The 280,782-nt window shown below is 39.3% G+C and overlaps 4 protein-coding genes and 1 pseudogene across 11 annotated transcripts; 4 read left to right on the forward strand and 1 right to left on the reverse strand.

The window, feature by feature from the left end:
• Positions 1-2,797: 2,797 nt before the first annotated feature.
• Positions 2,798-134,202, reverse strand: CSPP1 (centrosome and spindle pole associated protein 1; the record flags this gene model as incomplete). 7 transcript variants are annotated; one of them, XM_080693855.1, is made up of 30 exons in its annotated part: positions 2,798-3,009; positions 5,236-5,374; positions 8,337-8,446; positions 11,444-11,507; positions 15,895-15,941; positions 17,630-17,770; positions 24,141-24,280; positions 29,072-29,189; positions 29,762-29,828; positions 31,176-31,280; positions 39,526-39,672; positions 40,610-40,759; positions 46,323-46,435; positions 50,552-50,704; positions 63,781-63,928; positions 66,603-66,732; positions 68,387-68,465; positions 69,224-69,348; positions 71,784-71,992; positions 81,480-81,521; positions 81,969-82,026; positions 84,273-84,366; positions 92,728-92,798; positions 94,294-94,389; positions 105,006-105,445; positions 109,571-109,669; positions 110,824-110,904; positions 119,002-119,105; positions 133,583-133,682; positions 134,104-134,202. In XM_080693855.1, 30 exons carry the CDS (start codon positions 134,200-134,202, stop codon positions 2,798-2,800), a joined length of 3,681 nt encoding a protein of 1,226 aa, XP_080549981.1. The 7 variants fall into 7 exon arrangements, with proteins under 7 accessions (XP_080549981.1, XP_080549983.1, XP_080549982.1 ...); XM_080693857.1 differs by lacking the exon at positions 110,824-110,904; XM_080693856.1 differs by lacking the exon at positions 81,480-81,521.
• On the forward strand, positions 124,201-126,990 carry LOC308261925 (zinc finger MYND domain-containing protein 19-like; annotated as a pseudogene). Its single transcript has 2 exons — positions 124,201-124,374; positions 126,431-126,990. The product of its transcript is annotated as a zinc finger MYND domain-containing protein 19-like (transcript).
• A 13,689-nt stretch (positions 134,203-147,891) lies between the features above and the next one.
• Positions 147,892-171,008, forward strand: COPS5 (COP9 signalosome subunit 5; the record flags this gene model as incomplete). The annotated part of the gene is made up of 8 exons (XM_080695148.1): positions 147,892-148,049; positions 151,310-151,544; positions 153,726-153,854; positions 156,336-156,401; positions 158,286-158,371; positions 160,720-160,831; positions 167,137-167,285; positions 170,924-171,008. Exons 1-8 carry the CDS (start codon positions 147,907-147,909, stop codon positions 171,006-171,008), a joined length of 1,005 nt encoding a protein of 334 aa, XP_080551274.1. The 5' UTR covers positions 147,892-147,906.
• Positions 171,009-202,203: 31,195 nt separating this feature from the next.
• On the forward strand, positions 202,204-244,778 carry PPP1R42 (protein phosphatase 1 regulatory subunit 42; the record flags this gene model as incomplete). Its single annotated transcript, XM_080694768.1, has 9 exons — positions 202,204-202,332; positions 206,385-206,551; positions 208,508-208,646; positions 209,371-209,487; positions 226,963-227,080; positions 230,936-231,067; positions 235,552-235,711; positions 243,360-243,472; positions 244,135-244,778. 9 exons carry the CDS (start codon positions 202,204-202,206, stop codon positions 244,776-244,778), a joined length of 1,719 nt encoding a protein of 572 aa, XP_080550894.1.
• Positions 244,779-245,112: 334 nt separating this feature from the next.
• TCF24 (transcription factor 24) lies at positions 245,113-250,821 on the forward strand (the record flags this gene model as incomplete). The annotated part of the gene is made up of 2 exons (XM_080694769.1): positions 245,113-245,469; positions 250,708-250,821. 2 exons carry the CDS (start codon positions 245,113-245,115, stop codon positions 250,819-250,821), a joined length of 471 nt encoding a protein of 156 aa, XP_080550895.1.
• Positions 250,822-280,782: the final 29,961 nt, after the last annotated feature.

Raw genomic sequence — 280,782 nt, forward strand, 5'->3', positions numbered from 1 at the left:
TTGCCTTTATTTTGTGGGGGATTTTAGTTTTGCCCTTTTTTGGGGATAGAAATTTTGAGAGTTTGACATTGCCCAGAAGCTGTTGTCAACACTTGTCAAGATCAACAACAGGGGGAAAAAAACAAAGGTAGAAAATATCCCTACTGACAATTACTACCTGTAATGTACTCCTCTTAGGGCTTTTAACAATGAGCCATTAAAATAGAATGATCCTTCATGGACTGAAACTTGAATCACTGCAAATGAATCTAGGTTGCTGTCACTTTTTCTTTTGGGTGGTGGGGATTGATGTAGATTTTACTCTGTGTACAGAATTTAATGTTGAATATGTTAAAATAACAAATCTGGCATGGTTTGGGAGGTTAGATTTACTGGAAATGTATTCATACTGTGAATTGTGCTCTGCTGGTTTAAAAAGACAAGATTGTCAAGCATTCCGTATTAACAGTGGATGTAGAAAATTTTTTCAGATGGATAAAATGTATATGGTACAGATGTAAAGTTTTCTATGTAAAAAATTCTGTACAACTTTCTGTACAATATTGATTCTCATCTGGCATATTCTAATCAGGTTATAGGTCAATAAAGTTTTTGAATTATTTCAACAGTGCAGTCAAACCCTGTATAACCCACAGCCCTATGTTTCATTTTTTCTTTTCTTCTTTCATTAAAAGCCAAAGTATGGAAAAATATTTTCAGCTACAACTACAAATTCAGTATTCTTTTTTCTGATACTTTCCTTCAAGCCTCTGGTTTTGGATCCTCCCTCATACTGATTTAATTATTGTATATAATTTTTATGTTTTTTAGTAGTCCAGAATAAGGCTATATATTACTTGAAAGCTAAAAGAAGAAGCTGGGACAGTTAGCAATATGATATTGTCAGTGCAAGTGCAAGTTGTATGGTACATGGCATTAAAAAAGAAAGTGGAATCTGAATATAGTGGCTCACTTATAATCCTAGTACTTGTGAGGATAAGACAGGAGGATCCCAGATTTTCAGCCAGCCTCACTCAGCAACTGTAAATTAGTGAGAGCCTGTTTCAAAATAAAAAAGAAAATAGGGCAAGGGATCTAGCTCAGAGGTAGAATGCCCCTGGACTCATTAATCCCCTGTACCACAAGAACAAAATAGAGAGAGGAGGAGGGAGGAGAGTTGTATTTGGAGAATCAAAGCATTCAGTCTTTGCTTTCATGCCTCTCAGGTAATGAGCAGTTATTGAACATTTGTACGTGTACCATATTTATCTACCGTGAGACAGCTGTTCAGGTCCAGCCAGATGCTGACACCGAGAGTCGCCTTCCTTGGCGACTGGTAGATGTCGTGAGCTTCCGGTCTGCCTGAGGGGCCTGAGGGCACGTTGGCCTTGCAGTTGATGCCACGTATGGGGGATGTTCACGAAGACAACTTCTGACTTTGAGATATTGATATAAGAAAAATCATTAAAGCAAAGCAGTGGTTAATATCAGAACATTAAATATAAAATTTACATAGAACAAATTTGAAATGCCTGAGAAATCTCATAGTTGTGGCATACTCTTATGGTCTTGCTTGCCATTGATTCTGTCCACACAAACTGGACACATAGAGAAGCAGTGCTTGGGACTGAGTGTCCTCAGCTGTCATATTGTGTGCTGAAACCCTTGTCCAAGAATTTTCCAAAGGTTCAGTTATCTTCCCTTTTGGAGTGACTAGAAAAACTGATTTAATTATCTAAGGTGCCTTGGTGGTGGAGCAAAATTCCAGTCTCACTCCTGTGTGTTCCTATGCCTTTCTTCAACTCTGAAAACATCAATTCCAGTTAAAATAAGAAATTAACAACACTGATAATAAAAAATAATTTATTTAAGTAGTTAAGATCACATAAATTAGTAATTTGAGATAGTGCCTTTCATTGTCATAAAAATGAAATAGAAGCAGAAACATTTAGTGTAGATTCCCAAATTTACTGCCCCCCTTTAATTTTTTTTTAGAATAAATTTTACTTTTAGAATGTAGGTAAATTTGCTAACTGTTCTGACAAAGGAATAACAAAGTAAACAAATTTATACCTCATGGAGAGGGAAGCAGTAAGGGATGATATGGCATGCTGGAATTAATAATAGGCTAAACAATTTTTGACAATTTCAGAACACTAATGTTTTATCCTGGATTTTTACATAACAGAGAAGATCTCAAAATATAGTCCCTTCAAAATAGGGCAAAAGGACTGCCCCTTTTAAGAAGAAAAAAAAAATGCTCATTACACTCACCCCACTGGGGGAAATACTGTTGACTTTGGGAATCTATTTGGTGCACAGATCACAGAACTAAAGATTAGAGCTCCCTTAATTTCTACTGAATAAGCTACATGAGAGTAGCATGTTTGAGTGATTACATAGCAAGTGGAACAGACATCGCTGTCTTAGATGTATTTAGCAAATTATTTTAAGCAGAGAGAACAATGCAGATGTGCAAGTAACAGGATAGTCTAGTTTTACAGTACTCTTAAGACACATTTTATCTGTCTTAATGACAATTTAATGCACATATGGTAGTTGAATTCAGGTGTTCATTACCACCCTAATTTATGGCAAAATTATGCAAAAATAATTATACAATTCTATTATATAAATCAATCGTAGCCTTTTATTTATGTACATAATATACATCATCATGGAAAAAATACATTTTATATACAGATGGATCCTAAGTAACTTTCAGATAGGGGCCAAAAGTAGGACATACTATCAAAGGTACAGATTTAACATTCCCTTCCCCCTTAAAAGGCACTACTGAGTCCAAGACAGATTTATTTTAACCATGTGCAGTAGACAAACCCTGCCAAGTGAAAGCAGCCGTTTTTCCAGACACCTGCTGCTGCTCCTGGTTCAGCTGTTCCTCCATGAAGCGCTTCAGCGTTTCTGAGGTGCCGGGGCGGAGCCAGGGCTCAGTTGCTACAGAGTTTGATCCATCATCACCCATGTGTTTCATGATGTCATCAGGATCAACCAGTGAACTCTCATCATCTATAGGAGACGAGAGACTCGGGTCATGGGTGACACGGGCCTTTAGTCCAACCCCTTACAGCTCTGCCTTCCCCCACAGTGACTGTGTCCTGAATTGGATTGTTTTGTTCAGAACCTACGCACATGCTTCAGAAGTAGGAGAGCAGGTCCAGGAAGTGGCCAAATTTGTGAGGAGAAAAATAATCAACTTTGACTTCATAGTCAAAATAGTCTCTACCAAACATTATGCTGAGCATAGGAACATAAACGATCCTTACATTGAAACTGTATGGAAATGACACAAAAATTTTTAGTTTAGCAAATCCTGAGAAATATTCCCAACCTATAATACTGCTATAGGGAAGTTAAAAGTCATTTTGGGAAAGCACTAATTAGGATGAAATTACTTCCATTCTTAGACATAATCATGTCTAGTCTCTAGTACATAGGTCTGAATTTGTCTCCTTAATTGGACTTGATTGTACTTATATATCTGTGCTTGACTTATTAGATATAATAATAGAAAAATCTGTCTTTTTACCCCATGATGTCAATTTCTTAAAAAAAAAAAAAAATTACATCTCCTGGTCTTGTGAAGGCCTGGCCCAGCAAAGGGTTATGTGCAATCAATTTAATGATCAGTCAGTCCACATCGTACCAAAAAGCTCCTGTTTGAAAGGATAGTGTCAAAAAAAAAAATAGTTTAGACAATTAAAAACCTTCTCAAAGAGTAAAAATATTAAAAATGCTTTATCTTCTCTCAGTATATCTCTATTAAGTATTATTTCAGCGTATTGGTTCTAAAGGAATTAGGCATTTCTTAGAACACATTAAAAGAAAGTATCTTTTAACTAAAAAGACCTTTTCCAACAATATTGTATGTTTGTAGGTATAACATAAAATACTATTAAGAAAATTGCTCTTAGTAAAAATGAGTGTTGTCCAAGAGACTACTGTTTGCTAAAGCTAATAATAAAAAAATTGTCCCACTACCCCAGGGATTAATAATATAATGTTAAGAGTGGTATAGGGCTGGCTGAGGAGCTCATCAGGAACTGTCCTGTCTCATGTGCTTTGTGACAAGCTTCAAGCGTGAGTCCCTGAAGTCCACTCACAGCTATGACTAATAAAAGGAAAATATTAACCTAAGTCTGGTTCTTCTTTGTTCATAGTATAGAAAGCCAAGTAAAAATTAAACATTTTCCTTGTAATAGTATTTTGTGTGTGTGTGTGGGGGGGGGGGTTACTGGGGATGGAACCCAGGAGCCTTCTACCTCCAGGCTACACTTCCAGACCTATATTTTATTTGAAAAAAACAGCATCTCACTAAGTTACTGAGAGCCTCACTAAATAGCTGAGGCTGGCTTTGAACCTGTGTGATCCTGCTGTTTCAGCCTCCCAAGTACTGGGTTTACAAACGTGCACCACCATGCCCAGCTCTATAAATTTGAAACTTTTATTTAACAATATAATATTGCCAGGCATGGTGGCACACGCTTATTATCCCAGCATTTGGGAGGCTGAGACAGGAGGGCTGAAGTTCGCAGACGGCCTCAGCTACTATGTAGTAAGGCCCTTTGCAACTCAGTAAGACCCTGTTTCAAAATAAAGAATAAAAAATGGGGCTGGGGGTGTAGCTCAGGGGTACAATGCTCCTGGGCTCCATCCCCAGTACTGCAAAAATATCTATTTTGTAATTACTTTTTCATAATTATTATTTATCACAATGATGCATATTTTTCCTACTGAAAACAAAGCCTGGGTATATTTCACATGCAAAAAAACTTTTAAGTATTTTGAATCCACTTTAAAATGGGTACCCTCTCTGGTAGAATCTAATGCAAAATTAATCCTGAGGTCTTGTTTTGCCTAAGAGTTACAATGTCTTAGGCTACAGAATTTAAAGGGCTTTATCATGGTAAGCCGGGTGTGGTGGCGTATGCTTGTAATCCCAGCATTTGTGAGGCTGAGACAGGAGGATCGCAGTTTGTGGACAGCCTCAGCTGCTTAGTGAGGCCCTTTGCAACTCAGTTACACCCTGTTTCAAAATAATAAAAAAATAGGGCTGGACTATTGCTCAAAGGTAGAACCTCCCTGGGTTCCATCCCCAGTAGCGCAAAAAAAAAAAAAAGGTCTCCTGGTTTCCACCATCAGTGAAGCCATCACATGAGCAAGTGTGTGAGCATTCTGACAGGTGTGTGAGCATTCATGAGCAGGTGTGTGAGCATGCTAAATGTCACCACTTACCTGTATTGACACATTTATTCTGAAGTTCATTCAATCTTCGCATTCGCTCCTCATTTCTCATCCTAAGCTGATCAATATTTATACTGGAGACAGATTTTAAAGAGAAACCATCTGACGGTATATTGGGATGACTGTTATCCTGTAGTTAGAAAACAGAGCTTCATAAACATTAATCAATAAATCAAAACATGTTCTTACTCTTGATATGTGTACATTATGATGAGCAGAATAAAACACTCCATGGTAACATGTATTCTGACTCCTATGATCATCCATATAGACTCAGATGACTCAGGGACAAAGTATAGAATCTGTGATAACAGAAATGCTGCCAGACTCACTCAGGCTTAGACAATAAGAGTACAAAAGGGTAAAACCAAAACAGCAGGGCCAAGACAGTCCAGCTAATCAAGATAATGTGGTCCTGGCATAAAGACAGTCAAACAGAGAGAAGTAAGAATCCAGAAATAAAACCATACATTTCTGGACAAGAAGCCAATAAAATGAGATAAAGGGAAAAAGATGTATTTTAAAATTGGTGCTGGAACAACTGGATATTCATATGCAAAGTAATTGAAGAGTGAACTATAAAAGAAAAGTAAATCTTCATGATCTTGGGTTAGGCAATGCTTTCTTCCCAAATGATAAGAGAGTGGTATGTTGAACCTCATCAAATTTTTAAATATGCTTAAAAAGATGCCATCAAGAAAATTTAAAAAGAGACAGCTGGTCATGTGAAGTGGTGCATGCCTATAATACTACTATATGGGAGGCTTAGACAAGGTCATAGCAGGTTCTTGGTCAGCCCCAGCAACTTGGTGACACTGTTTCAAATCAAAACGTAAAATAGGGCTGAGGGTATAGCTCAGAGATAGAATGCCTCTGGGTTCAACCCCCTATACCACAAAAAAATAAAGACTAGCAAATGTGAGAAAAAATTTTGAAGATCATACATCTAATATGAAAACACAAAAACAAAAAAACAACTTAAAATAAGCAAAAGATGTGAAAAGATATCTCCAAAAAAGATGTACAAGTGGCTAGGAAGCACAGGAGAAAATGGTTAACATCATGTAAGGAAGTATAGTCCACATTCACTAAAATCAAAAAGTCAGAAAAAAACAGGCATGCATGCATTAGTCTGGTGGTTTGGTTTCTTATTTTGGGTAGACACTCAGAAGTGGTATTGCTGAATCATATGGTAAGTTCTACCATTCTCCTGAGGATCCTCCATACTGTTTTCCAAAGTGGTTGCACTAATTTGCAATCCCACCAACAATGTCTTAGAGTGCCCACTTCTCCACATCATCGCCAGTATTTGTTGTTGTGTTCTGAATGATTGCCATTCTAGTTGGAGTTAGGAGAAATCTCAGTGTAGTTTTGGTTTGCATCTCTGATTGCTAACGATGTTGAGCATTTTTTCATGCATTTATTGGCCATTTGAATTTCTTCCTTGGTGAAGTGTCTATTGGGTTCCCTTGCCTATTTTTTGACTGGGTTATTTGTTTTCTTAGCATTGAATTTCTTATCTATGTTCAAAGCTGCACAATTCACCATTGCCAAACTATGGAACTAGCCAAGATGTCCATCAACAGATGAGTGGATTACAAAACCATGGGATATGTACACAATGGAATTTTACTCAGCCATAAAAAAGAACAAATTCACATCATCTGCAGGGAAATGGAGAGAACTGGAGAACAATATGTTAAGTGAGATTAGTCAGAAAAAGTAAAAAATCAGATCCTCTCCCTAATATGCAGAAGCTAGGGAGAAAATGGATCATAGGAGGAACTCTATACAAATAAAGAGAAGCCTTAGATGAGCAAATAAGGTGACCTAGCCGAGGATGATGGGAGGGGGGAAGAGGGAAACTCCCTAATGCACATGATGTACATTAACATATCAATCATGAGAAGGAGGGTGGAAGGACTGATGGGGTAAGAAGTGGGGAAGTGCTAAATGAGTGATGTGTTCCTCTACCATCTTGTACCCCATTAAGATGTGTGATTACAATGTACCAATAAAGGAAAAGGTCAGAAAAAGGTTATGTGCTGGCCAGAAGGGAGAGAAATTTGAACCTTCACACAATGGTATAATGTAAAGTGTTCCTAAAAGATAAATAAAATATGATAGAGTGATAGAGCTGCTCAAGTAAACAGTCCAGCAGCTCTCCAAAATGCCAAATATTGAGTGACCATATAACCTAATGATTGTACTCCTAGGTGTGTACTCAAGAGAAATGAAAATTACGAAAACCTTTACATGAGTGTTAATAGCAGCCAAAAAGTGAAAAACACCCAAATGCCCATCAGCTGTTGAACAGATAAATAAGATGTGAACTATATAGATGATCTTTCAAAAAGGACATAAAACTAGTCACAAATAATCACATATGATCTCATTTATATGAAATATCTAAAGATGCAAATCCAGAGGGCAAAAATTATCATAAACAGTAGAATCAGCTATTTGTTGGGTGTTTCCTGAGTACTTGGGGTCAGCACTAAGTGTTTCACATACATTATCTATTCTCATGCACTAACGAAGGAAATATACAGCTTAAGAAACTGCTCACAGTTGCCTACTGCATCACTGGACACGTATGTACTGAGGGCTCCAGAGCCTGTTCTTTTTTATTGGCTACTCTGTAAAGCTGTGGAGCACAGTGAAGAAAGCATGGGTTTGAGTTTCATTCTTATTTATGTGACCTCGGTTAAGTCACTTGGTTATCATGAAAATATAATAGGCTTTGTGATAAATGGTAGTCACTTTTATTTTCTCAGAAATTCATTTATTCTGTACAGGGACGACTGGGGTGATGAATTAACATTTATAGGAATGATTTCTGTGCCAGTTACTTATACCCATCCCAAGAGACAAGAAAATATTACCTCACAGAAGCCAAGGCAGTACATTTCAGAGCTACAAGGTCTTAGAGCTCATCAATGGGAGAGCCTAGATTCAGACCGTCTACTTCATTTTCAAAGCAAGTGCTCTTCTCGGACCACATGAATTTAGCATAGGTCAGAGCCCAGACCCTATACCCTTCTAACCTGGAAAAGGGTGAGGAGGCAGGGGGTTCGGGGAATGATACATACAAGGTCCAATCCTTTCAATTTGTTCCTCCTGCGCTCCCTCGCAGAGAGCAGCTGTGTTGGTGGAGGAATAGCATCATCTTCAATAGCAGGATATGTCTCGCCATATGCACCTGAATAGCCACACGAGGGAGAAGTTTAAAATATTCCATTTATACTATGCAGAACTAAACCAAGAGCCTGTCTTTTAATCATGGCATGACTATGTTATTCCTGTGTCATAAAATACATCCACTGTAAGAATATATATACCTATAAGCATATTTACCTTAAGTCCAATGATTTTTAGTGATTTAGAGTTATACGATTATCTAGACCATTTCCATCCCCCTCAACCAGCCCCACTATCTACTTAGTCTCAATAGACTTACCTTAACCAAAACTTCATACAAACAGAATTCTACAACATAATCCTTTGCCTTCCACTTAGCATATGCTGAAGGTTCATCTTTGTACCATGTATCAGAAGTTCATTCTGTTTTACTGCTGAATTGTACTTATATAAATACATCACATTTTGTTTATGAACTTACCAGCTGAAGGACTTTAGCTAGTCATTGGCCCTTATGAACAATGCTGTATGAACATTTATGTACAAATCTGTGTGGGACTTGTTTCCATTTCTTTAAAGTATATACTTAAGAATGAAAATGCTGGATATTATGATAACTGTTTGGCATTTTGAGTAACTACCAAACGGTATTTAAAAATGGTTGTGTCATTTTACATTGAAATTTATGTTCCATCCAGTCGTACTGGCGCACACTTATCCCCGCGCTTGGGAGGCTGAGACAGGAGGATCACACAGGTTCAAAGCCAGCCTCAGCTACTTAGAGAGGCTCTCAGCAACTTAGTGAGACCCTGTTTCCAAATAAAATATAAAATCGGTCTGGGAGTGTAGCCTGGAGGTAGAAAGCCCCTGGGTTCTACCCCCAGTACCACCAATTAAAAAAAAAAAAATTATGTTCCAGTTTCCCCACATCCTCACAAACACTTGGTAGTGTTTGTTTTTTCTTTTTATTATAGTCATTCTAGTATGCCAATACATATTTGACTATAAAGATAAGTAGTTTAGTAGTCCATTAGGATTTAGAAATTTTCCCCCAAGCCAACCATGGTGGTGCATGCCTGTATTCCCAGTACTTGGGAGGCTGAGATAGGAGGATCATGGGTTCGAAGCCAGCCTCAGCAACTTCAGATTCTCAGCAACCTAGAAATACCCTATTCCAAAATAAAAAATAAAAAGGGTTGGGTGTATAGCTCAGAGGTAGAATGCCTCTGGGCTCAATTCCTAGTACAAAAAAAAGAGAGAGAAAATCAAAACAAAATGAAATTTCCCAACCCTTTTGTTTGAAAAAATTGAAGCCTAGAGAAAAGTTGTAATCATATAGTAAGTACCTAGAATCACCATTTATTATTTTGCCAAATTATGTGTATTTGAGGGATGTGCTTCTTGTTGTTGTTGTTGTTGTTGTTAAGGTGCTTTGCTAAACTAGTAACACAGAGACATCATACCACTAATTCTCTAAATACTTTAGCATGTATCTTCTGAGAACAATGCCAACTTAGCCTCAAGGTACCAGCCTCCCAAGTACTAGGAATACAAGTATGTGCCATCATGCCCAGCTTGTCTAGGATATATGTATATATATTTAGGTCTGTAATTCATTTTTGTATTGATTTTGGTGAAGAATATAGAAATATTTTTATATATAACTGTCTACTTGTTCCAGCACTGTTTATTGGGGGGAGAGACCTAATGGACCTATTCTCAGATTCACTTGTTCAATGCTGAAATATAAGAAAATGACTATGTATATTAAACCATGTATACAACAACCTTACTATAACTGCTTATTAGTTACAGGAGTATACCTTTTATCTCCTTTTCTTGCCTTACTGCACTACCCAGGACTTCCAGGAACAATGTACAGGAGTGTAAGAGAGGACATCCTTGCCTTGTTCCAATCTTAAGAGAAAAGCTTCTGGTTTCTCATAGTTGGCTAGGATTTTTGTCTTATTTTGGTTTTGTAGATGTTATTTTATCAAGTTCAGGAAGCTGCCCTCTCAGTTTGCAGAATTACCATGAATGCATGTTATATTTCATCTAGGTTATCAAATTTGCAGGTACAGAGTTTTTCATAGTATTCCTTGGCCTTTTAATGTCCATGGGGTCTGTGTGATGCCTTTTCAATTCTGCTATTAGTAACTTGTATCTTCTGTTTCTTAACTTAGCTCAAGCATTATCAATTTTATTAATCTCAAAGAGCTCACTGATTTTCTCTATTGATTTCCTCTTTAAATCTTTATTAACTTTTTGCTCTATTTTTTATTATTTCCCTCTTCTACTTACTATATTTACTCAGTGCTATAAATTTCCCTGTAAGCATTATATTTGCTACATCTCATAAATTTGTTGTTGTATTTTTAATTTGGTTCAAAATATTTTGCAATTTATCTTTGCTTTGACCCTTGTGTTATTTATAAGTATGGTGTTTAAACTGCATGTATTAGGGAATTTCCCAGCTATCTTTTTGATACTGATTTCTTTTTTTTTTTTTTTCTCTCTCCCCATTGTGGTCTGAGGGAGGATATTGGATTTCACTCCTTTTAAATTTGTTAAGGTGTGTTTTATGGCCCAGAATGTGGCTCCGCATATTTCCCCAGAGTCATCCAAATTACTGAGTGTTTGATTATGTGGTTTCTTTTTATCACTCAATAGTGTTCCATGGTATGAACGTAGCATTGAATTTATATACCTATTTACCTGTTGAAGCAACACCTGGAATGGTTTAAGGTTTTGTCTGTTTATAAAGCTGTTATGAACATTTGTGTAGAAGCTTTTGTGTGTACTTCCTATGACTTTTACATTAGTAATTCTGATTCTGAAACTTTAAGTCATATTTGGTGATTATTCATTATAGTAAAATAGAACATTAGCTTTTTTATTACCTGGAACAACAGAATATATTGGCTTTTAAGTATGGAGAAACATATATATATAGTCATTTAACATATATATTATATATATAATAATTAACATGTTGATATATATATATATATATATATTTAAAAATATAGTACTAGCAAACTAAAATAAATATACTTACCAATAAAAGCACTATCAGAATCCAATAATGAATTTTTCAAGAAATCATTAGTGTCATCTCTGGGCTAAAAGAAACATTATATGTTAATAACTATTTTTACTAGTCCTGTGTGGGAATACAATAAATCTGTACTAAGAGGCAACACAAGTTTCCACATTGTTCCCACAAAAAGCAAAAGAAGATGGGGAGAGTAATAGGACTCTTAACCCCTAATACCAAATTCCAGTGCTCAGAAAATACTAGAAAACCTTACTATACACAACCACCCAAGAAAATGAAGGCAACAGAAGGCTTTGGGAAACATCATGCTAAGCAAAATGCATAGAAACTCAGAAATGCCAACTCAGAAAGTCAAAAGCCACAGTTCTCTTGTATGTGGAAGCTAGAAAGAAAAAGAAGGAGGGGAATACAAGGGAGAGCAGTAGAGAATGGTAGAGAATGAGGTTTCGGTGAAAGGAAGAAAGGGAGGGAAAGGGGAAGGTGGGGAAATGAAAGAGATCAAATCATTCTATGTGCAAGTATGAATATATCACAGTGAAGCTTACAATTATATATAATTATAATTCACCAATAACAATATTTAACAAAGACTTGATCTCTCCAGGCTTGAAATTCTGGCAAGCAAAGACATTTACTCCCTAAATCCACTCCTTATTGCCCTCTTGTGGTTGAAGTCAAATAAAAGGATCACATTACTATTGATGAAAATATGAGACAACAAATCCAATTAAATATTAAACCACTGCTGAGATTCACTCATCCTAATAAATCTGGGTGGTGCACTTACTCTTTCCTATGTGTTAAGAACTGGGAATACAAAGGTGAATTAAGAGGTTCTGCTCTGGAACAGATTATAGCCCCATGGCAGGGAGAGGCACACCCTCAAATAATGACAGCCATATGCAACAATAGCAATTGTCACAATGACATAACACAGATAATATAGGGCTTATAGTAGGGGAAATAATAGCATGATGATGAGATCCAAAATGAGAGGTGACTTAAACTTACATACAGAGAATTTCATAATAAAGAATAATATTTTATGTCAGAAGGAACCTAAAGTCCAACAGTATCTCCCCACTAGATTTCTGAGCTCTGCCCTAGCAATGGTGTATCCATAAAATTTTAAGGTAGTGAATTCCGCCCCGTACAGCATTGTAAGAAAGTTCTCTTACAATGAATTCTTTCATATTCTGAATCTACCTAGCATTTTTAATTTACCACCCATTCATGCTACTTCTACTTTCCAGCAAGAAGATAATCATAGCAGCTGAATCAAATGGTTTGAAGCAGCTGTTTGGAGCACTTCACACACACTGGCCAAACTCGCTTCTGAATAAGCCCTTCATATAACTGACTTGATCAAAGTCCACCTATCTCCAAGACAATCATCCCCAATTTCATCCCACATAACTATTGAAATAATCCAGTTCCTAGGAAGATCAGAAATCTAAGCTTTAAGCGCCGGGCATGGTGGCGCACGCTTGTAATCCCCAAGCCTGGGAGGCAGAGATAGGAGGTTCGAAGCCAGCCGCGCTGGCTTAAGAGACCCTGTTTCCAAAAATAAAATAGGTCTGGGAGTGTAGCCCGGAGATAGGAGGGCTTCCAGGAACCCCAGTACCATCAAATAAATAAATAAATAAATAAATAAATAAATAAATAAATAAATAAATAGAAACCTCAGCTTTAGTTAGCTTTACCACTCATGATAAACTTCTGGCTTATGCTGAGCATCTATTCAGCAAAAATCTGCTCTTAATAATCCAGGATTTAACCAAAACCCCAGATGTAAAATTTCAGTATCTTTTCACTGAGAAATATGACTGCCACCTGTGCAGAAACCAACCATACTGTACAGTCTAAACAGGTGTCAGGATGTCTCAGGGGTGTGGTATGGTAATGAGTAGGAATGCTGGAGTCTAGATTGGGTTCAAATCTGGGCTTTCGTGCTCACTCACTGGCTGTGTGACTATGGGCAAGGTAAAGGTCTCTTCCTATCAGTTCCTAGTTTGTAATTTAGGGATAAGCATGCTTTGTGGAATTTAGAATATAAATGGCAGCTATCTGTTGCAACATCATTTTCACCGTCATCATCAGTTCAAAATCGAGCACCATCACTAACTGCTAACTGTGGGAAAGTAAGAACCTCGCCAAACCTGACTTTCATGAGCAGACAATGGGAAGTATACTAACTATATCACAATGGACTAAAAAGATGCAATTTGTGTACTTGAAGCTGTTTTTCTAGTGAACAGCTCACATTTACCATGTCAATATTAAATTGCTGATCTTCTCAACCTTTGATTTTCCTGTTTTCTTCACCTCTGATAGCAGCTTCAGCCAAAAACCAAAAAGTCCATCTCTGAATTCTCTCTTACTTACTCCCACTTCAGTATACTAAAAATTCTATAAGGTCTGCTATTTCTGGCCCAGAAATCTGGAAGCATCCCATCACCTGCACAGGTGTGAAGGGCAAACCCTGATATGGCCCCTTGCCAGTCCCTCTGTGTCCCAGTGCTCCCACTAGCCTTGCAGAAAGCTCTCCTTCTCCCTGCACCTTAAATACACCAGCAAGAACCCCCTCCCAGGCTTTGGTCTAGAATGTTCTTCCAGCTATAACCCCAATAGTTTCCATGGTTACTTCCCTGTAGACCTTAATCAAACATTACCTCCTGAGGCTCCCATGCCTACTACATTTCACACTGGAAGTTCTCCTACCCACGTCTCCTCAGCTACCTTGCTATAAGCTTTCCCCCAGTACCATGATTTAATATACGTGTGTGTGTGTGTGTGTGTGTGTGTGTGTGTAGTACTGGGGATGGAACCAAGGGAGGGGCATTCTACCTCCAAGCTACACCCCCAATCCTAATTTTTTATTCTTTATTTGGAAACAGAGTCTCACTGAGTTGCAAAGGGCCTCACTAAGTAGTAGCTAAGGCTGTCCATGAACCGCAATCCTGTCTCAGCCTCCCAAATGCTGGGATTACAAGTATGTGTCACCACATCTGGCCTTATTTAATATACTAGAGAATTTTTATTGTCTCTCCCTCCTTCCAAAATGTAAGTCCCCAGAGGAAGGGAATTTTTTATTTTACTCTATCTCTTGTATCGAGGACATGTCGAACAGTTTCTGGTCCATAGGAAATATTCCACAAATATTTGTGTTCTTGTGGAACTGAGTTTTGAACCCAGTGCATTCTACTAGTAAGTTGTACTTCCAGCCTTTTTTATTCTTTGAGACAGAGTCTCACTAAGTTTCCCAGGATGACCTAAAACTTGGGATCCTTCTGTCCCGTCTCCTGAGTAACTGGGATTACAGGCATGTGCCACCACACCTGGCTTCACAAATATTTGTTAAATATAAACAGCTCATCCCTTCCCTTTATCCTTGTACAAATGTCATACTCTATCCCCTTACCTTGTTTATTTTCTGTACACTACTAACATTAGAGAGACCTACTACTGCTAATAAAGTAGGGCCTGTTTTTTTTTTTTTTTTTTTTTTGGTGTTACTGGGGATTGAACTTAAGGGTATTCTACCTCTGAGCTACACCCACAGCACTATTTTTTATTCTTTTATTTTTAAAACAGGGTCTTACTAAGTTGCAGAGGGCCTAAGTAGCTGAGGCTGGCCGAGAACCTGAGATCCTGTCTTAGCCTCCCACATACTGGGATTACAAGCATGCACCACCATGCCCAACTACTGCTAATATTAATGACAGAAAATGCTTAAATTATAGGCCAGGCCCTACTTTATTTATTTTGTTTTGTTTTTTGGTGGTACTAGGAGTGGAATCCAGGGGTTTTCTACCTCCGGGCTATCCTCCCAGACCTATTTTATATTTTATTTGTAAACAGGGTCTCACTAAGTTGCTGAAAGCCTCACTAAGTAGCTGAGGCTGGCTTCGAACCTGCACAATCCTCCTGTCTCAGCCTCCCAAGCGCGGAGATTACAAGCTTGCACCACCATGCCCAGCTAGGCCCTACTTTAAAGATGTACACATGTGCACACATGCATACACACATACATACACACCACATATTTTTCTCTAATCTTCATAAGATTAATGTTTTTAATAAACATTTGTACAGAATTAGTGCCAAACCTATCTGTAAGTGCCTTGCAAATATTAATATTTGTAGCTACCCTCGGTGGTAAGAAGTATGATCTTCACTTTACAGACTAGGACACTGAAATCTAGATAAATAATTTGCCTCAAATCATACTATTAGCCATTATAAGTCTTAGACATTAAAGTATATTTTTTTCTACATAGTAATTATACTAACACTTCTCTAGCTACCCACTGCACTGAAGCGAAGCAAAATTGAAATTATTAACTCTAAATTCATAAAGAATTCAAACTTAGAAATACTCATTTATCATGTTCCTAAAAGTTTTTACCCCCAAACACAGAACTTCAAACACTAGATAGCTGGCTGCTTACCATTCTGTGCTGTGGCACTCGAGTACTTGGGATGGCGTCTAAGTCAACTGTAGTCAGTGGAACACAAAAACAAGATTAAAAGATTAGAAAACATTTGATAAATAAATTTCAGAATATATTTTATGACTATCTCCCTACTGAAAATTACTTTTAACCTACCACAGGTCAGACTGTTTTAAAGATACTATTTGCTTATAAATAAATATGACCCTATGTTGGATAAAACTGTCCCATTCACATGACTACAAGGAGTAAAATCATCATGAACTTAACACTGATGTCTAAGGAACAAAACTTATTAATGCAGGATTCTTACCCTCTTTTGTCATATTTCTATAGTCTTTGTAGAGAGCTATGGAGAGGAGTTGAACACGAAATTCAATTAAGTTAAATTCTAGGTACCTAAATCTGGGGCAAAGACTGGATTTCTACTATCTCATCAGCCTTCCTATGTGTTCCTCCACATTTTATCCTTTTAAATACTGCTTTTAGGAATACAGAGGCTGCCAATGATAGCCTATATCCCTTCTCAAAATATTTTAGAGTCATCTTTGTGCCTGTTTACAATTAAACCATATTCTTGTGGATTATATCATCATTGTGTTTGCTGGAAATTCTGGAGTAGTTGCTGTGGGGCAGATACCCTCAGTACCAAAGTGCATCTATATCCACCTGGGGACTACTTTTGGCCTAATTAGTCTACGTTGCCAAGTTACCACAGACCTTCATTTGAGACTTCTAAAGAAGATACCACCACATTAATGTGGAAGCTGAAGACTGAAGAGCCTCCTTTCTACAGGTAATTACTGACTATACAGCACAGTGATTGGGTCATTCTGTATCACAGTATGTAGGAGACTGTGTTTTTATGATTCATTTTCTTTGACCACCCTCAATAGCCTGAAGGCTGGCAAAGCAGATGGGACATAAGTGTGGGGCCCTTGCAGTATACTGGGTAACAGCAGGACCCCTGAGACACTTTCCTTCAGTGCCCACCCAGGCCCACACTATACCAGTTACACGCTCCCACAGGACCCTAGATTTCTCCTTTGCAATATCATCTTATTCATACTTATTTAACATCTAACTAATGAAATAGGCTACTGCTCCTTAAGAAGATCCTCTCCAGGAGAATAGCAACCTGTTTCATTCATCATCTTACCTCCAGGAAATAGGTCAATACCTGTGCTCCTTGTAGGCATGCTATGAATACCCATTGATTGGATAATTGCATGAAAGAAAACAGCCCAATCCAAGGGTTTATAGATTTTATCCCAAATCAAAACACAACTCCCACACATAGCAGAGTAATGCCCCATACGATATAAATGAGTTTGCTCAGCATGCCGGCCTTCCTCTGGTTCCTAGTTTCAATCTTCCGACTCAAGTGAATGGCTGGGTCCCTCTCATGCAGGAATATACAACCCCACTAAGCCAATCAGAGTGCTCTTGGACTATACACAAAAAAACCCACATAAGCATGGGGCTGAGGTAGGTGGGTTGCCTGTGCTTAAAAATCTGTTCGAAAGACAGAAAGAAAACTGACAAAACCAACCCAAAGTGAGAAAGGGTGAGGGCGCTGGTAAACAGGGAAATACACCAAGCAACATGTGCATGTATGTTTGTATCACTCTGAACCTCATTATGATGTATAATTACATTGCATTAATGTATTTTAAAAAGTATTTAAAAAAAAAAAACCAATCCATTGGTACTATCAATGGTTATTCCTTACCTTCAGCACCTTCCTGCATTTTTATTCTATTTAGCCGCCTCTGCTGCTCTCTCAGCAGGGCTTGCTGCTGAATCTCTAAGGTGTGATAATCTCTTGGAGGATCCGGGAACATAAATTTCAGATCAACTCGTGTTTCTGAATCTGGTGCAAGAAAATACATTATATAACTAAGTTAAGTCTTGTTTTCAAATGAGACTTTAGAAAAAAAAAAAACCTGCAAACAGCTTTCTTTATAATTAACATGTAAGCAACCAAGATATCCTTCAGGAGGTGAAAATTGGGAAATATTATTAAATAATGGAATACTAATCAGTACTAAAAAGAAATGAGTTATCAAGGCATAAAAAGATATGGAGGAAACTTGAATGCATACTATAATGAATGAAAAAAGCCAACCTAAAAGGTTAACCTTCGGCATGATTCCAACTATATGACATTCTAGAAAAGATAAAACTTTGGAGACAGTAAAGGATCAATGATAGCCATGGAGCAACAAGTTGAGAGGGTACGAATAGGTAGAGTACTGAGGATTTTGTAGGGCTCTGAAGCTATTCTGTATAATAGTACCATGGTGGATATATGTCATTATACTTTTGTCCATACTAACCCAACACATCAAGAATGAATCCTAGTATAAACTATGAACTCTGATAATGATGTGTCAATATAAGTAATAAATGTAATAAATAGTGAGACATCAACAAAGTCAAAGGACATAAAAATAGCCATAAAATTAAGAAACACAAAATTCATATTCTTTAGTAATGCCTTTTCACAAACTTACAAGCATTATAAAGAAGCCTGAAAACAAGCAGCGCTTGTGTTCATACACTACTCTCCATTACCCATTCCCCAAGAACCACTCAGATGCCAGCAGGGCAGCTGCTATCCAAGGGCTGAGGCACATGCCTAGGACTCAAGAAACCATGAGACAAACACTAGAATCACTACTTATCCCTAAAGTACACTGAAAAAGAAAATGTTGTTGGCCAATAAATATTTCAGCCTTTTCAAACATCATGAAAAAAATTAGCAGACTGGCTAGAACTTAGGAGGGATGTCATTACAGGAAGAAATAATAGGCTAAGTCACCTTTGCCAAAATTATGTGAACTATCAACTGATCAGAATCAAATGTTAAATATTAATTTTTACATCTTGAGAATAAATATTTAGTTCACACACATAAAGTACCTTGAAAATATTATTCTCTTTGGCCCACTAATTACACAGTTGGGATGTAATTTAAAGTAATAATCCCAGTCTGTAACTCAGAAGATCCAGAAAGTTCCACTAGAAGACTTATAGAGCTAATAAGTAAATTAAGCAAAGCACCAAGATACAAAATTGACACGCACAAATCAACAGCTTTTCTATACAACAATAATGAATCCACTAAGAAAAAAAATCAGGACAATTCCATTTACAATAGACTCAAAAAGATAAATAAAATATCTAGTAATCTAACCATAGAAGTGAAAGACTTCTGCAATGAAAATTATAGAACACTGAAAAAAGAAATTGGAGACTCCTCTAGAAGATGGAAGACCTCCATGGTTCATGTATAGGCAGAAGTAATATTGCTAAAATGGCCATATTACCAAAATTTATCTACAAATTCAATATAATCCCCATCAAAATAGCAATGACATTCTTAACAGAACTGGGAAAACAATTCTATATGAATTGAATTATTAATAGTTAAAGCAATTCTAAGAAAGGGCAGGAAAAAAAAAACAATCCTGGAGGCATCATAAGCTACAGTAACAAAAACAACATAATGCTGGTACATAAAAATGGACACATAGACCAATGGAATAGAAGGCACAGAGACAAACCCAAAGATGCCAGTCTTTTCAACAAATGGTGCTAGGAAAACTGGATAACTATTTGTAGATGACTAAAACTAGATTCCTATCCCTCATCCTGCACAAAAGTTAACTGAAAATGGATCTAAGGATCTAGGAATTAGACAAGAAATTTTGCAAGTGTTAGAAGAAAACATGAGATTAACACTCCAACATATAGGCAAGCAGTGACTTCCTTAACAGGACACCTAAACTCAAGATATAATACAAAGAATTAATAAATGGGATGATATCAAATTAAATAGCTGCACAGTAAAGGAAACAAGAACATGAAGAAACCCTACAGAATGGGAGAAATATTTGCCAGCTACTCCTCTAGCAGGGAATTAGTATCCAGAATACATAAAAATCTCAAAAGCTTACCACTAAAAATATGAATGAATAAATAACCCAACCAATAAATGAACAAACTAACTAGATACTTCTCAAAAGAAGAACTACAAATGGCTAACAAATACATAAAAAATGCTCAACATCTTTAGCAATGGGAAATACAAATCAACACTACACTGAAATTTCATCTTGCTCCAGTTAGAATGGCCATCATTAAGAAAACAAATAATAAAAAACACTGGTGAGGATATAAGAAAAAAGACCACGTACACATTGTTAGTAGGATTGTAAATTAGTACAACCACTGTATAAGTCAGTAGGATGGTTCCTCAAAAGACTAGAAATGAAATCACCAGTCAGGTATGATGGCATTTGCTTATAATCTCAGAACTTGGGAAGCTGAGACAGGAAGATCAAAGATCTGAGTACAGCCTCAGCAAGTAGTATGACTCTCATCAACCTAGTGAGACCCTGTTTCAAAATGAAAATAAAATAGGGCTGGGGTATATCTCAGAGGTAGAATGCCCCTGGGTTTCATCCTCAGTAACCTCTCCTTCCCCCCACAAAAGATAAAAAGGGAAGGGAAGAAAGAAATGGAACCACTATATGACCCAGATATACCAGTCCTGGGTATTTATCCAAAAGATTTAAAGTCAACATGCAATCGCAATTTACATATACCCATATTCATAGCAGCACAACCCATGATAGTCAAACTGTGGAACCAGCCTAAGTATCTGTCAAAAGATGAATATATATAGCCAGGAGTGGTGGCGCACGCTTGTAATCCCCACGCTTGGGAGGCAGAGACAGGAGGATCACACTGGTTTGAAGCCAGCCGCACTGGCTTAGGAGACCCTGTTTCCAAAAATAAAAAAATAGGTCTGGGAGTGTAGCCCGGAGGTAGAAGGGCTTCCAGGAACCCCAGTACCACCAAAAAAAAAAAAAAAAGAGGAATATATAAAAAGATGTGATAATATACAAACAGAGTTTTACTCAGCCATAAAGAACAAAATTATATCATTTGTAAGAAAATGGATAGATTTTGAAAGGAGTTAAGCAAAATAAGCCAGTCTTGTTATTTTTTTTTTCTCCTATGTGGAAGCTAAGAGACAAAAGGGGCAAAAGGTAGAAGGGATCTCATGAAAACAGAAGACAGACTAGTAGAGTAGAGGAAGGGGAACAGAGATGGGGAGGGAAGGGAAAGGTACTGGAGAATGAAACTGAACAAATTATGCTGGATGCATGTCACAATGAATTTACTATGTTGTAAAACTATACCAGTAAAAAGTTTTTAAGTAATGACCCTAAATATGTAAAAAGCTTTATGATCAGAAATATCAAAAGAATATAATAGTAAAAATGGAAAACACTTTCAATATCTAAGAATTAAAAAATGGTTAAGAAGAACAAAATATTAAATGAAGCTCTGGAAACAAACTTGGATGAGACCCTGGTTTCACTACTTCAAGACTGTTTCTTCTCCGTACAATTAATAATAATACCAACAACGAAGGCATAAGCCAAATGTACACTGGAAAATGGATGGCTTGATTCTATAGTTAAACCTTTTTGTTCTCAAGTCCTCTTTTCACTCTTAAAAATTAAAGTGTTTTTAGGTACCTTCTCTATAAATGTATGTGTATGTACATATATACATGTTTGCCATACTTGAAATTGAGTTTTATAACATGAGAATATACAAGCACATACTCTATTAACTTCAGGGAGATAGTCACAATTTATTTGTAAGCCTCTGGAAAAACTGTATATACATGAGAATAAGAATACAAAATATAATGTCTTGGTTTATAATAAAATCAGTTTTGACATATAACAGGTCCCCCAACTAAACTCTTAAGACTGGAGTTAATATGCCTAATCATAAGTAATCATTAATCTGGGCATGGTGGTGTACACCTGTAATCCCCATACTTAGGAGGCTGAGACAGGAGATCATAGATTCACAGCCAGCCTCAGCTACTTAGGCCCTCTGCAACTTAGCAAGCCCTCTGTTTGAAAATAAAAAATAGCCAGGCGTGGTAGCACACGCTTGTAATCCCCGTGCTTGGGAGGCAGAGACAGGAGGATCGCACAGGTTCGAAGCCAGCCGCGCGCGCTGGCTTAGGAGACCCTGTTTCCAAATTTAAAAAAATGTAAAAATAGGTCTGGGAGTGTAGCCCGGAGGGTAGAAGGGCTTCCAGGAACCCCAGTACCACCAAAAAAAAATAAATAAAATAAAATAAAAAAATAAAAGAGGGCTGAGAATATAGCTTGGAGGTAGGAAGTCCCTGGGCTCAATCCCCAGTCTCACACACACACACACACACACACACACACACACACACACACTCACTCACTAAATGACCGTGTAAAAATAGCTTTAGCATATGTGATTGATGATAAATGTAAATCTAAGTGAAAAATGAAAGAAATCAAATAAGGTATCTTTTTTATGTTTTTAACTATGCTCAGAAACACTAGAAAACATCCAAAATGTTAATGGTGTTTGAATATAGATTATTTGACCATGGTGATTTCTCACTCTTTATCTTTCTGTATTTAAAAAACGTGCTATAGTAAATACATAGTGCTTAAAAAAAAAAAAAAGCTTAAATGCTAGCTTAATCTGAAATTCCTGGATGACCACATATCCAAAAATTTGCCTTATGTGAAATGCTTAAGCATCAATTATATAGCTAAGCATGGTGGCACATACCCGGCTGAGAAAGGAGGATGGCAGGTTTATGGCCAGCCTCTGTAACTTAGCAAGGCCCTGTCTCCAAGTAAAAAATAAATAGGGCTGGAGGTACAGATCAGAAGCCAAATGCCCCTGTGTTTAATCACCAGTACAATAACAAATAAAAAGAAAAGAAAAAACACATGTCATGCATTTCAGTTCCTTATACATTTTTCATCTCCCAGAACTCCTATAGCTTGACAATCCTGCTTCCCTAAGATTTCTCTCTCATTCCCTCTAAGAGGCTACAACAAATCTATAAACTCTCCTCATTCAAACCTCATACACATTTCCTCCTGTCTACTCAGGGCTGAGAGCCTAAGCCTCTCCCTCCTGCAGTAGCTCTTCACACTACACCCCACTAAGTTCCTGAAGTGCTTCTGCTCCCCTTCCAGCCTTTGCTTCCCAGCACAGCCTCAGGCCTACTGTCTCCTACTCAGTCCTCACACCAAAGTGAACTGGCTTTTGATCCCATCATTCTCCTAAAAAGATTACAATCTCACTTAGCATAATGTCCTCAAGATCCATTCCCTGTAAATGTTGCAATTTTTTTTTAATGGCTGAGTAAAATTCACAAAAATTAAGGAATCGGATGCTTTCCCTAATATGTGAAAACTAAGGTGAAAGGGGTCATAGGAGGAACTCCAGGTGAAAAGGAGATCCTATAGAGGAGCAAATAAGGCAACCTAACTGTGGGGATGGGAGAGGGGAGAGGGAAACTTTTAAAGCGCACAATGTACTAATTCATATCATAGTCAACCACTAAGCCAAGCATGAGAGGGAGGGATGGGGAGGGAGTGGGGTGGGGACTGGGTGGAGGCTGGCTGGGTGATGTGTGCATTTAAGTCTACACAATTTTTTTTCATCATGATGTGTAAATAGAATGCACCAATAAAATTTTAAAAAAAGAAAAAGATTGCAATCGCTGAGCTGGGTGTGGTGGCACATGCTTGTAATCCCAGCATTTGGGAGGCTGAGACAGGAGGATTGTGGTTCTTGGACAGCCTCAGCTACTACTTAGTGAGGCCCTCTGCAACTCAGTGAGACCCTGTTTACAAATAAAGAATAAAACATAGGGCTGGGGATATAGCTCAGAGGTGGAATGCCCAGGGTTTCATCCCCAGTACTATCAAAAAAAGTTTGCAGTCACCACCAATTTCACATTTGACGCTGATCTCACAAGACCCTCCTCTGTGATGACCCATCCACTCACTCTCTTCTCTTGGGATCCCACATTGTCCTGTTTTCCTCCAATTGCTCAGTCTTTCTCATTAGCTCAACTTCCATTACCCATTCTCCATTAATCACCAAAGTTCCATTCATCACACTAGTCTACTTGATCCCATTCACAATGACACTTTAGCAGCTATGTACCCTCCAAAAGAAAAGTTTTAGCAAAACTAAAGCTTTATCTACCAGACTGGCAAACTGAAGGTCTAGAATACACATAAATTTTATTCATCAAACTTAAAACATATATTAAGAAATTTTACTTTAAAAAGAGTATACATATCTTTAAACAAATATGATAGGATATTTATTGCATCTTGAAAGTAAAAGAATGGACTTACCTCTATCTTTCAGCTCATTAAAATCATGAATATTCTGAAACGTGGTAGCATCTAAGCCCTTAGGTGATTGTCTCCTGACAGGAGCTTGCACTCGATGCCTGGCCATGTCAAATATATCCATGGGATTCCTTTCTCTTTTCCTATAGATAAATGAAAAATCATGATAAATATGTTTAATGGAAAGAAAATCCAAGTTCACGCTTAATTCACTGTAAAAAGATTTTTTTTTGTGGTACTGGAGATGGAACTCAGGCATTCAAACTCCAAACTACACCCCCAGCCCTATTCTTTATTCTTTTTTATTTTTGGAAACAGGGTCTCACTAAGTTGCAAAGCGCCTCACTAAGTAGCTGAGGCTGTCTGCAAACCATGATCCTGTCTCAGCCTCCCAAATGCTGGGATTACAAATGTGTGCCACCATGCTCAGCTATAAAAGAAATTTGACATCTTTCACTACAGTATATTATTTAAAAGTATTTTAACAGTTCTTATATTTAAATCTCTTACATTTTAAAAATACAGTATTTTTATATGTATGATCATAATCTTTCAAAATGCTCAGATACAAGGTAACTTATTAGAATGATTCAACTTTACCATAAAATGTTCATGTAGTTTAAAGATCACAGTATTTGAGGTCAGAAAAACAGATTCAAAGCAGCTCTGCTACTTACTAGCAGTTTGGTTCCATTGTCTGTAAAATGCAGGCAGTGTCTATCTGGTCATGTTATAACCAAGAGAATTAAGACAAATCATGAAAAGTACCTAGCATGGTACCTGATGTGAAATGGGTAATCAGGAAATATTACATTGTTGCTCAATATAAAGAGAAGTGTACAAAGTCCCCAACAGTGATTTAACAAAAAACATTTTTAGGAAACTTAATATCTAATTAGTTGACAATTTATTCCTGTGGTGCCTAGGAAATTAACATAAGAAGCAGGCTGTATAAGAAAGGAATTTTCTGCTCGAGTTTTGGGGGAGTAATAATAAGAAAGGACAGGGATGGAGGATGATAATTGTAGTCCTGAATATAAAAACCAAAGTATCTACTACTGCTTTACTAAGAACTAGGTAAGTCCAACCATTGAAAACGTAGCTCTAGCCGGGCGTGGTGGTGCACACTTGTAATCCCCGCACTTGGGAAGCTGAGACAAGGAGGATCGCACGGGTTCGAAGCCAGCCTCAGCTACTTAGTGAGGCTCTCAGCAACTTAGTGAGACCCTGTTTCCAAATAAAATATAAAAAAGGCCTGGTGCCTGGAGGTAGAAAGCCTCTGGGTTCCACCCCCAGTACCACAGTACCACCAAAAAAAAGGAAGAAAGAAAGAAAGAAAGAAAGAAAGAAAGAAAGAAAGAAAGAAAGAAAGAAAGAAAGAAAGAAAATAAATGTAGCTCAAAGTTATCATATAAAGTTTGCTCAGGTATCTTCTGCAACTGCTTTATCATTAAACCTTCTTTAAGCTCACAGATAGGAATAGCTGGAGTCTTCACAGGCGGTGCCCCTACTCTTATAGTTTCCTTTCTAGAAGAGAGCATTTACTAGGGCTATAAAATGACCATGTCAAAGCTGATACAGACCACTAACACTAACCTAGGGTGAAAGGAACTCTAAAGTAATCCATCAAAACAGGTTCAAAAAAGCTTCTAGGAGACTTTTAAATTGAACACTTGTCTAGTTTCCATAATGCTAATACTTAAAGAGGAGTTAGTCCACCATCTTGTTTCCCATTAAGATGTGTGAATACAATACGTCAATAAAGAAATTTTAAAAAATAAATACAGCCAGTGCTAAAATTAAAAATTAAAAAATAAATAGTAGGTTATTAGCTCTTATATGCATATGAGAGTCATTATATTTTTGTGTCTAACATATAAACAGGAGCCCATCGTTGTGGCTCACGCTTATAATCCCAGTGCTTGAGAGGCAAAGACAGGAGGATCACACAGGTTCAAAGTCAGCCTCAGCTACTTAGTGAGGCTCTCAGCAACTTAGTGAGACCCTGTTCCCAAATAAAATATAAAATTGGTCAGGGAGTATAGCCCAGAGGTAGAAAAGCCCCTGGGTTTCACCCCCAGTAACACAAAAAATAAAAAAAAAAAATAAAAATAACATAACAGGAGCCTGATGAACTAATTAATCAGATTCTTTTTGTAAAGATATTTATGTAACTAGAATAAAGAACCAACTTTGAGATATCCCTAATTATGATACAATTAAAAATTATGCCAAAGTCAATATATTTAACCAATTCTATTTAAATAATAATTCAAATAGCCGGGCATGGTGGTACATGCTTGTAATCTCAGTACATGGGAGGCTGAGACAGGAGAATCACAGGTTCACCACCAGCCTCAGCTACTTAGTGAAGCACTCCACAACTTAGTGAGACTCTGTTTCAAAATAAAAAATAAAAGATAGAGCTGGGGATGTAGCTTGGAAATAGAATGTCCCTGGGGTTCCATCCCTGGTTCCACACACAAAAAAAGAAAAATAATTTTAGTATGTTCAGTTAGAACTGAAAGTTCATAGTTCACAGTTCATAGTTCAAATAAATATTAATTTATTATTCACCATAATCTTACAGAGTAGAAATTATCATGTGCAATATCCACACAAGAAAATATAAGCTGCTTCATTTCTCTTTCTTGAATCATACTGACTTGCAAGAAGAAAATACAGAATTCAGTTTATTAATGAAAATGAGTAAAATGTCACCAGTCCAGTATACTGAATTAAGTATGTATTTTTTTACAAGAATCTCTTTGAGATTGGATGTTGCAAGCTTGTAATCCCAGTAGTTGGGAGGCTAAGAAAAAGAGGATTACAGGTTCAAGAGCAGTCTCAGTAATACAGAAAGATCCTGTTTCAAAAAAAATAAATAAATAAAATAGTGCAGCTCATAGGCAGAATGCCCCTGGGTTCAATCTCTAGTACTGATGGGCTGTGTCCATACAGCGCCTAAGGAGAAGCAGCCTCCCTCGGCCTGAGCGGCCTGCAGCCTAAGGCAAAACTTTAAGTAAAGTGATTCAGCAGAAAATGGGCTAAAGATGGTGCCTAGAGGAAGCTAGGAAGGCGTGGTTTCCCCATTCATTATGGGTGGGGAGACTGAGCGGTTTTTCCCTTTTTACCCTTAAAGGAGCTTTCCGCACACATGAATGGCTCATGTACTGGCCTGGGATTGGCCGTGAACTACGTGCTAGTGATCTTTATCCCGGATAGGCTAGGCTATTTCTCATGGGAATTCCCCTCGTGGTTTGGTGCCATATATATGATTGCTTGGAGAGAAATAAATGAGATCTTGCTTGACTTGACTCCCGGCTCGTGGTTTTTGTTTGAGTCGTTGGTACTCATCATCTCGCCAAGCCCCGCCAGCCGTCGGGCTGGATCCCGACATAGTACCACAAAAAAATTAATTAAATAACTAAAGGAGAGAGATTTTTCTTACAAGAAAATTCTAAGTAATATAGAGCTGGGCGTAGTGACATACACCTTTAATCTGAGTAGTTGAGAGGCTGAAACAGGAAGATTGCATGTTCAAGGATAGCCTCAGCAAGTAGTGAGACTCTCATTAATCTAATGAGATTCTGTTATAAAATAAAAATAAAAATAGGGCTGGGGTGTAGTTTGCAGGTAGAATGCTTCTGGGTTCAATTCCCAGTAATACATACATACATACATACATACACATACATGTGGTGGTAGCTCCCCTCCAGGAGATGCAGTTAATTAATTCCAGCCTCTCCTAACTTCCCAGTGGAGAAATATAGCAAACACCATTTCAACAGATGATGATGGTTAATACTGCCAGATATGGCATGTGATAATGTACACTCCTGATAAGACATTACAGGAAAAAAATCCTTTCCAAAAGGATTTCCAAATATCCTTTATCGATTCTAACCATCAGAAACACCATATAAATTCAGACTGGGGGCATTCTACAGGTTACCTAGACAATACGTCTATAGACTTTCACAATCACAAAACTTGAGACTGAGAAATTGTCCCAGGCCAGAGGAGACTAGATGACATGACAACTAAAGTCAATGTGAAGCCTTGTACTGGACCCTAGAAGAGAAGCAAGACATTAATGGGAAAACTAGCAAATTCCATCAAATTTGGAATTTGTTAACACTTAATGTTTCAGTGTCAGCTTCTTAGTTGTAACAAATATGCCCTGGTAATGTAAAATGTCAACAATAGAAAAAACTGGGTGATGTATACACAGAAAGTCTTTAACTATACTTGCAACTTTTCTATAATCTAAAATTATTGAGCCGAGCGTGGTGGCGCACGCTTATAATCCCCGCACTTGGGAGGCTGAGACGAGAGGGTCGCACAGGTTCGAAGCCAGCCTCAGCTACTTAGTGAGGCTCTCAGCAACTTAGTGAGATCCTGTTTCTAAATAAAATATAAAATAGGTCTGGGAGTATAGCCCCTGAGTCCCACCCCTTGTACCACCAAAATAAATAAATACATAAAATTATTCCAAAATACAAAGTTTATTTGGAAAGAAAGAATAAGAATTGTTTCACAACGTACAAAAAGATTCTAACCTCCCATTTGAAGAACACTGCTTAAGAAAATTTGTGAATCTTCCTAGTAAAAATGATCATAGACATTTGGTAGTATGTGATTTTGCTAGAAAATAAGTATTCCAGATATTATCGCATTATTGAAGGAAAATGTTAAAATTTTTCTAAAATGCAAATGTTTATGATAATTATAATCCTGAAATTTTCTGTTCTCATATCTTTATTCATTTTGAGGACTAAATTTCCACATCTAATTTTGTAGAAGGCTTTAAGAAAGGGAAAGTAAGGAGACTGTAAGTTGAATTAATCATGTTCCAAAGCTATAGAATTACTGAATAGGTGATATAAGATATAAAAGAACTCAGGAAAAAAACAATGTCATTTTAAACTTACCTTACATTGATTTCATCATCACTGTCCATGTGTAGCAATCGCCCTTGTAAACGCCTCTCTTCACTGCGAAGCTGTTTTCTCATTTCTGATAATTCCATAATTACATTTTTTTTCTCCTCTGCAAAGGAGAAAAATTCCCATTGAAAAGTAAAAAACAAGACAAGTGTAAGAACAAAAGATTAAACACTGAAACACAACTGACTTATAATGCTAAAATACTGACATTTTTGTGATACTGCAATGTTTTATATATACACAGATATTTATCAATGTCATTAGGATTTCTGAAAATATAGCACATTTCTGACAATACAGGAATTTCAAGATGAGAGACTGTTGCGTGGAAGGGAGAGTACACCTACAGAAGGGCAGCACCAGGGACTTCATTTGTGCTGACGGAGCAGTTTCCTAACTGTTTACACAAATTACACATAACAAAAATCCTAGTCACACACATGAGTAAAAACTATTAAAGTCTGACGAAGGTCTATCCTCAGAGCATATCAAGGTCAACTTCATGGCTGCAATTACATTGTATTACATAAGATGTTACCATTAGGGAACCTTAAGGGAAGGCTAAACATACCTTCTGTTATTTTTGCTACTTTCAGCAAGGCCGTAAATTATTTCAAAATAAAAGTAAGGAAAAGAAAGAAAGAATCTAGATTACATTTTAGCAGTTAACTCTACCTTCTGCACGGAGCTGATTTTTCCTGGCCGGTACTGGAGGAGACTGTGCCCTGGACATAGAACTTTCCTGTTTAACAATAATGACAAAATTATGCTCAATATGTCTTCTATACTCAGAAGCCTAAAAAAAGCAATTCTGTCTATATGTAAAGAAACACTAAAGTCACAAAATGATTCCCAAATGACACACTCGGCAACCATTTTAAGTCCTTTTACTTGGAAAACACCACCTGATTGTGTGTGTATGTGTGTGTTTCCATCTCTATTCCTTTCTCTAACTTTTATACACTGTTAATTCCCTACTGTTTTATCCTGAGACTTACCTTCTCCCTCTACATACTTATTCCAGACAATGATACTAATTTGATAAGCAACAATATGTTAATGGATTCCAAAACTACAAATCGAGTCCAAAATTCCTTCCTCAGCCACAACTTCTATTTTCAACCTCCTACTCTATATAACCCTCATCAGAAACTTAAGAGTTATCCTTGATTCCCACATAACCACATATTTGGTCAATAAATGCCACTACTTTTTATGTGTCTTAAATATGTCATAATATTACCACCCCTTCTCAGATCAGTGTGTCAAGGCCTTTGTTCAGGTGCTAAAAACTTCACATCTGATCTTCTGCAAAAGCATCTTAATTTGTCTCCATGTTTATAATCTGTATTGCCTGACAAATCAATATCCAAGATAAAAGTAGCCTTGCCATCTTCTACTTCATCTGCAATGAATTCCCATGCATATTCTATTGCAGGCCAACTTGAACAAAACTCTCACAGGCTGGGATTCAGTACAATGTATTCCTGAAACATATCTCTGCCTATTCTGGTATTAGTATGTTTGAAATCCATGGAACTACGGAATAAAATCAAGGGCTTTACCCTCCCTGCATATGTTCTCTATCCCTCTGGTGCCTTAGCACAAAACATCATCAGGCCACACCAAATCATAGAGGATTCTCCGTGGCTTAACCTGTCCTCTATGGAGGTGATTCTGTGCATGCTGGAAACCCTCCTCCCTCCTTCTATTTATGGCAAATTCCTACTGATTGTTCATGCATCAACTCTTTTAAATAACTTTCCTCATTCTTTTAATTGCAACTAGATCCAAAATATAAAGGATTTCATGAGCTTAACCATAGGCAGTTAGAAGATAGATTTTCTAAGAAAGAACCTTCTTGAGCCTGACAAAAACTCTTTGCTAAATTATTTTCTCAGGAAAATTAAACTTTAGATCACCAAATACTATCAGTTACAACTGCTGCAACAGACTAATATAGACATTACCTATATTGCAGATTTAAAATATTTAACCTAACCAAATATGATGATTTAAAAAATTTCATTCAGTCCCCCAATCCAAAATAATTGAAAAAACTTAACAAAAACAAAACAAAATCGTATACATGAATGAAGGAGCTTATGATGCTGTCCACTGAAGGAGGCCTTTGGAGTTTGCTTGCAATTTTGTTCTGAAGAGCAGGAACTACAGGAGAAGGCTGTCGCAAGCGCTGAAAAATTAAGATACATATATGTGCATATATATGTATATACATGCATATATTTATATATACATATAAGCTATATATACTATAATTACATAAGTCCATTTAAGACATGCAAATTTAATGCTTATAATAAAATAACTTTACTAGTTATAAAATTAATTTTAAGGTTAAATGTAATTATGATAAAAATAAATGAATGTAGTTATTCTAATTAAAATGTTTTAACTTTCAGATAAGGATTAAAAAAGACAACAAACTTAAATAAAGCAACAGTACTTTCCAAATATTAAAAATATATAACCAAAGTGAAAAATATATTAATAATAAAAGAAAAATAGGCTAATACAAAAAAAAATCTAAAATCTAGATCTCCCACCACTAAGACCATCATGGGTCAAGGCATTTTCCAGATCATGGTTCTATGTTTCCACAGGAAATAAAATGAGATTTCAGTATATAGTGTATTAAAGCTAACAACACCCTATTTCACATTGTCATACACATCCCAACAAAATACAAAAATAATTATCTAGGTTTAAAAAAAGAGAAAAACCAGAGTGCTTGTGTGGACATTAATGTCTTCATTTTACATAGCAGAAAAATCATAAACTGATTTCATTGCTGATTTTGATAAAACTAGAAATATTTATGATTTTTTAAAAATATAAACCTTTTAGCCGGGCGTGGTGGCGCACTCTTGTAATCCCCGCGCTTCGGAGGCGGAGACAGGAGGATCGCACTGGTTCGAAGCCAGCCGCGCTGGCTTAAGAGACCTTGTTTCCAAAAATAAAAAAGTATAAAATAGTTCTGGGAGTTCAGCCTAGAGGTAGAAGGGCTTCCAGGAACCCCAGTACAGGTTCGAAGCCAGCCTCAGCTACTTAGTGAGGCTCTCAGAAACTTAGTGTGACCCTGTCTCCAAAAAATATATAAAATAAGTCTGGGAGTATAGCCCGGAGGTAGAAAGCAACTGGGTTCTATCCCCAGTACCACACACAAAAAAAAGAAATTAAATTAACATCTAATTAAATGATGTTAAGAAAACACTAACACAATCATATATATTGGTTATAATAGATATGAATGGATTTCAATATCCCTGATTAAATGATAACTATCAGGATAAAAATTTTCAGAGAACTAAATATACATGCAAGCTAACTAAAAAACAAACTAGCATGACACAAAAACCAAAGCACAGACAAAAAAAAATTATGTATCAGGCATACATAAATGAAATTTGGCAGACAGTGATGTTAATTTAGATGTATGACTACAATGAAACAATAAAAATTTTTTAAGAAGGGACATATAACAAGAAAAAATAGGACAGATAAAGACAGGAAAGATATCCATCATCTTAAAGTTTTGGAAGAAAGACACTTCCAGTAATTCAATGGCATTCTTTTTTAATTTTTATTTTTTTCATTACTGGGGATAAAAGCAAGGAGCATTCTACCTCTAAGCTATACCCACAGTCCTATTTTTTATTCTTTATTTTGAAACAGAGTCTCACTGAATTGCAAAAGGCATGACTAAGTAGCTGAGGCTGTCTGAAACCTCCTTCTCAGCCTTCCAAATGCTGGAATTACAAGCATGGACCACCAAGCCCAGCTCAATGGCATTCTTAAGTAGAATTCTCTATCACTGTTTTTTATGTTGACACCAAAACTAATACTAAATTTTTTAAATAAAAAAATTGATATAATAGATAAAGTAAGTAATAAGCTATTATTAGTTATTATTAATGATTACAAATCCTTTAATATAATTTACTTATTATTATTGTTTTTATTATTATTATTTTGTGTGCCACTAGACATGGATCCCAGGGGCATTTTACCTCCAAGCTATACCTCATCCCTAGCTATGAATTTTTATTTTTAAAGAGGGAATTGCTAGGTTGATGAAACTCTCACTACTTACTAAGGTTTTTCTCAAACCTGCGATCCTCCTGCCTCAGCCTTCTGAGTACTGGAATTACAAGCATACAATATCACACCTGGCCACATACAGTAAATATTGCTCAAATTTTCCCATTCCTATGCATATGTGAATTTTTAATTTCTACATTATTAGGATAGTTAATAAATCTATTTATTTTTAAAACTCCATTAAACAATATAAAGAAGATTTAAAACTACAGTACTTCACAAACTACAACAGTTATGAAATTATATATTCCTTACAAATAGCACATTTTTAAGCAAAGGAAATAGGCAGAAATATAATTGTGGGAAATAACTCTTATTTTTAAATAATGAATTTTATAATGAAATATCTCTATTTTCTGCTCAAATTTGCTGTAAACTTAAAGCTTCTCTTAAAAAGTAAAGGTTAAGCCAGGCATGGCGGTGCACACTTGTAATCTGAGTACTTGGGAGGCTGAGACAGGATGATCACAGTTCGCAGCCAGCCTCAGCTACTTAGTGAGGCTAAGACAGGAGGATGGCACAGGTTTGAAGCCAGCCTCAGCTACTTAGACTCTCAGCAACTCAGTGAGACCCTGTTTCAATATAAAGAATAAAAAATAGGGAAGAGGCCGGGCGTGGTGGCGCATGCTTGTAATCCCCGCGCTTGGGAGGCAGAGACAGGAGGATCACGCTGGTTCGGAGTCAGCCTCACTGGCTTAAGAGACCCCGTTTCCAAATTAAAATATAAAATAGGTCTGGGAGTGTAGCCCGAAGGTAGAAGGACTTCCAGAAACCCCAGTACTACCAAAAAATAAAAATAAAAAAAAATAGGGAAGAGGGAGGTGAAGATGGCAACCAAGTAAAGCAGCTTCTATGAGTACTGCTGACACTCAATCTCCATAGGGTCAAAAATAACGCCTTACATACCCAGAAAATACTATCAGTAGAGAAATAAAAGCTACAAATACAAGGGACAGAGAAAAAGAAGACTAGAACAGCCAGACAGCATAAAAGAAACTGCTTTGCCACCGTGGCTGCTGCTGCTGCGTCAACACCATCTTGCCTCACAAAACCAGACTCCAGGGAGGAAAAGAAAAGGAGCTGAAGCGACCAGTTGCAGTCCAGTCGGATATAATTCAGCAGTTTTTTTCAGCATAAAGACCAGCTAAAATTTTGAGTGGCCAAGCCCATCAGCCTCTCCAGGGATTCAGAATGGAGCTCAATACCAGAGGGAAGATACGCCAGCCTAACGGCCAAGGGCATGGCATTAACACCAAATTGCCAGCAGCAGCGACGAGTTCATGATGCCCATGAGAGCTCCAACCCAGCGCACACTACAATCAGAAGTAAAAGTTTGGCCCCTACAGGAAAAATCCCAGCATAGCACCCTCAGGCACTCAACCAGCTTTGATAAACTCCCTGGGTCTGAGATCTAGCAGTTCAACGCAGTGCAGGAGTAGGAATGACAGAAATTACTACACCCTAGTCTTAGTTCCCTGAAGGAAAGTGACCCACATGGTACCCTCAGAGTCTGGCGCAGCTACGACTAACTCCCTGGATCTGAGACGTAGCAATACAACTCAAAGGAGGGGTGGAGGCAGCAGAGATTACCACACCCCCCAGAGATCCAGAGCACAATAAGTGAAGTCATGATGAACCAGAGAAGAAACCAGAGAACGTGGGAGTGGGATCTGCTATTGATCATATGAGAAGCTCAGACAGACACAGGCTTAGATCAGTGGAAAGTGTGGGGAGAGTCTTACATTTGACTCTAAAAACAATGTGTAAGATCGCTGGGAACCCCACAGACATCCCAATTGTAGTGAACAAGGAGAAGTCAGACTAGCCCAGCCCTAGCTGTGTAGAACTGAAACTCCTACATTGAGTTTGGTCTCAGAGGCATACACTACCAATAGAGGCAGGTAGACACCTATACTCCAAATCTGTGGAACATGTGGAAGATTACCTTCACTCAATATTGAATCTAATCCCATTTATATTGACCATCTGCATAGACTGAGAAGAATCAGAGAACCAGACTCACAGAGGGAAAGGTGCCGGTAGCACTCGGTATCTTCACATAGACTACTGAAAATATTTGTAGAGTAGCATAAATTTGTTGTTGAAATTGTTTGGATTTTTGCGTTCTTTTTTGTGTGTATGTATAGCTGATTGTGTTTTTTTTCTTTTTTTGGAGGTGCTTTCTGGGTTATTTGTGGTTTTTTGTTTGGTTAGTTTTGCTTTTATGATTTTTGTTTTGCTTTGTTTTTGTTGTTTTTAACCCTCATACAAAATCCTCTCCCAAGCTTCTTCCCTTATACGAATCTACTCTCTCCTCTATCCCTCTTCTATCTTTACTCTTCTTTTTATCGCTCCCTAGTCCTGTATTGAATCCAGTTCATATCACTATACCAGAAACTCTACATTGGTTGCTAGAATTAATAAACTTAACCAAGGAGGTAAAAGATCTCTACAAAGATAATTATAAAACATCAAAAAAAAAATTAAATTGAAGATCTTAGGAGATGGAAAGATCTTCCATGTTCATGGATAGGCAGAATAAATATAATTAAAATGGCCATCCTTCCAAAAGTGATCTACAGATTCAATGCAACGCCTATTAAACTACCAAGATCACTTCTCACAGACATAGAAAAATCAGTCCTTAAATTCATTTGAACAAGAAAAAGCCCAGAATAGCCAAAGTAGTTCTTAGCAACAAAAACCATGCAGGAGGAATCACAATACCTGACTTTAAACTATAGAGTACAAAGCCATTGTAATAAAAAAAAAAGCATGGTACTGGCACAAAAACAGATACATAGACCAATGGAGCAGAATAGAAGACCCAGAAACAAGTCCACACACTTTCAGCCAATTGATTTTTTACAAAGGAGCCAAAAACATACACTGGAAAAAAGACAGCCTATTCAACAAATGGTGTTGGCAAAACTGGTCAACTATATGCAGAAAACTGGAAATTAATCCCACTTTCTCACCCTACACAAGAGTCAATTCAAGATGGATCAAAGACTTGGAAATTAGACCAGAGACTTTCAGGCTCCTTGAAGAGGGCATAGGTCCAACACTGCAACACATAGGCACAGATAAACGCTTTCTCAAGAAGACTCCAAAGGCACAACAAACTAAAAGGCAAATCAATACATGGGATTCCATGAAACTGAAGAGGTTCTGTTCAGCAAAGATAACTGTCAAGAACCTCAATCGAGAACCAACAGAATGGGAAAAGATTTTTGCCACCTACCCCTCCGATAAAGGAATAATATCTAGAATATACAGAGAACTCAAGAAACTCAACACTAAGAAAACAAATCATCCAATCAAAAAATGGGTAAGCGAACTAAATAGACACTTCATGAAAGAAGAAATTCAAATGGCCAATAAATAAATGTATGAAAAAATGCTCAACATCACTGGCAATCAGAGAGATACAAATCAAAACTACCCTGAGATTTCACCTAACTCCAACTAGAATGGCAATGGCAATCATTCAAAACACAAACAACAAATGCCAGCAAGGATGTGAAGAAGTGGGAACTCTAAAACATTATTGGTGGAATTGCAAATTAGTGCAACCACTTTGGAAAACAATATAGAGGATCCTAAGAAGAATGGGAACAATCTACCATTCAATCCAGCAATACCACTTCTGAGTATCTAGATACCCAAAAGACAGGAAACCAAACTATCAAACTAATGCATGTGTATCTATGTTCATAGCTGCACAATTCACCATAGCCAAACTATGGAAGCAGCCAAGATGTCCATCAACAGATGAATGGATTACAAAACTGTGGGATATGTACACAATGGACTTTTACTCAGCAAAAAAAAAAACCACAATTGCAGCATTTGCAGGTAAATAGATGGATCTTGAAGATATTATGCTAAGCGAGATTAGTCAGTTGAAAAAAGGAATCAGATGCTTTCCCTAATATGTGAAAGCTAAGGTGAAAGGGGTCATAGGAGGAACTCCGGGTGAAAAAGGAGATCCTATAGAGGAGCAAATAAAGGCAACCTAACTGTGGGGATGGGGTGGGCAGGGAGAGAAACTCTTTGAAATGCATAATGTACTTATTCATATCATAGTCAACCACTAAGCCAAGCATGAGAGGGAGGAACGGGGAGGAGATGGGGTGGAGACTGGGTGGAGGCTGGCTGGGTGGTGTGTGCATTTATGTCTACACAAGTTTTTTGCTTCATTATGATGTATAAATACGATGCATCAATAAAAAATTTAAACAAAAAGAACAAAGAAATTCAGAAAAAAAAAATAGGGCTACAGGTATAGCTCCAGTAGACACCTGGAAAAAAAAAGAGCTAGGGGTATAACTTGGAGCTGGAATGCCCCTAGATTCAATCCCCTGTACTGAAAATAATTAATTAATTAATTCTAATTTAGAAGTTAATGATTACTTAATTTTAATTTAAAAATTAATGAGATATTTAAATAATACTTGAAAGGTTGAACATTAGATGATTTTAATTTAAAAATAATGAAATTATATATAATTACTTTAAAAGGTTGAACAATATTTATCCTAAGAATGACAACTATTGCCTAACACTCCAAACCATCTTTCAACAATATTCTAGCTATAAATAATTTTCATTTCTATCACCATGAAGCCCTGGGATGAGAAGCCACACAGCATAGTTGAACCCTTCCCAAATGGCTCATATTTATATAAAGTAAGGTACATTTGACAACATAGCCAAACCACATCCTAAATATATCACAAGTTTAAGTGAGCTGGGCGTGGTAGTGCACACTTATAATCCCCGCACTTGGAAGGTTAAGACAAGAGGATCCCGCAGGTTTAAAGCCAGCCTCACTGGCTTAAGAGACCCTGTTTCCATATAAAAAAAATTTTTAAAGTATAAAATTAGGTCTGGGAGTGTAGCCCAGAGGTAAAAGTGTTTCCAGGAACCCTAGTACCACCAAAAAAAAAAAAGTTTAAGTGAATCTTTTTTGTGAATCCTGTCTTAAATAATGTGTGCATAAATTTAAATTTCTGAAAAAAACTTTTTATATTAAATGGGGTGTGTGTGTGTGGTACTGAGGGTGGAACCCAGGGTCTTTTCTATCTCTGGGATATACTCCAGACCTATTTTATACTTTATTTGGAAACAGGGTCTCACTAAGTTGCTTAGAGCCTCACTAAGTAGCTGAGGCTGGCTTCAAACCTGTGCGATCCTCCTGTCCCAGCTTCCTAAGTGCTAGGATTACAAGGGTACGCCACCATGCCCGGCCTAAGACAGGGTTTTTTAAAGTATGGTTGGTCTCCAGGCCAACTGTATCAGAACCCCTATGAAAAAGAGCTGTAAAATGCATATCCTAGAACACTCCCTCAAGTACCTTGCAGGTGGGAACCCAGAAATGTACATTACTAGCAAGCTCCCAAAGATACCTATGCACACAAATTTTTTAGTATAACTAAGAAATATAAATAAGGATGTGAACTACAGCCTCATCATAGCCAATTACCTTTCTAAAGAAACAGACCAATGACTGATAACTGATTCAAATGCACCAAGCCCTGAACATCCAACCCTCTGTCTTGGAAACATGAATTTTTTTTTTTTTTTTTTTTTTTTTTTTTTTTTTTTTTTTTTTTTGGTGGTACTGGAGTTCCTGGAAGCCCTTCTATCTCCGGGCTACACTCCCAGACCTATTTTTACATTTTTATTTGGAAACGGGGTCTCCTAAGCTGGCTTCGAACCTGCGCGATCCTCCTGTCTCTGCCTCCCAAGCGCGGGGATTACAAGCGTGCGCCACCACACCCGGCTTGGAAACATGAATTTTAAAACCAGCCTATGGCAAATCACCAGTTTCCTTTTGAATTTCCAGTCTATTGTGAAAAATGGTGTAATACAGAGTAAGAATGAATTACTACATAAATAAAAAGTTGCAGGCATACTAAATTAAAGCCCAATGTTTTTATTAGTACAACTAGATAGTCATAAAGTTACCTTAATGAAATGCTATAAAGGTTTCCAAACTCTCTCAATTTCGGTATTTAGCCTTGTCATGAACTGAAACAGCGCACAGGGTGCTGGTCAATAAACTACACTATTGGGTTACATCACTGAAAACCATGAGAATGAGACTGAGAATGCAGAAAGAGCAAAGGAAAACTTAGTGTTAGCATCTTACATGAAAAGTTCAATGCGTAGTACCCAGTCTCAATAGGAAGACAAAGCCGGGCAACACAAGTACCTCCTTCCTCTTTCTTCCTTTCCTAACAATTCTACAACTCTCATGGTGAACATGGGTTAATATATGAGTCTGACTGACATTTTTGCCTAATACATACCTTTGTTTCTTCTCCAATTATATTTTCTCTTTCATAGTAATGCTGGAGCTGTAAATTGTGTTTTTCTTCCTCTTCTTTCTTCTTTCTTTCTGCTTCTTTTCGTCTTTCTTCAGCTAACCGGATGAGCTCTTCATTTTTTAGCCTTTGCTTTAAAATTAAGAGAAAAATATGTACATTATATATTAATTCTGGACTACATTTAAAAAGTTGCTACCTTTTTTATTTGCCTGAAATAAAGGTAAAATTGAAGATGTGGATAATATAGTACTCTTTGAAAAAAAGAAATTGTACATGTCTGTAATCCCAGTACTTGGGAGGCTGAGACAAAAGGATTGTGTGAGCTTCAGCAACTTAGCAAGGCTCTCAACAATCTAGGGAAATACCTGTTTCAAAATAAAAGTTTATAAAAACCGATGGGGTTATAGGTCAGAGGCATACCAACCTTGAGTTCAATCCCTAGTACTAGTAAATAAATAAGTTGTCTGAGCAAGGCATGGTAGCACACACATGTAATTCCTGTATTTGGTAGGTTGAAACAAGAGGATCACAGGTTTATAGCCAGCTTCAGTAATTTGTTAGGCTTTACAAAACTGAGTGAAAACCCATTTCAAAATAAAAAATAGAACAGGGCTAGGGTATAGCTGGGAGGTAGGATGCCCTGTGTTCCATTCCCAGTACCACAAGAAATAAATAGTCTGCTTAATGAAATATTCTACATCTTTTTTAACAACTTCAGTCAGGTTATAACTTCCCCCAAACTTTTTATTTTGAGACAAGGTCTTGCTAAGTTGCTGAGGTTGACTTTGAATTTGTGATCCTCCTGCCTCAACCTCCCAATAACTGGGATCTGTGATTACAAGTATGTGCCATTACATCTTGTAGACTATATTTTCTGGCTTAAAAAATTTTTTTCTTAAGTTAGCTTTTCACCTCAATAAAATGTCCAGAGAATGAAAACTAATCTGGCATTTCCTAAATGAACTTTAAGACTATTCTCCCTTATAAGTATCAAACATCTTTCCAAGTCAAAATAAAGATTTCACTTTTAGCTAAATAATACAGTAGAGTAGAAAAAATAATGCACCTCCTCCTCCTTCTCCCTTTTCTTTTCCTGTTCTTCTTCATACTCTTGCTGAATTCTTGCTCTCTGTTCTGCAAGCCGCTTTTCTTCTTTTTCTTCTGCAATTCTCAGTCTCTCTCGCTCTGCTTCTTCTCTTTGTTTCTTTTCCTCAATCTAAAGAATTAGTTATTATTTTGTAAAACTTGAAAAATTACAGATTCACTTTTTCCTGGTATTCTACATTTGTAGCCTTTTGTTTAAAAATTCCTAAAAAGTTCCTAAATTTTTCAGTTTCCTATAATTTATTAGCAAGGCTACATAATGTACTCTTAAAACTTTTAAGTTAAATTACAGTTCCACTATATATTTAGACTATGTGGCCTTAAGAAACTTTCTTCTCCTCAGTTTTCTCATCTGATAAGTTGTTGATCTCTACATATCAAAGGACTATTCAAAGAATTACATGAAACAATTTCTGTAAGAAACATACAAATCCCTTCCCTTGTATATAGAGGGTACTCAGTAAATATTCATAATTATATAATTCTACAAAGTTCTTGGACATAAATAGTATTGTCAAACAACAATGAAATAATATTTTAGTATTCAATCACTTTTTAAACAATAATCACTTCCCTTAAATGTTCTTTTCTCCTTTCAACTAGCAGGATAATGAAGAAAGAACTAAAACTATTATGAGTGGAAGTGCAGCTCAGTGGTAGAGTACATGCTTAGCATGCATGCAGTCCTGGGTTCAAGTTCTAGCACCAAAAAAGAAAGAGCTAAATCTATTAAGGTGTAAGAGGATTAGGATACAAGGATTCATAATTAAGTTTCATCTTGGGTGCTACCTGGAACCTGCAGTTTTGAGTACTCTGAGGGTAATATTCTAAGGTTGTTTAAGCTCTAAAGGGCAGAAAACCCTTAAAAGACAGTCCACAAGTTCCAAGAATGAGGCAGAGAAAATGGTAGCATGGGTACTAGGGATTCATGACTCTGGTTTAAGGTTACCATTAGATTGGTAACCTTTAGGTGGATTATGGTTATTCATATTTTTTTTACTATTCATATTTCTTCTAGCTTCAAAGCATGCTCTATGTAGTACTCTCAAAATTCACTGAGAAATGAACTTTGTCTCACATGTGCCATGATTTTACATATTAGGACTTTAGCATTTTTCATAACACTATTAAGTATGTATAAGCCTAGTATTTAGTGCTTAGCAGTGTGCAGGCAATCATTTATTTAAGTATAAACACTTATGATCCAACAAAACTTCACATTCAACACTCAGTTTCCCCTTCTTTCCTTTCATGGGGAAAAAAATCACACTCATATGATCACTTCCCCATCAAAATCAAATAATACCAGTTTTAAACCATTAAAGGATCATATACCTAATAAATCCAAAGCTAAACGCCAGCAGGAATACTAAACAATTCAACAGAAAGAGAAAAGCTAACTTCTAGGCCATGGTCTTCAAACTGTACACTAAAAGTGCTATATGTTCAAGAGGTGCTACAAATATTTTATTAAATTTTAATCGATTTAAGTATTTAAATTTCTTTTTAAAGCTAAAACTAAAAACAACAAACACAAGTGTTAAAAAATTTTAAAATCATGAAGTTTTCCGATGTGTAAATATGATCTAACTGTATTATTTCTGCAGATTATGAGCTAAACCTTTCCTTATCATCTTTATGTAAAATCTAAATATTTTAAAGCACTTATTTAACACTTAAATTTTGGAACTAGGCATGGTGGCACACAAGAAGGCTGAGACAGGAGGATCACAGTTTTGTAACGAGCCTCAACAACTTAGCAAGGCCCTCCACAACTTTATTTTATAAAAAATAAAATAGGGCTGGTGCTGTAGCTAAGAAATAGACAAACCCCAGTACCACCAAAAAAAAAAGAAAAAAATTAATACTTATGGATACTTTTTATTTGACAATATATTAACAGTAATAAAAACCATTTAGCTATTTTACATTTAACTCAAATTCTGTTAGACTTTGTTTGGGGGTGAAAAAAAAATTTTTTTTTTTGGGGGGGTGGTACTGGGATCCTGGAAACCCTTTTACCTCTGGGCTACACTCCCAGACCTATTTTATACTTTTTCTTATTTTTGGAAACTGGGTTTCTTAAGCCAGCGCGGCTGGCTTCGAACCTGCGCGATTCTCCTCTCTCTGCCTCCCAAGCGCAGCGATTACAAGCGTGCCCCACCACGCCCAGCTATAAATGAAATATTTTAAGAGGCCTCTAAATGAAAAATCTGGAAACCACCACTTGAGAGCAATCCATTAACAGGTACACTGGACATTCACAGGGAGGAAGAACTGAAAGCCAAAACTAATATGATCAAAGCTTTCCCGATTACTGGTAGTTTTTTCAGAATAAATGATTTCCTGCAAATCCCTATAAACATAAATGTGGTATATACACATGATACTTGAACTCAAGAGACTTTGCTTTAAACATTGGCCACACAGACTGATAACTCTGCCACCATAGATAAGCCTAGTCTCGGTTTTAGTTGTATGTCCTAAAACACAAATAATGATTCCTTCCCCCAGATAATTTTGAAGTTTAATGAGATATGATGTGTAAACATATTTTATAAATAAAAAGCTATACAACTGGCAGATATCTGGGAGGGAAGCCTAAGTTTTATCTTAGACCATAAATGACTTGCAAAGTAAAGTGGAGCAACTTAAGTTTTAATTTGCTGTCATCAGGACCTGTATATTATATTCTATGTATATAATATATAGAGAGAATATATACATATATAGAATATAGAGCATATATAAGTATATGCTATATATAATACATATATATACATATACATCCATACATCCATACATACACACACACACACACACACACACACACACACACACACACACATATATATATATATAAGCAATATATCACTGGGTTCTTTTACTTCAAGAGGTGATTCTATACCCTCAGCCTGCTACTACCTGATTTGAGTGGCCAGTACTCTTGGGACCTCTGATACTATTCTCTCACATTCAAAATCCTTTCTGTTGAGTGTGTGTGTGTGTGTGTGTGTGTGTGTGTGTGTATGGTACTGGGGGTAGAACCCAGAGGCTTTCTACCATGGAGCTATACTTACTCCCAGACCTATTTTATATTTTATTTGGAAATAGGGTCTCACTAAGTTGCCGAGAGCCTAGGTAGCTGAGGCTGGCTTCAAACCTGTGTAATCCTCCTATCTCAGCCTCCCAAGCACGGGAATTACAAGTATGCGCCACCATGCCCGGCTTTTCTGTTATTTTCTAGAAATGCCCTTCCATCAACGCCAGGCGTGGTGGCACAGGCTTGTAATCCTTGGGAGGCAGAGACAGGAGGATCACGCTGGTTTGGAGCCAGTCTTGGTGGCTTAAGAGACCCTGTTTCCAAATAAAAACTATTTAAAAATGGGTCTGGGAGTGTAGCCCGGAGGTAGAAGGGCTTCCAGGAACCCCAGTACCAAAAAAAAAAAAAAAAAGAAATGCCCTTCCATCCATTTACTGTCACTGCTCTAGTAAAATAATCCTACTTCTAGTCTTTCCAATCCTCCATCAATACATCCTAAATAGTAAGGCCAGATCAAGAATCCTTGAAGACAACATTTGATACGGCACTGCTATATTTAAGAGTCTAAAATAATTAGGATTGGAAAGAAGGTAACATGTTTGAGTGTAACCTATTTAAAAGGAATCTGTTTAAGAGATTGGGATTAGATTGAATAGCCTTAAACATTAGGCTAAAGGGTCTAGAAATTTTCTTTAGAGAAAGAAAAGCTACTAGCAGGTTTTGAGTTTAAAAAAAAAATAGCTGTGGCCAGGCATGGTAGTTTGTACATGCCTGTAATCCAAGCTACTGGGATGGCTAAGGCAGGAAGATCACAGGTTTAAGTCCAGACTGGGCAATACAGCAAGACTCTATCTCAAAACAAACTGAAAAGGGATAGGAATATTGTTCTGTGGTAGAGCTCTTGTCTAGCATGTACAAGGTCCTGGCTTTAATCCATAAATACCACAAAAATTAAAAACCTTAAAAATAAATAAAATAGCTCTGAAAAGTCATATAAATGGAAGACTAACCAGACCATAGGGTTAATCTGATATAAGAGTAGGTGTGGGGAGAGTGCTATAATGAAAGAAGAAACTTGTGAGTCTCTGTGGACAAGTATCTCCTTCATCTAGGGCTCTATTCTTTTTTCTTTTCCCTTTGGTGGTACTGGGGGTAGAACCCAGGGGCTTTCTACCTCCAGGCTATACTCCCAGACCTATTTTATATTTTATTTGGAAACAGGGTCTCACTAAGTTGCTGAGAGCCTCACTAAGTAGCTGAGGCTGGCTTCAAACCTGTGCAATCCTCCCGTCTTAGCCTCCCAAGCGCGGGGATTACAGGCATGCGACACCACACTGGCCTTATTTTATACTTTTATTTTATTTTTTATTTTTTTATACTTTTTATTTGGAAACAGGGTCTCTTAGGGCAACAACTGTTCTTAGCGACTTCCTGCTACAAGGGGGCATCCTGGGGCATCAGCTCTTCCAAGGTTCAGAGATAAGAAGGACCAAAGCTTCATAAAACCATCTGTTTACTAATCAACAAACCCAGGAGACATCACTGGAGCAAGTCTGACACTCCTACTGAAAGGAGGCTCTTCAAAGGACATGCAAATACCCTATGTAAATTCTGAGCTGCTTCCCAGAATCCCAAACTCCAACCAACAGAGGACATGCAGACATATATAAACCCCTAGTGCAGTCACCAGGACGGTTTTACCTACTCTGGGAACCCCTCCCCTTTGGGGAGCTTTTCTCTTGCGCAGGTCACATTAGCCTTGGGAGAAGGTGGAGTGCAACTGACGGCACGTGGCCCGGGCTACACTCGGGTAGTGACCTGAAGGCCTCCACTGGACATCAAGGCCAACCAGGGTCCCTAGGGGTGACCTACACTTCCTTTCTGGCAGATCGCGTGGACTCTGGGAGAAAGCAGCTTGCAACTGGAGGGATTCGGCTTGGGCTACCCTCAAGTATTGTTGTGAGGGCATCTGCTGGACTCCAGAGTTCCGATAGCCCCTTAAGGGGTGTTCGGCCACTTTTCTCTATTCCCTGCTGCTTCCAATAAACCTTTTACTCCCCTAAAATATATATATATATATATATATATATATATATATATATATATATTGAATGCTTAATGTAGTACAATGGGAAGTTTGAACATTTCTTCTATTTCAAATTCTATTTACCTATATAGAAAATAGGGTATATAATTGCAAAATGTGATTTTCTTACATCTGATTTATATTTATTTACAATCTGTACTAACTGTCAAGATATCAAATCACTAGGGGGAAAAACTTAATTTTCTACTAATCCATAAACATATAGAAAGATTTATTCTATTTCCAATGGGTGAATATTTCAGTGTATTTGAGAAATCTAAGCATTCTTCATTTTAACAATTAAAGATCTAATAAAGTTTAGAAAAGTTAATTCAACTACTATACCCAAGATATCGCTTTTCCTTTTTTCAGATATAACTGAAATTACAGCATAATTTTAGTACTACCTACATCTGATATAAATTAGGTAAGATTTTAGGTAACAGCATGGCATTTTAGAATTCAATCTGTGGATAAAAATCCTGCAAGTTTACTTTATTAGAATTCTTATAAAACTCTGAAACTATGATCAAATAAGGCTTTCACCTGAAAACGAAGAAAATTCTTGTATAATTCTTGCTGTTTAATCTGAAGATCAGTTGGAGGCTCACTGAATATATTTCCCCGAGCAAAAGGAGAGCTTTGTGCTTGCATGTGACCTTTAAAAAGACATTTTGCAAAAACACACCATTAGAAAATATAAAAGTTATAGAATGAAGAGCTTGCTAATAAACCCATATTTTGAAAAACTGTCCTAGAGAAGTCCAGATATTAAAATCCAAAGAAGCAAGCTGAGATTAGAAGCTAAACAGCAAATGAAAAGTAGCAAGAGAAAAAAAATGGTAAGACTAAAATTTTTTTAGTAGTTGAAAATCATATGAAATTTATAATAGTTACAAGGTACTAGAGGAATATAAAAACTAATAGTCTAAATAACTCTCATCATAGCAAAGGTAGAATTTATAAAGACAAAAAATTACATCTTTAAATTCCTGTGTATATGAATACTCTTCAGAAGTTATTAATTACATATAAAATGTATTCCACAGACATTATTTAAAACTTTCTAAAATTGTTTTTAAAAATAGCTAATTCAAAAATTATTCCATAATTTAAATATTGAAAAGTTGGCTATAAAAATATTTTTAAAAAATTAAAATGAATCTTAGTCATCTTAATGGTTTTTATTTTTTAAAGTATTAAATTAGCTGGGCGTGGTGGCGCACGTTTGTAATCCCCACACTTGGGAGGCTGAGACAGAAGGATCGCGCAGGTTCGAAGCCAGCCTCAGCTACTTAGTGAGGCTCTCAGCAACTTTACATATTATTTTTGGGTTACTGGCTCATTTTTACTACCATCGATTCGAAGCATGTATTTCTCTAACTTTTGCCATGCTCTGTGGGCAGATTCCTTTGCAGTTTAGCTGTCATTCAGACCGATTATCCTTTTGTATTTAAATGTATTAATACTTATTTGAAGAGATCAGCAGAAAGCAAAATCAAGACTTAAACAGCATAAATGCTTTTTCTCACTAGAAATATTCCTAATAAAACCAAACTAAACATAGACCTTGAAGGTTCAATTTTATGCAGTGATGGAAATGCTGATTAGCAAAACAAAATTGAGTGATCCCTTTCACCTTGATGATTACTCACATTCTAAGACCTTTGGGGCAATTAAGGAAAAAGTATTGAACAAACAAAATAAGTGCTTTTAGAAATAAACTTTAAAATTAAACTTTATATTCTTTATAGAAACATTTTCCTTATATAAAGGAAAAAGTTATCTAGGCATCACAGTTAGCCAAAAAATAAATTTAAGCCACATTATAATGGACTTCAGGAACAGAAGATCATCTAAGAACCATAAATTAAAAAATAATTGTATCGAGCTGGGCGTGGTGGCGCACACTTGTAATCCCAGCATGTGGGAAGCTGAGACCAGAGGATCGCGGTTCGCGGACAGCCTCAGCTACTTAATGAAGCTCTTTGCAACTCAGTGAGACCCAGTTTCAAAATAAAGAATAAAAAATAGGGCAGGAGGTGTAGCTCAGAGGTTGAATGCCCCTGGGTTCCATCCCCAGAACCAAAAAAAAAAAAAAAAAAAAAACGGCCTAGTGAAGATAAAACACTAGAGGATAAAGAATCTTAAGCATCCATTAGAACATTCAATATTCAGGTATGGATATACCTGAGTTCCTAAGGCCTTGAAAAAATCTTAAGTGGCACATATGTATATGTTATGTATGTGTGCCCACACAAATACACACACACAAAACCACATATACAAATATATATAGCACAGAACAAATTAGGTGGCTTTGGATAGATTTTTGCACTTAGAAAGTTTAGGCTAAGACGGGTGTGCTGGCGCATGCTTGTAATCCCAGCATTCAGGAGGCTAAGACCAGAGGCTCACGGTTCGCGGACAGCCTCAGCTCCTTAGTGAGGCTCTCTGCAACTCAGTGAGACCTGGTTTCAATATAAAGAATTAAAAATAGGGCAGGGGTTGTAGCTTGGAGGTCAAATGCCACTGGGTTCCATCCCCAGACCCGCAAAAAAAAAAAAAAAAAAAAAAAAAAGAAAGAAAGGTTAGGCTAATTCTCAGGGAAATTAAGTCTGCTTTAGGGGATGAATTTCTACTCAAAAAGGAAAATTTTACACATTTTATGATTTTTTAAAATAGAGCATCCCTGGCAAGACCACCAGCACAAAACCTGGTGGTAGAATAGAAAAGCTATAGACAACAAATCTTGCTGTGTATATTCAATCATCAGACTTATGCTCTTGGGAAGAAGTCATGGAAACTGTTGACTTTGCATTGTTTTTCCTTGATGAACAGAGCCAGATGCCTAAAAATGCTATTATCTAAAAAAGTAAGTTCTAGGCTGAGATAAAACTACAAACCCTGGGTATGAAAGAAAAGGTAGAGAAGAAATCCAGAGCACTGAGATCTCAAAACAGGTACTAAAAGCAGAAGCAAATGAAGAAGAGAAAAAAAATAATAATCAGAAATAAGCCAAAATTCGATCAGCATGAATATAAAAAAGTGTTTTGATGTTCCTACTGTTCTACACATTGAATTATTACAGAACAAGAGAACAAAATTAATAATTTCCTTAAAATTAAAAGTTATAATTGTTGTGTTCCAAATATCAAAATTGGATGCCAAGGGTAAAAATCTATTGTGTAAAGTAAAAAAATATTTTATCATAATTAGAGATCAAACAATGGAACAGGCTACCCACAAAAAGCAAACAGCCCTTCTCCAGAGGTGTAGAGATTAGCGGCACCATCATGGACTTGTAACTCTAATCCCTACTCCCCTTTAACCTAACTGTAATGCAATACAAAATCACAGAATATAAAAAAATTAAAAGAAAGTCATCATTAGTCATGAATATATTAAATGAATTTCCTAATAAAAAAAAACTCTTCGCTAGTCTACTGTCAAAACTTCTGTAAAGTCAGGGCATGGTAGCTCATGCTTGTAATCCCAGTATTCAGGAGGATCAGAGTGCATGGAAAGCATCAGCTACTTAGTGAGGCCCTCTGCAACTCAGTGAGACCCCGTTTCAAAATAAAGAATAAAAAATAGGGTTGGGGGTATAGCTTGGAGGTAGAATTCCCCTGGGTTGTTCCATCCCCAGTAAAACACACACACACACACACACACACACACACACACACACACACACACATACACACACACACACCTGTGAAAGTACAAAAGCATAATTTTACAATAAATAAATGATTCCTTTTATAGGCACCAAAATATAGTGCAAGATAGTATGTTGTTTAAATTTCCTTTGATTCTTATACATATAATACACTTTCATATGTACTTGATAAACTTTTCCTGGCAAATCAAAACAAAAGATACTGAATAATTTCAACTTTTAAAATGCTATATAATAGTAAATCAACTATATTTTGTTAAGAAAGATGTGTTCAGATATTAGACTTTTTTGTGTGGTGTGCATGTAGAGTACTAGGGATTGAGTCCAGGGGCATTCTACTCTAAGCTATACTCCCCAACCCTTTTTCCCCCCCCCCTGCAGAACTGGGGATGGAACCAAGGGGCATTCTACCTCTGAACACCCCAAGCCCTATACGTTTGTTTGTTTTTTGAAACAGGGTCTAAGTTGCTAAGAGCTTCACTAAGTAGCTGAGGCTGGCTGAGAACTTGCAGTCCTCCTGTCTTAGCTTCCCAAATACTGGGATTACAAGCTGTGCCACCAGGCCCAGATTATTTTTTATTTGAAACAAGATCTCACTAAATTGAGAAGGGCTTTGCTGAAATGCCAAGGATGGCCTCAAACCTGCTCAGATATTAAACTTTTATTTACTCCACTTTTTGTACACTGTGACTTTACAAGAGAGAGTAAGTGATCACTAAAATAAACAAAAAATTTAATTTTCTTATACAATTTATTATTCTACGCCCAAGTCCCTCTCACTAAATCAATCATGGTATAAGAAACAAATTGTATATATGCATAAAGTGTTTAAGAACCGTCCCCCAACTAGCAAAAAAAAAAAATGTTAGCAGCAACTAAAGTGTACACAGTAAGTTACAAAGCTGAGAAGACATAGTATTAAGAAGCAGTCTTTCCCTATTCAACTTTTTCCAAAATAACTAAACATAATATCCTGACTCAAACTAACCAAATTCTCAAAATAGCAACAAGAATTTTGTCAGAAAACAAAAGAGAAATGTTACTGAACAACATTAGAAATGTAAAAAGAAAAAAATAGAATGTGATTAAAAACCTGAGTTTTTATTTGCAGAATCTTCTAGGTTCTCAGCATTTGAAGTGGCTAAATTTTGGTCTAGAGATACAACAGCCCTTTTATCTTCATATGTTCTTGCATCTGGGTTATGGTAGGCATCTATATTTTGTCTGTGCATTCTATTCAAATCAGCTGAGAGGGAAAAATAAGCCATTTATTTCAATAAACATATTTCTATAATTACTGGTAAGCTTAATATATTTCTTAAAATAGGGAATCAGAGAAAAAAACATAAGACAAGGCTGGGAATATATCAATGATATGTTGGTGTCCTGAAAACAGAAATAAAATTATCAAAACTTTTAAGACTTTAAAAAAAAATCACCTATAAAATAAACACAAAATTAGTAGAGAAATTAAGGATACATAGATCTTTGACATTCCATAAAAGCCATGTTATTTCATAAATAAAAATTTATTTAATATAAAACCCCATAACAATTCAAAACAAGTTATAGTGAAATTTAACCAAAATCATAAGCTCTCTTAAAATATTCAAACATAGTGAAATTTTAAAATATAACCAAAAAATTATTTGACAATTCTCCCTCAAATGATAAAACTCAGTTCTTCTTCCCTTCAGTGTGATGCAGTTTGTAACTCATTTCTTAATGACTAGGAAATTACAGAAATTATGGTTTATCACATCTAAAGCTATTCCATAAAAAAGATGTTTCCACCCCTGCTTGATCTATGAATCACTTACTCTGAAGAAAGTAAATTGCCACATATCGACACTGCAGGAACCCTATGTAGAGGTTCATATGACAAGAACTGAGGCCACCTGAACCATGTAAGGGAACTATATAGGAAATAAGTCTCCAGTTCTCATCAGGCCTTCAGCTGCCTGCAGCCCCAGCCACCATCTTGGACTACATCCTCAGGTAAGACCCTGAGACAGAACCAACCAGCAAAACCACCCACAGTCTGATACACAGAACTGCAAGATAATTGTTTACTATTTTTAAACAATAAGTTTGGGGGTAGTTTACTATACAATAGATACCTAAAATACATATAACAAAAGTGTGACCACCCAGAAATGTGTCAAACAACCAATTTGCTTCACATGTTAGGTATAAATAACCCACCAAGCCAGGCATGGTGGCACACACTTGTAATCCCTGCACTTGGGAGGCAGAGACAGGAGGATCACGCTGGTTCGGAGCCAGCCTGTTTAAAAAAAAAAAAAAAAAAAAAAAAAAAAAAAAAAAAAAAAAAAAATATATATATATATATATATATATATATATATATATATATATATATATTAGGTCTGGGAGTGTAGCCCAGGCATATAAGGGTTTCTATGAACCCCAGTACCACCAAAAAAAAATTAAAAATAAATTTAAAAAAATAACCCACCAAACAATAGGTACAGAGATGCAAAGACAGACTGGAAAAAGTTTTAAAAGTGATCAGAGGCAGAAAAAAGAATTACCTGTAAAGAAGGCTCAAGGCAACAGGGGAGTAGAAAAAATGAGGTAAGGAAGAATGGATGGTGGGATGAATATATCTATTAAGGAACACATGAGGTTAGTCAGACAGGGAAGAGTCTAAGCTTGTTCATGATACACACCAATAATGGTAATTGAAGCAAAACAGGAATTGAAGGAAGAAAGTAACTGTTAGCCCAGCTCAAAGAGGATATGATCTAATTAAAAACTATTAAACTGAAATAAAAACAATTATTTTTAAAAATATAACATCAAGAAAGGGGTGGAAAAGCCAGGCATAGTGGCGCATGCCTGTAAATCCCAGCATTGAAAGGCTTGAGGCAGGAGGATCGCTGTTTGCGAAGAGCCTCAGCTACTACTTAGTGAGGTCCTTTGCAACTTAGTGAGACCCTGTTTCAAAATAAAGAATAGCTAATCCCCGCGCTTGGGAGGCGGAGACAGGAGGATCGCGCAGGTTTGAAGCCAGCCGTGCTGGCTTAAGAGACCCTGTTTCCAAATAAAAATATAAAATAGGTCTGGGAGTGTAACCCAGAAGTAGAAGGGCTTCCAGGAACCCCAGTACCACCAAAAAATAAATAAATAAATAATTTTTTTTAAAAAGGGCTGGAGATGTAGCTTGGAGGTAGAATGCCCTGGGTTCCATCCCCAGTACTGGAAAAAAAAAATGGTGGAAGCTGAGCATGGTAGTGCACGCCTGTAATCCCTATACTTGGGAGGCTGAGACAGGAGACTTGCAGATTCAAGGATACCCTCAGCAAGTAATAAGACCCAGCAACCTAGCAAAACACTGTTTCCAAATAAGAAATAAAATTAGGGTGGGGTGAAGCTCAGAAGATAAAATGCCTCTGGGTTCAATCCCCAGTGCCACACACAAATAAAAGGGGTGGAAAGTAGAAGTGATATTATATATGCTCAAGCAATAAGAAGGTGGTAAGAAGTGGCAACAGCAAACTTTTTGAACATGTTTTATATGGTAAGGAAAAAAATGAAGAGCAGAGTGTTTGTCTGTTTGTTTGTTTGTTTGTTTGTTTTAAAAAAAATATGAGACCTAGCTGGGCGTGGCACACACTTGTAATCCCCGCACTCGGGAGGCAGAGACAGGAGGATCACGCAGGTTCTCTGGAAACAGAGACCCTGTTTCCAAATAAAAAACCATAAAACAGGTCTGGGAGTGTAGCCTAGAGGTAGAAGGGTTTCCAGGAACCCCAGTACCGCCAAAAAAAAAAAAAGAGAGAGAGAGACCTAAGCATTTTCAAAGATAGAATGGAAGAAATGAATGGAAAAATCTAAATGCAAGAGAGAAGAGGCTAGATGAGAACAGAAAAAAAAGCTGACTGACAGAAAATCAAAGTGCCAAGGATTGGCAAAGCAGGTATGTGTTCCCAAAATCATCACCAAATTGTGAGATTTACTGGAATATGGGAGGAAAATAAAAACAGAAAGACAAGGGGAAGCTCAAGGTCATGAACCTGTCGTCCCTGAGAGGTCAAAAGATGAAACAAAGCCAGGCATGGTGGCATTTTTAATCCCATATTTGGGAGGCTGAGACAGGAGAATTGCAGTTCACCTTCAGCCTCAGTTACTACTTAGTGAGGTCCTTTGCAACTCAGTGAGACCCTGTTTCAAAATACAGAACAAAATACAGGGCTAGGGTGTAACTTGGAAGTAGAATGCCCCTGGGTTCCATCCCGAGTACCACAAAAATAAATAAATAAATAAATAAATAAATAAATAAATAAATAACTCAAATGAGAATAGCCATGTCACTATCCTCCAATTCATTAAAATAGCATAAAACTGGCCTATATAAACAAGGCTACACTAAATAATAGTATTCTATACTATTTTCTGTTATTAGACTGCAGTATGTCAAGTTCACTCCCTCCAGGACCTCTGCTACAAAATGAGTGAATCCTTAAAGAATGCAATCTCTTTTTTTTTTTTTTTTGGTAGTACTGGGGTTCCTGGAAGCCCTTCTACTTCTGGGCTACACTCCCAGACCTATTTTATACTTTTTTATTTTTGGAAACAGGATCTCTTAAGCCAGCGCGTCTGGCTTCAAACCTGCGCAATCCTCCTGTCTCCGCCTCCTAAACACAGGGATTACAAGCGTGCGCCACCATGCCCGGCTGCAATCTCATTTTGATAGTCACCTACACAAACAAGATATATATTAAGAGACACAGTTAAGTAAACACTGTAATGAACTTCAAAAACAACATAATTTTTGTTTTGATTACATGTGGACCTCTCAACTATAGATCGAACACACATTTAAGTAGAAAGCCAATTTAATCATAATACATAATTACTAAGATTTAAGACCATCAGATTTATCAATCAAGACAAATCCATACTGATTTTTATTGGAAAAAGAGGATTTGTCAGTCAATTGGTCACTCCCTGTCCCTATTTCTGTGATTGGTAAAATAAAAGGTTAATCAATCGGCTAAAAAAATTTTAAGTAAGGTATTTTGATCAAAAGCATAATTTGCCAAATGCAAACAAGGAACTTTATGTTAGATAAAAATCATTTAACATAAACTTGCTAACATTATTGAGGATTATAAAACAACAATAACAAAAACTTGAATTGAATGAAAACAAACACAACATACCACAATTTTTGAGCTACAGCTAAAGAAATGAGACAAAATTATAGCATAGTGAAATATATAGAAAATAAATAAGGAAGGAGAGGGGGGAAGGGAATTGGGTGGGAACAAGGAAAGAGCTAAGTAAGCGGTATGTGCATGTATGACTCTACCATCTTGTACCCCATTAAGATTATTACATTGCACCAATAAAAATAATATTAATAATAAAAAGGTCTCAACTCACAATCTAAGCTGACACATCACAAAATTGGCAAAAGTAAGCATAAGGCAAAATAAAGAAAGAAAGAAAATAAAGAACAGAAATCAATGAAACAGAAAAATAATAGCAGAGAAAGAACAATCAAAACCAAAGCAGGTTCTCTGCAAAGATCAATAAAATTGATAAACCCCCAGTCAGAGTGAAAAGAGAATATACAAATTACAAATATCAAAAATGAATAAGGTGCATTACTATAGGACCTACAGACATTTAAAAAATAAATGTAATGGATAATTGCATGTTCAAAAATTCAAAAAGTTATATGAAATGGATGTTTATTGAATGACTTGAACCACCAAAGCTCAAACAAGACTAAACAGAGTATCTATCTACTAAATAAACTGAATTTAAAATTTAGAATCTTCCCCCAAAGACCAATCCTCACCTAAGATACCTTCTGGTATGTTTTGCTCACAAAAGAAGAAATATTTCTCAACTCATATTATGAGGCCAGCATTACACTTACATCAAAAAAACAACATTAATATAAATAAAAACAAGTATTTTAAAAGCTTAGATGCGGGGACTTCCGGGAAGATGGCGACCGAGAAAAGCGGGGCTTAAGAGCCCCACTAACAACAAATTTCCATTACCACAAAATCAGCGCCTTTCATAGCCAGAAAACACCATCACCAGTGAAACAAAAAATCACCAGGCTCCAGAGAGAAAGCGGACTGAGAACAGAGCCACAGAGGAGATAACCGGCCTCGCGCCGGAGGACGCGGCAGACGCGGCAGCAGCGCCATACTGCCAGAGGCACCGGCGAATTCACGGGACGGCTACAGCAAGCCGAGGTGAGCCACTGCGGAACAGCCAGGCGGGATTTCTCCGCGCAGAGAGCATCTAAAGCTCCCAGTGGCCGAGCTCAGCACACGCTGCAGGGATTCAGAGTAGAAATCAAAATCAAGAAGAAAAACGCCAGCCCCATAGCCGAGGGCGTAGCAGCGGCGCCATATTGTCACCGGCGGCAGCAGCAGCGAATTCAGCGAGGCCAGTACAGCCACATCTGCGTACTCAAGAACAGTGAGTCAAATTGCGGGCCACAGAGGAGAAATCCCAGTACTGTACTCCCTGGGACTTGACCCAGTGGGGGAGGGGTGGTGGCAGAGATATCACACCATAGGAGAACGTGCAACCTGGCAACCCCCACAGTCTAAAGCAGCCTCTATCGACTCTCTGGGTCAGAGACTCTGTGATAAAACCCAGTAAAGGAGTAGTGGGGTCCGAGATACTACTGACTCGAGATCCAGAACACCTTAAGGGAAGTCATAGTGACCCAAGGGAAGAACCCAGAGAAGGCACAAACTTCCGAAATCATGGGAAAGAGGAATAATACTGGAGCAATTAATGCCCACAACCCCACAACATCAGAACCCGATAAAACAGAAAATCAGAGATTTCTAGAAGATCAAATCAGGAAAATAACTGTAGAAATAATAGAGGTGCTTCGAAAAGAACTCAGAGAGAGCCAAAAAGAGATAAAGGATGTAATTAATGAAGTAAAGGCCTCAATTCAAAGCACAAGCAACTGATTAGAACACATGGAGAACAGAATCTCGCTCTTAGAAGATGAGCAATCCAAAAATGAACTCATAGTTTCTAATCTAGAAAAAAATATCCGACAGCAGGAATCTGATATTGAAGAAATATTGGCCCATTTTAAGAGAGCTAACCTAAGAATAATTGGAATAGAGGAGGGAAAAGAAAGTGAAACCAAAGGGATCAACAATCTCTTCAAGGAAGTAATAGCAGAAAATTTTCCAAACATAGAGCAAGAGGTTGATACACAGGTCCAGGAAACTTATAGAACTCCCTTTAGACAGGATCGGAGAAGAGGATCCCCACACCACATAACTGTCAAAATGACCAATGTGGAAGCCAAGCAGAGAATCTTAAAGGCAACAAAAGCAAAGGGCCAAGTGACATTCAGAGGCAAACCAATTAGAATCACTCCAGACTTCCCAAACCAAGTTATGAGAGCCAGAAGGGCTTGGAGTAACATATTCCAAACTCTGAAAGAAAACAACTTCCAGCCAAAAATTTCCTACCCAGCAAAACTTTCTATCAAATTAGATGGAGAAATAAGAAGCTTCCATGACAAACAGAAACTGAAGGAATTTATGTCTTCAAAACCAGCACTAGAGAAAATACTCAAAGAGATTAACTACAAAGAAGAAATAGGTAACACACACCAGAACCAGAGAAACAAGAGTTTCCATCCAACAGACAATTAAGATTGGTTATCTGTGGAGATTCATTATTTATGTTAGTCTTTTACCTATCTCTAAATGGTATTGTTTGCCTTTATTGTTGTTAATTTTTAGGATTTCTAGTTGGAATATTAATATAACTTCAGATATAGCAATTGGAAATATTTTATCCCATTCTATTAGTAACTGTTAACTCTGTTTACATTGTCTTTGGATATACAAAAATTCCAATTTTTTTTTTATTTTTTAGGGAGTCTGTATACTCCTCTGTTGCCTGTGTCATTGAAATCATAACCAAGAAATCACTGCCAATTTCAATGTTGTGAGGTTTTATGACCCAGATTTTCTCCTAAAAGTTTATAGTCTTAAGATTTGTATTTAGGTCTATTATCTATTTTGAGTTAATATTTGTATATGGGATTAGGTAAGGGTCCAATTTTATTCTTTTCCATGTAATTATTATTTTTTAACAATATTTAGTTAAAAGATTATCATTTCCACCACCAAATGTTCATGGAAACCTTGTCAAAAATAACTTGACAATATAGGGAAGAATTTAGCTCTAGACTTTTATTTAACTCCAATGGTTTATATATCTGCCTTTAGAATAGTACTACACTGTTTCAATTATTGTAGCTTTATATGGTTTGAAATCAGAAAATATATATCTTCTAGCTTTGTTCTTTTTCAAGATCGTTTTGGGTACCTAGACTCCATATTCCATATTAGGATAGATTTTTTTCTGAAAAATAAATATATAAATATATGATAGTTTCACCTAAAAAATAGAAAAAAATATTCTCTGGTAAGAAAGAAAGCAAAAAGAAATATTGAAATGTTATCTTTAAGTCATCAAAAGCTTGGTATCAGACAAATGAAACTGTTATGTGAGATTATCATTTTTAATTTTAGATAAACTGCCATAATACTAGATGTCAACTACTAAGCCAAGCATGGGAGGGAGGGATAGGGAGAGAATGGGGTGGGGATTGGGTGGGGGCTGACTGGGAAAAGTGTGCATGTATGTCTACAAAAGTATGTATCCTACTATGATGTATGAATACAGTGCGCCAATAAAAAAAAAAAAAAAAAGCTTAGATGCAAAAATCCCTAAAGAATGTTAGCCAAAAATAGTTCCAAACAATGTAAAAAAGACAATATAGCATGATCAACTATTTACCCAAGAAATACAAGATTAGTTGAACATCAAAAAATCAATCAATGTAGCTAGGTAAGAGAATAGCAAGGACAACATAGCTTTACCATATATGAGAAGGTTCAAAAAAAAAAAAAAGACAATTTATCAACAGATGCAGAAAAGCAACCGAGTAAATTTAATATACATTTATAAAGAAATCTCTTACCATACTAAAAATAAAACTGAACAACATGACTTAAAAAAAATCTACAAGATGGGTGTGGTGGCACACGCTTGTAATCCCAATACTTGGGAGGCTGAGACAGGAGGATACAGGTTCACTGCCAGGCTTAGCTACTTAGTGAGGCCTCTGCTACTTAGTGAGGCCTCCACAACTTAGTGAGAACCTGTTTCAAAATGAAGAATAAAAATTTGGTCTGGGGGTGTAGCTCAGAGGTAGAATGTCCCTGGGTTCAATCCCCAGCATCACACACACACACAAAAATTATCTACAAAAAGTTGACAGCTACCTTAATGGTTTAAGACTGAATGCTTGCCACCTACAATCAGGATCAAGACAAGGATGTCTACTCATAGTTTCAAAACATTGTACTGGAGTTCCAAACTAGTACAAAAGACAAGTAAAATAAGTAAAAGGTGGGAAATAAGAATATGTTTCGTTTGCAGATAACACTATTCTCTATAGAATAGCAAAAAAATACAAAAAACACTGATAAAAGTGATTTTAGAAGGACACACAATACAAAAACAATATGTAAAAATAATCTATTTCTATATATCAACAACAAATGGATACTGACACTTTTAATATATCATCTAAGCTAGCATCATAACACATGAAATACTTAAGAATACAATTAAAATATGTATAAGATCTAATGCTGAAAACTACAAAATATTGCTTAAAAATCAACTAGAAGCAATGAATGGATAGATACTCCACACACATAAATCAAGAAATGTAGCATAAAGATGTTGGCTGTCAGCAAGGTGGGGTGGCACACGCTTGTAATCCCAGCATTCGGGAGGCTGAGACTGGAGGATCATGGTTCACGGACAACCTCAGCTACTTAGTGAGGCCCTTTGCAACTCAGTGAGACCCTGTTTCAAATAAAGAATTTAAAAAAAAAAATAGGACAGGGGGTGTAGCTCGGAGGTCAAATACCCCATGTTCCATCCCCAGACCTGCACAGAAAAAAAAAAAAAAAAAAAATATGTTGGCTGTCCCAAATTATCTTTAGAGTTGATGTAATCCAAAAAAAATATTGCATGATATTTGGTTAATGATGACCAATTAATAGTAAAGTATGGTTGTTTACAGTTAGATATAAAATGGCCCCTTGAAGAACTCATAAGTTGATATTTGGAGTTGATATAATTGAGTCTATAAGGTTATGATCCCAGCAGTGGATAAAGCCCAGGCCAGTGGTATGTGGCTGGAAAAGGTGGGTCCAGGGGGTGCTGCTTTGGGGATTATATATGGTTCCTCTTCCCCTCATCCATCTTTTGTTTCTGGCCTCCATGATGTAAAGAACACAGATCATGTGCTCTCCACTTCCCACCATCATGCCCTGAGATCCGAGGTTCCCAGCACCACTGGACTGAAACTAAAACTGTAAGAAAATGAATCTTCTTTCCTCTAGATTTTGTGGTCAATATTCTAGATTATAGCTGTAAGAATACTGACCAGAACAATAGTCAATTGATTTTTTGGGGGGGAGAGGGGTGGTAGGGTACTGGGAATTTAACGCAGGGGCATTCTAGCTCTAAAGCCACATTCCCAGCCCTATTTCATTTTTTAAATTTTGAAACAGGGTCTCACTAAATTGTTGAAGTAGTCACGAAGTTACTGAGGCTGGCCTCAAATCTGTGATCCACCTGTCTCAGCCTCCCAATTACTGGGATTACAGACATGCACTACCATGCCCAGCCTGGTCAACTCATTTTTGATACAGGTAACAGAGATCAATTCAATGTGGAAATTATTCTAAAATTGACTGTGTAGTTATATTATAATTCTGAATATACTGAAAACTACTGATTTACACTTTACCTTTGTAAATTTGATTGTAAATCAAATTTTTTTGTAAAATATAATTTACAAAGGTATAAGAACTGACTCTCAAGAATGCTGTTATATATACACATACAGGTAGATTAGAAAGACAAACAGAATAGAACTGTCAGACTGCAAGACTAAAGAAAGTATAACAACTGAAAACTACACAAAATGCTGGACTAAAGCACACAAAATAATGAGGATATTACGGGAAAAATTAGTAAAATCCAAATAAAATCTATAATTTCATTACTAATGTTAATTTCTAATTTTGATTACTGTGCCATAAATATATAATTAGCATTAGAGAAAAATGGGTGAAAAGTATTATTTATATTATCCTTATAACTCTTCCATAAATCTTAAAAATTATTTTTCAGCCGGGCGTAGTGGTGCACGCTTGTAATCCCCGCGCTTGGGAGGTGGAGACAGGAGGATCGTGCACAGGTTCGAAGCCAGCCTTGCTGGCTTAAGAGACTCTGTTTCCAAATAAAAATATAAAATAGGTCTGGGAGTATAGCATGGAGAAGGCCCCTGAGTTCCAACCCCAGTACCACCAAAAAAAAAAGTATTTTTCTATTAATAGGGCATGGTGGTACATGCCTATAATACCAATACTTGAGAAAAAGTAAAAAAGGGTTGGGGTATAGTTCAGTGGTAAAATGTCCCTGGGCTCAATCCCTAGTACGAGAAAAAGAGGGGGGATTAAAGAATTGAGATATCTCTACACTCTTAATAGAATGGCAATAATTTTAAAGATGCATAAATTTAAATACTGACAAGGATTCAGAGTAACTGAAAATTTCAACTTTTCTGGAAAGAATGAAAAAAGGCACCACCAATCTTAGAAAATGGTCTGGCAATTTCTAACAAAGTTAAACACATCTACTATACAACCTAGAAAGACCATTCCAAGCACTTGCCTAAAAGAAATGGAAACTCACATTTACATAGAGGTCTATTTTTTAAAGTTTATAACATTTTTATACATAAAGCCTTAAAGTGCAAACAACCCAAATGTCCATCAACTAGTAGAAGAATAAACAATTACGGTACCACCAAACAAGGCAACATTATCAAATAAGAAGAAATAACCAGTGCAACAACATGCATGACTAATACAAACACTGTGCTACATGAAAAATGCTAAAGAATGTGTCCGAATCAAAAGGCAACACTACTGTGCCAGAAAGAAGATCACAGACGGCAGTGGCACATGGTTGGATAAGAAGACTGACTGTAGCCGGGCGTGGTGGCGCACGCTTGTAATCCCCGCGCTTGGGAGGCAGAGACAGGAGGATCGCGCAGGTTCGAAGCCAGCCGCGCGCCCTGGCTTAGGAGACCCTGTTTCCAAATTAAAAAATGTAAAAATAGGTCTGGGAGTGTAGCCCGAAGGTAGAAGGGCTTCCGGGAACCCCAGTACCACCAAAAAAAAAAAAAAAAGACTGACTGTAAAGGGAATTTCTGCAGTGCTGGAAACATTCTGCATCTTGATTGTGGTGGCTGTAATTAGAACCAGTTGTCAAAATTCACTAAACTTTAAAGAGACAGGTATGTGTGGTGGCGCATGTTTGTAATCCCAGTACTTGGAAGGCTGAGATAGGAGATCACAGGTTTGCGGCCAGCCTCAACTACTTAGTGAGGCCATCTGCACCTAGTGAGACCATGTTTCAAAATAAAGAATAAAACTAGGGCTGAGGGTGTAGCTCAGAGGTAGTAGAATGTCTCTGAGTTCAATTTCCAGTACCACAAAAGCAAAAGAAAAAGAAAACTTTAAAAGGCTAAATAATTTTACTGAATATAAATTTTATCCCCAAAAAAAACATAAAAATGAACATAATTTGAACTAGGGTAAATACAATACGTACAAATAATTAAGGATATACAAAGAAATGTTTGATCACGCTATTAGTCAATTTGAACTGTAAGATGCTTTTGGGCTTCTTTCAAAATTGGTTAAGAGCCAGGTGTGGTGGCGCACACTTGTAATCTCAGCATTTGGGAGGCTGAGACAGGAGGATCGCAATTTGGGGACAGCCTCAGCTACTTAGTAAGGCCCTTTGCAACTCAGTGAGACTCTGTTTCAAAATAAAGAATAAAAAATTGGGCTGAGGGTATAACTCAGAGGTAGACTGCCCCTGGGTTCTATACTCAGTACTAAAAAAATGGTCACACTTTAAAGAATGAAATTTCTATTTCAATTTCATTCATTTCTTTTTTTTTATTTTTTTCCTGCAGGTCTGGGGATGGAACCCAGGGGAATTTGATGTCCGAGCTACACCCCCTGCCCTACTTTTTTATTCTTTTTATTTTGAAACAGGGTCTCACCGAGTTGCAGAGGGCCTCACTAAGTAGCTCGGGCTTTCTGCAAACCTCGATCCTCTGGTCTCAGACTCCTGAATGCTGTAATTATAAGCACTAAACTATTATAATAAGAAATGTTTACTCATCTAAAATCATCTAATCCATAAAGATTTTTAAAAAGTGACAGGAATTTCCAAACTGTGAGCAAAGTATTCATAAAGTGAAGATAGAAAAGGGGGAAATAAACTTATATTAAATGGGTCTCAAATATATCTGTAAAAATTTAACAAAGAATAAAAAATACAACACATAAGAATTCTAATAATTCAATAGCTATCAATCTTCTCAGTTTATCACTCACCTATCCCTATAGAAACATGTAATGCCTAAAAAACAACAAAATCTATATTTTTACATTTTAATACTTTTCTATTGTACTTTACTTTGCATTTCTAATTAAATAACTTCCAAAAATACATTCTCTCTACTTTTATTATGCTTAGCTACAAACTAGTCAGATACTATATATATATATAATCAAAGTTTTATAGTACATCTTTTTCAAACTGTGTGATTACTAGATTAAAATTTTTTCAGAGTATATAATTGAAAAAAAATTAACAGAATTCTGCAATCTGCCAAAAAATTTCTGAAATTGCCTTTTTCCCCCAAAGGAGATCTTGCATTGAGCTGGTATACTCCATATGTGAATTAAACACAAGCCCCTTTCCCACATCTATCCCAGATGATATATTGTTAAAATGTCTTACTAGTCTAAAAAAGAACTAAAAGTATAAAAAACTTGTAATATGAGTATTACTCTTACTATAAAATAAAGAAAATATTCTAAGTACTTGTTTGAGTAAACACTTACCAAATAGCATAAAATTTTCTCTGCAGTTTGCGTTATATTACATCAGGGGATGGATAATTTGTAATAAAAATAAGTGAATAATATTCTAAAAAAGAAAAACTTTCTAACTTCTATTATTATACTTATTATCAAAATGCCTCTTTTACATTAAGCAAAATAAAAAAGAGACCTTGGCTTTACAAGCTGTAATTCCCACTCTCTATTCCCTACTTGTTTAAAAGTTTAAAATAATTCTAGTTTGTTTTTTAAGTCCATAGAAATAGCATACTTATCAGGTTTCCTTTTGCATCCCTGAGAGGGGCACCACCTCCACCTTTCCCCCATGGGTTGTATATTCTCATTTCAGCTTCCAATTTAGCTTCATATTCTTCTTTTTCTTCACGTTCTTTCTTCCTTCTTTCTTCTCTTTCCCGAATCTAAACAACATAGATATAGTTAAGATAAGTGCTGACAAATAGTCTGATAAAAGGAGATAGTAATAACATAATTATTTTCCTGGTTTAAATAAAACTGAAAATATTTTTACCAGTATACTTAATTTATAAAGTGTAAAACTCAGAAATACATGTAAAACTAAATTTAAAAGCATGTCAAAGAAGCCGGGCATGGTGTCGCATGCTTGTCATCCCAGCATTTGGGAGGCTGAGACTGGAGTATCGTGGTTTGCGGACAGCCTCAGCTACTTGGTGAGGCTCTTTGCAACTCAGTGAGACCCGGTTTCAAAATAAAGAATAAAAAAATAGGGCAGGGGATGTAGCTCGAGGTGGAATGCCCCTGGGTTCCATCCCCAGACCTGCCAAAAAAAACACGTAAAAGACATATGTCCCCCAAGGTCATGCCACTATAGGCCTTTTCAGCTACTTAAGTTTCTTGAGACTCAACCAACTCTTCCATCCCTCCTCCAACTTCTACCTGAGCCAACAGTATCATCACCCTACTCTCTATCTTCCCTTTCACTGGAAGTACCCAGCTACAAAGTCCACTCACTGCCTCACCAAACCTACACTCCCTGGGAAATGTCTATTTTAAAAATTTAGAGAGATCGTACTAGGCTACTTGAAATACAGCTTTATAAAAGCACACAAAATATATTTTTGTCATCACCAAATACAAATAACAGGATCATCCTCTACAGACATGGATAGGCAATGAAAAATAATCTACATTTTGGAATGTTACTTTTTTTTTTTTTTTTTTTGGTGGTTCTAGGGATGAAACCCTTCTACCTCTGGGATACACTCCCAGACCTATTTTTTATACTTTATTTAAAAACAGGGTCTTTTAAGCCAGCAAGGTTGGCTTCGAACGTGCACGATCCTCCCATTTCCGCCTCTCAAGCACGGGGATTACAAGCGTGCGCCACCACGCCCAGCTGGAATGTTACTTTTAAACTCAAAACCATATGTATAGAGCCAGGTGCAGTGGTACATGCCTATAATCCCAATACTTGGAAGGCTGAGAAAGGATGATTGCAGGTGTGGTGGCACACGCTTGTAATCTCAGCATTCGGGAGGCTGAGACAGGAGGATCGTGGTTCGCGGACAGCCTCAGCTACTTAGTGTGACCCTCTTCCAAAATAAAGAATAAAAATAGGACAGAGGGTGTAGCTCAGAGGTCAAATGCCCCTGGGTTCCATCCCTAGACCCGCAAGAGAGAAAAGAAAACTATTTGACTTTGTTTTTTCTTTTTAGCACTGGGGACTGAACCAGGGGTATTCTACCACTGAGCTACATCCCCAGTCCATTTTATTCTTTATACTGAAAAAGGCTCTCACTATGTTGCCCAGGCTGGCCCGAAACTTGTGATCCTTATACCTCAGGATCCACAATCACTGGTATTATAGATGTGTACCACCACTCCCAGCTTGATACAGTTACTCTTAAGTAAATGCTCTTCTAGAACTACAAAACTACAACAGAACCCATTATTCTCCTTCCTAAACATGTTCTACTACATGTACTCCCTTTCTTGATTTACTGTCTCATTATTCTTCTAGATTAAAATATTCAGCTGGGTATCGTGGCGCATGCTTGTAATCCCAGCATTTGGGAGGCTGAGACTGGAGGATCGTGGTTTGTGGACAGCCTCAGCTACTTAGTGAGGCCCTCCACATCTTAGTGAGACTGTATTTCAAAATAAAGAATAAAAAACAGGGCAGGGGGTATAGCTTGGAGGTTGAATGCCCCTGGTTTCCATCCCCAGGCCCACAAAAAAATAAAAAATAAAATAAAGAATTAAAAAAATAGGGCAGTGTGTGTAGTTTGGAGGTCAAATACCCCTGGGTTCTACCACCAGACCCACAAAAAAAAAGAACATTCAGAATCATCTTCAAGCCCTCAGTTTTTTCTCATTCTCTATAAGTCCTGTCAATGAAACCTCAAGACTGTCCTTTGGCTGTTCTCCCTACCTCTCCATCTGGTTCATTCTCATCCCTGATTGAACTACCTCAGTAGTTTACTAAAATATTTCTCTGCCACATCTGCTTCCCAATACGCCACATCATAAGTTTTCTGCCTAAAAGCAAGACTCGCTCACATCAAGTTACACTTTTTTGGGGTGGGGGAGTTTAAAATTTCCTTCAACTGTCCATAACAGGAGGAAATTTAAAGCTCATTAAGTAATCATCCACAATCCAGAATAATCTAACTCTCCACACCCTCCTTCTCCCAAAACAATTCCTTGAATATACAAGGAAATTTCAACTACCATGCCCTCCCAATTCTGCAGGTAATTTTACCAGCCCTTTCCTGTTTCCAATTGTTTTCCATTATATCTAATTCAACACTTACTATTTTTTCACCATGTTATGCTATTCCCTGAGTTCTAAAGAACCATTATGCTAAAAAATACTCAACATTAACCAGGCATGGTGGTACAAGCCTGCAATCCCAGCATTTGGGAGGCTGAGACAGGGTGATCACAGGTTCCAGGCAGCCTCAGCAATTTAACAAGACCCTATTAAAAAAAAAAAAAATTTTTTTTTAAAGAGCTGGGTATGTAGCCCAGTAGTAGAGCACCCCTGGGTTCAAGCCCCAGTACCAAAAAAAAAAAAAAAAAAAAAAGTTCAACATAAAATGAATGAGTGTATACCTGTTGCTGCAAAGCTTCTTGATAAGACTGAAGTGATTGTTTGGAAGGCTTTGGTTTATCTTCAAAAAACAGTCCTGAATTTATTACTCGATCACCTGGAATTTTCATTTCACTCTGTCCAACTGTATTCCTATATCAAAAATTAGTTTGAATTCATCTATTACTCAAGAATAAGAAAATACAATAGTCCTTTGAAATAGCATAGCATATAATAACATCTTAAAATAGAAGGCATTTCCTTAAGGAATCCGTAAATCAATTAAGCCCTCTGTAAGAGTTCCTCCTGCCTTTGCTTTGACAATCCATGGAACTTTTAAATTTTTAAGACATATTTCTTGATGGACAGGACAGTTATATGGGATATCACTTTGTGATCACTTGTCAAGCAGTACACATTATGATTTAGGTTATTTCTGAACATATATAGATAAATAATAACATGCTAGAAATCCCTTAACACCATACTAATGATTTACTTAGTAAATTATTTACTTAGTAAAATTATTTTCTCGCCATTTAAAAAATAAAACAAAACTCTAATTAGAGTAAAAGGTTTCATTGTTCCAAATAAAATAAAAGCTTTCTCCTCTCCAACACTAGATTTATTACTTTATATGAGTATTCTTTGTGAATTTAACTTATCGAAAGTATTTATACTCTTTTTAGGCTTAACAAATATATTTATTATAGAATCTATACACTAGATTCTGAGTGAAGATTGGAAAAACAAGAGCAATAGTTCTCAACATCCTTTCATGATTAAAATTAAAACATTTAATGAACAAAGAACAGAAGAAAACTATCTCAACATAATTATAACCATGTATAGGAAAAAAGAAAAAAAACCCACAAACATCACACTCAATGATGAAAGCTCAAAAGCTTTTCCTCTAAAATGAGAAAAATGACAGTAATTTCATTTATAATAACATCAAAAAATACTTAGGAATTAACCAAAGAAATAAGAGATCTATACGGTGAAAATTACAAAACATTGCTAAAAAAAAAAAACTAAATAAGATTTAAGTAAATGGAAACAACTTGTGTTCATGAATTAGAAGACTTAATATTATTGAAATGTTAATACAATCCAAAGAATCTACAGATTCAATGAAAATTCCTTTTAAAAATTTTAATGACTTTTTTGCAAAATAGGAAAGTCCATCCTAAAATTCATATAGAGCATCAACGAATAGCCAAAACAATACTATAAAAAAAGAACAGCTGGGCGTGGTGGCGCACACTTGTAATCCCAGCATTCAGGAGGCTGAGCCCGGAGGATCGTGGTTCACAGACAGCCTCAGCTACTTAGTGAGGCCCTCCGCAACTCAGTGAGACCCTGTTTCAAAATAAAGAATAAAAAATTGGGCAGAGGTGTAGCTCGGAGGTCAAATGCCTCTGGGTTCCATACCCAGACCCGCAAAATAAAATAAATAAATAAATAAATAAATAACAACAACAACAAAGCTAGAGGACTCACATATTCTAATTTCAAGACTTACAAAGCTACAATGATCAAAAGAATGTTGTACTGGGATAAAGATAAAGACCGACAGTCAAAGGGGATATAACAGAGGGCCCAAAATAAACCCTCATATATTTGATCAAATGGTCTTTCACAAAGGTGCCATGACCGTTCAATGGGCAAAGTACAAATAATGCTTGCAAAACTGGAAATCAAGAACAATACACAGAAAATGGTTAGGAAGGAAAACTTCACACTATGTGTATTTTAATACAATGTTTAAAAGTAGAGGAAAATGTTCTTTTAATTAATGACTTACACAACAGACTGTGCTACTTGGTGGGGGGCAGGAGCACTCAGATGAGCTGCAGGCTGTACTCCCATCATTCCTGAACCATCTGAAATGAAAAAAAAATTATTTCAGAGTACCCATTTAATAACACTTCATCCCTTAAAAAAAGCACATAATAAAAAAATTCCAGTGAAAAGCATTAATAAATCCCTCTAGGTTAGGAGTCAGCAAAGAACAGATAAGACAACATGAAATGGCTTTCAAATCTAAATGAAAAGAAAATAACTATGAAACATATATTAGTGGGTTTTTTAAAGTGGGAATAACTATGGTTTGAATACGGTTTATCCCCCAGAGCTCATGCAGGAGCTTAATCCCCATGGTTTTATGTTAACGAAATTTAAGAGAGAAGAAATGTAAATCTACGTTGTTTAAAGCTGGGGCCTTTAAGAAGTCATTAGATTAGACTACCCCTGGTAGTCTAATAACATGGAACCCCTGGTAGCTTCACAAGTAGAGGGACAGAGATAATACAGAGAAACAAGCAATTCCCACCATGATATGATGCAGCTTTGGGGTAGGGATGGGCCTCATAACAGCCTGTGCATTTTTTTTTTTTTTTTTTTTTGGACTTTCAGCCTCTGAAACTATGAGCCAAAATAAACTTTTCTTAAACATTAGCCTGTTTCAGGTATTTCATTATAGTAACAAGAATAGACTGATAAAGGTCTTGACTTTCCTCACTCAATAAACTGAATTAAACAAAGCTAATGTTTTTTTTAATCATACATATTTGCTTATGCAAAATCAATATCCCTTATTAAACCACTCGGAAAAAAAATGTTTACCATACAGATCACTTACAGTAAGCAAGACCAGGATCCAAAGTATTTCTAGCACCATAAAAATAGTATGCATCATCATAAGGAGTTCGATAGTTAGCAGTAACCAGAGGTGGTAATACAGGGGGTGGAGGCAGAGGCCCAACTCTGTATCAAAAAAAAAAAAAAAAAAAATTATCCTCATATTTCACTGAAAATCTTTTAGTCAAAATATTATTCTTATTATTTTACAAAAATATTACTGAGACCCCCCCCAATTGCTGATTTAGAAAATAGCCACAATCTTGTTCAAACTATTTATCAAAAGTTATGAATTAAAATACAAATATATACAGCAAAAAATTTCACAATTTCAGGTATAACATTTAAGACAAAACAAGTTAACTTTTAATCAATTGATTAAACTACTAGTAAATGAAATAAAACAAGAAGACACAGTGTGCTACAGGAATACAAAGCAGGGATGTTTAAAGCTTGCAAGAGATCGATAGGAGAAAGATATTCCAGAAGAGGCAATGCAATCCTACCTTAGCCTCCCAAGTACTGGGATTATTGCTACCATACTCAGTTTTGTTTGTTGTTGAAAAGAAAATAACTATGAAACATATATTAGAGGGTTTTTTAAGTGGGAATAACTATGGTTTGAATACGGTTTATCCCCCAGAGCTCATGCAGGAGCTTACTCCCCATAGTTTATTTGCAGTACTGGGCATAGAACCCAGGGGCATTCTACCTCTGAGCTACACCCCAGACATTTTCTTTTTAATTCATTCATTTTTTAAATTCATTTTTTTAATTCATTCTTTTGAAATAGGGTCTCAATGAGTTGCAAAGGGCCTCACTAAGTAGCTGAGGCTCACTAAGTAGCTGAGGCTGTCCAAGAACCACAATCCTCCTGTCTCCATCTCCTAAATGCTAGGATAACAAGCTTGCACCACCACGCCTGGCTCAGCTTTTTATTTTTTATTTTGAAACAGGACTTTGCTAAAGTGTTGAGGATGGTCTCCAACCTGTAATCCTCCTGTCTTAGCCTCCAAAGTACTAAGAGTACACGCATGTACCACCATACCTGCTGATCTATGTTATTAGAGTGAACTAGTCACAGAAAAGAGAAAGGATCGTCCAAGAAGAGATGGGAACAAGCTACAAAACTGCATAATTTCCAATCATTCAATTTGAGAAAAAGAGTATTATTTTTTATCTGTTAAATGTTCTTGAACAGGAAATCAACAAAAATGTAAAGTAAAAATTGCTTAAATATCAACAGTAAAGTCTTGCATAATCTTTAGTATTTCATATATTTAAAACTTCTGAAAACCACTACCTCAGCACTTCATTACTAATTAGAAAATAACTATTGCCACCAATGCAGTTATTTCCCAATACTAAAAATAGCAAAGGCAAATATCTGTAGATGAACAGAAAGAAAGCATTCTAGAATATTTTCATCTTGAGTGAATCTTAACAGATTATCCCTTGTCCTGGACTCCAAAATGATCAGAATAGCTAAGAAGCCTTATATTTCTTTTCAGTAGTGAATATTTCCCACATTTACTAGTCACTTGGGTGTCTAACCTCACTATACTCACTTCAAAGATACATCAACAATGAAGCTGAATAACTGTTAGAAAAAGAAGCTGTTATCAAATTCTAAATTTTAGAAATTTACAAAATATTTAATTCTCACAACAACCCTGTAACTGTAGAAAAAACAAATATTACTATTCTCACTTTTACGAATAAACAATTAAGGTTCAACAAAGGCATGATTTACCCAAATTTCAGACAGTAATGCTAGCTATTAATTCCCTTAACTCAATTAGAAAACCATTATTCAATGCTCTGTAATTCAAATCCTTTCCAATATATTTAAACTATCACTTTTAATATATTACAGGACTGTATTTAATACATTAATATTAACATTTATTGTAAGCAAAAAAAATAAAAGTTCAAGTCCTATAAAAAGAAAGTAGAGACCAGAAAATAGCAACATTAATAGAATTTTATGTAATTGTCTAGTATAGCATGAGACCTTTTACCTACAGAAATCAAATCTTTACTCCAATACCTAAGTAACAGGTTTTATAATCAGCACTTTTTCTTCCAGGCACTTGAGTTGCACAGACCATGAGTAATCAAAGAGCAAGAATTAAAGGAAATAGAAGATCAAATAGGACTATATATATATATATATATATATATATATATATATATAGACGAGTCATATTAGAAGCCTTTTCCATATAAATTGAAGGAAGAATTCAATGTTTGAATTCAAAGTGGAAATAACAAACTGTTTTTATATGTTAGAAGATACTAAAATATGACTTAAAACTAAAATGTACTTACTATTCTCAGAAAATATAAATCACCTTTAAAAAATAAGAATTTCCCTTGTTTCAATAATATCAGAGGAAAGAACAACAATAAAAATACATTTTAAGAGGAATTCTTTGGCTAAGCTATTAATTACACAAAATCTCTAAAGGATAATGTCATCGGCTTCAGCATATCCTTCTAAACACAAAATATAACAATATATTACCTAAGTCTCAAACACAAAACATTTATACAAGCACCTGGAAGACACTACTTCACCAAGGGTACTGCTGAGTCCACTGTGCAAATCTTCATTCTGAGAAGGGAAGGGGTGAACTGGTGGGATGGGTGGGGCAGGTGGGGTGGATAAAGGAGGGAGAGGTGTCTGGAAAGCTACTCTCGGTCTTTCAGGTGGAATCATCTCTTCAAAGTGTCTTGGTGCCACACTTAACTGCTTCAGTCTATCAGGCTAAAATAAAGAAAAAAAAGTTTGTTAATACAATCATAAACTTAAAGGTGGAAGAGACTTCAAAAGATCCACTATCGCACAGACAATAAAGATAGTCAAAGAACAGAATTTTAGAGCTATAAAATATTTAACGATCTAATTCATATTTTAGTATAAATGGGTATTTAAAGCTCCCTGAGAAGTAAATAAATCATACAAGGCCTTGCATCTTAATAAATATGCAACCAACTAGAACCAATATTAATCTTAAATAATCTTACATGTAGTACTTCATTAGAGTAAAATACTATGCTACTTCTTTATCCAATTGTTATTTCTGATTACGAAAGTATTCTATAGAAGAAGGTCAGCAAATACTTCCTAAAAATGGCAAGATAGTAAATATATTTTATTCATTTATTATTATTATTACTATTCTGGAGATAGAACCCAAGGGCATTCCTCTGAACTATACTCTCAGTCCAATTTTATTTTTTATTCTGAAATAGGGCCTTCCTGAGTTGATAAGGATCTCATGAAGTTGCTAAAACTGACCTCGAACCTTCGATCCTCGATCCTCCTATCTCAGCCTCCCAAGTATTGAGATTACAGCAAGCACCACCATGCCAGCCAGTAAATATATTAGGCTTTGCGGGCCATACATTACATTACATTACATTAATTACATTACATTACATTACATTACATCTACCCAACTCAGCCATAGTGCTAAAGCAGACATAGAGAGTATGTAAAAGAGAGACAGCCTAGAGAATGGGACAGTCTTTGCCAGCTACTCTGCTCATACAGAATAACTAGAATATACAAAAATAAAACTTTAAAAACTTAAATCTCTAAAATAACAAATAATCCAATTAAAATGGACAATTCAACTGAACAGACACTTCTCAAAAGAATACAAAAACAGCAAGATGGCGGCGGCAGAAACAGCCAGTATTGGGCAGAGGCAGGTCGATTCATTCTAATCGACCCTGAACTTTTGAGGAAATCTCCCCGAAAGTAGACTGTACCTGCCCCACATGCTCAGGAACTCTGGACAACATACTACGTAAGAAAAATGTTCAGGGCACGTCAGATAAAGCCCCGCATAGTCGGGTCAGCCAGCGCCACCTGTCCCGGGAGCCAAGGGCACTCCTGGCCACAGCGCTCCTCTGCACAGCACCGGAGCTGGGTGTGCTCAGAGAAGCAGAACCCGCTCTCTGTGGTGAAGCTCGAGGCCTCCATTCTTGGAAGGGAGATAAAACACTTTACTACTAAGTACTTGGGCCCCCAACTCCTGCAAAAAAACATGTACTGTTTTCTTTTATTAAAAAATATTGAGGGATGGCGTGGTGGCACACGCTTGTAACCCCAGCGCTTGGGAGGTGGAGACAGGAGGATCGCGCAGGTTCGAAGCCAGCCGCGTGTGCTGGCTTAAGAGACCCTGTTTCCAAATAAAAAAGTATAAAAATAGGTCTGGGAGTGTAGCCCGGAGGTAGAAGGGTTTCCAGGAACACCAGTACCACCAAAAAAAAAAAAAAAAAAAAAAAAAAAATATATATATATATATATATAGGCCGGGCATGGTGATGCACGTTTGTAATCCCTACACTTGGGAGGCTGAGACAGGAGGATCACACAGGTTCGAAGCCAGCCTCAGCTACTTAGTGAGGCTCTCAGAATCTTAGTGAGACCCTGTTTCCAAATAAATTTTTTTAAAAAATAGGTGTGGGAATATAGGACAGAGGTAGGTAGAAGGCCTCTGGGTTCTACCACCAGTACCACCAAAAAAAATAATAATAATTGAGAGAGAAGCCAAGATGTCGGCAGCTACAGTCACCACTGCAACCACGACAATAGTTGGTGCTGGCCAAATAGAATATGTATTCCTCTGAGAAACCCCGGACATCAGATTTGGTTTAATACCTGATTGGGACAATATATACATTTATAGCCATCATTTCCTACCTAAAATATGAGAAGAGACAGGCAAAGATGGCAGAGACGGCGGCAGAGGCCAGTATTCAGGAGAGCTAGATAAATCCTATCCAACCTGCCTTGAACTGTTGGAGAAATCTCCCCCCCAAAAAAACTGCTTCTGCCCCACATGCTCAGAAATTCTGGACAACATACTTTGTAAGAAAAATGGTTGGGAGAAGGGCCAAGATAGTGGTGGTGGTGGTGGACAGTATCAGGGAGAGGCAGGTAGATTCAATCTAATCTACCCTTAACTTTTGAGGAAATCTCCCTGAAAGTAGACTGTACCTGCTCACATGCTCAGGAACTCTGGACAACATACTACATAAGAAAAATATTCGGGGCACATCAGATGGAGCCCCGGCGTCACTTGGAGCCGGCGCCAAGTGTCCTGGGAGCCAAAGGGGCTCCTGGTCACTGCACTCCTCTGCACAGCGCTGGGGCTGGGTGCACTCGGAGCAGCACAACCCACTCTCCATGGTGAAACTGGGAGACTCTGCTCTTGGAGAGGAGATAAAACACATAGCTACTAAGTACTTAGGCCCCCAACTCTTGCAAAAGACACATACTGTTTTCTTTTATTAAAAAAATATTGAAGAGGGAGGAATATGGCAGGGGCTGCAGTTGCAGCTGCAGTGGCAACCACAACCACAGCAGTGGTTAGCAGTGGCCAAATAGGATATACATCCCCCTGAGAAACCCTAAAAAACAGATTTTTATTTAATAGCTGATTGGGACAACACACAGAAACATTTCCAGTCATGACTTCCTATCTGAAATATAGGAGAGTAGAAAATGGCGGAATTAGAGGCAAGACTGCAGTGTGGCACCTGCCACTGCAAGAAAAGTGATTTTTGGGACTTCCGGGAAGATGGCAACCGAGAAAAGCGGGGCTTAAGAGCCCCACTAACAACCAATCTCCATTACTACAAAATCAGCGCCTTTCATAGCCAGAAAACACCATCACCAGAGAAACAAAAAAATCACCAGGCTCCAGAGAGAAAGCAGACTGAGAACAGAGCTCAGAGCCACAGAGGAGATACACCGGCCTCAAGCCCGAGGACGCGGCAGCAGCGCCATACTGCCGGTGGCAGCGGCAAATTCACCAGACAGCCACAGCAAGCCGAGGTGAGCCGCTGCAGAACAGCCAGGCGGGATCTTTCAGCGCAGGGAGCATCTAAAGCTCCCAGTGGCTGAGCTCAGCACACGCTGCAGGGGCTCAGAGTGGAACTCAAAACCAGAGAAGAAATACGCCAGCCTCACGGCCGAGGGCATAACAGCGGCGCCATATTGACACCGGCAGCAGCAGCAGCGAATTCACCGAGTCCAGTACAACTACATCTGAGAACTCAAGAACAGTGAGTCAAATTGTGGGCCACAGAGGAGAAATCCCAGTACTGTACTCCCTGGGACTTGACCCAGTGGGGGAGGGGCGGTGGCAGAGATATCACACCATAGGAGAACGCCCAACCTGGCACCCCCCCACAATCTAAAGCAGCCTCTATCGACTCTCTGGGTCGGAGACTCTGTGATAAAACCCAGTAAAGGAGTAGTGGGGTCTGAGATACCACAGACTCAAGATCCAGAGCACCTTAAGCGAAGTCATAGTGACCCAAGGGAAGAACCCAGAGAAGGCACAAACTTCCGAAATCATGGGAAAGAGGAATAACACTGGAGCAATGAATACCCACAACCCCACAACATCAGAACCCGATAAAACTGAAAATCAGAGATTTCTAGAAGATCAAATCAGGAAAATAACTGTAGAAATAATAGAGGTGCTTCGAAAAGAACTCAGAGAGAGCCAAAAAGAGATGAAGGATGCAATTAATGAAGTAAAGGCCTCAATTCAAAGCATGAACAACCGATTAGACCACATGGAGAACAGAATCTCGCTCTTAGAAGATGATCATTCAAAAAATGAACGCATAGTTTCTAATCTAGAAAAAAAATATCCGACAGCAGGAATCTGACATTGAAAAAATATGGGCCCATTTTAAGAGAACTAACCTAAGAATAATTGGAATAGAGGAGGGAAAAGAAGGTGAAACCAAAGGGATCAACAATCTCTTCAAGGAAGTAATAGCAGAAAATTTTCCAAACATAGAGCAAGAGGTTGATACACAGGTCCAGGAAACTTATAGAACTCCCTTTAGACAGGATCGGAGAAGAGAATTCCCACGCCACATAATTGTCAAAATGACCAATGTGGAAGCCAAACAGAGAATCTTAAAGGCAACAAAAACAAAGGGCCAAGTGACATTCAGAGGCAAACCAATTAGAATCACTCCAGACTTCCCAAACCAAGTCATGAGAGCCAGAAGGGGTTGGAGTAACATATTCGAAACTATGAAAGAAAACAACTTCCAGCCAAAAATCTCCTACCCAGCAAAACTTTCTATCAAATTAGATGGAAAAATAAGAAGCTTCCATGACAAACAGAAACTGAAGGAATTTATGTCTTCAAAACCAGCACTAGAGAAAATACTCAAAGAGATTAACTACAAAGAAGAAATAGGTAACACACACCAGAACCAGAGAAACAAGAGTTTCCATCCAACAGACAACTAAGATTGGTTATCTGTGGAGATTCATTATTTATGTTAGTCTTTTACCTAACTCTAAATTGTATTGTTCGTCTTTATTGTTGTTAATTTTTAGGATTTCTATTTGGAATATTAATATAACTTCAGATATAGCATTTGGAAATATTTTATCCAATTCTATTAGTAACTTTTAACTCTCTTTACATTTCTTTGGATATACAATATTTTTTTATTTTTTAGGGAGTTTGTATACTCTTCTGTTGCCTGTGCCATTGAAATCATATCCAAGAAATCACTGTCAATTTCAATGTTGTGAGGTTTTATGACCCAGATTTTCTTCTAAAAGTTTATAGTCTTAAGATTTATATTTAGGTCTTTTATCTATTTTGAGTTAATATTTGTATATGGGATTAGGTAAGGGTCCAATTTTATTCTTTTCCATGTAAATATTACTTTTCAACAATATTTAGTTAAAAGATTAATATTTCCTCCACCAAATGTTCGTGGAAACCTTGTCAAAAATAACTTGACAATATAGGGAAGAATTTAGCTCTAGGCTTTTATTTAACTCCAATGGTTTATATATCTGCCTTTAGAACAGTACTACACTGTTTCAATTATTGTAGCTTTATATGGTTTGAAATCAGAAAATATATATCTTCTTGCTTTGTTCTTTTTCAAGATTGTTTTGGGTATCTAGAGTCCATATTCCATATTAGGATAGATTTTTTCTGAAAAATAAATATATAAATATATGATAGTTTCACCTAAAAAAAAAATAGAAAAAAATATTCTCTGGTAAGAAAGAAAGCAAAAAGAAATATTGAAATGTTATCTTTAAGTCATCAAAAGCTTGGTATCAGACAAATGAAACTGTTATGTGAAATTATCATTTTTAATTTTGGATAAATTGTTATAATACTAGATGTCAACCACTAAGCCAAGCATGGGAGGGAGGGATGGGGAGGGAATGGGGTGGGGATCGGGTGGGGGCTGACTGGGCGATGTGTGCATGTATGTCTACAAAAGTTTGTATCCCACTGTGATGTATGAATACAGTGCACCAATAAAAAAAAAAAAAAAGAAAGAAAAGTGATTTTTGGAGGGTTATCCCAGAAGAGATCAGAAAGCAGACTGCTCCTGCCACACATGCACAGGAATACTTAACAACAACATAATATAGGAGAGACCAAGAAGGCGGAAGCGGCGGCCAGTATTCAGGAGAAGCAGAAAGAACCAACCAAATCCACCTTGAATTTTTGAAGAAATCTCTCCAAAAGTAGACTGTTCCTGCCCCACATGCTCAGGAACTCTGAACAACATACTATGTAAGAAAAAGTTTTATGAACATGGACCAAAATGGCAAGAGCAGCAGAGGCCAGTATTCAGGAGAGGTAGAAAGATCCAATCTAATCCACCTTGAATTTTTGAAAATATCTCCCCAAAAGTAGACTGCTCTTGCTGCACATGTGCAGGAATCCTGAACAACATACTATGTAAGAAAAATGTCCAGAGCAAGTTGGAGGGAACCCCAGCCATATTGCTGGGCCAATTCACTGTGCCAAGCGTCCCGGGAGACCTCAGCTCATGGCCACTGCACTCCTTTGCACTGTGCTGGGGGGTCTGAGTATGCTTGGAGCAGGGGATTTCACTCTCCATGGTGAGGCTGTGAGACTCCACTTTCAGTGAGGAGATAAAACCCATTGCTGCTAGGGAATTGGGCTCTCAGCCCCTGCAAATGACACGTGCTGTTTTTTTCTACTAAAATGTGTGTGTGTGCGTGCGTGCGTGTGTGTGTGCGTGTGTGTATGGAGGGGAAAATGGGAACCTCTGTAAATGTCATGTCCACAGTGACAGGAGCCAGAGCCTGTTCCGGGACAAGGCCGGGTCTGGAGCCAACAAGGCTGGGCCCAGATCCTGCCACCAGGTGAGGCCGGATCTGGAGCCAGTGAGCCAGGCCTGGAGCCTGCCGTGCGGTGAGGCCAGCTGTGGAGCCAGTGAGGCCGGGCCCAGAGCCTGCCCAGAGGCAAGGCCGAGTCTGAAGCCAGCGGGCCAGGCCCAGAGCCTGCCACACAGTGAGGCCAGGTCTGGGGCCAGTGAGGCTGGGCCCGGAGCCTGCCCAGGGGCAAGGCCAGGTCTGGAGCCAGCGGGCGGGGCCCGGAACCTGTTGCGCGGCAGACCTGGAACTGGGGCCTGCTTAACAGCAAAGGGCTAACGGGTTTCTTCAACTGTGTGGTCAGAAAGCAATAGAAGCTGCTGCTACCTCACCTAATCTTTCAGCAGATTTCCAGATCCAAGTGATCTCTATTTAAAAAAAAAAAAACTGGTTGTAAGAGGATCACCCTGTCAAAGTTACTCACCTTCTGGCTTTCAGGTTCTCAGTAAGTGGGAATAAGTGTGGACAAATAGAAGCTCTAATACATTGTTGGTGGAATTGCAAGTTGGTGCAACCACTTTGGAGAACAATATAGACAATCCTCAGAAGAAGGAAAACGAACTTACCATATGATCCAGCAATACCACCTTTGTGTATCTACCAAAAAGAATGAAAACCAAAATACCAAACTAATGCATGAACAGCCATGTTCATAGCTGCACAGTTCATCATTGCGAAACTGTGGAACCAGCCAAGATGTCCTTCAATGAATGAGTGAATTTCAAAACTATGGGATATGTACACAATGGATTTTTGCTCAGCCATAAGGGAGAACAAAATTATGACATTTACAAGTGAAACATCACAAAAAAATAAGAAATCAGATGCTTTTCTTAATGTGCAAAATATTAGGGAGAAATGGGTAACAGGAGAAACTAGATGAAGAAAGGATCTTATAGAGGAGCAATGAAGGTGACATATCTGAGGGGATAAAAGGGAGTATAAGGGAAACTCTTTAAAGCACATGATGTATTTAAACATATCAAAGTCAATCAGGAAGCCAAGCTTGGGTAGGAGGGAAGGGGAGGGAAGGGGTTAGAGATTGAGTAGGGGCTGACTGGGTGATGTGTGCAAGTATATCTCCACAAGTTTCTTATCCCATTGAGATGTATGACTACAATGTACCAATAAAAATTTATTAAAAAAATAATACAAAAACCAATAGATAAATGAAAAACTGTTCAGCATCATTAACAATCAGGAAAATGAGAATCAAAACTATACCGAGAGTCAATCTAACTCTTAATTAGAATGGCAATCAACAAGAATACAAACAACAGCAGATGCTTGTGACGATTTAGGAAAATAGGAACTCTTATACACTGCTGGTAGGACTCCAAATAAGTACAACCATTATGGAGATCAGTATAGAGATTCCTCACACTAGAAACTGAATGACTGTAAAATCAGCTATACCATTCCCTTTGTAATTTCCCAAAAGAATTAAAAGTCAAAATACTATAGTAATATATGCATATCCACGTTTATGGCAACACAATTCACAATAGTCAAATTATGGAAGCAATCCAGGTGTCTGTCAACAAATGAATGGATTAAAAGATGTGATATATATATTTTTTTAATTAAAAATGTGAAATATATTCCATATATATAAAATGGAATTTTACTCAGCCATAAAGAACAACAAAATTATGTTATTTTCAGGAAAATGGATGGAATTAGAGAATATTATGGTAAGCTGTTATAGAAAGTCAAGAGTTCAATGTTTTCTTTCATGTGTGAAAGCTACAGAGAAAACAAGAAACAAAAAGAACTTTAGATAACTGGCAAGGATGATCAGTAGAATAGCAGAAGGGGATTAGGGGAAGGAAGTCAGGAAGAGAAAGGGATGAAATGATGAGAGAAGCAGTTCAAATTATGCCATGCCCATGACTGAAGGTATCGCTACCAATCCCACTGTTATGTATAAGGGTAAGTGGGTAGTGGAGTAGAACCTGAATGGAATCACACCAGGACCTCTGTGTATGTTTATTGGTATGACTTGGAACCTCACCAAAATTTGTAATTACAATATACCAATAAAAGTAGAAAAAAAATGAGGGAGGCTATGCTGCAATAAAACTTTATTTGCAAAACAAGCAACAGGTAGACTGGGCCACAGGCCAGTTTGCCAATCCCTGATCTAGAATATAAATATGCTTTTCTAAGATTTGAGCATCAAAAATAAACCCAAGAGCAATGTTGAACTATCATCCTTAATATTTGATTCTCATAAATCAACTTGACAGTCATTATGGGTTTCAATTCAAAGACAAATAAAAATATCTGTCATGCACTCCAAAACTTGACATGCTCTATATCACATTAAAAAGCTCAAGTTTATAAAAGGAAATTTTTAAATGCAAAAGCTACACTAAGGTTACTTATTGATAGAGGAAAATATATTTCGTTTTGAAATTTATCTCCATTTTTCTGACATAATTATATTATTAAGAACAATTTCTCAGGTTAAAAATTCTACAAACAATCAGAAGCACGTAAAGGAAGATACTAGAGCAGTACTAAAACTTTTTCTTTTGTTTTTTGGATTTTTTTTTTGGGGGGGGGTGCTGGTGTTTGAAACCAAGGCCTACTAAGCACAACTTTTTCACTGAGCTGCACCCCCAGTGTTAGTATTCAACTTTTAAAAATAGATAATCCAAAGGATATGTGCATAATATAAGTAAAAGTCAATCAAAAGTTGCCTACAATTGAAATAATAATTAAAATATTTTTTGTTTTTGTTATTTTGGTACTGGAAATTGAACCCAGGAGAATTCTACCTTTTTATTTTTCATTTTGAAACAAAATCTCACAAAGTTGCTGGGGTTGGCCTTGAACCTGCAATCCTCCTGTCTCAGCCTCTCAAGTACAGGGATTACAGGCATGCACCAATTTTAAGAATTTGTTGTATCCTTTTAAAAGAATGAACTTTTTAATGAAATTAAAGATCTTAATTTTCACTCAACAATAAACACTTGCCTTAGCAAATAAACATTACATATCCAACTACAAAAAAGTACATGTGGTAAGAACAATAAATTGTTACCTCCTTCTTACTTAACTGCAATGATGTGAGTAATTCATTCCACTTAATGATGAGAATTGCAAAATTAAAGTAAAAGATTATTATCTCTCTAGACATACATTAAATAACATATACTAAAATGCTTAAAGACTAGAAATTAAGCTTTCACTTTCCTTCAAAATCACTTTTATATAAGGAAATTAAATAGACAAGACATATACAAAAAACATTAACATCAATCATGAATTCAACTAAGTAACTTTCCAATAGAATAATACATGTGAACAAAGGACTAATTTAAAACTCAAAATTTATGTACAAACAAAAAAGAAAAAATTATAAGCAAATACAATAGCTAAGAGTTAAATTTACCCTTCTTAAGAACTGAGTTTATTACTGTTCAAACTGATCTACTCTTATAGTTCCCCAATATCTATCACTACCTGCCACCATATTTGAGACTTACTTAAACGAAAGATTAAAATATTAAAAGATGCCAGTAACCCTTACCGATTTCTCAGGGTCTTGTACTCCAGAAGCTGCAACTCTTAGTTCTAAATCTTTTTCTCTAAACAAAATTAAAGTTTTATATATTAAAAAGATTGAAAACAAAGCCGGGTGTGGTGGCGCATGCTTGTAACCCCAGAATTCGGGAGGTGGAGACTGGAGGATCACAGTTTGCAGCCAACCTCAGCTACTTAGCGAGGCCCTTTGCAATTCAGTGAGACCCTGTTTCAAAAATAAAAATATTAAAAATAGGACTGGGGGTGTAACTTGGAGGTACAATGCCCCTGGGTGCCATCCCCAGTAATGCACACAGACACACACAAAAAAAGATTGAAAACACTACCAAGATTATAACCATCATTTAAACAAGTTTACAAAGTCCATGCAATAAATCTCAAAATACAACTAATTCCTTTATCTGATAATAAAGTATTAAATAATGTCAAAAACAAAATTTTCCAACCCTGAACAAAATAAAGATATTAGTATCTTTTTTTTTTCTTTATTCGTTTTGCAGTACTGAAAATGGAATCTAGGGGCAGTCTACCTCTGAGCTACACCCCCAGGCCTATTTTTTAATTCTTTATTTTGACACAAGGTATCAGTAAGTTGCAAAAGGCCTCACTAAAGAGCTCAGGCTGTCCTCCAACCCACAATCCTTCTGTCTCAGTCTCCTAAATACTGGGACTATAAGCATGTGCCCTGCTGAGCAGAATTAAGCATCTTAAAACCAGTGGGTGGGACACTACAAAGATAAAAGTATTATAGAATAAAATACAAAATCTTTAGAAAACAAAAGCACCTCTTCTTGGGTATATGTGTATTTTCAGTTCACAAAAAGAAAGGTAAAAATTTAAATATAACAACCATTACTTCCTAATAAGGATTTTTAAGAAAAATGATGTTAAAGATGGCTAACATCCAACAACAGTTACTAACTTCCTCTAGGTGTGGGGAGAGAGGAAAAGTAGGAGATGATAGGTCTCAAATTCTCTAGGATCAAGATTTCATAGCTGGCGCCAGGCATGGTGGCGCACGCTTGTAATCCCCACGCTTGGGAGGCAGAGACAGGAGGATCGCGCTGGTTCGAAGCCAGCTGCGCCTGCTGGCTTAGGAAACCCTGTTTACAAATAAAAATGTAAAAATAGGTCTGGGAGTGTAGCCCAGAGGTAGAAGGGCTTCCAGGAACCCCAGTACCACAAAAAAAGAAAGAAAGAAAGAAAGAAAGAAAGAAAGAAAGAAAGAAAGAAAGAAAGAAAGAAAGAAAGAAATTAATTTAACAGCTGGGTATAATCCCAGTACTTGGGAGACTATGAGAGAAGGATTGTGGGTTCGAAACCAGCTTAGCAGCTTAGCGAGATCCTAATTCCAAATAAAAATAAAATAAATTAAGGCTGGGGGTATAGTTCAGAGGTAGAATGCCCCTGGGTTCAATCCCCATGACTATTAAAAAAAAATCCTTAACATGAATTCATAAAAAATGTTTGTAGACTACAAACATTGGGACTTGAATATAATAAAATATATGTGATTTATTATATGATTATTTTTATATTGCATGTGTGTATGTGCCTACCATTTCAGATGGAAAAAATAACTTATTTTTAGACTTGATGCTATATAAAGAATAAATCAAAATGCATACATTTAACATGAAATGATACTCAAAATTTAGCAACTTAGACAGGCATAGTGGCACATGCCTTCCAGTACCTTGGGAGGCTGAGATAGGAGGATCGCAAATTTGAGGCCAGCCTCAGCAACTTAGTGAGACCTTATTTTGAAATAAAAATTAAAAGAACTAGGAGTATACATCAGAGGTATAATGCCCCTGAATTTAATTCCCAGTACAAAAAACAAAACTGAGCATCTTAATGAAGGACGTAACAAGCCTAGTACAGAATATTTACATAGTCTCAATCATATGCTACATTTCCATTTACCTGTTGACTGTCAATGTGGTGATTGAAATGTAAGGGATTTAAAAATAAAAAATCATAATAAGAGCCGGGCGTGGTGGCGCACGCTTGTCATCCCCGCGCTTGGGAGACGGAGACAGGAGGATCGCGCAGGTTCAAAGACAGCCGCGCACGCTGGCTTAGGAGACCCTGTTTCCAAATAAAAATGTAAAAATAGGTCTGGGAGTGTAGCCCGGAGGTAGAAAGGCTTCCGGGAACCCCAGTACAACCAAAAAAAAAAAAAAAAAAAAATCATAATAAGAAAAATAGGCTCTTATTTTATCATATCATTTTATATAGTGCATTTTAAAATCCAAAACACTTGTGTTAAATGCAAACCTTTCATTACCGTCTCTTGTTCTTCTGTTGTTCAGCCATTTGTTCCAATAGTTCTAGTCTATATTTCTCTTTCTTTTTTTGAATAAGTTCTCGATCTTCACCTCCTAGATATTGGTAAGAAAAAAATTAACTCTTAACTCTTTTTTTTTTTTTGAGGGGGTGCTGGTGATGAATGCAGGGGCATTCTACCTCTGAGCTAGACCTGTAAGTCTTTCATTATTTTGTTTTGTTTTGAAACAGGTTCTCACTAAATTGCTAAGATCTGCCTTGAACCGAGATCCTCCTGTCTCAGATTCCCAAGTACTGAGATTACAGGTGTGTGCAACCATACCCATTCACTCCACAAAGAGTACCACTCTTTGTGGCACTGAGGATGGAACAGGGCATTCTACCTCCGAGCTACACCCCCAGCCCTATTTTTTAGTCTTTTTAGGGTCTCACTGAGTTGTGAAACAGCTCACTAAATAGCTGAGGCTGCCTGCGAACCGTGATCCTCCGGCCTCTGCCTCCCAAATGCTGGGATTACGAGCATGCACCATCACGGCCGGCTCACTCTTAACTTTTAAGCATCAGATGTAACTAAAATTCAAGTAAAAAATGACACTTTAATTATGTCAAAAAGTAATTGCTGGATATACAAGATGTACAGAAGAAAAAAATTACATGTATCAGTACTACTTCAATTAATTTCATAATTTATGACTTTCTGTGCCAAATACTACATAGTAATTCTCAAGCCTCTACCTTTTGTCAAAAACCTTCCTAAACTGGACATATTGGTATACTTGGGAGTCTGACAGAGACGGATCACAGGTTTAAGAACAGCCTCAGCAATGCAGCATGACACTCAGCAACCTAGAGAGGCCCTGTTTCAAAACAAAAAATAAAAATCAGGCTAAGAGTCTAGCTCAGAGGTAGAATGCTCCTGGTTCAATTCCTAATACCCCCCCCACACACAAACACACACAGTAAAACCTTCCTAAATAAATACTCTAATCCTATCATTATTTTTCCAATAGTCTAGTTAATATCTTTCATAAACACCTTAAATTTATCAACTATCCATCCAAAATGGGCCACAAAACCAACCACCCGTTTTCTGCTAATGGCCCAATAATGGAGCCCCTATGCCTCACTATAACCTGAATTGTTCGTCTTCCCTTACTCAATTCACATGAGGCCCCTTTTTTTCTATCCTCAGGGTCCATTAACCTTCGATAGGTCCACTCAATATTTCACCTGGATTGAAGAAACAACCTCCTAACTATTCTCCCCAATTTCCTTCTCCTCACTCCAATAAATTAGTATGATTAGCTGTCTTAAAATACAATACTATCACACTGACAGCCTGCTCAAAAACTTCAGTGGCTATCTTAATTATGCAAAATAAAATACAAACCTCTCATGCTGTTATCATTTATATAAAAATACAGTTAATTAAAATTTTTGAATCCAGGAAAGATTACTATTATTATTGCATAAATTAGTGCCAAAAATAATCTCAGAATTAAGAGCTAAAGAGGCAAGAGGGACTGGGAGTGAGCAGTGGGTATCTCAGTAGTAGAGTTCAAGCTAAGCATGTCTGAGAGACCCTGGGTTCAACCCAAGAATCACAAAAAATGAAGTGAGTAAAGATCAAAATTCAGAAAGGCTAAGAAGGTTAGGTGCTTGGGGGCAAAAACACAAAAGGAAGCATACCTTCCATACTTAGTTGTGTACTAGCCTACTGCATTCACAGACTGAGATTTCACCTGGCTGGGCAAAACACTAAGGAAGACACATAAAGAATGAAGAATCTGCAGATCTGAAAGAAATGAGAGAATTTCAAGTTCCAGTCAGCTAGTATAGAGTTTTCAGAGACCCCACTGCTTTTTAAGGAAGATCTCAGAAATATCATTCTAAAGGAATAAGGCTGAAATATCACCTGGAAGGAAGACCATTCTACATGTCCCTAGCCAAGATTACAACAAGGCCTCAAGATCAAATTAGTCCTTAGCAACAGTGTACTGTGATGAGAGTAGGTAAAATTTGAAGATGGCTCATTTGTTCCCTGCCTCCTCTTGTTTACTTCCTGTATCATCCCCCTCCCTTGAGTGTGGGTGAGCCCTGTGACTTCCTTCTATACAACAGAATATGGCAAGGTGAAAGAATTTACAAGTATAATTAAGGTGCCAAATCAAATAACTTTGGAATCATCAAAGGAAGCTTATCTTGGGCGGGGGGGGGGGGTGTCTATATAATCATGTAAAAGCCCTTAGAAGAGGGGATGAGCCTTCCCTGAGTGGAAGTTCTCCTTGCTAGCATTATCAAGTGAGCAGTCACAGTGAGAAAACTCACATGGAGAGGATCAGCAGACAACCTCTAGGAACTATGGGGGGCCTCCAGTGGACATCCTTAAAAAGCAATGGTCCTCAAATAATTCGTCCAACAACCTGAATGAGCGTGGAAACAGATTCTCCCCCTCTCAAACCTTCAGATGAAAAACACGGCCCTCCTGACTCCTGGATTACAGCCTTTGAAGACCATGAATAAAGGATCTAACAAGCCAGGCCGACTCCAGATGCACAGAATCTGGGGTATAATAAATGTGAGGTGTTTTGAGTCACTGTTTATAAAAATTTATGATGAAGCAATAGAAAGCAAATACAGTGAAAAAGCCATAACCAGGAGAAAGTTAAATCAACAAAAAGTAAATAAATAAATGACAGAAGATGAAACAGACAAGGATGTTAAGACAGCTATTAAGTCTATACTCAAGCACTAAAAGCAAGAACAGCCAGATCTGGTAGTGCACACTTATAATCCTAGCATTTGGGAGGCTGAGAGAGGAGGATTGCAGTTCATGGACAGCCTCAGCTACTATGTAGTGAGGCCTTTTTGCAACTCAGTGAGACCCTGTTTCCAAATATAGAATAAAAATTGGGCTAGGGTGTAGCTAAGAGGTAGAATGCCCCAGGGTTCCCTCCCTAGAAGGGCAAAATTAAAAAAAAAAAAAAGCAAGAGCATAATGAGGAAGTAATGAGAGGCATTGTAAAGAACCAAATAAAGAGCTTTGCTTCTGCTTAAAAAGTAGAAAGCTGAGCCAGGCGTGGTGGCGCACACTTGTGATCCCAGCATTTTGGAGGCTGAGACCGGAGGATCGCGGTTCGCGGACAGCCTCAGCTACTTAGTGAGGCCCTCTGCAACTCAGTGAGACCCTATTTCAAAATAAAGAATAAAAAACTGGGCAGGGGGTGTAGCTCAGAGGTCAAATGCCTCTGGGTTCCATCTCCAGACCTGCAAAAAAATAAAAATAAAAAAGTAGAAAGCCATGGAAGAAAGAGAAAGACTCAATCATCCACAAAATCATAACTTTTTAAAAGCTCCAATAAGAGCTGAGGTTATAAGCAGAAACATGAATACCAAAGGTTTAAAAAAAAAAAAAGAATCCACAGGAAGACAGGACAATACAGAGGTTTTAACTGTAGCAGAGTAGGGAGAAAGAGGCAGCCATCATAAAAAGCAAGTTAAAAAAAATAGCTGAAACTTAAATTCTTAATGACCATGTGTAAAATAGCATAAGACACAAGAGTCCTTGGACGCCCTACACACAAGGAGAGTCTGCACTCACTTGCCAGCTTCCACCAGAGGCTCATGAGAATGTCTAGGATGGAGCAAGACAGGAGTCCTTAAAGAGACCCTTTTGTGGCATATAGCATAAAACATTTCTCATTTTCCAGAATTTTCCCTCGCACTAAGCAAAAGCCTTAATTGTTGAGGGGGATAAAACTAGCTTGAACCCAACATCTTACAGTCTTAAAAAGCAACAATATGTTATTATTAGGGAAAGATCAGAAAATTCTGATGCAAATCCCTCCACAGATATAAAAGAGAGTTTTGGCTATGACTCTGGAGGGGGCAGAAACACTGAAAAAAAAAAACTCATCCTTATAGCAAACACCCAAGAAAGGCCCTGTACCAAGTAACAACAGTTCACTGCTGAGGAAGGATGTGTGAATAGCTTAGGGGCATGCAAGTGTTGCTAAAAACTGGGGAAGATGCAAGAACACTGAGAAAATCTCCACAGTCTTCCAGGCCCCACAATAAGGGCAAACTGTCAGAGAATTTAACAATTCTCTCTATGCAACTGATAGAAGATAAAAACCATTAAGGATATACAAGACATAAGCACATTATGAAATGGTTTGTCTTAACTGACATTTCTAAACCAATATACTGAATAATCACACCCTGTACATTCTTTCAAGAACACACTAAACAAATACCAAGACAGACTATATTTGGAGCCATTAAAATATTTTTACTAGCCGGGGTTGGTGGTGCACGCTTGTAATCTCAACATTCGGGAGGCTGGGACAGGAAGATAGCAGTTCAAGGGCAGCTTCAACTACTTAGTGAGGTCCTTTGCAACTCACTGAGACCTTGTTTCAAAAAAAATAAAGAAGCCAGGCATGGTGGCACACGTTTGTAATCCCAGCATTTGGGAGGCTGAGACCAGAGGATCACGGTTCGCAGACAGCCTCAGATACTTAGTGAGGCCCTCTACAACTTAGTGAGACCCTGTTTCAAAATAAAGAATAAAAAAATAGGGCAGGAGATGTAGCTAGGAGGTCAAATGCCCCTGGGTTCCATCACCAGACCCACCAAAATATAAAATAAAATAAAATAAAATAAAATAAAGAACAAAAAATAGGGTTGGGATATAGCTCGGAGGTAGAATACCCCTCGGTTCAATCCATATATATATATATATATATATATATATATATATATATATATATATATATATATTTTATATATATAGTTTTTTACTAAAGAAATCCAACAAAATATAATTGAAATTGTACAAATTACTATTTCAGACCCTAATAAAGTATTATTTATACTTTTATAAGCAGTCAGTAAGAAAAAGACAAAAGAAAAATCCCCAAATATTTGAAAATTTAAGTACATACAAATAATCCATGGTTCTAATATAAACCTCACAATACTAATATTATTTCACTTTAAACACTCAACTATCTATTTTTAAATGAAGGAAAGACCCCAAGTGAGAAATAAATAAATAATAGAAAGACAAATTTCAGTTCAATTAAAATTAAAATATCTTAACAATCAGAGCTATCTAAAAATGAAGTGTTGAAGATGGCGACTGAGAAAAGCAGGGTTTACGAGTCCTGCTAACACTCAGACAACACTACCAGCAGAGAAATAAAAAATGTGAACACAAGGGACAGAGAAAAAGAAGACTAGAAGAACAACCAGAGACCAGAAAAGAAATCAGCCCACATTGCGGAGCCGCACTGGTGCCATCATGCCTCACAGCACCAGGCTCCAGAGAGAAAAGGTAAACAAGGAGCTGAAGTGAGCAGCTGCAGATCATTCGGGTGTAATTCAGGAGTTCTTTCAGCACAAAGAATGGCTAAAACTCCAGTGGCCAAGCTCATCACACCTTCCAGGGACTCAGAACAGAGCTCAAAACCAGAAAAGAAATACACCAGCCTTGTAGCTGAGGGCATGAAAGCAGCACCATATTGCCAGTAGCGGCAGCGAGTTCAACATGCCCGCAACAGCTCCAGATCAGTGCGCACAATAGCTGTAAGAGAAATTGCGCCCCCTACAGGAGAAATCCCAACACTGCACCCCCAGGGACTTGCTCGGCTTTGATAATCTCCCTAGTTCTGAGATTTTGCAGTCCAACCCAGTGAAGGAGTAGTGGTGGCAAAGATATCACACCCTAGTCGCAGCTCCCTGTGGGAAAACACACAGCTTGGCACCCCCACGGTCCTGCACAGCCTTGATTAACTCCTTGAGTCTGAGACTTTATGATACAACCCAGTAAAGAAGTAGTGGTGGCTGAGATTACCACAAACTCGAGATTCAGAGCACCTTAAGTGAAATCGTGGTGACCCGGGGAAGAACACAGAAAAGGCACAAACTTCTGAAATCATGGGAAAGAGGAACAACAATAGAGCAACGAACACCCACAAACTCATAATATCAGAACCTAATAACAAAGAAATTCAGAGATCTCCAGAAAATCAAATCAGGAATATAACTGTAGAAATAATACAGGACCTTCGAAAAGAATTTAGAGAGAGCCTAAAAGAAATAAAGAATGCAATCATTGAAGTAAAGGCATCAATTCAAACTATAAACAATTGATTAGACCACAAGGACAATAGAATCTCGCTCCTAGAAGATGATCACTCCAAAAATGAATGCATAATTTATAACTTAGGAAAAAAAATTAAGACAGCAGGAATATGACATCAAAGAAATATGGACCCATTTTAAGAGAGCTAACCTAAGAATAATCAGAATAAAGGAGGGAAAAGAAGGTGAAACCAAAGGGATCAACAATCTCTTCAAAGAAATAATAGCAGAAAATTTTCCAAAAACAGAGCAAGAGGTCAATACACAGGTCCAGAAAACTTATAGAACTCCCTTTAGACAGGATCAGAGGATTCCCACGCCACATACTTATCAAAATGACCAATGTAGAAGCCAAACAGAGAATCTTAAAGGCAACAAAAACAAACGGACAAGTGACATTCAGAGGCAAACCAATTAGAATCACTCCAGACTTCCCAAACCAAGTAAAGAAACCAGAAGGGCTTGGAGTAACATATTCCAAACTCTGAAAGAAAACAACTTCCAGCCAAAAATTTCCTACCCAGCAAAACTATCTATCAAATTAGATAGGGAAATAAGAAGCTTCCATGACAAACAGAAACTGAAGGAATTTATCTCTTCAAAACCAGCCCTAGAGAAAATACTCAAAGGGATTAACTACAAAGAAGAAAAAGGTAATACACACCAGAACCAGAGAAACAAGATTTTCTTTCTACCTCGGGGCTACACTCCCAGACCTATTTTATACTTTTTTATTTGGAAACAGGGTCTCTTAAACCAGCACGGCTGGCTTTGAACCTGCGCAATCCTCCTGCCTCCACCTCCCAAGCGCGGGGATTACAAGCGTGTGCCACCACGCCTGGCCGAGAAACAAGATTTTCCATCCAGCAGACAACGAAGCAAAGAAGAATAAACAGTATTTCCAAAAGAAATAAAATCTTAACATGTTAGTAATTAAGTTATCTCTCAATCATCACACTGAATGTAAATGGCCTCAATTCCCCAATAAAAAGACATAAAGTGGCAAAATGGATTAAAAACCAGAATCCATCCATCTGTTGCTTACAAGAAACACACTTTGCAAGTAAAGATAGTAACAAACTCAAGGTAAAGGGCTGGAGCAAGGTAACTCATGTCAAGTACATCCTAAAAAATGTGAAGTAGTATTACACTATAGTTTTTATTTGTATTTCCTTAATAATTAGTTATATTATGATAATGATGAGTAATATTCATGTGTTTATTGACCATATAAAAATCTTTCCTTATCTCTCCCTCTCCTCCTCCCCTCACTCTCTCCCCTTCTCTCTCCCTCTTCCTCTCCCCCCTTCTAGTTCCTTCTCCCTCTCTCCTCTTCTCTCCCCTCCCTCTCTCTTTCTGCCCTTCTCTCCCCCTCCCTCTCACACTTCCCTTCTCTCCCCCTCCCTCCCTCTCTCCCTCTCTCTCTCTGCTTCCTGGCCATCATGTGGTGAGGATCTCTGCTCTACCACTTGCTCCCTGCTATGTTTCTATCTCACCACAAGTTCATAGCACTATAGAATGAGGGCCAAACAACTATGAATTGAAAATAAGTCTATCCTTCTTGAAGTTCTTTAATTAAATTATTTTGTCACAGTAATTGGAAAGATGACTAATAAATGTAACCTATGAGGGGGAGGGAAAACTTGGGACATTTTGAAGGTTTGAATAAAAGGCCTTCTCAAAACAAAAGAATAAAGGAAAAAAGGGGTTAGTTCAAAGACATTGAACTAAAATACAAGGCAGCTTTGTGCTAGCTGAAGAACAAGAAAAAAAATGTAGGCAAAGAAAAAATACAACAGCCACATATAAAAAAGAATCAAACAGCCACAATGCAACGAAGTGCTATAAGATAATAAATTAAAATCTTTCTACTAGCTTTCTCCTAGCAATGAATGCCAATAATCCCAGCTGTTTGGGAGGCTGAGGCAGGAGGGTGAAAGTTTGATGCTAGCTTGGGCAACCTAACAACAACCATCTCAAAACAAAATTTAACAAAAAAGGCTGGAGATATATAGCTCAGCCCTGAGTTTAATGCTCAGCACCAAAAAATTTAATTAAAAAAGGCTACTGAATCTAATGTTTCATTTATCATCTACAAAAAGTATATCATTAAATAGGGCTTTTATCTTTATAGTTACAGACAGAACTATATATGTTAAAATGCTTGACATGGTACCTATCATATAGTAAGCACTCAATGAGTATCTTCTATTGTTAGTATAAGTACTTCTTATAATACTGAGGTCTCACTAAAGACCTTTGATATAACATTCTGCAAAAATATAATCAATTGGAAATTTTGTACATACCGAAGAGCATCCCCGCAAAAGGACTACAGATGTCACGATTAGCAGATCTGGATGGCTTATTTTCTTGAGTACTAAAACAGAAAAAGAGAAAGAATATTTTTTTTTTAGTTAAAATCATTTGCTGGGCATGGTGGCCCACACTTGTAATCCCAGTATTTGGGAGGATCAAACAAGAGAATGAAAGATTTGCAGCCAGCTACTTAGTGAGGCCCTCTGAAACTTAGTGAGACCCTGATTCAAAATAAAGAATAAAAAATAGGGCTGGAAGTATAGCTTGGAGGTAGAATGTCCCTGGGTTCAATCCCCATAACTACAAAAATAAAAAAAATTTAAAAAAATTGAAATCCACTTTCAAGCAACAAAAATTCAGAGTAAAATGTAGGTATGAGTTACTGGTCTTTCAAAGTGTTATAGACACTATAACATTTACATATTTTTAAAGTTAAGGTAAAATATGGCATTTTATTTCTTTATACCGTGGGACCCCAATGTATTCCTCTATAAAAATATAAATTTGCCGGGCATGGTGGCGCACACTTTTAATTCCAGTACTTAGAAGGTTGAAACAGGAAGATAGCAGATTCACAGCCTCAGCTACTTAGTGAAGCCCTCCACAACTTACTGAGTTACTGTTTCAAAAATAAAGACTAAAATAGGGCTGGAGGTATAATTAGGAGGTAGAATGTCCCTGGGTTCAATCCACAGTACTGCAAAAATAAAATAATAAATAATAAAATAACCTTTACTTCACCTGCTTCACTGGTTGTACAGGTTCAAAAATAAAATAATTTTCATAAAATATTATCCAGTAGGCATACAGAAATATGATCTATGCATACACTTGGAAAAGAAAATCATCCCTTAAAAAACTCTTTGGCGAAAAACAGGAACAAGGAAAAAAGATAACTCTAAAAGTAAACTTAATTAAAACCAAACAGCAAATTTTCTTTTTGCAAGTATTCTTTATATATCACATTTCCTCAAAGAAAGTAGATATTTATTTTGATATGTAACAATATTATCCTCAGTATATGAAACCACATATTCTTACACATGACACAGAAAAGCCATCAAAATGACAAAGTCTATAGCTACTTCTTTTCAAGAGATAGAAACATATAAGAAGAAATAATTCTATAAAGTAAGCATAACAATTATCTATTCAATATGCTGAAAATCAAAAATAAAGTTCTGAAAGAAAAATTCAAACTGAAGGAACATTTTCGATTTATTTCTAGTCAAATTGAATCACCAAGTTATTTAAACTAATTTTTAGTCCATTAAAGTGCATGTTTATTTCTCCTTTCAATATTTCAAGTAGATTTATATATAAGTATAGGGACCTGTACAAAACATCTTGCAGTATTATAACCAAAAATTTGTTCTTCAAAATAATGCTGCAAAGTACAATAAATTTTATTTACCACTACCTTTTATTCATTTTAATTTTTTTCTCACTAATAAGGAGAGCTTTTAATACATTACACCTTTCTCTTCTCCAGTTTTAGGCAGGTGCCGTTTCATAGTGTAAAGACTCAAGGACAGAACTTATACCATATACTATACCTTTTACTTCCAGCAGATGAAACACGTATATTTGATTGTTCTCTGACATCAACACCATTCTCCAAAGAAGGCGCGTTTCGTCTGTTCCCATGCATCCTTAAAAACACATTAGCTTACAGAGTATGTTCCACATACAGTGGAGCTTCTTATAGCTCTTTGGAAATTAACATTGGTTGTTGGAAACATTAAAGGAACAAAGTATTATATAATGTAATTTTACTTTACATACATTCTAAAATTAGTTCGAATGAGATCTGCTTCAAATATAATCTGCTGGTTAATAAGGCAATAATAGTTTATATTCATTATTTATTTATTATTTTTGCAGTGCTGAGGATTGAACACAGAGCCTCCCACATGCTAGGCAAGTGCTCTACCAAAAGCCACATGCCCAGCTACTAACTATAATTTAAAACAGCTTGTTATAAATTATTTCAATATAATTTCTAAATAACATTTATTTTAAAATTATAAAGTTAAAACATATTTTTAAAGTCAAGATAAGGTAACATACTAAGGCCTCCTTTATCACTTAATAAATGAAACACTGAGCATCTTCTGCATGCCAAGTACTGCCCTGGGTACAGAGTATACAGTCTCTGCACTCACATAGTTTATAGTAAAAATGAGATTGCTTTTAAAGCAATTAGGTATGTCAAAATTCATACATCCTAGGAATTAGTTCTACAAACCTTAAATACACCAACAGTCTGACCATTAAATTAAACCACATATAGTAAGCAACCTATGACATTTGCTAACACTGTAAATTACATTAAAAATGCTGTTGAAAGCAAATAAAAAATATTTGAACTAGAATATGTGGGTAAAAATGATTAGTTCATGTTACTTAAAAGGTCACATGCAACAAAGATTAGAATGTTTTGTAAATTTTCTTCCTTAAAAACCTTTTTAGAAAATAAATGTTTTTCAAGTAATGTTTTCTTTCCATTTGGCAAACAGTGATTTTTTTAGCTTAATTTCACAAACTAGAAAAACCAACATGACCCTTTTATAACAATATTTATTAACATTCATGAAAACTAGCATCTCATAAGTCTTCATTCTATATGTCATTGAGTTCACAAATTATATTGTCTTTCTCAAGAAGACTAATAAAATAAATGTGGTCCTTAAAGTATTATTCTATATTTTAGGTAAAGTTCATTATAAGATTATGAAATTGGCAATTTTTAGTTTTAAAAGAAAACTTTTCATTTTCCATACATTCAGCATATTGTTTCTATCATGCAAGCCACAGTAAGCATCATTTACAGAGAAAAACTATTTGAATTTTAATCTTTTGAATTTTTTTCTCTTTTGTACTAGGGATGAAACCCAGGGACATTCTACTTCCATGCTATATCCTGTTATATTTATTTTTATTTTGAAACATGATCTCATTAAGTTGATGCAAGTTTCACTGAGTTGCTGAGGTTAGCTTCAAACTGGCAACCTGTCTCAGCCTCCCAAGTACTAGGATTATAGGTGTGTGCCACCATCCCTGGCTTCCTTGCTTGTTTCTATCATGCAAGCCATAAAGAAAAATATACTTGAATTTTTATCTTAATAACTATGACTTGGCCTGACACATGAATGGCTTCTATATCTAAACCAGAACCCACATACTCTTTTAAAAAGAATTTCAATTTTTGGTTGTGTGTGTTTGTGTGGGGGGGGGGGGGTGCGGGGGAATGGAAGCCAGGGGATTCAACTTCTGAGCCACATACCCCGCCCTATTTTTTATTCTTTATTTTTTGAAACGGGGTCTGAGTTAAATAGGGCCTCAATAAGTAGCCAAGGCTGTCCCCAAACCACGATACTCTGGTTTCAGCCTCCCGAATGCTGGGACTACAAGCATGGGCTGCCAGGCCCAGCTTATTCTTTATTTTGAAACAGGGTCTCACTAAATTGCCAAGGGCCTAAGTAGCTGAGGCTGTCCAAAAACCTGCAATCCTCCCGTATTAGCTGTCTCAGCCTCCTAAGTACTAGGAATACAAGCTTGCACCACTATGTCTGGCTTCGCTTTTTATTTTACCATGTACCGCCACTGCCCATGTTCAATTTTTATTTTATTATAAAATAGCTGGGTGTGAGCCAAGATATTTGAGATATTTAAAATGATCCATCAGTCTAATGTTATTTCCTATTTCTACCACTGAAAGAACTGGTAAATATAAACTCAAATTCAAATTTATAATTAATAGCTAGGCATGGTAATACACTAATGCCTGTAATCCCAAGTACTTGAGAGGCTGAAACAGGAAAATTGCAGGTTCAAGGACAGCCTTAGCAAGTAATAAGATGCTCCTCAATCTAGAACAACCCGTTTCAAAAAAAAAAAGGAGGCTGGGGTATAGTTTGGAGGTAGAATGCCCCTGGGTTTAATCCCCAGTACCATAAATGTATAATTAATAATGCCAGGCAAAGAGTTAATTATATTGGATCTATAGAAATACAAATGTATAGAAGATTTAACAGCAAGCACCACACTGCCTTTTCTTAGAAAGGTGAACTTACACAAGTGGCCCTTGGATAGTACCAGGGAACATAGATTTTAGAGTCCCCCCCATTTTCAGAATTAGTAAGAGTGGTTCACTGTTCCTAATGTATTTGCACAAACAACTTATGTCATGTGAAACATCTGCCTCCCTTCAGGAAGTCTGGAATTTTAGTACATGCTAGAAAAGGGGTAACTACATGATCAGTCCCCCCCCAAAAAAAAAAATGAGGCAGCCCCCAATAAAACCCTTGGGACTGAGTTTCTAATGAGTTTCCCAGTAAACAATATTCCCCTAGTCTCCTAATTGACCTCACAGGGAGAAAATATCTCCTAATTGACCTCACAGGGAGAAAAGACTGTTGAAGTTGGTTTCCTTCTGATTGACTCAATGCCCCCTTTCCCTTTGTTAATTTTGCTTTATATGCTTTTGTTGAAGTAAATCATAGCTATAAGCATAACTACACACAATGTCCTGTGAATCTTTTTTTTTTTTTTTGTACAGGGTCTCACTAAGTTCCAGAGGGCCTCACTAAGTTGCAGAGGCTAACTGTGAATCTGCAATCCTCCAGTCTCAGCCTCCCACGTCTGGGATTATAGGCTTGAACCACCATGTGGGCACAGTTTATGAATCTTTAACCTGGAAGTGGTCTTGGGAACCCACAACATACCACACAAAGGTAAATGCATTGATATGGTAAAATAGCATCCATGAAATAGACATATACTTATGTATATTATGTATATATATATATACATACACACACATACATGTGTGTGTGTGTGTGTGTGTGTGTGTGTGTGTGTGTGTGTGTGTGTACTAGGGATTGACCCCAAGGGCATTCTACCTCTGAGCTACATCCCCAGCTCTTATTTATTTTCCTTTATTTTGAAACAAGGTCTTGCTAGGTTGCTAATAGTCTCACTAAATTGCTGAGACTGGTTTCGAACCTGCAATCCTTCTGTCTCAGCCTCCCAAGTACTGGGATTACAACTGTGTGTCACCATATCCAGCTCCAATGAAAAATTTTAAATAGAAAAAAATTATTAAATTTTTTTTTAATTTGTACTGGGAGTTGAACCCAGGGGCATTCTAATTCTGAGCTACATGCCCTCCCAGCCCTTTTTTTTTTAACAGCCTTATTAAAATTGCCGAGGCTTGCCTATAACCTGCAATCTTACTATCAGCCCCTCAAACACTGGGATTAACAGGCATGCACCACTATGTCTGGTTTAAAGTACAAAAAATTTTAAAGCATAACTTGGGATCAGGAATTAAAGGCCAACTAGATATACAAAAATTTGTTTTAAAATTTACTTAAGAGTTTGGGACTTCTGCATTTTCAGTTAAGTTTTCCAAAGACAACTTAAAAAATATATATATATATATAGCCTATTTTCTTTTCTTCTTTTTTGGTGTTGGGGACTGAACCCAGGGGTGTTTTCTCTCTGATCAAAACACCCTCAGCGTTATTTTATCTTGAAACAGGTTATTACTAAGTTGCAGAGGACATCACCAAGTCGTTGAAACTAGCTGCAAACCTGTCATCCTCCAGTTTCAGCCTCACAAGTACTGGAAATACAAGGGTGTGCCACTGCGCCCAGCTTCTAGCATATCTTTATACAGCTATATTAAAAATATCCAGGTAAAAATATATTTCACAGGATCTTCAGCATATATAAATAACCTAATAAAGCAAGCACTATATACCTAAGAGGTCATTCTCAAAGTTCTCTAAATCCAAGAAACTTAATGAATGATTTATTTATGTATAAGATCAAGGTCTCTGCTAAATTCTATAGTAAACCCACAAGATTTCCCTGTGAACTGTCCATATGAAAGATGTTCAAAGGTGTTCAATCCACTGGAAAAAATCATTAAGATGATAAAAGTCACCTCTATCACAGATGATTATAAGAAAATCAATACTGACATTATATTAAGTGATATTAGCCAGGCACAGAAAGAGAAGGTACATATGTTTTCTCTAATAGTCTCAAACTAGGGAGTATTAGGGATACCAGAGGGACTCCAGATAATGGAGGGGAAACCTCAGCGAAGCCAGAAAGGAAAGGGGGGGGGGGGGGGTAAGACTGAGTTTTACTAATGGAAAGCTACATTTGAATATATGTATACATGTGAATATAACATTGTTAACCTGGACACTGAATTGGGAAGAAGGAAAAAGGGGAAGCAATGGGGTGGGGACCAAGTACTGTGTGAATATATTCCATTGTCAACATGATCCACATTGTGATGTGAGACTATAATGCACAAATAAAAAAGAAATCAATACTGAAGAAATATTTAAGAAGTCCAGAAAAATAACAGAAATATGCCCTTCACTAAAAGGATCATAATAGTCTTTTTCTTCTTCAGATCATATAAATCTTTCACCTTTTACGGTGACACATGCCTACAATCCCAGTACTTGGTAGGCTGAGAAAGGAGGACCACAGGTTCGAAAGCAGACTCAGCAATTTAGCGAGGCTCTCCACAACTTAGTGAGACCCTGATTCAAAACAATAAAATAGGTAGCCGGGCGTGGTGGTGCATTTTTGTAATCCCAGCATTTGGGAGGCTGAGACAGGAGGATCACGGTTTGCAGACAGCCCTCTGCAACTCAGTGAGACCCTATTTCAAAATAAAGAATAAAAAAATAGGGCTGGGGATGTTGTTTGGAGGTAGAATGCCCCTGGGTTTGATTCCCAGTACTGGGGAAAAAAAAAAAAATATATATATATATATATATACACACACACACACACACACACACACACATACGTGTGTGTGTGTGTGGGTGTGTGTGGGTGTGTATTTATATATATAATAAAAGAGGCTGGGGGTATAGCTCAGGTAGAAGTCCAGGGTTCAATCACAACTACCACAAAAATAAATAATAAGGTACTTTTCAAATTGTACAATGGCAGAGATTTTCTTAAGAAGCTCAGTGTATATGAGTATGTATGGTAGGACAGGTTCCCTGGAGTAAGTTATATTGATAACACTTTTTGGTAAATGGCTTTACACATTCATATCCTTTAATCTATTAGTTTTATTTCTCATAAAATCTCCAGGCATCCTATTCAACTTTATGAAAAAACTGACATGATTATGCTTGCCTTTGCTAAATTAAAAATTGCTATTTACAAATAGAAAATCGGTTAATTTTTGTGTATGTGTGTGTGGTACTAAGGGTTCAGGCATTCTACCTCCAAGCTATACCCCAGCCCTATTTTTTATTCTTTATTTTGAAACAGGGTCTCACTGAGTTGCAAAGGGCCTAAGTAGCTGAGGCTGTCTGCGAACCGTGATGCTCTTGCCTCAGTTTCCCAAATGCTGGGATTAGAAGCATGCACCACCATGCCTGGCCTGAGACTCTATAAATTTTTTATAGTTGCTAATATAAGACTTTAAAAAAAAACTGTTAGGAGAACTTAAGCTGTGAAATAAAATCATAGTTTGTAAAGTTAGCCACCTTATTCTCTACATAAAAAGCCTGTAATTTAGCCGGGCATGGTGGTGCACACTTGTAATCCCAGGATTTGGGAGGCTAAAACAGGAGGATTGCGGTTCACATCCAGCCTCAGCTACTTAGTGAGACCCGGTTTCAAAATAAAGAATAAAAAATACAGCTGGGGGTGTAGCTCAAAGGTAGAATGCCCCTAGGTTCCATCCTTAGTATCAAAAAAAAAAAACTAATTTTATGGAATTTCTTACTAAACTTCCTTTCCAAAAAGAGGCTTTCCTCACACTTCCATCTAACAAATTTAGCATTTATTCACTCTATTCACAATACCTGATTTCAAAATATAGTACACATCTATAATAACAAAACCAGCATGATACTGGCATAAAAATAGACAAATAGACCAATGGAACAGAAAAGAAAATACAGAGACAAATCCTCCTAATTATAGCCAGCTGAATTTTTCCTTAATAAGTCACCCTACTTCAGAAATTAGTTTACAATATTTATCCTATCACAATAGTAACATTATAAAAATAAAATATTTAGCATCTCCTGGTTTTATATTAATATTGCACAGAGGGAGGAAGAATCCAGTTTCTCCAAACTTAAACCATCTAGCCAGACATGGTGGCACATGTCTGAAATCCAAGTATTTGGGAGGCTGAGACAGGAGGATCACAGATTTAAGGCCAACCACAGCAACTTAGCAAGACCTTATTTCAAAATAAAAAATAAAGGGCTAGGTGTATAGCTCAGAGATAGAATATCCCTGGGTTTAATCCCTAGTGTAACAATATATATTTCATAATAGTAGTTATTTCACTATCAAGAATTTCTTTATTTTTTAAGAATTTCTCTTTTAAGAATTTCTTTCACCAGTCGGGCATGGTGGCACATGTTTGTAAACCCAGTACTTGGGAAGTTGAGACAAGAGGATCGCAGGTTCACAGCCAGCCTCAGCTACTTAGACCCTCCACAACTTAGATCCTGTTTCAAGATATAGAACATAAAAAAAAAAAAAAATGGGGCTGGGAGTGTAGCTCGGAGTACACAGAAGTACAATGCCTCTGGGTTCAATCTCCACTACCAAAAAAAAAAAAAAAAAAATTCTCTCTTTTTTTTTTTTTTTTTGCAGGTCTGGGGATGGAACCCAGGGGCATTTGACCTCCAAGCTATATCCCTGACCTATTTTTTTTATTTTGAAAAAGGGCCTCACCAAGTTGTGGAGGGCCTCACTAAGTAGCTGAGGCCGTATGCAAACCGTGATACCGTGATCCTCCTGTCTCAGCCTCCCAAATGCTGGGATTACAAGAGTGTGCCACCATGCCCGACAAGACTTTCTCTTTTAAATGAATGTTGTCAGTTCTTTTCTGATTTCTTTATTTACTTTAATAAGTATTTTCTATTCTCAACTCTATCTTTAAAGTGGGGAAAATAACTGTCAAAATAATAATTCTAAAGATAAATCAAAATTAAGTATTAAAAAAAAGTATATGTATGCTGGGCGTGTAGCTCACCATGCCCATCACAATCCCAGCATTTGGGAGGCAGAAACCTGAGGATCCCAGTTCAGGGTTCCAGAACAGCCTCAGCTATTTACGTCATTTGCAACTCAGTGAGATCTTGTTTCAAAATTAGAAAGACTAAAAACATAGGGCTGGGTGTGTGGCTTGGAGGTACAATGCCCCTGGGTTCCATCTCCAGAGAGAATAGTATTTTAGAATTTTTAATATAACTATTATAAACTATAAATGATAAATACCAAAATGCTATCCACATTAATCACATAAAAAGTAAAATAACAATTTAATGGTAAATTCAGTAACACTGGTTAAAGTAAAACTTAGTGAGGACGCCGGGCGTGGTGGTGCACTCTTGTAATCCCCACGCTTGGGAGGTGGAGACAGGAAGAATGTGCTGGTTCGAAGCCAGCCTCACTGGCTTAAGAAACCCTGTTTCCAAACAAAAATATAAAATAGGTCTGGGAGTGTAGCCCGGAGGTAGAAGGGTTTCCAGGAACCCCAGTACCACCAAAAATAAAATAAAATAAAAATAAAACCTTAGTGCAATTTAGTGAGACCATGTTTCAAAATAAAGAATAAAAAATAGGGCTGGGGGTGAAGCTGGGAGGTAGAATGCCCCTGAGTTCCTTCCCCAGTACCACAAAAAAAAAAATTTTTTTTTCATGTGCAAAGAAAATATCACCAAGAGTCCAAGATTACCCCCAGCTGAGAGTTCTTCTAGTTACAGCATACTTTGAACCTTCAAATATGACACATTATAGCATTTGGAGTATTGTCTGAATTACAAACAATTCAATTCAGATTAGAAGAGATACAATAGGAATTCCAAAGTTCTAATCCTTCACCCAAAGTACCTAAATCAGGGTAAATATTAAAAATGTTAGGTGAACAAGATATAACAGCTGCAGAATAAAGAAGACAGAGAACTGGTGCCGGGCATAGTGGCACACACTTGTAATCCCCGCGCTTGGGAGCCGGAGACAGGAGGATCGCGCAGGTTCGAAGCCAGCCTCACTGGCTTAAAGGACCCTGTTTCCAAATAAAAAGTATAAAATAGGTCTGAGAGTGTAGCCCGGAGGTAGAAGGACTTCCAGGACCCCCAGTACCACCAAAAAAATATTAATAATAATTGGAGTATTGAATATGCAACACTACCAAAGAAAACATTCTAAAACACTAAAAATGTAATATGTTTCAATCAATATAAACAAAATAGGACTCATAAACTATTCTAAATTTAGATTTATCCCTTTCAAGTTAACGGTCAATGACAAATATGGACACTGTGATATCTCTATCTCTAAATCCATATTAGGCCGGATGTGGTGACGCACGCTTGTAATCCCAGCATTTGGGAGGCTGAGACAGGAGGATCTGGGTTCTCGGACAGCCTCAGCTACTTAGTGAGGTCCTTTGCAACTCAGTGAAACCTTGTTTCAAAATAAAGAATAAAAAAGTAGGGCTAGGATATAGCTGAGGTAAAATGCCCCTGGGTTCCATTCCCAGTAACACAAATTAAATAAGTAAATCGAAGTTAGGTAAACATATAGCAAGTTTTCAGTATTAAGATAAATATAGCAATTAAATAAGACCTCATACTAGTAGCTTAAAAATTATAAACAATATCACAAAAGCAATCGTTCAAAAGATGTGGAAAATAACTGAAAACCTGATGAAAAAAAGAACTGACATCTCACCAAGTTAATTTTCAGTAGATAACTGTAAAACAAATCTATGTGATAAAGATACTTCAAGAGAACATGAATGTTAAAGTCATAAGTCACATTCCATTCATGTTAGGTGTCCTTGGGGGCAGGGGATAGAGGGTACTAGCAATAAAACCCAGGCACATTCTACCCCCAGCCCTACTTTTAATTCTTCATTTTGAAACAAGTTCTAAGTTGTGGAGGGCCCCACTAAGTAGATGAGACTGGCCACAAACCCGAGATCCTCCTGTCTCAGCCTCCTAAGTACTGAGATAACAGTATACCACCACAGCCAGCTAAGATGTCCTTCTTTCAACTACTTCACATCTGAAGTTGGAAGGACTATAGATAGAGGCTGTAAATCAAGTCACCAAAGAGGAGTTACTTTACTCCTGCTGGTCATCTAGAGAGACTATCAAGACAACTCCAAATTCTTGCCTTTGGTTATTTGGAACTCTACTGGCACCAGGAATTCAGTCTGTGAGTATGAGTCAGTCAGGACTTGTTTCCCAGGAAAAAATATGATTTTTTTTACTCCTGCTCAGTGCCAAGTTTAATACATGGAAGTTTCCTTTTTGTCCCTTTCTGTGGGACTACTTATTTCCTGTGTAGTTTTGTCTTGTTTTTTGTTTTTGTTTTTGGTACGGGGATTGAACTCAGAGGCATTCTACCTTCAAGCTACACCTCAGCCCTATTTTATTTTTTATTTGGAAACAGGGTCTCGCTAAGTTGCTTAGAGTCTCACTACATTGCTGAGACTGTCCTCCAACCTGCAATCCTTTTGTCTCAACCTCCAAAGTAATAGGATTACCAAACTCAGATTCCATATACTTTTACATTAAGGATAGAGCCTTTAGGTTTCCAGCTTTATAATGGGGTCCTCATCTGGGTATTTTCTTTTTTCCCTCAATGGTGCTTATAAGACTGATATCATCTTAGAATTAATCAAATAGTCAGGTATGGTGGCACACACTTGAAATCCCAGTACTTGGGAGGCTGAGATAGGAGGATCACAGATTCAAGACCAGCCTCAGCAACTTAAATAAGGCCCTCTGCAACTTTGTGAGATCCTGTTTCAAATTAAAGAATTAAGAGCCGGGCCTGGTGGCGCATGCTGATAATCCCAGTACTTGGGAGGCTGAGACACGAGAATCACCGGTTCCTGGCTAGCCTCAGCTACTTAGTGAGGGCCTCTACAACTTAGTAAGAACCTGTTTCAAATTAAGAATAAAAAAAAAAAAAAATAGGGCTGGGGGTGTGGCTCTGAGGCAGAACGCCCCTGGGTTCTATACCCTGTACCTCAAAAATAAATTAATTAAAAATAAAGAATTAAAAATAGTAGGGGTATAGCTCAGAGGTAGAACATCACTGGGTTCAAACTCCAGTTTCACCAAAAAAAATTTAATCAGATATAATAAAGCAAATACAACTATATCTTCCTAATGTAAACATTATGATAAAAAGTAACAGTGATAGTAAATAAAGAAAATAAAAATGAAATTGCAAATACCTGTCATTTGTATATACTCTCAAAGGTCTTCTATCAAAATCACTTTCATATCTAAATCTTTCATCCATATCTTCACTTACTTCCAGATCTTGGTCTGGTCTACAACACTGTCTATCAAAAACACGATCCTCATTAAACCTTCGAAATCTTCTTTCCGGAATACCAGCCTTGCTGGCAAACTTCTGATGCTTTGTATTGGAAATGCCCACTTCTTCATCAGTTTTTTTAATAATTCTTCTATTTCTTAATTCAATTTCATCATCTAGTTGTCGATATCTGTCCTCCTCTAGTCGTCTTTGGTTTAGAAGCTCTTCATATGCCTCTGAAGAAGTTAGGATATCTCTCCTGGGACCCTCTGAATGTGTGCATGATGTTTGTATTTGTAGAGGTAAATCAGGCTTAAGTTGACTAGTAGGATTTTTATGTCTTTGACTGTTAGGCTGTTCAATTAAAAGAGAAAAAGAAAACAATTCTTAATGAGATACGAGTAAAGAAGGGGAACTACCTGAGGGAGATAGGAGGAGGAAGAAAGAAGCTCCCAATTGCACATGACATACATTCACAAACATACCAAAGTCAGCTGGAAGGGAATGGGGTGAGAATTGAGGAGGGGTCAAATGAGTGATGTGTACATGTATGCCTCTGCCATCTTATACCCCATTAAGATGTATGACTACAATGCACTAATAAAATAATGAAATGTCACTACTTAAAAGGTAACTAAAGCCTCAATTATGCTTAGTTCATTTATTTATCATCTCAACTCTGAAATTTTATTTAAATTTTTAAAATATCTATTCTTTCTTCTTTTTGGGGGATTGGTAATACTGGGGACTTACCCAGGGGCATTCTACCTCCAAGCTACATATTTGCTGAGGTAGTCCTTAAACCTTCAATCCTCCTGTCTCAGCCTTCCAAGTACTGGGATTAAAGGCATGTGCCACCACATATGACAAAAATATTTATTCTTTAGAGGGAAAAACACCTAAACAAAATTTATCTTGCAAAACAACTTATTAAGTATCAACAAAAAGGCAACAACAAAATGGATATAACAATAAAAAGATAAGATAAACTATATACCACAAGATTCTAGATATGTTTTGGTAGTTAAAGATTTCCTAGAAATATTTCAAATTAAATATTTCAAACAACCGAGGGTATTAGTGCATGCTTGCAATCCCAGTACTTGGGAGACTGAGACAGGAGAATCACAAGTTCATGGCCAGGCTCAGCTACTTAGTGAGGCCCTCAGCAACTTCATGGGATCCTGTTTCAAAATAAAGAATAAAAAATAGAGCTGGGGTGTAGCTCCGAGGTAGAATGTCCCTGGGTTCAATCACCAGTACCATAAAAAAAATGTAATTTAGTTTTAAAAATCCTTTTTCAACACAAAGAATAAAAATCACTCAAACATAAACAAAAATCACCCAGGCGTGGTGGCACACACTTGTAATACCAGTACTTGGGAGGCTGAGACAGGAAGGCTGCAGGTTGACAGCCAGTCTCAGCTACTCAGTGAGACATGAAACTTAGTGAAACCCTGTTTCAAAAAACTAAAGAATAAAGCTGGGCGTGGTGGCACACGCTTGTAATCCCAGCATTCAGGAGGCTAAGACCAGAGGATCACGGTTCGCGGACAGCCTCAGCTACTTAGTGGGTCCCTCCGTAACTTAGTGAGAACCTGTTTCAAAATAAAAAAATAGGGCAAGGGGTGTAGCTCAGAGGACAAGTGCCCCTGGGTTCCATCCCAAGGCATACAAAAAAAAAAAAAAAAAAAACTAAAGAATAAAAAATAGGGTTGGAGGTATAGCTCTCAGATAGAATGCCCTTAGGTTCTATCCCTAGTACTAACAAAAAGAAAAAACAAAATAAATAAACAAAAATCACTTAAAACTGATATCTAAAGTCTTCCCGTTTAGATTAAGTTTTTTAAAAGGTAGGGTAATTGCTTCAATATAAGATAACATAATTTCCCCAAACTTATATTTAAATATTTTAAAAATGTTTACTTAAAAATCAAATGACAGTCGGGCATGGTGGCGCACTCTTATAATCCCAGCACTTGAGAGGCTGAGACAGGAGGATCGCATAGGTTCAAAGCCAGCCTCAGCTACTTAGTGAGGCTCTCAGCAACTTAGTGAGACTCTGTTTTTGGAAACAGAGTATAAAATAAAGTATAAAATAGGTCTCGGAGGATAGCCTGGAGGTAGAATAAGTCCCTGGGTTCTACCCCCAGTACCACACACACATCAAATGACAAAGCCAGGTGTGGTGGTATACCCTATAATCCCAGTACCTAGGAGGCTGAGATGGGAAGACTACAGTTTTAAGGTCAGCCTTAACAACTCAGTGAGGCCCTCAGCAACTAAGCAAGACTCTGATTCAAAATAAAAAATAAAAATGGCTGAAGGTATAGCTCGGAGGTAAAATGTTCCTGGGTTTAACCACCAGTACCAAAATGGGGGGGGGGGCATATTTAAAATATAAAAAGCTTTTCAAGTACAAAATATGCAACCTATAAAAGCAAAACCCACAGCCAATTGATTCTTGACAAAAGGGTCAAAAACATGCACTGGAAAAAAGACAGCCTCTTCAACAAATGGTGTTGGCAAAACTGGTTAACCATATACAGAAAAATGGAAGTAAAACCCACTTTATCACCCTGCACAAGAGTCAATTCAAGATGCATCAAAGACTTGGAAATCAGACTTTGAAGCTGCTTAAAAAGAGCATACATTAAACACTTCAATACACAGGCACAGGTAAAAACTTTCTCAACATGACCCCAAAGGCACAAGAATTTAAAAGGATAATCAATATGTGGGATTGCAATAAACTGAAGAGCTTCTATAAACAGAGAAAACTATCAAGAACCTCAACAGAGAGCCAACAGAATGGAAGAAAATTTTTGCCAACTACTCTTCCCATAAAGGACTGATATCTAGAATATACAGAGAACTCAAACTCACCACAAAGAAAACAAATAACCCAATCAAAAAATGGGCAAGTGAACTAAATAGACACTTCACAAAAGAAGAAATTCAAATGGCCACTAAATGTATAAAAGATGTTCAACATCATTAGCAATCAAGAGAGATGCAAATCAAAACTATCCTAAGATTTCACCTAACTCCAACCTGAATGGCAATCATTCAAAACACAACAACAAATGCTGGCGAGGATGTAGAGAAGTGAGAATTCTAATACACTGTTGGTGGGATTGCAAATTAGCACAAAACAGTATGGAGGATCCTAAGAATGGGAATGAACCAACCTATGGGTATCTACCCAAAAGAATGAAAACCAAACTACCAAACTGATGCATGCATATCTATGTTCATAGTTAAATAATTCACCATTGCCAAACTATGGAACCAGCCACAATGTCCAATAGATGAATGAATTACAAAACTATAGGATATGTACACAATGGAATTTTACTCAGCCATAAAGAAGAACAAAATTACATCATTTGCAGGGAAATGGATAGAACTAAAGAACATTATATTAAGTGAGATTAGTTTGTCACAAAAAGTAAAAACTCAGATGCTCTCCCTAATATGTGGACACTAGGTAGAAAATGGATCACAGAAGGAACTCTATATGAAGGAGAAACCTTAGATGAGCAAATAAGGTGAGAGCTGAGGGTGATGGGAGGGGGAAAAAGGGAAACTCCCTAATACACATGATGTACATTTACAAACATATCAAAATCAATCATGAAAAAGAGGAAAGGGGGAGGGAATGGGGTGGGAAGTGGGAAAGGGCTAAATGAGTGATGTATGCAGGTGTGCCTCTATCATCTTTTTTTTTTTTTTTTTTTTTTTGTGGTACTGGGGTTCCTGGAAGCCCTTCTACCTCCAGGCTACACTCCCAGACCTATTTTTACATTTTTTATTTGGAAACAGGGTCTCCTAAGCCAGCACCCGCAGCTGGCTTCGAACCTGCGCGATCCTCCTGTCTCCGCCTCCCAAGCGCGGGGATTACAAGCGTGCGCCACCACGCCCGGCTGCCTCTATCATCTTAAGACTCCATTATGATGTATGAGTACAATGCACCAATAAAAAAACAACAAAAATGTAAATGCAAAACAATGCAACTAATCAAAGTATGATAATACAAAAATCTAAGTGTAAAATAAAAGTTAAGCTTTAAAAAGGCACTAATATATTTAATATAAAAAATGGAAAGTCACTGGTACTTTCATGCATTTTCCCCAAATTGATTTTTCTTTTTGGCAAAATAAAATACAATTACAAATAAAGAAGAAATGTTTAAAATGAAAAAAAAAAAAAAAAAAAAAAGAAAGAGCCAGATGTGGTGGTGCATGCTTGTAATCCCAGCATTTGGGAGGCTGAGACTGGAGGATTGCAGTTCACGGACAGCCTCAGCTACTTAGCGAGGCCCTTTGCAGCTCAGGGAGACCCTATTTCAAAAAATTGTAAAAAGACTAAAAAATAGGGCTGGGGATATAGCTCAGAGGTACGATGCCCCTGGGTTCCATCCCCAGTACATCAAAATAAATAAATAAATAAATAAAATGAAAAAGAAGCAAAACCCACCTCAGTACTCTTTTCTAGCTGTTTGAACTTTTCATTGGATTCTTCCTTACCCCTGAGAAATTGATTGTATTCTTTGTTGCGTTCAAGTTTCAATCTTTCCTTAAAATAGAAATCAAAAGACAATGTTACCTTCAACTTTAGGAAAAAGTATTTTAATGCTAAATCAGAATCATACAAATCAGAGCTCTTACTCGAAAACAAGCTTCACTAATAATTTCAAGAATGGAAGCCACTGCTAGGAACAGCAGAGGTCTAACCATTGTTGCAGTTCCTCAGGTCTCTCTTGCCACATGGAATACATATGGCTACATGCTTTGGGTCCATTAACACATGTAATCTCTAACAGAATGGAGCTGGTCCAATTATGAAACATCTCCAGTTTATATTTTAGTAGTTACACAAATTAGATCAAATTTTCCAAAGAGCCATGCTCCATAATCCCATAGATTCCAGGTTTGGTTACCAAAAGACAAACAAACCAGATGCAGTCTGTCAAAAGCATTCCTATCCCCAAACCAATCTGGAACAACTACTGCTAATGACTTCCTTTCCAATGTTCAATAAGAAATCTCATATTTTAAACACAAAAAGAGCAAATTATATAGACACTAAAATATTATAATGGAAATATCTTGATGAAACACAAATACCTTACATTAAAATTTTTTCTTAGACTCTAATACCTCCAGTATGTCAATGAAACGATATAATCTAAAAAAGCATTAAAGAAATGAGGTTTGTTTTTTGAAACATTAACCATCCATTTTATTTTACACAATATTTAAAAATCTACCCTGAGACTATACATGACACATACTTATTTATTGCTATTACCTCTATCACCTCTAAAAAATATCAATATGTATTAGTGAAGTAACTGAAACACACATCCAAATAGCTCGACCCTCATCCTACATAAGAGTTCAATATACTCTCATACCCACTCATTTCATTGTTAACTGTGTCACCAGAAGAAAAACCAATGCTGAAAAAAATACAGCCTGGATAGTTAAGTATAATCAAACACAGAAAATTAAAGAAATGTATCAATTTACATGGCTGTAAAAGTAATGTTCAAAATATCTTGCAAACAACACAACTTAGAGACTCCATAAATCTTTGAAAAAAAGGAAATATACTCAAGTATGGAGAAATTACATATTCTTCCACTTGCATTTAAATTAAGAATATGGTCTTTCATTATTTTGATGACTCAGAAAACTCTACTTGAGTAATTTTTCCTATCCACCTACCTTAGCAGATAACCTCTCACCAATAGGAAGAGAAACTCCCAGAGTAGATGGATCTGTTTCACCCGTAGATAGAAAATTTTTCTGTATATATACACATTAAAAATATATATTACCTAATTATCTTTATAAAATGTTTAACATGTCTTTATATCTTATATTCTTAACTATTACATTATGCAAAGCAAAAAATGAAACAGAGATGAAAATAAAAACTATAAATCTATAGAGTCCATACCAGAAGTTACTGGGACAAAAAAAGGTAATTTAAATCAATGTACAACTCCCTAAAAAGTAGCATCAGGCCTTTTCATTTGCATAAACTTTTACACACACACACACACACACACACACACACACACACACACACGAAGGGAGGGAGGGAGGGAGGGAGGGAGGGAGGGAGGGAGGGAGGGAGGGAAAAAGGGAGGGAGAGAAGGAGATCTGAAATTAAAAAGCATGGTAGAAAAGAAACGTTTGCAATTTATATTCCTCTTCTAATATATATTCTTCATTCTCAGTGCTCTGCTATTTTGTACTATATCTAAGACAAAATTTAAGCATCCTCACAAATATTTTCATGCTTGCCTGAAATGCTGTTTTGTTTTTGTTTTTGTTTTGTTTCTATTTCCCACAACTGCCAAAAGACATAAATTAAAGACTGTTTCTTTATGTGTGCCTCCATTTTTGTTCATCAAGCATTTAAGTGAGGCAGTGCGGTTCAGCATTAGACTGGGAGTCAAAAGACATAGGACCTATGACCAGCCTTAATACTTACTTGCTGCAGGACACTGAGTAGGTCAGCTAACATCTCTGGCATAACTTCTTCCATAAAATGAGAGTGGCGCCTGATCTACCTACCAGTCAAAGCTAGTACAAGGACCAGGGAGGATAAAAAATGTAAAGTCTCTTTAAACATAAAGCAAAGGTAAAGGATAGAAAAAAGTATCCATGATTCCCAACTTTTTGGTCCTGCTACTTTCTATTCAAAAAAGGCGAAATAAGTTACTCCTGTCTCAGTTTCTTCACAGTTTCTTTTACCTATGAAGACAACATCTACACATCATTAGGGTCTAAAGATTAAATCAATCAAGATCAATCTAGATCTATCAACCAATTATCGAACATCTAATGCTTTTTTTTTTTTTTTTTTTTTTTTTTGGTGGTACTGGGGATGGAACCCTGGCTACACTCCCAGACCTATTTTATATTTTATTTGGAAACAGGGTCTCTTAAGCCAGCAAGGCTGCCTTAGAACCTGCACAATCCATATGACTCTGCCTCCCAAGCACTGGGATTACAAGTGTGCATCACCACGCCCGGCTAGGAACTATTTTAAGTGATAGGAAAATGCTATTTATGTTTCCTCTATTCAAGAGACTGTGGAGGAAGGCAGTGGTTTGGAGGGTTACTAGGGGATGAACCCAGAGGTATTCTACCTTTGAACTACATGTACAGCCTGATTTTATTTATTTGAAAACAAGGTCTCTCTAGGTTCATGGGAGTCTCACTACTCATTGAGGCTGTCCTTGAACCTATGATACGCCTGTCTCAGTCTCCCAAGTACAGGGATTATAAGAAATTTATAATTGAGTTCAGGAAATAGACGAGTAAACAAATAACTATAATACAACATACTGTCTGCTACAATAGCATTATATCCAAAACATGGGAACACTGATTAATATGACAATGCGATTAATAAAATTTCATTCGATTTGAATTGATAAATTTGTTGTTCTATAAAAGCAAAATTAAAAGTTTGCTGTATAAAACTCTAAACTTCTTTGTCAAAGGAAACAGTAGGACACACGACTAGATTCTAATGTCAATTTATCTCCTATATAGGAGGTACACTATAAAGCTAACCATTTTATAGTTAAAAATTCACAAAACCACATTCAGAATTCCTAGGCTGAGAAGACAGTTATAAACCCTCACTCCTTCACTGAGCTAGTCCTAAAACTCAACACAGATCTAAAATAATATTTGCAATTTTCAATAAAAGAAAAAATAAGAACAACATAAGTTTTCAAAAAGTTGAATTTTAGTCATTCCTTCAGCTATTCATTAAATACTAACTGCCTACTATGTGCCCAAATTCCTTGATACATTGGGTCTCATCACTCTGTTGGAAGGTCATAATTACTGTGACTAAAAAAATGGATAAAAACAGTAGGTTATAGCCGGGGGTGGTGGCGCACGCTTGTAATCCCCACGCTTGGGAGGCAGAGACAGGAGGATCATGCAGGTTCGAAGTCAGCCTCAGCTGGCTTAAGAGACCCTGTTTCCAAATAAAATATAAAATAGGTCTGGGAGTGTAGCCAAGATTCCCTCCCCAGTACCACAAAAATAAAAAATAAAAATAAAAACAGTAAGCTATAGATAGCATAGGCATCTAGGAGGTTTGAGTGGGAAAAATAAAAATAGGGAGTTCCCTTTTGGATATGTTCTAAAATGTTCTTAACAAGTAAGATATCAATTAGATTTCTAAGTAAAAATATCAAGCAGGAAGCCAGATAGAAAAGTTGAAATTCAGGACAGAGGTATAGGCTAGAGATATTAATTTACTGACTGAATTTTTTTTCTTTTTTTTTTTTTGGGTACTGGGGTTCCTGGAAGCCCTTCTACCTCTGGGCTACACTCCCAGACCTATTTTTACATTTTTATTTGGAAACAGAGTCTCCTAAAGCCAGCGCACGCGGCTGGCTTCGTACCTGGGCGATCCTCCTGTCTCTGCCTCCCAAGCGCGGGGATTATAAGCGTGTGCCACCACGCCCGGCCTACTGACTGAATTTTAAGACCGTTCTGAGCTGGACGTGGTGGTGCACGCTTGTAATCCCCCCGCTTGAGAGGCAGAGACAGGTGGATCGTGCAGGTTCAAAGCCAGCCGTGCTGGCTTGATACCCTGTTTCAAAATAAAAATAAAAAATAAAAATAATAAAGTATAAAATAGGTCTGGAAGTATAGCCCAGAAGTAGAAGGGTTTCCAGGAACCCCAGTACCACCAAAAAAATAAATAAATAAAAATAAAATAAAAATGTTCTGAGAATATGACTTCCTTCCTGCATTTTTGGATGGTCAAAAATCCTTTATTCTAAAAACTAGGAAGAGCCAAGCGTGGTGGCACATGCTTGTAATCCCAGCACTTGGGAAGCTGAGACAGGAGGATCACACAGGTTCGAAGCCAGCTTCAGCTACTTAGTGAGGCCCTGTTTCCAAATAAAATACAAAATAGGCCTGGGAGTGTAGCCTGGGGGTAGAAAGCCCTGGGGTTCCATCCCTAGTACCACAAAACAACAACAACAACAACAACAACAACAACAACAATAATTAAAAATAAAATAAATAAAAACTAGGAATATGATAGTTTGTTCCAATGGCTTTTTTTTAGAAAATTTAAGATTTTTTTTTTTTATTTAAATATCCACAGCCGGGCGTGGTGGCGCATGCTTATAATCCCAGCATTCGGGAGGCTAAGACCAGAGGATCGTGATTCATGGACAGCCTCAGCTACTTAGTAAGGCCCTTCGCAACTTAGTGAGACCCTGTTTCAAAATAAAGAATAAAAAATAGGGCAGGGGGTATAGCTCGGAGGTCAAATGCCTCTGGGTTCCATCTCCAGACCCGAAAAAAAAAAAAAAATCCATACAATTTAAAGGTCTATAAGCCACAAGAGATTCAGGATACCACACATCATCACAGGAATACAGGAAGCTACAGGTACCTCCCAATACCCTATGTAATTTTCTTTTTCTCTTGTTTGCCCTTCAATCCACACCATTTTTGCTTTTTCAGTACTAGGGATTGAAGTCAGGGGCATTCTACCTCCAAGATACACCCCCAGCCTATTTTTTATCCTTTATTTTGTAACAGGGTCTCACTAAACTGCTGAGAGCATCACTAATACTTGAGGTGAACCGAGATCCTCCTGCTTCCCAAGTACTGGGATTACAGGTTTGTACCACCACACGTGGCTCAGCTCCCACCTATTTAGATAACACTGAATGATTATCTCTTTCAATTTAAGGAATTACTGCTCCTCTACTACTCTTTACCAAAAAACTTCACATTCCTTTTTTTTTTTATTCTCAGTACTGAAATGGAACCCAGGGGCATTCTACCTCTGAGATACACCCCCAGCTTTATTTTGTATTCTTTATTTTTTAACAGGGTCACACTAATTTACAGAGGGCCTCAATAAGTAGCTGAGGCTGCATAAACCTGTGACCCTCCTATCTCAGCCTCCCAAGTAATAAGGTTACAAGCAGGAACCACTATGCCTGGCTTTCTACATTCCTTTAAATTTAAAAGATTTTTGCTTCTTGATGACTTTCACACTATAAAAGCAATCTCTGTTTACAGCCCCTATAGTGGATTCCTACATGACTAGAGCTGCCATTTTGCCCACCAGGTGATGTTGGCATGCATCTGAAGCCTTAGGGACAAAATCAGTGAGGCAGCAATCAGAGTGGGTTGTGGTGGTCACTCGCATTGTTAATTACTTTTGAGAAAGGCAAGGTCAAGACAAGGTCCATTGGCCCTTATCTAACCTAGGACATAAACCCCTTCCTCTTGCCTTAGGATACAGGGATCCTCCTTTCTTGCTGTTGCCCAAGACATACTACTGTGTCTAATAAATTGCACTTTGTATAATCTTAGATCTATCTCTTTCTTGGACTTTTTGGCACCCTCTTTAGCGCAGCTAGTTCTCACACACAGGGGATGAATTTTTCTAAAACACACCCCACTGTCATTCTTTGGAATATGAAGTAATGTAAAATCTACAAGTAAGCTGAGCATGCTGGCGCACACTTGTAATCCCAGGATTCGGGAGCCTGCGACCTGAGGACCACGGTTCACCGACAGCCTCAGCTACTTAGTGAGGCTGTCCCCAACTTAGTGAGACCCTGTTTCAAAATAATGAATAAAAGCCGGGCGTGGTGGCGCACGCTTGTAATCCCCGCGCTTGGGAGGCAGAGACAGGAGGATCGCGCAGGTTCGAAGCCAGCCGCGCGCGCTGGCTTAGGAGACCCTGTTTCCAAAAATGAAAATGTAAAAATAGGTCTGGGAGTGTAGCCCGGAGGTAGAAGGGCTTCCAGGAACCCCAGTACCACCAAAAAGAAAGAAAGAAAGAAAGAAAGAAAGAAAGAAAGAAAGAAAGAAAGAAAGAAAGAAAGAAAGAAAGAAAGAAAAAACAGGGCAGGGCGTGTAGCTCAGAGGCTGAATGCCCCTGGGTTCCATCCCCAGACCCACACACAAAAAAACTACAAGTAAAAGTAAATATATATATATATATATATATATATATATATATATATATATATATATATATATATATATAAAATACCAGAGGTAAACCCTGTACCAGAGGAAAATCCTACCCAAAAGGGAGAAGGAAGGAAGGAAAGACAATGGTTGGATCCAAGGAAGTCAGGCCGGGACATGAAAGACATGTGCCATGCTGAGGAATTTGAATTTTTATCCTGAAGTCATTGAAAGTGACATATTTAGACTGATAAGAGATAGGATCATTCTGGAAAGTAGCAGGGAGAATGGACTGAGAATTAATGCAACCAGAAGAATAAAAAACTATAGTAACAGTTTAAGACAATAAGATGAGAATCTCTAATGCAAAGAGCTGTTTTTAAAACACAATTATGCTCTTTGCAGGCTACTTACGGAAATATATTGTTTCTCCAGTGCCTCTCATAGACAAGTTAAAAAACAACTGCCTTAAAATCTGATCCTATCTACAAACACCATTTCTCACTATTCTCAAAAAAGAATCATTCTGATCCAGTTAGGCTGGTAAACATAGTATGCATCACTCATACAAACCTAAGTCTACCTTCCAAGTCCTTCTCATTTTATATTCTCCATCTAAAATACTCTCCTTGATTCTCTCCCTTGATTGTCTAAATTCTACCTATCCTATAATGCCTTACAAAACAACACTTCCCACTGTGAGGTCTTTCCTGATCATTATATGCTTCTTGTTATAGTTATCACTTTCTAAGTTGTATGAATGTTATCTCCATTAGATTCTAAGCCCCTAAGGAGAGAATCCATACCTGAGACTCATCTTCATCATAAGCATTTAAAAAATGCCAGCTGAGTAATGAATGAATATAAGCTTCCTTTTAAAAAGTTTTATAAAACAATGAAACCATTTATCTTTGTATTCCAATATAAATTTACAAATACAATCCACAAGTTTTGGTGCAAAAATATCAGGTAATCCAAATCCTGACAATCCAAACAATTCAAAACATTTTCAAATACTTTGATTATTCTATCACTTTATTAATCTTATTGTGATTAGCATAATTTGGAAAACAAAAACTAGCATGCTTATAAGCAATGGAATTACAAGAGCTGCAGCATAAAGAATGCGCAAGAAAGCAACAAAACAAATGCAAAGCAGGAATCAGAAGTAATGATTATATTAATAGAAATTATAATATATAGACTGTCATCTTGCTAAGCCGAAAGCTAGGATACAAAATGGTAACAGTCAAAAGTCTCCATATCACAAATGAAGCTGTTTTTCTAATTGGTTTGAATCATATAAATGCAAATGATTATAAGCCACTACATCTTTAAAAAAAAAAAAAAAAAACAACTAAAGGAGAACATTTTGCAGGCAACCCTACCTTTCTTTTTGCTTGTGTAATGCCCTAAAGAGAAACAAACCATTGATAAAATGTACTCAAAATCTAGTCTCTCCATGTACAAGTCATAATCAGTAAGATATCATTTGTACAATTTTTAGAATAAACATTATAGAAAGTTGAAAAACTAAGGAATACCTGGGAATGACTAGAAATATGATTGTTTAAAAATAAAAAAAATTAAAAATTAAATACTTATAATCTAAAAAGTAAATCAAATCGTTTAGCTACTATATAATTTCTAAAATATATCTAAGAGTACTATTAAATGAAACAATAAATCATACAGCAAAGAGTTTTGAAGTTAATGAATACATTAAGTAAAATTTTCTATAAGTTTAACTCAAAGAAAAATAATTAGCAACAAGAATTTTACATATCTTTTTTTTTCTTTTTTTTTTTTTGGCACTGGGTATTTAACTCAGAGGCATTCTACCTCTAAGCTACACCTCCAGCCTGATTTTTTTTATTTAGAAACAATAAAACCTAGGGTCTCACTAGATTGTTGAAAGCCTAACTTGCAAGGCTGGCTTTGAACCTAAAATCCTTCTGTCTCAGCCTCCAAAGTGGCTCCATAGAAAGCATGCGTCACTATGCCCAACTTTAATGTATCATTTAAATACGTAGTTGAGGGGAATAGAGGATTGGGAAATCATAATTGGGATAATTAAAACTATTTTAACTTTAGAAAAACCATGAATAAAGCCGGGCATGGTGGTGCACACTTATAATCCCAGCATTTGGGAGGCTGAGACAGGAGGATCGCAGTTCGAAGCCAGCCTCAGCTACTTAGTGAGGCCCTTTGCAACACAGTAAACCCTGTTTCAAAACAAAGAATAAAAACTAGGGCTGTGGGTGTAGCTCAAAAGTTCCATCCCCAGTATCGCCAAAAAAAAAAAAAAAAAAAAAAAAAGAAACAAAAAACCATGAATAACCAGACTTTAATAATTTCATTTAAAATTAGAACTCACTGCCCTATTCCAAAGGCCAAGAGTCTAAGACAGACATGGAAGTGCACACCTGTAATCCCAGTACTTGGAGCTATGATAGGAGGATCACAGGCTCAAGGACAGCCTCAACAATTTAGCAAGGTCCTCTACAACCTAGAGAGACTTTCATCAATATAAAAAATAAAATGGGGCTGGAGGTGTAGCTCAGAGGTAGAATGCCCTTGAGTTCAATCCCCAGTATCACAAAACTTAAAAAAAAAAAAAGTTCATTAGACCCTACACACACCCAGCCCCAAGTACTCAGAATGGAAACCTGGACCTCACACATGCTAAGCATGTGCTCTTCCACTGAGCTACACACCCAGGAAGAGTCTGTGTTGTTCCATGGCACAAGTTCTCAGCATCATTTTTCTCTCTATAAATACTATATATATATATATATATCAACTTTACTAGATCTCACTGAAAATTAAAACATATGACTAACACTTTATAAATGCAAATTTAGGAAATGAATTCTGAAGCTTAAGATCCAATTCATTAATGAAACTCATTACCTGAGTAAGATAGCGTCGATAATCCTGCCGCAATTCTTCTTTTAATTTATGTTTCTTCCTTTCATAGTCTTCCCCAAGTGGTAAACTTAATCCATAATCAATTCCTAGAAATAAAGTAACAATAGAGCTCATTTACAAACCAATTGCAATGAAGTTTACCTTTTGTAATAAAATATGGTATGAAAAAACATAGTTATATTGATTCTGAGACTAGCTTCTGGAAGTTACTTAAAATGTTTCATATTTGTAATCCCAGTACTGGGGAGGCTGAGACAGGAAGATACTGGTCAGAGAACAGCCTCAGCTATTTAGTGAGGCCCACTGCAACTCAGTGAGACCCAGTTTCAAAATAAATAATTAAAATAAATAGGGCTGGGGAGTATAAATCAGAGGTAGAATGCCACTGGGTTCCATCTCCAGTACTGCAAAATAAAATAAAATGTTTCAGTGAAAAGTGTTTCAGTATTACATAGACATAGTGGAAAATGTTAATCCTACACATAAACCTAGCCACCCTGTTCTCCTGCCCAGAACAACCAATCTCCTTCTGGAGATTCTCCTATGTATCTATAAACAAATACTTTTATATTTTGTACAGAAATTTATCCCTGTATGTTTTATATTTACTTTTTTCCTGTTTAGTTTTGTTTTTGTGGTACTGGGGGTGGGACCCAGGGGCTTTTCTACCTCCGAACTATACTCCCAAACCTATTTAATATTTTACTTGTACTTTCTTTTTTTTTTTTTTAAACAGGGTCTCTTAAGCCAGTCTCAGCTGGCTTCAAACCTGTGCAATCCTCCTATCTCAGCCTCCCAAGCACGGGGATTACAAGCTTGTGCCACCACACCCGGCTTTTTTTTTTTTTTTTTTTTTTTTTTTTGTGGTACTGGGGTTCCTGGAAGCCCTTCTACCTCCGGGCTACACTCCCAGACCTATTTTTACATTTTTATTTGGAAACAGGGTCTCCTAAGCCAGCGCGCGTGGCTGGCTTCGAACCTGCGCGATCCTCCTGTCTCTGCCTCCCAAGCGTGGGGATTACAAGCGTGCACCACCACGCCCGGCTGGCTTTAATATTTTATTTGGAAACAGGGTCTAAGTTGCTGAGAGCCTCACTAAGTAACTAAGGCTGGCTTCGAACTTGTGCGATCGTCCTGTCTCAGCCTCCCAAGAGCTGAGATTACAAGCATGTGCCACCACTCCTGGCTTACTCTTTCCCTGTTTAGATAAATGGTCCTGCACTATTTAATATCGTATTTTTTCAAGGACAGCAAAATTAAAGCAAAGAAAAATTAATTACCTCCAATTTTCACTTAATCTACTTTATTTTTATAAAAATAAATATCTACAATTTTAATGTGTGGTTTCCAGTTTAGGAAAATTAATAGCTAGAATCCCAGCTATTTTGTTTGTTTTAAAACAGGATCTATTTGCTGAGACTCCTCATATCTGCGATCTACCTTTCTCAACTTCCCAAATATTGGGATTACAGGCATGCGCATGGCTTAATAACATGATTTTTTTTTTGTCATGTGTGTGAAAAAAATAAATTAGGACTATGTATTACTTTAAATGAAATTTCCCCATCCAATTAAGCCACCAATTCTGATTTCAAGTAAAAAGGCATTAACTTTTTTATTGGGGTAAATACATCTAATATGAATTTACCATTTTAGTAACCTTCTAAGTATACAACTTAGTAGCGTTAAGTACATATATTTACAATGTTGTATAATTACCACTTTCTACTTGCAGAATTTTTTTTATCCCAAACAGAAACAGGATAAAAAAAAATGGATGTTAATTTTACAACAAAATCTTCATTATGAGTAGTGTTTCCTTATATATAATTAAAAAATTAAATTACATTTTGGGGTGATGACTATAGAACTTGTTTATATACTAAAAACCATTGAATTGTATACTTTATAACTTACAATATGTAAATTATATCTTAATAGAGCTATTAAAGTCAAATTACATACTTTTTTAGTTAATAGTAAAACACTGTCAAGAAGCACAAATATGAATATTCAGATTTCTAAAGCCTTTCTCCCATTTTTAGTCCTACTATAATGTCATAACACTAAAAAATTATCATTTCTAAACACAATAAAATTTTATAGTACTGTAAGCACCACAGACAAAATAATTGACTGCAATTTATAAACTGCTGTGAAAAATCACCACTTTTGTACCTTATTCCTCATAATGCAGGTAAATGATGGGAGCCTATCAAACATTTGTCATATCACCAATTTATTACATCACTGAGACAGTTTGGGGAGGAAAGACCAAATTAGTATAAATAGAAATGATGTCTATTGATTTTTATAAAATACTAAATTTTACTTTCCTCCATAAACACTGAATTCCCTTGATAAATTTGTCTGGCCTGTTAAACTCCGTAGTAATAGATGGAATAAAGTATTCCTTAGGGATACCTCTCACACATTCTTTCTTCACAAAGGAATATAAGCCTTATTTTTAAAAACACAGAAGCCTAAGGAGATAATTAATGAGTTGAGTCTCATTTCAGAATGGAATATCACATATGAAACTCAACTGAAGGCAAGGGCCATGTTTTCCGCAAATTTTATAATGCCTGGTACCAAATCTGTATCCAAGAGTAAGTATATAAATGAATGCCTGAGCAAGAGGAAGGAAGAAATGAGAGGAGGGGTTTAAAGCAAACACTATTCTTGGTATTTAGTTTCTGCTTTAGCAGCCTGACTGCACAGAGAGGAGGCATCATACCTAGTATCCAGAGTTACATACTTAGCTACATAAGGTCACAATGGCTATTCTATTGTGTCAAGGAGGAAAAGACAACACTGGAGGACATTACATCCCAACAGGCTCAGCTTTTCAAGGCTGAAAACAAGCAATTAACACCTTTCTGAAAAAAATCGTGCATTTAAGGTGGATTTAACCATTGTTTTTCAACTCTATTTCATGGGCTCATGTGGAAAAACTAAAAGAAAATCATGATCTAATTTCATTTATAAATTACTGTTCATATTAGGTTTTATCTTATTCTTCAAGAGTATTTGGTTTTTACTATTGGTAGTATTTACAGACAACCATTTATAATGCTTTCTGAATTATTTATAATTCTACTAAATTTATTTAACAAAAAAATCATTACCTTTTTAATTATTTGTCATGTTACTGAAATTTTACAGCATTAGAGGTAGATTATAAGAGTAAAATTAAGAACTATGTGGAACAATTTAAATATTCTTATTTTTAACTGTAAATTAACAATGGCATCTTAATTGACTTAGTGAGCTATGATTATGGTGAGACTTACTCTTCAGCTACTGCCTTCTGATGGTTCTGGTGCCAAGTAGCAGTCCTTTAAGGTCACTTGAAGTGATGTCACTTTATCAAGTAAACATCAGTGACCTTGATATAGTCAGCATTATGCTTCAGGACTTTATCAATTAGAAGTACTGGTTAAACAAAATATTTAAAATTAAAGCATATAATCTTTTTAAATTTAATTTTTTGATGTGTGTTATAGTACTAGGATTGAACCCAGAAACATCCTAACTTCAACCTATACTCCTAGCCCCTTTTTTGTTTTGTTTTTATGGTACCAGGAATTAAACCCAGGGGCATTCTACCTCTGAGTTACACCCCCAGCCTTATTTTATGTTTTGTCTTGAAACAGGGTCTCACTAAGTTGTTGAGGCTGGCCAAAAGCCTGCGATCCTCCTGTCTCAGCCTCCCAAATATTGAGATTAAAAGGGTGTGCCACCACATCTGGTTTATTTTGTTTTGAAATAAGATCTCACATAGTCTTGCCACATTGCTGAGGCTGTCCTTGAACCTGGGATTCTCCTGTCTCAGCCTCCCACCTACTGGGATTATAGGTGTGAGCTAACATGTTCGATCTAACAAAACAATAATATAAAACAACTACCAAAGAACATTTACTTTCTTCTTTTAATAATTATATTACCATGAGAAGGTATTATGTAAAAGCAATCAAAAGACAAATTATAGGAAATAATGGGCTTTTACATACATAGGTAGTTTATAAAGAGATGTGACTAATTAAGAACACTGTACTCTCTTAAATATCAGCTATAAAGGTATTACTACAAGAACCCATTTGGCACTGGGGGTGGTGGCGCACATTTGTAATCCCAGAATTCGGGAGGCTGAAACGGGAGGACTGAACGGACAGCCTCAGCTACTTAGTGAAGCTCTTTGCAACTCAGTGAGACCCTTGTTTCAAAATAAAGAATAAAAAATAGGGCTAAAAGTGTGGCTTGGAGCTAAAATGTTCCTGGGTTCCATCCCTGGTACTGCAAAAAAAAAAAGGAACCCATTTAATGTATACAAACTGAAGAGTTCCTATAATCTCAATTGCAATAAGATAAACTAAAACCCTGTTAAAAGAAATTATCACTAAAAGTACAACTAAAAATTAATGAAGCTGGGTGGAAAGGCACTTGCTTGTAATTTCAGTTTTGGGAGGCTGACACAAGAGGATCGAAGGTTTAAGGCCAGCCTCAGCAACTTAGCAAAACCCTGTCTCCAAATGCAAAAGAAAGTAGGGCTCAGAACATAGCTCAGAAATAGAATGTCCCTGGCTTCAATATTCAGTGCCTTCCAAAAAAAAAAAAAATAACAAAACATTAATTACTGGTTGTTGTTGGGTTTGTGTGTGTGTGTGTGTGTGTGTGTGTGTGTGTGTGTGTGTGTGTTGAAGACTAAACCCAGGGGCATTCTAGCACTGAACTATGGCCTCAGCCCTATTTATTTATTTTATTTATTTATTTATTTATTTATTTTTCATCTGGAAACAGTCTAAATTGCTAAAAGCCTGCCTAAGTTGCTAAGGCTGGCCTTCTACCTAGGATCCTCCTGTCTCAACCTCACAAGAACTGGGTTAAAGACATACACCACCATGCCCAACTAGGATCCTCCCTAAATTATCCTGACAGTTTCTTCTATCACTGGTACAAGGTATCAGTAAATCTAAATTTTCATAGAAAATCCCAAAATATCTACTTGTTTTGAGTACTTCCCATAATGGGAAGCAAAGAAAATTCTCCTGCAATCTAATTTTTGAAAGTCGATAATATACATACGGCAAAGAGCATAATTATATGTATACTGTTCAATGAATTTGTATGCACTCAGATAACTACAACCCAGACGGAGGTTTCCAATGTCTCAGAAGGTACATGTATGCTTCTTCACCATTGATATCCCCTTGCAAAGCTAAAAATTGTTCAGACTTCTCTCAGTGTGGATGTGCGAATGCTCTTGTACCTCAAAAAGAATCAGTTTGCATCCTCTCACATCTGGCTTTTTCATTTGATAGGTCTATGAGATTGACCCAGAAGGTCGTGTGCACGGTAGGTAGCTCATCCTTTTGAATTTCTTAGTATTCCATTATATGAACACACCACAATTTTGTTGACAGATAAATGAGTTGTTTCCCTGTTTGAGGGGAGGATACCATTGTGAAAGCTATATTGACATTTTTATATGTCTCTTGGTAGACACATGCATATATTTCCCTTGATTGAACAGAGGGCTATTCTACCTCTAAGCTACACCCCAGCCCTATTTTCTATCCTGTATTTTGAAACAGGGTCTCACTAAGTTGCAGAGAGCCTCAAAAAGTAGCTGAGGCTGGCTGTGAACCTGCGATTCTCCTGTCTCAGCCTCCCAAATACTGGGATTAGAAGCATAAAAACTGTCCAGGTTTAATAGATTATTTTATTTCCTTTTTTGGGGGGGTTGGGGGGGCACCGGGTATTGAACCCAGAGGCCTTCTGCCTCCGAGCTACACCTGCGATCCTGCTGTCTCAGCCTCCCAAGTACCGGTATTACAAGTGTGTACTACCACATTTCCTTGTAAATCAATTTAACAAAAAGCCTTCTGTTACTACATTATATTTACAGATATTTGAGGAAAACTGACATCTTTTATTTATTTATTTATTTATTTATTGGTGGTACTGGGGGTTCCTGGAAGCCCTTCTACCTCTGGGCTACATTCCCAGACCTATTTTTTTATATATTTTTATTTGGAAACAGGGTCTCTTAAGCCAGCACGGCTGGCTTCGAACCTGCACGATTCTCCTGTCTCCACCTCCCAAGCACAGGGATTACAAGCATGCGCCACCACGCCCGGCAAAAACTGACATCTTAATAATACCAAATCTGATAATCCATGAAAATGACATTCCTTCCCACTTATTTAAGTTTCATTAAATAAAATTTTATATAGGTCTGATTTTGTTAGATTTATTCCTAAGCATATTTCAAATAGTTCTAAATTTTTTTTCAATTTCATTTTTTTTTTTTTTTTTGCAATACTAGTAATGGAACCCAGGGACATTCTACCTCCAAGCTAGACCCCAAGCCCTATTTTAATTCTTTATTTTGAAACAGGGTCTCACTGAGTTGCCAGGGGCCTCACTAAGTAGCTAAGGCTGTCCACAAACCCAGATCCTCCTGTCTCAGCTTCCAAAATGCTGGGATTACAAGCATGCCCATACCCAACGGCTCTTGTCTTTTTTCTTCTATTGAAAATATTGTGTTGGAGCCAGGCGTGGTGGTGCACGCTTGTAATCCCCGCACTTGGGAGGCTAAGAAAGGAGGATCACACAGGTTCAAAGCCAGCCTCAGCTACTTAGTGAGGATTTCAGCAACCTAGTTAGATCCTGTTTTCAAATAAAATATAAAATAGGTCTGTGAGTATAGCCTGGAGGTAGAAAGACCCTGGGTTCCACCCCTAGTACCACCAAAAAGAAAAGATCGTGGTGGGCGCCAGGTATAGTGGCTCACACTTGTAATCCCAGCATTTGGAAGGCTGAAATAGGAGGATAGAGGTTCAAGGACAGCCTTAGCTACCTAGTGAGGCTCTTTGCAACTCAGACCCTGTTTCAAAATAAAGAATAAAAAAATAGGATTGGGGGTGTATCCCAGAGGTAGAATGCCCCTGGGGGTTCCATCCCCAGTACCACAAAAGGAAGGAAGGAAGGAAGGAAGGAAGGAATGAATGAATGAATTGCATTGGGGCAGCACATGGCAGGTTAGGCAAGGAGGTGGGGACCAAGGTGGCCCAGATTGCCCAGCTAATCCCAGTAACTCTGCAAGCCTCCTTGAAGCCTACAACCTCTCTGGGGGAGCAAGCGGTACTCCAGGCTGAGAGCTTAGACCCAGCCATGACAGACTTTAAATTGGGCATCATGCGGGGTGGCCCAGAAGTCCAAATACACTGATAGAGCCAGGCATGGTGGCGCACGCTTGTAATCCCTGTGCTTGGGGGCTGAGACAGAAGGATCACGCAGGTTCGAAGCCAGCCTCAACTGGCTTAAGAGACCCTGTTTCCAAATAAAATATAAAATAGGTCTGGGAGTATAGCCCGGAAGGTAGAAGGCCCCTGGGTTCCATCCCCAGTACCGCCAAAAAATAAAAAATACACTGACAGATGAGCAAGACATCCATTGGTAGATAGCTACTCCTTTGAGGCACTAATGAAGTAGATGCAGATGGAAATGGTGCTAAGATATTTGCATGAGCCTTTCACAAAAACAGAGGAAGGGGATAGGGCAGGCTCCTTCATGAGTTGCTGTGGGAGAGACACAGTGCTCCAGGATTCCAGGTGGTGCACCTCAATGCTGTGACTCTAGACAACTACCTTGGTGTCCCAAAGCCAAGGAAGACTCCAGCAAACAGAAAGAGGAAAGCTTGTATTAGCTTGCAATCCAGCAGCTTCCCACAGACCCCACACTAAAGTGTGGCCTGGTACTACAATGCCAATAGGGATGTGGTGGAAGAAGAGGAAAACTACCTACTATGATTGTCATTCTCCTCCCTACAAAGTGATGAAGAAACGGCTCCGGGAGTTCAACATCTGTGGGCGCTGCCAGGTGACCTGGTATTGTGGCTCCCAGTGCCAGCAGAAGGACTAGCCTGCCCACAAGAAGCACTGTCAGGAGAGGAAGCATCCCTTCTAGTAGGAGCTTGAGCCAGAACAATGATGGGCGGAGCTTCCACTGCTGTAGGCCTGTGGCTTCAGACTTCTAAGCCCACAGCTGAAAGAGACTGATGGTTGAACCTGGGTGTGCCAAGGAATCCAGAAGCAGGCCCAGAAAAGCCACCATGAGATGCCCGATGGCCCACACAGCCTTTGGAGACAGGGCTTCTCCAGTGTTAATTTCCAGCAGAGACAACAGGGAGGCTCCCCAGGACCTATCTTATTATTTATATGTTAATATGTTTGTATACACATGTACGTTTTTTTTGGGGGGGAGGGGAGGAAAGAAGGGAGTTAGAAGCTACAAATAAAATCATTTGCTGTAAGCCTCAAAGGGCAAACAATTGGCCACATGTCTAGAACCTGTCATGCAGCCAAGCTTCTCTACTGGATAGTAGGGACCCCACCAAGTGTGGTGTGTCTGAAAGGACAGAGTAAAGGGGTGGAGTCATCAAAAAAAGAAAGAAAATATTGCTTTGCATGTCTTTACTTGTTTATTTATTTATTTATTGTACTGGGGAATGACCCCAACAGCATTCTACTTTTGAGCTATACCTTAGCCCTTTTTAATTTTTATTTTGAAACATGCTTTTGCTAATTTGCTTTCTATCCTCCTGTCTCAGTGTTCCAAGTACTGAAACTACAGGCATACGCCACCATACCCAGCTTTGAATGTCTTTAAAAAACAATAGGTTAGCCGGGCATGATGGCGCACGCTTGTAATCCCCACGCTTGGGAGGCAGAGACAGGAGGATCACGCGTGTTCAAAGCTAACTGCGCTGGCTTAAGAGACCCTGTTTCAAAATATAAAATAGGTCTGGGAGTGTAGCCCAGAGGTAGAAGGGCTTCCAGGAACCCCAGTACCACCAAAAAATAATAATAATAATAGGTTAGCTTGAGCCAGGAATGGTGGCGTGCACTTGTAATCCCAGTACATGGGAGGCTGAGACAGGAGGATTGTAGGTTCAAAGCCAGCCTCAGCAACTTGTGAGGCCCTCTGCCTCACAAGAATGAAATAAGGCTGGGTGTGGGGCTCAGATGTAGGATGTCCCTGGGTTCAATCCCCAGTTCCAAAGGGGGGATTAAAAAAAACAATAGGTTGGCTAATGATGGAAACTGGGAGGATCACTGTGAATACCTTTGTATATGTGTGTGATGCTGGAGATCAAACCCAGGGCCTCATCCATGGCCTTACTACCAAACTACATCACCAGTCTTCAATTTCATTTTTTAATTGTTTGTTGTTACTTTACAGAAATACAAATTGATATGTATATTCTTATACCTGGTAACCTTATAAAACTGACTTCTACTTCTAATAGTATATTATTTTATTTTCTACCTAAGCAATCAGGTAATCTGTAAATGATGACAGTTTTACTCCTAATTTCCAAACTCTACACTTTTTTAATGGCACTGGAGGTACAGGAGCATTCTACCTCAAAGGTACACCCCCAGCCCTATTTTTTATTCTTTATTTTGAAACAGAGTCTCACTGAGTTGCAAAGGGCCTTCCTTGCTAAGTAGCTGAGGCTGTCCCCAAACTGCGATCCTCCTGTCTCAACCTCCCAAATTCTAGGATTATAAGCGTGTGCCACCACGCCTGGCTTCCCAACTTTATACCTTTTTTTCTTGCCTTACTGTACTAACTGGATCTTCTACTACTTCTACTTTTTAAAAGCAGTAATATGAGATAACCTTGTAGCTGGGCACATGCTTGTAATCCCAGTATTTGGGAGGCTGACACAGGAGGATCACAGTTTCCAGACAGCCTCAGCTACTTAGTGAGGCACTTGGCAACTCAGTGAGACCCTGTTTCAAAATAAAAAATACAAAGTAGGGCAATAAAAAGTAGAGTTAGGGGTGTAGTTCAGAGGTAAAGTTCCTGAACTCAAGAAAAAAAAAGCCTCAGCTACTTAGTGAGGCCCTTTGCAACTCAGTGAGACCCTATTTCAAAATAAAGAATAAAATATAAGGTTGGGGGTGTAGCTCGGAGGTAGAATGACCCTGGGTTCCATCCCCAGTACTGGAAAAAAAAAAAGGTAATTAATTAAAAAATAAAAATAGTAAATATTTGTATTATTTGTTTAAAAAAAAATGGGCATGGTGGCATATGCCTATAATCCCAGTACTTGGGAGGCTTTGATAGGAAGATTGCAGGCTCAAGGAAAACAGTTGGGGGTGGGAGTTGACTTGCTCAGGCATAGAATGCCTGTGGGTTCCATCTCCAGTACTCAAGAAAAGAGAAATGAAAAAACTGCCAAGTGTCGTGGTGTACACTTGTAATCTCAGTACTTGGGAGGCTGAGACTGGAGAATCACAGGTTCAAACTCAGCCTCAGTAACTTATTAAGGCCTTTCGTAACTTAGTAAGACTAGTTCAAAACAAAAGAGTAAAATAGAGCTGGGGGTGTAGCTTAAAAGTAGAGTGCCCCTAAGTTGATTTTCCTGGGGATTCCTTAATATCTTCTAGAAATATAATCATGTTATCTACAAATAAAGATAGTTTTAATACTTCTTTCTTTGATGCATTTTCTTTTTCTTCACTCCTTATTCTGGCTAGAACCTTCAGTATGATGTTGAATAGAAAGTGGTATGAAAGTAAACTTTCTTGCTTTGTTCCTGCTCTTAGGAGGAAAGCGTACAGTCATAAATTTTCATGAGGATGCTGGTAGTGAGTATTTTATAAATGTCCTTTTTCAGGAATAAAGGATTTCTTCTATTCCTAGTTTGTTGATAGCTTTTATCCTGAATGGGTATTAAAATCTTGTCAAATGCTTTTTCTGGATCTACTGAGATGATTATGTCCTTAACTCTATTCACTTGGTACATTAACTTTTAGATGTTAAAACTAAACTTGCAACCAGACATAGTGGCTCATACCTCCAATCCCAATACTTGAGAGGCTGAATGATAGGTTGGAAGCCAGCCTCAGCAACAAGACCCTCAGCAACTTAGTGAGACCCTGTTTCAAAATAAAATATGGCTGGGTTTGTAAGCTCAGAGGTAGAATGCTCCTGGGTTCGATGTCTAGTACTACAAAAACTAAATTTACATTCCTGGGGTAAATCTCTTGGCCATAGTGTGTAGCTATTCTTCACATTGTTAAAATGAATTTGGTAATAGTTTTTGAAGATTTTGAGATCTCAGTTTATGAGGGTATTGACCTATCACTTACGGTGGACCCCTTGGACATCACCTAACAATTTATACAAAGTAAGTCATAGTAAGCCACCAGAGAGTTTATAACAAAGAGACGACACAGATGGGGTCTGGTCATGCCAGAAAGTCCAACAATATGAATATAGAGGGAGGCTCTCTTGAGCCATTTGATATCAGCCAGACCTAAGGGGCTGGGGACTGAGTCAATGGGAAGTGATTCAATCATTCACTAATGAAACCCCAATAAAAACTGTGGACACTGAAACTCAGGCCTGCCTGTCTGGCAGTGCTCTACATTGTCATGCACTAATGTGCCAAAAGAGTGAGGCACCCCACGGGCAAAAATTCACATCTGAACCATCTAATGCCTTGCCTATGGGTCTTTCCCTTTGGCTGATTCCAAATTGTGTATATTTGCTAAAATAAAGCTGTGATAAGTTCAGCACATTCTTGGGTTCTCTCAGTCATTCTAGTGAATTACTCAACCTGAGGGGAGAGTGGAAACCCCTAACTTTCTATCCCGCTAGCTAAGTAAGGGTAGCACAGGGATCCCTGGACCTGCAATTGATGTCTAAAGTGAAGGGGATAATGTGGAGGACTGTGCCCATAACCTATAAAGTTTGAGCCACTCCAGGTAATTGGTACTGAAAGTTACTGTAATGCTACTACAAATCTTTTCATGAAAGGCAAAATGGTGGAAGAATGAGCCATGTGTGTAGTGTTATCTATATGTGTCAATAGCTATCTAACAAAAATGAACTTATAAAATCATAAAAATGTAGAATTACATAAACAGAATATATACTATAAGCTACCAATATTGTTTCCATTGGCTACAGTATTTCAGATTTATATATTTCTATACTTAATTACTCAACTATGGTGTCAGAGAGCTTTAAGTCAATATATAATTTTCAAATTGATCTATAAGACCCATTTTTTATAATTCCTAGGTAAAACCACTTAAGGAAAAGTTTCAGCTGCAAAATTACATTTTTATCAGAGTCAAAAGGTATACATGTGACCTAATTTTAAGGCCAGAACTATTCAAGCAAGAGGTTAGTAACTGAATACTTATAAGTACTAAAATTGCTCCAATTTCCCAGCTACTCTTGAGGCTTGGGTGGGAGTGTTGTTTAAACCCATGAATTCAACACTAGCTTGAGGGGGAAAAAAAGTCAAATTATATATTATTCTTTATTAAGATTAAATATGGATCAAAAATAAGTGTTTATCAGTTGACAATAAAAAGTGTCTCATAAAAATTAAATCCTACATGTCCAAGAGAATTTTGTCTTTATTTTTATTTATTTTTTGGATGGTACTGGGGTTCCTGGAAACCCTTCTACCTCCAGGCTACACTCCCAGACACCTATTTTTTATATTTTTATTTGGAAACAGGGTCTCTTAAACCATTGAGGCTGGCTTCAAACCTGCGTGATCCTCCTATCTCCGCCTCCAAGCACCTGGATTACAAGCATGCACCACCAAGTCCGGCTGGAGAGTTTTGTTTTTAAAATGAATAAATTATTTCACTCAGCATATCTTTTCCAAGCACATAAATACCATGCAATGCTAGGTATTAGAAATATATGTGCTAGGTGATAGAAATAAAATGGCAGATAAATTGGCATAACCCCATAATACCAATAAAAGAAGTAGAGCCACATGCCTGTAATCCAAGTACTTTGGGCTTGGTTGGTTGGTTGGTTGGTTGGTACTGGGAATGAAACCCAGAGGCTTTCTACCTCCGGGCTACACTCCCAGACCTATTTTATATTTTGTTTGGAAAAAGTTTCTCGCTAAGTTGCTGAAAGCCTTGCAAAGTAGCTGAGGCTGGCTTTGAACCTGCATGATCCTCCTGTCTCAGCCTCCCAAGCACAGGGATTACAAACATGCGCCACCACGCTCGGCAATCCTAGTACTTTGGAAGCTGAGAAAAGAGGATTGAAGGTTCGCAGCCAGCTTCAGCAACTTGAGAGGCCCTCTACAACTTAGTGAAATCCTGTTTCAAAATAAAAAATAAAACAAGGATGAGGGTGTAGCTCAGAGGTAGAATGCCCCCTAAATTACCATTACCAAAAAGAAAAAAAAAAGCTTTGAAACATATTCATGCCAAACCATAACCAAAGAATCAGTATGGCAGTAGTATCAAATTCTAGTAAGGTCATCAATAATTAAATGCTTATTTTTCACCAAACAACATTTTGTATCTTATTTCTATGATTTTTTAAGCAAAAGTCCATTACTTTTACTATACAGATACAGTCCACACACACACAAATTCCATTCAAATTTTCCAATTAGTTTTTAGTTATGCTAAAAACATACTACTGATTCTCATAAATCAAAGCAATATCATATAAAACAGGTACAAGGATCACAGTATAAGCTGTATTTCACATATAAGCCATACTGTCATGTGTAAAATTCTAAAAAGAAAAGTTACTAGAATTCCAAAGAAATCCTTTTTATGTATTTTTTCTTTTAAAAATATTCTTATTAGCCGGGCGTGGTGGCACATGCTTGTAATCCCAGCATTTGGGAGGCTGAAACAGGAGGATCTCGATTCACAGAAAGCCTCAGCTACTTAGTGAGGCCCTTTGCAACTCAATAAGACCCTGTTTCAAAATAATGAATAAAAAATAGGGCTGGGGGTTCCATCCCCAGACCCACCAAAATACATATATATATTCTTATTACTTACAAAATATAATAGGAAATCCCAGTTCTTGGAAGGCTGAGTCAGGACTGCAGGTTTAAGGACAGCCTCAGCAATTAGTGAGACTCTCATCAACCTAGCTATTTCCAAATAAAAATAAAATAAGGCGAGCCGGAAGTGGTGGCACACACTTGTAATCCCAGCGCTTGGGAGGCTGAGACAGGAGGATCGCACAGGTTCAAAGCCAGCCTCACCTACTTAGTGAGGCTCTCAGCAACTTAGTGAGACCCTGTCTCCAAATAAAATATAAAATAGGTCTGGGAGTATAGCCCAGAGGTAGAAAAGCCCCTGGGTTCCACCCCAGTACCACCAAAAATTTAAAAAATTAAAAAATTAAAATTAAAAAAATAAAATAAAATAAAGCTGGGGGTGTAGCTCAGAGGTAGAATGCCCCTAGGTCCATTCCCAAAGCCACATACTCACACACCAAAAAAAAAAAAAACCACATAAATATATAATAGAAATTTTAGTGATATGTGATTACATAATCTTACAAACTGCAAAAATCATTTTTGTGTTACAATTTTATATTACACAATAAATAATGAAACTTTATTAATGTGATATGTTGATTGATTTTGCTTTGATTTTCTGCAAATTTGTAAGAAATCTTTTTTTTTACACCAACCTCTTTCACAACCACCTGCTAAGAATATCTTAAAATTAGTTTAGCACATCAAATGACATACCCAAGGAACCCCTGGTCTGTTGACTATTTGGTGGTATGTTTTCCTTAGCCATGGAGATTAATATTTTACTATTTTCAGAAAGCTTCTCTGATGCCTTTCCCTGAAAGAGACATAATACTTATAAATCGCCAGTACAACACACACAAAAAAAAATGTTTTTGATTAAATAACCTTCACAAAGAATATAAGAACTTGCTTTTACATCTATTCAGTTTATATTCTGGAGGTTCTATATCCAAGAATTGGTATACTAATAATCTTATAAAGCACATAATTATTTGTTAAGGCTCTTACAAGAGAAAGGAAAATACTGTGAGGTATAAAACACCACAAAAGAAAAACTGCATTCAAAAGCACTGAAATATTTCCTAAAATGAGGCTCACAGAGTTAGAAAGGCGGCAGAGCCTAAATAATGTATGAAAACAGAAGACTTATTCATAAAAGATGTTTTGCATTAATACAGGTATGATCTTTAGAAACAACTTTCATAAAACACATTGGAAGAAAAATAAAAATTTACCTTCATTTCTATGTAAGGTGGATCGCTTTCCAATTCTGCTTTGTCTTTGGCCAATTTGACTTTTCGTTCTTCGATAAATTCATCCAAATTATCAGCCATTTCACAACTTCTGGGGGGAAAAAAACTTCAATGAATGTAACTATACTGCAATTTTTTTCTTTTTTTTTACGGGTCTGGGGATGGAACCCAGGGGCATTCGACCTCTACGCTACAGCCCCTGCCCTATTCTTTATTCTTTATTTTGAAACTGGGTCTCACTGAGTTGCAGAGGGCCTCACTAAGTAGATGAGGCTGTCTGAGAACCGCGATCCTCTGGTCTCAGCCTCCCAAATACTAGAATTACAAGCATATGCCACCATGCCCAGCTCTATACTGCAATTTTTGTAGCTTAATTTTTTTTTTTTTTTTTGGTGGTACTGGGGGTGGAACCCAGAGTGGAACCCAGAGGCTTTCTACCTCCGTGCTATACTCTCAGACCAATTTTATATTTTTTATTTGGAAACAGGGTCTCACTAAATTGCTGAGAGCCTCACTAAGTAGCTGAGGCTGGCTTTGAACTTGCGCAATCCTCCTGTCTCAGCCTCCCAAACATAGGGATTACAAGCATGTGCCACCACACCCGGCTGTAGCTTAATTATTAACATGAAGACTCAGTCCACGTTTAGTATTCTATCTCACTCACTGAATTGGAACCTACAAACTTAACCTTGATCATAAATCTGTTTGATTGCTCTAATTTCCCAGGAAAGTCTACCAACATAGATTAAAAATAAAGAAGCCGAACATGATGGTGCATGCCGGTAATCCCAGTACTTGAGAAGCTGAAACAAAAGGATCACAGGTTCTTGGCCAGCCTCAGCGCTACTTAGGTCTTCCATAACTTAATGAGACCCTGTTTCAAAATAAAAAATAAAATAGGGCCAGTGCATAGCGCAAGGTAAGAGCACACCTGAGTTTAATCCCAGCACCAAAAAGGAAAGGAAAGGAAAAAGAAATGAAGAGTTTAGTGTAGTGGCACATACCTGTAATCCCAGTAATTGGGAGGCTGAGACAGGAAGATTGCAGGTTCAAAGATAGCCTCAGAGGCCGGGCGTGGTGGCGCACACTTGTAATCCCTGCACTTGGGAGGCTGAGACAGGAGGATCTCACAGGTTCGAAGCCAGCCTCAGCTACTTAGAGAGGCTCTCAGCAATTTAGTGAGACCCTGTTTCCAAATAAAATATAAAACAGGTCTGGAAGTATAGCCCAGAGGTAGAAAAGTTCCTGGGTTCAAACCTCAGTGGGGGAAAAAAAAAATCCTTAGCAAGAAGTAAGATTCTCATCAGCTGAATACGACTCTGTTTCAGCCTGGAGGTGTAGCTCAGAGGTAGAATGCCCCTGGGTTCAATCCAAAGCACTATCAAAGAACAAAAAAGGAACTAGCACCATACATATGTACACAAATATAAAAATAAAATATTCTAACCTTTAAAACACTATTTTTTTTTGTCTCAGCACCCCAAATACTGGGATTACAAGTGTGTGCCACTACACTAGGCAAATACCCATACAGTCTTTGGCAATTCCCTACTGGTAAAATTTTGCTCCACTTACTTTGTTCTTTGCTTGTGCATACATGGTCGCTTTCTCTATGGAAAAACATAATTTTTTCTAAAATTATTCAGAGAGTGAACTGCATGTAACAGGAGCAGTCTGCCTCTGAGCTATACTCCCAGCCTTTTTGTATTTTTTGTTTTGAAACAAGGTTTGACTAGGTTTCTGGGGCTTTTGCTAAATTGCCAGGATTATCCTCAAACCTAAGATCCTCCTGTCTCAGTTTCCTGTACTGGGATTACAGGGATGTGCTACAATACCTGGTTTCAGAAAGCATTTCTTAAGAATTGGGTTGGAGGTAAGGATGTAACTCAGTGGTAAAACACTTGTCTAGCATCTCAAGGCTAGACAAAGTTTGAGACCACAAAAAAATAAAAGTATGCTAATTTCTTATATAATTTCAGTTATCAACTTTACAAACATTAATTTTTAATCTATTATACATGTTCCAATTTTATCAGCTGACCAATAATGACCATTATATTTTTCTCTCCAGTTTAGGAGAGATGGGGGGAGATAAAGGGAGGGAAGGAGGGAAGAGAGTGTGCGTGCATGTGCGTGTGTGTGGCGGTACTAGGGAATGAACCCAGGACTGCTCTACCTCTGAGATACACCCCCAGCCCTATTTCTTTTTTTTTTTTTTTTTCAAATGGAGTCCTGCTAAGTTGCTGAGGATCTGACAAAGTTGCTAAGGCCAGTCTTGAACCTGCAATTCTACTGTCTCAACCTCCCAAATTCTGGGATTACAAATATGTTCCACTGTGCCCAGCTGCCCATTTTTACAATTAGGTTGTTTTCTCATTATTGAATTGCAATAGTTCTTTACATATACTGAACACATATCCATTATCAAACATGTTTTGCAAATATTTTCTCCCAACCTATGGTTGTAAATCTCCTTTGTTATTGTTTTTGGTACGTGGGATGGAATACAGGGGCATTCTACCACCAAGCTACACTCCCAGAATATTTTATTATTTTAAAACAAGGCTGAGGCTGGCTGTTGATCCTCTGTCTCAATATCCCAAGTAATGGGATTGCAGATATATGCTATCATACCCAGTTGGGTTTTTTTGTTTTGTTTTGTGGGTCTAGGGATGGAACCCAGGGGCATTCGACCTCCGAGATACACCCCCTGCCCAATTTTTTATTCTTTACTTTGAAACCGGGTCTCACTGAGTTGCAGAGGGCCTCACTAAGTAGCTGAGGCTGTCCGGGAACCACGATCCTCTGGTTTCAGCCTCCCAAATGCTAGGATTACAAGTGTGCGCCACCACTCCCGGCTTCATGCCCACTTTTTTTTTTTTTTTTTTTTTTTGGTGGTACTGGGGGTTCCTGGAAGCCCTTCTACCTCCGGGCTACACTCCCAGACCTATTTTAACATTTTTATTTGGAAACAGGGTCTCCTAAGTCAGCGCGCGCGGCTGGCTTCGAACCTGCGCGATCCTCCTGTCTCTGCCTCCCAAGCGCGAGGATTACAAACGTGCGCCACTACGCCCGGCATGCCCACTTTTTAATAGTAAAAGTTTTTTGGGTTTTGTTTTGTTTTGTTTTTTACAGTACTGCACATGGAACCCAGGGTCCTTCTTCTACCTCTGAGCTACACCCTCAGCCCTATTTATTTTGTTTTAATTCTTTATTTTGAAACAGTCTATGAACCGCAATTGTCCTGTCTCAGCCACCCAAATGCTGGGATTACAAGTGTGCACCACCACACCCGGCAAAAGTGTTTAATTTTTATTAAGCCAAATTTATGAAAAGTCTAAAGAGAAAGCCTATAGAATGGGAAATCTTTGCCAGTTATCCATCTGATACAGGACTAACATCTAGAATACACAAATAAATTAAAAGGTTTTACATTTAAAAAAAAAAAAACCCAGTCAAGAAATGGGCAACTGAATTAAATGGACACTTCACAAAAGAAGAAATACAAATGGACAATAAATACATGAAAAATGTTCCACATCATTAGCAATCACGGAGATGCAAATTAAAACTACACTGATATTCTATCTAACCCCAATGAGGATGACAACTATCAAGAAGTCAAAAAACAAAGCCAGGCGTGGTGGCGCATGCTTGTAATCCCAGCATTTGGGAGGCTGAGACCTAGAGGATCATGGTTTGCGGACAGCCTCAGCTACTTAGTGAGGCCCTCTGCAACTCAGTGAGACCCGGTTTCAAAATAAAGAATAAAAAATAGGGCAGGGGGTGTAGCTCGGAGGTCAAATGCTCTTGGGTTCCATCCCCAGACTCGCAAAAAAAAAAAAAAGTCAAAAAACAAATGTTGGTAAGGATATGGGGAAACAAACTCTTCTACACAGCTGGTAGGATTGCAAAGTAATTCAACCACTATGGAGATCTGTGTGGAGATTCCTCAGAAAACTGGTAATGGATCCACCATATAATCCAGCTATACCAATCTGAGGTATCTTTCAAAGAGGCCAAAATCAGAGAACTACAGTCATATATGTATACCCACGTTCATAGCAGTACAATTCACAATAGCCAAATTATGGAACCAACCTAGGTGTCCATCAACAGATGAGTTATAAAATTATGGGATATACACACAATTAAATTCTACTCAGCAATAAAGAAGAACAAAATTACGTCATTTTTTAAGAAAATGGAAGGACCTAGAGAACGTTAGTTAAGCGAGATTAGCCAGTCACAGAAAGTAAAGGTTCATATGTTTTCTCTAATATGTGCAAGCTAGGGAGAAACTGGGATACCAGAGGAACTCCAGATAATGGAAGAGAAAGTGGAGCCATGGAGGTGGTCTAAGGGAATAGGAGGGGGAAGACTAAGGTTCATTAATGTAAATACTACCATCGACTATGTGTATACATGTGAATTTATGAATGGCAATCTCAGTATTCTGTGTATTAGGAAGGGGAGAAATGGAAAAGTGGGAGGGGGGACACACCAAGTGCTGTGTGTGTGTATATCAATGTCAACATGATTTACATTATGATCTGAGACTATAATGTACCAATAAAAGCATTTTTTAAAAAAGAGAACAAGTTGGCTGGTTTGAAAAGATTTGGTTAAAGCTAGTAAGATGGAGAGATCTTATTACCAGATAATTTTTCCCCAGTAGCTATGTGTATAGTATTTAGGTAATAAGAGTTTTCAGTTTCACTGAAAGACCTGGATTTAAAATCCATTTTCATCAATTATTGACTCTTTACGATTGATGTCATCTATGTTCTTTAACCTTTCTATGCCTAAAATTTTTCACCTACAAAATGGAAATATTACCTACTCCAGCTATAATAAAGAAAAACAAAATAATATATGACAGGATCTGAGACTTAGAAATTTTATTCTTCAACAAGTCAGCTATTTTAGTAATTACTGCTGTGTTTCCATAGTCTTTGTATGAACATTCACCTTCTTAAAAAAAATAGCCTCCCAACTGGAAATGTAGCTCAGTGGTTAAGCACCCTATAGAGACACAAGGCTCTTCGAAAGGAACCCAGGGAGGGAGGGCATCCAAACTTGAGTTACAGTCTAATTTATTTGGGGGCTATAGGACTGGGGACGTAGCGCAGTGGTGGAATGCATGGTAACATGCATGATGCCCTGGGTTCAATCCCCAACACCACAGAAAAGTGTTTGCTCGAATTTAAATTGCCAATAACTGATACTTGGTTATCATAATGGAAACTAAAACCTATAAATAATTAAGTTGAAGAGCTTGATGCTTATTATATAGACATATAAACAGATAACTTACCCATTCTGTAAGTCTAAACAAACCCAAACATAAAGAGTTCAAAACATAGAAAAGAAAAAATATGAGCATACCCTAATCCTTCTCTCAACTTCACCATCCATCACAAAAAAGGGAAATGTTGTTCCTATCCTTTTCCCTCTCAAGGAAAGAAAATAACTGCCAACCTAGATTACTATATCCAGTAAAGTTATATTTCAAACTTTAAGGAGAAATAAAGACTTCTCAGGATAATTATAAACTAAAAGAATTCATGACCATTTAACCAGCATTACAGAAGATTCTCAAAGAAATTATACACCCTACTGAGGAAGCAAGATAAACACAGCCACAAAAGCAAAGAATAAATCTTACTAAAAGAATAAGTGAGAAATAAGATAAAATTAAGCAATGCTTTTATCAGTAAACCACTGAGCTTCTAAGATGAATATGGGAGAAGAAATAGCGAATACGAATTCTTAAGACAAAAAGAAGCTGGGCGTCGTGTGCAAGCTTGTAATACCAGCACTCCGTAGGCTGAGACCAGAGAATAACAGTTCACGGACAGCCTCAGCAACTTAGTGAGGCCCTCTGCAACTAGTGAAACCCTTGTTTCAAAATAAATAATAAAATATAGGGCAGGGGGGAGTAGCTCAGAGGTTGAATGCCCCTGGGTTCCATCCCCAGACCCATAATAATAATTAATATATATTAATATATATTGTTATAAATATAAATTAATATTATTATATGTATTATTATTATTATTATTATTATTATTAATACCCCTGACTGTGCATGGTCTGAATTCTCCAATCAAAAGATGAAGACTAGCCAGCATGCATGCCTGTAATCCTAGTACTGGTGAGGCTGAGACAGAAGGATCACAGGTTCAAGGTCAGCCTCAGAAACTTAACAAGACCTCAGCAGTTTAGCAAAATCCCATTTCAAATTTAAAAATACAAAGGACTGATGTGGCTCAGAGGATGAATAACCTCTGGGTTCAATCCCAAATACCATTAAAAATATAGAGAGAGGAAGAATTAATTCAACAAAGAGTTGATTTGTTGAAAAGATATCATTTACAAACTAACCTAAATAAATAAACCATAGTTAAACTAACCTAAATAAACCAGATAGATAAAAGTAGAGATGAGGTAGAAGATATTACAACAAATACCACTTAAATCTAGAAATCTAAAGGATTATTAAAGAGTAATCAGAAAATTTACATTGGGCTGGGCTTGGTGGAACAAGCCTGTAATCTCTGTACTTGGAAAGCTGAGATAGGGCGATTACAGATTCAAGTCTAGTCTCAGAGTAACTTAGACGCTCGGCAAGTTAGTGAGACCTTGTTTCAAAAATGATAAAATAGGGCTGGGAATGTAGCTAAGAAATACAATGCTCCTGGGTTTAATCCCCAGCACCACAAAAAAAAAAAAGAAAGAAAGAAAGAAAAAAAATATATATATAGAAAAGCACCATTAACAAGAGCCTCAAAAAAAACCTGAAATAAACCTAACCAAGGTGAAAGACCTCTTCATTGAAAATTATGGAACACCGAAGCCGGGCATGGTGGCACACTTGTAATCCCAGCATTTGGGAGGCTGAGACCAGAGGATCGTGGTTCGTGGGCAGCCTCAGCTCCTTAGTGAGGCCCTCCGCAACTCAGTGAGACCCTGTTCCAAAATAAAGAATAAAAATTGGACAGGGGGTGTAGTTCAGACGTCAAATGCCTCTGGGTTCCATCCCCAGATCCGCCAAAAAAAAAAAAAAAAAAAAAAGAGAGAGAGAAAGAAAATTATAGAACACTGAAGAAGCTGGGTATGGTTTTACACACTTGTAATCCTTGTACTTGGGAAGCTGAGACAGGAGGATCGCAGGTTCGAGGGCAGCCTCAGCAAGTAGCATGGCTCAAATCAACCTAGCAAGACCCTGTTCCAAATAAGAAAATCAGGTTAGGGACATAGCTTGAAAGTATAATGCCTCTGAGTTCAATCCCCAGTAATACAAAAAAAAAGGGGTTGAGGAGAACCAAACTCTATGTTGGAGAAAAGACAGCCTCTACAGCAATGATGCTGGAAAAATTGGACTCATACCTTCAGAAGATTGAACCTATATCCCTATCTTACCTTGTACAAAAAGCAACTCAAAATGGATCAAAGACCTTAATGTAAGACCTGAAACTTTGAGACTTCTAGAGAAAAACATAGGGGAAGCACTTCAAGATATAGACAATGTTTTCCTGAACACGAATCAAACAGCTCAGGAAATAATAGCAAAATACACAAATGGGATTACATTTAAATTAAAGAACTTCTGCACAACAAAGGAGACAATTCCACAAAGTGAAGAGACCATCTACTGAATGGGAGAAATACCCTTGCAGGTATTCATCTGACAGATGAACATATAAACAATATGTAATATCCAAAATATATAAACAACTCAAAAAAATTAACAAAAAATCCAATTAATAAATGACCAAAAGAACTGAATAATTCTCAAAAAAAGTGCAAATGGCCAATAAATGTATGAAATTCTTGACATCTTTAGCCATCAGAGAAATGCAAATCAAAACTAAACTGAAATTTCATCTTACCCCAATCAGAATGCATTATCAAGAAAACAAGGGATAAAATGCTATTGAGGATGGGATAGTTGGGAAAAGAAAACCCTTATATACCATTGGTGAGAATGCAAATTAGTACAGCCACTATGAAAAACAGTATAGAAGTTCCTCAAAAAACTAAAAATAAGCTGGGCGTGGTAGCACACGTTTTTAATCCCAGCATTTGGGAGGCTGAGACAGGAGGATCATGGTTCATGGACAGCCTGAGCTCTACTTAGTGAGGCCCTTTGCAACTCAGTAAGACCCTGTTTCAAAGATTTAAAAAAAAAAAAGAATTAAAAAAAACAGTAAAAAATAGGGCTGGGGATGTAGCTCAGAGGTACAATGCCCTGGGTTCCATCCCCAGTACCAAAGAAAGAAGAAAAAAAAAAAAAGCCGGGTGTGGTAGCCCATGCTAATAATCCCAGCATTCAGGAGGCTGAGACAGGAGGTTCATGGTTCACGGACAGCCTCGGTTACTTTTAGTGAGGCCCTCTGAAACTCAGTGAGACTCTGATTCAAATTAATAGAATAAAAAATAGGGCTGGGGGTATAACTCAGAGATAGAATACCCCTCTGTTAAATTCCTAGTACCACAAAAATACATACATACGTACATGCTTACTTCTATTACAAGCTGTGCATTTTAATTTGATGTAGTATATTAAATATTTGCCAGGCATAATGGTGCACATTTATAATCCCAGTACTTGGGAGGCTGAGGCAGGAGGAATGCATGTTTGTGGCCAGCCTCAGCTAATTAAGGAGGCCTTCCGCAACTTTAGTGAGGCCGTTTCAAAATCAAGAATAAAAAATAGGGCTGGGGGCCGGGCGTGGGGGCACACGTTTGTAATCCCCACTCTTGGGAGGCGGAGACAGGAGGATCGCACTGGTTCTGAGCCAGCCTCGCTGGCTTAAGAGACCCTGTTTCCACATAAAAAAGTTTAAAAAAAAATAGGTCTGGGAGTGTAGCCCGTGAGAGTGTATCCCGGAGGTAGACGGGCTTCCAGGAACCCCAGTACCACCAAAAAAAAAAAAAAAAAAAAATAGGGCTAGGGGTATAGCTTAGAGGTGGAATGTCCAGTACTCCCCCTCAAAAAAGATTTTTAAATCAATTCCCAGTACCAAAATTAAATAAATTGTAATGGTAAATCGTGTTTGTCTAAAATCCTCATTAGACAAAAACGGTCCCAAAAGCATGCCGTTTTACCTTGTGTAAACCCACCAGAGCTCCTTGCCAAAACAGCAATGTATTCTCCCTGGGGGATACTTCGGCAGATATTTAGCCACCAGAAAGTCAGAGAATGGTACAGAGAAAAGACAGCATCTTACTGATTGCCATAGGACTTCTTGTCTACTCTCTTAAACATGAAAAGCCATTTTTTCACATAAAGTCCGTCTCCGAATCATTCGCTTTTTGCAAGCTCATATTGGTTGCTTTTCGTACTTTGGGGGCAATTTTGCAAGGTGTTTGAAAACTAGGTAGTATTTTGCTTTAGAATTTGGTCTTCCCTAAAAACCTAGTTAAGTTTCTTAACCCTGTAATCTTGAGAACCAGTGTCTCTCGAAACTGCTAACATTTAATGAAAACTGTATTCAAATTCCAGGTAAGCATCCTAAAATCAAGGCAGTTAGAAAGAACTTAAAGTTCAAGGGGCCTAGGATAATAACAGCACCAACCTCACGGGAATATCGCGAAAATTAAGTTTTTACTTGCAAAGCAAAACGCTGGGGACAGCGCCTCGAAAAATTAAGCATTAACCAGCCGCGCGGAGGAGGAAGGGCGCGCGGGGGCCGAGCCCAGGGCCCGGCGCGGGCGGCGGCGGCGGCTCGGGGGAAGCGTCGCGGCGTCGTCAGGCAACCGGCGCTCACAACACCTGCGGCCGCCGGTCGGCCGGGAATTCACCAGGACACAGGACCCGCGCCCGGCGGGCGCCGCCAGACCCGCCACGGAGGACGCCCGGCCGCGCCCGGGCACCGGCCCGCAGGCGGCCGCCAGACCCGACCCCCGCGCACCCCGACCCCGCGCCGCGGCTCCGCCGGCCAGCCCGGCCGCCCCGAGCTCCGACCCCGCCCGGCAGCGCCCGGCCGCCGCGCCCTCCGCCCGCAGCCGCGTCCAGCCGGCAGCCTCTCCGCGCCCCCGCGGGCCGCCCGCCGCCGCCTACCCGGGGAGCCGCTGCGGCCGGCGAGCCTCCGGCGCGGGGACAGGCGGCGGCGCGGGACGGCGTGACAGGCCCCGCCCCCGAGCGCCCGCCCGCGCCCCCGCCAACCGCCGAGCGCCCCGCCCCCGGGCCGCCGCCGCGAGGGCGCCCCCGCCGGCCGGAGGCCGCACCGCAGCCCGCGGCCACCAGGGCGGCGGACCCGGGCCCCCGGCCGGCGGGGTGTCAGCGAGGGGAGCGCGCCAGGCGCCTCTCCAAGGCGTTGCCCCAGGCCCAGGGGGCCGCTCGACAAGGTGCCCCGTGCGGTACCAACCTGTTATTCACATCACCTGAACCCTGAGCGGCCATGTGCTGCCAGAAAAGGGACCTTTAGCTTCCCAGGAGAGTGGGGCTAGTGGTACTAATGTATTCATAAGGACCCTAATTTAGCCTAATTTGAGTCGTCAGGGTTCTGTGTTTGCGGCACTGGGGACTGAACCCAGGGGGCATTCTACCTCCAAGCTACACCCCCAGCCCTCTTTATTTTGAAACCAGGTCTCACTAAATTACAGGGACCTCACTAAATATCTGAGGCTGGCTGCGAGCTGTGGTCCTATCTCAGACCCACAAATACTAGGATTACAATGCGCCACCACGCCCGGCCTGTTAGGTGATTTTAAAGGCAAATTTTCTCCAGCTTGAGTCAGTATCAAAATCTGCAGGCTGTGGTGTAGTTGATACTTGGGTTTTGAACTGCCTGCCGTGCACCATGCACTAAGAGCGCAGGAAAAAACACAAATCTTACAGCGAGAGGAACTTAAATACATTATTACAAAGCAATGTAACAGTTATAGAAGCGGTTACAGAGCCTTAGAGAAGCGGTTACAGAGCCTTAGAGACACTGTGGAAGGAATAGTTACTGGAAAGATACAATCCAGCCTGATGGCACACGCCTGCAAACCATTACTTGGAAGGCTGCAAGAGGAGAACCAGGTTCAGGGACTGCCTTAGCAATTTAGCGAGACTCTTAGCAAACTACTGAGACCCAGTTTCAAAAAAATAAATAAAATTAAAAGGGCTGGGGGTGTAGCTTGGGAGGTAGAATGCTCCTGGGTTCAATTTTCCATATCTCTCTCACACACACACACAATCATGAGTTAGCAGGTATGGTAGTGCACGTTTGTAATTCCAGCATTTGGGATTTGGGAAGCTGAGACAGGAGGCTCCCAGTTTGTGGACAGCCTTAGCTACTTAGGAGCTTTGCAACTCAGTGAGACTGTTACGAAATAAAAAATAAAAAACAGGGCTGAGGGTGTAGCTCAGAAGTAAAAATGCCCCTAGGTTCCATCCCCAGTACCACCAAAAAAAAAAAAAAAAAAAAAGTAGTGAGTTCATCAAATAAATCTCTGAGCTATGTTTTTAAAGATTAATATGAAAACCGGGGGTGGTGGTGCTCATTTGTAATACTAGTTTTTGGGAGGCTGCAACAGGAGGATCAGCTACTTAAAAAAAAAAAAAAAAAAAAAAAAAAAACAGGTCTGGGGTATAGTTCAGAGGTAGAATGCCCCTGGATTCAATCCCTGGTGCAGCAAAAAATAAAGATTAATATGTGGCTGGGCATTGTGGGGCACACTTGTAATCCCAGTATTCGGGAGGCTAAGACAAGATCACAGGTTCCCGATCAGCCTCAGCAACTTGTGAAGCCCTCTGCAACTCACTGAGCCCCTGTTTCAAAATAAACAATAAAATAGGACTCGGGGTGTGGCTCAAAGGTAGAATCCCCTTGGGTTCCATCCCCAGTGCGAAAATTATATATATATATATATATATATATATATATATATATATATATATATATATACACACACACACTGAGGGTGGTGATGTGTGTCCGTAATCTCAGTATTTGGAAGGTTAAGACAGGAAGATCACAGGTCCGAGGCCAGCCTCGGCAACTTAGCGAGATTCTGTTTCAAACAAAATATAAAAATAAAAAGGGCTGGGAGCATAGCTCGAAAGTAGAATGCCCCTGGATTTGATTCCCAGTATCACGAAGGAAAAAAAAAAAAAAGATTAATAAGCTCCCAGACAGAAATATCAGGGAAGAGCTGACATTGTGTTCAATTCTGAGGTATAATGCCCCTGGATTCAATCCCTGGTGCAGCAAAATAGAAATAAAGATTAATATGCGGCTGGGCGTTGTGGGGCACACTTGTAATCCAATTGTGTTGTTAAACCAAAGTATTGTTGTATTGTTGTACAATTGTATTGTTTAAACCAAAGTAAAAGTACTGGCGTTGCTAGAATGAAAAGCTTCAGGGAGACTAAAAAGTGAAGTTGGGACAGGTGCTATGAATGGCTATGATGCCCTCCCACCAACAAGAAAAACATTTTAATTTCCTAAACGCTGAGCGTGGTGGAGCAAGCTTGTAATCCCAATACTTGAGAAACTACAATAGGAGAATTGCAGGTTCGCAGCAAAACCTCGGGCACTTAGGCCCTCTGCAATTTAGAGAGACCCTGTTTCAAAATAAAGAATAAAACAAATAGGAGTGAGGGTGTAGCCCAGCGGTAGAATGTCCCTGGGTAAATCCTCAGTTTATAAATAAAATAATTTTAAAAAGTTTACTCAACACTTATCCTAAATCTAAGTGTTAGGGATAAAACAGTGAACAAGTGAACGCAGGCCTAGTCTGTGTCTTGAAACTCAGAATCCAGAATGGATGCAGGGATGGGACAGGGAATACCTAAAATAACTAAACAAATGCAACTAACATCTAATTCTCTGCTGTAAGAAAGGAACAGGTTGCCGGGATTAATTTCGCCCAGAGACAAAGGCAGTTAAAGACTAAATTGCAACCTATTAGAAAAATGGAGTACTGGACATTTGCAGGACACCAATAGCTCATAGTATCGAGAGATGTTAACTTTTACAAGCACTGCAAAAGGTACCACCACCGGAACTCACGAGTTTTATCGCCCCTCCGACCACTCCCGAAAGCCCATCTAAAACCCCAGCGCCAAGCAAGCACAAACCCCGGGGTTTTACGCATGCGCATGGAATCATTTTTAAAGTAGGACACCGTGTAGCTTCCTTTCCAGAACCAGCACCCAGAACTACTTACATCTCATTTCAGGCTTTCAAAGACAACCTTATTTTTTAGCCTGTCAATAATTCACTTCACTGCAAGGACCCGCACCCCAAAGCCCCCGGCTCCACCAGCCTGGCTAAAGGCCCCACCCGCTCCGAAAGCGGCGGCTGCAGCGCCTGCGCAGTGGAGGGGGGGGGTGGGAGAAAGCGGCGGCGGCGCCTGCGCAGTGGGGGGGCGGAAGCGGCGCCTGCGCAGTGGGGACGGAGGCGGCGAAAGCGCTCCTGGCAAAACCCGAACCTGCCCTTCTTCCGGCGAGGAAGGCTATACCATTCCCACGCCGCGGCGTTCTGTTGGTCCTAGTCCACGCATATAGTGTTTCTAGGCAGTACGTTCTCATCCCAACCGCAAAGCGATTCCTTTCTCCCTAAGTCCCAAAGAAATCGCTCATAACGTGGTCGCGTCCCGAAGGCCCCCGCAGTCCCCGATGGTCTGAGCCGACCTCACCTCCGGTCCCAAGTGTCATGGCTGCCTCGGGAGTCTAGCAAGATTTTGCATCCCTGGAGGGAAGGACCCGAGGCCCGCACCCGGAAACGCAGCGAAATAAAGTTGCGTCTTGGTTGTGGAGACCACAACTTCTCTGGTTGCTCTGCGATGACGGCGTCCGGGAGCGGTATGGCCCAGAAAACCTGGGAATTAGCCAACAACATGCAGGAAGCCCAGAGTATCGACGAAATCTACAAATACGACAAAAAACAGCAGCAAGAAATTCTGGCGGCGAAGCCCTGGACTAAGGAGTGAGGAGGTCCCTGGTGACACGCAGGGGAGGGAAGGGATGGTGGGGTTGTTGAGACGCCCTGGGGGGTGGGGGCTGTCGGGTGGGGAGCGGGTCTCCGCGGGAGGGGAGAGGAGGGCGTGTGCTTTAGGGCCTTTCCTGCAGACCCGCGGCGCCTGAGCCCCTCCGCCCGCCGGGGCCTGCTTTGACTCTCCTTTCCGTCCCTTGACTGCAGAGGACGTAAAGGGAGAACAACAAGCGGTGATTTCGGTTATCAATTCTCGATGTTGTTATTGTCATATATTCCACACACTGTGCCTTGACCCGGTGTCAACATGTACCTTATTGGGCCTTCGGCTGATCCCCAACCGGGGATCGCAACTGAAATAGAATTATCAGGCCAAGGTTCTTGAAAATAGCTGCGACCCATCTTTTATAGACCTATACTAGTTTCTTTGTTTTTGCTTTTTGCTGGTAATTATTTCTGAAATACGCAGCCTCTAACTTCCCAACCAGTTCATTTAAGCCAGAATGTCTAGAAAGATAACTTAAGGTTCTTTGCCCCTTAGCAAAATTTATGTATCCCTGGGAGTGATGACAAGTCAAATAAGGGTTCTTTAGCCATATGATTTATCCTTCTGGAGAGCAAATTTTATTAGGGAGTAAAAGAAGCATGAAAGGACACTGTCCAATGGACAGAGAGAAAGGAGAGCTGTGGTCAAGCACAGAACATACTTTATCTGCCTCGTGGTCTTTTTATAAAGAGCCTTACCTGTCAGTGTTCAGTTTCAGCAATGTTTAAGTGTTTAATATGGGCTAGACCCTGAGCCAGGGATTTTCATGTCATTTAATTGTCATGACAACCCAGTGCTGTATTTTCATTCTTTTTCTGCAAATAAGAAAATACATTAAGTAATATACCTCATGGTCACATCGAGGCAGTAAACTCTTAAAAGATCAATATAAGACCATGTCTCACAATTATCAGTCTTGACTTCATGACCAGGTGTCCATATAATTTGCCTTGTTGGTTGAAATCTGGCAAAGATTGGAAACTAAACTCAGTTCCAAGCCAGGTATGGTGGCGTACACTTATAATCCTAGTACTTGCGAGGCTAAGACAGGAGGATCGCAGGCTTGCAGCCAGCCTCAGGTCCTCCACAACTTAGGGAGATCCTTTCAAAATAAAGACTAAAAAATAGAGCTGGGGTGTAGCTCAGAGGTAGAATGCCCCTGGGTTCAATCCCCAGTTCCACAAAAAAATAAGTAAATAAACTCAGTTTCTTTATGTAGATATCTAGAAAGATTCCCCGGAGACATTTACTGTCCACCCTACATCTTGTTAGGTTGCCTGGTTGTGTGCTTAATTACTTATTTTTTCTTTTTGGTACTAGGGATTGAACCCAGGAGCATTCTACCTCTGAGCTATACTCCCATCCCTATTTTATTTTTATTTTTGAAACAGGGTCTCACTAGGTTGCTGACAGTCTTGCTGCTTGCTAAGGCTGTCATCAAACCTGTGATCCTCCTGTCTCAGCCTCCCAAGTACTGGGATTACAGGCATGAACCACCACACCCAACTCCTCTGCTTTCTTCTGTAGCAAGCTGTGCATTTTAGTTGATGTAGTATATTAAATATTTGCCTCTAACCAGGCGTGGTCATTATAATCCCAGTATTTGGGAGGCTGAGACAGGAGGATCACAGGTTTGTGGCCAGCCTCAGCTACTTAAGGAGGCCCTCTGCAACTTTAGTGACACCCTGATTCAAAATAAAAAATAGGGCTGGGGTGGAGCTCAGAAACAGACTGCTCCTGGGTTCAGTCCCCAGGACTGCAGGGGTAAAGGGGGGATTGCTTCTCTGTGGCTCTAATTATATTCATTCTAGCTGTCTTGGGCTGCATAGTGAGACCAAAATATAATTTTCATTCAAGAATTTAGTCATATCCAATGAAGACAAACTCTAGAATAGTTGTCACAGGAAAAATAGGGATATTAGGGCTACTTTTTAATTTTGAGGCTGATATCACAGAGAGAGACCATACCCTTCAACATGCTGTTCTTTTGAATGTACCATAAGAAACAGGTTAATGGTGTTAGTAATAGTATCTATGGTTTTAGTCTGTATCAGGCACTAAAATAAGCATTTTATGTATGTAATTCCATCCTAACAACTGTGAAGGCTCCTGTTCACAGATAAGAATAATGGGAGCCAGGAGTGGCAGCACATGCCTGTAATCCCATTATTTAGGAGGCTGAAACAGGAGTATTGCAGGTTCAAGGCCAGACTCAACAACTTAGTGAGACCCTGTTTCAAAATAAAAAATAAAATAGCACTGGAGGTGCAGCTCAGAGGTCTCCAGTACCACCAAAAGAAAAGAAAAGAAAACTGGTGTACCAACATAAAATGGTTGTCCCGTTATGAGTTGGAGAGTGACTACCAAAATTCAAACCTAAGTAGGTGGATGATTCATAACCATTCATTCAGGTTAGGTCTGAGAAAGGTTAGTCAAAACCATTTGACCAGAGTCAGAATCAGAGATCTATGATTTCAGATGAATGGAGGAGAAGCCTACTGAAATGATCGTGTTATTCCCTCATTTGACCGTTATATTTAAAAGCTATTTCAAGGTGGGCATGCTGGCGCTTACTTGTATTGTCAGTACTTGGGAGACTGAGAGGAATGCAGGTTCAAGGACAGCCTTAGCAACTTAGTGAGACCCTGTTTAAAAAATTAAGAATCAAATGGGGTGGGGGATATAGCTCAGAGGTAGAGTGCCCCTGGTTCTATCCCAGTACCACAAAAATAAATGAATAAATAAGTTTCAGACTTTTCAGGGGGAATGCCATGCAGGACTATGATATGTTTATTATTTCAAATGCCCTGAAGGAACTCCTTTTCTACTCAGTTTTCTTTCCACATTTTACACTCCCTTTCCATTGATGTAAATCCATATAGTGCTAACTCATTATCTTTTTTTTTTCTTTTCTTTTTTGTGGTGCTAGAGATGGAACCCAGAGGCATTCTACCTCCAAGCTACACCCCCAGTCCTATTATTTATTCTTTATTTTGAAACAGAGTCTCACTAAGTTGCAGAGAGCTTCACTAAGTAACTGAGGCTAGCCATGAACCCCAATCCTCCCATCTTAGCCTCCCAAGTACTGGGATTACAAGCATGCGCCACCACGCCCGGCTTGCTCATTGTCTTCACAGAAACTGTATTTTGAGATTGTACTTTATATGAGAAATGTAATTATATCGTGATATTTTGTTTTGTTTTGTAGTCACCATTATTTTAAGTACTGCAAAATCTCAGCCTTGGCTCTACTGAAAATGGTGATGCATGCCAGATCAGGAGGCAACTTGGAAGTGATGGGTTTGATGCTAGGAAAAGTGGATGGTGAAACCATGATCATCATGGACAGCTTTGCTTTGCCTGTAGAGGGCACTGAAACCCGAGTAAATGCTCAGGCTGCTGCTTATGAATACATGGCTGCATACATCGAAAATGCCAAACAGGTAAAAATGAACTTTTCTTAAAGTTCAGTAGAGTCTCGAGGTGACTTTTAAGTTTCTAACTTAAAACTATTATCTTTAATTTTTACACTTAATTCAATAGTCTCTATATAAAATGTAGATGAGATTAAAATCCTGATAAGATTCATAGCATAGGGGCTGGAGGTGTAGCTCAGTGATAGAGCACTTGCCTAGCAAGCTCAAGGTTCTGGGTTTGATCCCCTTCACAGAAAAATAGATTTGGAGCATAGTTTTTTGTTTTTGGTTTTTTTTTTCTTCTTCTACATAATTCTTACATGCATTCCATATATCTGTTTAAAATCAAAATTTGGAAAGCCAGGCATGGTGGCTCATGCTTCTAATCCCAGCATTTGGGAGGTGCAGACTGGAGGATCACAGTTCACCAACAGCCTCAGCTACTTAGCAACGCCCTTCACAACTCAGTGAGACCCTGTTTCAAAAATAAAGAATTAAAAAAAATTAGGGGTGGGGGTGTCAGAGGTAAAATCCCCCTGGGTTCCATCCCCAGTACTACAAAAAAAAAAAAAAAAATGGGATGGGGTTGTAGCTCAGTGGTAAAATGCATACTCAGGAGCTAGGCATGGTGGCACATGCCTGTAATCCCAGTACTTGGAAGACTGAGGCAGGAGGATTATGAGTTTGAGGACAGCCTCAGCAAGTAGTGAGACTCTTAGCAACTTAGTGAGACCCTGTTTCAAAAATCAAAGTAAAATAGGGATGGGAATGTAGCTCAGAGGTAGAATGCCCCTGGGTTCACCGGGCGTGGTGGCGCACGCTTGGAATCCCAGTGCTTGGGAGGCTGAGACAGGAGGATCGCACCAGTTCAAAGCCAGCCTCAGCAACTTAGTGAGGCTCTCAGCAACTTAGTGAGACCCTGATTCCAAATAAAATATAAAATAGGTCTGGGAGTATAGCCCAGAGGTAGAAAGCCTCTGGGTTCCACCCCCAGTACCACCAAAAAAAAAAAAAGGCCGGGCGTGGTGGCAGACGCTTGTAATCCCCGCGCTTGGGAGGCAGAGACAGGAGGATCGCACTGGTTCGGAGCCAGCCACGCTGGCTTAAGAGACCCTGTTTCCAAATAAAAAGTTAAAAAATAGGTCTGGGAGTGTAACCCGTGGGAGTGTATCCCAGAGGTAGAAGGGCTTCCAGGAACCCCAGTACCACCAAAAAAAAAAAAAGGAATGCCCCTGGGTTCAATCCCCAGTAACACACACACACACACACACACACACACACACACACACACACCACGGGCACATGCATACACACACGCGCATGCACACACACATGAGTACATGTTCAAAACCTTAGATTCAATCTCTAGCACCAAAATAAATTAAAAGTTTGGTAGCTGGACGTGGTAGCACATACTTGTAATCTTAGTACTTGAGAGTCTGAGACAGGAGGATCACAGGTTCCTGGCCAGCCTCAGCTACTTAGTAAGGCAATCCTCAATTTAGTGAGACCCTGTTTCAAAATAAAGAATAAAAAAATAGGGTCAGGTGTGTAGCTCAGAGGTAGGATGCCCCTGAGTTCAATTCCCAGTACCACAAAAATAAATAAATAATAAATGATTGAATAAATGTTTGAAATCTAAATGTTCTGAGTATAAAATAGTTAATTAAATTATGATATATCCATCAAACAACTGCTTAGGCAACCTCAAAAAGGAGCTATCTTTGTATTTAAATAAATACATAATATATATATATATATATGTATATGTATATATATATATGGAACAAACTCTAGAATGGTTTGTTGAGTACAAAAGCAAAGTGTAAAATACTGTGTACATATTATGCTACTGTGTGTCTATGTGTGTGTGTTTATTAACTGTATATGTGCAGAGAATATTTCTGTAAGGATATAAATGCAGCTGACTATCAAGGTAACATCTGTGCTGAATAACCTATAGTTGAGAGGAAAGAAATGGAAAGAAGACTGGATAAATATTCTTATTCTTGTACCTTACTAATTTTGTGCTTTATATACATTATCTATTCAAAAAAATCCTTTTTCTAAGTTGAAAGCAGCATATGCTATGAAGGATTCTATATACATACTGTTATTTTACCAGAATGCTATGTAAAAGAAACAAATTTCAAGTGTCTTTATGATTAAACAGGACCCTCAAGGTTCTTTATCCTCTTCATGTGTTAGGTTGGCCGCCTTGAAAATGCGATCGGCTGGTACCATAGCCACCCTGGCTATGGCTGTTGGCTTTCTGGGATTGACGTCAGTACACAGATGCTTAATCAGCAGTTCCAGGAGCCATTCGTAGCAGTGGTAGTAAGTACTTCTAAACCAGTGTTAATTAAATTCTTGATGAAGAGTTGCTAAAGCAAGGATGTACTTAGAAATCAAAACGACGAAGTAAAAAACAAGACCCTGCTATCTCTGCTTAGGTTTGAATCTGAATTCTACCAAGCTGGGACTTTGAGCAGGTTATTAACCTGTCTATATCTCATACCCCTCTCCCATAAAATGAGCATAAACATAGCACTCCTGTCAGCACCCAGCTTATCATAGGCCTTCAGTAGTATTATCTGAATTGAGTAAACAGGACTGTTGTCTATTGAAAAAAAAAGGACAGGCACAATGCCATATGCCTGTAATGCTAGGACTTCGAATGCTGAGACCAGAAGATTGCCAGCTTCAACAGCTTAGTAAAACTATGTTTCAAAATAGTCATGGGTGTGAGGAGAATGCCTCCGGGTTCAATCCCAAACAAAAATTTATTTATTTATTTATTTATTTATTTATTTTATTTTTGGTGGTACTGGGGTTCCTGGAAACCCTTCTACCTCCGGGTTACACTCCCAGACCTATTTTCATATTTTTTTTATTTGGAAACAGGGTCTCTTCAGCCAGCACTGCTGACTTCAAACCTATGCAATCCTCCTGTCTCCGCCTCCCAAGTGCAGGGGTTACAAGCATGTGCCACCATATCCGGCCAAAAAAAAATTTTTTTTTTTTTTTTTTTTTTTTTTTTTTGTGGATCTGGGGATGGAACTCAGGGGTATTCGACCTCCGAGCTACACCCCCTGCCCTATTTTTTATTCTTTATTTTGAGACAGGGTCTCACTAAGTTGCGGGGGGGGCCTCACTAAGTAACTGAGGCTGTCCGCGAACCGTGATCCTCTGGTCTCAGCCTCCCGAATGCTGGGATTACAAGCGTGTGCCACCACACCCGGCTTCCAAAATTTTATTTTAATAAAAAAATAATTTGGAGCCGGGCCTAGTGGCGCACACCTGTAATCCTAGTATTTGGGAGGTGGAGACAGGAGGATCACGGTTCCTGCACAGCCTCAGCTACTTAGGCTCTTTGCAAATCAGTGAGACACTGTTTCAAAATAATAAAAAATAGGGCTGGGGGGTGTAGTTTGGAGGTAGAATGCCCTTGGGTTCCATTCCCAGTACTGCCAAAAAAAAAAAATTTTTTTTTTCTTTTTAATTTGGAGCCAGGCATGGTGGCGCACGCTTATAATCCCAGCATTTGGGAAGCAGAGACCAGAGGATCACAGTTCACAGACATCCTCAGCTACTTAGTGAGGCCCTCCGCAACTTAGTGAGACCCTGTTTCAAAATAAAAAATAAGAGCCAGGCGTGGTGGCGCATGCTTGTAATCCCAGCATTTGGGAGGCTGAGACAGAGGATCGCGATTCGCGCACAGCCTCAGCTACTTAGTGAGGTCCTTTGCAACTCAGTGAGACCCTGTTTCAGAAAAATAAAGAATAAAAAATAGGGCTGGGGGTGTAGCTTGGAGGTCAGATGCCCCTGGGTTCCATCCCTAGACCTGCCAATAAATAAATAAGTAAATAAATAATTTTAAGCTGGGTGTGGTGGCACATGCCTATAATCCCAGTCCTTAAGAGGCTAGGATAGGGGGATTGCAGATTCAAGACCAGCCTTAGAAACTTTGCAAGATGAGCCACAACCTAGCAAAACACTGTTTTTGTGTGTGTGTGTGGTTTGGGTTTTTTTTGTTTTTTTTTGTTTGTTTGTTTGTTTGTTTGTTTTGGTGGTACTGAGAGTAGAACCCAGAGGCTTTCTACCTCTGGGCTATACTCACAGACCTTTTTTATATTTTATTTGGAATCAGGGTCTCACTAAGTTGCAGAGAGCCTCACTAAGTAGCTGAGGCTGGCTTCGAACCTGTGCGATCCTCCTGTCTCAGCCTCCCAAGCGCAGGGATTACAAGCGTGCGCCACCACGCCCAGCTCCAAAACCCTGTTTTAAAACAAAAAATAAAATAGGGCTGGGAGTGTAGCTCAGAAGTAAAATGCTCCTGGTTTCAAACCCCACTGCAAAAAAACATGAATTTGAGCTCGGTGTGCTGGAGCGCTACTTCAATCTCAGTACCTGAGAGGCTACTGTAAGTGAGACCCCGTTTCAAAATAAAATAGAGGGCTATAACTCAAAGGTAGAATGCCCTTAGATTCACTCCGCAGTATGTATGTATGTATGTATGTATGTATGTATGTATGTATCTCTCACATACACACACACACACACACAGATGAGCAATTCTGAAATAACATTGTTAAATGATATAATAAGTATAATCTCTAAATTTACTGTGAGGAACTTTTTTACTTAACCATTATATTGAACTTTTATGATTTTATGATTTGGTTATTTTTTCATATAGTTTGGTCATTTAGTTGTTTTGTGTATATGTAGCCTTATGTAAATTTCCAGGTTTATAATGGAATAAATTGAGGCATTTATGACTTATACTGACAGATGTTAAATCCGTCTTTCTTGTAGATTGATCCGACAAGAACAATATCTGCAGGGAAAGTGAATCTTGGAGCCTTTCGGACATACCCAAAGGTAATTTTTAAAATCAGAAGTATTTATATATTTTGAAACTCTAAATATTTGACCTGTCTTTAAGAAGATAGCTGTGAGCAGTATGTCTTGGCTGGGCATGGTGGTGCACGCTTATAATCCCAGTGCTTGGGAGGCTGAGACAGGAGGATCACACAGGTTTGAAGCCAGCCTCAGCTAAGCACTTGGGTTCCACCCCTAGCACCACCAAAAATTAAAAAATTAAAAAAAAGCAGTATCTCTTTGTTCTAAACATTGTGGGTGTGTGGGTGTACTGGAGACTGAGCCCAGGGGCAGTCTCCGTACAACACCCCCCCCTTTTTTTTTTTTTTTTTTTTTTCAATACAGGGGATGGAACTCAGGGGCATTCTACCTCTAAGCTATACCCTCCACACCCCGCAGCCCTATTTTTTTGTTGTTTGTTTGTTTGTTTGTTTGTTTGTTTGTTTTTCAGGTCTAGGGATGAAACCCAGGGGCATTTGACCTCCAAGCTACATCCCTTGCCCTATTCTTTTTTTATTCTTTTTTTTTTTTTGGTAGTACTGAGGATGGAACCCAGGGGCCTTTTACCTCCAGGCTATACTCCCAGACCTATTTTATATTTTTTATTTGGAAACAGAGTCTCTTAAACCAGCGGAAGCTGGCTTTGAACCTACACGATCCTCCTGTCTCAGCCTCCCAGCGCGGGGGATTACAAGCATGTGCCACCACGCCCGGCTTTATTCTTTATTTTGAAACAGGGCCTCACTAAGTTGCGGGGGGCCTCACTAAGTAGCTGAGGCTGTCCATGAACCGTGATCCTCCTGTCTCAGCCTCCCCAAGGCTGGGATTACAAGCATGCGCCACCATGCCCGGCAATTCTTTATTTATAAAACAGGGTATTCTTTATTTTTAAAACAGGATCACACATAGTTGCAAAGGACCTCGCTAAGCAGCTCAGACTGTCCACAAACTGCAGTCTTCCTTTCTCGACTTTCTAAATGCTGGGATTGCCTTTATTTGTTTTTGGTAGTACAAGCATGCACCACCACGCCCAACTCAGTCCTATTTTATTTTTATTTTGAAATGAGTTTTCACTAGGTTGATGAGAATCTCACTACTTGCTGAGACTGTCCTTAAACCTGCAATCCTCCTGTCAGTTTCCCAAGTATTGGGATTCTGGGATTACAAGGGTGTACCACCATGCTTGGCTGTTCTAAAACAATTTAATGGTAAAGCAGCAATCAAACTACTACCATCTCTAGCAAAAGGTCATACATATATGTTATATCTGACCTTTACTAGAAAAAGTATCTAAGGATCACTATTTGTTTGTCCATGGTATTCTGATAGGCACTAGAGAAACAACAGTCTACATAGATTTTTTTTTTTCTTTCCCTAGAGGGAGCATGCGCTTTGTAATAGATATTAGCATAGTTATACATCAGCTAAGGACAAGATAAATGAATTTATAAATCAAACCCAGGCTACAGCCACAAAATAGAGTTGGAAGAGGGTAGAAGTAGTAAACTTTTTATTGGAATGCTTATGTTGCTGAGTGTGGTGGCGCGCGCTTGTAATCCCAGCATTTGGGAGGCTGAGATAGGAGGACCACCATTCTCAGAGAGCTCAGCTACTTAGTGAGGCCATTTGCAATTCAGTAAACCCTGTTTCAAAATAAAGAGTAAGAAATAGGTACGGAGATATAGTTCAGAGGTAGAATGCCCCTGGGTTCCACCCCCAGTACTATTTGGCTCCCCAAATTTAGTGTTACTATAAATAAAAAACTACACAAAAACATAATGTGTTTTTCTTATGTTGTTGTTTTTTTTTTGTTTTTTGTTTTTGTTTTTGTTTTTGTTTGTTTGTTTTTTTTTTGTCCTTCTGTTTTCCGTATTTTTGTTTTAGGGCTACAAACCTCCCGATGAAGGGCCTTCTGAGTACCAGACTATCCCGCTTAATAAAATAGAAGACTTCGGTGTACACTGCAAACAGTAAGTAATTCAAAAATGTGCATGAAGCTATCATCATAAGGAACCTAATAGATCATCCTGTCCAAACTTTATCTTGTAGATGAGAAAGAGGCTCAGACAAAATGCATTTCATAATACAACACCTTTTGACATAACAATTAACATGAATTTAAGCCAAACATGGTGGCACACACCTGTAATCCCAGCACTTGCGAGGTTGAGGCAGGAGGATTACATGTTCAGGGCCAGCCTCAGCTACTAAGTGAGCCCCTCCACAACATAGTGAGATGCTGTTTCAAAATAAAGAACAGAGCCAGGCGTGGTGGCGCACGCTTGTAATCCCCGCGCTTGGGAGGCTGAGACAGGAGGATCACATGGGTTCAAAGCCAGCCTCAGCTACTTAGGCTCTCAGCAACTTAGTGAGACCCTATTTCCAGATAAAATATAAAATGGGTCTGGGAGTATAGCCCGGAGGTAGAAAGCCTCTGGGTTCCACCCCAAGTACCACAAAAAAATAAAAAGAAAGAAAGAACAAAAAATAGGGCCAGGGCTGTAGCTAGGAGATAGAATGCCCCTGGGTTCAATCCACAGCATTGGGGGGATATATATATACACACACATACATACACACCACACACACATACACACACACGAATTTAGGATAATATATAAAGTTTTTTAATCTAGCATGTTACTTGCCTTTCACACAACCTTATTTCTCAATATACAAGATACTTGGCCCATAATAATTTTTTTTTTAAACTGGGGGTAGAACCCAGAGGCATTCTACCTCCGAGCAACACCCTCAGCCCTATTTTTTTGTTTGTTTGTTTTTTGCAGTATTAGGGTTGGAACCCAGGGGCATTCTACATCCGAGCAACACCCCCAGTTCTATATTTTAGTCTTTTTTATTTTTTAAACAGGGTCTCACTGAGTTGCAGAGGGCCTCACTAAGTAGCTGAGGCTGGCCGTGAACCACAATCCTCCTGTCTCAGCCTCCCAAATGCTGGAATTCACACCCAGCTTTCTTTTCCTTTTTTTTTTTTTTTTTTTTTAACCTGTACCAAGAGGCTCTCCACCACTGCAGTACATCTCCAGCCCTTTGTTTTGTTTTTTTCCTTCTTTACTAGGGATGGAATCCAAAGGCATTCTACTTCTAAGCTACACCCCCCAGCCCTATTTTTTTATTCTTTACTTTGAAACAGGGTCTCACAGAGTTGTGAAGGACCTCACTAAGTAGCTGAAGCCATCTGCAAACCATGATCCTCCTGTCTCGGCCTCCCAAATGCTGGGATTACAAGCTATACTCCCAGCCCTATTTTTTTTTCTTTATTTTGAAACAGGGTCTCACTGAGTTGCAAAGGGCCTCACTAAGTAGCTGAAGCTATCCACGAACTGCGATCCTCCTGTCTCAGCCTCCCAAATGCTGGGATTACAAGCATATGCCACCACGCTTGGCCACTTTCAGTATTTTTTAAAAGGCTAACAAAAATTATAGCTGACTTAGATGGGCAGCTTATTAAACTTATGTTCTGCTGGGTGCGGTGGTGCATGCTTGTAATCCCCATGCTTGGGAGGCAGAGACAGGAGGATCACACTTGTTCAAAGCCAGCCTCACTGACTTAAGAGACCCTGTTTCCAAATAAAAATATAAAATAGGGCCAGGCATGGTGGCTCACACTTGTAATCCCAGCTTTTGGGAGGCTGAGACTGGAGGATCGCAGTTCGTGGACAGCGTCAGCTACTTAGTGAGGCCCTCTGCAACTCAGACCCGCTTTCAAAATAAAGAATAAAAAATAGGGCAGGGGGTATAGCTCGGAGGTTGAAAGCCCCTGGGTTCCATCCCTAGACCTGCAAATAAATAAATATATATGTATAAAATAGGTTTGGGAGTGTAGCCTAGAGGTAGAAGGGTTTCCAGGAACCCCAGTACCACACACACACACAAAAAGCCTTATGTTTGTAATAACATAAATCACTCAGAAACCCTAATTGACTGTTAATAACTTGTAAATTTCTGGACTCTACAAAAAAAAAAAAATTCAAAACAAGGAAGTTGCTGGGCATGGGGGTGCACACCTATGATCCCAGTACTTGGGAGGCTAAGACAAATTTAAGGGCAGCCTAGGAAGTAGTGAGACTCTCATCAACCTAGTGAGAGACCTTGTTTCAAAATAAAAATAAAATAGGGTTCAGGGTATAGCTCAGAGATAGAATGCTCATGGGTTCAATCTCTGGTGCCACAAAAAGATAAAGTGAAAAACAAGGAGGTTTAGTAGACAGAAGATTCGAAACCACCACCCCTGAAGTGAAAGAAATCATGGTTACCTATTCTGGTTTTCACTTTCTGAATGTATGCTTTCTTACAGATATTATGCCTTGGAAGTCTCATATTTTAAATCTTCTTTGGATCGGAAATTACTTGAGCTTTTGTGGAACAAATACTGGGTGAATACTCTGAGTTCCTCCAGCTTGCTTACTGTAAGTACTAGACTTGTAAGGGGTGCATTTGAATATTTATCTACGCTACAAAAGCTCTTTAGTATCTGAAACTCTACTTCACAGAAAGGCTCTCCCCAGCTTGACCAAGACACCATGCTCAGGTGGGATTCTTCCCCACAGAGCTAGGTCAGGATACTAGACCAGTCCATTCTAGGTCATATATCAGAGACCAAGTCTAAATGGCAAATAGAGTGGCTCTGCTCCTACCCTAAAAAGATTTATAAGAAAAGATATACAAATCATACTTTTGTTGCACCAGGTGTCTCAGACAGGACTCATTTCAAGTAATAGGTACTCAAAGAAAAAGGAATGAGAATCTGGTGAGAGAACATGTTCTTTGTAGAGTGTGTGCCAATGCTAAGTCCTGGGTTCAGTCCTCAGCACCCGGGGGAAAGAAAAAGAAAAGAAAATGAAGTGTGTAAGTTGCTAAGTGTAGAAGTAGAGCTTAAGCCGGGCGTGGTGGAGCACGCTTGTAATCCCAACATTTGGGAGGCTGAGACTGGAGGATCGCGGTTCGCAGACAGCCTCAGCTATTTAGTGAGGCCCTTCACAACTTAGTGAGACCCTGTTTCAAAATAAAGAATAAAAAATAGGGCAGGGGGTATAGCTCAAGGTCGAATATCCCTGGGTTTCATCCCCAGACCCACAAAAAAAAAAAAAAAAAAAAAAGTTAGATGGCATCTTTAGCTTTAGATCACAGCCTCTCAGTTTTCATGTTCAAAATAGAAAATCAAGAAGCACACACCTCTGCATATATGCTCAGGCAAAGCCTCGCTGTTTCTGACTGGCTTTGCTTAGGTTGAGTGCTCCTCCTTAGACCCGCTGTAGGCCTTGAGTGGCGGCCAGGACAATGCTTCCCTGCTAGGCTGGGGTGAAGGCAGCTCTTTCAGGAGCATAGGAGCTACGCCAGGGAAGGAGCAACAGATGCTGGGGAGTAGGAAAAATTATAAATACACACACAGTGAATATTTTCTGATAAAATATTTAGAAGAGTATTAACTTTATATTTACAACTTAGGAACAACTTTTTACTTTTTTGAAAAAAAGGTCATTTGATATAGTGCGATGCACATAGTGGCTAGAACCATAGGATGTGGAACAAAATAAACTGGATTTCTTTTTTTTTTTTTTTTCTTCTTTTTTGTGATACCAGGAATGGAACCCAGGGGCTTTCTATCTCTGGGCTACACTCCCAGACCTATTTTATATTTTATTTGGAAACAGGATCTCACTGAGTTGCTGAGAGCCTCACTAAGTAGCTGAGGCTGGCTTCGAACCTGTGCGATCCGCCTGTCTCAGCCTCCCAAGAGCTAGGATTACAAGCGTGCGCCAGTGCACCCACTCAATAAACTGGATTTCAAAATAACTCTGCCACTTGTTTAGTTCTGTGTGACCTTCAGGAAGTTATTAAATGAGACAGCCTTTCTTGGGGTAATATATATTTAAGAAAGTTAGGTACTTAACATGAATCAATTAGCAAATGCCTGGAATATAATAAAGCATATAAAAAAGTAAATGATTACTTTTTGTTTGGTGCATTGTATTCATGGAAAACTTCACACATTTAAGTGAGGCATGGTGCCGTACGCTTATAATCCCAGCGTTTGGGAGGCTGAGAGGAGAATCGCCTCATCTACTTAGTGAGGCCCTCTGCAACTTAGACCCTGTTTCAAAATAAAGAATAGAAAATAGGGCTTGGAGGTGTAGCTTGGAGGTAGAATGTCCCATAACCAAGAAGAAAAAAAAAAGACCTCACTTGAGCTTCTTCAATTGTGACATGGTTTCTGTTCTTCCTTTTTTTTTTTTTTTTTTTCTGTACTGGGGATGAAACCCAGGGGCATTCTACCTATGCGCTACACCCCCTACCCTATTTTTTATTCTTTATTTTGAAATAGGGGCTCAACTGAGTTGCAAAGGGCCTAAGTAGTAGCTGAAGCTCAAACCACAGTCCTCCTGTCTCAGCCTCCCAAATAATAGGATTACAAGCGTGAGCTACCACGCCTGGCTTAAAGATTTTTTTTTTTTTTTTTTTGTGTGTGTGTGTGTGTGTGTTACTGGGGATTTAACCCTGGGGCTTTTCTACCTCCAGGCTTTACTCCCAGACCTATTTTATACTTTAGTTGGAACAGGGTCTCACTAAGTTGCTGAGAGCCTTGCTCAGTAGCTGAGGCTGGCTTGGGATTATAAGCGTGCGCTACCACACCCGGGTTCCCCAGTCCTTTATTATCAGTAGTAGTAGTAGTAGTAGTAGTAGTAGTAGTAGTAGTAGTAGTAGTATTTTCAGATAGTCTCCCTAGGTTGCTGAGAATCTCACTACTTGATGATGCTGTCCTTGAACCTGCAGTTCTCCTGTATCAGGCTCCCATGTACTGGGATTACAAGCTTGTACCACCATGCCCACCTAGATGCATCTTTTAACAATATCCTAAGTTTGAGCCAGTGGCATATGCCTGTAATCCTAGTACTTAGAAGGCCAAGAGAGAAAGATTGCAGGTTCAAGGCTAGTGTGCATTATTTTAGCAAGACTCTTTTTCAAAATAAAATATAAAAGGCTAGGTGTGCAGCTCATAGGTTCAGTACCCCTGGCTTAAATCCTCAGTACCACATACCAGTATCATAAATTTGTAAAATGCTTGGAAGAACTAATAGCATTTTTAAATTCTCTCTGGGCTTCTCTCATTTTGGGGGTAGCCCACATTTTCCCTCGAATGTGTATTCTCTACTTTCCTAAATAAATATCTGTCTAAAAAAGAAGTATATGTAATAGCAATGTTAATAGCAAATAATTTCTTATTTTTTGGTAGTGAATCTCTACTTCCTGTATACCATCTTAAAAACTGAGCAAATAGAATAATATTCTATTTTCTTCTATCAAAGATTTAGGAAAGAAATGTAATACATGTCTTATCTTTCTGAATTTTTTTGTTGTTTGGACTACAACTAAAAAATTATACCCCCTAAAAATATATTTTAAAATACTATAGTTTGCCTGGTGTGGTAGCACACACTTGTAATCCCAGAATTCAAGAAGCAGAGACCGGAGGACCGCGGTTCACAGACAGCCTCAGCTACTTAGCGAGGCCCTTCGCAATGCAGTGAGACCCTGTTTCAAAAATAAAAGGACTAAAAAATAGGGCTGAGGTTGTAGCTCAGAGGTACAATGTCCATGACCCTGAGTTCCATCCCTGGTACCACACACACACACAAAAAAAAAGCTATAGTTCAAGCTAAGCATAGTGGTGCATACCTGTAATCCCAGTACTTGAGAGGCTGAGACAGGAGAATCTCAGGTTCAAGACCAGCATCAACAATTTAGTGGACTCTTAGCAACCTAGCAAGACCCTGTTTCAAAACAAAAAAAATTTTTTGAAAGGCTGGGAGTAGAGGCTAAGACAGGAGAATCATAGGTTCACAGCCAGCCTCAGCTAATTGGTGAGGCCCTCTGCAACTTACTGAGACCCTGTTTCAAAATAAAGAATAAAAAATAGGGCTGAGGTTGTAGCTTGCAGGTAGAATGCCCCCGGATTCAACTCCTAGTACTACAAAAAAAGAAAGAAAGAAAGGCTGGGAGTATAGCTTAGAAGTAGAATGCCCCTGTGTTTAATCTCCAGTACCACAAAAAAATGTAATATTACAGAAAAACAGTATACATATGTCAGTTTTCCAAATGTGAAGATATAACATTACTTTAAGAAGTAACTGGGCCGGGCGTGGTGGCGCACGCTTGTAATCCCCGCGCTTGGGAGGCGGAGACAGGAGGATCACACAGGTTCAAAGCCAGCCGCGCGCGCTGGCTTAGAAGACCCTGTTTCTAAAATAAAAATATAAAAATAGGTCTGGGAGTGTAGCCCAGAGGTAGAAGGGCTTCCAGGAACCCCAGTACCACCAAAAAAAAAAAAAAAGAAGAAGAAGTAACTGTGCAGCCAGGTGTGGTAGCACACACCTGTAATCCCAGTACTTGGGAGGCTAAAATAGGATCAGCAGTTTTGAGACCAGCCTTGGCAACTTAGACCCTATGCTTCAAAATAAAAAATAAAATAAAATTGGGCTGGGGGTATAATTCCAGGGTAGAATGCCCTTGGGTTCAATCTCTAATTCACAAAGAAGAAAAAAAAAAAGAGATAACTGTGCTTATAGCTAGGTGGAGAGATTATTTCTTGCTAGATAGTGTATTTATTTTCTTTACATTATTCTACATTTTCTGTATATTCTGTGATACCACTAATTTTTTTTTTTTTTTCCCCTGGTACTGGGGTTCCTGGAAGCCCTTCTACCTCTGGGCTACGCTCCCAGACCTATTTTATATTTTTTTTATTTGGAAACAGGGTCTCTTAAGCCAACGAGGCTGGCTCCGAACCTGCACGATTCTCCTGTCTTCGCCTCCCAAGCGCGGGGATTACAAGCGTGCGCCACCACGCCCGGTGATAACCGCTAATTTTATAATCACAAAAGCTAAAACAAGTCTTTTTTTATGTGTGTGTGCTAGGGATCAAACCCAGGTTCATTCTACCTTAGAGCTACACCCTCAGCCTTATTTTTTTATTCTCAAGGAGACTCTCACTAAGTTGTAGAGAGCATCACAGAGTTGCTGAGACTGACTGCAAACCTGTGATCCTTCTGTCTCAGCCTCCCAAGTACTGGGATTGAAAGTGTGTGCCAGCCGGGCATGGTGGCACACATTTATAATCCGCGCGCTTGGGAGGCGGAGACAGGAGGATTGTACAGGTTTGAAGCTAGCCTCGCTGGCTTAAGAGACCCTGTTTCCAAAAATAAAAAAGTATAAAATAGGTCTGGGAGTGTAGCCTGGAGGTAGAAGGGCTTCCAGGAACCCCAATACCACCAAAAGAAAAAAAAAAAAGTATGTGCCACCATGCTGGGCCTATTTCTTTACTTTGAAACAAGGTCTCCCTAAGTTGCTGAGGTTGGATGCAAACAAATCATACTTTTTTTTTTTTTTTTTTTTTTTTTTTTTTTTTTACTTATTTACTTGCTTTTTCTTTGCAATACTATGGCTAGAACCCAGGGGCTTTCTATCTCTGGGCTACACTCCCAGACCTATTTTATATTTTATTTGGAAACAGGGTCTCACTAAGTTGCTGAGAGCCTCACTAAGAAGCTGAGGCTGGCTTTGAACCTGTGCGATCCTCGTGTCTCAACCTCCCAAGTGCTAGGATTACAACCATGCGCCACCACGCCCGGCCAAATCATACTTTTTAAATATTGTCATATGGCCGGGCGTGGTGGCGCATGCTTGTAATATCCGCTCTTGGGAGGCGGAGATAAGAGGATCGCAGAGGTTCAAAGCTAGCCGTGCTGGCTTAAGAGACCCTGTTTCCAAAAATAAAAAGTATAAAATAGGTCTGGGAGTGTAGCCCAAAGGTGGAAGGGCTTCCAGGAACCCCAGTACCACCAAAAAAATAAATAAATAAATATTGTCATATGTACTAATTCTAAAAGTTCAGCAATAACAGTAACAAAATTATCTAACAATTATTAAGCCTTTTCTAGGTTCCATAGACAATGCTAAGATAACTTTTATTACTTTGTTTAATTTTCAAAATAACCTTATGTAGAAATTATTGCCACCTATGCCCATTTTGAAGCGTCAGAGGCATACCCTAGGCCTCCCAACCAATCTGCAGCTGAACCAGAACCTAAATTCAGATCTGTGTACCTCAGAGCCTACTGTGATAACAAATATTAGACTTAAGCAGTCAAAAAGAAAATTTCCAGTCAGGTGTGATGGTGCATACCAGTAATTCCAGTACTTGGGAGACTGAAAGAAGAGTGGTTGAAGAACAGCCTGGACAAGTAGTGAGACTCTCAGCGACCTAGAGAGTATAAAATTGGGCTGGAGGATATAACTTGGAAGTAGAATCCCCTGGGTTAAATACCCAGAATCACAAAAAGAAAGGAAAATTTCCAAATTTAATTTTGAAATGATAAGGGAATACTTGAACTGCGTGAATATGGAAGCCGGTTTTGCAAGTGTATAGTTTTTTTATTTTATTTTTATTTTTATTTTTTTATTGCGGGTCTGGGGATGGAACCCAGGGGAATTTGAACTCCGAGCTACACCCCCTGCCCTATTTTTTTTGAAACAGAGTCTCACTCAGTTGCTGAGGGCCTAAGTAGCTGAAGCTGTCCACGAACCGCGATGCTGTGGTCTCAGCCTCCCGAATACTGGGATTACAAGCGTGCGCCACCATTCCCGGCTGCAAGTGTATAGTTTTTTAAATAGCAAACTTGTATTATGTACTGACACAATACCGTTTTCTCCACAGAATGCAGACTATACCACTGGTCAAGTGTTTGATTTGTCTGAAAAGTTAGAGCAGTCAGAAGCCCAGCTGGGCCGAGGGAGTTTCATGTTGGGTTTAGAAACACATGACCGAAAGTCAGAAGACAAACTTGCCAAAGCTACGCGGGACAGGTAAGAGTGAATCTGTAAAATTGCTACTTCTCTTTTTTTTTTTTTTTTTTTTCCCCGGGTCTGGGGATGGAACCCAGGGGCATTCAACCTCCGAGCTAAACCCCCTGCCCTATTTTTTATTCTTTATTTTGAAACAGAGTCCCAGTAAGTTGTGGAGGGCCTCACTGTAACTGAGGCTGCCTGTGAACCAGGATCCTCGGGTCTCAGCCTCCCAAATGCTGGGATTACAAGGGTGCACCACCACGCCCAACTTTCCTCTTTTTCTTTCATTTGCAAATAATACTAGTAGGACTCAAATTCCTTATGATTCAACTTAGTTATAACTCACAGTGATACTCCAACTGAACTTTGGGAGGCCTTTAAGAGTTGTCATGTGTAAATTTCAACTTTGAAAATTTAGAAAATATTAAAAGCTTCAATCAGCGCCAGGCGTGGTGGTGCACACTTGTAATCCCCGCAACTTGGGAGGCAGAGACAGGAGGATAGCGGAGGTTCGTAGCCAGGCTCGCTGGCTTAGGAGACCCTGTTTCCAAATAAAAAATAATAATAATTTTTAAAAAAAGGTCTGGGAGTGTAGCCCGGAGGTAGAAGGGTTTCCAGGAACCCCAGTACCACAAAAAAAAAAGCTTAAATCAAAGACATAGATAAAGCCAGGCACGATGGTATATTCCTGTAATTCCCGCTACTCAAGAACTGAGGCAGAAGAATCAAAAGTTGAAGGCTAGCATGGACAGCTTCATGAGACCCTAACTCAAAATTTAAAAGGGGCTGGTGAGGATAGGGAGGTCAGTGGTAGACCATTGTATAGAATATGTCAGATTCTGAGTTCATTCTTCAGTACCACACACACACAACAAAAAGGTAGTGTAATGGAATACTCCTGGTCACCTTTACTAGGTTCAGCTAGAAAGCAACAGAGAAAACCAGTCCACCAATGGATATCTTTTTTGTCTTAAAGATGTCCTAACCCTTATTTGTGTGTGTGTGTGTGTGTGTGTGTGTGTGTGTGTGTGTGTGTGTGGTTCTGGGGATGAACCCAGGGCCATTCTACCTCTGAGCTATGCCCCCAGCCCTAGTTATTATTCTTTACTTTGAAACAGGGTCTCATTGAGTTACAAAAGGCCTCACTAAGTAGGTGAGGCTGGCCACGGACCTAGATCCTCCTGTCTCAGCCTCGCAAATGCTGGAATTACAAGCGTGTGCCACCATGCCCAGTTTGTCCTAACCTATTCTAATTATCTTCTGAAGGATTAAGATTTCTTAAATTCGTGGTGGCACACGCTCATAATCCCAGCATTTGGGAGGCTGAGACAGGAGGATCATGGTTCATGGCCAGCCTCAGCTACTTAGAAAAACCCTTGCAACTCAGGGAGACTTGAGACCCTGTTTCAAAATAAAGAATAAAAAATCGGGCTGAGGGTGTAGCTCGGAGGTGGAATGCCTCTGGGTTCCATCCCCAGTACCACACACACAAAAAAAGATTTATTAAATTAACCAAATTTCAATTTTTCATAAGTATTTAAATCCCATGGCACATAAAAATGTATCTTAAATTATACTTCTTAGATTAGCCTTTATAAAGTGATTTAGTATCCCAAGTTTTACTGCCAAAGAATTTCTTAGAAACAAATTTGGGATGTGTTTATAAATACCTTATGAAATAATAATGTAACCCTTCAGTTGCACAGACTATATAGGAGTGAGACAACTAGCTAAATAACACTTACTTCCACAGAAATTGAATTTTAATATGACTAGGTAAAAGGGAGGACCATGTTGGCATCTATATAAACTGAAATGTTGGTATCTGTTTTAAGAAAAATGGCCCAGCACAGTGGTGCACACCATTAATTCCAATCATTTGGAGCCTGAGATGGGAGGATCTAAGGTTCGAGGCTAGCCTCAGCAACTTGGCAAGACCCTGTTTCAAAATAAGAGGGGCTGAGAGTGTAGTTCATAGGTACAATGCCTCTAGTTCAATCTCCAGTATTCAAAAGGGAAAAAAGCCAGGCCTGGTGGTCCACACTGGTGATCCCAGTACTTGGGAGACTTAAACAAAAGGATCACAGGTTTGCAGCCAGCCTCGGCATCTTAGTGAGTTCCTCCACAACTTATACCCTGTTTCAAAATTCAGATTAAAATAGAGCTGGAGTGTAACCCAGTGGTAAAATGCCCCTGGGCATTCAATCCCTAGTACCAAAAAAAAAAAAAAAAGTGGATTGGTCTATTAAAAAAAAAAGAAGAAGAAGAAGGGGAAAGGGAAGATGAAGTATATGCGTGCAGTAGGAATCACCTTGCGTTAGAATTACCTCACTCCCTTCTTCTCCGTGTGTTTTTAGAAGATAGAGCAAGGCCGGGCATGGTGGCGCACACTTATAATCCCAGTACTCAGGAGGCTGAGACAGGATCCCAGGTTTAAAACCAACCTCAGTAACTTAAACTCTCAGCAACCTTGTGAGACCCTATTTCCAAATAAGAAATCAAATTGGGCTAAGGGTGTTGCTCAGAGGTAGAATGCCCCTGGGTTCAATCCCTAGTACAAAAAAAAAAAAGGCAAATAGTCTAGAATAAAATCATATTTTTCTTTGGCATTAGGCCTTATTTTTTGGTAATTGCTTTGAGTGTGTATTTTTGTTTAACTGACTTCATGTCTATAATTTGTAATTTTATTTACATTTACATCTTAATTTTTTGTGAAGCAAAAACACTCAGAGGAATATCTTCAATTATATAAGAAGAAAAGTACAGCCTGGCGTGCGTGGTGGCGCACGCCTCTAATCTCAGCATTTGGGAGGCTGAAACAGGAGGTTCGCGGACAAACTAAATTATTACTTAGTGAGGCCCTTTGCAACTCAGTGAGACCTGTTTCAAAATAAAGAATAAAAAATAAAATAGGGCTGAGGGTGTAGCTCGGAGGTAGAAGAATACTCCTGGGTTCCATCTCCAGTACCACACACACAAAAAAAGTGCAAAGGACAAAAGTAGCAATATAAAAATAGAGGGTATTCCTTTTAGGGTACTTCATAAGAATCACATCTCTCAGGTGTATTAGTGGGGTTTTGTCATTATCTCTGCTTTTCACTTTTTATCATTTCTGAAATCTGTGCCCTTTACCCACTAATCTATGGCTTTTCTTTGCTTGTAATGTTTTTGTGATTATTTCAGAAAATAGAACATTCTTTAAGATTCTTTTTTAATTTCTCTAAATAATTAATAAAAAGGGAATCATAGGTTTTATGTCTGGATTAATTGAAATTAATCTATAATTATGGATATAACATTAATAATATATGATTAATGTATAATACTAATTGTACACCAGATGTTGATTATATAATATATAATTTTAGTTGCCTTCTAAAGTAGAACTTTTCCTAAAAGTGCTAACAAATAAGAAAATTGTTAGAATTTATATCAAATTTTATATTATCTTTTGTGAAAGTTCTAATATGTAATAAAATGGGTCAGAAGATGTAGGAAACTAAAAGTCACCAAAGCGAACTTCAAATTGATACGGTTTGGGAGTATGAATAAAACTGAAAAACATTATTGGGGGGGAATGGATAGACATGAGGGGGAGCTTACTTGTTTGAGTGTTCAATTTGTGACATCATGTAATATGTTTTTTTTATTTTCAGCTGTAAAACTACCATTGAAGCCATCCATGGATTGATGTCTCAGGTTATTAAGGATAAACTATTTAATCAAATTAACATCTCTTAAACAGTCTCTGAATAGTACTTATGCCGAAACTCAAGTAATGCTTTTGAAACCAGTTACCAAAAATCTGTTTAGAAGTATAAGGTGCTCTGCAATGTCCAGAATATCAACATCCTGTAATAAAATGCTATAAAATGAAATTGTCTTTTCATTGTTTTGTGGGTGAAATTGCATTATTTCTCTAGTATCCTTTAATGCTCTTGAAAATAAGAGAAAAAATATTAAAACCTATTTTTAAAGAGTTTTGCCTGTCTAGGTTAATGGGTGGATGTCACCATTTCACTGATGATCAGAGCTACTTTTCAAGTTTCCTTGTACCATCTTGGCGTGGTGGCACACTCTTGTAATCCCAGCATTTGGGAGGCTGTGACCTGAGGATCATGGTTCACAGACAGCCTCAGCTACTTAGGCTCTTTGCTACACAGTGAGACTCTGTTTAAAAAAAAAAAAAAAAGGGGGGGCTGGAGGTGTATCTCAGAGGTAGAATGCCCCTCGGTTCCCTCCCCAGTACCACACACACACACAAAAAAAAAAAGCCCTATACCTTTTTTCAACAGTCTAGTAATAAAAGTATAATTTAACTTAACATTTTTATGTTTCTATAAATATTAGCCAAGTCATGCCATTTTTCTGAAAATGAAATAACTTATTAGGGACAGAATCTAGGCCAGACTATGTATGTATCTAGTCATTCAGATATTCAGAAGTGCCGTGTGTGTGTGTGTGTGTGTGTGTGTGTGTGTGTGTGTGTGTCTGTCTGTCTGTCTGTCTGTCTGTCTCTGTCTGTCTGTCTGTCTCTGTCTGTCTGTGTGTGTCTGTCTGTCACTGGAGATTGAACCCAGGGCCATTCTACCTCTGAGCTATATCCCCCAACCCTGTTTTATTTTTATTTTAAAATAGGGTCTCATTAAGTTGTGTAGGGCCTCACTAAGTTGCTGAAGCTGGCCTCCAACCTGCAATTCTCCTGTCAGCCTCACAAGTACTGAGATACTGAAATTACAGGTGTGTGCCGCCACACCCAGCTCACCAAGTGCTTTCTTGAACCAGATCCAGCATTACTCTCTGAAGAAATGTTGAACAAGTTGGACATGACCACTGTTGTCACAAAATTTACCATGATATCTAAAGCTTAAGTTAATAAGAACTTAAGTATACTGCTATGAAGAAAGTAAATGTACTGGGGAATTCTTGAGAGAAGTACTTAATCCATGTAGGCTTCCCAAAGGAAATGGCCTGACCATTAAGGTAAATTTTGGAAAAGAAAAAGACTAGCCAGGAAAAAAAAGGAGTTAGGTAAACAGTTACTATTACAAGCAAGAATACAGGCAGACAGTCAGGCAGAAAGCAAAAACCTAGTGGTTTCAAGGTCACAGGATTCACTTAGACTTGAGGTCATCTACAGAATGAAGGAAATGACAAGTGGTGACATAAGAGGTAGAACCCACAGGGCCTTTTGTATTTGGTACTAACACTGGAGAGTTAAAAGAGTTTTAAACATTAAATATGTACTGGGTTTTTTTTTTTTTTTTCTCAGCACTCCAGAGATTTAGCAGTAAAAGCCAGTGAAAATGGATAAGATAACTTGTGATGTGGTGGTGCACACTTGTAATCCCAGTACTTGGGAGACTGAGATAGGAGGATTAAGGTTCTCTGCCAGTCTCAGCTACTTAGGCCCTCTGCAACTTAGTGAGACCTTGTTTCAAAATTAAAGAATAAAAAATAGGGCTGGGGGTGTAGTTCAAGGTAGGATGCCCCTAGGTTCCATCCCCAGTACCACACACACACACAAAAAAAAAAAAAAAAAAAAAAAAAGAACCAGGAAAAGAAAGGTTTTCAGCCCTGTTTTCACTGGGCGTATTATGTTCAGACGTCTCAGTGTGTCAGTAAGATGCTGGGTGAAAGTAACCCAAAACAAAGTCACATAAGAATTTGTAGATGCCAGATGTGGTGGCGCACACTTGTAATCCCAGTGTCTCAGCGCTTGGGAGGCTGAGACAGGAGGACCACACAGAATAGAAGCCAGCCTCAGCTACTTAGTGAGGCTCTTAGCAACTTAGTGAGACCCTGTTTGCAAATAAAGTATAAAATAGGTCTGGGAGTCTAGCCTGGAGGTAGAAAAGCCCCTGGGTTTCACCCACAGTACTACCAAAAAAAAAAAAAAAAAAAAAAATTGTAGGCATACCTAACTCCGGGGCACAGAATCATATTTGAGTTAGGCAGAGCTGGATTAGAATTCTGCTAGGGTTCTCAGCTCTGTCCTCATACTGACCTAACCTCAAACTAGTTTCCTCCAAAACTGGTAGCACACCATACCAGCCACTTGGGAGGAAGCTGCTCACCAGTGTGGATAAGGTTCTGTCTTTACTCTGATTAGTGTAACTGGGATCATAAACCCAACCTTTGGAATTACTTGCAACTGTTTAAGGGCTAGCTACCCGTGACCTGGGGGGTGGCGGCAGTAACTCAAAATGCATGACTACTACACAGTAGGTAAGTGGATGCTACAAGATGACCAACAATGTGCCCTCCATCAGTCATCCTGCCCAGGGAGGGCCATTTTATTTTATTTAAAATGTGCTTACTTAGCTGGGTGTGGTGGCACAAACCATAACCCCATTACTTGGGAGAGTGAGATAGGATGATTGCAGGCTCAAGGCCTGGTAACTTAGATGACTCCCCCCAACAAACATACACACAAACACACAGATGTAGTTACTTACTAAAAAGGTAAGCCAGGTGCAGTGGCCCATGCCTGTAATCCTAGTACTCGGGAAACTGAAACTGAAGGATTTCAGGTTTGAGACCAGCAGCACACAGTAATTTAGCAAGACCCTGTTTTAAAATTTAAAAAAGCCAGACATGGTGGTACATGCCTATACTCCCGTACTTGGGAGACAGGAAGATTAAAATTGAGGGATTTCAAGTTCAAAGACAGCCTCAGCAATTTAGCAAGACCCCGTTTCAAAATTTAAAAATGTATAGCTTGAAGTAGAATGCCCCTGGGTTCAATTCCCAATACCACTAAATTAATTAAATAAATAAAATAAAGTGGCTGGGGATAAAACTCAGATAGAATGCCCCTAGGCTTAATCCCCAGTGCCAAATACAATGGGACTGAGGATGTAGCTCAGAGGTAGAGACCCCCTAGTTTCCATACTCAGTACCAAAGAAAAAGTATTAAAAAGTAAAATCTTTTACAGATACTTTTGAAGCATATTATAAAATTTAACGTAATTTTACAATCACTTTTCTCATAAGTGCTCCAATTTATAACTGAGTTTTTAGGCATTGAAGTTTCCATTTGCAGCCATCATTTATAAACTTAACCCATGAGATAGGGTTTTTGGCTTTTCATGCGTAGTATTATTTTACAGCCTTGAGCTACTCCAAAGCTGAAAGGCCATTTTTCCTGAGTGAAATCTGGTTTTTTTCAGTTTCAAATTTTTCAGAGATAATTTCTCAAACTCTTTGGTGACAATATACAGGAATGTCAATCATCATTTAAAAATTAATCCCAATGTCTAACTAATAAAAACAACCAGAGCAAGTCTAGAAGCCCAGGCTGGAATTGAACACGGTCTGGGGATTGAGGCTAGTTATGAGGTGCTATGAGATCCCAGAGTCAAGTGTGTTTCAAATTTCCAAGTTGTTTTAATATCGCGAGGTGCAACTTCCAAATAATTCAACAACATAACATACTTATATATTATATACATATATAAACATACATATATACATATTATAAATTTTTACAGGGCCAGGTGTGGTGGCACACATTTATAATCCCAGCATTTGGATTCCAGTACCTGAGAGGCTGAGACAGAAAGATAATGGTTCCAGGACAGCCTCAGCTACTTAGTGAGGCCTTTGCAACTCAGTGAGACCTTGTTTCAAAATAATAATAATAATAAAAAATAGGGCTGGGGTGTAGCTCCGAGGTGGAACGCCCCTGGGTTCCATCCCCAGTACTTCTACCTCTGAGCTATACCCCCAGCCCTATTTATTTATTTATTTATTTATTTATTTATTTATTATTCATTCATTCATTTATTCATTCATTCATTTATTCAGTCAGTCAGTCCCTTCTTTGTCTGCCTTTCCTTCCTTCCTTTCTTCCTTCCTTTCTTTCTTTCTTTCTTTCTTTCTTTCTTTCTTTCTTTCTTTCTTTCTTTCTTTGTACTGGGGATGAAACCCAGGGGCTTTCTACCTCCGTGCTACACTCCCAGACCTATTTTTTATATTTTTGGAAACAAGGTCTCACTAAATTGCTGAGAGCCTCACTAAGTAGCTGAGGCTGGCTTCAAGCCTGCACAATCCTCCTGTCTCAGCCTCCCAAGTACTGGGATTACAAGCGTGCGCCACCATGCCCAGCTTATTCTTTATTTTGAAACAGGGTCTCAGTTGCAAAAGGCCTCACTAAGTAACTGAGGCTGGCTACAAACCTGAGATCGTCCTGTCTCAGCCTCCCAGGTACTGGAATTACAGGGGTGCGCCAACATACCCAGCTTAGTACCATTTTTATATCATACTGTTTCATTATATAAATACTTCAGTATGCATATTTTATTTACTGATTACCAATAACATACCATTCAGGTTGTAAGTTTGAAATCAATAGTTCTACCAAGAACAAAGGAGCCAAAAAAGAAAAGAGAAGCCATTAATACTTCGTTGTTTCTGAATTTGGAAAATAATCTCTAAAACCAAACATCATTTTCCTCCTTTGAGAGCTCACATCTGAAGGCTGTTGTCACAAATTAGTATGACTACCTGGCATACAAGACTCTGAAAAAGCACTGCATTGCACAATAGAATAATAAACTGCCCAAGAGTGTAGCCACTTGAAAATAAACACAGAAGAGCAGGACCAGAAGTACTTTACAAGGAATCAGAGAAACTGGGAGTTGGAGGGCTGCATGTTGCAGAGGTTCAGAGTTTCCAAAACTAGTCTGTGACTGATGAGGTACAGACGCCTAAGTCATGCATGCAGAGTTCATTTATATTACCAAGTCTGCATTGTATCCACATGTAGCTGAATAAACTTAACAGAGACTCTTAAATTTCCAAGGTTTCTTTTTATATTTCTGGATTGTTTTAAACTATAACTTAAGATACATATATTGGTGAACAATGTGATTTTGTTTTAATTTTTTAAGACAGGAAAATGTACTATACAGAATGATGGCTCTTATTTTTGCTCATCCTTATGATATAACTAAAAGATAATTATGTTCAAATTACAATGAGGTAACTTATGTCATGGACTGTTTAATACTTGATGTGTCTGTGTATTACATTTATAAAATATTAGTTAGGTAACTGAAATACAATTGTGTGTTCTCTCATTTTGGCCTGTTTTTAATACGAGTTCCAGCAGCAAATAGATCATCTTGGAGCCAAAATGCTAGTTTAAGGACTTCAAGTAACTTTTTTTTTCTTGTATGTGGTGCCGGAGATTGAACCCAGGGGCATTCTACCCCCAAGCTATGCCCCCAGCCCATTTTTTATTTTTTATTTAAGATGAATGGTGTTTCTGCTGATATTTGGAATAAGTTTAGGAAACTTTTGCCCAAGTGGATCAGTCTATAAATTTCTAAAGGTTCCTAAACTGTTCTTCCAAATATCAGCAGAAATACCATTCATCATTGTAAACAAAAATATAATCTACTTATTTTAGGAAGCTAAAATAACATGGTTTTCAGGTCAACTGTGACCAGACTGGCATACTTAAACTTTTGATCTCAGAAATCAGAACATTACAAAAATAAAATCAGAAGCTCTGTCTTTTCAGGTCAAATTTGGGAGGAAACAGCTAAAATCATAGCTCAATAACTAACACCAATGATTAATTGCTTTTTCAACATGTGGATTATCATGGTGCCAAAAATTGTGGAACAATTGCTTAACAAATTGGAGAGTCCCTGATGTCAGTACTCATATTTTCTTTGGATTATACTAAGCAATTATGCTAAACTTTCTAATGACTGAGTAAAATAGTATTGTGCCTTGGGGTATGTTTTGATGAACTACAGTTGTACTTTTCAAAGCCTAAGAGGCATATGCAGAAAGAAGTATGTTGTCTAGAGTAGAGTTATGACCTTTATGTTGAATTTTAAAGGATTATAAATATATATCACAGAACTAGGAATATATTTACCATTGACAATCATTATTTAAACTACTTACCTTCATGAAAACATAGATTAGTTGATATAAAGTCACCTCCTTAATTATGACTCATTTTTGTTCCTGTAATTTTCTTTTTTTTTCTTCTTTTTTGCAGTACTGGGTGTGGAACCCAGGGACATTCTACCTCCAAGATGCACCCCCCAGCCATATTTTTTATTCTTTATATTTTTTATTATTTATTTTAAAACAGAGTCTCAGCCAGGTGTGGTGGCGCACGCTTGTAATCCCAACACTTGGGAGGCTGAGACAGGAGAATCGCACAGGTTTGAAGCCAGCCCCAGCTACTTAGTGAGGCTCTCAGCAACTTAGTAAGACCCTGTTTCCAAATAAAGTATAAAATAGGTCTGGGAATGTAGCCCGGAGGTAGAAAGCCCCTGGGTTCCACCCCTAGTAACACAAAAAATAATAAAATAAAATAAAATAAAATAAAATAAAATAAAACAGGGTCTCACTGAGTTGCAAGGGGCCTCACTAGGTACCAGAGGCTGTACGAGAACCGCGATCCTCCTGTCTCAGCCTCCCGATGCTGGGATTATAAGCCTGCACCACCACACCTGGCTTGTTCCTGTAACTTTCTACTTCACACCTCCTCCTATTGTTCAATTTCTTATTTATATTATTGATGATGCTAAAGTTCTTTCTAATATGTATATGTTGAGCTTTAATTTTTTTCTTCAACTCCTAAGTGATCCATCTGTCATTACTTCCATGACTATTATATTGAGATTTGGAGACTAACAAATGAAGTAACATGAAATCGACAAAATAAGAAATTAATTAATTACCTAATTAATTAATTCAACATACCATGGTGAATATCTCTATTGCCAAAACAACAACAAAAACTAAAAAACTTCGAACTATTGAAATGCCAATTCATTTAGGCAAACATCAATACTATGGACCTCTAGTATTGGACTAAAATTTAAAAACTTATTACCACATGCTTTACCTATTTCACTAAAGAGTAAAACTAAAACAGAAGCTATACTGAATATGAGAATTTGGAATACAAGTTGAATATATACACACACACACACACACACACACATAAATATATGTTTGTGGGGTGTTACTCAGGATTGAACCCATGAGCATTCTATCTCAGAACTATACTTCCAGCACCTTTTATTGTTATTTGTTTTTCAAACAAGGTCTTACTAAGTTACCACATGGTGTCCTCGAACTTTAAATCCTCCAGTGTCAGCCTCCCAAGTACTGGGATAACAAATATGTGCTATGTGCCATCATGTCTGGCTGAAATTATATATATATATATATATTTTTTTTTTTTTTCCTTGCGGGACTAGGAATGGAACCCAGGGGCAGTCTACCTCCGAGCTACACGCCCTGCCCTATTTTTTATTCTTTATTTTGATACAGGGTCTCACTGAGTTGTGAAGGGTGAAATTATATTTTCTAATTCTCAGGATCTTCCTCCTCAGATTTCTAAGGACATTCTCAATAACACTTTATTACATTAGTATCACACTATAAGGACATTATATTTCCATCATAATTTTGAATTTCAACTTATGAAGTGGAAACGTCTTTCTTCTTCACACTCTAAATATAATAGCTAGGTTTCTTACTAACAAAAGGAAAACTTAAATTCTGCCGTATGATGTAAATGCTGCTGTGTATCAAAATCCCAATGTCTCACTGGTGCCTAAGGGCCCTTGCATATCTGGTTTCTACTCATTCCATTCTCCTCTCCCTCACTATCCTCTGTGCACACTGACCTCTAGGTGCTTGCACTCACCCAGCTGTGTCCAAAACACTCCTTTAAGGCTCTCACAGGCTTGACTCCTCATTCAGGTCTGCTCAGATGACTGTTTCCTCACAGAGGCCCCGCCTGTATCCTTTGAGCCAAAAAAAAAAAAAAAAAAAAAACACATGGCCCTTTCCCTCCAACTACACCCCAGCTCTATTTTTTATTCCTTATTTTGAAACAAGTTCTCACTAAGTTGCAGAGGGCCTCACTAAGTAGCTGAGGCTGTCTGTGAACCTGTGATCCTCCTGTCCCAGCCTCCCAAATGCTGGGATTACAAGTGTGCATCACAATGTCCGGCTCTCCATCCTCACTTTTTTTTTTTTTTTTCGGTACTGGAAATGGAACCCAGGGGCATTCTACCTCCGAGTGAAACCCCCAGCCCTATTTTTCATTGTTTATTTTGAAACAGGGTCTCACTGAGTTACAAAGGGCCTTGCTAAGTAGCTGAGGCTGTCCGTGAACCACGATCCTCCTGTCTCAGCCTCCCAAATGCTGGAATTACAAGTGTGCACCACCTCGCCCATCCTCATTTCTAAACCCTAGTTATACACTATTGCTTTCTATCACAGAATGTACCACAACCTGAAATTATCTTGGTCAGTGTTTATTTCCTTATCTGTTGTCTCCCATATTAGAATTTAAGCTTCATGGGGCCAGGAACTTGCTCTAACTTTGATCTAACTCATTGTGTGTGTGTGTGTGTGTGTGTGTGTGTGTGTGTGTGTGTGTGTGTGTGTGTTGTTCTTGTTCTTGTTCTTGTTCTTGTACTGAGAATTGAATCTAGGGCATTTGACCACTGAGATATAGCCCCAGACTTTTAAAATTATTTTTTGGTTTTGAAACAGGGCTCACTAAATCACTGAGGGTCTTGCTAAGTTGCCAAGGGTGGCCTTGAATCTCAAAGCCTTCTGCCCCAGCCTCCTAAATACTGCGATTTCAGGCACGTGCCACCATGCCCAGCAACCTCACTTACTTTTTTTTTTCTTGGGGGGGTATCTGGGGATGGAACCCAGTGGCATCCAACCTCCAAGCTACACACCCCTTGCCATATTTTTTATTCTTTATTTGAAACAGGGTCTCACTAAGTTGCAGAGGGCCTCACTTAAGTAGCTGAGGCTGTCCACGAATCACGATCCTCCTGCCTCAGCCTCCTGAATGCTGGGATCACAAGGGTGCCCCACCACGCCCGGCTTCCTCACTTACTTTTGTATATGTTGCCGGCACCTTGAATAGTGGCATGTGGCAGGCACTTGAAATATATATGTTCAGTGAAGAAATCAACTTATTAGACATTTTTAATTTGTTTTTAAGAAACATAAGTGATAAGTTTTTAGAAGGACAAAATTAAATGGGCTGTGGTGGTAGATGCCTGTAATCCCAGTACTTGTAAGGCTGGGACAGGAGGAGCTTGGATTCAAGGACAGCCTTAGCAACTTAACAAGACTCTATTTAAAAAAAAAATGCTAGCCAGGCGTGATGGCGCACACTTGTAATACCAGCATTCGGGAGGCTGAGACTAGAGGATCGTGGTTCGTGGACAGCTTCAGCTACTTAGTGAGGCCCTCTGCAACTCAGTGAGACCTTGTTTCAAAATAAAGAATAAAAAAAAATAGGGCAGGGGGTGTAGCTCAGAGGTCAAATGCCCCTGTGTTCCATCCCCAGACCCCCCCCAAAAAAAAATGCTCATAGAGTAGCTTGGATGTGAAATGCCTCTGGGTTCAATCCCCAGTTCCAAACACACACAAAAAAGGACAAAATTAAATGTATTCATTCCTCTTTATGGGAAGGTGACTTTTGTTTCACTGTAAGATCCTTATAAAATAAATACTGTTTCCCAAAACTTCTCAATACATTTAAACAGGAGTTTTTTGGGGTTTTTTTTGTTTTTTTTTTTTAAGCCTTTTTTAGCCGGGCATGGTGGCGCATGCTTGTAATCCCCGTGCTTGGGAGGCAGAGACAGGAGGATCGCACAGGTTCGAAGCCAGCCGTGCTGGCTTAAGAGACCCTGTTTCCAAATAAATAATATAAAATAGGTCTGGGAGTGTAGCCTGGAGGTAGAAGGGCTTCCAGGAATCCCAGTACCACACACACACACAAAAAAAAAAAAAAAGAAGCCTTTTTTATTTTTCAGTGTAGGGTTGCTACTGCAGAAATATGTAAAATGCTACACACTATTAAAAAGCACCAGCAATTAAAAAAAAAAAACAAGGATGACAAAATAGGAATTCTTTTCAAATAAGCTGATTAAAAAAAAGCAAACAGGAGTAAAAAAATAAAATAAAGCCATTAAATAATAGTATACAGATATGTAATATGTTTTTACTTTAATAAATTATCTTGGAAGACATGAATATAGAGTATATTACATTACTGAATTGTTTCACTCTTAGCCTCGATCCATCTCTAATTAATTAAACTTTTGTTGAACTTATTATTGGCCTGACAAATTTAAGCAAAGTTTTGGATCTCTACTAGAAAACAGATTTTCCACCTCTATAACAAAATACTTTGTGTGTGTGTGTGTGTGTGTGTGTGTGTGTGGTACCAGGGGTGTGTGTGTGTGTGTGTGTGTGTGTGTGTGTTTGTGTGTGTGTGTGTGGTACCAGGGGTAGAACCCAGGGGCTTTTCTACCTCCGGGCTATACTCCCAGACCTATTTTAAACTTTATTTGGAAACAGGGTCTCACTAAGTTGCTGAGAGCCTCACTAAGTAGCTGAGGCTGGCTTTGAACTTGGCAATCCTCCTGTCTCAGCATCCCAAGCGTTGGGATTCCAAGCATGCGCCACCACGCCCTGCAACCTAAACTTTTTCCATAATTAGAAGTTTATTTCTGCTGAGCAAGGTGGTGCATGCCTGTAATCTCAGTACTTGGAGAATGAGACCAGAGGATTAAAGGTTCGCAGCCAGCCTCAGCAACTTAGGGAGGCCTTCTTTAACTCAGTGAGACCATGTTTCACAATTTAAAAAAAAAATAGAGCCAGGAGTGGTGGCACATGCTTGTAATCCCAGCATTTGGGAGACTGAGACAGGAGGATCGTGGTTTGTGGACAGCCTCAGCTAATTCTTAGTGAGGCCTTTTGCAACTCACTAAGACCCTGGTTTCAAAATAAAGAATAAAAAATAGGGCTGGGGTGTAACTTGGAGGTAGAATGCTCCTGGGTTCCATCTCCAGTAACACACACACACACACACACACACTAAAGAAAATAGGTCTGAGGTTATAGCTCAGAGGTAGAATGTCCCTAGGGTTCAATCCCCAGTAACACACACACACACACACACACACACACACACACACACACACACACAGATTCTTTTCTTGCAAATCCTTCCTGAAAACTTCAAACTAAACTTTTAAATCTACTGACAATAAAGCCAGGCATGGTGGCATCCACTTGTAATTCCAGCATTTAGGAGGATAAGCATTTAGGAGGATTGCGTTTCATGGGCATGCTCAGCTACTTAGTGAGGCCCTTTACAATTCAGTGAGACCCTGTTTCGAAGAAGACTAAAAACTAGGCCTGGGTTCCATGGCCTCGCTTCCTTAGAGTCTGTGCGCGTGACCCTGCACTCATGACGTGACACGTGCTTAAAGAAAGCAAGCCCTGAGGGGACGTGGTCCCTGGTCAAACTACTCCTTGCTCTTAGATGTTCTTCTATAAGCTATTGTTCTTTTGGTAATGATTCTATTAACTTTTCATATACATGGCTCCGGAGATTCCAGAACTTTGGGATAAATTTTATGGTAAAATATGTCTGAGCCCTCAGACTTTCCCTGCCTTGCTCCAAGCTATAATAAAATTGGCTAAAGACAGAGGGGAAAATGTGTCAGTAATGTGCTGGTATAGTCAGAGCTTAGGTGCTGTGAAAGCATTTAGGTAGGGAAGGGGCCGCAGAGTTCCTCTCTATCTTTGACCTTCATTCTAATCATTAACCTATAGTAAAAGCCTTAGGAGTCAGCTGAAGCCATTAGCCCTAAAAACTGCAAGAGAGGCAATCGGTGCCTCTGTTTACCTCCTCTCCTTGTGATCCCGCCTGGATATAGGAAAGATAAACTTTGTGTGCGACTTCAAAGCAGTCTAGTTGATGAGCAGCCAATACTGCCCAATACAATAGAGCCAAGGGCCAGGAATGTTCTTGACCCTTGCACTTGGTACGTGCACTGCCCGGAGACAGGGAGGCACCACCTGGCTAAGGAATATGTATGTCAGAATAAAAGACAGGTATAAGTGTGCAGATATAAAGTTTTGGTGGTTGTGGTATGCCTATGTGATGAAGATAGATTATTAAAAGAGGAATAGGTTTCTAATAAGCCTGCCACTTGTGTATTCCCAAGAAGAAAGTGCTCAGCATCAGGTAGAGGCTAGAGGAGTACATTTGACAATTAAATCTAAAAAATTCATGTTGCTTTTGGGCCCTGTCTGCTAAAATGTATTGTGAGTGTTGTTTCCAGCCCCCACCAAGTCCCCACCCCATTCCCTCCTCATCACTCCCTCCCATGCTTGGCTTAGTGGTTGACTATGATATGAATAAGTACATCGTGTGCTTTTCTTTTCTTTTTTTCATCTGAAGCTTTCAGACTTCAGATGGTGTTACAGACAGGACCTGACAGACCTCCATCGCAGTCCTTTGGATCGTCATAGCCAAATTCTCCAAAAAACTCTGGGTGTGACTCTTGTCCTTCTTGGAATTTGCCCTCTAAGGCCGCCCATCTGCAAGGCCAAGGGGTTGGCCTCAATCACAAGATCCAGGGCTAATCTTAATTACCAGACCAGTGTCTTTTTGCCTTGTTTACATGTCCTTCACTATTGTTCTTTGGTGTTTACACTTTTTTTTTTTTTTTTTACTAGGAATCTCACTGGGGGAAGGATATAAAATCTTGGTTTTGGGAAATAAAAATTTGTCAATTGCACGAGAGGCAGTTGTCCATGTCAGTCATTTCAGATTTCTCTCTCCCAAGTCCCGGGGATAAAACCCTACATTTAGCGCTGAACAAGGACTTGAAGGAGTTTTACTTGGTAAGAGAGGGAAACTGCTGCAGAGAAGCCTCTGCAGAAAACAGCCAAAGCCTTGCCCATCTTTCGAGAAATCAGTCCTAACGGGTCCCAGTACTCTGGCAGAGTCCTTGAGTGCTCCAACTAAGCCGGTCCATTGCAGCTGGGGATGTAGCTCAGAGGTACAATGCCCCTGGGTTCCATTTCCGGTGTCACACACACACACACACACACACACACACACACACACACACACATCTACTGATAATAGATATTTCAGAAATAATGATGAAATAAATTAGAACACCAATAACAATGTTTGTAAAACACTTTTTCAGAAAGCATCTTTTTTACTCTATATGATATGATATAAATGTATCTTTAATGAAGGTGACTTTGAGCTGAGATGCTGAGATCCATTAATTTATAGCCACATTTCATAATGTATTTTTTCTTTTCTTTTTTTCAATTTTTTATTGGTGCATTGTATTTATACATCATAATGGGGTAAAAAAAAAAAAAACTTGTGTAGACATAAATGCACACATCACCCAGCCAGCCCCCACCAAGTCCCCACCCCAATCCCTCCTCATCACTCCCTCCCATGCTTGGCTTAGTTGTTGACTATGATATGAATAAGTACATCGTGTGCTTTAAAGAATTTCCTTTTTCCTCCCCATCCCCACAGTTAGGTTGCCTTATTTGCTCTTCTATAGGATCTTAACCTCGAATTCCTCCTATCACCCATTTCACCTTAGTTTTCACATATTAGGGAAAGCATCTGATTTCTAACATTTTGTGACTGACTAATCTCGCTTCACATAATGTCCTCCAGTTCCATCCATTTCCCTGTAAATGCTGCAATTGTGCTTTTTTTATGGCCAAGTAAAATTCCATTGTGTACATATAACACAGTTTTATAATCCATTCATCTGTTGATAAACATCTTGTCTGGTTCCATAGTTTGGCTATGGTGAATTGTGCAGCTATGAACATAGATACACATGCATTAGTTTGGTAGTTTGGTTTCCTATCTTTTGGGTAGATACCCAGAGGTGGTATTGCTGGATCGAATAGTAAATTTGTTCCCATTCTTCTGAGAATTATCCATACTGTTTTCCAAAGTGGTTGCACTAATTTGCAATCCCACCAACAATGTTTTAGAGTTCCCACTTCTCCACATTCTCACCAGCATTTGTTGTAGTTTGTGTTTTGAATGGTTGCAATTCTAGTTGGGGTAAGGTGAAATCTCGGGGTAGTTTTGATTTGCATCTCTCTGATTGCCAATGATGTTGAGCATTTTTTCATGCATTTATTGGCCATTTGAATTTCTTCTTTCGTGAAATGTCTATTTTTAGTTCACTTGCCCATTTTTTTTTTTTTTTTTGGTGGTACTGGGGTTCCTGGAAGCCCTTCTACCTCCGGGATACACTCCCACGGGCTACACTCCCAGACCTATTTTATATTTTTTATTTGGAAACAGGGTCTCTTAAGCTAGCGGGGCTGGCTCCGAACCAGCGCGATCCTCCTGTCTCCGCATCCCAAGCGCGGGGATTACAAGCGTGCGCCACCACGCCCAGCCACTTGCCCATTTTTTAAATTGGATTATTTTTTTTTCGTGTTGAGTTTCTTGAGTTCTCTGTATATTCTAGATATTAGTCCTCTATTGGAGGAGTAGGTGGCAATAATCTCTCATTCTGTTGGCTCTCGACTGAGGTTCTTGACAGTTTTCTTTGCTGTACAGAAGCTCTTCAGTTTCATGCAATCCCATATATTGACTCACCTTTTAGTTTGTTGTGCCTTTGGGGTCTTGTTGAGAAAGTGTTTATTTGTGCCTATGTGTTGCACTGTTGGACCTAGCCCTCTTCAAGGAGCCTCAAGGTCTCTGGTCTAATTTTCAAGTCTTTGATACATCTTGAATTTACTCTTGTACAGGGTGAGAAGGTGGAATTAATTTGCAGTTTTCTGCATATGGTTAACCAGTTTTGCCAATACCATTTGTTGAAGAGGCTATCTTTTTTCCAGTGTATGTTTTTGGCCCCTTTGTCAAAAATCAATTGGCTATAAGTGTGTGGACTTGCTTCTGGGTCTTCTATTCTGCTCCATTGGTTCATAATGTATTTATTCTAATTATACTCTCTACTGAAGGGTGAGAATATTATATATCTATAAAGCATAATAGACCTTGTGTGTGTGTATGCATGTGAATGTGTGTGTGTGTGTGTGTGTGTGTGTGTGTGTGTTACTGGGGATTGAACCCAGGGGTGTTCTACCTCAGATATACTCCCATTTATTCATTCATTCATTTTGTGGTACTAGGGACTGAACCCAGGGGCATTCTACCACTGGACTACATCCTCATTCCTATTTTTATTTTTTATTTTGAAACAGGAACTTGCTAAGTTGCTGAGAGTCTCACTAAGTTGCTGAAACTGGCCATGATCTTGCAATCCTCCTGTTTCAGACTTCCATGTACTGGGACTATAGTTACACACTACCATGCCTCTCTAGCGTAACAGACCTTTTAAAACAGAACTTGAAGGCTGAGCGTGGTGTCACACACTTGTAATCCCAGTACTTTCAGAAGTTTAAGGCCTGCCTCAGCTACTTAGTGAGACCCTCCACAACTTAGTGAGACCCTATTTCAAAATAGAGAATAAAAAATAGGGCTGGAGGTGTAGCTCAGAGGTAGAATGCTCCAGGTCCTAGTACCATAAAAATAAATAAATAAATAAATAAATAAATAAATAAATAAATAAAAGTTTATTCTACTGGTTAGAACAGGTCATTGGGTTTATCCAGTGTTGAGAGAAGACCACACAGGAGCAGGGATATGAGAAGGCAAGATCACTGGCGCTATCTTAGAAGTTGGCCTGCCATGTTACTAATATTTCCAAATCTACAAGATGAAGACAAAAAGGAATTCATTACAATAAATGCTAGCTATTTTATATGGAGTTAGGTGATGATATTTATGTCTGGACCCTTTAATTTCTTGGTTTCTCAATAAAAAGGAAGTCAGGTGTGGTGGCGCACTCATGTACTCCCAGTACTTGGGAGACTGAAATAGGAGGATCTGGGTTCCCGGACAGTCTTAGCTATTTAGCAAGGCCCTCCAAAACTTAGTGAGACCCTGTTTCAAAATAAAGAATAAAATAGGGCTGGGGGTGTAGTTTGGAGGTAGAGTGCCCCTAGGTTCCATCCCTAGTACCACACACACAAAAGAAGGTAACTAATTAAAGTGTTTGCTTAGTGCTTCACACAGGGCTGTGTGTGTATATACTCAGAAATACTGACTGACAAAGACAGAGCAACATATGAAATATAAAGCACATTTCTGTCTAAAATTACTTAGAAACTCTAGTTGAGGCTTTTAAAAATGTATGCTTTAGCATCATTCTTCCAAAGGAACCTTTAAAAATGCTTCTCAAGACTTCACAACTTTATTTTCTTTTTGCAAATACTAGTTTCCCAACACTTGTCAAAATGTAAATCTTAAGAGTATTATATGGCGAATTTACAAATGTGGTACTGAAGACAAGTGTTTCTTGTAGTCTGCCAAATTTCTGCCACACTAGAAAATACACAGATGATTGTTTAACATTGTGTGCCACCAGACAGGAATTATATTTCACATCTTAGTGAGAGAATACTTTCCCCTAAACTTAACTTGCTGAATTAAAAATTAATTAGTAATTCAAACCATTTAAAATTTTTTTTCTGTGGTGCTGGGGATTGAACCCAGGGGCATTCTACCTCTGCACTACACCCCCAGCCCTATTTTATTTTTTATTTGGAAATAAGGTCTCCTAAAATGATGCGATAGTGAGTTGCTGACACTAGTTACAAACTTGCAATCCTCCTATCTCAGCCTTCCAGGTACTGGATTATAGGTGTGCACCACCACACCCAGTTTAAATTCAACCCATTTTAAACACCAGCAGTCATAAAGTGATTTTTATATTTTATTTTATTTTATTTTTGCAGTACTGGGGATTGAACTGAAGGGCATGCTAACTTTGAGCTACACCCCAGCTCTATTTTATTCTTTTACTTTGAAACAATGCCTCACTAAGTTTTGGAGAGCCTCACTAAATTACTGAGTCTGGCCATGAGCCTCCTATCTCAGACTCCCAAGTACAGGGATTATAAGCATGCATCACCATGCCCAGCTCACAAAGTGATTTTTAACTCTACAAAGATCAGGAGTCAAAATGAACCTTCAAAATATAATTTTATCATTTTTTAAAAATCTGATTGCTGGTGTGGTGGCACACACTTGTAATCCCAGCATTGGGGAGCCTGAGACAGGAGGATCACGATTGGTGGACAGCCTCAGCTACTTAGTGAAGCCCTCTGCAACTTAGTGAGACACTGTTTCAAAATAAAGAATAAAAAATAGGGCAGGAGGTGTAACTCGGAGGTCAAATACCCCTGGGTTCCATCCTCAGACCTGCAAAAAAAAAAAAAAATCTGATTGCTTAAAAGGGGAAAACAGCTGGGCATTTAAAAATTTAAAAGCTGGAAGTGGTGACACACAGCTAAAGCCTTATATACTCAAATGAAAAAGGCAGGAGGATGATTTGAATCCACAAGTTTGGGCCCAGCCTGAGCAACACAGTAAAACCCTATCTCTATAAAATAATAGGAAGCTAGGCGTGATGGCCCACGCTTGTAATTCCAGCATTTGGGAGGCTGAGACAGGAGGATCTGGGTTTGCGGACAGTCTCCGCAATTTAGTAAGGCCCTTTGCAACTCAATGAGACCCTGTTTCAAAATAAAGAATTAGCCAGGCGTGGTGGCGCACGCTTGTAATCCCCGCGCTTGGGAGGCTGAGACAGGAGGATCACACAGGTTCGAAGCCAGTCTCAGGTACTGAGTGAGGCTCTCAGCAACTTAGTGAGACTCTGTTTCCAAATAAAATATAAAATATGTCTGGGAGTATAGCACGGACATAGAAAGCCTCTGGGTTCTACCCCCAGTACCACAAACAAACAAACAAACAGACAAACAAAATAAAGAATTTTAAAAAATAATAGGGCTAAGGGTGTAGCTCGGAGGTAGAATGTCCCTGTGTTCCATCCCTAGTACCACAAAAATAAGTAAATAAATAAATAATATAAATAAAGATTTCCAGAGCAACTGATTTTCAGTGAGATATTGCTAAATAAGATTTCTAGCAAAGTAATGTTAGCAGCAGATTAACTGAGAGCTACACAGAGCAATTGGCCAGCCCTGCATACATGACTAAAGCTGTTGTCTCCAAAGGACTGACCTAAAAAGCAGGTAAGAGAAGCTTCTCATTGTGCTGTGGTGTTTTAATCATATTATTTTGATGATTGTTTTACTTATTCTGCAGCTCACACTCACTCACTCTCTTTTTCTCTTTCTCTTTTTTTGGTGGTACTGGAGCTGTGAACATATGGCTCATTTTACCTCTACTGTACCCCCACCCTATCTTATTTTTGTATTTTTCATTTTGAAACAGGATTTCTATAACTCACCACGAGTTAACCTAGAACCTGCGATCCTCCTATCTCAGCCTCCCAAGTACTGGAATGACAGGTGTGTGCCTCTACTCCTACCCCTCAGTAGCTCTTTATCCTGTTCAATAACCTCCCTCTTTTCCAGTGTCTGGATCTTAATTACCAGGTTTTGAATCACTATTATCTGTTCTTAGAACAAATTGCACATCTGATAAATCTTTCTCTGCCATCTTTACTAGTGTTCCTTAACTCTCCATAACAAACTAGTTGGCATAGTTACTGACTCACTGCATCTCTTTCCTAACACTCTCCCTCACCAACACCTATGGCCTCATGGTTTCAGTAGTTAGTTTTGTACTACAGACTATTAAAACCTCTTGGCCAGGTGTGGTGGTGCACACTTGTAATTTTAGTCCTTGGGAAGCTGAGACAGGAGGAACACAAGTTGGTGCCCAGTCCCAGCAATCTAGTGAGGCTCTCCTCAATTTAGGCCCTGTTTCAAAGCAAAGAATGAAAAATAGGATGGAGGTATAGCTCAGAGGTAGAATGCCCCTGGGTTCAATTCCCAGTACAGGAAAGAAAGAAAGAAAGAAAGAAAGAAAGAGAAGATGGCGACAGAGAAAAGCGGGGCTTATGAGCCCCGCTAACAACCAATCTCTATTACCACAAAATCAGCGCCTTTGATAGCCAGAAAACACCATCAGCAGAGAAACAAAAAATGTAAATACAAGGGACAGAGAAAAAAAGGGCTGGAAAACGAGACACCAGAAAGAAACCAGACCGCAGTGCTGCAGCCGGAGCCGTGGAGCGGAGCAGTGTGGTTGCCATCTTCCCTTGCAGCACTAGGCCCCAGAGAGGAGGGGGACTCAGAACGGAGCTCAGAACCACAGAGGAGATATGCTGGCCTCACGCCTGAGGATGCGGCAGCAGCATCTTACTACCGGTGGTAGCGGCGAGTACACCAGATGGCACCAGACTAATGCACTCAACAGCCCACCAGGCTCCAGAGAGGAGCGGCGGACAGTGAGCCGAGGTGAGTCGCTGCAGATCAGCCGGGTGGAATTCGGCAGATTTTTCAGCACAGGGAGCGTTTAAAGCTCCCAGGGGCTGGGCTCAGCACACCCTGCAGGGACTCAGAGTGGAGCTCAAAACCAGAGAAGAAATACACCAGCCTCACGGCCGAGGGTGTAGCAGCAGCGCCATATAGTTACTGGCGGCAGCAGCAGCAAATTCACCGAGTCCACTACAGCTCCATCAGTGCACTCAACAACAGTGAGTCAAACTGTGGCCCCTAAAGGAGAAATCCCAGAGCACCTTAAGTGAAATCATAGTGACCCAGGGAAGAACCCAGAGAAGGCATAATCTTCCGAAATCATGGGAAAGAGGAATAACAATGGAGCAATGAATATCCACAACCCCACAACATGAGAGCCTAATAAAACAGAAATTCAGAGATTTCTAGAAGATCAAATCAGGAAAATAACTGTAGAAATAATAGAGATGCTTCAAAAAGAATTCAGAGAGAGCCAAAAAGAGATAAAGGATGCAAATAATGAAGTAAAGGCCTCAATTCAAAGTACAAGGAACCGATTAGACCACGTGGAGAATAGAATCTCACTCTTGGAAGATGAGCACTCCAAAAATGAATGCATAGTTTCTAAATTAGAAAGAAAAATCCCACACAAGGAATCTGACATTGAAGAAATATGGGTCCATTTTAAGAGAGCTAACCTAAGAATAACTGGAATAGAGGAGGGAAAAGAAGGTGAAACCAAAGGGATCAACAATCTCTTCAAGGAAGTAATAGCAGAAAATTTTCCAAACATAAAGCAAGAGGTCGATACACAGGTCCAGGAAACTTATAGAACTCCCTTTAGACAGGATCAGAGAAAAGGATCCCCATGCCACATAATTGTCAAAATGACTAATGTGGAAGCCAAATAGAAAATCTTAAAGGCAACAAAAACAAAGGGCCAAGTGGCATTCAGAGGCAAACCATTTAGAATCACTCCAGACTTCTCAAACCAAGTCATGAGAGCCAGAAGGGCTTGGAGTAACATATTCCAAACTCTGAAAGAAAACAACTTCCAGCCAAAAATTTCCTATCCAGCAAAACTTTCTATCAAATTAGATGGGGAAATAAGAAGCTTCCATGACAAACAGAAACTGAAGGAATTTATGTCTTCAAAACCAGCGCTAGAGAAAATATTCAAAGAGATTAACTACAAAGAAGAAATAGGTAACACACCAGAAACAGAGAAACAAGATTTTCCATCCAACAGATAACTAAGATTGGTTATTTTTGGAGATTCATTATTTATGTTAGTCTTTTACATATCTCTAAATTGTATTGTTTGCTTTTATTGTTGCTAATTTTTAGGATGTCTAGTTGGAATACTAATATACCTTCAGATATAGCATTTGGAAATATTTTATCCCATTCTATCAGTAACTTTTAACTCTGTTTACATTGTCTTTGGATATACAATTTTTTTTCCCCCCTAGGGAGTTTGTTTACCCTTCTGTTGCCTGTGCCATTGAAATCATATCCAAGAAATCACTGCCAATTTCAATGTTATGAGGTTTTATGACCCAGATTTTCTTCTAAAAGTTTATAGTCTTAAGATTTATATTTAGGTCTTTTATCTATTTTGAGTTAATATTTGTATATGGTGTTAGGTAAGGGTCCAATTTTATACTTTTTCATGTAATTATTTTTCAACAATATTTAGTCAAAAGATTATTATTTCCTCCACCAAATGTTTGTGGAAACCTTGTCAAAAATAACTTGACAATATATGGAAGAATTTATCTCTAGGCTTTTATTTAACTCCAATGGTTTATATATCTGCCTTTATAACAGTACTACACTGTTTCAATTATTGTAGCTTTATAAGGTTTGAAATCAGAAAATATACATCTCCTAGCTTTGTTCTTTTTCGAGATTGTTTTGGTTATCTAGAGTCCATATTCCATATTAGGACAGATTTTTTTCTGAAAAATAAATCTAAAAATGTATGATAGTTTCACCTAAAAAAAAAAAGAGAAAAAATATTCTTCTCTGGTAAGAAAGAAAGCAAAAAGAAATATTGAAATGTTATCTTTAAGTCATCAAAAGCTTAGTATCAGACAAATGAAACTGTTATGTGAGATTATCATTGTTAATTTTGGATGAATTGCTATAATACTAGATGTCAACCACTAAGCCAAGCATGGGAAGGAAGGATGGGGAGGGAACAGGGTGGGGATAGGGTGGGGCTAACTGGGTGATGTGTGCATGTATGTCTACAAAAGTTTTTTTTATCCCATTATGATGTATGAATACAGTGCACCAATAAAAAAAAAAAGAAAAGAAAAGAAATAAAAAGAAAAAAGAAAAACTGGACTTGAAATTTAGAGACCAAGGGTAAGTTCCCTCTGTCATGCCAGGTGTGACTGTGAGCAGTTTTTTCCCTCTTTCTAGGTCCAAGAGTTTCCTTTTCAGCAAGATGGCCTCTGGCTTGTACTCTTGGGCTCTAAGCTGCTTTGAAATTCTAAAATAACTACTCTGATACTTTTTGCTCAAGAAACAGCAATGACAACATATGCGTGTGTGTGTGTGTGTGTGTGTGTGTGTGTGTGTGTGTGTGTGTGTGTAACTCTGGGTAGAATCCAGGGATATTTTACCTCTGGGCTACATCCCAGCCTTTTTTTTTTTTTTTTTTTTTTTAATTTGGAAACAGGATCTCACTATCTCACTCAATTGTTGAGGCTGGCCTTGAACCTGCAGATTCTCCTGTCGGGTGTGCTTACCGTGGCCAGCTCTGGCAAGGACAACGTTTTCCTGGCAGGACCACAATAGATGCCTGTCATTTTCCAGCTTGCACTTTTTTCATCAGATGTCTCACCATACCTCTAATGGGCTCCTCTCTTTCTGCTGTAAATGTCTGTTCCTTGTTCTTCCTTTCCTTTACCTATTGTTTTTTTCTTCCCTGTACTGGGGAGGAAACCCAGGGACATTCTACCTCTGAGCTACACCCCCAGCCTTATTTTTTATTCTTTTGTGTGTGTGTGTGTGTGTGTGTGTGTGTGTGTGTGTGTGTTGCTGAGGATGGAACCCAGGGGCTTTCTACCTCCAGGCTACACCGCCAAACCTGTATTTATATTTTATTTGGAAACAGGGTCTCACTAGGTTGCTCAGAGCCTCACTAAGTAGCTGAGGCCGGCTTCAAACCTGTGATCCTCCTGTCTCAGCCTCCCAAGTACTGGGATTACAAACATGCGCCACCACGCCTAGCTTTTATTCTTTATTTTTGAAATAAGGTCTCACTAAATTACAGAAAGTCTCATTAAGTGGCTGAGGCCGGCTGTGAACCTGCGCTCCTCCTGTTTTAGCCTCCCAAGTACTGGGATTACAAGCCTGCACCACCACGCCCGGCTTCCTTCGTCTTTTTTACAAACACTTCATTTATTTCACGAAGTCACTAATAACACACAAGGAAGGCACTCTCCTAGTTCCTGGAAATAGCAGGGTAAGAGAAATCCTTGTCCTTAATTTATCTCTTACTGGAGATGTGGGCAAATAACATACAACAGAGTTAAGTGCTATGCTTAAAAATTTAAAACATCTCAGCGTGATTTAACAATATAGGCTGCGCAGGAAGTGTCAGAAAGGATGCATTTATTCCAAGCTGAGTCCTCCTAAGTGGAAAATAGGAATGAAAGAAGGCAGAAAGTGTGTATTATTATTCATCTGAGGGGATGGATTAGGGAAGGGAAATCTTTTTTGAACAAGGCATACTAAAAAATCCTGAAGGTGGTGCGCACCTGTAATCCTAGTACTTGGGAGGCTGAGACAGGAAGGTCACAGGTTTGTGGCCAGTCGCAGCAATTTAGTGAGTCCCTCGCTAACTTAGTGAGACCCTGTTTCAGAATAAAATAGGGCTGGGTGTATGTAGCTTAGAGGTAGAATGGCCCTGAGCCGGGTCATGATGGTTTTAAATGCCTCTCGGAGTTTGGGTTTTGTCCGAGAAAAGGTGGAGTGCTGGCTGTGCCTGGACTGTTTTTTTCTGGTCTGTTAATGGGCCAGGTGGTTGTAGTGCACTGACTCAGTCAAAACCGATGGCAGAACAATCCCTTGGGGGACACAGGGACCTGACAGAAAGCCCCTAGAACCGTGGCCTCGCGACCTGCTCAAAACGCCCGGCCTCCACTGCGGACCCGGGGCCGCGCCGCCCCGACCGCGTCATAAAGCCCGCGAGGGCGCAGCGCCCGCCGGGCCTCGCGATATTTCCCGCGAGCCCAGCGTAGCTCGGGAGGCCTGGGAGCGTCTGGTTGCCCGGCAACCGCGCGGGCGGCGAGGACCAGAGCTGCGCGACCTCCGCAGCCCAGCGCGGACCCGGCTGGTCCAGAGCGGTGAGGGGCCGGGAGAAGGCGGGCGCCGCCAACTCTGGCCTCTTCTCAGACTTGCCTGCCAGTAAGGCTTCCCTGGGACGGTTGTTAAGAACGCAGATCCCTGGGCCCGATCTCGAGACCTCTAGGGTTTCCAGAAAAACAGCCGACGCCTGCATTTTTAAACAAATGACTAGACCCAGGCAAGTCTGGGGAACAGCTGTCCAGGAGGGAGGGGGCGGCCTGGAGGCTGAGGGGGCGAGGCCGGTGAACCGCGAGGCCCCTGGAAGCCACTGAGCGGGGGCCTTCGGGTGGAAACTGAATTCCGAAAAAGTCTGTCTCATCTGGCCTGTGGCAGCCCCAGAGGATGAAAGTCGTGGGCGCGGGGGTCCAATAACATGGAATCCAGGGTTCCTGTAAAGCAGCCCCAAACCGTTCCCACTGCGAACTGGAGGGTGAGGGTGTGGAAAAGGGGGTTCTCAAACTTTGGAGAACAATGAACCTCTTTTAAAAGAAAACCAAGGCGGGGGTAGGAGGGTCATTTGTATTTTAATTTTGTAATCTACGGCTCTGTACAGTTGAAAAGCTGTCAGTTCTATGGTGTTTCCTTGGTAGGTGTGTGTGCCTTTTCATGTTGCAATGTCACCCAAAGGAGATAGCCCAACTTTCTTTCTTCTTTCTTTCTTTCTTTCTTTTTTTTTTTTTTTTTTTTTTTTTGCGGGTCTGAGGATGGAACCCAGGGGCATTCGACCCCCAAGCTACACCCTCTGCCCTTATTTTTTAATCTTTATTTTGAGACCGGGTCTCACTGAGTTGCAGAAGGCCTCACTAAGTAGCTGAGGCTGTCCACGAACCGCAGTCCTCCAGGTCTCAGCTTCCCGAATGCTGGGATTACAAGCGTGCGCCACCACGCCCGGCTTTCTTTCTTAATAAATGATCTGAATGAATAAGAATTTAAAAAAAGGGAAAATTTTTTAAAAAGGCCAGGCGTGGTGGCACGCCCATGTAATCTCAGTACTGGGAGGCTAAAACAGGAGGATAGCAGGTTTGAGGCCAGCCTCAGCTACTAAGTGAGGCCCTCTGCAACTTTGTGAGACTCTGTTTGACAATATAGAATAAAAAAATAGGGCTGGGGTGGGTGTAGCTCAGGAGTAGACTGCCTCAGGGTTCAATCCCCAGTGCTGCTAAAAAACAAACAATGACATCTCCACAAGAGTTGGCATAATTTATAATTTTTATTGTAATGTTCTAAAATTATCCAAATCCACACTACTAGCTTAAATTCACACTCCTAATGCTTATAATTTCTCTAAAATAATAAAACTTCAATACCAGTAAAGTCTCAATATTATATTATTCTATCGAAATGAATGGTGGTGTTTTAACAAAATAAGCCTCTCTTGTGGACTGCTGCAGTGCATGGTGGGTTTTTTTGTTTGTTCTTTCGTTTGTTTGGCTGGTGGTACTGGGGTTCTTGGAAACCCTTCTACCTCCGGGCTACACTACCAGACCGACTTTTATATTTTTATTTGGAAACAGGGTCTCTTAAACCAAAGAGGCTGGCTTCGAAACTGCATGATCCTCTTGTCTCCGCCTCCGAAGTGTGGGGATTACAAGAATGCACCACCACGCCCGGCTCAGTACATGGTCTTTTAACAGTCTCTATTATTTCATGTTATGGGTTGATGGATTTCTCTTCCTTTCCATATTCAAGTCCCTGGATAATTTTCCTATCACATTGATTAGGTCAGTAGGCCTTCCTTTGATTTAATAAATACTTCATTTAAATTTACCCCTTTCCTTTCTAATTATCTGAAATACTTACATTTTTCCCCCACAAATACCAGTTTGTACAGAAAAAAATTCATTTGTAGGGAAGGAACTGAGAATATGCCATACTAGAATATGCTGCTCTGGCACATTGATTATTTTGAATTAAAAGTACCTGTAAAACAGCAGGGGCAAGAGCACTCTGACCTTCATTTTGTTTCTTAAAAGGAAGAAATGAAGTTTCCATGTGAACAGTTCCTTCCCTGTACTAGAAATACTAAAATATTTTTTTCTTTTTTCTTTTTTTATTGGTACTGGAGATTGAACCTAGGGGCATTCTACCTCTGGTCTATACCTCCGGTCCTATTTTATTCTTTATTTTGAAACAGGTTCTCACTAAGTTGTGGAGGGTCTCACTAAGTTGCTGGCCCTAACCTATGATCCACCTGTCTAAGCCTCACAAGTACTAGGATTTATGGCAAATGCCACCACACGGGGCTAGAAAGAATCATTCCTTTCATCAAGATGGGAAGCTTGTACTAGTATTGGGAAGAGGTTTTTAAAAGGTATTAATGTACCAGTATTGGGAAAGATTTCCAATTTTGAAAATATATCGTTTAGCCGGGCGTGGTGGCTCATGCTTGTAATCCCCGCGCTTGGGAGGCAGAGACAGGAGGATCGCGCAGGTTTGAAGTCAGCCGCATGCGCTAGCTTAGGAGACCCTGTTTCCAAATAAAAATGTAAAAATAGGTCTGGGAGTGTAGCTCGGAGGTAGAAGGGCTTCCAGGAACCCCAGTACCACTAATATATATATATATCGTTTATACTAAAGAGAGCCAGGACTGTTAGGAAGAAGGGACTTGTGATTTACATTTCTAAAGAGAAGGAAAGAAAGCCGAGCCAGGGAAGAGGTCTCTTTACATTTCTAAGGAGAGACAGATGGCCTAAGGGATGGAGGGAAATCCCAGGTCAGGAGAAGCAATTTCACACATCTTGGGAGGGTAACAGGTGGAGAGGGCTGTGTCGGAGATGGAGACAGCAGAAAACTGGGCTAGAGATAGGGCAGCATATCTACAGATTAAAGGACCTGCTGCAGACTTGGTCAAGATAAAAACACTCAGTAAACTGGGGTTCTTTGGTGAATTCAGTCGAATTGCCCCCTTGTGCCATACTCGGGCACAGGGCTGTAACTATGCTGTATTTCTATCTTTTTAATAAACTTCTTTAAATCTTCAGCAACTGTCCAAGCTATACATATTTATTCTTAGCTTAGGACAAGAATCCGTGGTTTTTTCTGTTTTTGGTCGTTTTGAGTTTGTTGTGGTTTGAGGGAAAGTGTGTCTGGGACCCTAGCAGGGGTTCCCGGGAACATTTTCCCCACAACCATCCTCTCCCAATCCGTAACAAAGAGGAGTGATCCCAGGAAATCTGTACAAACAAATGTTTATAGACTAGCCCTACCTTCCTGGCTACTTCCCATCAATCCAATGCTCTGGCCTAATCCCCTTTGCTTTGTTGCATTTTCACAATTAACATCTCTTTGCCTACTTCAGTACATAAGTGTTAAATTCTGTGTCTTTGGATTTTCATTTCTTTACAAAGGCTCCCATGCCATGTAAAACTTGTAGTATTAAATACATTTATATACTTTTTCCCCTATTTCACTGTCTTATGTCAATTCTCAGGCCTAGCCAGAAAAAGCCAAATATAAACAAACAAACAGAAAACCCCAGCCAGGCGTGGTGGCACTCTCTTGTAATCCCAGCACTTGGAAGGCTGAGACAGGAGGATCCCCGTTGAGGGCAGCAGCCTCAGCTACTTAGTGAGGCCCTTTGCAACTCAGTGAGACCGTTTCAAAATAAAGAATAAAAAATAGGGCTGGGAGGTACAATGCCCCTGGGTTTCATCCCCAGTACTTAAACAAAAAACAACCCACAATAAAACCCCAAGGATAAAAGTAAAAGTTTGCTTCCCTTGCAAGAGAAAGGTCATTCATGGGAATTCAAATGATAGAAAATATCTGTAGATGTAGATGCTTGTCAAAAGAAGAGCAGGGATGTGAGGGCGATCTGGCTGCGACATCTGTCACCCCATTGATCGCCTGGCTGGCTAGGCGGGTGTCCCCTTCCTCCCTCACCGCTCCATGTGCATCCCTCCTGAAGCTGCGCGCTCCGTCGAAGAGGACGACCTTCCCCGAATAGAGGAGGACCGGTCTTCCATCAAGGGTACACGAGTAGCTGCGCTCCCCCGCTAGAACCTCCAAACAAGCTCTCAAGGTCCATTTGTAGGAGAACGTAGGGGAGTCAAGCTTCCAAGACTCCAGACACATCCAAATGAGGCGCTGCACGTGGCAGTCTGCCTTTCTTAAAAAATAAATAAATAAATAAATAAATAAATAAAAAGAAGAGCAAAACAAACTTTAAAAAAGAAGGAAAGAAAAAAGATTAAAACAAATAAATTGCTGGGTGTGGTGGCCCACACTTGTATTCCCAATGCTTGGGATGCTAAAACAGGAGAATCCTGGTTCACAGCCCTCTGCAGCTTAGTAAAACCCTGTTTCAAACTAAAGAATAAGAAATAGGGCTGCTGATGTAGCTGGGGGCAGCGGGGGGGGGGGTAGGATGCCCCTGGGTTCAGTCCCTAGCAGCATACACACACACACACACACACACACACACACACACACACACACACAATAAAAACAAATTCATGAGCCAAGTGTGGTGGAGCACGTTTGTAATCCCCGCGCTTGGGAGGCTGAGACAGGAGGATCGCACAGGTTCAAAGCCAGCCTCAGCTACTAAGAGGCTCCCAGCAACTTAGACCCTGTTTCCAAATAAAGTATAAAATAGATCTGGGAGTACAGCCGGAGGTAGAAAAGCCCCTGGGTTCCACCCTCACCACAAAAGACAAACAAACAAAACAAATTCATGAAATTAAGGCAGAGATAAAATAAAGATGGTCAACAAGGTGAAAATTGGTTTCCCTTGAATGTACTAACAAGGTTTTTCAAGATAAAACTATCAAGACGGATCAAGGGAAAAATTGAGAAAATACAAATTAAGGAAACTATCATAGCAGCAGCAAAGACTGGAATAAATATGTTATTAATATTAATTAAATTAGAATTAATATTAATGTTACTGATTTTATTGTTAATATTTTGTTTTAATAAAACATCCTTCCTTTTTCTTTCTTAGATCAAACCCAAGGGCATTATACCTTGAGCTAGACCCCAGCCCTTTTTAATTTTTTTATTGAGTTGCTGAGGCTGGTCTCAAATCTGTGATCCTCCGGTCTCAGCCTCCCAAGTATGGGATTACAGGCATGCCTACTATTCCCAGCTAAGAACTTTAACTTCATTGTTGGCAGTGGAAACTTAACACAGGGACATTCTACTGTTTTGTGTGTGTGTGTGTGTGTGTGTGTGTGTGTGTGTGTGGTACTGAGGATGAAACCCAGGGGCATTCTACCTCTGAGCTACACCCCTAGTCCTATTTTTCTTTATTCTTTTTAAATTTATTTTATTTAATTTTTTTATTTTTTTGGTGGTACTTGGGGTGGAACCCAGAGGCTTCCTACCTCTGGGCTATACTCCCAGACTTATTTTATATTTTATTTGGAAACAGAGTCTCACTAAGTTGCTGAGAGCCTTACTAAGTAGCTGAGTCAGGCTTCGAACCTGTGCAGTCCTCCTGTCTCAGCCTCCCAAGCGCTGGGATTACAAGCGTGGGTCACCATGCCCAGCTTTATTCTTTATTTTGAAACAGGATCTCACTGAGTTGCAAAGGGCCTTACTAAGTAGTAGCTGAGGCTGTCTGCGAACTGCGGTCCTCCAATTTCAGCCTCCCGAATGCTGGGGGTGTAGCTTGGAGGTAAAATCCCCCTGGGTTCCATCTCCAGTAACACAAAAGAAAGAAAGAAAGAAAGAAAGAAAGAAAGAAAGAAAGAAAGAAAGAAAGAAAGAAAGAAAGAAAGGAAGGAAGGAAGGAAGGAAGGAAGGAAGGAAGGAAGGAAGGAAGGAAGGAAGAGAGGGGAAAAGGGGAAGGGGAAGGAAAGGAGAGAGAGAGAACGAAAAAGACTATGAAGACTCTTTTAGAGATGGACTGAATACATTGTGAGATGGGCATGAACATTTGAGGACCAGGGTAGAGTGTTATGGTTTGGATCTGGAATGTTCTCCCAAAAGCTCATATGCTGAAAACCTGGTTTCCAGTGCAGCCAGGTTCAGAGGTGGAACATGGCTGGAGGAGATGAATTACTGCAGACATGGCCTTGAAGACTTTATCTCTACCTATACCATTCCTGTCTTTCTCCCTGGCTTTCATGACCTGAGTAGCTTTCCTCCTCTATACCCTGCCATTATGATGTTTCTGCCTTGGAGCTGGCACACTATGGACTGAACTGCTGAAACTGCGGGCCAAATAAACTTTTCCTCTTCTCAGTTGTTTTTTCTCCTCAGTTACTTTGATCACAGTGATGAAAAGCTAACACACTTATGAAATGAGAATATTCCTTTAAGTCCTTTTTGACTGAATTAATGATACCACAACAATGGTAAAGGGTTTCACAATAATTCATTACTAGTGTTAAAAACACTTAAAAGTAAAAGCATGGGGCTGGGATGTAGCTCACTGGCAAAACGCCTGCTTTGCAGATGCGGCACTCTGGGTTTGATCCCCAGTTCCAAACAGACAAAAAAAAAAAAAAAAAGAAGAACCCCCTGAAAAGTAAAAGCAAATGAATATTATTAATTAATTTTGATGTTTTAAATCTTTTTTTTTTTTTTTGGTGGTACTGGGGTGGAACCCAGAGGCTTTCTACCTCCAGGCTATACTCCAGACCTATTTTATACTTTATTTTTATTTACTTATTTATTTATTTTGCAGGTCTGGGGATGGAGCCCAGGGGCATTCTACCTCTGGGCTATACCCCCTGCCCTATTTTTTATTCTCTATTTTGAAACCAGGTCTCACTGAGTTGCAGAGGACCTCACTAAGTAACTGAGGCTGTCTGCGAACCGCAGTCATCCAGGTCTCAGCCTCCCGAATGCTGGGATTACAAGCGTGCGCCACCACACCCGGCTTATTTAATACTTTATTTAGAAACAGGGTCTCACTAAGTTGCTGAGAGCCTCACTAAATAGCTGAGGCTGGCTTCGAACCTGTGTGATCCTCCTGTCTCAGCTTCCCAAGCGTGCGCCACCATGCCCGGCGATGTTTTAAATCTTTTTAATAAGAATTAAGCCCACTGGCTTAAGAGACCCTATTTCTAAATAAAAATATAAAAAATAGGTGTCTGGGAGTGTTAGCCTAGAGGTAGAAGGGTTTCCAGGAACCCCAGTACCACCACACACACAAAAAAAGAATTAAGCCTACAAACTTAGAAAATACTTCAATGTCCATAAATGTCTATGGACTAGCTTTAGTAAATAGTTTTACATAAGAAAATTAAAGGGTAAGTCAAAATAACCTTTCCTACATTGCTACATGATGTCATAATACTCCCTTTTTTCTTTAATTTTTAGAAAGTTGGAAGTAGAGAACACCTAACTCTGCTTCTGGACATGGGATCAAAACAGAGCTATTGCTGGGAATTTGATTTATAGAAAAATCATGGTTCGGCTGACCTTGAATTTAATTGTCAAGAACAGCAATCTTAAACCCCGCAAAGAAGAAACCATTGCACAGTGCCTGAAGAAAATAACTCATATAAATTTTTCAGACAAAAATATAGATGCAATTGTAAGACTGAAATTTCTTCCTATATTTATATAATTAACAATGTAAAGTTTAGAAATTGGTTTGAGGTCATACCTAATATATTAACTCTATTTTGATTATACTTAACTATATTTTTTACCAGTAAACTATACATCTTGTTTTTATTTCAATTTCTTTCATATAATGTTAAAGTTATTAAAATTGTCTTATATAAAATGTACCATTGTGATTTTTACAAATAGATGTTAAATACTTTTGTTTCTTCTCTTATAATACTCTATAGTGTGGCAAACTAGATTTGGAAAATAATTTCAAAGATAATTATTTTTATATTATTTCTAAACCTTATAATGTAATTTTTTACATAAAAATGTTAGAAGTATCTATACAGGTACCAGAATTCAAAAGTTCTACAGTCAGGTAGGGGATGTAGCCCAGTAGTAGAATGTGCTTAGAATGCCCAAGGTCTTGGCTTTTATCTCCAGCACTACTCCACCACTCTAAGTCCCACCCTAATCCCAAGTCCTAATAAAAAGGCTCAACAGTGAACTCTTTTTTGCATATTGTTTTTATTTTGGAGGATACTGTGGATTGAACCCAGGGAAGTCTGCCTCCAAGCTACAGCCCTAGCCCCTGTACTCCTCTCCCTTTTTTTTTTCCAAAACAGGGTCTTGCTAAGTTGCTAAAAGTCACTAAATTGCTGAGACTGGCCTCAAACCTGTGATCTTCCTGTCTCATCCTCACAAGTATTGGGGTTACAGATGTGTGCAACCACGCCCAGCTTTTTGCATATAATTTACCTAGTATACATATGTTGTTGTCAATTGTACTAGAAAAAATTAGGTTTCACTTGCATATACTCTAAAACTACATTTTCTCAGTTCTAAGCTAATTCTTGGTTTTGATTAGTGAAACTTTGTAGAGGTTCCCAAACTTACTTGGTTTATCATCCCCTTTTCAGAACAAAACAAACAAACAACAACAACAACAAAAAAAAAACTACTCAGCAGTCCCCCTGGAAGCACTCACCTTCTTTAAGTGAATAAGCAGGAAAATGCAATGACACATTTTTGTTCCAGCTCCCCCACCCTGCTGGGTTTTTCCACTTTAGGACCCTATGTGGCTGGATTAGTTGTTTTGGATCATTTGGAGTTTTTGTTTTGTTTTGTTTTCTCTGGTACTGGGGATTGAACTCAGAGGCATTCTACCTTTGAGCTACATCCAGAGCCTGAGTTTTTAATTGTTTTTCTTATTTGGAAACAGGGTCTGTCTAGATAGATGAGTGTCACTTCTTGCTAAGGCTATCCTTGAATAGGATATCCTTGATCCTTCTGTCTCAGCCTCCCAAGAAATGCTGGGATTACAGGCATACACCACCATGGATCATTTGTATTGCTTTCTGTTGTCCCTAATAAATATTAAAGATTATAAATAAGAGAAAATTCTCAGAAGCATAGAAGCTAAATGAGGGCAAGGATCACGTCTATTTTGTTCACATTGTTCTAGCCCCCCCCCATCCAATACAATGCCAGACTCATAGTAAGTGCTTAATAAGTATTTATTGAATGAATGAGTGAATCAGTGAAACGCCAAAGCCCCAGACAAAATTGTTCATTAAGTAATGTGTCCCCAGTGAGACCCTGTTTCTAAATAATAAATAAATAAAATTGGTCTAGGGGTATAGCTCAGAGGTAGACTGCCTCTGGATTCAATTCCCAGTACCACCAAAAAAATAAAGAAAAAGAAAAAGAAATGTTTTCTGGCTGGATGTGGTGGCACACACCTGTAATCTCTATTTGGGAGGCTCAGACAGAAAGATCACAGATTCAAGGACTGCCTTAGCAAGTAGTGAGACTCATCAACTTGGTGAGACCCTGCTTCAAAATAAAAATAAAATAGGGCTGGAGGTGTAGATCAGAGGTAGAATGCCCCTGAGTTCAATCCCCAGTACCACAACAAACAAACAAACAACAATATTTGTTGACTGGGCATGGTGGTGCACACCTGTAATCCCAGTACTTGGGAGGTTAAAACAGAAGATTGCAGGTTCAAGGACAGCCTCAGCAAGTAGTGAGACTCTTATGAACCTAGTGAGATCCTGTTTCAAAATAAAAATAAAATTAAGATCCTTCCGATCTTTTTCCTAGGCATGTATTCATATAATTTTACAATAGTGAATCATAAAGAATGTACTATTTTCGCCGGGCGTGGTGGCGCATGCTTGTAATCCTAGTATTCAGGAGGCTGAGACCAGAGGATCGCAGTTCGCAGACAGCCTCAGCTACGTAGTGAGGCCCTCTGCAACTCAGTGAGACCTGTTTCAAAATAAAGAATAAAAAATAGGGCAGGGGGTGTAGGTCGGAGGTCAAATGCCCTGGGTTCCATCCCCAAGCCCGCAAAAAAGAAAACAAAGAATGTACTATTTTCACTTAATTTTGTATTATGAAATGTGCAAGACATTACTAATGAAGCAAGGATATTTAATGAGTTCATAGTGTTCACCTCAATAGCAGTATCATAGTGATTTGTTTCTTTATTTGTTTTTGGTACTGGGGATTTAACCCAGGGAATTCTATCTCTGAGTTACTCTCTCAACCCTTTTAAATTTTTTATTTTGAAACATGGTCTTGCTAAGTTATTGAGGATATCACTAAATTGTTGAGACTAGCTGTGAACCTGTGATCCATCCTCCTGTCTCAGCCTCTCAAGTACTGGAATACAGGTGTGTGCCACTATACCTGGCTGCATTATCACAGTTTAAAATTTTTGTGGGTCTGGGGCTGGCACCCAGGGGGATTCAACTTCCAAGCTATACCCCCTGCCCTATTTTTTATTCTTTATTTTGAAACCAGCTCTCACTAAGTTGCAGAGGGCCTCACTAAATAGTGGAGGCTGTCTGTGAACCACAATCCTCCGGTCTCAGCCTCCCGAATGCTGGGATTACAAACCTGTGCCACCACGCCCGGCCTCACAGTTTAAAATTTTAATCCATTATTCTAAAATATTGGATGACTTCTGACTTTTGGTATTATAAACCATGACAGCTGACTTCCAACCTATAGAAAGATTAAGCCCTGCTTCAGAATACTGGGACAATAATTTATTCAATGCTTTAACCTACTGAGGAGCTAAACTGTATCCAAGGAAAATGACTTACCCTGGGAAAATCTTAACAAATACAAGTTTAATATAACTATAGAATATTAAAGTATAGAACTTACTTTAGGGCTGGGGGGTGTAGCTCAGAAGTAGAATGCCCCTGGGTTCTATCCCCAGTATCACAAACTAAATAAATAAATAAATAAATAAAGTGTAGAACTTACTTTGTAATTATTTTAGTCTTCCCCCCACCTGGGGTGGGGGGGGAATTGAACCCAGGAGCATTCTACCTCCAAGCTACATCCCCAGCCTGATTTTATTTCTTGTTTGAAAACAGGGTTTCACTAGGTTGCTGAGAGCCTTGCCAAGTTGCTGAGGCTGGCTATGACCCTGCCATCCTCCTGTCTCAGCCTCCCAACTACTGGGATTACAAATGTGTGTCACCACATCTGGCTCTATTTATTTATTTATTTATTTATTTATTTATTTATTTATTTATTTTGGGGGTCTAGGGATGGAACCCAATGGCATTTCATCTCCGAGCTACACCCCCTGCCCTATTTTTTCTTTATTTTGAAACTGGGTCTCACTGAGTTGCAGAGGGCCTCACTTAGTAGCCGAGGCTCTCCTCAAACCGTGGTCCTTAGGTCTCTGCCTCCTGAATGCTGGGATTGCAAGCATGGCCACCATGCCCGGCTTATTGTTTTATTTTTGAAACTGGGTCTTGCTAGGTTGAGAGGCTCACTACTTGCTGAGGCTGTCCTCGAACCTGTGATCCTTCTCTCTCTGCCTCCCAAGTATTAGGATTATAAGGGTGTGCCACCATACCTGGCTCTATTATTATCTTAACTGCCCTAAGAACAGAGAACTATTTGGGAAAATTTGTACAATGCTTGAGTGAAAAACTTTCTCAAAAACAAACTTAAAAGTTTTTACGAGAAATTATATATGACCTGTTTTTGTTTTCTTTTTAGGAAGACCTCTCTCTTTGCAAAAATCTTAGCGTTTTATATTTATATGATAATCGTATTAGTCAAATCACTAACTTGAATTATGCCACAAATCTGACCCACCTGTACTTACAAAACAATTGTATTTCATGTCTTGAGAACCTCAGATCATTAAAGAAACTGGAAAAACTGTAAGTGCTTTTATTTTTGAATAGTGTTAACTGGTTTTTATCATTGTAATTTATATTTTATGCAGGTAGATATTGCCATTTTTTGCATTAAGTTCCAATTAAGTCTGCTTCTCACATATAGTTTTTCAGGTCTCAATTTTTCTTATACTATTATTCATATGAAATAAACTGTTTCACATATAATACTCAATAACTTATTTTATTAAGCCTGACATATTTTACTTTCCTTGGCAGGTAGGCTTATGGGTTTATAAAGTCACCTAAAACATCTTTATATAGGCTTAACTAGTTAAAAAAAAAGTTTCTATGAAACCCAGATAAATTCTGCCTTTGATAATCACACATCTCAAAAGGTCAAGGTCATAGAATAATGTTGATGTAGATGTGATTTTAAAAAGATATTTACTGTCTATACTAACTATAATTAGGCAATGGACATTGTAGATCTAATTTTCCCAGATTGCAATAAATGCCATGCTTATCAAGGGCCTCAGAATGGAGATAAGGGTGGGGTAGACAATGTTTATTAAAAATGTATGGGGTGCCGGGCATGATGGCTCATGCCTGTAGTCCCAGTGCTTGGGAGGCTGAGACAGGAGGATCATAGATTCACGGCCAGCCTCAGCTACTTAGGCACTCCAAAACTTAGTGAGACCCTGATTCAAAATAAAGAATAAAAATAGGACTGGGGGGTATAGCTAGCTCGGTGGCAGAATGCCCCTGGGTTCCATCCCTAGTACCGGAAAAAAAATATGCAGGGGGCTAGATATAGTGGTGCATGACTGAAACTCTAGTACTTGGGAGGCTGACATAGGAAGATTGCAGATTGGAAGCTAGCCTCAGCAATTTAGTGAGGCTTTCAAGCAACTTAGACCCTGTTTCCAAATAAAAATAAAATAGGGATGGAAGGGTAGCACAGAAGTTGAATGCCCTTGACCACAGATACACACAGAAATGCAGATCTGACTGACATGTGGTACACTCCTGTAATCCCTGTATTTAGGATGTGGAGAGAGGAGAACTGCAAGTTTGAGGCCAGCCTGGGCAATTTAGTGAGACTGTCTCAAAATATAACATTTGAAAAATGGCTGCGGGTGTAGCTCAGTGATATAGTGCCTCTGAGTTCAGTTCCCAGTACTACACACATCAAGTAATGCAGATCATTGTGTTCCATTCTAGATATCCAAGTCAGACTCTGGAAGTTAGGCTCAGAAATATTTATTTATTTATTTATTGTACTGGGGATTGAACCCAGGTACCTTCTACCTCCAAGCTACCCATCAGCCCTATTTTATTTTTTTATTTTGAAACAGGGTTTTGCTAGGTTGCTGATAGTCTTGCAAAGTTGCTGAGGCTGGCCTTGAACCTACAATCCTCCTGTCTCGGTATCCCAAGTATTGGGATTACTGGTGTGAACCACCTAGAAGTAAGTATGTATGTATGTATGTATGTATGTATGTATGTATGTATGTATTTTTGTGATAGTGGGGAATCCAGGGGTTTTTCTACCTCCGGGCTATACTCCCAGACCTATTTTATACTTTATTTGGAAACAGGGTCTCACTAAGTTGCTAAGAACCTCACTAAGTAGCTGAGGCTGGCTTCGAAACTATGCGATCCTCCTGTCTCAGCCTCCCAAGCACTGGGATCACAAGCGTGTGCCACCAGGCCTGGCTAGAAATCTTTATTTTTAAACCTCCATCCCCAGTATTTCTTCTGTATGTTAACATATGAGGAAGCCTGGTAGGTAGTTTACTAAAGATTATTTTTATTATCTCTCTTTAAAAATGTATTTTTAGACTATAATTTGTTGTTTAAACTTCTCATAAACATGATATAAACACAGTATTCTACATGTGTAATTTTCACACATCTCAACAATTTTATTACACCTTTACCAGGTATAAAGACCATGCCATTCGCAGAAAGTCTGTTTAGAATGCATCTGTTTTGCAGGTATCTGGGAGGTAATTACATTGCTGTCATAGAAGGTTTGGAAGGATTAGAAGAACTGAGAGAGCTTCATGTTGAGAGCCAAAGGCTTCCCCTTGGAGAAAAGCTTCTCTTTGATCCAAGAACTCTTCATTCTCTGGGGGTAAGGCCGCATTTGAATGTTTTGATAAGGACTATAGGGATTATTTAATGGAGAAGCAAGGTGGTAAAGGAATGTTTAGACAGTGCATACTCTTCCTGTTTTGTTTTTAAAGAAGTTTATTAGAAAGATAGAAATACAGAAAATAGAAATACAGCCCCATGCCAAAATGGCATGAGGGGGTGACTCGAAATGAACACACCCAACTCTTCCTGTTTTGTATGACCAGTTGAGAACTAAATGAGAACTGAAGCTGATTTTCCCACATTGTGTTTCAAAGTATGGCAGTACCATAAAGTGGGATAGTAATGTCCACCTCTTAGAGTAGCTGGAAGGATCAAAACAAGGATGTGAAAAAGTTATATAGCCAGGTGTAGTGGCATACACCTATAATCCCAACTTAGTGAGACCCTGTTTCAAAACAAAGAATAAAAAAAAGGGCAGGGGGTGTAGCTCGGAGGTCAAATGCCCCTGGGTTCCATCCCCGGCCCGCAAAAAAACCAAAACAAAAAAAACTATAAACAAAAGAAAAATCTACATCACATATTGGAATTCTAAAACTTCCATGTGAAAAAAAAAAACATATAACACTAAAACAAATTATTTTTGCCTATAAAGCAAAACAACCTGATCTGATAAATCTTCAAAACTTCTCAGAATTGGGATTTCTGGTTCCCATATGTAGTATTTAAACTATTTAATGTTAACTTAGCTCTTGTTTTTACAGAAATCCCTCTCTATATTGAATATCAGCAATAACAACATTGATGACATAAGAGACTTAGAAATACTGGAGAATCTTAATCACCTTATAGCAGTTGACAACCAACTTCTGCATGTGAAGGTACTGTAAAGAAAAATTAACTTTAAAGTATTTACATGAAATTGTGATTAGAATATGTTTTGAAACATCTATGAAATGTTGCACTTTTAAAAACTATTCTGGCTGGGTGTAGCAGCCCTTGCTTGTCATCTCAGTACTTGGGAGGCTGAGACAGGAAGATCGCAGGTTTGTGGCCAGCCTCAGCTACTTAGTGAGGCCCTCTACAACTTAATGAGACCATGTTTCAAACTAAAAAATAAATTAGGGGATGTAGCCTGGAGGAAAAAGTCCCTGGGTTCCACCCTCAGTACCAAAAATAAAGAAAAAAAAAAATAGAGAAAGAATAAAAAATAGGGCTGGGTATAGCTTGGAGGTAGAATGCCCCTGGGTTTAATCCCTGGTACACCCCCAAAAAAAACAAAAACAAAAAACAAAACTACTCTTCTGAATTTGTATTTAAGTTATATTGTGAATCTCAATTTACTAATACATTTATTTGCATAATTCTGCCCTCTTTCCTGGTTTTCTTCTCCATATCGCAATGTTTCCGTCTTTCACCAACAGAATAAAATTTCTGAGAGGAGAACTATCTGCTTTTACCTGTTTGAATTATGTGTCCATCAAGCTTTCCTTCTAGAAACTATATTTCTTGCCCCTTAACAATGATCAAAGCTGGGCATGGTGGTGCAAACTTTTAATCCCAGCATTTGGGAGGCTGAGACAGGAGGATGGCAGTTTGAGGACAGCCTCAGCTACTTAGTGAGGCCCTCTGCAACTCAGTGAAACCTGTTTCAAAATATAAAGAATAAGCTGAGTGTGGTGGTGCATGCTTGTAATCTCAGCATTTGGGAGGCTGAGACAGGAGGATTGTGGTTTGCTGACAGCTTCAGCTACTTAGTGAGGCCCTTACAACTCAGTGAAACCCTGTTTCAAGAAATAAAAAAGACTAGAAAAATAGGAATGTGGGTGTAGCTCGGAGGTATAATGCCCTTGGGTTCCATCCCCAGTGCTGCAAAAAAGTAAAAATTAAAAATAAATAAATATAAAATTTAATTCATAGCTCTATGTCTCTTAGGAGTGCTTTGGCTGCAAGTAATGACATCTAACTAATCACAGCTTAAAAATATAACATGAGGCAGGTGTGGGGCGCATGCTTGTAATCCCAGTACTTGGGAGACTGACACAGGAGGATCGCGGGTTTATAGTCAGCCTCTGCAACTTTGCTTGGTCCTCAGCAACTTAGTGAGACCCTGTTTCCAAATACACACACACACACACACACACATATATATATATATATATAATAAAAATAGGGCTGGTAGTGTAGCTTGGAGGTAGAATGCACCTAGGTTCAATCCCCTGAACTGCAAACAAACAAACAAACAATGATCGAGTCTCTAGTAACTGTGACCTGAACTCTCTCCTGGCTGCTCCTATTTATAGAACTCTGGATGTCTAATTTGTATTAGCTATAGTATTGCCATGTTCTATTATATCATTCCATATTAATTCAACTACTCATTTATTTGAATATACAAAGGCCACCCATATATTTATCCATAGAGGAAGGAAGGACTTTTTTCCTTCTTTCAGTTCTAGGCCTCAAGAAACCTACAATGAACAAGTGATGAGACTACAGCGTAACTCCGTTTTCCTAAGTACAGCCATCCTAATGTAACAGCCTGGGCTAGGAAAGGATTCCTGAAAACAGTTGCCCATGAGCTGTGAGGTTGGCACTGGGATGAGCTATGGTATAATCTAATGACACAGGAACCATAGGAGGAAGGATGGGCTTCTTTCTCCTATAAACAGAGCTCATGTTTTCAGAACTACTTCCAAACAGCCTTCTATTGACCCTAAAAAAGATACCAAGCTGGGCATGGTAGTGCACTCTTGTAAACCCAGTGCTTGGTTGTAATCCCAGGACTGGGGAGACTGGGTTCAACATGATAAATAATACAGACAGGGTCTTTTTTGTGTGTGGTACTGAGGGGGGAACCCAGGGGTCTTCTACCTCTGGGCTACACTCCCAGACCTATTTTATGCTTTATTTGGAATCAGGGTCTCACTAAGTAGCTAAGAGCCTCACTAAGTAGCTGAGGCTGGCTTCAAACCTGTGCGATCCTTTTGTCTCAGCCTCCCAAGCACTGGGATTACAAATGTGTACCACCACGCCCAGCCAGACAGGGTCTTTAGCCTCAAGAAACTTAAATTACAGTTGGGCAAAGAAGGAAATGATATACAAGAACACATACACAGAGGATTGTAAAAAAAAAAAAAAAGTGTCACGAAGAAATTAAATAGGATGATGTAACAGAAAAGGAGCCAATGGATGTTTTATTTTTATTTTTTCATTTTTGTGTGTGGTTCTGGGGTACAACCCAGGGACTTTTCTACCTCTGGGATATACCCCTCAGACCTTTCTTTTATACTTTATTTGAAACAGGGTCTAACTAAGTTGCTGAGAGCCTCATTAAGTAGCTGAGGCTGGCTTCGAATTTGTGTGATCCTCCTGTCTCAGCCTCCCAAGTGCTGGGATAACAAGCGTGCACCACCACACCCAGTCAGTGGATATTTGAAATGAGTTTATCAAGAAAGGCCTCTGAGAAAATGACACTTACATTGAATTCTAAAGAATGAGAAAAGGAAGATGTGCAAAGAACTGAGAACATGTTAGACATAAGGAACAGCCGATGCAAAAGATCTGAGGCCAAAGAGAATTTGGCGATCCAAGAAACCAAAATGAGGCCAGTTCATTGTGGTAGGTTCTCACTGCCTAACTCAATTTCTGACATACTGCACATGTTCAATAACTAAGTGTTGACTAAGCAGATTAGGAAGAAAGGCATAGGAACCATTTATAAAGGTACTTTTAGGACAGGATCATGAGTTCTGGCTTTATTCTAAGTGTAAGGAAAGTCATTTAAAGAATTTTTCAAAAGGATTTCTCTATCTGCTATGTGAAGAACGAGTTTCAAGAATAACAGCAAACATGTCAGTTGGGAAAGTATTACAGAAGCTAAGTAAGAGAAGATGGTTGCTTAGAGATGAAGTGTGGGTGGATTGGGTTATATTTTTAGATGGAACTTGTTGATAAGTAGATTTTAAGAACATAGGAATGAGAGGACACAAAGGTGTCTTGTAAGATTTTGTGAGAAACTGGAAGAACAGTGCTAGCCTGTCTGAGGAGGGGGATGCTAAAGAAGTAGAATGTCTTCTATTGGATTTTTCTTTCAATATTTTATTGGACACTGAAATTGACACGTTAAGTAGACATCTGGAGTTCAACAGGGAAATAATATTGGTGAGTTTGAGAGTCAGAAGCATTTACTTGATATTTAGGGCCATGAGACTGGGTGAAAGAAAAGGTAGAGAATAAATAAAGCCAAAACCAAGTACAGAAACACACCAACATTTACAGATCAGTTAGAAGAGAAGTCCCCAAGAGGAGACAGTGATTTATGAAGATAGAAAAATAAGCTTCAAGAAAGAGGGATTGACCAGGCATGGTGGTGCACACTTGTAATCCTAGTACTTGGGAAGCTGGGACAAGAAAATCATAGGTTCAAGACTAGCCTCAGCAATTTAATGAGGCCCTCTGCAACTCAGTGAGACCTTGCTTCCAAGTAAAATATAAAATAGGGATGGGGGTGTAGCTCAGAGATAGAATGCCCCTGGGTTTTATCCCTAGTACCACAAAAAGAAAAAAAAAAGGAAGAAAAAAAAGAAAGGGAATGGCTGCTGCAGTGGCCCATACCTATAATCCCAGTGCTTGGAAGGCAGAGGAGACAGTAGAATCTCAGGTTCAAGGTCAGCATGTTGTAACTCAGTGAGACCCTGCTTAAAAAAAAGAGAAGGAAGAAAGAAAAGAGGAGGAGTGGCCACTTGTATTGAATAAAGTTCATTGTTTAACATGAAGGCAGATAAGAGGTTAACAATAATTTCTGGATTTGGCAATAATGAAGAAGTTACATCGTGTGAAGTATCATGCTTTCTGGATATTTCATGTTACAGTGCTTTGGCAGGGGCTCATGTTGTTTTTTTCTTCTAACCAAAGCCAAATAAACCTGTTAAAAAATTTTCCTCCCGTGTGTGTTCTTACTCACTTTCATAAATGAACAGGCAGCTCAAGACTAGCAGACATATGAAAACAGCCTCTACAATCAGAGGAGAGAGAGAACTCAGAAGAAGGGAATCAATTTGGAAGTAGGGAAAAAATGTAAAATCCCACTAAATCCTATAATTGATTTCCTGAGAGGAATAAAAAGGGATTTATAACCTTGAAATAAAACAGGATTCTATTTTTTTAAAGGAACATAACTGATTATGAGAGAAAACTTAGAAATTAAATAGGATTAGCCGGGTGTGGTGGCGCATGCTTGTAATTCCAGCATTCAGGAGGATGAGACTGGAGGATTGTGGTTCATGGACAGCCTCAGCTACTTAGTGAGGCCCTCCACAACTTAGTAAGACCCCCTTTCAAAATAAAGAATAGCTGGGCATGGTGGCGCACTCTTGTAATCCCCACTTGGGAGGTGGAGACAGGAGGATCGCGCAGATTTGAAGCCAGCCTCTCTGGCTTAAGAGACCCTGTTTCCAAAAAATATAAAAAGAGGTCTGGGAGTGTAGCCTGGAGGTAGAAGGGTTTCCAGGAACCCCAGTACCACCCCCCAAAAAATCACAGCACTGAAATGCTTATTAAAAGATCTTTGGTCAGGCAGGCGTGGTGGTGCACTCTTGTAATCCTAGCATTTGGGAGGCTGAGACAAGAGTATCACAGTTTGTGGACAGCCTCAGCTACTACAGCACAGCCAACCAACTTGATCTAATTTACCCTCATAGAACATTCCCTGCAATGGCAATTGGAATATGCATCAAAATAGCACATGTTGGGCTATAAAGAAAGTAACAAGGACTGTAATTATACAGAGTATGTTGTCTAACCACATGGAATTAAGAGTAAAAAAAGGCTATCTTTAAAATCTCAAGTTGATTCTAAAATTTATAAGCAAGAGATATAGAATAACATTTTAAGACTTAGAACAATCAACATTGGCTAAATACTTAGAAATTTTATAACATAATTTAAAACAACCTCTGGGTCAAAGAAGAAATCACAAGGGAAATTAGACTATATTTGAATTAAATGCAAATAAAAAGTAAACATCTGAAAATTTGTAGGATGTAGTAAAGTAGTGCTTAGAAGGGAAATCTATAGCTTTGAATGCTTATAGTAAAAAAGAAGAAAACAAAAATGATCTAAGCTTCTACCTCCAACAAGCATAAAAAATGAATGCAAAATAAATAGAAGGAAGAAAATAATACAGTTAACAACAGAAATTAGTGAAATAGAATATAGACTACCATTAGAAAAAACAAAAATTCAAAGAAGCCAAAGTCTGATTCTTTGAAAATATTAATAAAATCAATAAACTTCTAGCTAGGCTGATCAAGAAAACAAAGAGAGAGCCAGGTATGGTGGTGGTATACACTTGTAATCCCAGTATTTGGGAGGCTGAGACAGGAGGATCTCAGGTTCCAGGCTAGCCTCAGCTATTTAGTGAGGCCCTCTGCAACTCAGTGAAACTTTGTTTCAAAATAAAGAATAAAGCTTGGCGTGGTGGTGCACATTTGTAATCCCAGCATTCCGGAGGCTGAGACTGGAGGATCTCGGTTTGCAGACAGCCTCAGCTAATTACTTAGTGAGGTCCTTTGCAACTCAGTGAGACCCTGTTTCAAAAAACAGAAAGACTAAAAAAATAGAACTGGGGTGTAGCTCAGAAGCACAATACTCTTGGGTTCCATCCCTGGTACCGTAAAATAAAGAATAAGGCTGGGCATGGTGGCACATGTTTATAATCCCAGCATTTGGGAGGCTGAGACTAGAGGATCACAGTTTTCAGACAGCCTACACTATTTAGTGAGGCCCTTTGCAACTCAGTGAGATCCTGTTTCAAAAACATAAAGAATAAAAAATGGGGCTGAGGGTGTGGCTTGGAGGTGGAATGCCCCTGGGTTCCATCCCCAGTACCACACACACACACACACACACACAAAAAAAAAAAAAGAATGAAGAAGAAAGAGAAAAAGAAAAAAAGGCCAGGCATAGTGGCGCATGCTTGTAATCCCAGCATTTGACCATTTGGGAGGCTGAGACAGGAGGATCCAAGTTTGTGGCCAGCCTTAGCTACCTAGGCCCTTTGCAACTCAGTGAGACCCTGTTCAAAAATAAAGAATAAAAAATGGGGCTGGGGGTGTAGCCCAGAGGCATAATTCCCCTGGGTTCCATTCCCAGTACTGGGAAAAAGATACAGTTAAAGGCATAATAAGGAAATATTGTAAAGAACTTTATTAAAGTTGATAGTTAGAAAAGATTAATTCTTTTTTTTTTTTTTTGGTGATACTGGGGTTCCTAGAAGCCCTTCTACCTCCGGGCTACACTCCCAGACCTATTTTTACATTTTTATTTGGAAACAGGGTCTCCTAAGCCAGCACCCGCGGCTGGCTTCGAACCTGCGCGATCCTCCTGTCTCCGCCTCCCAAGCGTGCGCCACCACGCCCAGCGTAAAAGATTAATTCTTTAGAAAAAGAAATTACCAAACTGCCTCAAGAAGAAATAAAAAATCTGATTAGCTCTATGATCATTAAATAATTCATATTTCACAAATTACCTTTTCGGATCAGATGGCTTGCCAGACATGGTTGTACACGTTTGTAATCCTAGTGGTTGGGAGGCTGATACAGGAGGATCACAGGTTCAAAGCTATCCTTGGCAACCTAGGGAGGCTTTCAGCAACCCAGTGAGACCATGTTTCTGAATAAGAAATAAAATTGGTCGGGGGTGGGGGGCTAGCTTGGAGGGAATGCCCCTGGGCTCAATCCCCAGTACCACCAAAAGAAAAAGAAAATCAGATGGATTCATTGATGCACTTTATCACACAATTCAAAAAATGATACTAATCCCAATACTTTGGAGTCTGAGACAAGATAGTTGCACTTAATGCCAACCTTAGCAACTATCAAAATAAAAAAAAAATACCCTTAGTAACTCTCAAAATAAAAAGAGCTAAGGGTGTAGCTCAGAGGTAGAATGCCCCATGGGCTTAATCCCCAGTACCAAAAAAAAAGCCCTATATAAAAAGGTAATACATAATGACCTAGTCATAATTTATCTCAGGAATGCAAGGTTGGTTTGACATTCAGAAATCAAATTTTAAGGCCAGGCGTGGTGGCGCTCGCTTGTAATCCCAGCATTCGGAAGGTTGAGACCTGGAGGATCGTGGTTTGTGAGGCCCTCTGCAACTCAGTGAGACCTGGTTTCAAAATAAAGAATAAAAAAATAGGGCTGGGGGTGTAGCTCGGAGGTCAAATGCCCCTGGGTTCCATCCCCAGACCCGCAAAAAAAAAAAAAAAAAAAAAAAATCAAATTGTATAATTTGTGAAAGAAAATAAAGGAGAAAGCCATGTGTAGTGGCACATGCTTGTAATCCCCGCATTTGGGAGGCTGAGACAGGAGGATTACAATTCATGGACAGCCTCAGCTACTTAGTGAGGCTCTTTGCAACTAACTCAGTGAGATGCTGTTTCAAAATAAAGAATAAAAAAATAGGTCTGGGGTGTGGCTCAGAGGTCTAATCCCCCTGGGTTTTATCCCTAGTACTAAAAAAAAAAAAAAGAATAAATATTATATGATCACCTTAATAGATACACAAAATGCATTATAAAGTTTTCAGCACCCATTTATGATTGAAGAAAATTCTCAACACATTATAAATAGAAAAGAACTTAACCTTATCATAGGCATTTATGTAAATCCTATAATATCATACTTAATGATAAAAGATTTTATCATGAAATCTTAGTCTTTAGTTATAAAGATATTTGCTGTACCATACTTATTCAACCATACACTAGAAGTTTCAGCCAGTGCAGTAGGCAAGAAAATGGCATTCAACCTGAAATGAAAGAAGTAAAATTACATTTACTTATAGTCTACATGATTTGGTATGTATAAGATCATAAGATTTTATGACACAAATTTAGCAATGCTACAGGATTTATGCCAGGGTTAATTGAGCCAGGTGTGGTGGCACATGCCTGTAATCCCAATACTTGGGAGGCTGAGACAGGAGGATCGCAGGTTTGTGGCCAGAAACAGGGTCTCACTAAGTTGCAGATGGCCTCAATTGCTGAGATTGGCCTCGAACTTGTGATCCTCCTGTCTCAGCCTGCCGAGTACTGAGATTACAAAGCGTGCCCACCACACTTCGCAAAATCTTTATTTTTCTTTCATAAATTAACAGGCGATTCTAAAATTTAAAAGCAAGGAGCCTAGCCAGGCGTAGTAGTGCACACTTGTAATCCCTGTGCTTGGGAGGCAGAGACAGGAGGATCGTGCAGGTTCAAAGCCAGCCTTGCTAGCTTAAGGGACCCTGTTTCCAAATAAAATCTAAATAGGTCTGGGAGTGTAGCCCATAGGTAGAAGGGTTCCATCCCTAGTACCACAAAAAGAAAAAGAAAAAGAAAAAAAAAGAAAAAAGAAAAAGCAAGGATCCTAGAATACTAAAATATTACTAAAAAGAATAAAGTCTGAGAACTTACCCTACCTGATCTCACAACTTTAAAGTTATAATAATCAAGACAATGTGGTATTGGCATAGGAGGATAACAGAGACCAAGGAAACTGAACAGTTTATAAATAAACCCATAAACAGAATCAAATGATTTTTTTTTTTTTTTTGCGGTAACAGGCATGGAACCCAGGGGCATTCTACCTCTAAGCTATACCCCCAGCCCTAATTTTGAGTTTGTTTGTTTGTTTATATATTTATTTATTTATTTTTGCGGTACTGGGGATGGAACCCAGAAGCATTCTATCTCCAAGATACACCCCCAGCCTATTTTTTTTAGTCTTTTTTTTTTTTGAAACAGGGTCTCATTGAGTTGCGAAGGGCCTCACTAAGTAGCTGAGGGTATCGATCCTACATTCTCCACCTCCCAAATGCTAGGATTACAAGTGTGTGCCACCCCACCCGACTAGAATCAAATTTTTGACAAATGTTTCAAGATAATTCAATAGGTAGAGGCTAATATGTTCAAAAAATGTTGGTGAGGTATTTGGATAACAAAATAGAAAAACTAAAACTTCACAATTCACACCATACCAAAAAAAAAAAAAACTATTAAAAATGGATCATATCTAAATTTAACTGCTAGCCGGGCATGGTGGCACACACTTGCCCAGCATTTGGGAGGCTGAGACAGGAGGACTGTGGTTCAGAAACAGCTTCAGCTACTACTTAGTGAGGCCCTTTGCAACTCAGTGAGACCCTGCTTCAAAATAAAAAATAAAATAATAGGGCTGGGGATGTTGCTTGGAGGTAGAATCCCCCTTGGTTTCATCCCCAATACCACAATAAATAAATAAATAAAATGAAATAAAATAAATTTAACTGCTAAAATATAAAACTTCTAAAAATAGATTAAAGAAAGGTTCTTAAAAAGCATGAACAACAAAAATTGATAAATTGGCTGGGTGGGGTTACATACACCTGTAATCCTAGTACTTGAGAGACTGAGACAGGAGGATCACAGGTTCAAATCCAGCCTCAGAAAATTAATGAGGCTCTCAGAAACTTAAGACTCTGTTTCCAAATAAATAATAAAATAGGGCCTGGGTATATCTCAATAATGCAATGCCTCTGAGTTCAATTTCCAGTAACACACACACACACACACACACACACACACACACACACACACGTTTGGCCGGGCATGGTGGTACACACTTGTAATCCCAGTACTTGGGAGGCTGAAACAGGAGGATCACAGGTTTGCAGCCAGCTTCAGCTACTTAGGCCCTCTGCAACTTAGTGAGACCCTGTTTCAAAATAAAGAATAAAAATAGGGCTGGGGGTATAGCTCAGAGGTAGAATGCCCCTGGGTTCAATCACCAGTAAACACACACAGAGAATGGTTGGAAAGGAAACCTGGTTAATATGACTATTATTAAACTGAGAGTCTTCTGAGATCAAGCTTTTTTATTTTTAGTCCCCATTAAACTGAGAGTCTTCTGAGATCAAGCTTTTTTATTTTTGAATTCAGGATTAGCCAGAGACCAGCCCAAAGCCTGGCATACAGTAAGCATTACTACATAGTTATAGAATGAATAAATAAGGAAACAAAAAAAGTCAGCTATTTGGGGAAAGAATACAAACCATTCAGTAAGTCAAGTGATTGGGATATGCCAAGATTTGTTTTCCCTCTTAAAGAGATAAGACATCCAGAGAGTAAGGATGAAATTCCAAGTATATTTTACTTCCAGCATGAAAACACAAGCAATTAAAAATGCCTAGGAACACCTTAATGGGAGTCTGAATACAGACACTTTCCAGATCATCTCTGAAATGTATTTTTGTGGCTCATTTCAAGTCATCTTCCGAAGTCATAGTCAAAGGATGTGTTAAAGCCTAGTCTGAGATATTAACATTTCTTTTTATGTATTCTGAGGCCACTATCTCTAAATTTTGGCTTTAATTTCTCCATTGTTTTTACTTATTTAAGTTGTCCAGAAGCTACTGGCATCAAACCCCATGCCGCAACAGAGAAATTTCTCATAAGGTCACTGACATCCATCCTAAGAGGTATCAGCAACAGACAGCTTTGTGCCATTGGGGAAAAGCACTGGACATCATTAGAAAATTCTGACAAAACCACTATAATTACCTAAGGGTTTAAGCACTTACAGGAGCTGCTTTTATATGGACGTCAGTAGGTTCCTCAAATGCACCTATAGACATTATATGAAATAGGGCTGGGGGTAAAGTTCAGTGGAAGAGTGCTTGCCTTTTGCATGTACAAAGAGCTGGGTTCACCTTCAGCACCACACACACAAAAAGAAAAAAAGAAGAAGAAGAAGAAGAAGAAGAAGAAGAAGAAGAAGAAGAAGAGGAGGAGGAGGAGGAGGAGGAGGAGGAGGAGGAGGAGGAGGAGGAGGAGGAGGAGAAAATAAGAAAATACATAAAATAATTGAGTATAGTTCTTATATAGGAAAGTGTAATTTATTCAAACATATGTTAAAATGTACCTTGTCACTCTCATTTATTAGATATTATAAATATTGTAATATATTACACAGTATTACAATAAAAGTTCTATTAGTCAATCTTGGTTATAGATTTTTATGAAGTGCTGTCAACTATAATATGTTAGTGATTTGTATTTACCATGTCTTTTGATGTGGAGAACCCATTTTTAAGTGCTGGCTTTAAGAAAAATGAAAAATAATGATTAGAATTATTAAATAACTTTTAAAATCCCAATCAAGATTCTGGTTTGAGCAGTGAGAAAGAAAAATATTTCAGAAACATTTAAAGGAATACGTTTAGCAAGAAAAAGTATTGTTAGGCATATGAAATCATTGAGCTCTGTATACATTCTCAAACAATGGCCAGACCCTAACTAGCTGGGGGTCCGAGAGCCTCGGGAAGTGGCTGCATTAGAAAGGAAGCAAGTACTAAATGAGTACTGTTCCTGCTACTGCTTTGGATTTCATTCTTTCTCCCCTCACTCTCTAGACTGACAGCTATCAGGAACTCATTATCCACAATCCTCTAACCCTGTCTTCATCTCTCCAACGCTGGGGAGGGACTTTAAGGCAGGAGCACATAGACAGCGATTGCAGTGTGAAGAAGGAAATAGAAATAAATAGAACAATAAATCGTGTCTTTCCTTCTCTTTCCATGTCTGTGACCCCTCTAAAAAACTTCTTCAAACGGTTTTATCTTATTTCTCCTTGATAACTCCTGTTCTGCTCTGAACATCAGACCCTCTGCCCCTCCTTTTTTTTTTTTTTTTTTTTTTTTTCAGTACTGGGGATGGAACCCAGGGTCACTCTACCTTCGAGCTACACCCCCAGCCCTATTTTTTTTTTTTTTTTTGAAACAGGGTCTCTTCAGCCAGCGTGGCTGGCTTCGCAATCCTCCTGTCTCCGCCTCCCAAGCAAGGGGATTACAAGTGTGCGCCACCACGCCTGGCTATTTTTTATTCTTTATTTTGAAACAGGGTCTCACTGAGTTGCAAAGGGCCTTACTAAGTAGTAGCTGAGGCTGTCCTCGAACTGAAGTCCTCCTGTCTCAGCCTCCCAAATACTAAGATTACAAGCATGTGCCACCATGCCTGGCTCCTCTGCCCCCTCTTTGATTCATTCATTAATCTCTTCTTATCCTCATTGAAAATACCTACTTTAGGTTGGTATAGTGGCAACATGCCTGTAATGCCAGCACTTTGGAGGCTCACACAAGAGGATTGCAGGTTTGAGGCCAGCAGGCACAGTATCTTGAGACCTTGTTTAAAAATAAAAAGGAAAATGGGGAGGTAGCTCAGAGGTAGAACAACTCTGGGTTCAATCCCCAGTACTTCAGCAAAACAAATAAAAAAATAGAAATAAAATCCTACTTGATGGCAGCCCTTGCTAGACAATAAGGGAGATATTAGTGAGCAGAAAACAGATCCAATCCCTGGCCTCTAGGAGCTCTCAGCATTAAGGAGAAAAATATTAACCATACAATTGCCTAAAAACAAATGTTAAATTACACAAGCACCACAAGAGAAGTAGGTGGTCCTGAAAGCCTGTACGTGGAATTTGTCCTAGTTAAGGAGTTCACTGAAAGGTTCCCTGAGCAAAGGGCTGAGAGAAGGCGCTGGCACAGGCAGGCACTGAGAGAGGGAAGGTGGCGCACAGTACAACAGGCTGGTGGGTAGAGGGGCAGCACAGGTCAGGATGCAAAGTTCTGTCTATACCTAAGAACACTAGGGAGCCACTAACAGGGTTTTAAGCAGAGATAAGCTGTTTTTTTTCTTTTCTTTTCTTTTCTTTTCTTTTGGTGCTGAGGATTAAACCCAGGGGCCATTCTAACTCCGGGCTACATCCCCAACCCTTTTTATTTTGAAATAGGGTCTTGCTAAATTGTTGAGGCTGGCCTCGAACCCTGAACTAGTCAAGACAAGGTCAGTCAAGACAAGGGTATGGTCAGTAAGAGATTGGATAAAGCCAGAGAAGAAGATTGGAAATGGAAATGCAAGAGACAGAGTAGCCCAAGAGAAAGAGGCTAAGACCAAGAAAATTGATCAACCTGGGAAAAGAAGTAGTACTCTTCCTTTGAGAAAAATGGGGAAAAGGAATGGAAGAGAAAGTATGAGAGAAGAGGCAGATAATTGAAAAAAAACTTTATGGACAGATGACCCATTTATTTTTATAAAATTGATGGCAAGGTCAACCACTGAGGAGGAAAAAAAAGTTTTAGACCAAATAATAATATAGAGACCCCTTTCTTTAACTCACAGGGCGCTAGTTTAAACACACTTGGTTTTGGTTACCATTTATTTTACTCTTTCTTCCAGCCCTATTTTATTATTCATTTTTGAAACAAGGTCTCACTATGTTGCTAAGAGCCTCCCTAAACTGCTGAGGTTGGCTGCAAATATGCAATCCTTCTGTCTCAGCCTCCCAAGTAGTGGAATTACAAACTTGTGTCACCACACACAGCTTTTGGCTAATATTTCTTTGCATTTTTTTACCTATAACTTTTTTGTGTGTGGGTCTGGGGATGGAAACCAGGGGCATTCGACATGCCCTATTTTTTATTCTTTATTTTGAAACCAGGTCTCACTGAGTTCCAGAGGGCCTCACTAAGTAGCTGAGGCTGTCTGCGAACCACGATTCTCCGGTCACCTTACCTGTAACTTCTTTAAACAGGCATGCACCAGTGTATAAAATATTAAATACTTTAATGATTATTTATAATAACTTTTGTATTTCTACAAATAGTTTGATGAATATGTTAAGTCATGAGCTTCACTAGGGCCAACATCATATTGGTTGCTGAAATTCTCAAGCCAAATAAATATCAGCTTGCAAAATTATAGAAAAACTTGAAAGAACATAACAAGTTTAATCTTTACCTATAGTTTTTATGTCTGAAGTTCGCTAAATCAATAAAATGATATGAAAATTTCATCTCAGTCATATTCATTAGTGAGTTACTTCATTGGTTTTCTGATGACCATTTATCATGAGGTACAGAATCTTCTAAATGAGTGAGAGAAGTAAACTTGATATTCTTGCCCCTTCTATAAACTAAATATTTGATTTATAAGACACAAATGAACAAACTACTCTGGCCTGTCATGTTTTCTTAGTTTCTAATTTATTCAACCTCTGCTCAGTATTGATCCTGACAAGCAGAATGGCCAAAAGATAAATTCATTCATTCCACGGTTTAGTCAGGAACAAGCCAAAAATTATAGATTTTCCCAGGCAGATGATGACAGCCAGTCATAGGGATGACAAATGGCTGTCTTTAGACTTAGTAAGGACAGTTGGGCCAGACATTTCCAATAAAGATTGGAGCATGCTGGTCAGATACAGGTTCATCAGCGGCCATCATTAATCGTGGGGAGAACATGCCGGGCTGCAGACACCCATACAGGAGCCTAAGCACCAGCCCTGCAGAGGAAACGGAATTGGCTCCTCAGTGTTTTGCAGCACTCCTCCAAGTGATAGCATGACATGATCATTTATCAAACAGAGACTGTCCAGAAAAGTGTCTGCTTCCTTTAGTAACGTATCGAAGGGCAGGAAAGTGAAAGCATTTTATTAAAGACAGGAAGGCAATGAACAACCAGAGCGTATCCAAAGGGTAATCGTATTTCAGCACAGGATTAGTTTAGTCTTAAATAAACATACACTGGAGGGAGTATGTTGAGGGTCATTTATCAAGTGAGGAATAATTAACAAAACTCTAAGCACTCTTTTTTATCTATCAATTTAAAACTCTCATATTATTATTATTTAACTTGAATGATGGTCATTGTATTCAACACTATAAAAATGCAATGCACAATCCCTTCCTTAGAGGTCTTTAAAGTAAAAAAAAAAAAAAGTAACTATCACATAAAATAAGATAATGATGGATGGCTCTATTAGATGCCGCTGAACACGTGCGTGCTGTGGATAGAGCTCACTCTAAGGCCCAAGGCTGAGGCTACAGTTAAAATTCAGGAGAGAGCTTTATTATAACTCAACTATTTGTCAGTAGGTCAGAAGTTTCTTTTTTCTTACTTACAACTTTTGCTCTGTTGAACAAAACTTAAGAGAAAAGGAATTAGCTAAGTTGCAGGAGGGCAGGCAGAGGCAGAGAACTAACATTTAGGATTTACCTGCTTTGCCCCAGTGCTTGACACACTATGGCATTTAATCCTAATTATCGTCATTTTTTACATGAAGACATGGCAACCAGGAAATTTAGGATTGACTTTTTTTTTGTGTGTGTGTGGGGGGTCTGGGGATGGAATACAGGGGCATTCGACCTCTAAGATACACCCCCTGCCCTAGTTTTTGTTCTTTAATTTTGAAACATGATCTCACTAAGCTGCCGAGGTCCTCACTAAGTGGCTGAGGCTATCCATGAACCGCGATCCTCCTGTCTCAGCCTCCCAAATGCTGGGGTTACAAGCGTACCCCACAACGCCTGGTTAGGATTGACTTTTTTAAAAAAAAATCCTATTTTTTAACATTGATTTATTTATTTGGTCCCCTCAGAGTCAAGTGGACTAAATTTAGGGTGTGTATTGAAAATTAACTACTTTTTTTTGGGGGGGTGCTGAGGGTTGAACCCAGGAGAGCATTCTACCTCTGAACTACACTCCCAGCCCTATTTTATTTTTTATTTTGAAACAGGGTCTCACTAAGTTATGGTGGGCCTCACTAAATTGCTGAGGCTGGTCACACCTGGCTTCCATGATGGCACATGCCTATAATCTCAGTACTGGGGAGGCTTATATAGAAGGATCAAAGATTCAAAGCCAGTGTGTGATAACTGAGTGAGATCCTCTTTCAAAATAAAAAATAAAATAAGGCTGTGAGTATAGCTCAGTAATGCCCTTGGGTATAATCCCTGGTAACACACACACACACACACACACACACACACACACACACACACACACGTAAGGGGAGAAAAAAAAGTGAATCTAAAAAACAACTGGAGGGAAAAGGAGTTACAATGGATGGGGAAAGAAACCCAAATAGGGAGAAAGAGGAGCTAAGAGGCCACCAGAGGAGCTGGTCATTATGTGCCATTAATCTGTCTTCTTCACATTCAGTTCAGTTGTAGACCATGAAATAACTTAATTATTCCTTGAAATATCAACTAACTGGTTTTTATAAGCTACAAAAACCATGTACATATTTATGACAATATAAAAGAAAACTGTACCCACAGAATAATAACAATTAAAAAAGAAGTCACAGCCAGGCGTGGTGGCGCACGCTTGTAATCCCCAGCTTGGGAGGCGGAGACAGGAGGATCGCGCAGGTTCGAAGCCAGCCGCGCTGGCTTAAGAGACCCTGTTTCCAAATAAAAATATAAAATAGGTCTGGGAGTGTAGCTCTAAGGTAGAAGGGCTCCCAGGAACCCCAATACCACACACACACACACACACACACACAAAAAAAAAAAAAAAAAAAAAAAAATAGAAGTCACTATGCTCAGGAAAAAAGACTAGAAGTAATAGGAAGCCAGGCATAGTGGTGCACGCTTGTAATTCCAGCATTTGGGAGGCTGAGACAGGAGGATTTTGATTCGTGGCCAGCCTCAGCTACTTAGTGAAGCCCTTTGCAACTCCGTGAGACCCTGTTTCAAAATAAAGAATTAAAAAAAAAGTGATAATGCCAGGCGTGGTGGCACATGCTTGTAATCCCCATGCTTGGGAGGCTGAGACAGGAGGATCACACAGGTTCGAAGCCAGCCTCAGATACTTAGTGAGGCTCTCAGCAACTTAGTGAGACCCTGTCTCCAAATAAAGTATAAATAGGTCTGGGAGTATAGCCAGTATAGCCTGGAGGTAGAAAGCCTCTGGGTTCCACCCCCAGTACCACCAAAAAGGAAAAAAAAGTGATAGGCATCCAAGTGATCTGTGTTATCATTTGATGGTTTTATACATTCATCATAAGACAAATGGCAATAATATATATTGTGTGCAATGCCAACGGATTACTAACTTCCCAGTTGGCTTAATCTGTGAATTTCTATAAATTCCACTAAAAACAGGACATCTTTTGAAGCAAAAATGTTATCTGAGATGCAGTTTGGGACCATTTATGAGAGATAAGACCCAGAGCAGTTCTGGCACGATGCTGCTTTGAAAAACAAGTGCTAGGCCGGGCATGGTGGCGCACACTTGTAATCCCAGCATTTGGCAGGCTCGAGACTGGAGGATCCCAGTTCGCAGACAGCCTCAACTACTTAGTGAGGCCCTCTGCAACTCAGTGAGACCTGGTTTCAAAATAAAGAATAAAAAATAGGGCAGGGGGTATAGCTCAGAGTTCAAATGCCCCTGGGTTCCATCCCCAGACCCGCATAAAAGAAAAACAATTGCTAGAAGTACTACTACCTGTGAAATAGTTATGGTTTTCATTTTCTTCTTTAATTACAGGATTTGGAGTTTTTACTGAACAAGCTGATGAAGCTATGGAAAATAGATCTGAATGGAAATCCTGTTTGTCTCAAACCAAAATACAGGGACAGACTGATAGTGGTGTCCAAATCACTAGGTACATGCTTTATATTAATGTAATTTTCTTAGAGAAAGATACATGGCTTAAGTTTTAAGTTAATTTGCCAACAGGCTTTTAGAAATATAAATATGATGTCTTGGTCTATGAAAATGGTCAGATAAAATTTGGTAATTTTAGTAAGAGCAAAAATTCAAGTTGAAGCTGGCATGATGGCGCACTCTTGTAATCCTACTAGTTGGGAGGCTGAGACAGGATTGTAGGTTTGCGGCCAGCCTCAGCTACTTAGGGAGGCCTTCCATAACTTAGTGAGCCCCTGTTTCAAAATAAAGAATAAAAAATATAGGGCTGGGGTTGTAGCTCGGAGGAAGAATATCCCTGAGTTCAATCCCCAGTACCTCAAAAAAAAAAAAATCAAGTTGAGATATAAAGCATAAAAAATATCCGATTTTGGAAATAATTAAAGCACCAGATACTCTTTAAGGATAAGATATGGCTGATACCAACAAAAGTGGTCAGTCATATGTAGAACTTGCTGACCTTTTGCTAAACTTACATTGGCACAAATCCTCTGATGATCCCAAGAGACTTCTTAGTTCTTGGTTCTGTAGATAAAATTGATCATTTTCACTGCTTGACATTTGCCGTAGAGCAGTCTCTTTCATTTGGAAGGGGAGGACGTTAGGGTACCCCTTTATGAAATTCTTATAAATAACATTCCCAAATATGCAACACAATGGAGGAAATGGATAGAAGCACTTGGTCAGGGTGACCTGGTGACACAGCAACAGAGAGTTTGATGTCTCCCAGAGAGCTGTTTTTATGTTGTAAAGTTACCTGGTCCTCATCAAATAGAAAAAGCCACATATTTGGTTTACTTGGCATGAATAGAAGCAAATTTCATGTTAAGAGAAGCTCATTGAAATGAAATAAATCTCATAAGATACTGTTCCTGTTAACCTGGTTTCCCCTTCTAAACCATTTCTACAATTTAATAACCTCAAATAAGATAATTTGTTAAAAATGAGATTGAATCAGGTTAACAGGCATAGTCTCCTAGTTGTTCCCAGCTCTGTATTGGTTGAAAATTTATATTGAGATGACAATTCCATATTTTCACAATAGATAGTATAAAAATATGTATTGGTCATATATCTCCTATCCCAAGGTATATTAACAAATTACAAAATTATTTATTTTTTTGTGGTACTGGGGATTGAACCCAGGGGCATTCTACCTCCAAGCTACACACAGCTCTATTTTTTATTTTGAAACAGGGTATCAATAAGTTGCAAGTACTTCACTAAGTATCTGAGACTGGCCATGAACCTGTGATTCTCCTGTCTCAACCTCCCAAATGCTGGGATTACAAGCGTGCAACACCAAGCTAGGCAACAGTCACTTTTGTTACAGTATCTTGCTTTGTTTTATTATTGATTATTGTTTCTTTTGTTATGCCTAGTTTATAAATTTAATTTTATCACGGGTATGTATATATAGAACAGACATGATACATGTGGGGTTCAGTACTACCTAAAGTTTCAGGCATTTATTTACTGTTTCCACAGTAGGTCTGGGATTGTATACAGAGGTATAAGGCCTCTGGGTTCCATCCCCAGTACTATATAAAAAAAAGTATAATATAGTGGCTTAACGTGGTGAGATAGTCCTGTAATACCAGTATTTGAGAAGCTTGGACAGGAGGATCACGGGTTCAGTGGCAGCCTGATCAAGTAGTGAAACTCACATCAACCTAACAAAACTTTGTTTCAAAATAAAAAATAAAAATAGGGATAGGGACGGGAGTGTACCTGGGTTCAATCCCCAGTATCCCCCCCCCCATACACATACATAATAAAGAGCCAGGCAGAGAGGCACACACCTGTAATCCCAGCTATTTTGGAGGCTGAGGTAGGATGATTGCATGAGCAATTTAGTGAGACCCTGTCTCAAAATATAAAAATAAAAAGGGTTAGGGATATAGCTCAGTGGTAAAGCACTCAGGAGTTGAATCACCAGCATTTTCCCAAAAAATGTAATATAGGTAATATAAAATCCTGTAAGAAAGGAATTATTCAATATTTTATAGTATATCCAAATGCAAAAGAATACTATCCGTCATTAAAATTTAAGTTTAACAAAAGACATAGTAAACTGAGTGTGGGGGCACACACCTATAATCCCAGCACTTGGTTGGCTGAGACAGGAGGATCACAGGTTTGTGGGCAGCCTCAGCAACTAAGAAAGACTCTCAGCAACCTAGTGAGACTGTTTCAAAACAAAAGAAATAAAAAGGACTGAGGTATAACTTGGAGGTAGAATGCCTCTGAGTTTAATCGCCAGTACCACAAAGAAAGAAAGAGGAAAGGAGGGTGGGAGGATAAAAAGCTCACAATACAATATTTAAAATGCAGCATGTAAAACTGTATAACTAAAGGATTCCATTTTATATAATACACACATAAATAGAAGGAAAATTAAAAACTACTAAGAAATATTCTAAAGTGTTATCTGGTTTTGCACTTGCTGTAGAATAAGGCAATTTTCTTTTTTGTTTTTTTTAGTTCTAAATATCTTAGAGCATACAGAAATTATTTGTATAATTTAAGAAACTCTATTCTTAAAAACTTTTTTTAGGAGTGCTAGGAATTGCACCCAGGGACATTCTACCTCCAAGCCACATCCCCAACGCTATTTTTCATTTTTTTATTTTTAACAGGGTCTCACTAAGTAGCTAAGGCCAGCTGGGAACCTGCCATCCTCCTGTCTCAGCCTGGGATTACAAGCATGTACCACCACGCCCAGCTCATTTTTGGTTTTAAAATAACAATATAGCCACGCTTGGGAGGTGGAGGCAGGAGGATGCCTGAGGTTCGAAGCCAGCCAAGAGACCCTGTTTCCAAATTTAAAAAGTATAAAAATAGGTCTGGGAGTGTAGCCCTGAGGTAGAAGGGTTTCCAGGAACCCCAGTACCACCAAAAAAATTAAATAAGTAAAAATAAATAAATAAATAATAACAATATAGTTTACAAAAGACCTTATAAGGGGGACTATATGCTAAATTGTTTACAGTTATTATCTTTGGCCATGAGAAGGAAGATTGTGAATAATTCTTTTCATTTTTTCCCCATCATGTTTCAGTTGTTTGGAATAAGCACATATTCTTTTTTTAATCAGAACAATCTAAAAAATTTCAACAAAATATGTTATATAAAAAGGTATTTTAATGCAGGGCGGGGTGGCACACACTTGTAATCCCTGTGCTTGGGAGGCAGAGACAGGAGGATCCCGCAGGTTCGAAGCCCTACTGGCTTAAGAGACCCTGTTTCCAAATTAAAAAGTATAAAAATAGGTCTGGGAGTATAACCCAGAGGTAGAAGGGTTTCCAGGAACCCCGGTATTACACACCAAAAACGGTATTTTATTTTTAAAATTTTATTGGTACATTATACATGGACACTTCCCCTGTTGTAGTTCCCTCCATATCCAACCCTGCTCCTCTTTCTTCCCTCTGTATACACGTCACTGAGATTAATAATGGTAATTTCAAGCCGGGCATGATGGTGCACGCTTGTAATCCCCAAGCTTGGGAGGCGGAGACAGGAGGATTGTGCAGGTTCAAAGCCAGCCTCTCTGGTTTAAGAGACCGTTTCCAAATAAAATATAAAATAGGTCTGGGAGTGTAGCCTGGAGGTAGAAGGGTTCCATCCCCAGTACCACCAAAAAAGAAAATAATGGTAATTTCATGTAAGAATATACCAATAAGCTATTTTAATAAGAAATTTATTTCGGCCTATGGTATAACTTAAGTGCATGTGCCCTAAATTAGAAGTATGTTATTATTAATATATATTAATATGTATATGTTATATTTTAATGTGTCTTTTTCTCCAGAATTTATTGATGGAAAAGAAATTAAAGATATAGAAAGGCAATTCCTAATGAATTGGAAAGCATCCAAAGATGCCAAAAAATTCAGCAAGAAAAGGAGCAATAAAAACGAGAATGCGAGCAACTCTTACATCAGTAAGCACATGTCACTCATTCACTTAATGTGTCTAGAGAATGGAATAGTTTAACCAACAAACAACTGTCAAGAAATAAGGGTTTTGTTTGTTTAGATTTAAGGTTTTTTTTTTTTTTTTTTTTTTTTGGTGGTACTGGGGTTCCTGGAAGCCGTTCTACCTCTGGGCTACACTCCCAGACCTATCTTTTAACTTTATGTGGAAACAGGGTCTCTTAAGCCAGCGAGGCTGGCTCCAAACCAGCGCGATCCTCCTGTCTCTGCCTCCCAAGCACGGGGATTACAAGCGTGCACCACCACGCCCGGCAAGGTTTTCTTTTTTTACTTATTAGTTGTAAATGAAGACAAATACAATCGCTAGGGAATTTGGCCTATTGTGAAAATGGTAGCCACTATGAACAAAATCTGAGTTTGGTTTGTATTGAGTATGACTATCAGCCATTATAAACAAAACCATGAGCGTGGTAAAAATTTGTAATTTTATTCCAGCAATACAAATGGCCAGTAATTATATGAAAAATCCTAACGTCTTTAGTCATCAGAGAAATGCAAATCAAAACTACATTAAGACTTCATCTCACCCCAGAAAGAAAATCTATTAAGAAAAAAAATAACAAATGCTGGCAAGGAAAGGAGCCATTATACACTATGGGTGAGAATGTAAATTAGCATAGCCACTATGGAAATCAGTGTGGAGGTTTCTCAGAGTTCAAAATATAATCAGCTGGGCATGGTGGAGCACACTTGTAATCCCAGCATTTGGGAGGCTAAAACTGGAGGATCGTGGTTTGTGGACAGCCTCAGCTACTTAGTGAGGCCCTCCGCAACTCAGTGACACCCTGTTTCCAAATAAAGAATAAAATATTGGGCAGAGGGTATAGCTCAGAGGTCAAATGCCTCTGGGTTCCATCCTCAGACCCGAAAAAAAAATTATATATATATATATAATCTCCTACCATTATGATCCAGCAGTCTCACTTCTGAGCACCCAAAGTAATTGAAATCAGGGTCTCAGATATACATCAGTTCACCTGTGCTTATGTTAGCATTGTGTCTGTAGACAAATGAATGGATAAGGAAACACAGCATATACATAAAATTAATCCAGCCTCCTCAGGATGGAAATTCTGCAATATGTGACAAAATCAAAGAAGCTTAAGCACATTTTGCTAAGTGAAGTAAGCCAGTCTCAGAAAGACAAATACTGCATGATTCCAATTGTAAAAGGTATCTAAAAATCATCAAATTAATAGAACCAAAGAGTGGAACGCTTGCTTCCAGTGGCTGGGGGAGGAAATAGGGTGCTATTTATCAGGTATATAGTTTCAGTCAAGCAAGATGAACATGATCTAAAGTCAACAATAACCTACTTTAAACATTTGTTAGGTAGACCTTATGTTAAGTATTACTGCCACAACTTTGAAAAGCCATACAGAGCTTACAGTATAGAAACTTCATTTCCTATTTTGTAGTTGCTATTATAATAGTCATTAATTTAAAACTGAAAGAAGTCTTAAAAAGAAGGGACAAAAGAAAAAGGCATCCAATATTAATTGTGCTAAACATTTCAGATATTTATACACATTACTGAATTTAATAATTAGATCCTGTGGGGCAGATAATTATATATTCATTCACAGGTAAGAAAATTGAGTTTCACCGGGCGTGGGTGGTGCACGCTTGTAATCCCAGGATTTGGGAGGCTGAAACTGGAGGATCGCGGTTCACGGACAGCCTCAGCTACTTAGTGAGGCTCTTTGCAACTCAGTGAGACCCTGTTTCAAAATAAAGAATAAAAAATAGGGCAGGAGGTGTAGCTTGGAGGTCAAATGCCCCTGGGTTTCATCCTCAGACCCGCAAAAAAAAAAAAGAAAGAAAAAAGAAAAGAAAAGAAAAGAAAAGAAAAGAAAAGAAAAGAAAAAAGAAAAAAAAATTGAGTTGAGTTTCAAAAGTGAAGTAATTTGGCTGGGATGTAGCTCAGTGGCAAAGCACCTGCTTTGCAGGTGCAGTGCTCTGGGTTCGATCCCCAGTTCCAAAAAGACACACACACAAAAAAGTGAAGTAATTTGAAGTCACAACACTAACAGAAATATAGTCATTGATCAATCTTAACTTCATGAAACAGATTTGTCCACTCTAGCACTAACAGCCTAAATTGTGGATATAAGGACAATATGAATGCTCTACTTAGAAATTCACTTCACTTAGGGGGGAATTTGGAAAAATCTGTAAAAAAGATGTGATACGTAAATAATTTTTGTAAGTAAAAGTAGGAGAAAGAATGGGATATTATGAAACAACTTAAAAATTGAAAAGGAGTGTCCAAATAGACTATATGATTAGCTACATTGAAAAATGACTTTAAGATCAATTACATTAAGATAAAATGTAAGCCAGGCATGGTGGCGCACACTTGTAATCCCAGCACTTGGGAGGCTAAGACAGGAGGATCACAGGTTCGAGGCCAGCCCTAGCAACTTAATGAGACCCTGTTTCAAAATAAAAAGAATAAAAAATAGGATTGGGGGTGTAGCTTGCAGGTAAAATGCCCCGGGTTCAATCTCCAGTTCTGCAAAAATAAATTTAAATAAATAAATAAATAAATAAAATGCAATGGCTGACTAGTTGCATTAGAAAATTACCTGGGCCTTTCTCAGGAGAACTTACTCTCCCTGACAAGTTGTAGATCCCTTCTTCCTTAATGCCCAGCACATTTGCCATCCCCATGCAGGCTTAAAAATTATGGCAGTCTTGGATTCATGATAATGTGCAATAATTTTATCCTTATGTATGTAGCCAACTGCATACTGTATAGTCTTTACACAATAGCTCTTTTATTACTACTGAAGAAAAAGGAAACACACAGAAGATCAAATTATATATTTTAAAAACCTATAATTTAGCCAGGCATGATGGCATATACTTGTAATCCCAGTACTTGGGAGGCTGAGACAGGAGGATCACAGATTCAAAGCCAGCCTCAGCAACTTAGTGAGGCTCTCAGCAACTTAGCAAGATGCTGTTTCTAAATACAAAATAAAATAGATCTGAGGGTGTAGCCTAGGGGTAGAAGGTCTCTGGGTCCTATCCCTTACCATAAAATTAAATTAAATTAAATTAAATTAAATTTAAAAATTGGGCTGGGAGTATATCTTAGAGGTAAAAGGCCCCTGAATTCAATCTCCAGTACACACACACATTTAAAAAAAACTATACTATTCTTTTTAGGACTTTACAAGAACAGAGATGAGCCTTGTAAAGATACTGTGTACAACCAAGCATATTTTATAAGCAGGATTCTTAGGAAGATGGAAGATAGTAATATTTTTATTTTATTATTATTTCTGTGTGTGGTGCTGGGGATCAGACCCAGGGATTCACACATGCTTGGCAAGCACTCTACCACTGGAATGTTGTACTAATAATCTTCATACATGTGAACCTTTTACATTTAAAAATATTTTGATAGCCTTATACGGGGTATTATAATAAAATTATAGGAAGTATAACCTCTGATTTCAAGGATCTTAAAATAAAAATTCCTACTTCAAATATAGCAAATAATTCAAAATTGGAAACATAATCAAATACCTTAATAAAACCCAAAATATATGCATGTCTTTTAGTATTTACTTTCACTGCACTTTTATGGAAATTTATGTATTCATGTAATAAACATTTGTTAATGGGAGTCAATGCCCAGCACCAAAAGAAATTTTCTTTTTGTTAAGTACTTTGGATATACCAAGGATTAGTTAATGCACTGAGGATTAGAGGGAAAAAAGATAGTCCTCACTCAAAAGGACATAACTGTTGGAAAGGAGACAGGATCTGTAAATAAGTAAATGACAGGAAATTTCAGGTGCAAAAACAAAGATACAAACATATCCCCAAAACTATGCAAGTCGAATTTATTCCCTAAAGGTGAACTGTGTGTGTGTGTGTGTGTGTGTGTGTGTGTGTGTGTGTGTGTGTGTTACTGGGAATGGAACTCAGGGGCATTCTACCTCTGAGCTACACCTCTAGCTCTATTTTATTCTTTTATTTTGAAATAGGGTCTCACTATGTTGCAGAGGGCTTCACTAAGTTGCTGAGGATGGTTCGAACCTGGCATCCTCCTGTCTCAGCCTCCCAAGTACTGGGATTATAAGTATGCACCGCAATGCCAGGCTAGGATGAATACTTTGAAAATATGTACCAACTCAGAACAGCAGAATTCAAGGCAGTTAAAGTTTACATTAATGTTAGCATTTCTATTTAGGAGTTGGCCATAAACTTTCCTGTAGAGGTTTTTATATATGATAGTTTGTGACATTTTATCATAGATGTTAATTTTATTATTGATTTTATTGTTAATCTATTTAGCTTTATTTAGTTCCATTTCACAAAATAAAACTTTAAACAATCTAATACTATTATATATCTGTTTTTTCAATTTAGTTATTAGTTTCAAAGCAGGATGCTTTTAATTCTTTGTATGCTACAGGTAACTTTGAAACAATGCATCACATAGTTCCTGTTTATTACCCACAGGTGGGTAAGCCAAAATTAGTCTTTTTCTCTGATACACAGAGATATCTTACAAATGGAAAAGAATCTCTAGAAAAGTCCCAAGAAGATAACACTAAAATTAATGAAAAGATAAGGTAAGTTCTTTCAACTATTTACCTTTTTTAGGGGGATGTGATGCCATTATTACTAGCAACACAGATGAAGATTTAGGAGTTACAGATTAGATATATAAACTCACTAAGGTAGGGAAGGTGACTCAGGAACGTCCCAGAAGACATAGGTAAAGGTGTCTCAATGATCAGGGATCCATCTTTAAGAGCTGAAAGCCCCAGTTGACGGTGGGCAATGTGTATGTATGTGTATGGTGGTGGGAGCAGACACTGCAGTCAGGCATATGGTTGCAGAGAGGAGGAGGAGCCCATACAGGAGAAGGTCCCCAGAGGATTAGGTAAGCTCCTTTTGCCATTTTTCCAAAACAAAGGTTCTTAACCTGTTGTCTCTGAAGAAGACATGAGGAGTTTCATTATATTTTCAAAGGGGTTTATGAAAAAATAGATTTAAGAATAGTTATTCTCCAGCCGGGTGTGGTGGTGCATGCTTGTAATCCCCGTGCTTGGGAGGCGGAGACAGGAGGATTGCGCTGGTTCGAAGCCAGCCTCGCTAGCTTAAGAGACTCTGTTTCCACATAAAAATGTCAAAAAATAGGTCTGGGAGTGTAGCCCATGGGAGTGTATCCCGGAGGTAGAAGGGCTTCCAGGAACCCCAGTACCACCAAAAAAAAAAAAAAAAAAAAAAAAAAAAAGTTATTCTTGCTGGGTATGGTGGCACACCCTTGTAATCCCTGCACTTGGGAGGCGGAGACAGGAGGATCATGCAGGTTCGAAGCCAGCCATACTGGCCTAAGAGACCCTGTTTCCAAATAAAAAAGTATAAAAATAGGTCTGGGAGTGTAGCCCAGAGGTAGAAGGGTTTCCAGGAACCCCAGTACCACAAGAGAAAGAGAGAAAGAAAGAGAGAAAGAAAGAGAGAAAGGAAGGAAGGAAGGAAGGAAGGTTATTCTATACCTTGAATTGATTCATAATTTACCTCCATGTGAGTCAGCTCTAAATCTTGTGAGGAGAAAATTGCTTTAGTTTAAAAAATAGGATATTGCTTCATGTAAAGGTAAAACTATACCAGAAAATAACTATAATTATTCTAAAATAGACACCTGCCATATGCCAGGCAACACAGTATAAAAATCCAAGTAAGACAATCCACATCTCAAATATCTTGTAGCAAAGTTAGGTAGAGAGTCAGATGCTATAGGCATTACAAACAGATCCTAATACATCTATAAAATTGTTGTTTGCCAGGCATGGTGGCACATGCCTGTAATACCAGTACTTTGGAGGCTGTGACATTAGGCTCACAGGTTTCAGGCCAGCCTTAGCAAGAACCTGTTTCAAAATAAAAAATAAAAAGGGCTGGGGGTATAGTTTGGAAGTAGAATGCCCCTGAACTAAATCTCCAGTACCAAAAAAAACTTTCCTTCAACTTATTTTTCATTAATAATCAATATAATGATTGCTTTATTGATTTGCCAATCATATCATACTGATCATTACAGTATAATGAAGGGCAATAGCATATTTTATTGAGAAGGTAATCAGAGCTAGTGGTCACACTTTGGAATAGTTTTCCTTTTCCCACAACTGCCTGCTGAATGTCAGGTGAGTCTGGCACAAGACCATCTTTGCAGGACACAATCCAGGGTAGTGACTTGCAACTCTAGCAGAGTCCATCATAGAGCCCTGTGAACAATGCTGCTGTGCTGCCCTACCCCTACGCCCTGCAGAGCAGCTCTGGCTTGCCAGGATGCAGGCTTAGGGCCTATGAGTCTGGAAGTGCTGTTTTATTTAGGAAGAGGAAAAGGAATATGCAGGGAGTCCTAGTTTGGGTTTTGCCTCCTTACCATTCACAACCAACCAAACATGAGCTTTGTGAGAATATGCTTTACTGCTTACATAATCATTTCCATCAAAATCACAGCCAGTTTGTGCATAGTACCCTGATTCATTCATTCATTCATTTTCTTTCTTTCTTTCTTTCTTTCTTTCTTTCTTTCTTTCTTTCTTTCTTTCTTTCTTTTTGCAGTACTGGGGATGGAACCCAGGAGCATTCTACCTCTGAGCTACATTCCAGCCTTATTTTTTAATTCTTTATATTTTTTATTCTTTATTTTGAAACAGGGTCTCACTGAGTTGCAAAGGGCCTAAGTAGCTGAGGCTGTCTGTGAACTGCGATCCTCCCATCTCAGCCTCCCAAATGCTGAGATTATAAACATGTGCCACCACACCCGGCTTGATGGTTTCTTAAAGATTTATACAACTCATATCAATTCCATAAGAGTGTTCTTGTAGGCTTTTTTCTCCCTTTGCCAAGCATTTTGAAATCATGCTAATATATTATTGAGGTGGAAAATAAAACAGTGTAAATGTACGCAGCCTCACAAAACAAAGTTAATGAATTATATAAATTGCACACACACCTAAGTTATCTCAGTAGTGAGCTGTGGCACATACCACCTATTCTGTAACCCTGAGAAAGGCAAGGATCACTTAGGAGTGCACTCTACCCTTATTTTTCCTAACTAGGAACACTAAATACAGAGCTAAGTACTTTTTTTTTTTTTTTTTTTTTTTTTTTGCAGGTCTGGGGATGGAACCCAGGCGCATTTGACCTCCAACCTACATCCCCTGCCCAATTTTTTATTCTTTATTTTAAAGAGAGTCTCACTGAGTTGCAGAGGCCTCACTAAGTAGCTGAGGCTGTCCAGGAACCGCGATCTTCTGTTCTCAACCTCCCGAATGCTGGGATTACAAGCGTGCGCCACCACGCCCGGCTAGTGCATTTTTTAGTATAAGCTATTCTGTATTGTACAAACAAGCTGTCAGCAGAATAAAGATGCTCTACACTGAGAAGGACATAACGAATATCCTGCCTCTGTCAGTGAAGTTGATTAAATTCAGTTCTGAGTTTTCAGTTTTATTCTGTGAAGAATATTATAGCAGTATATATTTTTAAATGTTTGTTATTCCCTCAGGTAACATTGTCACTGCTGGCATGCCAAAATATTGTTCTGGTGTCTCAAAAAATTTAAGTCTTATTAGACAGGAATATTATGTCTCTCTTTAATAAAAGGTGAACAAATGCATTACGAAATTTCATCGAGCCCTTGATATGGATTTTTTAGGGTATACCTATGACAAATATTTTAGTAATTTAATTTAAAGCTATGAAATAATGAGAATAAAGCTGGAAGATCAGTAAAATGTTAAAATACCCAGACTAGGGTTGTAGCTTAGTGGTAGAGCATCTGACTGGCCTGCCAAGACATCCCAAAAGGAAACAAAAACAAAATTCCTACCTCAAACACAAAGAATCGATTTTTAGTTTATAGAAAATTGACTAAGGCAACACTTTCCCTTAATTAAGCGAGGAAATGAGGTGGCATCGAGATACATGTCTCCTACATCAATACTTAACATTCGAGATGAGGAGCCTGCAGAGGTCGAAGAGAGCGTAGAGTGCATCTTCCAAAAAGCTAAAAGTGTGTGTTCCACGCTCCTTTAGAGTTCTGCACACAGGGAGCTGTGCCTGTATCTCCTGGGGAACACAGTGAAGCAATCTGTCCAAAGACAGGGGAGTGTTTTCCACTGCTTTATAAATGCAGGCAGTCTGTGCTCATGTATATTTACACAAGCCTGCTTTCCCTACAGGGAGGAAAAAGTCAGACTCATTGACGTTGTTTTTGACCCTCGAACTGAACTTGATACTATCAATATACACTTTAATTAAAGATTAGGTCAGAACTATTTTTTATTTAGAGACTGATTCTGAAAAAATGCCTTCACTGTTCAATTAAAAATAATATATAGTATTAAGCACACAAAAACAGGGTACACATTATTGCCTCTTTCTGTGTTTGTCACAGTAAATACTTCTGACAGATGTTTCCTCTCTTTTCAAACATGCTGGGAGGTGCTCGAGCCTTAGCAATTTAAAAATAGACATTAAATACATTTATAAATTGCATATCAGATCCACTGAGAATACTGTATAGCACTGTACAATGAAAAAATAAATTACTTGATTACTTAACTATCTTTCAACCCCAAGCAATGTTGATAGAGTCGATCCATCTCATTTTTTAATATAAAAATAACTTTCTAGCTGGGTTAGAATGCTCTTGGTTTTAAATACCTTTAAGCAATGTGAATCTTTGGGACTCATAAATCACAGGAAATATTCACTCTATGTTACTTAACCATTTCTGAAATATCTAGTATTTTAGCTATATTATAGAAGCATTAATTTTCATTGAATTTAAAAAGTGAACTCTAATAGTTAAAATAACTTGCCTTTCGCCATCTTAAGGTTATGTTTGAACAGTTGTAACAACAGATTTATGTGCTTCAAAAAGAATTCTTAAAACTCAGATAATGTTTCTAGTTATAAAACTCTAGGATGTTCTTAAGCTCACTTGCAAATTTGAAAATGTCTTTAATTTTGTCTAATGAAACCTAACCTGAGTCTATTTAATTTTATATACAAAATAAGCCTATGTGTATCAGTAATATAAGTATAATGTTAACATTTTGGTTTGTAATGTAAGTATAAAATTAACATTTTGATTTCAACTTCAATAGCCCAGTTCTCAACTTTTTCCATAAAAAGGATGTTAAATCTTTTCTCAGGTACAGGCAGGAACATTAAGTAAGGGAAGCAGGTGAAGAGGTGAATTGTAGAGTTGTCTGTTAAATTAAAGGCAGCTGTGAGCATGGTGTGACGGTGCATGCATTTAATCCCAACATTTGGGAGGCCGAGAGAGGAGGATCATGGTTCACAGCCAGCTTCAGCAACTTAGTTAGGCCCTCTGCAATTTAGTGAGACCCTCTTTCAAAATAAAGAATAAAAAACAGAGCTAGGGGTCCAATCCCCATACTGCAAAATTAATTAATTAATTAATTAATTAAAATAAAGGCAGCCACAGCTACTCAGCTGCAGAACTGTATGGGCAGGTGGACATCGTAAACTTGAGAAGTCAGACTAGCTGGCAAGCAAGCCTCGCTTGTGAAATCATCTAATTTAAAAATATTGGTTCACTGGGCATAGTGGTACATGCTCGTTATCCCAATATTTGGGAGGCTGAGACAGGAGGATCACAAGTTTGAGGACAGCCTCAGCAACTTAGGCTCTCAGCAACACAGTGAGACTGTTTCCAAATAAAAAATAAAATAAAATAGGTCTAGGAGTATAGTGCAGAAGTAGATACTGAGTATACACACACACGTGTGTGTGTGTGTGTGTGTGTGTGTGTATACACTCAACTATTTGCCTTAAAAACATGTATTATAATGGATAAAAATAAAATAAAGAAACAAACAACCCCCCGCCCCATAATGCAAGCTAGGAAATGGAGCAACTGGAACGTTCATGCGCTGTGGTGTCATGCAGAACTAAGACAGCCACTTTAGACAACAGTTTGATGTGTTCTTATAAAATCTGGCAGTCCTATTCCTAGGTATTTTTCCCAAGTGAAATAGGAAGACTTAAACATACAAAAACCCGTACTTGGATGTTTACAATGGTTTACCTGCAGTCACCAAAGACTGAAAACAAACCAAAGGCCTCTCAGCTGGGAGTGGATAAACAATCTGCAGAACACACACAGAACAAGACTACCAGCAACAAAAAGGAATGAGCCGTTCATATACTCAAAACATGGATGGATCTCAAAAGCATTATGCCAAGAGAACGAGCCAGATTCAAAGAGCTACATGACATGCTTCTGTTTGTATTCACACAAAGACAAAAGCAGAAGATAGGAAACAGATGAGTAGTTGCCAGGAACTGGAGTTGGGTGAAAGGGTTGACTAGAGTCAGCATAAGGTAATCTGGAGGATGATGGGAATGTTCTATATCTTTATTGTGGTGGTGGTTACACTGCATACATTTATCAAAACCTGAAGTATAAACTCAAAAGGGTAAATTTAACTATATAGCTATGCCTTCATTTAAACAGTGAGGAACTATTTTTATATATTAAAATATTTTTATATAATACAAAACATTTATATTCACTGATATGTGATATTTGCATTATATTTTTTCATTATAAAGACAATCTCAGCCAGGTACAATGGTGCTCACCTATAGTGGGAGGCTAAGGCAGTAGGATCACAGGTTCAAGGCCAGCCTCCACAATTTAGTGACACCCTTAGCAACTTAGCAAGATCTTATTCCAAAATAAAATATTTAAAAACAGCTGGAGGTAGCCAGGTTTGGCTGTACACGCTTGTAATCCCAGCATTTGAGAGGCTGAGACAGGAGGATCACAGTTCGTGGACAACCTCAGCTACTTAGGCCCTTTGCAACTCTGTCACACCCTGCTTCAAAATAAAGAATAAAAAATAGGGTTGGGAGTAACTCAGGTAGAATGCCCCCGGGTTCCATGCCCAGTACCCCCCCCACACACACACAAAACAAAAAACAAAAACAGCTGGAGGTGTTGTAGAATGCCCCTGGGTTCAATCCCCAGTACCCTCCACCCCCACAATAGAAAAATTCTAAGACCTACACTACACTAAGTGAAAAAAAAATCTATAAAGCTATACTTTTAGGAAGACTAGACAATCAAGAACTCCAAAGAAAGATGAACCATGGAAGTAGGAATTGTAATATTAATAGAGTCAAATTACTGCCGGGTGTGGTGGAGCACGCTTGTAATCCCCGCGCTTGGGAGGTTGATACAGGAGGATTGCGCAGGTTCAAAGCCAACCTCAGCTGGTTTAAGAGACCCTCTTTCCAAATAAAATATAAAATAGGTGTGGGAGTGTAGCCCGGAGGTAAAAAGCACCTGGGTTCCATCCCCATTACCACCAAAAAAAAAAAAAAGAGTCAAATTATTTAAACTGCACCCTTTATTTGTGGTAACAGATGCAAAAATATTTGGCACACTGTAAAATACTCTTCAAATATTAAAATAGTGTCGCAAAGAGCACAAGTGTTAGACTCAGTCTGTGTGATCTGGACCCTGTCTCAACCACTTATTAGCCATGTGAACTTGAACAAGTTACCTAATTCCTCAGACCTTTGTTTTCTCAACTGTAAAATGTAAAATTTTAGAAAGACAAAATGAGAAAAAATCTCCAAAGCACTGAACACACAGTATGTGAAGTAAGTGGTACCTGTTACTAATTATTTATGTAATAATGGAAATTTCAGGATTTTTATACTTTGAATTTAACTGTAAATACTGGCTTGAGGCTTCCACCGGGCTGCGCAGAGTGGCAGAAGTTAGGACAACAGAGTAAGGTCCTGTTAATATTAGTCCCTTCTTTTGTATCTAAAATTTGGGATAAACAGCCAGTGACTTGCCCAGACTGCTGGTAGTGAAGAGCCTCCACCTCTGCACAGTAACGGGAGACAGCGGGCGTCAGAGCCAAACCTCACAGTTTAGAGCAGCCCGACCACCTCCTGCTTCACCCGTCGCGCCTATCTTCGCTCAGATATTATTTCAATACCTCTCCTAACTCAGATTCTTCACAGTTTTCCAAATCAGAAAATCTTTGTTTTCACTTCCTTTAAAGCCTGAGACGATTCACCACACTTGATGACAATCACTAGCCTTTATTACTGTTATTGTGTCCTGGATTCTGTTTGCTGTCTTTTTTTTTTCTTGATACTTTCATTTTTAAACTAAACACTGTCCCCCCCCCCCCTTCTTTATAAACACAGGAATCTCTCTTTGGAGGAATCTGAAAGCTTGCCAACAAAAACCGATCTGCAGGAACCTCATCTCCATAATCCAAAAGTAAAAGGAAATTTGTGGAAAACAAATTCAGCCTCAAGTGATCTGACTTTTTAACTTCATAGAACTAGGCAACGTCTTTTGAGGGTTTGTAGCTTTATGGTATCTCAGTATATAATAGTCGTTTAAGTTCTTTGATTTGCTTCTTTCTAGAATCTGAGACCTTGCTTTTCTAGTGTGAATTCAAAGATCTATTTGCTTTATTACTCATTTCGTACAATTTACTGGAAAAATAAAGGACGCGCTTTTTAAATAGAAGTCTTTTTTGAATCTATGACATTTGGGTGTGCTATTTTTAAGTGTAAATCTAATTACAGTACTGAATGATAACTGAGATGAAAGTCTGAGGATTGTTCTGATTTGCTAGTATGCTTAATGTGTGGACATAAGATACATTCACGGATAACCAGTCCAAACGCTACTGCTGTCTACTGCTTGTTAATTCCAATTTGAAAAGTTAGAAAGAGATTGGAAAGTATACAAGACCATGTATACGAGAACGGTTTCTTCGCTGACATTAAAAAAAAAAATGTTTTGGTAGTAGGGATTGAACCCACGGTATTCTTCCTCCAAGCGACATCTCCAGCCACTATTTAAAAAAAAATTTCAATTTTGAAACGCGGTCTCGCTAAGTTGACGTTTTAAATTTCATATTCCTTTTTTACCCCCAAAAGAAGAGAAGGTCGTTTTTCTGAATTGTAGATACTGTTTCTGGTGCATCCCGACGACGCTCCTGTGTTTCTAGCGTGTCCCAATTACTAGAAAGAATCCCGTGTCCCCTCAGACTTGGCCCCCGACGGCGGCGGCGGCGCGGGGGTCGCGGCGCGGGGGCCTGGGTCCGCCGCCGCCTCGCGCCGGGCGGGCTCCGCGCCCAGGGCTCCGCAGGTGCAAACGCAGAAAACGTTTGTCTAAATAAGAAAAAGCGGCGGCCAAGGAAGCAGCCCGCCAGGATCCACCCGGGGAGGGGGCTGCGACCCCAGGGCGTCTGCTCCGGTGGGGATCGTCCTGAGGTGTGGACCTCAGAGCCTCCCGAGGTCGTGAAAAGGGCTCAGTTTACCTCAGAGCGCCTCGGTCACCGTCCGGGAGTGCGGAAGAGGGGAGGACGAGACGTAGCCGGGCGGGAGACCTTACCCGCGGAGAGTAAAGCGCAGCGCGTGGCCTCACGGAAGTTCGAGTCTCCCCGGACCCGACGGCCGCGCTCCCCGCGGGCGGGCGGGCGGGGCTGGGGTCCCGAGCGCCCCGCCGGGTTCCGGGGGCGTGGCCGCTGCCTGACGGGGCGTGGCCTCTGCCTCGCGGGGCGTGGCCTGGCAGCCGCCCCGCCCCCGACACCCCGGCGAGCTGATTAATGACTCCGCGGAGGGGCGGCTCCGCCGCGTCTCGCGGGGTGGGCGCAGACCCCCCGCCGCCGGAGCTCGCGCTCGCGGCCGCATAAGAAGCGCGACCGCGGCGGCCCCGGGCTGGACGGGGACGCAGTGACGGCGCGGCCGGCCACCACGCCCGACGCCTCGGCCTCGCACGGGGATCCGCGGAAGGTGAGCTTGGGGCCGGCGCGCGGTCCCGGCGGAGGCCCGGGCTCGGGCAGCCCCTGGGCGGGCGGGCGGGCTCCCGAGGCGCCGGGGAGCCCCGGCCGAGCCCCGCACGTCGGCTCACGCGCGCCCGTCCTTGCAGCCGCGCGGCGCCATGGACCGCGGCCGCCCCGCAGCCCGCGCCCCGCCCGCCGCCCGCGCCCCCAGCGCCCCCAGCGCCCCCAGCCCGGGGCGGCCGACCGCGCGCGGCGGGGCGGGGGCCGGGCGGCCGGCGGCGGCCAACGCGGCGCGGGAGCGCTCCCGCGTGCAGACCCTGCGCCACGCCTTCCTGGAGCTGCAGCGCACGCTGCCGGCCGTGCCGCCCGACACCAAGCTGTCCAAGCTGGACGTGCTGCTGCTGGCCACCACCTACATCGCGCACCTGACCCGCAGCCTGCAGGACGACGCCGACGCGCCCGCCGACCCCCGGCTGGGCGCCCTGAGCGGCGACGGCTACCTGCACCCGGTCAAGGTAGGCGGGAGCCCGGGGGCGGCCCGCGGTGGGCCGGGGGGCGCGGCGGGGGTGCGAGTCTGCAGGGCCGGGGTGCGCGGCCGGGGTGAGTGAGTGGCGGGAGCCGCCGCCCCCCCAGGCCGGTAGCTTCGGGCGTTTTGCACCTTGCAAGGTGAGAAATGGGGAACTTGGTCGCAAGTCCTGATCATTTCTAATGTCTGAGTTACATTTATGACCTTTTGAGAGTGTTGAGGTGATTTTTAAACCTACATACTTATATTTACATTGTGTTCTTCGTGGGATGTTTCAAAGATTTAATTAAGAGTCATAGAATTATCTGCCCCTAGGTAATCCTAGGAAAGCACCGTTGAAAATATTTTGGTAAAACTAGTACGAATAAAATGAGATGATTCCACATCCCCATAAAGCTTAGGTAAAATTTAAAACTACTTTCAGTCTGGTTGAATATTACGGACCAGACAGCTGAAGAACTATTTTTATGTTATTTTTATAACACATTAGCATGTACGTTGAGTGAACTGAGTAAATACTCTATTCAAATTTTTAACGTAGGAAATCATCAGAGATAATTCATTTTACATATAGGTAGAATGGCCATAGTTTTCATTTAACATGATGCATATAGCTGTGATTTTTTTTACCTATGTTGCCATAGTTGCTGCATCATCCTTTTCTCCTAGATTTGTTTTGAAACCTTGCACTGATCTGACTTTCTACTCAAAATGCATAATCTCTTTATTTAGTAAACCTAAATCTTCAAACTTTTGATTCTATCATCCCAAAGTATTTTCACACACACACAAAGTTAGAACTCAGTCTTAAGTATATCAGTGTTCAGTAAGTTATTGAGAATTCATTGTTAAATATGATAAAGCATACTTTCTATTGTCAGCCTAATTTACATTCTGAGTGAGTTTAACAATTTTTTTTGCAAATAAAACCAATGTTGACAGACTTAAAACATTTAATATATTAAGTATAAAAATAATAAAATATAATTCATAATTCTGAAAACCCCATTCAATTCATGTTGTTTTTGTTGTTGTTGTTGTTGTTTTTTTAGGTACTGGGGATTGAACCCAGGGGCGTGAATGTGCTGGGCAAGATGGTGCAAGCCTATAATCTCAGTACTTGGGAGACTGGCACAGGAGGATCACAGGTTTGAGGCTAGCCTCAGCAACTTAGTGAGACCCTTAGAAACTGAGTGGTACTCTGTTTCAAAGTAACAAAGATAGGGCTATGCTCTAGTTTGAAGGCAGAACACTTCTGGTTCAGCTTCCAGTAACAAAACAAAACAAAAAAAACCACTAATAGATTTCTTTTGACTTGATGTTTGCCATACTCTTAGTTTATTTAAACCCTAGTGTATTATAATTCAAAAAGCATATGTTAAATTCTTCCTTTGTGAGAGATAAAATTCAGAATGAGAAATCAAAGTGTCCACCTTAGTTTTATGGAATAAACTTTTTTCAGTGAGTAGTTGTTAGAAGCATCAATGTTAGAATCTAACCGTACACACTGGCAAGTTTTATGGTACTTGATGAAGGTACCAAATGTTTTCCTACTTATAATGAGGTACTGGGGATGGAACCCAGGGACATTCTACCTTTGAGCCGTCACTGCCAGCCTTAGTTTTTTTATTCTTTATTTTGAAACAGGGCTCTGCTGAGTTGCAAATGGCTTCACTAAGTAGCTGAGGCTCTCCATGACAGCAACCAACCACTATCCTTCTGTCTCAGCCTTCCAGATGCTGGGATAACAAGTCACCACACCCAGCCCTAGTCATAACTGTTTTAAGAAAAATTAAATCTCATTTGTCTTCTAAATAAATTATCTTGATTTTAGAAGATAGCTTTTTAAAAGATAAAGATTGTGAAAGGTTGTAAAGATTATCTTAAAAGTGAAATTGAGAGCCCGGGCATAGTGGCACACGCTTGTAATCCCAGCATTTGGGAGGCTGAGATTGGAGAATCGTGGTTCGCAGACAGTCTCAGCTACTTAGTGAGGCTCTTTGCAACTCAGTGAGACCCTGTTTCAAAATAAAGAATTGAAAATAGAGGAGGAGGTGTAGCTCAGAGGTCGAATACCCCTGGATTCCATTCCCAGACCCGCCAAAAAAAAAAAAAAAAAAAAAAAGTGAGATTGATGCTGTTACAATATTTTTTTTTTTTTTTTGTGGTACTGGGGATTGAAACCAGGGGCATTCTTCTACCTTTGAGCTACACCTCTAGCCCGATTTTTTATTCTTTCTTTTGAAACAGAATCTCGTTGCTATTTTAAAACCAAACATTTGAGTTTCTGCTATGAGTAAAGGGCTATTTTAGGAAAGTGAATACAAATATGAGTAAGACTCAGTCCTTGCCCTAACTGGACACATTATAGAAATGAAGACAAAAATGCAAATAACCATACAGTGCTGAGAGAGAATGTTGTATTTGCCATAAAAGCTGTAACTATGTGCTGTGGAGGCTCAGATGAGAGAGATTTTACACATAATTAAAACTTTCTATTAACACATTATTTTATAGATACTACCAAAATGTCTTATTTAAGTCTATCTTTAATGCAAAAGAAATAAAAATATTTTGATCATTTTTACTTTTTGGTTAAGTAAAAGTTCATTATAAATTTTTCTGCCTTACAACAGTGTTACCAGGTCCTACTTTGATGACTAAAGATCTTTTGTGTGTGTGGTACTAGGGATGGAACCCCAGGGGCATTCTACCTCTGAGCTATATCTCCAGCCCTGTTTTTTGTTCTTTATATTTGAAAAGAGGATATCACTGAGTTGCAAAGGGCCTCACTATGTAGTAGCTGAGGCTGTCCACTAACCACGATCCTCTTGTCTCAGCCTCCCAAATGCTAGGATTACAAGTATGCACCACCATGCCTGGCTGACCAAAGATCTTTTAATAAGTATTTCAGGGTTTTTTGTTGTTGTTGTTGTTGTTTTTTGTTTGTTTTGTTTTTTTGTTTGTATTTGTTTTTGGTGGTACTGGAATTCCTGGAAACCCTTCTACCTCTGGGCTACACTCCCAGAAGTGCGCCACCATGCCCTGCCAGTGCTGTGATTTTTTTTTTTTGGGGGGGGGGTCTGGGGGTGGAACCCAGGGGCATTCGCCCTCCAAGCTACACCACCCCCTGCCCTATTTTTTATTCTTTATTTTGAAACCGGGTCTCACTGAGTTGCAGAGGGCCTCACTAAGTAGCTGAGGCTGTCCACAAAACACAATCCTCTGGGTCTCAGCCTCCCGGATGCTGCTATTACAAGTGTACACCACCACGCCCGGCCAGTGCTGTGATTTTTGAATCATCAGCCCTTATTACCAGTATTATCAGTATGTTAGAACTGTTGGAAACTTATATTAAGAGTATCTCAAAAGAGGGACTAGAGCTGGGCATGGTGGCACACACTTGTAATCCCAGTATTTAGGAGGCTGAGACAGAAGGATCATAGGTTTAAGGCCAGCCCCAGCTGTTTAGTAAGACCCTCTGCAACTTAGTGTGAGACCCTATTTCAAAATAAAAGGCTAAAAAATAGGTCTGGGGGTGTCGTTCAGAGTTAGAATGCCTCTGGGTTCAATCCTCAGTACTGGGGGAAAAAAAAAAGAAAGATAGACTAGGGATGTAGCTCATTTGTAGAGCACTTGCTTAGCATTCCTTCCACCTCTCCCGCCAAAAGAAAAAGTATCTCAGATGAAACCGGAGGTGTATAAGGGACTGGGCTCCTGGGGCAAGGCCACGCCCATTCTGATCCCTGTAAGCCATGGGCAGTTTGCATCAGCATCAGCACCAATCATTGCTTCAGGACAGGAGTATATTTTAGACTTGACTTTGGGAGAAGAGCACAGATGACTTTATTAAGTGCCATGCCCTTTAACAATCATTGTCAGTGACACAGATAAACAAGTAAGGCTTTTGCTACTTTGGAGTCATTTAACTAGCCAAGAATGCATTTTTAAGATCTTTGGTTTTAGATTCAGTTCTGGTTAATTTATGCTAGATTCTTCTAAATTTAATAAAACTATATGGTTTTAAATACACTTTAGTAAGGAAATTAGAGATCAGGATTGTGTTAATCTATACAGTGCTAGAACTAACCATTGAAAAGTGGAATTCTGCTTACTTTTTTGGCATCCTGATGACATGCAGCCTAATCAGTGTTTACAGTTTATTTATTTTTATTTATTTTTTGTGGTAGTGGAGATTGAACCCTGGGTATTCTACCTGCAAGCTACACCCCCATCCCTATTTTTTAATTCCTTATTTTGAAACAGGGTTTCACTGAGTTGCAAAGAGCCTCACTAAGTAGCTGAGGCTGTCTGCGAACCACGATCCTCCTGTCTCAGCCTCCCAAATACTGGGATTACAAGCGTGTGTCACCATGCCCAGCTATTTTTACTTTTAATGACACTTTTATTGGTGGTACTGGGGGTGGAACCCAGAGGCTTTCTACCTCCGGGCTATACTCCCAGACCTTTTTTTTATATTTTATTTGGAAACAGGGTCTCACTAAGTTGCTGAAAGCCTCACTAAGTAGCTAAGGCTGGCTTCGAACCCTTGCAATCCTCCTGTCTCAGCCTCCCAAGTGCGGGGATTACAAGCGTGCGCCACCACACCCGGCTTTTAATGACACTTTTAATAATCACTTTTCATGTTCCTTAGACTTCATAATTATAATTGTTACTATCTATATAATATTTGGGGTACTTGTATTTTTTTTTTTTTTTTTTTTTGTGGTACTGGGGTTTCTGGAAGCTCGTCTACCTCCGGGCTGTACTCCCAGACCTATTTTATACTTTTTTTAAAAATTTGGAAACAGGGTCTCTTAAGCCAGTGCGGCTGGCTTCAAACCTGAGTGATCCTACTGTCTCTGCGTCCCAAGTGCAGGGATTACAAGCGTATGCCACCACGTCGGGCGGGTACTTGGAATTTTTACTTTTTAAATTTATATTTATTATTTATTTATTTTGGTGGTACTGGGGTTCCTGGAAACCCTTCTACCTCCAGGCTACACTCCCAGACCTATTTTTTATATTTTTTTAAATTTGGAAACAGGGTCTCTTAAGCCAGCAAGGCTGGCTTCGAACCAGCGCAATCCTCCTGTCTCTGCCTCCCAAGCGAGGGGATTACAAGCGTGCACCACCACGCCTGGCCTAATACTTGGAATTTTTAATGCTACAAATATATATGTCATAGATACTAACTTTTGGGTTCTTATTTACATATCTTTTTCAGAAATGGCCCATGCGATCAAGATTATACATCGGTGCTACAGGCCAGTTTCTGAAGCATCCTGTCTCTGGAGGAGAAGCAAATCATGGCAACACTTCAACAGACTCACAGCCTTAGGCTGTCTCTTGGTGGGGCTGGTAGAAGTGGTGGCTATTGTTTTAAAATACTATGGAATAATTCTGTATTTATTACATCAGACATAGCAAATACAATTTCTAAGAGTTTACATTGCAACCCACAGTTGAATGTTCAGATTTACCTGTCTAAAATATGGGATGAGCCAGGCATGGTGGTGCACGCTTGTAATCCCAGCATTTGGGAGGCTGAGACTGGAGGATCGCGGTTCGCAGACAGCCTAAGCTACTTAGTGAGGCCCTCTGCAATTTAGTGAGACCCGATTTCAAAATAAAGAATAAAAAATAGGGCAGGAGATGTAGGTTGGAGGTAGAATGCCCCTGGATTCCATCCCCAGACCCGCAAAAATAAATAAATAAATAAATAAATAAATAAATAAATAGAATAAAATATGGGATGAGCCGGGTATGGTAGTGCATGCTTGTAATCCCAGCATTTGGGAGACTGAGACCAGAGGATTGTGGTTTGCAGACAGCCTCAGCTACTTAGCGAGGCCCTTCACAACTCAGTGAGACCCTGTCTCAAAATATAAAAAAACTAAAAAATAGGGCTGGAGGTGTAGCTTGGAGGTACAATGTCCCTGGGTTCCATCCCTAGTGCCACAAAAATAAATAAAATAAAATGAGATATCCGTGTTATTTAAAGCACACAGTTTATCTATTCATTGTGAGACTCATTGCCATATAGAGCAAAGAAAACTATAGAAAAAAGAAAAAGACATTAAAAACAAACAGATGTATATAACCAAAGAATGCACACATTTTCTTCAGTATATCTATTAGTAACTTAAATGCCAATATTGCTAGTTTTAAAAAATATGTTTGTAATATACCAGTACTCCATTTTTATAAAAACTAGTCTCTGCTTTTAGTTGTTCTAAGAAGCTATTTCGGTTGGAAGATGTAAGTTCGTTTGTTGTTGTTGTTGTTGTTGTTGTTGGACTATATAAACATATGAAGACTCTTAAAACAATTTCTATCACTAGTCTTCCTTCTTTCCTTTTTTTTTTTTGTGGTACTTAGGGATTGAACCCAGGTGCATTCTACCTCAAAGCTATGCCCCCATTTTATTTTATTTTGAAACAAGGTGTCCTAAATTACTACTCACTGGTTTGGAGGCTACCATCCTCCTGTCTCAGCCTCCCAAATACTAGGCTTACAGACATGCACTGCCATGTCCTGCTGAATTATTTTTTCCTCTTAGAAAACTAGTTTGGAATATTAGAAATGGTTGCTCCCTTGAGTAGAGCAGGGCCAACTTTCAAGAGGTTTACCCAGTACTAGATATGCTTTCCATGTTCCCAATTGTGGGAGGCACTAGGAATCTTTGCATTCAGTATGAAAGGAGTCCAGGTGTCTCTGAGCAGCAGGGTTCATGACACTTCCTCCTCGGGTTCAGCTGCACAGCCATCCTCAAAAGAGTGTTTCCAGGCTGAGTGAATCCCTGTGGCCCTCCTGGGCCAACAGTGGTGTTAGGCTCCTTCCCTCCTTGTCAGCTGTCCACAGTCTCCCTACTTGGCCAATATAAAATGGAGAAAATCCTGTCTGATTTTGGACATTGATCTGTACCTTGAGGTCTTAAGGATCTATATCCTTAAGGCGAGTGTCCTGAGGTAAATTCAGGCTGGAGTGGTGCCCTCTAAGTCTACCCCAGCATGAACCTCTGCCACAGCCGGCCTCTCCCATTGCACTGCACAGCCACCAGCAAGTGCCTGGGGAGCAGCTGGTCTGACTGCTCACACCAGTTGTTTTAATTTTCACCTGGAGCCTGCTGAAAATCATCTGCTAAATACTTAGTAGAGTTTCTTTGCCTTTGACAGTATTGCTTTTCATTTCTTCTTGTCCAGTTACAAACGTTTTAATGCCAAAGAAATTTTATTTGAGTTACAGGTTTTTCTAACACTTTTTAATTTATATATGCTAACAGCTCTCAGTAAGTTGGAAAATCTCAGAAATTGCCTATGGTCAGAGTCACGAGTAGAGATACTTATCACAAAACACATTGAACGCCCAAACAATGAGATACAGCAGAAATAACCTGGAAAAGTCAACATTGGTCATCTCTGCTGGCTTAGATTCCCATTTTTATCAATTCTTGCTTTTCTCCTCAGTCCTTACTATTTTCCTTTCCAACTGTGAAGTTCATTTATTTCTCAATAATCCAGTTTTAAATTGGATCCAAGATTAGCAGGTAGAGAGGCCACCATTTTATTTTATTTTCACTTGAATTTTCTTCCAACTTTCAGCAGTGAAATGAAGTGTAAAACATGTGAAGCAAGAACTATCTTATCATTCAGTTGGTTTAGGAAACATGACTGTTTTGGCTTGTATCCAATAGTTTATAAATTTTATTATTTTAATGTGACTACCATCCTTAAATGTGACCAGTAATGAAAGTTTCCCACATGTTAATATGTAGCACAAATGTTTGTATTCTTAAATATTTGTGAATCTATTTCCCCACTCATCTAATATTGAAAGGAAAGAGAAGTAAAATAGTATTTGGAGTTAGCCATTCACTGTTACCTTATTGGAATAGGAGCTGCTAAACATAGTTTTGTATCTTAAGGAATGAAATAAAAACTTCTTTAAAGTTACCTAAGAAGGCCTGTAAACACTAAACTTGTTAGAATATCAGGAAAATGACTTTCTCACTAATGATGCTACTTTGTTAGCTTGAGCTAGTTAGCTTTTACAGTATTTTATTGGGGGGGGCTTTATGACTTTTGTTGAATTATTAGATTTTCCAAAATCATTGTTAAATAGTAGAGCTTCACTTTTGGTGGTATCACTTTTTAATTTCTATTTGTTTATGCTGTGAATACATATGATGTATTTCTGTCATAGATTTTCATAACATTTCATTAAATTGCTACATATGCTAACAACTTTGAATACCTGGTAAAATCTGAGAAATTGCATATTTTCACGCAAAAGTCCAAAGGAGCATGTTGTTTTAATTAATGCATGATCAGGATAAGGGGTATTGTTAAAATAAAGCACTACTTTGGAAATTAATTTTGTGTTAACTTTGCATTGTTTCTTTGTACATTTAAGAGACACTGATAGACATTTGCAAATCTTTCTAAAGGATAGATACCTATTTAGTATTTATTTCTCCACCATGCTATCCTTAATAGAGTCTATATTAGTACTGGAGAGGAAATATATTTGGGTCACAGTATTAATAACCCCATAATCTGTCAGGAGAATACTCAGTTAAATTTCTTTCAGTTCACTCAGCCTCCCAACTTGCTGGGAGTACAAGTGTTCACCACCACACCTGGCTTGGGATCCCTTTTTGCAAAAAGTAAAATTTATCTTGCTGAGCAGATTTCAAATATGAGTCTTTTCTTACAACACCATAGGAATTTCTAACAATTTGATGGTTTGCACAGGAAACAAATAGTTGCCAGAGGATCCTGGGGGTTTCTTTTTGAGGAGATGTGTCCTGCTATGAGTTTTTGATGGCCCTGGAAATACCGCCATTTCCTGGCCAACAATGGACTCCGAGTGGAAAGCTGAAGGGCAGTGCAGGAGAGGGGCCCCAGCTTTGCATCATGATGACCAGGTAAACTTGGCATGCAGATCAAGGGGAAGGAAGTATCACGGACATTGACCAAGTATTTCCTTGGTGGTCAGGATATCCCGGATGAGGGGTGTGTGGAAATAATAGGACACCTAACGAACACGGACTCCAAAGGTTAAAGCTTCCCTATGAGGAGCCTGGTCTCCAGAGGAAGTGACATTCAAGTTTAGGAAACTCCCAGAAAAAATAGGGGATTTGAGACTCATATGGGAATACACTGCCAGGGATACCGAGATGGTAGATGACAAGACTTCTCTGGGCAGAGGTTGAGTATCTACCAGAAATAATTATAATAATAAAAGGCATGTAAAATATAAGACTATGGACAAAATTATTCCTGATTGTCCATTAGGTCTAATGTTACAATATTGGGGAGATAATCTGCAGAATTGGATATATCAATTATAAATGAGTGCTTGTAAATTAAAACAAAATAGATTCAAATATCTTTTAGTTCATGTAACTTATAAATCTTTAACAAACACAGGCTAGCCAATTAGGAATTGAATTGTTTTTTCCCGTGTAATGTTGGACTAGTGTCCACTGTTAGGATCCGTGAGAAATTTTGTGTGAGTCTAAAAGGTGATGGACTGATTAATAAAATGAGCAGAGAAAATCTCAAACAGCAAAATACTCAAACTGCTCTATGGATATTGAAATCTGCATTCAGTAAATTGTATATCAATTTTTGTGTGTGTGTGTGTGGGTTTGGGGATGGAAGCCAGGGGCATTCAGTCTCCAAGGTACACCGCCTGCCCTATTTCCTTCCTTCCTTCCTTCCTTCCTTCCTTCCTTCCTTCCTTCCTTCCTTCCTTCCTTCCTTCCTTCCTTTCTTATTTGGAAACAGGGTCTCTTAAGCCAGAGAAGCTGGCTTTGAATGTGCAGGATCCTCCTGTCTCCGCCTCCCAAGCTCAGGGGATTACAAGTGTGCACCACCACACCCAGCTTTAATTCTTTATTTTGAGACAGGGTCTCACTAAGTTGCAGAGGGCCTAAGTAACTGTCTGCAAACCTCGATCCTCCAGTCTCCACCTCCCAAATGCTGGGATTACAAGTGTGCTCCACCATGCCTGGCTCTTACACCAAATTTCAATAATGATAAAGGAGAGAGAGATGATGCTAGCCGGGCATGGTAGTGCACATTTGTAATCCCAGCATTCGGGAGACTGAGACTAGAGGATCGCGGGTTGCGGACAGCCTCAGCTATTTAGTGAGGCCTCTGCAACTCAATGAGACCTGGTTTCAAAAATAAAGAATAAAAAATAGGGCAAGGCGTGTAGCTCGGAGGTTGAATGCCCCTGGGTTCCATCCCCAGACCCACAAAAAAATAAAAAAATAAAAAAACAGAAGCTAGGTGTGGTATTGCATGCTTGTAATCCCAGCATTTGGGAGGCTGAGACAGGAGGATCGCGGTTTGCAGACAGCCTCAGCTACTTAGTGAGATCCTTTGCAACTCAGTGAGGCCCTGATTCAAAATAAAGAATGGAAAATAAGGCTGGGGGCGTAGCTCAGAGGTAGAATGTCCCTAGGTTCCATTTCCAGTGCTAAAAAGAAAAAAAAAAAAAAGAGTTAGAATTAGGGCAGTTAAAAATGTTAGCATAAGCCAGGCGTGGTGGCGCATGCTTGTAATCCCCATGCTTGGGAGGCTGAGACAGGAGGATCGCACAGGTTGGAAGCCAGCCTCAGCTACTTAGGCTCTCAGCAACTTAGTGAAACCCTGTTTCCAAATAAAATATAAAATAGGTTTGGGAGTATATCCCAGAGGTAGAAAGCCTCTGGGTTCTACCCCCAGAACCATATTTAAAAAAAAGAAAATGTTGGCATAAAAAAGGCCCGAAGCTTGGACAGTTGGTAACCATGGTAGCAATTTTCTGCCCTTTTTGTCTCTTATGGTCAGCAAGAGATAATATTTTGTTTTATCAAATGTGTTAAATGTATTTCTATGTACGTAAGGAACAGTTTAAGATTACTTTCTTTGGGATAGTAATTAAGCATTCTTACTGAAAAGTATTTTATCTAAGTTAAAAGATTTCGCCGGGCGTGGTGACACATGCTTGTAATCCCAGCATTTGGGAGGCTGAGACAGGAGAATCACAGTTCTCTGACATCCTCAGCTACTTAGCCTTTTCCAACTCAGACCCTGTTTCAAAAATAATAAAAAAAAATAGGGTAGGGGGTATAGCTCAGAGGTTGAATGGCGCTGGGTTCCATCTCCAGACCCGCAAAAAGACTGAATTTGTTTTGTCCCTAATAGTTTTGTACTTTCTTTATATATCTTTGTAATTTTCTGTTAACATTACAGATGTACTACTGCTAACAAAAAAACCTGAACAACATTTTAATAGCCATTATCTGAGATATTGTTATAATCTAAAACAGACTATAATATTCCTTATTCATTAATAAGGATTGGTGAAACTAACCTACTGGATTGTTCAATAACCGGGTCTTGAAGAACAATCAGGAAATAAAAGCCCTAAGGAGAGAAATAGCCAATATTTTGGCCTTTTCCGTCCAAGTTCAAATAGAACCCAGGCAATTGATGGGATTCCTAAGGGCTCTAAATTCTGATAAGTCACCCCAACCATTGAATAGGGGGATGCAAAGTCCACAGAGACCCCAATGTATATTTTGTAAAAAGGACCACAAAAGAGGGAAACATCCCCAATCCTTCAAGGAAAGCCATGTGGTCAACAAGACCATGACCATCCTGGCAGATGCCACAACTGGTAGAGAAAAAGCCTCATAAATCCCCAAGAATGACCCTGAAGAGCCTAAACTGACCTTAACAGCAAAATAATTTTGTAAAATTTATATTTGCCCAATATTAGGCTACCTACTTGGTCTTGAATACCCAGCAGGAAAGTGTAACAAAAAAAAAAAACCCACACAAGTGCACTATTCTGTGGAGTCCTTTTAAATTGCTATGAAACCAAACCTGTCTCTCTTGAGGTTTTATAGGTCTGAACCACCAGACACCTAAAAGAAAAAAGATGCCTGGTTTAGAGACAGATAGTGGTTGAAAACTTTTTTTTTTTTCCCAGTACTGGGAATTGAACCCAGAGGCAGTCTACCTCCAAGCTCTACATCCCCACCCTATTTTTTATTCTTTATTTTGGAACAGGGTCTCACTAAGTTGCAGAGGGTCTCACTAAGTAGCTGATGCTGGCCACAAACCACAATCCTCCTGTCTCAGCCTCCCAAGTACCGGGATTACAAGTGTGGACCACCATGTCTGGCTTGGAAAACCCCTTTAATGAACAAATTATTAGTACTAATGGACAGGGTGATAGTAGCTGATATGCTGTGTTTTGGGTCTTTTGTTTTATAAACTGTATTATAATCAGGAGAAATTTATCAACTATACCTGAGATGCCATCAAGGGAAACAACTAGATACCACCAGTACAATGATCCAGGAAAATCATTTAGCACTAGATATTTATTAACTAAGGATACTGGAGTTAATGACACATTTGCAAGCAAAATGTGTATATAATAATGGAATTTGGAGAAGACGAGTAGTATAAAAAAGGGTATTGTTAGAATATAATTAGATCTTTTCTATTACAGGAAAAGATTGATATAGGCTCAATTTTGTAAAACTGCCATTGTGTTCTTGTATTTTTGTAAGGATAGCATTTCCTGGAAATTATGAGAACCACTCTCTCCTTTGGCATCCACAATAGGCACACAGAAGCTACATGCCAGCCTCGCTGGCTTAGGACACCCTATTTCCAAATTTAAAAATTTAAAAAAATAAGTCTGAGAGTGTAGCCCAGAGGTAGAAAGGTTTCCAGGAACCCCAGTACCACCAAAAAACAAAAACAAAAACAAAACACACAAAAAAATAGGAACTTATACAGGGTTATATAATGGCACTTTTATAAAATGGAGTTGCTCTAAATTAAGCTAATCCTTTGATAGAAAAGAATTAACTATATTCTCATGTCTCACATGATAAAGTGGTTTTGCTTTTTTTTTTTTTTTTTTGCAGGTCTGGGGATGGAACCCAAGGGCATTTGACCTCTGAGCTACACCCCTTGCCCTATTTTTTATTCTTTATTTTGAAACCATGTCTCACTAAGTTGCAGAGGGCCTCACTAAGTAGCTGAGGCTGTCCGCAAACCGTGATCCTTCTGTTTCAGCCTCCCAGATACTGGGATTACAAGCATGCACCACCATGTCCGGCTTGCTGTTTTTTCTTTGCAGGTCTAGGGATGTAACCCAGGGGCATTCAACCTCAGAGCTATACCTCCTGCCCTATTTTTTATTCTTTATTTTGAAATAGGGTCTCACTAAGTTGTGAAGGGCCTCAGTAGCTGAGGCTGTCCACAAACCGCGATCCTCCAGTCTCAGCCTCCCAACAGCTGGGATCACAAATGTGCGTCATCACGCCTGGCTGGCTTGCATTTTTTAAATAAGGCTCTTTTTTTCTTTCTTAAGGTACTGAGTATTGAACTTAGGGGCATTCTACCTCAAGGCTATAGCCCAGTCTTATTTTATTTATTTATCTATATATCATCTATTTAGCTGTCTATCTCTCCATTTATCTTATTTATTTGTTTATTTATTGTCAGGCTGAGGACTGAATCCAGGACCTTTACCTCCAGGCTATACCCTCAGCCTTATTTTATTTTTATTTGGAAACAAGTTTTCACCAAGTTGACAAGAGCCTCACTTAAGTTGTTATGGCTGGCTTTGAACCTGCAATAAATACTATTGTCTCAGCCTCGCAAGTACTCGGATTACAAGCATGCACCACCATGCCAGGCCTTATTTTTTAATTTTGAAACAGGGTCTCACTACATTGTTAAGGCTGCCCTCAAACCTGTGATCCTCCTGTCTCAGCTTTCCTAGTGCTGAAGCTACAGGTGTACACCACCATACCTGTCAATAAGGTTTTTTTTAAACTAAATTATTGCAATCTGTAGAGTTGCAGATAATATAAACAGTTGCTTTCTATCTATTCATGGTAACTTTATTTAAAACTTAGAGGAAACAAAAAGAAAATAAATGTTCATTGACCTTACTGAAAGCACAGTAATTATTTCAGTTGCAATTACTTCTTAGATGAAATTATTCAATAATTTCACTTTCTCTCAAAGGGCCTCATTTTATATTCACAAAAGCAACTAACCATTTATTTTCAATTAAAGAGAAAATATTCAGTCTCTAGTTAGTACTTTTTTAGGGAATGAAGGAAGTAATTCTATACATATATCCCAGCATGTTACTGAATCTTATTTTCTTCAGGCCTCAATGTACCAGAGTGCCATTCTGAGACAGCTATTAGATACAGACAACATCTTTGGGGTAGCCACACTTGATTCACTTAGAAATCAATACATAACTTTTCTTTTTCATTGTGATATGATGAGTTGCTTATTGGTGCTATGTAAAATTGTATTATAGCTCTTAGGTGGCAAGAAGAAATTATAAATAATACAGGTTGACTCTGATCCAATTTTACATATTAGATTTTTTTTCCAGTACTGAAGATTGAATCCAGGGGTACTGTACCACTGAGCTACACTCCCAGTTTCCCCCACCCCCTTTTTTATGCAGTACTGGGAATTGAACCCAGGGGCCTTCTACCTCTGAGATACACCCCCAGACAAATATTATTTTTATTTTTTTAATTTTTAAATTTTTATGAAGATTTTTTTCTTTATTGAGAAACTGAAGACTTGGGTACATCAAATAAAATCAGTTTTTGGCTGGGCGTGGTGGGGCACAGTTGTAATCCCTGCGCTTGGGAGGCGGAGACAGGAGGTCGAATAGGTTCGAAGCCAGCCGTGCTGTCTTAAGAGACCCTGTTTCCAAATAAAAATATAAAATAGGTCTGGGAGTGTAGCCTGGAGGTAGAAGGACTTCCAGAAACCCCCAGTACCACCAAAAAATTTTTTTTAATTTAAAATTTAAAAAATAAATAAAACCAATTTTTGGAAGGGTGAAAAATCTAAACCCACAATACAAAAAAAAAAAAAAAAAAAAGCCAAAACTGTCTGGGTCATACCAGAACCCAGAGAATTTATATTCTTTTAATTGAAAAATTCTAGGTGCTTCATAATTGACCTTTTGATACAAGATGACCTATTAAATTTGCAACATGTGGTTCTTGATGTTGAGGTCCATAGGACAAGCTAGGAATTCTTTAAACTTTAAGCTGAATCCTGTAAGGGGTTATTTGGCGCTTGGATCGCTTTTCTCTTGTCCACGAGGTAGCGGCAGCAGCAGCAGTGCCCACTTTCTGGGCAGCTGCTTTCTTGGCATGATGAGCTTGAAGAACAGCCACAGCTTCATCCACCTTGGGGCATAGATACTCCGGGGACTCCAGCGTGTGCAGCTCTGAGCTGGCGATCTCCAGCAGCATGCCCGTGGTCTTCCCAGCCAAGTTTGAATGCATTGTTTGGATGAGCGGGAACAAGCCTTCTCCCAGCATCTGCTTCTGTTCTTGTGGGGGAGCTGCAGCCGGCATGATGCAGTCAGGGGCTCCTGTCCCTGCACATGGACTGCAGGCTGGGGCGCCTGAAGTGGCTGCTTGGCAGGTGGGGGCTGCGGATGCTGGAGGTGTACTTGTAAGGTGCCACAGCCCGAGGAGAGGCAGCAGCGACTTGCAGCCGAGGAGCGAGGTTCAAGGACAGCTCCAGACTGGCAGCTGTCAGCCATTGCTGAGCGGCACCAGTCCCACCAAAGTCCATAGCCAAGAGGTCTGGGCACTCAGACTGACTCCCCAAGTGGTAGTGGGGAGGCCACGAGAGGCTGGAGCATTACCAGTTAGAGCCAGATGGCAAAGAGCTGAATGAGGCCCAGACTGGCGCATAGCACTTGGCATCCCTTGGAAGCCTTGAGGTCACCCACCTTGCTGCCAGAGTGGACTCGGCCTCATCTGTGCCAACTGGTTATGTATGTAATATGGAGGTCTTCCCTGTGCCTGTGGAATTGCTGGCACAAAGTAGCCACCAGCTGCAGGCTGGACCTGATTTAAAATTGCATTGGCGGGAAGTGCCCTCATCCCAGCCACTCGCTGCAGGTACTGGTTGCTCAGGTGAGCCTTCCGCTCTTCTTTCCTCTGGGCCAGAGCCACATACAGAGGCTTGGAGCCCACAGTGCGTCCGTTCATCTCCATGACTTCTTTGGTTGCTGCCTCAAGAAGTGAGAAGCAGACAAAGCCCATTCTTTTATTTTGATACAGGATTTTGCTAAGTTGCTGAGGCTGGTCTCAAACCTGTGATCCTCTTGTCTCAGATTCCCAAGTACTAGGATTACAGGAGTGCACCACCAAGTCTCGCACCCCCAGCCTCATCTGTCTGTCTATCATCAATCTAGCTATCTGTCTATATGTACTATCTATTATTTACTTACTTACTTATAGGCAGGATCTTGCTAAGTTTCTTAAGCTATCCTCAAACTTTTGATCCTCTTTTTTTTTTTTTCTCTCTTTTGTGGCACGGGGATTGAACGGAGAGGCATTTTACCTCTGAGCTAAACCCTCAGCCCAATTTTATTTTTTTCTTTTTCTTTTCTTTTTTTTTTTTTTTTTTTTTTGCGGGTCTGGGGATGGAACCCAGGGGCATTTGACCTCCGAGCTACACCGCCTGCCCTATTTTTTTTTTTTTCCCTTTATTTTGAAACAGAGTCTCACTGAGTTGCAGAGGGCCTCACTAAGTAGCTGAAGCTGTTCGTGAACCACGATCCTCTGGTCTCAGCCTCCCAAATGCTGGGATTACAAGGGTGCGCCACCACGTCCGGCTTTATTTCTTATTTTGAAATAAGGTCTCACTAAGTTGCAGAGGGCCTCACTAAGTAGATGAGGCTGGTTTCGAACCTGCCATTCTCCTGTCTCAGCCTCCTATGTACTGGAATTGCAAGCATGTGCCACCACACCTGGCTTACTTTTCATCCTCTTACCTCAGCATCCTGAATCGCCAAGATTCTAGGTGTGTGCCATCATGCCTGGCTATATATTAGGTTTTTTTTTTTGTTTTTTTGTTTTGTTTTGTTTTGTTTTTTGGTGATACTGAGGATGGAACCCTTCTACCACTGAGGTACACTCTCAGACCTATTTTATATTTTTTTTATTTGGAAACAGGGTCTCTTAAGCCAGAGAGGCTGGCTTCAAACCTATATGATCCTCCCGTCTCCACCTCCCAAGCGCAGGGATTATAAGCGTACACCACCATGCCCTGCTATATTAGGTATTTTGAGAGATGGCTTAATCTAAATGCTTCTAACTATGTGTGTGTGTGTGTGTGTGTGTGTGTGTGTGTGTTATAAAAATCATATCAATCATGCATTTTATTTGAAAAGCTATTAACTTTGACTCTTCCTGCACTAGCATAGTCTGCCTTCATCTGGTGAAAATTCTTTTGTTTTAATTATTGGTGGAGGATTTCCAGCAATCTCTTAGATGATTTATGACTAACAGTATGCTGCACCTATCTTTCTGCAAGGTGCACACATGTGATTTTTTTTTTTTTTTTTTTTTTTTTTAGTTATTTTGCTTGTGTTCTTGTAAACTTAAAGAAAAAAAAAATCCAAGCCGGGTTTGGCTTGGTTGACACATGCTTGTAATACCAGTATTCAGGAGGCTGTGACAGGAGGATCGTACTTCCTGGACAGTCTCAGCTACTTAGTGAGGCCCTTTACAACTCAGTGAGACCCTGTTTCAAAATAAAGAATAAAGCCGGGCATGGTAGCGCATGCTTGTAATTCCCGCGCTTGGGAGGCGGAGACAGGAGGATTGCACAGGTTCGAAGCCAGCCTCAGCTACTTAGTGAGGCTCTCAGCAACTTAGTGAGACCCTGTTTCCAAATAAAATATAAAATAGGTCTGGAGTATAGCCCGGAGGTAGAAAGCCTCTGGGTTCCACCCCCAGTACCACCAAAACAAAAACAAACAAACAAACAAACAAAAAAAAAAAACCAGAAGCTAAGACTCCAAATTTTTAAAAATAAGTACTTGAGGAAAATATTATAAAATTGCATATTTCAAATAAATTAATCTATACTTTGGTTACATCATAATGATCACTGGTGGTCTTATATGTGACAGTTCTTGTGGAAAAGAAATGCCCCTTAAATCCTGCACATTTGCTTCCTGTAGGCCGAGCGCTGCAGGGATGAGCTGCAGCACAGGGGGAATGGAAGACATTAATACTCTTTCCTGACCACATAAACCTAGGAAGGGTTTCCCTTCCTATGTTTACACAAGGCTTAGTTTCAAATCATAAGAGAAACCAGTTCAGTACAATAGACCTCAGTCCCTCAAATGATTCCATTATAAATTATACCATAGCATTTAGCTGTCAGAAACTTTTAAGTTATAAACTGGAGAATCAGCTTGACTATTAGGCTTAGATTATGTCAATAGTCATTTCCTGTGCATATGGATGTTACTGAAGAAACTCCTGCATTCCTGCCCTCTGAGGACCAAGAAGGATGTCCTGGGGATGAACTTTAACTACCCTTCTACATTTTTATGGCCACTAAAAATGGGGTCATTTCAAATAATGAATTCTATGTAAAATTGTATTTAAAAATTTTAAATTTTCAAATAAAATTTGAAATCACTTTTATTTTTTTGGTGGTACTGGGGGTGGAACCCAGGAGCTTTCCACCTCTGGGCTATACTCCTAGACCTACTTTATATTCCATTTTGAAACAGGGTCTCACCAAGTTGCTGAGAGTCTCACTAAGTAACTGAAGCTGGCCTCGAACCTGCGCGATCCTCCTGTCTCAGCCTCCCAAACTCAGGGATTACAAGCGTGTGCCACCATGCCCAGCTGAAATCACTCAATTTAAAATTTCTAAATGTGTGCTATTACAAGCCATCTTAGTAATTCTGTGTGTCAATGAGCATAGCATGTTGAACAGTTGTTTTAAATTAATTTTTATTAAAAAAAATAGGCTTGTCAGCCGGGCGTGGTGGCGCATGCTTGCAATCCCAGCATTCGGGAGGCTGAGACCGGAGGATCGTGGTTCACAGACAGCCTCAGCTGCTTAGTGAGGCCCTCTGCAACTCAGTGAGACCCTGTTTCAAAATAAAGAATAAAAAAAATTGGGCAGGGGGGTGTAGCTCGGAGGTCAGATGCCTCTGGGTTCCATCCCCAGATCCCCCCTCAAATAGTCTTGTGCAGGATTGTTCCTACTCTGCATGAGGCACATCTGCACTCCTCAGTACTGTAAGCCCCTGTTCTAGAATCATCTCAAAATGTGGGGTACAGCCAAGCAAAAAACAGGTACACAGTGGTGGAGATGGGAGAGCCAAGAAGAAGGAAAGGTGGGAAGAAAGAGGAGGCCAGTTCTGCCAGTGTCCCGGGCAGCCTGCCTCCACCGCCTTTGATACACAACTCTCCCCACAAAGCTCTCTAGGATCAGAGGGGAAGGAGAGGAAGAAAACCCACTGAGAGGGGAAACCAGCCTCTCTCTTTCTTTCTTTCTTTCTTTCTTTCTTTCTTTCTTTCTTTCTTTCTTTCTTTCTTTCTTTCTCTTTGTACTGGGGATTGAATCCAGGGGCATTCTACCTCTGCACTATAGTTTCAGCCTTATTTTTTATTCTTTATTTTCAAACAAGATCTCACTAAGTTATGGAGGGCCTAAGTAGCCGAGGCTGGCCATGAACCTGTGACCCTCCTGTCTCAGCCTCCCAAGTACAGGGATTACAAGTATGCGCCATCCTACCCAACCCAGCTCTGATCATTTAAACTTTTATTTGAACAAATATCAGACAGATTACCATTAGAAGAGATCTTTGAGGCAGGTGGCCTTCCTCTTCAGGACGGGGACTTCAGATCATCATCATCAGGTCAGACGCAAAAAGAAAAGCTGTTACCTTCCTCACATATAAATTGTAACGTGGACATTTTATTTTATTTTATTTTTGTGGTACTGGGGATGGAACCCAGGAGCCTTCTACCTCTGGACTACACTCCCAGACCTATTTTTTATAATTTTATTTGGAAACAGGGTCTCACTATGTTGCTGAGAGCCTCACTAAGTAGCTGAGGCTGGTTTTGTTTTATTTCTATTTTTATTTTGGTGGTACTGGGGTTCCTGGAAGCCCTTCGCCTCTGGGCTACACTCCCAGACCTATTTTATATTTTTATTTTTGGGAACAGGGTCTCTTAAGCCAGCCGCGGCTGGCTTTGAACCTGTGCGATCCTCCTGTCTCCGCCTCCCAAGTGCAGGGATTACAAGCGTGCGCCACCACGCCCGGCCGCTGAGGCTGGTTTTGAACATGCACCATCCTCCTGTCCCAGCCTCTCCAAGTATTGGGATTACAAGTGTGCACCATCACGCCCGGCTATTCTTTATTTTGAAACAGAGTCTCACTGAGTTGCAAAAGACCTAAGTAGCTGAGGCTGTCCATGAACTGCGATCCTCCTGTCTCAGCCTCCCAAATGCTGGGATTACAAACGTGCGCTACCACGCCCGGCTGTGATAGGGATATTTTAACCCAAGTATAGGGCAGAGATGCCTATCTGCCTTGACCTAATCTCTCAGTATTCCATTTGGTTTAACCTTATACTTTAGAGTACATCTACCTAGTTTTATGATTCTGAGCACCTTTGTGGGCCTTTACAATGGATTAGGAAAACCCAGAGTCTGGGAAACTTGTTGAGGGTTGTCCTGCTAGCCAATAGCAGGGCTGGATTTTGACCCCAAAAGCCTGGTGCTGAGTGTGGGCCTCCTATTTTCAGCTGCCTGCTCTGTTAGTACCCTGGATGCTTGGGGCAGGCATCAGTCTGTACCATCAGTCTGGTTGGAAAACACTGTAAACACTTGGCATAGTGTTTGCTCTCAATGAATGTCTCTTGGCGTTTTCCCTCTTCCCCTCAGCTAATATAAAATGGTAACTGAGAAAGTGCATGTAGACAGATCAGTACATCAGGCATGTAGTCTCTGGCTGATTAGCTCTTTTAGTTAATTAAAGATGGCAGGAAGAACTCAGCCTCTCTTTCTCTCTGTCTCTGTCTCTGTCTCTCTCTCTCTGTTTCTGTCTCTCTGTCTCTGTCTCTGTCTCTCTGTCTCTCTCTCTCTCTCACACACACACACACTTGAGCCATAAAAAAAGATGAATAATTTTGACTACATAAAAATAAACTCATCAAACAGAAAAATCCAAGCTGAGGGCGGTAGCCCATGCCTGTAATCCAAGTTCTTTGAGAAACTAAGGCAGGAGAATTGCAAGTTCAAGGCCATCCTCACCAACTTAGCAAGACCCTGTCCCAAAATGAAATAAAAAGGGCTAGGGGTGCAGTTCAGTGATAGAGTACCCCCCAGAATGCATGAGACCCTGGTTTGATCCCCAATACTGAAAGCAAAAACAAAATACAAAACCAAAAAATACAACCCTCAAAATATAAAAAGATCAACTAGTGGAAAGATCCACAGATGATATATAAAAAAAAGCAGAACAAACAGGTCAAACAGCCAATATATTTATGAAAATATACATGAAAGCATTTAAAATGAAAAATTAAGCCGGGCGTGGTGGCGCACGCTTGTAATCCCCGCGCTTGGGAGGCGGAGACAGGAGGATCGCCCTGGTTCAAAGCCAGCCTCTCTGGCTTAAGAGACCCTGTTTCCAAATAAAAATATAAAAATAGGTCTGGGAGTGTAGCCCAGAGGTAGAAGGGCTTCCAGGAACCCCAGTACCACCAAAAAAAAAAAAAAAAAAAAAAAAAAAAAAGGAAAAGGAAAGAAAAAAAAGAAAGAAAAAAAAGAGAAAAATTTAAAAAGGAATGATCCAGGTGTGGTGGTACACACCTGTAATCCCAGTACTGGGAGGCTGAGACAGGAGGGTCATAGGTTCAAAGTCAGCCTTGGCAAATTAGCAAGGCTCTCCTCAACTTAGTGAGACCTTGTTTCCAAATAAGAAATAAAATCCGTCTGAGGGTGTAGCTCAGAGGTAGAATGCTGAGCATAGAGTATTGGCCACTGTGCTGGCTGTCTTTTCCTTTGAGAGGAAAGCCTCTATCCAACTTGTTAGGGTGTCAACCATGGTAAGAAGATATTTTAATTTTTTGTGAGCCGGGCGTGGTGGCGCATGCTTGTAATCCCCGTGCTTGGGAGGCAGAGACAGGAGGATCGCGCAGGTTTGAAGCCGGCCGTGCTGGCTTAAGAGACCCTGTTTCAAAATATAAAATAGGTCTGCAAGTGTAGCCCGGAGGTAGACGGGCTTCCAGGAACCCCAGTACCACCAAAAGAAAGAAAGAAAGAAAGAAAAAGGAAGAAAGAAAGAAAGAAAGAAAGAAAGGAAGGAAGGAAAGAAAGAAAGAGAGAAAGAGTCTCTACCTTAAATGGGGATAGAGCAGAAAGGGATAATCAGGAATGGATGGGCAATGGTAAGGTTTTCCAAGTGGCAAAAAGGGGGCCTGTAGTGCATGGGCAGGAGGGATTACTGTCAATCCCCTGTACCAAGATTGGAGAAGGAAAACTGGGACCTGAAAAGGATGGAAGGACTGAGTAGGCAACCAAAAAGGAGACTGACTTACCCGCTACCTTGAGAGTTACCCTGGGTTTGGCAAGGGTGGTTGGGGTTGAGTCCGAGAGCCGTGAGTCTTTGGGCAGGCCGAGTAGGGCCAGCGGCGGGGCCTGGTCTGTAAGGGTGGTCCCTCTGTTGATGCACCTGGGGCTCACCTCTTTTCCAAGGGCAATCACTGTTCCAGGGTCCCTCCTGGCTGCACAGACTGGTTGGTGGGTGTGGCCTTGCTGCACTTGAAGCAGGCTCCTGGAGGTACTTTTCATTGCTGTCCTCCACCCCTAGGTGGCGCTCGTCGTCCAGAGGGCTGAGCCACCACAGCAGGCTGCAGGGCTGTTTGCAAATCTGCTTTTTGGCAGAGTTGGATGGTACACTCCATTTCAGCCTGTACCTCTAGGGAATTAAATTTGGTGAATTTCACCAAATCTCGAATAGGAGTCTGAGGGTCCCTCAAGGGAGGATGGCAGGGAGGGGAGGAGCAGGTTAGGGTGAGAGGCCGTCAGAGGGGGCTCCGATGTTGGGTTGAGATCGGAGAGGAAGGGGTAGATATGGGGCACAGGGGTGCAGAGGTGGACTCTGATGGTGAACAGAGATTAGCTGTAGGGTAGGGTGGTGGTTGGGACGGTGAGGAGAGATCCTGGGGGTCAGAAGTGAAATCAAAAGGTGACACCTGTAACTTGGCAAGGTCACAAGATGGTGACTGTGACCCAGCAGAATTAGAAAATGGCAGCTGACGGGGAGAGGGGCCAGAGGGACAGGAGCACAAGAAAAAGAAGGCCTGGATATAAAGGACTTATGACCATTTATGAGACCACTTACAAAAATAATCCAGAGTTCCGGTTTTGGGCCACTGTGACCCATTATTTTGGAATTTTGGCTTCCTATGTCTGGGCTGTGGGTGAGAATAAAGAACAGGACACAGGCGTCCCCATTTTCCTGGTCAATGTCCGGAACGGGGGCCAAGAGGATAGAAGGGACGTCTCCACTCCCTTCTCAGGGCCAGAGGAACCAAGAGGACAGGAAGGGTTTCTCCACTTCCTTCCCAAGGCTGGAGGATGACCTGGTTGTCCAGAGGCAACTCTGATACTGCTGCGTGTAGACAAACAGAGAAGCCAGAGGCAAGAAGCTGGAGGACCGGCTGACCAGAGGAAGGGAAGGGAATTTACCCTGCCTGAAAGTGGCCGGAGAGTCCAGCTTCCTGGGAGTAAAGAGGAGAGCTCCTGAGGGGAGTCACAGGGGCTCAGAGATGGGGAAAAAAAAAAAAGAGGGAAAAATAAATTCTCTCGGGTTCGGCACCAGATGTAATGTTGAAATTGAGTTGGAGTCGCAAAGGAGATAGATCCAGCAAAGGAGTGTGGGACCAGGCCTCTTTATTAAAGGAATATTGCTCCCAGTCGAAGTCTGGAGACCAATATTGGGAAGGAGGTTGGGAAGGGGTATCGGTCTGCAGAGTCAGGGTCAGCAGAGTCATGCCACAGAGAGGAAGTGAGGGTATTTATGTAGCCAGGGTCGTGGGGGTGGGGGCTAGCAGCATGGGAATGCTGGTCCTCTTGTGACATCTGGAGTTTTGCAACATCTCTGCTTCTGGCTTCCAGGGTTCTGCCTTCTGTCCCTGCTGCAGAGTACCATGGGGGAAGAGGAAGAGACTGAGGAGGAGGGGATGTCATTTATTTGCAGTGCTGGAGATTGCATGCTAGGCAGCCACTCCACCACTGAGCTGCACACAAGCCCTTGCTGTTATTTCATACCAAAGATGTTTTAGGAAAATCGATCTGTGTGCCAAATGGTCCAAAAAAAATTTTTTTTTATGCTAGAGATTGAACCCAGGGCATTTTATCTCTGAGCTATACCACCAGCCCTATTTTATTTTTTTATTTTGAAACAGGGTCTCACTAAGTTGCTGAGGCTGGCTGTGAACTTGTGAGGAACTATCTCAGCCTCCCAAGTGCTTGGATTATAGTCATGTGCCACCATGCCTGGCTCATTTTCTTTTCTTTTTAGATGGACTTTGCCGTTTGTATTTTCATCCTGTGTGGTTAACAAGGAGGGAAAGCACAGCTTGGTGTTACCTTCACTAGTGGTCTAAGGTTTTCAGGTTCCTGGGAGAGGGCTGGCACACAATATGACACCCTCTGAAAGGTGGAGCACAGGGGATTTGGAGCACAGGACTCTCTGATAGAAGGGGTGTCTGATGCACATAAGCATACCACACAAAAACAAGTGTTTAAATATACACTTAGGAATATTCAGCTTGGCTTTCTGCATAGCTATAATCACAAAATTATGTGCCTCTAGTTAACCAATCTTTTCAGCTAATATATTCCTTGTCAATCACTATATTTTCCCTTGGAGACTTTAGAGAACAGCATAGTTATTGTCCCCTTAAAGTGAAGCTGGTAAGAATGGAGAAAAGAGTTGTTAATTCCTTATTACAACTCACTGGGAGGTTTAATGAGATGTTCAGCTTCAGGACATAATTCATATTATATTATGATAGAAGTATAACATAATTTAACTTTAGTTGGAATTTTTCAATTACTTACAGTCTCAACTTTCTATGTAATCATTCTTGAATAATTTAAATAAATGGTAAGAAGAATGTTTACTTAGGAAGTAGCCTAAACTGGAGTTGCTCCCTGGTTAGTAAATTTTGGTTAATTTGGTAACTAATCAATGTCTTTACGTTGGAATGACCCCTCAGGAAAGCTCTGTCACCTAAGAAGGCACCCGTACAAGGCCTGGCATCCTTCCCCAGATAAAAATGTTTAGGGGAAGAAGAACCATTTCTTCTCATATGGACCTCCTCATCAAAAAGAAAACTCTCCCTGAAGTCCCCGGGCAGACTTCCCTTCAAGTCCCATTAGCCTGTTTGAACAATTTAAAGATGTTCCATTATGTTCAGCATTTGTCATAGCAGGATTTAAGTAATTATTTTCAACATTTATTCTTAACATGAAAGTTAAGTTGTTAAACAGATCAGGGAAATCCTAGTGTCTCTCACTGACAATTAAAGTCACTCTGGCTAACTCATTATTTCAGATCCGGGCAGAAATCATAAGTAATTTAGGTAATTTTCACCAAGATTATCTCAGTAAAGTTCATGTACTTCAAGTATTTAAGAATCAACTTTCATTCAAATCAGTGCCCTATTTTCTGACAATTTAATGTATTTTTCCACAGATTTGGAACTTTAAAACTTGACAAGATGTATAAATGCTGTGATTTTCTCAATGTCAATATTATGTTTAAAAATAATGTTGCCTGAGGTGAAAGGATCTTATATAGGAAAGTCATGCATTTCTGACTGGGGTCATTTACATTTCTGTTGTACTAACTCTATTTTGACATGCTTCCTATCAAGCAAGGGAAAGCTCACGGATGTGGTTATTACAGCCAGCTTCCTACCAGTTCCAACCTTGTTTTCCACTGCAAACATCTAGGAGAACTGGGAGGTTCTCCAAATCATTCACTAATATGGAAAAGACAGAGGGCCAATGTATTCATTTACTAATGAGATTTACATATGTAAGTGTAGACTACAGATCTTGTCAACCTATGAGAAAATAATATATTACATCCCTTGAATCCACATGTATGCCTATCTACAAAATGCAAACTTTCTAACAGCAAGTTTGGTTATATTATCAAAGAATGGCTATTTTAGTTACTTTTGATAAACTGCTACATCATCTTTAAACCATGAAACTTCTCCTTTGAAGTGGTTTTAGTTGTATTTGCGGCTGGCAACTTTAACTCAATTCAGCAAGGTAGAGACTAGCAAAAGCTCTCACCTTTTTATAATGTCAGTCAAAGTAAAAAAGTGATGGGCTGAAAGGAGGAATCTTAGGGCTAGCTTAGTTTTGCAGCCTGCAGAAAAAATTTTATTATTAAATTACTTCAATAATTCTTAAGTTTTAATTATAAAATCAATGCATATGCAGAGTTAAAATACAAATGCTAAGCGCAGGGTGTGGTGGCGCACGCTTGTAATCCCAGAGTTTGGGAGGCTGAGACAGGAGGATCACACAGGTTCGAAGCCAGCCTCAGCTAATTAGTGAGGAACTCAGCAACTTAGTGAGAACTTGTTTCTAATAAAGTATAAAATGGGTCTGTGAGTAGTATAGCCCAGAGGTAGAAAAGCCCCTGGGTTCCACCCCCAGTACCCCCCCCCCACACACACACGCTAAAGAATGGCATAAAATAAAAAATAAAAGTATAATTTAGCTGGATATGGTGATACATGCCTGTAATCCCAGTATTTGAGAAGCTGAGACATGAAGATCAAAGGTTCAAGGACACCCTTAGCAATTTAGTGAGGCCCTAGGCAACTTAGTGGGACCCTGTTTCAAAAATAAAAAATAAGCCGGGTGTGGTGGCACACGTTTGTAATCCCTGCGCTTGGGAGGCTGAGACAGGAGGATGGCACAGGTTCGAAGCCAGCCTCAGCAACTTAGTGAGACCGTTTCCAAATAAAATATAAAAAAATAGGTCTGAGAGTATAGCCTGGAGGTAGAAAGCCTCTGGGTTCCACCCCAGTACCACAAAAAATAAAAATAAAAAATAAAAAATAAATAATAAATAAAATAGGGCTGGAAGTGTAGCTTGGAGGTAGAATGCCCCTGGGTTCAATCCCCAGTAAAACACACACATACACACACACACAGCACTTTCCCCACAAACCTGATGTTCACTCCCTAGAGGCAAGTATTGAAAACAGGTTCTTTTGCAAACTCTCAAAAAGTTCTGTGAATAAACCTAGCTTTTTATTTATTTATTTAAAGTACTGGGGATTGAACCCAGGGGCATTATACCTCTAAGCTTCACCCCTAGCCTTATTTATTTATTTATTTGGTACTAGGGATTGAGCCCATGGGCATTCTACCTCTGAGCTATACCCTCAGACCTACTTTATTTTTAAATTTTGAAACAGGGTCTTGCTAGGTTGTTGAGAGTTTCACTAAGTTATTGAGGCTGTCCTCCAACCTGTGATCCTCCTGTCTCAGCCTCCCAAGTACTGAATTTACAGGCATGCACCACCACGCCTGGCTACAATCTGGCGCACACAGGTCCTTTCATTTTCTTTTCTTTTTACTCTTGTCTAGAATTTTTTTTGTCCCACTTTTGTGTGTGTGTGTGAGTGTGGGGGGGGGGGATACTGGGCATTGAACCCAGGAGAATTCTACCACTGAGCTACACACCCAGCCCTATTTTTTATTTTTTATTTTGAAACAGGATCTTACTAAGTTGTGGAGGGCCTAAGTAGCTGAGGCTGGCTGTGAACCTGTGATCCTCCTGTTTCAGCCTCCCAACCTTCTATTTTCTTGCAAATAACATAATTTTGTTCTTCTTTATTGCCGAGAATTCCATTGTGTGTTTATCCAATAATTTTGTAATCCACTTATCTGTTAGTGGACACTTATGGTTCCATAAATTGGCTGTTGTGAATTGTGCTGCTATGAACATGGGTATGTATTACTGTAATTCTCTGATTTTAGCTGTACTCACATTTTTGTGCCTGGTACTAGGGAGTTGAATTCAGGCAGCTTTACCACTGAGCTACACCCTAACCCTTTTCCTATTTTACTTTGAGACTGGGCCTCCCTAAATTACCCAGACTGGCCTTGAACCTAGGATCTCCTGCCTCAGCCTCCCAAGCTCTGGGCTTAGAGGTATGTGTCACCACACTTGCTTGGCTGGAATGAGCCCTTTTTTTTTTTTTTTTTTTTTTTTTGGTGTTACTGGGGTTCCTGGAAGCCCTTCTACATCCGGGCTACACTCCCAGACCTATTTTTATACTTTTTAAATTTGGAAACAGGGTCTCTGAAGCCAGCACACGCAGCTGGCTTCGAACCTGCGCGATCCTCCTGTTTCTGCCTCCCAAGCGCTGGGATTACAAGCGTGCGCCACCACACCCGGATGGAATGGGCCCACTTTAAACAACCAGGGCAAGTATTGCTCACAGAGAAGTTTACATTGAAGTTGAGATCAAAAGAAGCCAGCCTTTCAAAAATCTGGGACAACCCAGGTGTGGTAGCACAAGCCCATAATTCCAGTACTTGGCTGAGACAGGAAGATTTCAGGTTCAAGGACAGACAGCCTCAGTAAGTAGTGATACCTAGTGTCAACCTAGCAACATCCTGCTTCAAAATAAAAATAAAATCAGGCTGGGGGTGTAGCTCAGAGGTAGAATGCCCCTGGGTTCCATCCCCAGTCCCAGAACCACACACACACACAAAAAAAAAGTGGGACAAAAGAATTCTAGACAAGAGGAAAAGGCCCTGAGATGTGAAAATTGACATATTCTAAGAAAAGTAGGCTACGATGACTGGAGTATAGCAAGACAAGGAAAGCAAGAGGTGAAGTAGGCCTTGGGAAGGCGTGTGGATTTTTTTTTATGGTGTTTCTTTTTTTATCTGAAAAAAAAGTTCTCACTAAGTTGTTGAGTCTCACTAAGTAGCTGAGGCTGGCTGCGAACTTTTGATCCTCCTGTCTCAGCCTCCCAAGTACTGGGATTACAAGTATGTGCCACCATGCAGGGCTCTCACTGATATTTTTATTGTGGTAAAACATACAAAACAAAACCAATCATCCTAATCTTTTTTTTTTTTTTTTTTTTTTTTTTTGCGGGTCTGGGGATGGAACCCAGGGGCATTTGACCTCCGAGCTACACCCGCTGCCCTATTTTTTATTCTTTATTTTGAAACCGGGTCTCACTGAGTTGCAGAAGGCCTCACTAAGTAGCTGAGGCTGTCTGCGAACTGCGATCCTCCAGGTCTCAGCCTCCCAAATGCTGGGATTACAAGCGTGCGCCACCACGCCCAGCTTGGCACACATATTTAATGAGTCCCTTCTTTTAATTCTTTTGAAAATATACCCAGAAGTAGAATTGCTAGATCATATGGTAATTCTATGTCTTTTTAATGATTCCCCATACTGTTTGGCATAGTAATGGCACCATTTTACATTTTCTTTTTCTAAATTGTTTTATAAACTTATTGGTGCATTATGGTTTCATAACATAACGCAGTTCACAGTGACAGTGACACACACAGCACTTGGGCTTCCCCCGGCTCCCCCCCTCCCCATACAGGGTATTGAGGTTGGCACTGGCATTCTCACATATGCACATAAAGGCGATGGAAGGGATTCCTTCATTGATCCTTCCTCTCCTGGCCCCTCTCCTACTCTAGACCACCTCCTTGGCTCCACTGGGGTCTCGCCTCCATGATCTAAAGTCCCTCTTGTATCCTGATTACTCCCTAGCTTCCACATATGAGAGAAAACACATGACCCTTTACTTTCTGTGACTGGCTAATCTCACTCAACATAATAGTCTTCAGGTTCATCCATGTTCCCTGCAAATGACATAAATTTGTCTTCTTTATTGCTGAGTAGAATTCCATTGTGAATATATCCTCTAAATTTGTAATCCATTCATCTGTTTATAGACACTTAGATTGGTTCCATAATATGGCTATTGTGAATTGTGCTGCAATAAACATGGGTATGCATGTATTGCTATAATATTCTCCATTTTACTTTTTCTGAGCAATGTACAAAGGTTCCAATTTCTCAACATTATTGTCAACACTTGTTATTTTCTGTTTACTTTTTATTTTTATTTATTTATTTTTGGTGGTACTGGGGTTCCTGGAAGCCCTTCTACCTCTGGGCTACACTCCCAGACCTATTTTATACTTTTTATTTGGAAACAGGGTCTCTTAAGCCAGCACAGTTGGCTTCAAACCTGCGCGATCCGCCTGTTTCCGCCTCCCAAGCATAGGGATTACAAGCCTGCGCTGCCACCACACCGGGCTGTTTACTTTTTTTTTTTTGGTGGTACTGGGGGTGGAACCCAGAGGCTTTCTACCTCCAGGCTATACTCCCAGACCTTTTTTTTTATTTTATTTGGAAACAGGGTCTCACTAAATTGCTGGAAGCCTCACTGAGTAGCTGAGGCTGGCTTAGAATCTGTGGGGTCCTCCTGTCTCAGCCTCCCAAGCGCGGGGATTACAAGCGTGCGCCACCACGCCCGGTCCTGTTTACTTTTTATAATAGCTCTCTTAATGGGTCTGAAGTGATATCTCATTGCATTTTGTGTGTGTGTGTGTGTGTGTGGTATTGGGGTTGGAACCCAGGGACATTCTACTTCCGAGCTACACCCCCAGCCCAATTTTATATTCTTTATTTTGAAATAGGGTCTCACTGAGTTGCAAAGGGCTTAAGTAGCTGAGGCTCTCTGTGAATCCCAATCCTCCTGTTGCCGCTTGCTAAATGCTGGGATTACTAGCATGCGTCACCATGCATGGCTCATTGCATTTTTTTTCTTTTTTGTAGTACTAGGGATGGAACCCAGGGACATTTTACCTCCAAGCTACATTCCCAGCCCTATTTTTTATTCTTTATTTTGAAACAGGGTTTCACTGAGTTGCAAAGGGCCTCACTAAGTAGCTGAGGCTACTTGAACTGAGATCCTCCTGTCTCAGCCTCCTAAATGCTGGGACTACAAGTGTGCGCCACTGCACCCGGCTCCTAAATGTTTTATTTCTTTCTGTGAATTGTCTTTTCACTCTCTTGACAGTTTCCTTTGATGCACCAAAGATTTTACTTTGATAAAGTTCAACTTACTTATTTTTACTTTTGTTGACTGTGCTTTTGGTGAACTCACTACTAAATCCAATATTTTAAAGTTTTCCCCTCTATTTTTTTCTAGTTTTATAGTTTTAGTTTTTAGATTAGGTCTTTCATTTATTTTGAGTTAATTTTTGCGCATGATATAAGGTATGGATCCAACTTCTTTTTTTGCATGTAGATATCTAGTTTTCCCAGCACCATTTCTTTCTTTCTTTTTCTCTCTTTCTTTTTGGAAAGCCTGTCCTTTATTCATTGAATGGTCTTAGTGATCTTTTCCAAAATCCACTGATCAAGCTAGGCATAGTAACACACACCTGTAATCAGATAATCAGAATACTTAGTAGGATGAGATGAAGGTCTCAGGTTCAAGGTCAGCCTCAGCAATTAAACAAGATCCTGTTTCAAAGTAAAAATAAAATAGAGCTCGGGTGTATAGCTCAGAGGTAGAATATCTCTGGGTTCAATCCTCAGTATCCCCTAAAACAAAACAAAAGAAAACTAAAGCAAAACCCAATTGACCATATACGTGTGTGTGTGTGTGTGTGTGTGTGTGTGTGTGTGTGTGTGTGTTACTGAGGCCTGAACTCAGGGGCATTCTACCTTCAAACTATACCCACAGCCCAGTTTTATTTTTTATTTTGAAACAGGGTCTTGCTAAGTTGCAGAGGACCTCATGAGATTGCTGAGGCTGGCTTCGAACCTGTGATCCTCCTGTCTCAGACTCCCAAGTACTGGGATTAGAAGTGTGAACCACCACATCTGTCCACAAGTGGAATTTTAAAAGTATAATGCAGCTGGGCGTGGTAGCACACATGCTTGTAATCCCCATGCTTGGGAGGCGGAGACAGGAGGATTGCGCAGGTTCAAAGCCAGCCTCGCTGGCTTAAGAGACCCTGTTTCCAAATAAAAAAGTGTATAATAGGTCTGGGAGTGTAGCCCGGAGGTAGAAGGGCTTCCAGGAACCCCAGTACCACCAAAAAAAAAAAAAAAAGTATAATGGGCTGGATGTGTTGGCGCACACTTGTAATCCTAGCATTTGGGAGGCTGAGACCTGAGGATCGCAGCCTCAGCTACTTAGTGAGGCCTTCCGCAACTTTGTGAGACCCTGTTTCAAAATAAAGAATAAAAAATTAGGGCAAGGGGTGTAGCTCAGAGGTCAAATACCCCTGGGTTCCATCCCCAGACTTGAAAAAAAAAAAAAAGTATAATGGGAGCTGAATATGGTGACTCATGCCTATAATCTTAGTACTTGGGTGTTTGAGACAAGAGGATTTGAGGTTTGAGGCTGGCCTCAGCAATTTAGCAAGACCTTTAATTTTCAAAATAAAAATTAAATTGGGCTAGTGGTGTAGCTCAGAAGTAGACTGCCCTTGGGTTCAAATGAAAAGAGCCGAGCATGGTGGTACACACTTATAATCCCAATACTTGGGAGGCTGAGACAGGAGGATCTTGGTTTGCAAACGGACTCAGCTACTTATATAATGGGCATATATAATGGAAGAGCCAGGTGCGATGGCATATGCCTATAATCCCAGTACTTGGGAGGCTGAGGAAGGAGGATCACAGGTTCTAGGCCAGCCTCACCAATTTAGTGAGACCCTGTTTCAAAATAAAAAATAAAATAGGGCTGTGGTGTGGCTTGGAGGTAGATTGCCTCTGGGTTCAACCTCCTGTACAAAAAAAACAAAAAAAAAAAACAAAAACGAAAAAGCCGGGCATGATGGCACACACTTATAATCCCAGTATTTGGGAGGCTGAGACAGGAGGATCTTGGTTTGCAAATGGACTCAGCTACTTAGTGAGGTCCTTTGCAACTCAGTGAGACCCTGTTTTAGAATAAGGAATAAAAATAGGGCTGAGGGTATAGCTCTGAGGTAGAATGCCCCTGGGTTCCATACCCAGTACTGCCAAAAAACAAACAAAACCAAAAAAAAGTCAAATACCACCATACATTTGTTCAAATGTTTAGAATAAAAATCTGACCAAACAATTAATGGCTGGCAAGAATGTATAGTATTTAGAACGCTCAGGCACTGCTAGTAGAAATGTAAAATGGTACAACCACTTTGGAAAAGTTGGCAATTTCTTATAAAACTAAACATATACCTACCACTCCTGAGTGTTTATCAAAAGAAATAAAATACGTTCACTGTAGGCCGAGCGTAGTGGCACATACTTGTAGTCCCAGTACTTGGGAGGCTGAGACAGGAGGATCTGGGTTTGCGGCCAGTCTCAGCTACTTAGGTCCCCCTAAGTAGTTAATTTACTAATTTAGTGAGATCCTGTTTCAAAATAGAAAAAGAATAAAAAATAGGACTAGGGATGTAGCTCAGGGGTAGAATGCCCCTGGGTTCAATTTCCAGTACCACTAAAAAAAAAAAAAAAAAAATCACTGTAATTCCAGTAGTTGGGAGACTGAGACAGGAGTGCAGGTTCAAGGTAAAAATAAATAGGCATAGTGGTCACACTTAGAATCCCAGTTCTTGGGAGGCTCAGAGAAGAGGATTGCAGGTTCGAAGCCAGCCTCAGCAATGTAGTGAGGCCCTCAACAATTTAGAGACCCTATTTCCAAACAAAAAATAAAATTGGATTGGAAGTGTAACTCAGAGGCAACATGCCCCTGGGTTCAATTCTCAGTACCAAAACCAAAAAAAGGGTTGTGAGTATAGCTCAGAGATAGAATGTCCGAGTTCAATCTACTGTACCACCAACAAAAAAAAGATAGGAACGGACACAGAATATATGTGTCTCCTTTTTCTGGTAACTTATCCTTCCATGTATGTAAGCAATTCCAGAATGCTTACTATAAATGAGTTTGTTGAAGCATACCATTTCCTTTTTTGTGGTACTGGGGATTGAACCCAGGTGTTTACTACCTCTGAGCTATGAGCTATGCACCCAACCAGTGTGCGCATATGTGTGGTGCTGGGGGTTGAATCCGGGGGCATTCTACTTCAGAGCTTTACCTCCAGCTCTATTTTTATTTTTATTTTTTTTAACCAGTACTGGGGATGGTACCCAGGGCATTCTACCTCTGAACTACACGTACAGCCCTATTTTTTTAGTCTTTTTAAAAAAATTTAAAACAGGGTCTCACCGAGTTGCGAAGGGCCTCGCTAAGCAGCTGAGGTTGTTCATTAACCGCAGTCCTCCTGTCTCAGGCTCCCAAAAGCTGGGATTACAAGCATGCGCCACCAGGCTAGGCTTACTTTAATTTTTATTTTATTTACTTTCTAGTACTGGGAATTGAACCCAGGGACAGTCTACCTACCTCTGAGCTACACCCCCAACCCTATTTTACATTTATTTAGTTATTTATTGTGGTACTGGGGATTGAACCCAGGGGCATTTTACCTCCAAGCTACACCAGACCTATTTTATTTTTATTTTTGAACAGCACCTCGCGGGGTTGCTGAGTCTCACTACTTGCTGCGGCTGTCCGCGAACCTGCGATCCTCCTGCCTCGGCCTCCCACACAGCGGGGTTACGTGCGCGCCACCACGCCCCGCTCCCATCAATTTTTTAAAATTCACTTAACTATAGCCGGGCGTGGTGGCGCACGCTTGTCATCCCCGCGCTTGGGAGGCAGAGACAGGAGGCTCGCGCAGGTTCGAAGCCAGCCGCGGGTGCTGGCTTAGGAGACCCTGTTTCCAAATAAAAATAGGTCTGGGAGTGTAGCTCGGAGGTAGAAGGGCTTCCAGGAACTCCAGTACCACCAAAAAAAACCAACAAAAAAAAAATTCACTTAACTATAATAGTGTGTAGAAGTCCAGGCAAACGTTAAGTCCGAGCACTATTAGAAGCCGGCAGTTTCACAGCTGTCACACTCTGTGAAGCAGCCCTAGCGGAGGCGCGGGCCTCCCAGACCCACCGCGAGCGCCAGGACCCCGTAGGCGGCGCGGGCGGAGGCGCGCGGCTGAACTGCCCGACACGCCGGGGGCCGCCGCGCCCCCGCGGGCGGAACCGGAAGGGGCGGGCTTAGCACGGCGCGGGCGGAACCGGAAGGGGCGGACACAGGGCGAGCGCCTGGGCCACCCGGCAGTCGCACTTCCTTTTCTGCCGGCGGGGCGGTGGTAGACATGCGGTGCGGTTTTGTGGCTGGGCGGCCGCAAGGCCTGCGCGCCAGGCCCCGGGCGCTCCCAGGTGAGGCCTTCGCCACCGCGGCGTCTCCGCTGCCCGCGCCGCCCGGCACGCGGCGGGCTTCCCGCGGCGCTCCGCTGGGCTCCGAGAGCCG

Source organism: Muscardinus avellanarius (genome assembly GCF_963383645.1).
Source record: "Muscardinus avellanarius genome assembly, chromosome: 4".
Lineage (NCBI taxonomy): Eukaryota > Metazoa > Chordata > Mammalia > Rodentia > Gliridae > Muscardinus > Muscardinus avellanarius.